The sequence below is a fragment of the Amblyomma mixtum genome, chromosome 10, assembly GCF_055824585.1.
Source record: "Amblyomma mixtum isolate Tamu chromosome 10, ASM5582458v1, whole genome shotgun sequence".
Lineage (NCBI taxonomy): Eukaryota > Metazoa > Arthropoda > Arachnida > Ixodida > Ixodidae > Amblyomma > Amblyomma mixtum.
Window position 1 is genome coordinate 24,449,093 of NC_143021.1, and position 288,358 is coordinate 24,737,450.

Sequence of the window (288,358 nt, forward strand, 5' to 3'; positions counted from 1 at the left end):
TTGGTGCAAGGAGAAATTGGCATTTTACGCACTCGCTTTAAAACATCATGACCCATGAGCCCAACGTAGACGGAACGATACCGTGGGGGCGGGAAGAGCATGGATATCAAATCCCTGTACAGATTTTTGCGTGAAACAAAATATAAGTACTCATTTGAAAACCGAACTGTCAAAAAACGCACGGAGACATAAACTTCCTGCATAAAGCCTAGTAAACGGGGTCGTTCAGTAAAATTGCAAGAAACTACTAAGTTCGGAAGTAGAGTCATGAAGTTAACCTGCAGGAATGCTCTAATAATCGGAAGGGAACAAGCACGAAAAAAGAAGAAACGGGCAACCAACTGTCTCACATACAGGTGCTCTAGGCCCAGGCCACAAACAGGCCTGAAAAGGTTATCGCGCCGCATGGGCTCAAATTTGGAGGACCAAATAAACGTCGCAAATATACGATGGAAACGCTGTATGTAATGTCTGGCGCAGTGAAGGACCTGGAGTACGTAATAAATCCTTGTTGCCTCCTCGCCCAGCAGAGTGGCGCAGCAAGCCTGGCGTCGAGCCCAGGCTTGCAGCGCCACTCTGCTGGGCGAGGAGGCAGTGAAAAGTTCTACGTATTTCACTTTGAATCAGCTTGGTGGCCAGATAAATGAAAAAGACACGTAAAATAGAAAACGAAAAAAAGTAGCAGAGCGTGGTTTCGATCCACGGACCTCTGGGTTATGGGCCCAGCACGCTTCCACTGCGCCACTCTGCTGGGCGAGGAGGCAGTGAAAAGTTCTAGGTATTTTACTTTGAATCAGCTTGGTGGCCAGATAAATGAGTAGGACACGTAAAATAGAAAAAGAAAAAAATTAGCAGAGCGTGGTTTCGATCCACGGACCTCTGGGTTATGGGCCCAGCACGCTTCCACTGCGCCACTCTGCTTTTTTTTTCTTTATTGCCGTCTGTGACATCAAAACAAAAAGGTACAAATGATAAAAACATCAGTCTAACTTGGCTGACGTATCAGGGCTTAAAATCTTCTCAATGCGACCAGTTTATCAAATACAGTAATCCATTCAGGTGGGCCAGCTTGTGCTCGGTACATTTCTCTCAAGCTCGCAACACTTTCAATAAAGTTTTCGCGCACCGAGCGAACGTTAACATCCGCGTGTCGCACGTGCATCCGTGTCCTCCAGAGGCTGTGGAGGCCCAGAAGCATGATTAAATCATACGGTACTCCTGCTTCATTCTGAATTGGCAAGAATCTGATGCCGTAGGGGTCCAGGGAAAACCTTTTTTGACTCTTCGTTGGAGCACATCCCAATAGAAAATAGGGTCCCAACTGTCCAGAAATACATGTTCTCCTGTCTCGGGTTTTTTGCATAATAGACAGTTTGTGGTCCATGGGACAAAAATTCCCTTTTCGTGCAGCCACGTTTTAACAGGAAGTGTATTCGAGTGCAATTTAAAGAAAAAAGATTTCGTAGATGGGTTCACAGGCATATTTTTAACTCTCTTTAATACATCGTGTCCTGGGCCTCCACGATAAGGTAACCGGCAGATTGGGGTCGGTAACATGGTGTCCACAAGATCCTTATACAGCTTTTGCTTTGACACTTTAGATAAGTACTCAAGGGAAAATCGCACATGGAGCAGCCTAAAAGAGAGTACAACCTCTCGCATGTAACCATTGACAGTGCCACACATATTCGCACAAGATGAGACGACAAATTCAGGAAGAAGTCTCTGCAACCGCACTTGGATAACAGTCATAAGAAAATTATCCCTTTGATTTCGGAGAAAGAAAAAAACGCGAAACAACTTGACGCAGAAATAAATGCACAAGGCCGAGGCCTCCTTTTTTCACTGAAAGAAACAGATTGGTACGACTGGTTCTCTCCCAGTTTGACGACCAAATGAAAACAGCAAATACTCGATGCATCTTTTGAATACTGGCCCGAGATGCGCACAGCACATTCATCAAATACCATACTTTGGATACAAGGAAAAGATTGCAGACGGAGGCTCGCGCAAACATTGATAACTGCCTCCCTTTCCAGGCATCTGCTTTCTCCCTCGCCCTTGACATATCCTCATTCCAGTGTTCACTTGCATCGCGATAATGCACTAGGGGGACGCCGAGATATTGCGTCGGCAAAGACGACCATCGCATCCTGGAAAAGTGTTCAGGCATCGCTTCCCAGTCGCCATGCCAAAAGCCAGAGCTTTTGTCCCAGTTTATGAGACACCCCGTTTGTTTGCAAAATTTATCCACCGTGCTGATCACCTCGGTAATGCTGCCTCTGTCAGAACAGAATACCGCAATATCGTCCGCATAAGCAAGGATTTTGACGTGAGTCGACTGCAATCGAAAGCCCGTGATGCTCTCACTTCTGATGATAGCTAAGCACAATGGCTCCAAGTAGGCCGCAAACAGCAGAGGCGATAGCGGGCATCCCTGCCTTACCGACGAATGAACTGCTATCCTGTCTGTGAGGTCACCATAAACAATAATGCGCGTGGTGCAGTTTGCATATGCCATCTTGACACCTTCTGCAATAATACGGCCTACATTAGCGTGCTCCAAAATGCTGAAAACGACATCATGGGAAACGCGATCGAAGGCTTTTGCCAGATCTAGTTGCATCATAGCGATGCGGTCCGCGAGCACAACGCAACATTCCAGCACGGTCCGTGCGACGTGCACATTTGTGACGATACTCCTACCTTTGATTCCGCAAGTCTGGTGCAGCCCAACCAATTTCGTAATTATGCTCTGCAATCTGTTTGCTAAAACCTTCATGTACAGTTTATAGTCCACGTTGGTGAGGCTTATCGGGCGATAGTTCCCCGCCAACAACCTCTTTTCTGGGACATCTGATTTCGGAATCAATACTATGTACGACGTGGTGAATGATAGTGGCACTTGTTTTCTTTCATAAGCTTCATCTAGAACTCTTAGCAGTAACTGAGCGACTGTGGACTTAAACGCTTTGTAAAATTCGGCCCCTATTCCATCAGGTCCTGTAGCTTTTCCCGCTTGCAGGTCTTCGATTGCAATCTCTATTTCTTTTGCAGTTATGGGCTGCTCAAGACGCTCCTTTACTTCGTCCTGAAGTCTCGGCAGGAGAGGCAAAAAGTCAACCAGGAAGGCCTCATTCATGTCACGCGTATGTCCAAGAAGCTCAATGTACTGCTCTTCAAATAGCTGCTTGATTGTAAAAGCGTCACTCGTGACTTCATCTCCGTTCCTTATCTGCCTGATTTCGTTTTGGAGAGCATAACGCTTTTCGTCACACAAAGCTCGCGTCGTCGGCGTTTCACCAGCCCACAGTTTCTGTGTCCTTGCGCGTATAACGGCAGCTTTATACCTTTCAGTGTCTAAGCGTTCGAGCAGGCTTTTCACCTCCCTTAGGTCCTTGGAATACTTCCCAGGCTCGGAGCTTTCCATGCCTATTAAAAATTGCAGTTGTTCGCGAGCTGCTTTTTCATCCTGTTTTTCTTCGTATCGCTTCAATCAACTTTTTTCAATGGCCCTTCTTTTTATCCACTCCTTGAAATCTTCCCATTGAACCGCAACAACGCTGGGTCGCTCCTCAAGCAGCTTCTGCATTCCATCCGCAATATCAGTTACGAATTCCTCGTCCTCTAAGAGCTTTACATTAAATTTCCAGAGATTCCAGTTAAATCTTGTCTTTCTTTGCTTTATGCCGAAACTTGCGATCACTAGGCAATGATCACTAAAAGCTACAGGTATAACTTTGCAACTCGTGCAAAGAGACACGAGATCTATGGATGCATAAATTCTGTCCAACCTGGCATGACTATTACGTTGAAAATGAGTGAACTGAGGTCGATTCCCTTCGGTAAATATACTGCCAATATCCTCTAAGCTATTATCATAAGCCAGAGATTGAAGCAATTGAGCACTCTTATCATGCACAGGTGTACCCTTCACTCGATCATTAGCGGCCCACACACAATTAAAATCTCCCAACAGCAACAACACTCGGTCGCAAACAAGGTAGGGCTCCAAACGGGTAAAGAGATCAAAACGCTCAGATTCAACATTTGGAGCATACACACATATAATGCGCCAACATAAACTGGAAAAAGAAAAATCTACAACAATAAGCCGTCCACTAGGGCAAGAAAAAACAGACTCGACAGTGATGCCTAAATTATTTAGGACAAATAATACGCACCCACCCGAGGTGCCAACGGAATGGCAAACACAAACGTTAAAGGCTGCACGAAAGGTGGACACCATGCGATCAGTGGATTCCTCACTTTCGATCTTAGTCTCTTGGACTGCAACTATGTCAAGCGCGTTTTCAGCAAGCAGGCGGTTAAGCTGGCACTGACGCCGTCGTGCACCAAGGCCTCTCACATTCAAAGTTGCTACATGTAAAGTTGTTTCTAGTTTCATCGCCATGCCCTATGAAAAGGAGACTTGAGTCCCACAGTACCCCTCATAGTCAGCCGAGCAGTGTTCTTAAACTCACTGTGCATGTACGGTGTCGCCTTTCCAGATATCCGCGTGCAGGCATCGGGAACCCATGGGTAATTCCTTCGCCAGCAGTTCCAGATCCGCGCACACAGTCTGATGGGTACCACTCCTCACAAAAAAAAACAAGGAAAAAAAGAAAAACAAGAAAAAACACCACAAATGCACATTGCAGAACTACGGAGGCGGTTTCCCCGCCTGCCTTGTCTCGGCCATGACGTCCGGCCGCGGCTTGAACATCGGACGCCGGATTCCCGGGGTCTTCGACGGCGGTTCGTCGCTGCCACCATCAAGATGCGTCTTTTCGCCGGCGCTTTCCTCGCGGGAGCGTTTTCCAGCCGTTAGGGTGCCAGCCTCCTCACTGAAGTCCATGCCTTCGGTGTTGGCAGGTTCAGCGCTGTCCGGAGCTTCCGCCGCGGCTTCTGTCGCGCCCTTCGGCGCGCCATCGCCATCCTGTTGAAGGGCACTCTGAACTTGTACTACACTCGCCGGTACCTCACTTGACGTCGCCTTCTGCTTCGCGAAAACCGTAAGCGACGGCCCTTCCCTCGCGTCTGGTTGCCCGTCTGCACGGGCTGCATCTTCCGCATCAGCATCGTCCATCAGCAACTCAGACGAGTCTACTACTGCACCGGGGCCGGTAATGCTCGCGTAAGTGCGGGCACACTGTCCGTCTTCGTGGCCGAACCGTCGACAGGCTCCGCAACGCGGGACTCGGCATTCCTTACGGATGTGTCCCGTACTCCGACAGCGTAGGCACAACGGTGGTCTGCCCGGTACAACAACGAGCGCCAGCTCACCGCTAACGTTCAGCTGGTGCAGCAGGTCGTCCAGCTTCACGCCAGCTCTCAACTTCAACGTGACGAGTCTAGTAGTCGAGCCTTTTTCTGACATACCACTCACGCACCAGCGCTCGCGGGCAACTTCCGTCACTTTTCCGTACGGCGCAAAGGCAGCCCGAACATCCTCGTCGGGCACGTTGTGTAGCAGCCAGTGAAGTTTCAGTCGCACGTCTTGGTTGGCCGGGTCAATCACCAAGCAGCGGCCTTTTTTCACTACCAGCTCACTGACACTAATAATCTTGGTCACCGCTTCAGCATCCTTGAAAGTGACGGCCCAGACGTGGCTCATCCGATACGCACCCATTGCGATAACATTGGGGAGCAGCGACTGCTATGCTAAAGCGTCGCGGAAATCTTCCACCCGGCACGGGCGGGCCCTGATATCGGCGTGCAAAAAAAAAACCGTATTCAAAACGAACCGAGCTGTAGGCAGTGCTGGCAAAACAACCTGGTAAGTATTTTCCTGTTGACTGGCCCTGTCACCGCGGCCTGACACGGCCGCTGAAGCCGCTCCATCGGAGCCCTGCATCCTGCGTCCGTTCACTGTCGTGGCCGGAAGCAGAATCGACTGCGCCACTCTGCTGGGCGAGGAGGCAGTGAAAAGTTCTAGGTATTTCACTTTGAATCAGCTTGGTGGCCATATAAATGAGTAGGACACGTAAAATAGAAAAAGGAAAAAATTAGCAGAGCGTGGTTTCGATCCACGGACCTCTGGGTTATGGGCCCAGCACGCTTCCACTGCGCCACTCTGCTGGGCGAGGAGGCAGTGAAAAGTTCTAGGTATTTACTTTGAATCAGCTTGGTGGCCAGATAAATGAAAAGGACACGTAAAATAGAAAAAGAAAAAAGTAGCAGAGCGTGGTTTCGATCCACGGACCTCTGGGTTATGGGCCCAGGACGCTTCCACTGCGCCACTCTGCTTTTTTTTTTCTTTATTGCCTGACTTCGGCAAGAATCACAGTACACAAATACACTTACAGAGCACAATGAGCAATAATTAACAACACTATCCGCCTGGGGGTGCGTGGCTTCGTCACGTTAAAACTCCTTAAGCGTCACCAAAGGCTCGACTCCTTCGAGCCACTCGGGAGCTTCAGGAGCAAGTTTCTGAACTTCAATATACTTATGCATGCACTCCCGAAAATAGATCCGTGCTGGCCGTGCATCAGGATCGCGATGATATCCTGCCATTCTGGAGCGCCAAATACAATGGAGGCCCATTAGCATAATGAGGTCGAATGGTGTCCCATCCTCACTCTCTACAGGCAAGTACCGAATACCATGAGCGTCAATAACGTAAGAGTAGCGCAAAACCAGGACGACGGACACAAGGGGAGAGAACACACACCAACAACACAGGCGCTAACTTCCGACTGACAAAGAAAACCAAACCCAACCAAGTGAACGGAACCTGGGCAAAAGTAGCGCATGCGCTGACCTAAGATAAAAAAATCGAAAAAAAAAGGTGCGAAAAATGCGATAAAAAATGTGAGATCACGGATGTTTTGAACCCAAGAAGGCCAGCTCTCGTTTAGACAAGGAAATGGACGGAGTACTAACGCAGTTATCTTGTAAGGCAGCAATCTGTGCAGCTTCCACAATTTCGCGAGTTAGCTTATCTCTACTCTTAGCAACGACTGAGCATTTGTCCAAAAAAGGCACGCACTTGCAATCTTTGCAGTTCAAAGCTAGATTGCTGCCGGTATAAGTCTTCATGTTATTATTGTGCTCTCGAAGCCTATCGTTCAGGCACCTGCCGGATTGCCCAATATGCTGCTTGCCACAGGAGAGCGGAATGTTGTACACAATGCCCTCAGTACATTTAACAGATCTTTTCCTGTGGCGGATGGTACACTGCTGCTTTTGGGAGCTATGTGCGGAGGGCACGGACCTTTTGCATAAAACACTGAGCTTTTGTGGAGCTGAAAACACCACGCGAACGTTTGCCTTTTCCCCTATTTTCTTGAGATTGTGCGCGAGACAATGGACGTAAGGAATGACAGCCACCTTGCCTCTCGTTTCTTCTTTTTTTTCGATTTTTTATCTTAGGTCAGCGCATGCGCTACTCTTGCCCAGGTTCCGTTCACTTGGTTGGGTTTGGTTTTCTTCGTCAGTCGGAAGTTAGCGCCTGTGTTGTTGGTCTGTGTTCTCTCCCCTTGTGTCCGTCGTCCTGGTTTTGCGCTACTCTTACGTTATCGATCAATACCGACTTGCCCAAATTTCCACCCTGGTGAACCATGAGCGTCGAGCGGAAATTCCTTTTTTAAAGTCCGTTGTAAGATGTCCCAAAAGTATACCCCCTCCCAACAGTGCAAAAAAACGTGGTCTATTGTTTCTGGTTGTTTACAAATTAAACAATGTGATCCCCAAGGTAGAAATAAATGCTTCCTTTCCAAGAATTCCTTTACTGGTAGTGTTCCGGTATGTAATTTAAAGAAAAAAGTTTTTGCAGTTGGCGGCACCTGCATCGCCTTCACACGCTTAAGTACAGTCAGGGACAAAAGTCTCCGGACCATGTGTTCCTCAAACGAAGCTTATAGCCCAACTATCAGACAGCGGCTGGAGACCGTACTTGTGGTGATGAAAGAACAAAAATTTAACTTTTACCTCCACAAGTGTGGCCTCTAGCCGCCGACTAATAACAGAGCTATCGGCTTCGTTAGAGGAACACGTGGTCCGGAGACTTTTGTCCCCGACTGTACGTCGCGTCCCAGGCCTCCATTGTATAAGGCCCTGTACATAGATTGTGGAAGAACTACATCGCACAAATCTTTATACAACTTCTTCCTGCTAACAGAAGATAAATATTCATACGAAAATCGAACAGACAGGAATTGAACACTCGCGACAACCTCTCTAAAGTAACCAAAAATACGTCCCGAGAAACTTTCGGTTGAGACAACAAAGTCCGGCAGTGCATTTCCGAGCCTTAATTGGCACACAGTGCGCAAAAACGGATCGCTTACATCGCGCACAAAACAAAATCTGCTTACAATCTGCCGCAGAAATAAGTGTCCCAGACTCGGGCCGCCATCCTTCACCCGCCTAAACAAATTGGTCCGGCTGCAGCGTTCCCAGTCCGCAGCCCACACAAAAACGGCAAAGATTTTTTTTTCTTTATTTCCGGATACTTACACAGTACAAAATCGTACAGGGAAAAAATAAAGCGAACTCACAGCCAAAAGTTCACGTGGAAATGATAGTAATAAGGAAGCTGTCATCCTTAGGTGGGATGACGTTGTCGTTTTAAAATTCTCTCAAATGGATCAAGGGCTCTAATCTTGGCAGTCATTCTGGAACTGTACACTTCAATTTGTGCATTTCAACAAAGGCATGCATACTTTCACGAAAGTAGAGCCTTGCAGGGCGAGCATCGGGGTCTAAATGATACCCAGCCATCCGGGACCGCCAGAGGCTGTGCAGACCGATTAACATGACGGTATCAAAAGGTATGCCGTGTTCGTCATCTGTTGATAGGAACCTGATGCTATGTGTATCTAACGGTAAGTCTTTTTTAAGGGTTCTTTGCAGCACGTCCCAAAAATAAACCCCCTCTCAACAGTGTAGAAAAACATGATCTATTGTCTCAGGCTGTTTGCATATTAAACAAAGCGACCCCCATGGCAGAAAAAAACCCCTGTCTTCAAGAAATCTTTTTACCGACAACGTTCCAGTATGCAGCTTAAAGAAAAACGTTTTTACTCCTGGGGAAACTGGCATCCTTTTGACCCGCTTCAATACATCTTGACCTGGATAGCCGTTGTACAAGGCTCTGTACACAGGAACGGAGAAAAAGTCATCGCACACATCGTTATACAATTTTTTCCTATTGACTGAACACAAATATTGAACCGAAAAACGAGTTGTGAAAATTCTGACGCTGTTTACGACTTCTCTTAAAAAAACCAAAAAGGCGCCCTGGCATACTTTCTGTGGCAACAACAAAATTTGGCAACGCCCGCACGAGCCTTACTTGGCAAACAGTGCGCAGAAATGGATCATTTACGTCGCGGAAGAAAATGAATCTGTTTACAAGCTGTCGGGCGAATAAGTGTGCTAGCCCAAGACACGCCGAAACACGCCGCTTTGACACGCCGAAACAAGTTATCCCGTCTACACCGTTCCCAATTCGACGCCCAAACAAAAGCGGCAAATACCCGATGCAGCCTCTGAATGTTTAACCTGGAACAGTGAAGCGTTTGCATTACATACCACAACTTGGCAACAAAAAACAGATTACACACCGTTGCGCGTGCAAAGATAGACAGCGGCACACCGCTCCATTTGTCAGCCTGCTCACGGATTTCTTGGGCTTGATCGCGCCAAAATGGCTCACTGTCTTCATAGCATTCTAGAGGCACACCCAAGTACTTAACCCGTGTTGTGGCCCAAGTCACGTTGGCAAACGTGTAAGGCGTCGATGGCCACTCTCCGTGCCAGAACCCTAGACACTTTTCCCAATTCACCGGACTTCCAGTGGTCGTGCTGAAATCTTTCACGGCTTCGACTGCCACGCTAACGCTCTCTCTGTTCGTACAGAAGACGGCTACGTCATCAGCATACGCCAAAAGTTTGACCTCCGTCATGTGGACTTGGAAGCCCTGTACAGATTCATTCTCAAGGATTGGCAAGCACAAAGTTTCAATATATATGCAGAACAGAAGCGGGCTGAGGGGGCAACCCTGACGCACCGAACGTCGCACATTTACGGGTGCACCAAGTTCCTTGTTGACAATTAATCTTGTAGTGCAGTTTCGGTACGCCAAGGCTACGCCCTCGCTGATAACAGAACCCACATTAATGTAATCTAGAACTGGAAACAAGGCATCATGTGAAACACAATCAAACGCTTTTTCAAGGTCGAGTTGCAGAACCGCAACGCTACCGCATGTTGCATCACAACACTCCAGTACGCATCTCGCCTTATGTATGTTCGTAGCAATGGTCCTTCCCTTGATCCCGCAAGTCTGGTGAGGCCCAACAATCTCCTTAATAACGGTCTGTAATCTGGCTGCTAGTACTTTCATTAGTATCTTGTAATCAACATTTGTTAGGGCTATTGGCCTGTATGACGTCACCAATCTCAATTTCTCAGTTTGTTCTGTTTCAGGGATTAGTACAGTACGTGACGACGCAAAAGAAGGCGGCAACAAGTTAAGATCGTAGCCTTCGTTAAATACTGCAGCTAACAATGGGGACAACACTTTTTTAAATGCTTTATAAAAAGCCGCGCTCAAGCCATCAGGCCCTGGCGACTTCCCTGGATTTAGATTATCAATGGCACGCTCAACTTAATGTTCGGAAATCGGCAGCTCCAACCTTTCTGTTGTGTCAGCATCTAGTCGTGGCAAGGAAGAAAGAAACACGCGCTTAAACCTGTCCATGTTCATGTCGCGAAATGCAAACAGTTGCTGATAGCATTCGTAAAACTTACGTGCAATGCCGTCTTTATCTGTCACGAGGTTGCCGTTCCACTCTATCTCTTCTATGTCGTTTCGACGACCATGCGCTTTCTCGAGACCGAGAGCCCGTTTAGTGGGCGTCTCGCCTGCTGCGCATCTTTCGGCCCTGGCGCGAACGAGCGCTCCTCCATAACGATCCTCTTCTAATAACTCAATTTTCTTTTTCAGTTTTCTGATATCGTCATTATAGACCCCTGGCTCTTTGCACTCGTGCGCTATTAACTGATTTAGTGTCGCCCTTAAACAAGCTTCTTCTCGTTTTTCGTCATGTCGAATACAACTGCCTCTTTCTCTAGCTTTCATCTTAATTTCTTGTTTGCACCATTCCCACTGCTCTCCAATGGTGGTGCAAGGCCGTTGTTCTATCTCTTTAAGCTTCCCTGCAATTATTTCGACTAAAGCTTCATCTTCTAAGAGTTTGGAGTTTAGCTTCCACAGTCCCCACAGAAATTTTTTCTTTCGGTTTCTAGGGCCGATTGCACATTTCACAAGACAGTGATCCGAAAAAGACACTGGCATAACGACATAATTTTGGCATTTCGGAATCGCATCCAACGATAAATAAATACGGTCGAGCCGGGCATGACTACAACCTTGAAAATGCGTGTATTTCACGCTGCGCGCTCCCTCCAAACACTCCGCTACATCATCTAGAGCAAATTCGCCAACTAGCTGCGACAAAACATCCGTGCTTGCGTCTCTAAAGGCGCGGCTACTTGTCTTATCTTGAACACTTAAGGCACAATTGAAATCGCCCATAACGACGAGTTGTCGCCCACTATTTACATATCGCTGGATGCTCACGAAAAAATTTAACCTTTCATCAGCCGCATTCGGTGCATAAACACAAAGAACGCGCCATTCGCTGTTATGAAAAACGAAGTCACAAACAATAAAGCGACCTTGCATACATGAAATCACTTCTTGCACTGTCAGTCCTGGCAACTTCTTAACGAACAGAAGGCACCCGGCCGATGTGCCAACCGCGTGACTAACAGCCACATCGTACCTCGACGTGAAACGCTGCACCATGCTCCCCGTGTCCTCTTCCCCTTCTATTTTGGTTTCCTGAACCGCCAACACGTCCACGTTCTGGTCGGTTAAAATACGGTATACTTGACTTTGCTTTCTTTTCGATGCAAACCCACGGACGTTAAGCGTTGCTACGCTCAGTGACTGTTGCATCGCCATTTTCGTACTTTAGAAGGACGCAGGGAGCATAGTGCTTACCTTTCGCGCCTAGCACGTCGCTAGACGCTTCCAGAAGTCCCGCCGCCATCGTAATTATCGGGCTGGACGTGCTGCGAGAGCGGCTTTTCGGCTGCCCTCCGGCCCGTCGCGACGTTAGGTTGCGGTCTGAAGGAAGGTCGTCGTCCCTGCACAGTTTTCGCTGGTGGTTCCTCGGCGTTGCCAGGGAGCTGCTTTTCCGCTCCGTCACCAGCGTCGGCGTGCCGGCGCTTCGGCGCACTGCCAGCGCTCGTTGACCGGCCGCCGTTCTCCGCATTGGTGTTCTCATCCGCCGATGCCGCCGGAGCACTTGTCCCTTGAAGGGGCGCTTCCTCGCTCACAGGCACCTCCGAAACAACGGATGGCAGTACCTGTTTCTTGTCCATGCCCTCGCCCGCCTCTTTTTCAGTGGTCGTCGGAGTTATCACGCTGGGGGCCACCGCAGAGCTTTCCACACCATCGGTCCCCTTGGCTGCTTCCTCAGCCTCGACGACGTCCATAACGTCTTCCGGTGTCTCCTCTCTAAGCGCTGGCACCGTTGCGGCAGCGTATGTGCGGACACACCCATCTTCCGAATGTCCGAAGCGTCGGCAGCGTGGGCAGCGAGGTATCTTGCAGTCACGTCGGACATGACCGCTTCCCTGACAACGCAAACACTGCATGGGCCGCCCAGGCACGACCACAAGGGCAAGCTCGCCGGCGACTCTTATCTGGTGGGGGAGGTCGTCCGCCTTCATTCCAGGCTTCAGCTTGAGCACAACTATCCTTGTTGTGGAGCCCTTTTCTTTCACTCCTTGCACTCGCCAACGCTCACGGGTTACCTCAGTCACGTTCCCGAAGGCCGCAAACGCAGTCCGGATATCTTCGTCGGCGACGCCGTGCAGCATCCAGTGTAGCCGCAGTTTCAGCACGTGGTCCTCGGGTTCGAATATAAGACACCGGCGTCCTTTAACTGGAAGCTCCTTGAAAGCCGCCAATCGCTTCGTTGCTTCAGCGCTGTTGAGTGTCACCGCCAAAACATGGTTGATTTGGTACGCCCCCAACGCCACAATGTCGGGGAGCGCACCCGCTTGGGCGAGGGCGTCACGAAAGTCTTCGACCTTGTAAGGCCGCGCTCGCACGTCGCCGCGCAAAAACACCGTGTTGAGAACAACACGTCCTGTTGGCAGAGTAGGCAAAATAATCTCGTAATCCTTATCTGCTTCAATGTCGGACCTGTTTCCGCGGCCAGCAAGGGCCGCTATCGCCGCTCCACCGGAGCTCATGATTCTGCGACCGTTCACTGGCGTGGCCGGAACTAGAATGCCACTGCGCCACTCTGCTGGGCGAGGAGGCAGTGAAAAGTTCTAGGTATTTCACTTTGAATCAGCTTGGTGGCCAGATAATTGAGTAGGACACGTAAAATAGAAAAAGAAAAAAAAGTAGCAGAGCGTGGTTTCGATCCACGGACCTCTGGGTTATGGGCCCAGCACGCTTCCACTGCGCCACTCTGCTTTTTTTTTTCTTTATTGCCTGACTTCGGCCAGAACCACAGTACACAAATACACTTACAGAGAACAATGAGCAATAATTAACAACACTATCCGCCTGGTGGGGCGTGGCTTCGTCACGTTAAAACTCTTTAAGTGTCACCAAAGGCTCGACTCTTTCGAGCCAATCGGGAGCTTCAGGAGCAAGTTTCTGAACTTCAATATACTTATGCATGCACTCCCGAAAATAGATCCGTGCTGGCCGTGCATCAGGGTCGCGATGATATCCTGCCATTCTTGAGCGCCAAATACAATGGAGGCCCATTAGCATAATAAGGTCAAATGGTGTCCCATCCTCACTCTCTACAGGCAAGTACCGAATACCATGGGAGTCCAGCGGTAATTCCTTTTTTAAAGTCCTTTGTAAGATGTCCCAGAAGTATACCCCCTCCCAACAGTGCAAAAAAACATGGTCTATTGTTTCAGGTTGTTTACAAATTAAACAATGTGATCCCCAAGGTAGAAATAAATGCTTCCTTTCCAAGAATTCCTTTACTGGTAGTGTTCCGGTATGTAATTTAAAGAAAAAAGTTTTTGCAGTTGGCGGCACCTGCATCGCCTTCACACGCTTAAGTACGTCGCGTCCCAGGCCTCCATTGTATAAGGCCCTGTACATAGGTTGTGGAAGAACTACATCGCACAAATCCTGGTACAACTTCTTCCTGCTAACAGAAGATAAATATTCATACGAAAATCGAACAGACAGGAATCGAACACTCGCGACAACCTCTCTAAAGTAACCAAAAATACGTCCCGAGAAACTTTCGGTTGAGACAACAAAGTCCGGCAGTGCATTTCCGAGCCTTAATTGGCACACAGTACGCCAAAATGGATCGCTTACATCGCGCACAAAACAAAATCTGCTTACAATCTGCCGCAGAAATAAGTGTCCCAGACTCAGGCCACCGTCCTTCACCCGCCTAAACAAATTGGTCCGGCTGCAGCGTTCACAGTCAGCAGCCCACACAAAAACGGCAAAGATCCGGTGCAGTCTCTGTACGTTCATCCTTGCACAATGCAACACTTGCATCACGTACCACAGCCTAGACATAAAAAACAGATTACACACTGTGGCCCTTACGAAAATTGAAAGATGTCGCCCTTTCCACCTCTCCACCTTTTCACGCGTGGCTTGCGTCTGCGCTTTCCAGTACGAATCGCTATCGCGATAACCATCCAGTGGGACGCCTAAGTACTTTACTGGGGTCGTCACCCAGGACACGTTTGCAAAGTTGCCGGACTTCGTTGGCCATTCTCCGTGCCAAAGCCCCAGGGACTTTGACCTATTCACTTTACTACCGGTGACCTTGGTGAATTCTTTTACGCATGCCACGGCCTCGGTTACACCTTCCCGGTTTACTGTGAACACCGCGACATCATCCGCATAAGCCAGCAGCTTAACTTCTGCCGCCTGTAGCTGGAAGCCTCGAATTTTTTCACTTTCCATGATTTTTAAACATAACGCTTCAATGTATATGCAGAATAGAAGAGGGCTGAGGGGACAACCCTGGCGCACCGAACGCTGCAGGCTTATGGGGGCCCCCAAACTCTTATTTACAATTAATCTTGTCGTGCAGCTCCGGTACGCCAAGGCCACTCCCTCGCAAATAATGGACCCTACATTCACATGGTCGAGTATGCAGAACAAGATATCATGCGAAACACAATCAAATGCCTTCTCAAGATCTAGCTGAAGGATGGCTACACAGCTATTTGTGTTATCACAACATTCCAGCACACACCTCGCTCTATGAATATTGGAAACAATCGAGCGTCCCTTGATCCCACAAGTCTGGTGGGGACCGACTATATCTTGAATTAGTGACCGTAGTCTACGGGCTAAAATCTTCATGAAAACTTTATAATCTACGTTTGTGAGGGCGATAGGACGATATGCTGTGACCTGTTGTAACTTTTCTGCGTCATCGGATTTAGGGATTAGCACTGTATGGGATCTACCATAAGACGGGGGCAATTCATTTTCTTTGTAGGCTTCGTTGAAAACTGCTGTCAGTACTGGCACTATTTCGTGTTTATATGCTTTGTAAAAAGCGGCGCTTAACCCATCAGGTCCAAGAGATTTTCCCTGGTTCAGATTTCCTATCGCTTCCTCGACCTGCGACGCAGTTATCGACAGCTCCAGCCTTTCTTTCTGTTCGTCATCTAATCGCGGCAAAGCACCAAGAAACTTTTCCTTGAATGCGCTCACATCCACTTCTTGCTTTGCAAACAGCGCCTGATAATATTCAAGAAATGCCTGCTGGATATGCCCGCTTTCTCCAGATAACGCCCCGCCCCATTCAATCTGTTCAATGTGGTTTCGTTGAGCATGCGTTTTTTCCATTCCTAGCGCTCGTTTTGAAGGTGTCTCCCCATCAGCTATACCTTGCGCCCTAGCCCGCACAAGTGCACCGCGATAGCGTTCTTCTTCAAAGAGTTCAATCTTATGCTTTATTTTTCTAATGTCGTCCATCCATTTCCCAGGCTCTTCGCTTTCTTTTTCGAGAAGTCTAGCTAGTAAAGATCTTAAATTGTCCTCCTCACGCTTCTCCTCTTGTCGTTTGCAGCTTGACCTGTCGATTGCGGCTATTTTTATTTGCTGTTTGCAAAGTTCCCACTGCTGCCATACTGTCAGTTCCCCGCTCGGCTTTAATTTACTGATTTCTTCGTTTACTTTCCTGCTAAAGATGTCGTCTGTAATGAGCTTATTATTTAATTTCCACATCTCCCAAGAAAACTGATTTCCTCGTTTCTTTGTCCCTATCCCACACAGCACTAAACAATGATCCGAAAATGATACCGGTACTACATTGTAGCTACTGCATTTTGAAATAACGTTCGGTGACACATAAATGCGATCTAGCCGTGCATGGCTTGACCGTTGAAAATGTGTGAGTCTCACACAACGCTCGCCTTCTAAACATTCGGCCACATCATCGAGGTTGCACGTGTCTATAATTTCTGAGAGTACTTCAGTGCTTCTGTCCCTAAATGCCCTTGCACTGGTTTTGTCGCAGCCTCGCAGGACGCAATTGAAGTCACCCATGACGATCAGGGATCTCTCACAAATAAAGTACTTTTGTACGTTTTCAAAAAAGAATGTCCTCTCATCCACCGCATTTGGGGCGTACACACAGATGATGCGCCAACATGTCTTGTCGTACAGGAAGTCAACCAAAACAAATCGACCCGAAGGACACGCCGTATATGCCTGAACCTCAAGTCCCGGTACATTCTTTACAAAGATGACACAACCCGCAGACGTTCCTACAGCGTGGGCGACAACTGCAAAAAACCTAGACGTGAAACGTCGCACCATGCTCCCGGTCTCTTCTTCCCCGTCAATTTTCGTTTCCTGCACTGCCAGGACGTCAATGTCATGCTCAGTTAAAAGGCGGTACACCTGGCTCTGCTTCTTCTTACTTGCCAGTCCCCTGACATTAAGTGTACCGACTTTCATGGGGAACGCATGAGCCATTTTAAAGCAGAAGAAAGAGGCCGGGAACATGGTGCTTACCCTTCACGTCTAGCGCTTGGCTAGACGACATCATTGACACCGGAGCCATCCGGTGCTGGTAACTGGCCTGGCTGCGGGGGCGGCTTGTCAAGGGCTCTCCACTCCGTCGACACATTTGGTCGTGGCCGGATGGACGACCGCCGTCCTTGGGTCGTTTTTGCCGGCGGCTCCTCGACGCTGGGGGCTTCCGCCTTGTCTCCTTCGGTTCCGGTCTCGGCGTGTGGCCGCTTCGCTGGGGCAGGGACGCCGGTCGTGCGGGCGCCGCTCTGGTCAAGGTTCTCCTCGGTCAGAGTCGCTGGCTCGGTTTCTTGGAGCGCTGGCACGCTTACTTTATCACTCGACGCCTCCGTCTCCTTTCTAGAAGGTTCTGCCCCTTCAGGTTTGCGACCGGCATCGCTGCTGGAGGGTCCCGAAGAGCCCGTCGATCCTGCTTGCTTTTCGGGTTCCTCTATGCCTTTCGCAGATTCTTCGGCCTCGACAACATCCATCAGGAGTTCCGCAGAGTCGTCTTTCGACGCCCCGCCCGTAGCCACCGCGTAAGTGCGGACACACTCATTATCCGCGTGGCCGTACCGCCGGCATTTCGTACAGCGGGGAACCTTGCATTCACGCCGCACGTGGCAGCGCAAGCACTGCATTGGACGCCCAGGCGCCACGACAAGAGCCAACTCTCCGGCGACACGTACCTGGTGTGGCAGGTCATCCACTTTCAAGCCGGGCTTCAACTTCAGTAGGACCGTTCTTGTCGTTGAGCTCTTGTCATTGACGCCTTGTATCCGCCACCGCTCACGCGTAACGTCGGTCACTTTGCCAAACGCCGCGAATGCCGTCCGGATGTCGTCGTCGGCCACACCGTGAAGCATCCAGTGTAGCCGCAGCTTTACCTGCTGGTCTTCCGGGTCGATAATGAGGCAGCGGCGTTTCTTAACTTGCAGCTCGTTGAAGGCGAGCAACTTCTTTGCTGCCTCCGTGTTCCGCAGGGTAACCGCCCACACGTGGTTGATTTGGTACGCCCCCAACGCGACCACGTCGGGGAGCGTACCGGTCTCGGCCAGGGCGTCACGGAAATCCTCGACCAGAGACGGCCTCGCTCGCACGTCGCCGTGAAGAAAAACGGTGTTGAAAACAACACGTCCTGTTGGCAGTGTCGGCAAAATAATCTGGTAATCCTTATCACTGCAGTCATCGATCCTGTTTCCGCGGCCGTCAAAGGCCGCTATCGCCGCTCCGCTGGAGCCCATGACCCTGCGATCCGTTTAGCTCGGCTGCCGGAAGCAGAATGCGCCACTCTGCTGGGCGAGGAGGCAGTGAAAAGTTCTAGGTATTTCACTTTGAATCAGCTTGGTGGCCAGATAAATGACTAGGACACGTAAAATAGAAAAAGAAAAAAAAGTATCAGAGCGTGGTTTCGATCCACGGACCTCTGGGTTATGGGCCCAGCACGCTTCCACTGCGCCACTCTGCTGTTTTTTTTTTCTTTATTGCCGGGCTTCGACATTACGAAACAGAACATAATAATATGTACATACAGTATACACAGTTAGTTAGGATCCCAAAGAGTGGGCCTGACTTAGGTTAAAATTCTCTTAAAGTTACGAGAGGTTCCAGCCTTGGTAACCACTCAGGAACCTCCACTATTAGCTTTTGTTCTTCCAGAAACTTGTGCATACTTTCTCTAAAATACATACCGGCTGGCCGTGCGTCATGGTCACAATGATACCCTGCCATGCGGGAGCGCCATATACTGTGGAGGCCCACCAGCATGACTAAGTCTAACGGTACCCCATCCTCGTTCTTGGTTGGCAAAAACCTTATTCCGTATGAGTGGATTGGCAGCTGTTTCTTTAAAGTCCTCTGCAGCACGTCCCACAAATAGACCCCTTCCCAACAGTGCAAAAAGACGTGATCAATTGGCTCCGGCTGTTCGCATATGAGACAATGCGACCCCCAAGGAAGAAATATCTGTTTTGCCTCAAGAAAAGTTTTCACAGGTAAAGTTCCAGAGTGCAACTTAAAGAAGAAACTCTTGACTCCCGGTGGTACCTTCATTTTCTTTACTCTTTTCGATACGTTGTAGCCCGGCCCTCCACAGTACATGGCCCTGTACAAGGGCACCGGAAAGAGGATGTCACACAAATCCTTGTACATATCTTTCCGGCTCACATCACTCAAATATTGTTTTGAAAATCTAGCATTCAAAAATCGGACGCTGGCAACTATCTCATTGAAAAACCCAAATATGCCACCCGCCGTATACTCAGTTGAAATCACAAAGTCTGGCAAAGTCCTACCGAGCCTTACTTGGCACACTGTGCGCAGAAAAGGATCATTAACATCGCGCAAAAACAAGAATCTATTGACCAATTGCTTCGCAAATAAATGTCCACGCCCGAGTCCTCCATCCCTCACTCTTCTGAACAAATTGGTTCGCGTACACCTCTCCCATTTCGACGCCCACACAAAAACAGCAAAAATACGATGAAACTTTTGTACATTAATTCGCGAACAATGCATCACTTGCATCACATACCACAGTTTGCTGATGAAAAACAGATTGCACACTGTGGCTCTCGCAAATATATATAAATAGGACGCTTTCCACTTTTCAGCCTTATCGCGTGTTTCTTGCACCTGCCGTGTCCAATACGGTTCGCTGTCGCGGTAATTTTCCAGCGGGACACCCAAGTATTTCACAGGAGTCGTGTGCCAGGTCACGTTAGCAAAATTTTTTGGGGTCACTGGCCACTGTCCATGCCAGAACCTCACACACTTCCCCCAGTTAACCCTGCTCCCCGTCACAGTGCTGAAACGCTTGACCCCGTCGACCGCGTTACGAATGCTATCGTGACTCACGCCAAAAACAGCAACATCATCTGCATATGCTAGGATCTTGACTTCAGCCGTCTGTAGCCGAAAACCTTGAACAGCATTATTTCTTATAATGTGCTTACACAAAGTTTCTATATAGATACAAAACAAAAGAGGACTGAGGGGGCAACCCTGGCGAACAGAACGCTGAACGTTAATGGGGGCCCCCAACGATTTATTAACAATTAACCTGGTAGTGCAATTTCTGTACGCCAAGGCCACACCCTCAGTGATAATAATGCCTAAATTAACATGATGAAGGATAGAAAACAATATGTCATGCGCAACACAGTCAAAAGCTTTTTCTAAATCTAGTTGGAGAACTGCCACACGAGCGCCAATGGCGTCACAGCACTCCAACACACTTCTTGCTTTGTGAATATTATAAGCTATAGACCGCCCCTTGATGCCACACGTTTGATGAGGGCCAATGATTTCTTTAATTACCATCTGAAGTCTGGCAGCTAGCACCTTCATAAAAATTTTGTAATCGACGTTCGTCAGCGAGATGGGCCTATATGCTGTAACCAGTTTAAGTTTCTGCGCGTCATCTGTTTTAGGAATGAGTACTGTATGGGACGTACCGTAGGATGGAGGCAGAGCATTACGATTGTAGGCTTCGTTAAATAAAGAAGTCAGCAAAGGGGTTAATTCACTCTTAAACACTTTATAAAACACAGCACATAAACCATCCGGGCCTGGAGACTTCACAGGGTTTAAGCTTTCAATAGCGCGTTCCACTTCTTGCTGCGTAATCTGCTGCTCTAAAATTACTTTTTGCTCGTCATCCAGCCGTGGCATATCTTTCAAAAACTCGTCTCTAAATGCATTCGAGTCGACTTCATGTTGCGCGAAGATTGTCTGAAAGTGCTCAAAGAAGGCCAGCTATTTGCTATCATTATCAGAGACTGAGGTGCCTGCCCATTCTACCTCGTGAATCTGGTTTCGTCGAGCGTGCGCCTTTTCCATTCCAAGCGCCCGCTTAGTGGGCGTTTCTTCCGCGACCAAATCTGCCGCTCGCGCCCGAACCAGCGCTCCCTGATACCGTTTTTCTTCGATAATTTCCAGCTTTTGCTTTGTTTTCTTGATGTCTTCCATAAATATGCCCGGTTGTTTGCATTCTTGAGCTAACAATTATTCTAGCATAACTTTCAGCTGCCTTTCTTGTAATCGTTCTTCGTGCCTTAGAACGGTGGACCGTTCTATAACCTTCATTTTAATGTCTTGTTTCGCTAGTTCCCACTGCAACCCGGCTTCGTTTTTTCCCTCCCTCTCTATTTTATTAATATTTTCCACCACGGCATCAGTGAAAGTTTTGTCACTTAGCAGGTTAGAGTTTAGTTTCCATAGGTCCCACGAAAAGCTGTTATTTCGCTTCTTCGATCCTACAGAGCACTCGACTACACAGTGATCAGAGCAGGACACAGGCAAAACGTTGTACTTATGACATTTCGGCAATAAATCAAGTCACATATATATGCGGTCGAGGCGCGCGTGACTGACACGTTGAAAGTGCGTGTACTGCACATCGCGTGCGCCCTCTAAGCATTCGGCAACATCTTCCAAGGCGTATTCGTCTATCATTTGATTTAAAACCTCAGTACTTCTGTCCCTGAAGGCTCGGGTGCTACTCTTATCGCGAGCGCTCAAAACACAGTTAAAGTCACCCATGAGAACTATTTGTTTGTCGGAAAGAAGATACTGTTGCAGGTTCTCAAAAAACGTTGCCCTGTCTTCCACTACGTTTGGCGCATAAATGCACAGCACACGCCACTCAACGTTGCAGTATAAAAAATCGCATACTACGTAGCGGCCCGATTGAGAAGAAAAATACGCCTGTATTTCGAGTCCAGGCAACTTTTTCACAAACACAGCACACCCAGCAGAGTTGCCAATCGCATGGCTCACAATTGCATAGTACCTCGACGTGAATCGTTGCACCATGCCTCCAGTCTCCACCTCCCCTTCCACTTTGGTTTCTTGAATGGTTAGTACATCTATGTCTCTGTCCGTCAAAAGGCGGAGCACTTGACTCTGTTTTCGCTTCCCGCTCATGCCCCTTACGTTAAGCGTGGCGAAATTAAAGCACGACTCCGGATTAGTGCACTGCACGGGCTCGGGCCAGCCCGAAAGCCCGGGCCCGGCCCGGCCCGGCCCGCGGGCCGGGACATGATTTATTTTGCCGGGCCTGGGCCGGGCCCGGGCCTGAAGTTGCGGGCCCGGGCCGGGCTCGGGCTTAAAGCTGCGGGCCCGAGCCAGGCTTCGGTCCGTACAGAAACGGCTGGTGTCCGACTTTTCATTCAATATTGCAGAGTGAAGTGCAGACCTGCGGCATTGAAGCAGCGACACGGATGAGCTATGAGTTATAGTACGCGCTGAGAAAAAAACTAAGCTTTATTCATTGACTTCTTTATTTCCTTATTTCCACGCCGCGGTGCAGTAAGAGTAAAATTCAACCAGCCTTAATTGGCCATTGATCATTCGCGTTCCCAAAACATACCTATACACTATTAGAAATGCATTAGGAAGAACATATTAGTTTAGGACGCTTATGGTCTTCAAGCACATGCCATGAAATACTCAAGCCTTTTAGCTTTTCGTTTCTGCTGAAAGGTGACCAGTTCGGCTATGAGCTTAACCTGTGAGATCGCGTTCAGTAAAAAAATGTCATCCTACTGCTTGCTAGGCAGCTTTAATATTACTTCGCAGGCGGCAGAATATAACTGATTACAATCATGGGGGAACGCAGAGTAGACTAATACGTGTGTATGCAGCTCTTTTTATTTGGCTCTCGGAACTTCCGAGTTTATCTTTGCCCACCTACACGAGATCAGTCTCCAAAAGACGGGCCTGGCGAGAACTACTCTTCATCACTTCCTTCTGGGTTAAAAATAACCAACTTTCTTTAAGCCAAACTGCGGTTTCAGAACCTTTGTCGGCCAGTTCCTTATCGGTGTAGTAGCAGTCTACTTGCTCAGTTAATGTGAAACGGGACGGGCCGGGCTCGGGCTGGGCTTCACTCCGGGATTCACGGGCCGGGCCGGGCTCACTAGAGCGATAATTTAGCGGGTCCGGGCCGGGCCCGGGCTTGAAGCCACGGGCCTGGGCCGGGCTCGGGCTTCAGGTCGCGGGCCCGGGCCGGGCTCGGGCCTCAAATTCAGGCCCGTGCAGTGCTCTACTCCGAATACATTTTGGTAGCGAAAAAAGAGGCCGGAAGCCTGGTGCTATACCTTTCACGCCTAGCACTAAGCTAGACGCCGTCTTTTGCCCCTGAGTCATCGGGTGGACCAGGGTCACTCTGCTGCGGTGCCGGCATATCCGCCGGCCGTCTTTCCGTCGCGACATTTGGCCGCGGCTTGAAAGGTGGTCGTCGTACTGGAGGTGCTTTTGCAGGCGGCTCCTCTGCGTTAGTCGCGGCCGCCTGGTCTTCTTCACTGTCGGTCTGTGCGTGGGAGCGTTTTGCGGGGCCGGAGACACTGGTCACGATAGTGTTGTCCTTTCGCGTCGCGGCCTCACAGTCCATTTGTTTCAGCGACTCGTCAATCTCAGGGCTCCCACCCTCAGTTGACGCTCTTTCAGCTGTCTCGGGTGATACCGCTGCCGCAGTCTGCGTCTCCGCGCTGTCGGTCACCTCGCTCTCTTCCCCCGTAGACACCGATGAATGCTTCGTCGCTGCCAGCCCTTCGTCACCTCCGGCACCCTTCGCAGCAGCTTCAGCCTCGTCTACGTCCATCAGCAGGTCTACCGACTCGTCCCTTGCCGTCGACCCTGTCGCCGCTGCGTAGGTCCGCACGCAGTCCGCCGCAACATGACCGTACCGTCTACATTGGGTACATCGCGGTACCTTGCAATCCCTGCGGACGTGGCCCTTGCCTCCACACCGCAGACATTACATTGGCCTTCCGGGCACGACAACGAGAGCCAGCTCACCCGCGACTCGGATTTGATGCGGGAGGTCGTTCACTTTCATGCCAGCTTTCAGCTTCATGAGCACGGCTCTTGTAGTCGACCCTTTCTGGTGGAAACCTTGAACCCGCCAGCGCTCCCGAGTGACTTCGGTAACTGTTCCGAATGCCGCGAGGGCCGTCCTTATGTCTTCGTTTGCCACGCCATGCAACATCCAATGCAGTCGCAGTCTCACCTGTTGGTCCTCTGGGTTGATAATGATGCACCGGCGGTCTTTCACCTGAACCTCCTTGAAAGCGAGAAGGCGCTTCGTTGCCTCCGCGCTACTGAGAGTCACCGCCCAGACGTGGTTCACCTGATACGCCCCCAAAGCCACCACGTCGGGGAGCGTACCAGTCTCGACCAAGGCTTCACGAAAATCTTCGACCCGAAAGGGCCTCGCACGCACGTCACCATGCAAGAAAACCGTGTTTAACACGACACGCCCGTTGGGCAGCTGCGGCAAAATAATCTGGTAGTCATTATCATCTTTTACATCTAGCCTGTTTCCGCGGCCGGCAAGGGCCGCTGTCGCCGCTCCGTGGGAGCTCATGATCCTGCGTCCGTCACGCTCGGTGGCCGGAAGTAGAATGATGCGGCACTCTGCTGGGCGAGGAGGCAGTGAAAAGTTCTAGGTATTTCACTTTGAATCAGCTTGGTGGCCAGATAAATGAGTAGGACACGTAAAATAGAAAAAGAAAAAAAGTAGCAGAGCGCGGTTTCGATCCACGGACCTCTGGGTTATGGGCCCAGCACGCTTCCACTGCGCCACTCTGCTGGGCGAGGAGGCAGCGAAAAGTTCTAGGTATTTCACTTTGAATCAGCTTGGTGGCCAGATAAATGAGTAGGAAATGCTTCGGCGCGGCAGACAAGGACAAAACGTAGAATAACACCACAGAGCGCCAACTAACAACTGATTTTATTGGAACCCGCGTCAACGAATATATGCTTTGCGCTCATCAATGACAACAGAAAAAAGATAACATGCAGTGAAGACAGCATTAGGCAAAAAATGATCAGCACCCATGGCACGTGTGGCACACGCGTACATCGTCATGCCCCAAATCTAATCAATCTGATAGGAATTCTAATTCTCTCTTGAGAAGCGTCACTGATGGATTGCTCACGCATGTGTTTGTCCCCGAACGAAGGATGACTGCTGCTTCAAAAATTTCTCTTTGAAGATTGTCTTTTCTGCGGCCTAAAATAACTGTACCGCTGAGGAGCGGGAAACAGCCACATTCTTTGCAGTGCGCCGGCAGGTGCTCCCCAGTGCGGTTCTTGAGAGAGTTTGAGTGTTCTCTTAGTCTGTCATTTATGCACCTGCCGGTTTGTCCAACATAAAACTGACCACAGGTGAACTTGATTTTGTAGATCACGCCTACTGCACATGGGATGAAAGGATTTTGGTGTTTTATGGTGTTTTTTACTGCACCTTGTAAACTGTCAGCACTATGCCCGATGGTTGGCAGGGTGCAATCAAAAAGAATAGTCTGCGGCATAAAACACCAAAATCCTTTCATCCCATGTGCAGTAGGCGTGATCTACAAAATCAAGTTCACCTGTGGTCAGTTTTATGTTGGACCAACTTGCAGGTGCATAAATGACAGACTAAGAGAACACTCAAACTCTCTCAAGAACCGCACTGGGGAGCACCTGCCGGCGCACTGCAAATAATGTGGCTGTTTCCCGCTCCTCAGCGGTACAGTTATTTAAGGCCGCAGAAAAGACAAGCTTCAAAGAGAAATTTTTGAAGCAGCAGTCATCCTTCGTTCGGGGACAAACACATGCGTGAGCAATCCATCAGTGACGCTTCCAAGAGAGAATTAGAATTCCTATCAGAATGATTAGATTCGGGGCATGACGATGTACGCGTGTGCCACACGTGCCATGGGTGCTGATCATTTTTTGCCTAATGCTGTCTTCACTGCATGTTATCTTTTTTCTGTTGTCATTGATGAGCGCAAAGCATATATTCGTTGACGCGGGTTCCAATAAAATCAGTTGTTAGTTGGCGCTCTGTGGTGTTATTCTACGTTTTGTCCTTGTCTGCCGCGCCGAAGCATTTCTTGAAATATGTATGACCAACTGGCCTACAAAACAACCCTTCTCAATGAGTAGGACACGTAAAATAGAAAAAGAAAAAAAGTAGCAGAGCGTGGTTTCGATCCACGGACCTCTGGGTTATGGGCCCAGCACGCTTCCACTGCGCCACTCTGCTTTTTTTTTTTTTCTTCTGCTGGGCGAGGAGGCAGTGAAAAGTTCTAGGTATTTCACTTTGAATCAGCTTGGTGGCCAGATAAATGAGTAGGACACGTAAAATAGAAAAAGAAAAAAAGTAGCAGAGCGTGGTTTCGATCCACAGACCTCTAGGTTATGGGCCCAGCACGCTTCCACTGCGCCACGAACGAAGAAGACGATGATTAGTGGGCCGGCTGTCTGACACCGGTCCGTAATTTTCGGCTTTATTTTCTCACTTCAGAGGTTTTTCACTTTTTTGTGGCGTGTGTTCTCGACGTGCGACGACCTAGGGGTCCCTGGCCGCCGGCAAAAGCACGTCAAGCGGCCTCCTCGGCGCTGTGCGCCGTATCAACGCCGACACGGAACATCACCACCAGCTGAACTCCATGCTGCACTGATGGCAGCAGCGGCAGCGGCGGGTCCAGCGGCCCCTGTAGTTGCGGCTACAGACCAGAACCCGGCAAGCAAGAGGCTGCGTGACGACCAAGCAAGCAACGAGCCTCTGACCGATCATCCAGAGGACATGGACCAAGCATCGTTCACAGTTGTCTCGTACAAGAAAAAGAGAGCTACCGGTGTTCCTGTAGTCTTCAGGCCCACCGAGGAAGGAGGAAGCCTATGGAAAGCCAACCCCAACACTGTGGCTTCGGCGGTTGTAGCATCGGCACAAGAAAAAGTCCTCAGCCATCGCATTCACAAGGATGGAAGCCTGATGGTTACAGTATCGACGCTGCCCGCCGCCAACCGTCTGCTCACGGTAACTAAGCTGGCTGGAGTGGCCGTAGAGGCCCGAGTCCCATACTCTTACATGGCAAGCTATGGCAAAATACAAGATGTACCTGTCACATACACAGACGAAGATCTGAAGGAATATCTACGTGACCAAGGTGTCCTTTCAGCAAGGAGGCTAACCGCCTACACTCCTGAGGATGGTGGAAAGTTCAAAGAGGTACGCCGTCGCGCAGTTATACTGGAATTCGCAAAAGATGCGCCGCTACCAAAAAGAGTAACGCTTGGGTTCTGTAGTTACCCTATAACTGAATACGTCGGAGCAGCAACTCAGTGCTATAAATGTCAGAGGCATGGCCACATATCAAGACATTGTAACGGCCCCGTGCACTGCAAAGTGTGTGCTGGCCCCCACTCGCACAAAGAATGCACTTCGAGAGCACAACCTAAATGCGCTAACTGCGGTGGCCCTCACCCTGCTTCCTACGGAGGGTGTTATAAAAAGAAAGCAGCCACAGTTGCTCGCACGGCAGAGCAAACACAAGGGAAACCCCCTAAGCGCCATGAACCACCACCTAACCCCGACGTGGTTTTCACGACTTCGGCAGCTCTTTCCGAGAATCAGTCAACACAGCGTGGGAAAGCACCTGACAAGACCTACGCTGATGCAGTAAAAAAGAAGCGTGGGAAGTCCGTTGGTTCTTCTCCTTCATCAAAGCTGCTGCAGCGCACTGCACAAGACCCGACAAACATCGTCGCTCGCTCTGAGCCTAAGGCGCCACAACATGACAGGAAGATCAGCGACAAGCAGCAAACCGGAAACTCTGAACAAGATATAACAAGCCTACTCATTCCGATGCTGTTTGCAGCCATCAAGGCTCTTATCCGTGCAAACCCCTCGTCAGGAGGACTCCCAGAAGTAGAAGCTGTCCTTGCAATGGAGCCGTTGGTGTCGCTCTCCTACGCTCCGCAGGGGCGTAATACCACACTTCAGTAATCATGGCTTCAACAGCGAGAACTTCGCCGCAGCTGACAATCCACAACATCTTTCGTACATGCACCATTTTCCAGTGGAACGCTCGCGGGCTACGCTCTAAACTCTCAGATTTCCGACAGCTCGTGCGAGCGTACCGCTTCCCCTTCATAGTCATCTGTGAATCACGCGTCGAGGAAACTTTCCGACTCCACGGATACTATTTCCATCATTCACAACGACCAGATAACGTCAGCAGATTGCTGATAGGCTTTCGCAAGGATATCCCGGCCTCATCGGTTGATGTCCCGCCTCACAGCGACAATGAATACGTGTGCGCTGTCACAGTTATTGCCGGACAACAGTACACTCTGATTGGAGTATATCTTGAGCCAGGCACGCCATTTGATGCTATGAGACTTGATAACTTGATAGCAAGGACGCCCTCACCGCATATTATTTGCGGAGACTTCAATGCTCATAATGAAATTTGGGGCAGCTCACATACATGTGCCCGAGGTGCCAAGCTTGCAAAACTTCTCTCCAAGCATTCGGTTCAGCCATTAAATGATGGCAGCATCACCTACCTCCGAGGCCCGACGACTACCAGCAGCATCGACTTGACATTTGTCACAAGTTCATTCGCCCACAACTTTGGCTGGTGCACTGATTTGGAGACACGCGGAAGCGACCATTACCCAATCCTCATATCGGCTTTCCATGCGCAGAGGAACCCAAAGAAATTCCTTACAAAATCTACAGACTGGGACGCATACAAGGGCGCTGTAAGCAGAGGAATTACTGCGGACACTCGCAATGAGGAATTAGCATCAACAATGGCGTATTGCCTGAGAGCGAGTACACAAATTACAACTAAAAATGATAGCCTACATTCAAATGATGACACATTTCAAAGGCTCTGCGCTATACGCCGGCGAGCTGAAAGGAAAGCTCTGCGCACAAAAAGCCTCGATGACCTACGTGCATGCCGACGGGCACAACGTCACATTCGACGCTATATGGATAAACTCAGTCGGCAAAAGTGGCGTGACTTTTGTTCTACGCTGGATGTGCGCCAACCAGTAACCAATATTTGGCGGATAGTTAGAGGTATGCGCACGCCACCTCAACAACTCCACCCCTTCGCTGCACTCTCCCTTCACGAACAAAAATCTATAAAAGAAGTCTCAGAAGAATACTGCAGGCTACTGTCGGCAGGGTCAGGGCATTCGACACTCTCCGCAAATGGTCAATCAGGCATCCCAAAGGCGGCAGTGCCAGCGTTAGACCTGCCTTTCACAATGGAAGAACTATCCACAGCTATCGCGGAGACAAATAGACACACGTCTCCGGGTCATGATGAGGTGACCTATGAAGCCATTGCAAAGCTACCCCACACCTCCCGTCTTCGACTCCTGGAGTATTACAATTCTTCCTGGATGACTGGTGAGGTCCCCACGGAATGGAAGCTGGCGAAAATTGTGCCTGTTTTGAAACCCTGTAAGCAGCCAACAAGCTACGCATCATTCCGGCCCATTGCCCTACTGAGCTGCGTAGGTAAGCTCATGGAGCGCATGATCTGCAAACGCATAACTTGGTTCCTAGAAAGCCGAAATGAGTTCCCCCAAGAAATGAACGGGTTCCGTCAAAACAGGTCTGCGACTGACAATATCATCTCCCTCGTCTCATCAATTGAGGAGTACCTTCATGCTGGGTACATCCCGACAGCCGTTTTCCTAGACATCAAGGCCGCCTTTGACTCTGTCTTTCACCATGTAATACTCGCCGCCTTTGCCAGTCTTGGCCTTGGAGGAAAGCTATACAAATGGATTGGGCATTATTTGAAAGAACGGCAAATTTTTATGACCACTCCAAACGGTCCAACACGCTTTCACGCAGTAGAGAGGGGCGTACCACAGGGAGCGGTGCTCAGCCCTCTCCTGTTCAATATTGCCCTTATACACATAAGAAGAAACCTTCCGCGAGGGGTCCGTATAACAATTTATGCTGATGATATCTGCATCTGGACCGCGTCACGCTCGCGCTATATCACCCAGCAACGTCTACAGAGAGCGCTATTGCACATTTCGATGTACCTGGCTTCCAGAGGTCTTCGTCTCTCGCCAGAAAAGAGTGTTGCAATGGCGTTTACAAGAAAAACGTTGACCCGATATCCGCTGCTCCTAGGCGTACGATCGCTACCATATGTACGATCTCAGCGATTCCTGGGTGTTGTAATCGGCTATAATCTGTCATGAACACCTCAGATCAAAAAACTCCGCGAGAGGATCACTGCAGCATCGCAAGTGTTTAGGTTCATGGCGGGAACAAGGTGGGGTAGCAACTGCCGATCAATGCTTCTGCTTGAAAAAGCCTACGTTGAAGGAACCTTGCGCTACTGTCTACCAGTGTTTCAAAGATTACATCAAGCAATAAGTCTCTCGTTGCCGCACGGAACAACTGCCTGCGAATATGCCTTGGCCTCCCAAAGGGTTCCTCTGCATCGGGAACAGTAGCGGAGGCAGGATGTCTCCCACTAGAGGTGATTGCCGCCCAGGAAACTATGCGTACCCATCTCCGCCATGTTCTTCAAGGGAAGAAGCACTTCCTGCACCGTGTCCACCTAACTCACAGCAACTCTAGCTTTGGCCAGGCAGTGCAGCTCCTGCCCATCCCTACTATTAATCAGCCACAGAAACTACTACCTCTGGCCTTTCCTCCATGGACACTCTCTCCTCTAAAGGTGAAGAAGTTTGTTCCAGGTGTGAATGCAAGGAGCCGCATGCCACAGGCAGCGCTTCTGCAAACTACTCTCGCCTACTTAACGGAGGAATATAGGCAGCACACCCATATCTTCACCGATGGTTCAGCTACTAAAGAAACCTCTTCATGTGGCCTTTATGTGCCCTCAACAGGCCACGCCCTTTCTTACCGGCTGCAGCGGAGGACATCCTCTACGACAGCTGAGCTTCACGGCATTAAGGAAGCTGTTTCTTATATCCTGCGCCGAACCGCCGACCGTTGGGTTATCTTCACCGATTCGAAAGCATCTCTCCAGATCCTGGCCAACCTGCTGAAGAAAACGAATCACCAGCCAGTTTCCCTGGACATCGGATATCTGCATCATTTAGCTATTGCCGCAGGCCACTGCATAACATTTCAGTGGGTACCTGCTCACTGTGGCATTCAGGCTAATGAAAAAGCAGATGAAGCGGCCCGTAAGGGCCATCAACATCGGAGATACATTAGAACTTTTTTTACGAAATCTGATGTGTCCCAGGTGGCCAAAATTTTTGCTTCCGAAGAAATGTATTGGCTTTGGAGTTTGCCGACATAGTACCAATTTCTTCACTCAATCGACCCACATCTTAGATCAAGACTCTCACCCAGAATTCCTCAACATCTGGAAACACTTTATCATCGACTTCGTCTTAATGCTGCATATACAAACGGCTTACGATACCGTTTTAGACAAATGGACAGTCCGCACTGTGACAACTGTGCCGCGATAGAAACTGTGGAGCATATCTTGCTTGAGTGCCCTGCATATACTACCGAGCGTGCGTACTATGAACATTACATGCAGAAGCTCTGCTCAGTGCCCCTTACAATGGACAAAGTTTTACGTCCATTAGCCTGCCTTAGGCAACAGAGACTTGCAATGACTTTTCTATTCACATATTTAAAAGACATTGGACATCTTGATTAGCTTTAAACTCACTTGCACGTCACCTTCATGCATTCTTCATGCAGTGAACTTCGTCAGCCCATTTGACGGACTATGCACTCCATCACTCCATAGGTTACATCAATTCTCGCCATTGCATCCTTAGTACCCATTTCATGGCCGCATTTTATCTTCGTTTTTTTTTACCTCTTCCACTCTGCTCTCCTTCTGTCTTTATCTCCCAAATTCCCCTCCCTACGCAGAGTAGCATGCCAGCGATTTTTAAACGCCGGCTAAATTCTCTGCTCTTCATTAAAGAGTCTCTCTCTCTCTCACTGCGCCACTCTGTTTTTTTTTCTTTATTGCCGTCTGTGACATCAAAACAAAAAGGTAGAAATTATAAAAACATCAGCCTAATTCGGCTGACGTATCAGGGCTTAAAATCTTCTCAATGCGACTAGTTCATCAAATACAGTAATCCATTCAGGTGGGTCAACTTGCGCTCGGTACATTTCTCAAGCTCGCAATACTTTCAATAAAGTTTTCGCGCACCGAGCGAACGTTAACATCCGCTTGTCGCACTTGCATCCGTGTCCTCCAGATGTTGTGGAGGCCCAGAAGCATGATTAAATCATATGGTACTCCCGCTTCATTCTGAATTGGGAAGAATCTGATGCCGTAGGGGTCCAAGGGAAAACCTTTTTTGACTCTTCGTTGGAGCACATCCCAATAGAAAATGGGGTCCCAACAGTCCAGAAATACATGTTCTACTGTCTCAGGTTTTTTGCATAAGAGACAGTTTGTGGTCCATGGGACAAAAATCCCCTTTTCGTGCAGCCATGTTTTAACAGGAAGTGTGTTCGAGTGCAATTTAAAGAAAAAAGATTTCGCAGATGGGTTCACAGGCATATCTTTAACTCTCTTTAATACATCGTGCCCTGGGCCTCCACGATAAGGTAACCGGTAGATTGGGGTCGGTAACATGGTGTCCACCAGATCCTTATGCAGCTTTTGCTTTGACACTTTAGATAAGTACTCAAGGGAAAATCGCACATGGATCAGCCTAAAAGATAGTACAACCTCTGGCATGTAACCATTGACAGTGCCACACATATTCGCACAAGATGAGACGACAAATTCAGGAAGAAGTCTCTGCAACCGCACTTGGACAACAGTCATAAGAAAATTATCCCTTTGATTTCGAAGAAAGAAAAAACGCGAAACAACTTGACGCAGAAATAAATGCACAAGGCCGAGGCCTCCTTTTTTCACTGAAAGAAACAAATTGGTACGACTGGTTCTCTCCCAGTTTGACGACCAAATGAAAACAGCAAACACTCGATGCATCTTTTGAATACTGGCCCGAGATGCGCTCAGCACATTCATCAAATACCATATTTTGGATACAAGGAAAGATTGCAGACGGAGGCTCGCGCAAACATTGATAACTGCCTCCCTTTCCAGGCATCTGCTTTCTCCCTCGCCCTTGACATATCCTCATTCCAGTGTTCACTTGCATCGCGATAATGCACTAAGGGGACGCCGAGATATTGCATCGGCAAAGACGACCATCGCATCCTGGAAAAGTGTTCAGGCATCGCTTCCCAGTCGCCATGCCAAAAGCCAGAGCTTTTGTCCCAGTTTATGAGACATCCCGTTTGTTTGCAAAATTTATCCACCGTGCTGATCACCTCGGTAATGCTGCCTCTGTCTGAACAGAATACCGCAATATCGTCCGCATAAGCAACGATTTTGACGTGAGTCGACTGCAATCGAAAGCCCGTGATGATAGCTAAGCACAGTGGCTCCAAGTAGGCCGCAAACAGCAGAGGCGATAGCGGGCATCCCTGCCTTACCGACGAATGAACTGCTATCCTGTCTGTGAGGTTACCATTAACAATAATGCGCGTGGTGCAGTTTGCATATGCCATCTTGACACCTTCTGCAATAATAGGGCCTACATTAGCGTGCTCCAAAATGCTGAAAATGACATCATGGGAAACGCGATCGAAGGCTTTTGCCAGATCTAGTTGCATCATAGCGATGCGGTCCCCGAGCACATCGCAACATTCCAGCACGGTCCGTGCGACGTGCACATTTGTGGCGATACTCCTACCTTTGATTCCGCAAGTCTGGTGCGGCCCAACCAATTTAGTAATTATGCTCTGCAATCTCTTTGCTAAAACCTTCATGTACAATTTATAGTCCAAGTTGGTGAGGCTTATCGGGCGATAGCTCCCCACCAACAACCTCTTTTCTGGGTCATCTGATTTCGGAATCAACAGTATGTACGACGTTGTGAATGAGAGTGGCACTTGTTTTTTTTCATAAGCTTCATCTAGAACTCTTAGCAGTAACTGAGCGACTGTGGGCTTAAACGCTTTGTAAAATTCGGCCCCTATTCCACCAGGTCCTTGAGCTTATCCCGCTTGCAGGTCTTCGATTTCAGTCTCTATTTCTTTTTCAGTTATTGGCTGCTCAAGACGCTCCTTTACTTCGTCCTGTAGTCTCGGCAGAAGAGGCAAAAAGTCAACCAGGAAGGCCTCATTCATGTCACGCGTATGTCCAAGAAGCTCAATGTACTGCTCTTCAAATAGCTGCTTGATTGTAAAAGCGTCACTCGTGACTTCATTTCCGATTCTGATCTCTTTAAGGTATTTTCTCTACCTAATTTTGATCGCCTTTTGATGGAAACGATCGTCCTGAAACATTTTTGGCTTAGTGACTATAAGATTCCGTATGTTCCCACACGGTCTCTTCGACCGAAGGAACCTTTTTGTATTCCCCGACGGTCTACAAGATATGGAAGGCGTGTAAGAGATTATTACGTTCCCTTTCACTTTAACAGGTTACCTCCAAGTGTTCACCGGGCAAAAACTAAATACAAAATAAAAAAGATGCTGCGATACATTAATTAGAGGGTTTACGACATCATGCATGTGCTTTACCACCTGTCAAATAAGTCTTGTGATTTCATTGGTTACTGCTGTATTTATTGCATTGATCTGAGGTATTGTCATGCCACTTTGGTTTTTCTTCCTTGCAATTTAATCTGATGAGGATTTTTTTTCTTTCATGTAACATGAGTCTTGTGTCTATTTTGTTCTCACCATCATACTAATTTGATGTCCGTAATTTTGAATGTGTTTTTTTTTTTGCCTATGTGTATATCTGCGCGCTTCCGCTGCCTGTCGGGCTCTGCCACTCAAGCCCTATGAGGCTTTGGCAGGCCGGATTTCTGTACATTTTTTTTAAATATTTGGCTCAATAAAGTATTATTATTATTATTATTATTATTATTCCTTATCTGCCTGATTTCGTTTTGGCAAGCATAACGCTTTTCGTCACACAAAGCTCGCTTCGTCGGCGTTTCACCAGCCCACAGTTTCTGTGTCCTTGCGCGTATAACGGCAGCTTTATACCTTTCAGTGTCTAAGCGTTCGAGCAGGCTTTTCACCTCCGTTAGGTCCTTAGAAAACTTCCCAGGCTCGGAGCTTTCCATGCCTATTAAAAATTGCAGTTGTTCCCGAGCTGCTTTTTCTTCCTGTTTTTCTTCGTATCGCTTCAAGCAACTTTTTTCAATGGCCCTTCTTTTTATCCACTCCTTGAAATCTTCCCACTGAACCGCAACAACGCTGGGTCGCTCCTCAAGCAGCTTCTGCATTCCATCCGCAATATCAGTTACGAATTCTTCGTCCTCTAAAAGCTTTACATTAAATTTCCAGAGATTCCAGTTAAATTTTGTCTTTGTTTGCTTTATGCCGAAACTTGCGATCACTAGGCAATGATCACTAAAAGCTACAGGTATAACTTTGCAACTCGTGCAAAGAGACACGAGATCTATGGACGCATAAATTCTGTCCTACCTGGCATGACTATTACGTTGAAAATGAGTGAACTGAGGTCGATTCCCTTAGGTAAATATACTGCCAATATCCTCTAAACTATTATCATAAGCCAGAGATTGAAGCAATTGAGCACTCTTGTCATGCACAGGCGTACCTTTCACTCGATCATTAGCGGCACACACACAAATAAAATCTCCCAACAGCAACAACACTCGGTCGCAAACAAGGTAGGGCTCCAAACGGGTAAAGAGATCAAAACGCTCAGATTCAACATTTGGAGCATACACACATATAATGCGCCAACATAAATTAGAAAAAGAAAAATCTACAACAATAAGCCGTCCACTAGGGCAAGAAAAAACCGACTCGACAGTGATGCCTAAATTATTTCGGACAAATAATACGCACCCACCCGAGGTGCCAACGGAATGGCAAACACAAACGTTAAAGGCTGCACGAAAGGTGGACACCATGCGATCAGTGGATTCTTCACTTTCGATCTTAGTCTCTTGGACTGCAACTATGTCAAGCGCGTTTTCAACAAGCAGGCGGTTAAGCTGGCACTGACGCCGTCGTGCACCAAGGCCTCTCACATTCAAAGTTGCTACATGTAAAGCTGTGTCTAGTTTCATCGCCATGCCCTATGAAAAGAAGACTTGAGTTCCACAGTACCCCTCATAGTCAGCCGAGCAGTATTCTTAAACTCACTGTGCATGTACGGTGTCGCCTTTCCAGATATCCGCGTGCAGGCGTCGGAAACCCATGGGTAATTCCTTCGCCAGCAGTTCCAGATCAGAGCACACAGTCTGATGGGTACCACTCCCCACCAAAAAAAAAGAAAACAAGGAAAAAAAAGAAAAAGCAAGAAAAAAACCAGCACAAATGCACATTGCAGAACTACGGAGGCGGTTTCCCCGCCTGCCTTGTCTCGGCCATGACGTTCGGCCGCGGCTTCAACATCGGATGCCGGATTCCCGGGGCCTTCGAAGGCGGTTCGTCGCTGCCACCATCAAGATGCGTCTTTTCGCCGGCGCTTTCCTCGTGGGAGCGTTTTCCAGCCGTTAGGGTGCCAGCCTCCTGAGTGAAGTCCATGCCTTCGGTGTTGGCAGGTTCAGCGCTGTTCAGAGCTTCGGCCGCGGCTTCTGTCGCGCCCTTCGGCGCGCCATCGCCATCCTGTTGACAGGCACTCTGAACTTGTACCACACTCGCCGGTACCTCACTTGACGTCGCCTTCTGCTTCGTCAAAATCGTAAGCGACGGCCCTTCCCTCGCGTCTGGTTGCCCGTCTGCACGGGCTGCATCTTCCGCATCAGCCTCGTCCATCAGCAACTCAGACGAGTCTACTCCTGTACCGGGGCCGGTAATGCTCGCGTAAGTGCGGGCACACTGTCCGTCTTCATGGCCGAAAAGTCGACAGGCTCCGTAACGCGGGACTCGGCATTCCTTACGGATGTGCCCCGTACTCCGACAGCGTAGGCACAACGGTGGTCTGCCCGGCACAACAACGAGCGCCAGCTCACCGCTAACGTTCAGCTGGTGCGGCAGGTCGTCCACTTCACACCAGCTCTCAACTTCAACGTGACGAGTCTAGTAGTCGAGCCTTTTTCTGACATACCACTCACGCGCCAGCGCTCGCGGGCAACTTCCGTCACTTTTCCGTACGGCGCAAAGGCAGCCCGAACATCCTCGTCGGGCACGTTGTGTAGCAGCCAGTGAAGTTTCAGTCGCACGTCTTGGTTGGCCGGGTCAATCACCAAGCAGCGGCCTTTTTTCACTACCAGCTCACCGACACTAATAATCTTGGTCACCGCTTCAGCATCCTTGAAAGTGACGGCCCAGACGTGGCTCATCCGATACGCCCCCATTGCGATAACATCGGGGAGCAGCGACTGCTCTGCTAAAGCGTCGCGGAAATCTTCCAACCGGTACAGGCGGGCCCTGATATCGGCGTGCAAAAAAACCGTATTCAAAACGAACCGACCTGTAGGCAGTGCTGGCAAAACAACCTGGTAAGTATTTTCCTGTTGACTAGCCCTGTCACCGCGTCCTAACACGGCCGCTGAAGCCGCTCCATCGGAGCCGTGCATCCTGCGTCCGTTCACTGGCGTGGCCGGAAGCAGAATACTGCGCCACTCTGCTGGACGAAGAGGCAGTGAAAAGTTCTAGGTATTTCACTTTGAATCAGCTTGGTGGCCAGATAAATGAGTAGGACACGTAAAATAGAAAAAGAAAAAAAGTAGCAGAGCGTGGTTTCGATTCACGGACCTCTGGGTTATGGGCCCAGCACGCTTCCACTGCGCCACTCTGCTTTTTTTTTCTTTATTGTCGGGCTTCGACATTACAAAACAGATCATAATAAAATGTACGTACACTATACAGAGTTAGCCAGGATCCCAAAGAGTGGGCCTGACTTAGGTTAAAATTCTCTTAAAGTTACGAGGGGTTCCAGCCTTGGTAACCACTCAGTAACCTCCACTATTAGCTTTTGTTCTTCCAGAAACTTGTGCATACTTTTTCTAAAATACATGAGGGCTGGCCGTGCGTCAGGGTCACAATGATACCCTGCCATGCGGGAGCGCCATATACTGTGGAGGCCCACCAGCATGACTAAGTCTAAGGGAACCCCATCCTCGTTTTTGGTTGGCAAAAACCTTATTCCGTATGAGTGGATTGGAAGCTGTTTCTTTAAAGTCCTCTGCAGCACGTCCCAAAAGTAGACCCCTTCCCAACAGTGCAAAAAGGCGTGATCAATTGTCTCCGGCTGTTTGCATATGAGACAATGCGACCCCCAAGGAAGAAATAACTGTTTTGCCTCAAGAAAAGTTTTCACAGGTAAAGTTCCAGAGTGTAACTTAAAGAAGAAACTCTTGACTCCCGGTGGCACCTTCGTTTTCTTTACCCTTTTCAATACGTTGTGACCCGGCCCTCCACAGTACATGGCCCTGTACAAGGGCACTGGAAAGAGGGTGTCACACAAATCCTTGTACAAGTCTTTCCGGCTCACATCACTCAAATTTTGTTTTGAAAATCTAGCATTCAAAAATCGGACGCTGGCAACTATCTCCTTGAAAAACCCAAAAATGCCACCCGTCACACACTCAGTGTAAATCACAAAGTCTGGCAAAGCCCTACCGAGCCTTACTTGGCACACTGTGCGCAGAAAAGGATCATTAACATCGCGCAAAAACAAGAATCTATTGACCAATTGCTTCGCAAATAAATGTCCAAGCCCGAGTCCTCCATCCCTCACTCTTCTGAACATATTGGTTCGCGTACACCTCTCCCATTTCGAGGCCCACACAAAAACAGCAAAAATACGATGAAACTTTTGTACATTAATTCGCGAACAATGCATCACTTGCAACACATACCACAGTTTGCAGATGAAAAACAGATTGCACACTGTGGCTCTCGCAAATATAGATAGATAGGACGCTTTCCACTTTTCAGCCTTTTCGCGTGTTTCTTGCACCTGCCGTTTCCAATACGGTTCACTGTCACGGTAATTTTCCAGCGGGACACCCAAGTATTTCACAGGGGTCGTGTGCCAGGTCACGTTAGCAAGATTTTCCGGGGTCACTGGCCACTGTCCATGCCAGAACCCCACACACTTCCCCCAGTTAACTCTGCTCCCCGTCACAGTGCTGAAACGCTTGACCCCGTCGACCGCGTTACGAATGCTATCGTGACTCACGCCAAAAACAGCAACATCATCTGCATATGCTAGGATCCTGACTTCAGCTGTCTGTAGCCGAAATCCTTGAACAGCATTATTTCTTATAATGTGCTTACACAAAGTTTCTATATAGACACAAACAAAAGAGGACGGAGGGGGCAAACCTGGCGAACAGAACGCTGAACGTTAATGGGGGCCCCCAACAATTTATTAACAATTAACCTGGTAGTGCAATTTCTGCACGCCAAGGCCACACCCTCAGTGATAATAGTGCCTAAATTAACATGATGAAGGATAGAACACAATATGTCATGCGCAACACAGTCAAAAGCTTTTTCTAAATCTAGTTGGAGAACTGCCACACGAGCGCCAATGGCGTCACAGCACTCCAACACACTTCTTGCTTTGTGAATATTGTAAGCAATAGACCGCCCCTTGATGCCACACGTTTGATGAGGGCCAACAATTTCTTTAATTACCATCTGAAGTCTGGCAGCTAGCACCTTCATAAAAATTTTGTAATCGACGTTCGTCAGCGAGATGGGCCTATATGCTGTAACCAGTTTAAGTTTCTGCGCGTCATCTGTTTTAGGAATAAGTACTGTGTGGGACGTACCCTAGGATGGAGGCAGAGCATTACGATTGTAGGCTTCGTTAAATAGAGAAGTCAGCAAAGGGGTTAATTCACTCTTAAACACTTTATAAAAAACAGCACTTAAAATATCCGGGCCTGGAGACTTTCCAGGGTTTAAGCTTTCTATAGCGCGTTCGACTTCTTGCTGCGTAATCTGCTGCTCTAAAATTTCGTTTTGCTCGTCATCCAGCCGTGGCATATCTTTCAAAAACTCGTCTCTAAATTTATTCGAGTCGACTTCATATTGCGCGAAGATTGTCTGAAAGTGCTCAAAGAAGGCCAGCTGTATGCTATCGTTATCAGTGACTAAAGTGCCTGCCCATTCTACCTCGTGAATCTGGTTTCGTCGAGCGTGCGCCTTTTCCATTCCAAGCGCCCGCTTAGTGGGCGTTTCTCCCGCGACGAAATCTGCCGCTCGCGCCCGAACCAGCGCTCCCTGATACCGTTTTTCTTCGATAATTTCCAGCTTTTGCTTTATTTTCTTGATGTCCTCCATAAATATGCCCGGTTGTTTGCATTCTTGAGCTAACAATTTTTCTAGCATAACTTTCAGCTGCCTTTCTTGTAATCGTTCTTCGTGCCTTAGCACGGTGGACCGTTCTATAGCCTTCATTTTAATGTCTTGTTTCGGTAGTTCCCACTGCAACCCGACTTCGTTTTTTCCCTCCCTCTTTATTTTATTAATCTTTTCTACCACGGCATCAGTGAAAGTATTGTCACTTAGCAGGTTAGAGTTTAGTTTCCATAGGTCCCACGAAAAGCTGTTATTTCGCTTCTTCGATCCTACAGAGCACTCGACTACACAGTGATCAGAGTAGGACACAGGCAAAACATTGTACTTTTGACATTTCGGCAATAAATCATGTGACATATAGATGCGGTCGAGGCGCGCGTGACTGACACGTTGAAAGTGTTGGTCAAATGTTTAGGGGAATCCCCCAAGGTGGAGCAGATTTGGTTTGGTTTGGTTTATGGGGTTTAACGTCCCAAAGCGACTAAGGCTATGAGAGACGCCGTAGTGGAGGGCTCCGGAAATTTCGACCACCTGGGGTTCTTTAACGTGCACTGACATCGCACAGTACACGGGCCTCTAGAATTTCTCCTCCAAAGAAATTCTAGCCGCCGCGGCCGGGATCGAACCCGCTTCTTTTGGGTCAGCAGCCGAGCACCATAACCACTGAGCCATTGTTGCGGCAGAGCTTGACTTAGTAGATTTGTAATAAGGGAGTAATTACTCATTGGCATCCACCCAAGCGCAGCCATACGGCTACAAAGGAAAGCTATACAGCTTTCTCAGCTCAATTGGTAGAGCGACTGCTCCCCGTGTGGCGGTGGTTCCGGGTTCGAACCCAGGACCAGGACGAATTTTTCTTTAACTACGAAGTTTCTGAGAAAGCTGTATAGCTTTCCTTTGTAGCCGTATGGCTGCGCTTGGGTGGATGCCAATGAGTAATTACTCCCTTATTACACACGTTGAAAGTGCGTGTACTGCACATCGCGTGCGCCCTCTAAGCATTCGGCAACATCTTCCAAGGCGTATTCGTCTATCATTTGATTTAAAACCTCAGTACTTCTGTCCCTGAAGGCACAGGTGCTACTCTTATCGCGAGCGCTCAAAACACAGTTAAAGTCACCCATGAAAACTATTTGTTTGTCGGAAAGAAGATACTATTGCAGGTTCTCAAAAAACGTTGCCCTGTCTTCCACTACGTTTGGCGCATAAATGCATAGCACACGCCACTCAACGTTGCAGTACAAGAAATCGCATACTACGTAGCGGCCCGATTGACAAGAAAAATACGCCTGTATTTCGAGGCCCGGCAACTTTTTCACAAACACTGCACACCCAGCAGAGTTGCCAATCGCATGGCTCACAATTGCATAGTACCTCGATGTGAATCGTTGCACCATGCCTCCAGTCTACACCTCCCCTTCCACTTTGGTTTCTTGAACGGTAAGTACATCTATGTCTCTGTCCGTCAAAAGGCGGAGCACTTGACTGCTTTCGCTTCCCGCTCATGCCCCTTACGTTAAGCGTGGCGAAATTAAGGCACGACTCCAGATAAATTTTGGTAGCGAAAGAAGAGGCCGGAAGCATGGTGCTTACCTTTCACGCCTAGCACTAAGCTAGACGCCGTCTTTTGCCCCTGAGTCATCTGGTGGACCAGGGTCACTCTGCTGCGGTGCCGGCTTATCGGCCGGCCGTCTTTCCGTCGCGACATTTGGCCGCGGCTTGAAAGGTGGTTGTCGTACTGGAGGTGCTTTTGCAGGCGGCTCCTCTGCGTTAGTCGCGGCCGCCTTGTGTTCTTCACTGTCGGTCTGTGCAGGACAGCGTTTTGCGGGGCCGGAGACACTGGCCACGATAGTGTTGTCCTTTCGCGTCGCGGCCTCACAGTCCAATGGTTTCAGCGACTCGTCAATCTGAGGGCTCCCACCCTCAGTTGACGCTCTTTCAGCTGTCTCGGGTGATACCGCTGCCGCAGTCTGCGTCTCCGCGCTGTCGGTCACCTCGCTCTCTTCCCCCGTAGACAGCGATGAATGCTTCGTCGCTGACAGCCCTTCGTCACCTCCGGCACCCTTCGCAGCAGCTTCAGCCTCGTCTACGTCCATCAGCAGGTCTACCGACTCGTCCCTTGCCGTCGACCCTATCGCCGCTGCGTAGGTCCGCAGCAAGTCCGCCGCAACATGACCGTACCGTCTACATTGTGTACATCGCGGTACCTTGCAATCCCTGCGGACGTGGCCCTTGCCTCCACAGCGCAGACATTGCATTGGCCTTCCGGGCACGACAACGAGAGCCAGCTCTCCCGCGACTCGGATTTGGTGCGGGAGGTCGTCCACTTTCATGCCAGCTTTCAGCTTCATGGGCACGGCTCTTGTAGTCGACCCTTTCTGGTGGAAACCTTGAACCCGCCAGCGCTCCCGAGTAACTTCGGTAACTGTTCCGAATGCCGCGAGGGCCGTCCTTATGTCTTCGTCTGCCACGCCATGCAACATCCAATGCAGTCGCAGTCTCACCTGTTGGTCTTCTGGGTTGATAATGATGCACCGACGGTCTTTCACCCGAACCTCCTTAAAAGCGAGAAGGGGCTTCGTTGCCTCCGCGCTACTGAGAGTCACCGCCCAGACGTGGTTCACCTGATACGCCCCCAAAGCCACCACGTCGGGGAGCGTACCAGTCTCGACCAAGGCTTCACGAAAATCTTCGACCCGAAAGGGCCTCGCACGCACGTCACCATGCAAGAAAACGGTGTTGAACACAACACGCCCGGTGGGCAGCTGCGGCAAAATAATCTGGTAGTCGTTATCATCTTTTACATCTAGCCTGTTTCCGCGGCCGGCAAGGGCCGCTGTTGCCGCTCCGTGGGAGCTCATGATCCTGCGTCCGTCACGCTCGGTGGCCGGAAGTAGAATGACCACTGGCCGCTCTGCTGGACGAGAGAGCAGAGAAAAATCCCAGGTATTTAAATTTGAATCAGCTTCGTGGCCAGAGAGATGAGTAGATCATGTGAAAAGGAGGAAGAAAAAAAATGTAGCAGAGCTGGGTTTCGATCCACGGACTTCTGGGTGATGGGCCCAGCACGCTTCCACTGCGCCACTCTCCTGTTTTTTTTTCTTTCTTTATTGCATGAATGAATACATCAGTAAAATATCGTAGTTGTCATGCCCCTTGGCAGACAACCGTGTCTCATGGACTTTCATTAACACAAGTTGGTCCATCAGACTCAATACCTCCTCCGCGTAATCTTGCTGCTTCAAGACTTCTCTCAATTTGTACACATGTTCCACAAAATAATCACATACCGATCGTGCATCCAAGTCACAATGTCTAACAGCCATTCTACTCCTCCAAATGCTGTGAAGGCCCAATAACATAATCTGGTCATACTGTAAAACATCACTTTCAGTGGTCAGGTACCGAATTCCGCGCGGTGTCAATGGCAAGTCCTTTTTTAGGGTTCTTTGCAAAACATCCCAGTACAACACCGCATCCCAACAATCCAGGAACACATGTTCTACCGTCTCCAGTTTTCTGCACAGGAGACAGTTCGAGCCGCAAGGAACAAAAAGGCCATTTTCCTCTAGCCATGTTTTTACTGGTAGGGTTCCGGTTTTCAATTTGAAAAAGAATGTTTTGACGCCAGGTGCAACAGTCATCTTTTTAACTCGCCTTTCCCAGGGCCTTCACAGTATAAGGTTCTGTACAGTGGCGCTGGAAACAACTGTTCAATAAGATCCTTGTATAATCGCTTCGGCGTTACATTCGCTAAATACTCAGAGAGAACCGCAGTTGCAAAAACCTGAAAGACCAGACAATCTCTCGCAGGAAGCGAGACACTGTGTACCGCCGAGCATTGCACGAAGAGACAATGAAGTCTCGAAGTGCACTGGATAACATGATTTATATGAATGTTCGCAGGAAGGCGTCATTTTGGTCACGCACGAAACAAAACCTTAAAACAACCTGCCGCACATAGAGATGCATTAGAGACAGTCCTCCGACCTTCACTCTCCGGAAGAGATTATCTCTGCGAATTCGTTCCCAATTAGACGCCCAAATGAAAACCGCAAAAACCCGATGGAACCTTTGGATATTGGTTCGTGCACAATATAATACTTGAAGTAAATACATGATCCTTGCCACAAGAAATGTGTTACATACAGTTGCACGCGCGAAAATAGAAAGATTACGGCCCATCCATCCCTTGGTCCGGTCCCGCATTCCTTCCGCTTTCTCATTCCAGTAATTGGTATTCTCCCCATATTTGTCCAGCTGGACTCCCTAATAAACTCCGGGAGTTGTAGCCCATCGGACACCGCAGAACAATTCTGGTTCTAAGTCCCATTGCCAATGCCAGACTCCGAGACATTTATCTAGATTAACAGCGCTACCACTTTGCCTGTAAAACCTTTCGGTTACTTGTAACGCTTCTACAATACTTTTGCGGTCTTCACAAAAGAGGGCAACATCATCTGCATATGCCAGTATTCTCACCTCACACGCTCCCAACCTAAAACCTCGGATGTGCTCGCTCGCAGTTATCATCCTACAAAAAGGCTCCAAATAAATTGCAAAAACTACAGGGGACAGTGGACATCCTTTTCGAACAGATGCCCTCACATCAATTCTTTCAGACAATATTTTGTTTACCGTAAGCCGTGTCGAGCAACATGCATAAGCCATTTTTACCCCATTGAGAACAACCGAACCAATACCAATATGCTCCAACAAACAATACAGTATTTCATTAGACACCCGATCAAATGCTTTTTCAAAGTCAATTTGAACCATAGCCACTTTCTTATTTAAAGCATCGCAGCACTCGAGCACGCTGCGTGCAACATGAATATTTTTAAATATGCTTCTTGTTTTTATGCCACACGTTTGGTGAGGCCCTACAATATCCTTTATGACGTATTGCAATCGCTTAGCTAACTCTTTAATCAGGATTTTACAATCAACGTTTGCTAACGTGATCGCTCTATAGCTTGTTACTTTTACCAGCCTGGCAGGGTCATCTGTCTTAGGAATTAAGACCGTGTGAGCATTGCTAAATGAAGGTGGCAGCCTACCGACCTCAAAATACTCTTTGACAAGCTTACAGAGCATAGCGGCAAGGTCATATTTAAAGCTCTTATAAAAGGCCGCAGTCAAACCGTCAGGACCCGGCGACTTTCCGGCATTCAATTCATCAATTGCTGTCTCTATTTCCTTAATACTTATTTCGTTCTCTAGTTCTTCAGTAATCTCATTTCCTCATATTGGCATAAGTGGCAAAAAGTTTTCCCGAAACCCTTCTTCACTTGGTGTTTTGCGTGCAAACAGCTCACGGTACTGTTCCACGAATGCACTCGAAATTCCGCTTTGTTCACTGAGGATTTGTCCTTTGTATTCGATAACTGATATCTCGTTTGACCGCGCGTATCGCTTTTCACCTGTGAGCGCGCGTTTTGTAGGCATTTCACCAGTAAGCCATTTTTCCGTGCGTGCTCTTATCGCTGCCCCTCTGTACTTCTGAGCATCTAAAGCTTCTAGCCTAACTTTGACGCCTTTTATATCATGCATGAACATGCCCGGCGTTTTTTCCTCTTCCCGCCCTAAATTCGCCAAAAGCTCTCGCAATTGCTTTTCTTCTTTTTTTTCCTCATATTTTCTTATGGTTGAACGCTCAATGGCATGCATTTCCAACTCATGCTTAAAGCATTCCCAAGATTCAATACATCCTGTTTTACTATTATTAAACATTTCTATGCTTTCCTTAATTTTTCTTAAAAATATGTCGTCTTCTATAAGCCTTGAGTTTAGTTTCCACATATCCCAGTTCATTTTTGCTTTACGCTGTTTCCTTCCTCCCAAAGTTACCGTAACTAGGCAGTGGTCACTAAATGACACTTGCTTCACTTCATACTGCTCACAGTAAGGCGAAATCTCCGGCGACACATATATTCTATCCAGTCGTGCGCGGCTACTACCCTGAAAATGCGTAAAATGCACATGATTCTGACTTTTCACGACGCCTATTACGTCCTCCAAGCTGCACTCGTTGAGGACACTCTTCAACAAATCAACACTCGGGTCTTTTACATCTTTTACATTTGAACGATCTTTAGGGTTCAAAACACAGTTGAAATCTCCCAATAATATGAGCACTCGATTGCATTCAAGGAACGAGGCTAACTGTTCAAAAAATCCGCGCCGTTCCTTTTGTATAGTGGGAGCATACAGGACAACAACCCTTACCGCGAATGTTTCATATGTGAAGTCAGACACGATAAACCGGCCCCTTGCACAAGTTATTTGTTCCTCTACGATGCCTATGTTTTTCCTCACGAAAAGACAGCATCCCGCCTACAACCCAGCAGCATGGCTTACACAAACATTGAATTGTGACCGAGAACCAAGCACCATGTTATCTGTTTGCTGTTCATCCTCAACTTTTGTTTCTTGAATAGCCGCGATATCTAGATCTAACTCCCCGAACAGTCGGTTCAACTGCACTTGCTTACGCTTCGAGGCAAGCCCTCGTACGTTCAGAGTGCCAACTTTTAGCGGTTTCTTCAAATAAGCCATAGCGTGCGCACAGCAAACAAACCACAGTGACTAAAGCTCACTGTTTCGGTCTCTCGTCGCAAGTGAGCGACGAGGACCGCGACAAGGCTAACTTGCCTTTCTTGGCTCCCTCCCCTCTCCAATGCCTTTCTAGCCGACGTAGTTCTCGTTCCGTAGCCGGTGCCTTTTCGTAGTCACGAGGTCGCTTAATGGAAGCGACTGTCGCATCCATCGGCGCCTAGGAGTCGTGGTCGCCTGAAGTGCTCTCCTTCGTTGGCTCTTCTGGCGGCGCTGCAGCATCCGCCTTCTTGCCAGTCGTTTCTGCGAGGGGGTCACCTTATGTCTTCTCGTCGCCAGCGGGCAGCTCCGGCTGCTGGGAAGCAGGGCCGTCGCTAAGTCCTGAAGGGGGCGGTGCTCCGGCGTTCTCCAGTTCCTCCTGGTCCATGAGCATCTCGCTGCCGTCGTCTTGCGGCGGAGCAGTACCCGTGGCCACACGCGCATACGTGCGAACGCATCCTTCCCGTTCGTGTCCGAAGGCGTGACACAAACTGCATCTTGGCGTGCGGCAGTCGCGTCGAATATGTCCCGTCCTTTTGCACCGTAGGCATATTGGTGGACGTCCAGGCACCACCACTAACACTTGTCCTCCGTAGAACTTGAGCATGTGGGGCAAATCATCGATAGAGAGCCCCTCCTTCAGAACCATGCGCACCAGACGGGTTGTCGATTCGACGTCTTCGAACCCGGGACTGTTCCACTGCTCGCGGTTGACGTCTGTCACCTCTCCAAATTCTTCAAAAGCCTTCTGCACAGAATCATTCGACACGTAGAAGGGCACCCAGTGCACCCTGAAGGACAACTCACGTTTGTTGGGGTCTATGACCGCACAATAGCGTTTTTTCACTTCAAGTGCTCCTTCTGTCAGCAGTCGTTCCTTCGCTTCCGCAGTTTTCAGCTTCAACATCCACACATGCGACATTTGAAAGGCCCCAATGCCAGCCACGAAAGGTAGAACACCGGCAGTTTCCAAAGGCTCACGAAAATCCTGTATGCGATAAGGCCGCCCGGCAATATCGCAGTGAAGGAAAACCGCTGTCTTCATTGCGTCTCCCGAAGGCAGCGTAGGCAAAACTAAGCGATAGCCCACTGGTGGGCGTCGCTCACCGAAACCTCGGCCAGACATGACCGATAACGAAGCGCGCTCAGAGCTTCCCATCACACGACCGTCTCCCACGGAAGCCGGAAGTGGAATCCGACTGCGCCACTCTTTTTTTTTTCCTTTATTGCCTGACTTCGGCAAGAACCACAGTACACAAATACACTTACACGGCACAATGAGCAATAATTAACAACACTATCAGCCTGGCGGTGCGTGGCTTCGTCACGTTAAAACTCCTTAAGCGTCACCAAAGGCTCGACTCTTTCGAGCCACTCGGGAGATTCAGGAGCAAGTTTCTGAACTTCAATATACTTATGCATGCACTCCCGAAAATAGATCCGTGCTGGCCGTGCATCAGGGTCGCGATGATATCCTCCCATTCTTGAGCGCCAAATACAATGGAGGCCCATTAGCATAATAAGGTCAGATGGTGTCCCATCCTCACTCTCTACAGGCAAGTACCGAATACCATAAGAGTCCAGCGGTAATTCCTTTTTTAAAGTCCTTTGTAAGATGTCCCAGAAGTATACCCCCTCCCAAATGTGCAAAAAAACATGGTCTATTGTTTCAGGTTGTTTACAAATTAAACAATGTGATCCCCAAGGTAGAAATAAATGCTTCCTTTCCAAGAATTCCTTTACTGGTAGTGTTCCGGTATGTAATTTAAAGAAAAAAGTTTTTGCACTTGGCGGCACCTGCATCGCCTTCACACGCTTAAGTACGTCGCGTCCCAGGCCTCCATTGTATAAGGCCCTGTACATAGGTTGTAGAAGAACTACATCGCACAAATCCTTGTACAACTTCTTCCTGCTAACAGAAGATAAATATTCATACGAAAATCGAACAGACAGGAATCGAACACTCGCGACAACCTCTCTAAAGTAACCAAAAATACGTCCCGAGAAACTTTCGGTTGAGACAACAAAGTCCGGCAGTGCATTTCCGAGCCTTAATTGGCACACAGTACGCCAAAATGGATCGCTTACATCGCGCACAAAACAAAATCTGCTTACAATCTGCCGCAGAAATAAGTGTCCCAGACTCAGGCCACCGTCCTTCACCCGCCTAAACAAATTGGTCCGGCTGCAGCGTTCACAGTCAGCAGCCCACACAAAAACGGCAAAGATCCGGTGCAGTCTCTGTACGTTCATCCTTGCACAATGCAACACTTGCATCACGTACCACAGCCTAGACATAAAAAACAGATTACACACTGTGGCCCTTGCGAAAATTGAAAGATGTCGCCCTTTCCACCTCTCCACCTTTTCACGCGTGGCTTGCGTCTGCGCTTTCCTGTACGAATCGCTATCGCGATAACCATCCAGTGGGACGCCTAAGTACTTTACTGGGGTCGTCACCCAGGACACGTTTGCAAAATTGCCGGGCTTCGTTGGCCATTCTCCGTGCCAAAGCCCCAGGGACTTTGACCAATTCACTTTACTACCGGTGACCTTGGTGAATTCTTTTACGCATGCCACGGCCTCGGTTACACCTTCCCGATTTACTGTGAACACCGCGACATCATCCGCATAAGCCAGCAGCTTAACTTCTGCCGCCTGTAGCTGGAAGCCTCGAATTTTTTCGCTTTCCATGATTTTCAAACATAACGCTTCAAAGTATATGCAGAATAGAAGAGGGCTGAGGGGACAACCCTGGCGCACCGAACGCTGCAGGCTAATGGGGGCCCCCAAACTCTTATTTACAATTAATCTTGTCGTGCAGCTCCGGTACTCCAAGGCCACTCCCTCGCAAATAATGGACCCTACATTCACATGGTCGAGTATGCAGAACAAGATATCGTGCGAAACACAATCGAATGCCTTCTCAAGATCTGGCTGAAGGATGGCTACACAGCTATTTGTGTTATCACAACATTCCAGCACACACCTCGCTCTATGAATATTGGAAACAATCGAGCGTCCCTTGATCCCACACGTCTGGTGGGGACCGACTATATCTTGAATTACTGACTGTAGTCTACGGGCTAAAATCTTCATGAAAACTTTATAATCTACGTTTGCGAGGCCGATAGGACGATATGCTGTGACCTGTTGTAACTTTTCCGCGTCATCGGATTTAGGGATTAGCACTGTATGGGATTTACCATAAGACGGGGGCAATTCATTTTCTTTGTAGGCTTCGTTGAAAACTGCTGTCAGTACTGGCGCTATTTCGTGTTTATATGCTTTGTTAAAAGCGGCGCTTAACCCATCAGGTCCAGGAGATTTACCCTGGTTCAGATTTCCTATCGCTTGCTCGACCTCCGACGCAGTTATCGACAGCTCCAGCCTTTCTTTCTGTTCGTCATCTAATCGCGGCAAAGCACCAAGAAACTTTTCCTTGAATGCGCTCACATCCACTTCTTGCTTTGCAAACAGCGCCTGATAATATTCAAGAAATGCCTGCTGGATATGCCCGCTGTCCCCAGATAACGCCCCGCCCCATTCAATCTTTTCAATGTGGTTTCGCTGAGCATGCGTTTTTTCGATTCCTAGAGCTCGTTTTGAAGGTGTCTCCCCAACAGCTAAATCTTGCACCCTAGCCCGCACAAGTGCACCGCGATAGCGTTCTTCCTCGAAGAGATCAATTTTGTGTTTTTTTTTTATGTCGTCCATCCATTTGCCTGGCTGTTCGCTTTCTTTTTCAAGAAGTTTTGCCAGTAAGGATCTTAAATTATCCTCCTCACGCCTCTCCTCTTGTCGTATACAGCTTGACCTTTCGATTGCTGCTATCTTTATTTGTTGTTTGCACAGTTCCCACTGCTGCCATACTTTCAGTTCCCCGCTCGGCTTTAATTTACTGATTTCGTCGTTTACTTTACTGCTAAAGATGTCGTCTGTGATGAGCTTATTATTCAATTTCCACATCTCCCAAGAAAACTGATTTCCTCGTTTCTTTATCCCTATCCCACACTGCACTAAACAATGATCCGAAAATGATACCGGTACCACATTGTAGCTACTGCATTTTGAAATAACGTTCGGTGACACATAAATGCGATCTAGCCGTGCATGGCTTGACCGTTGAAAATGTGTGAGTCTCACACAACGCTCGCCTTCTAAACATTCGGCCACATCGTCGAGTTGGCACGTGTCTATAATTTCTGAGAGTACTTCAGTGCTTCTGTCCCTAAATGCCCTTGCACTGGTTTTGTCACAGCCTTTCAGGATGCAAGTGAAGTCGCCCATGACGATCAGGGATTTCTCACAAGAAAAGTACTTTTGTACGCTTTGAAAAAAAACTGTCCTCTCATCCACCGCATTTGGGGCGTACACACAAATGATGCGCCAATATGTTTTGTCGTACAGGAAGTCAACCAAAACAAATCGACCCGAAGGACACGCCGTATATGCCTGAACCTCAAGTCCCGGTACATTCTTTACAAAGATGACACAACCCGCAGACGTTCCTACAGCGTGGGTGACAACTGCAAAAAACCTAGACGTGAAACGTCGCACCATGCTCCCGGTCTCTTCTTCCCCGCCAATTTTCGTTTCCTGCACTGCCAGGACGTCAATGTCATGCTCAGTTAAAAGGCGGTACACCTGGCTCTGCTTCTTCTTACTTGCCAGTCCCCTGACATTAAGTGTACCGACATTCATGGGGAACGCATGAGCCATTTTAAAGCAAAAGAAAGAGGCCGGGAACATGGTGCTTACCCTTCACGTCTAGCGCTTGGCTAGACGACATCATTGACACCGGAGCCATCCGGTGCTGGTAACTGGCCTGGCTGCGGGGGCGGCTTGTCAAGGGCTCTCCTCTCCGTCGACACATTTGGTCGTGGCCGGATGGACGACCGCCGTCCTTGGGTTGTTTTTGCCGGCGGCTCCTCGACGCTGGGGGCTTCCGCCTTGTCTCCTTCGGTTCCGGTCTGGGCGTGTGGCCGCTTCGCTGGGGCAGGGACGCCGGTCGTGCGGGCGCCGCTCTGGTCAAGGTTCTCCTCGGTCAGAGTCGCTGGCTCGGTTTCTTGGACCGCTGGCACGCTTACTTTATCACTCGACGCCTCCGTCTCCTTTCTAGAAGGTTCTGCCCCTTCAGGTTTGCGACCGGCATCGCTGCTGGAGGGTCCCGAAGAGCCCGTCGATCCTGCTTGCTTTTCGGGTTCCTCTATGCCTTTCGCAGATTCTTCGGCCTCGACAACATCCATCAGGAGTTCCGCAGAGTCGTCTTTCGACGCCCCGCCCGTAGCCACCGCGTAAGTGCGGACACACTCGTTATCCGCGTGGCCGTACTGCCGGCATTTTGTACAGCGGGGAACCTTGCATTCACGCCGCACGTGGCAGCGCAAGCACTGCATTGGACGCCCAGGCGCCACGAGAGCCAACTCTCCGGCGACACGTACCTGGTGTGGTAGGTCATCCACTTTCAAGCCGGGCTTCAACTTCAGTAGGACCGTTCTTGTCGTTGAGCTCTTGTCATTGACGCCTTGTATCCGCCACCGCTCACGCGTAACGTCGGTCACTTTGCCAAACGCCGCGAATGCCGTCCGGATGTCGTCGTCGGCCACACTGCGAAGCATCCAGTGTAGCCGCAGCTTTACCTGCTGGTCTTCCGGGTCGATAATGAGGCAGCGGCGTTTCTTAACTTGCAGCTCGTTGAAGGCGAGCAACTTCTTTGCTGCCTCCGTGTTCCGCAGGGTAACCGCCCACACGTGGTTGATTTGGTACGCCCCCAACGCGACCACGTCGGGGAGCGTACCGGTCTCGGCCAGGGGGTCACGGAAATCCTCGACCCGGAACGGCCTCGCTCGCACGTCGCCGTGAAGAAAAACGGTGTTGAAAACAACACGTCCTGTTGGCAGTGTCGGCAAAATAATCTGGTAATCCTTATCACCGCAGTCATCGATCCTGTTTCCGCGGCCGTCAAAGGCCGCTATCGCCGCTCCGCTGGAGCCCATGACCCTGCGATCCGTTCAGCTCGGCTGCCGGAAGCAGAATGATGCGCCACTCTGCTGGACGAGGAGAGAGAGAAAAGTCCCACGTATTTCAATTTAAATCAACATGGTGGTCATGGCACAGCGCCTGCCACAGAAGAGAGAGAGAGAGAGAGAGAAAAAAAAAAGAATTAGCAGATCGTGGTTTCGATCCACGGACCTCTGGGTTATGGGCCCAGCACGCTTCCACTGAGCCACTCTTTTTTTTTTATTGCCAGGATTATAGTCAAAATGAAAGGGTACAAGGCGTAAAACATATCAGCCACACTTGGGCTAACATGACACTAAAATTTTTTCAGAGACACCAATGCATCCAGACAAGCAATCCATTCTGGTGGATCAGGGAGCGCTCGATAAACTTCTCTGAGACATACGATACTTTCGGTAAAGTGGTCTCTGACAGAACGCACGACAGGATCGGCATGTTCAAACTGCATTCTCGTTTTCCACAGCGCGTGGAGGCCCAGGACCATGATAAGATCGTACGGTATATCGTCCGAAGCGTCTACCGACAGGAATCGTATTCCATATGGGTCAAGAGGCAACTGTTTCTTTAATGTGCGCTGGAGTACGTCCCAATGGAAAATCGGGTCCCAGCAGTCTAGGAACACGTGCTCTATGGTTTCGGGCTTGTTGCATAAAAAGCAGTTTGTTGACCACGGTATGAAGATGCCTTTTTCTTGAAGCCAGGTCTTAACTGGAAGTGTGTTGGTATGTAGCTTAAAGAAAAAGGTTTTAACTGAAGGTAATATTGGCATTTTCTTTACTCTTTTGAGTACGTTTTGTCCAGGGCGTCCACGGTGTGGCAAACGGTATAACGGTACTGGTAGCATGGTGTGAACAAGGTCCTTATACAGTTTCTTCCTACTAACACTGCACAAGTAGTCTTGTGAAAACCGCACGTTTAACAACCTGAACGCGAGCACTACTTCGCGCAGATAACCAGTCACAGCGCCACATGTGTTCTCACATGACGTCACAATGAATCCTGGGAGAAGTCTACGCAGCCTCACCTGCATCACGGTGCGGAGAAAGGGGTCATTTTGATCCCTTAAGAAAAGAAATCGTGACACGACTTGCCGCAAAAACAAGTGAACCAGACCTAGCCCGCCACACTTGACTGAGATAAACAAATTAGTTCGGCTGGATCTCTCCCAGGTCGAGGACCAAATGAAAGTAGCGAGGACACGATAGATTTTTTGTATGCTCGTTCGCGATGCACACAACACGTTCATCACATACCATATTTTTGAAATTAGGAAGACATTGGAGACAGTCGCACGGAAAAACATTGACAGCTGTCTTCCCTGCCATGCATCAGCCTGTTCTTTTGCCTTCGTTGTTTGATCGGTCCAGTATTGTTCAGGATCACGATAACACTCGAGGGGCGCACCGAGGTATGGTTTAGGAACTGTTGACCAATGAAGGCGACAAAATTGCTCCGGCGTGGCGTCCCAGTCTCCATGCCAAAATCCATAACTTTTGTCCCAATTTATCTGGGCTCCGGTGTATTCGCAAAATTGTTCAACAACAGCTGTGGCTTCTTTAATGCTTTCTTTGGTTGCGCATAATACGGCGATATCATCCGCGTAGGCCAAGATTTTTATTTCTGCCTCACGTACTCTATATCCTGTTATGCGTTCATTGTTTGCAATTGCCAAACATAGCGGCTCAAGGTAAGCCGCGAACAGCAAGGGCGAAAGAGGGCATCCCTGCCTCACCGACGAGCGAACGCTCAGGCTGTCTGTCAGTTCCCCGTTTACGATGATTCGCGTTGAGCAGTCAGTGAACGCCATTCTGACGCCTTCAGTGATAACGCAGCCTACGTTAGAATGCTCTAAAATGCAGAGCAGAGCCTCGTGCGAGACACGGTCGAAGGCTTTGGCCAGATCAAGCTGCATCATCGCAACGCGCTCGCCAAAAGCGTCACAACACTCGAGGACCGTTCGCGCGACATGCACGTTTGTTGCAATGCTTCGGCCTTTGATGCCGCAAGTCTGATGCGGCCCTACCAACTTTGTTATAACGCGCTGAAGTCGTGTCGCTAAAACCTTCATAAATATTTTGTAGTCCACATTGACAAGGGTTATCGGGCGATAAGACCCTGGCAAGAGACGTTTTGCTTCATCGTCACTCTTTGGTATCAGCACGACGTGTGACGTTGTGAATGATAAAGGAACTCGCTTTTTGTCGTATGCCTCAGTGATGACATTGTGCAAAATCTGAGCAACAGAACAGTTGAAAGCTTTATAAAAGGCAGCTCCTAGGCCGTCAGGCCCGGGTGCTTTACCAAGGGACAGGTCATCTATTGCGCGTTCTATTTCACTGACGGTTATCGGTTCTTCCAGTTGCGTCTGTACAGTGGTGAGCAGCCTTGTCTAGAGCGCTTGAGCAGCGCGCACTTGGTAACAAAAACCGAAATTAGAGAGCAGCCCCTCATTACAGGGCAAAGTTTTCGTGCCTGCTTTGTTTACGAGGCTATCTGGCGCTACTTCCGTGCAAGCTTTGCAGCTGGACCCTAGAGGCTGCCACAAAATCTGGATTTGTTTGCAAGGAAGTGCACCGCCCGAGCGCTCTAGACAAGGCTGCTCACCACTGTACTTCTTCGTCCAGCTGTGGCATAAAGGAAAGAAATTCTTTCTGGAAGCTGTCTTTCGTATCACGTGGGTGGCCTATCAAGTTCCGAAAATGCTCGGCCATCACTGTCTTGATAACCTTTTGGTCAGTCGTGATCTCGTTTCCGTTGGCAAGCTGCCGGATTTCTTTCCGACATGCGTATCTTTTTTCGTCGGATAGTGCGCGCTTTGTTGGCGTTTCTCCCGCCCACAGCTTCTCGGATCTTGCTCGTACAATTGCCGCTTTGTATCTTTCTGTGTCTATAGTTTCGAGCTGTGTTTTCACCCGCCTTATTTATTTGTTCAGTACATTTACCGGGCTGAATGTTTTCCATGCTTATCAAGAATTCTAGTTCCTGGCGAAGTTTTGTTTCGTTTTGTTTCTGGTTGAACTTAATAATGCTGCTTCTTTCGATGGCTATTATTTTAACTCTCTGTTTAAACTCTTCCCATTCAACTCCGAACTGGTTTGGCTGCAGTGTGAGCAACTTCTCTAATTCTTCAGTTACTGCGCTAACAAATGCATCATCTTCCAAAAGCTTCACGTTAAACTTCCAGAGGTTCCAGTTGAAGCGACTTTTGTTTTGCCTTCTTCCAAACGTTGCAGTTACCAAGCAGTGGTCACTGAACTGGACTGGTTGCACTTCATATGCTGCACATGAAGAAACCAGTTCGGGTGATGCGTATAATCTGTCTAATCTCGCGTGGCTGTCACGCTGAAAATGGGTGTACTGAGGACGTGTACCATTCGTCAATACGCTACCAATGTCTTCTAAATCATAATCATGCACCAGGGCACTTAATACTTCTGCGCTCTTGTCCCGAACTCGTGTGCGTTTAGCGCGATCATCCATTGTACATACGCAATTAAAGTCGCCCAACAATATCAACACTTTGTGACAGTTAAGGTAGGCTTCAACACGTTCAAAGAAAGATCGACGCTCGGTCTCAACGTTGGGTGCATAGACACAAATGACATGGAAAGATAAATCATAAACAGCAATATCAACAACTAAAAGGCGACCACTTTGGCTTGACAACACTGACTGTACACAGATCCCCAAGTTATTACGGATGAAAAGGGCGCAACCACATGATCCACCATTCGCATGACAAACGCATACGTCGAAATGCGTACGGAAATTGGACACCATTCGGTCGGTCAGTTCTTGGCTTTCGATTTTCGTCTCTTGTACGGCAACTAAGTGTAATTCTTTATCAATAAGAAGGCGGCTTAGCTGACACTGTCGCCTTCTTGCACCTAGCCCCCGGACATTTAACGTTGCTACGCGTAGCATTTCCCCGAGATTAAGAGCCATGGTAACACAATGGAATGGTGCCCATCCCCGGAAAGAATTCTCGCTCTCCAGGTCTGTGTGCCCATGTACACACCGCAAGTCTGCCAACAAAATATACACTGGGGCAAGCAGGAAGAACCTTGGTGCCAACAGCACCTTGCCTCGACACGAAAAGAAAACGGCACATCGACACAGCCATAGAGCTTAGAAATCCCCCCGTTCCCATTATGACGAAGGCAACACAAAGCTACGGAGGCGGTTTACCTGCGTGCCGAGAGTCGACCGGAATGTTCGGTCGCGGCTTGAACGACGCCCGCCTACCTGGCGTTTTCTGCGGCGGCTCGTCCCCGCCGCTTTCGTCCCGCTGCTGCAGCATGCTGGTGGTGTCTTCATGCGTCCGCTTCCCGGCTGCGGGACTCGCTGATTCACGGGACGTGTCCATGTTCTCTGCCGCGGTGTGGTCGTCGCTCACGTGCGGTTCAGGCTGCTTTTTTTCCTCGCCTTTCGGCGTAGCCACGACGTCCTGGGCAGGCGGTTGTTGCTGTTCCGCGTCGTTTGCCACAACGACAGGTTTCTGCGTAGTTTGCAGTTGAGGCTGAGTTGCCGTTGGCAAATGCGCTGCTTGTCTGCCTCCCGCCGACGATAACTCCTCGACGTCCGCCTCATCCATTAGCAAGTCGGACGTATCCTCCTTGCTCCCCAGTCCGGTGACGCTGGCATATGTCCGCTCGCACTGGCTGTCTTCGTGTCCGAAGCGCCGGCAGGCACCACACCGTGGGATGCGGCACTCGCGGCGAATATGACCCGTGCCGCGACAGCGAAGGCAGAGCGGAGCCCTGCCCGGCACAACCACGAGGGCCAGCTCACATGCAACACTTAGCTGATGGGGCACATCGACGATTTGCACTCCAGCATTCAACTTCAGTGTCGCGAGCCTGGTGGTAGAGCCCTTGTCAGTCACTCCTTGGACCCGCCAACGCTCGCGGGCGACTTCAGTAACTTTGCCGAACGGGGCGAAGGCGACGCGTACGTCCTCATCCGGTACACTGTGGAGAAGCCAGTGCACCTTCATGCGGACGTCCCTGTTGGCCGGGTCGATGACGAGGCAGCGCTGCTTCTTCACTTGCAATTCACCAATGCTGGCTAGCTTCTTCGCCGTTTCAGCGTCCTTGAACGTGACAGCCCAAACATGGCTCATGCGGTACGCCCCCAAGGCGATAACCTCGGTGAGCACCGACTGTTGAGCGAGGGCGTCGCGGAAATCTTCTACCCGGTACGGGCGAGCACTTACGTCCGCGTGCAAAAAAACTGTATTTACAACGAACGGACCTGTAGGCAAACTGGGCAGAACAATCTGGTACTCACTATCAGTTGACATAAACCTGTTTCCGCGGCCAGACATGGCCGCTGTAGCCGCTCCAACGGAGCCCGTCATCACACGTCCGTTCGCTTCGGCGCCCGGAAGTGGAATCCCCCACTGCGCCACTCTGCTGGACGAGGAGAGAGAGAAAAGTCCCACGTATTTCAATTTAAATCAACATGGTGGTCATGGCACAGCACCTGCCACAGAAGAGAGAGAGAGAGAAAAAAAAAAGAACTAGCAGAGCGTGGTTTCGATCCACGGACCTCTGGGTTATGGGCCCAGCACGCTTCCACTGCGCCACTCTTTTTTTTTCTTTATTACCGGACACTGACACATTACAAAATTGTACACGGAACAAATCAGCCAGCTCACAGCCAAATGTTCACGTAGAAATGATAGTAATAAGTAAGCTGTCATCCTTACGTGGGATGACGTTGTCGTGTTAAAATTCTCTCAAATGGATCAAGGGTTCTAATCTTGGCAGCCATTCGGGAACTGTAGGCTTCAATTTGTGCATTTCAACAAAGGCATGCATACTTTCACGAAAGTAGAGCCTTGCAGGGCGAGCATCGGGGTCTAAATGAAACCCAGCCATCCGGGAGCGCCAGAGGCTGTGCAGACCAATTAACATGACGGTATCGAAAGGTACGCCATCTTCGTTATCTGTTGACAGCAACCTGATGCTACGTGTATCTAACGGTAAGTCTTTTTTAAGGGTTCTTTGCAGCACGTCCCAAAAATAAACCCCCTCCCAACAGTGTAGAAAAACATGATCTATTGTCTCAGGCTGTTTGCATATTAAACAAAGTGACCCCCATGGCAGAAAAAAGCCCCTGTCCTCAAGAAATGTTTTTACCGATAACGTTCCAGTATGCAGCTTAAAGAAAATCGTTTTTACTCCGGGGGAAACTGGCATCCTTTTTACCCGCTTCAATACATCTTGACCCGGATAGCCGCTGTACAAGGCTCTGTACACAGGAACAGAGAAAAAGTCATCGCATACATCCTTATACAATTTTTTCCTATTGACAGAGCACAAATATTCAACCGAAAAACGAGTTGTCAAAATTCTGACACTGTTTACGACCTCTCTTAAAAACCCAAAGAGGCGCCCTGGCATACTTTCTGTGGCAACAACAAAATTTGGCAACGAACGCACGAGCCTTACTTGGCAAACAGTGCGCAGAAATGGATCAGTGACGTCGCGGAAGAAAAGGAATCTGTTTACGAGCTGTCGTGCGAATAAGTGTGCTAGCCCAAGACCCCTGTCTTCGACACTCCGAAACAAGTTATCCCGTCTACACCTTTCCCAATTCGACGCCCAAACAAAAGCGGCAAATACCCGATGCAGCTTCTGAATGTTTAACCTGGAACAGTGAAGCGTTTGCATTACATACAACAACTTGGCCACAAAAAACAGATTACAGACCGTTGCGAGTGCAAAGATAGACAGCGGCACACCGCTCCATTTGTCAGCTTTCTCACGTATTTCTTGGGCTTGGTCGCGCCAAAATGGCTCACTGTCTTCATAACAGTCTAAAGGCACACCCAAATACTTAACCGGTGTTGTGACCCAAGCCACGTTGTCAAACGTGCAAGGCGTCGATGGCCACTCTCCGTGCCAAAAGCCTAGACACTTTCCCCAATTCACCGGACTTCCAGTGGTCGTGCTGAAATCTTTCACGGCATCGACTGCCACGCTAACGCTCTCTCTGTTCGCACAGAAGACGGCTACGTCATCGGCATACGCCAAAAGTTTGACCTCCGACATGCGTCATGTGGAGTTGGAAGCCCTGTACATCTTCATTCTCAAGGATTGACAAGCACAAAGTTTCAATATAAATGCAGAACAGAAGCGGGCTGAGGGGGCAGCCCTGACGCACCGAACGTCGCACATTTACGGGTGCACCAAGTTCCTTGTTGACAATTAATCTTGTAGTGCAGTTTCGGTACGCCAAGGCCACGCCCCCACTGATAACAGAACCCACATTAATGTAATCTAGAACTGCAAACAAGGCATCATGTGAAACACAATCAAACGCTTTTTCAAGGTCGAGCTGTAGAACCGCGACGCTACCGCATGTTGCGTCACAACACTCCAGTACGCATCTGGCCTTATGTATGTTCGTAGCAATGGCCCTTCCCTTGATGCCGCAAGTCTGGTGCGGCCCAACAATCTCCTTAATAACGGTCTGCAATCTGGCTGCTAGTACTTTCATTAGTATTTTGTAATCAACATTTGTCAGGGCTATTGCCCTGTATGACGTCACCAATCTCAATTTCTCATTTTGTTCTGTTTTGGGGATTAGTACAGTATGTGACGACGCAAAAGAAGGCGGCAACAAGTTAAGATCGTAGCCTTCGTTAAATACTGCAGCTAACAATGGGGACAACACCTTTTTAAATGCTTTATAAAAAGCCGCGCTCAAGCCATCAGGCCCTGGCGACATTCCTGGATTTAGATTATCAATGGCACGCTCAACTTCATGTTCGGAAATCGGCCGCTCCAACCTTTCTGTGGTGTCAGCATCTAGTCTTGGCAAGGAAGAAAGAAACACGCGCTTAAACCTGTCTATGTTCATGTCGCGAAATGCAAACAGTTGCTGATAGTATTCGTAAAACGCACGTGCAATGCCGTCTTTATCTGTCACGAGGTTGCCGTTCCACTATTTCTTCTATGTCGTTTCGACGGGCATGCGCTTTCTCGAGACCGAGAGCCCGTTTAGTGGGCGTCTCGCCTGCTGCGCATCTTTCGGCCCTGGCGCGAACGAGCGCTCCTCGATAACGATCCTCTTCTAATAACTCAATTTTCTTTTTCAGTTTTCTGATATCCTCATTATAGACCCCTGGATCTTTGCACTCGTGCGCTATTAACTGATTTAGTGTCGCCCTTAAACATGCTTCTCGCTTTTCATCATGTCGAATACAACTGGCTCTTTCTATAGCTTTCATCTTCATTCCTTGTTTGCACCTTTCCCACTGCTCTCCAATGGTGGTGCACGGCCGTTGTTCTATCTCTTTAAGCTTCCCTGCAATTATTTCGACTAAAGCTTCATCTTCTAAGAGTTTGGAGTTTAGCTTCCACAGTCCCCACACAAATTTTTTCCTTCGGTTTCTAGGGCCGATTGTACATTTCACAAGACAGTGATCCGAAAAAGACACTGGCATAACGACATAATTTTGGCATTTCGGAATCACATCCAACGATAAATAAATACGGTCGAGCCTGGCATGACTGGAACCTTGGAAGTGTGTATTTCACGCTGCGCGCTCCCTCCAAACACTCCGCTACATCATCTAGAGCGAATTCGCCAACTAGCTGCGACAAAACATCCGTGCTTGCGTCTCTAAAGGCGCGGCTACTTGTCTTATCTCGAGCACTTAAAACACAATTGAAATCGCCCATAACGACGAGTTGTCGCCCAGTATTTAAATATCGCTGGATGCTCACGAAAAAATTTAACCTTTCATCAGCCGCATTCGGTGCATAAACACAAAGAACGCGCCATTCACTGTTATGAAAAACGAAGTCACACAAAATAAAGCGACCTTGCATACATGAAATCACTTCCTGCACTGTCAGTCCTGGCAACTTCTTAACGAACAGAAGGCACCCGGCCGATGTGCCAACCGCGTGACTAACAGCCACATCGTACCTCGACGTGAAACGCTGCACCATGCTCCCCGTGTCCTCTTCCCCTTCTATTTTGGTTTCCTGAACCGCCAACACGTCCACGTCCTGGTCCGTTAAAATACGGTATACTTGACTTTGCTTTCTTTTCGATGCAAACCCACGGACGTTAAGCGTTGCTACGCTCAGTGACTGTTGCATCGCCATTTTCGTACTTTAGAAGGACGCTGGGAGCATGGTGCTTACCTTTCGCGCCTAGCACGTCGCTAGACGCTTCCAGAAGTCCCGCCGCCATCGTAATTATCGGGCTCGACGTGCTGCGAGGGCGGCTTTTCGGCTGCCCTCCGGCCCGTCGCGATGTTAGGTTGCGGTCTGAAGGAAGGTCGTCGTCCCTGCACAGTTTTCGTAGGTGGTTCCTCGGCGTTGCCAGCGACCTGTTTATCCGCCCCGTCACCGGCGTCGGCGTGCGGGCGCTTCGGCGCACTGCCAGCGCTCGTTGACCGGCCGCCGTTTTCCGCATTCGTGTTCTCAGCCGCCCATGTTGCCGGAGCACTTGACCCTTGAAGGGGCGCTTCCTCGCTCACAGGCACCTCCGAAACAACGGATGGCAGTACCTGTTTCTTATCCACGCCCTCGCCCGCCTCTTTTTCAGTGGTCGTCGGAGTTATCACGCTGGGGGCCACCGCAGAGCTTTCCACACCATCGGTCCCCTTAGCTGCTTCCTCAGCCTCGACGACGTCCAGAACGTCTTCCGGTGTCTCCTCTCTAAGCGCTGGCACCGTTGCGGCAGCGTATGTGCGGACACACCCATCTTCCGAATGTCCGAAGCGTTGGCAGCGTGAGCAGCGAGGTATCTTGCAGTCACGTCGGACATGACCGCTTCCCTGACAACGCAAACACTGCATGGGCCGCCCAGGCACGACCACAAGGGCAAGCTCGCCGGCGACTCTTATCTGGTGGGGGAGGTCGTCCGCCTTCATTCCAGGCTTCAGCTTGAGCAGAACTATCCTTGTGGTGGAGCCCTTTTCTTTCACTCCTTGCACTCGCCAACGCTCACGGGTTACCTCCGTCACGTTCCCGAAGGCCGCAAACGCAGTCCGGATATATTCGTCGGCGACGCCGTGCAGCATCCAGTGTAGCCGCAGTTTCAGCACGTGGTCCTCGGGGTCGAATATAAGACACCGGCGTCCTTTAACTGGAAGCTCCTTAAAAGCCGCCAATCGCTTCGTTGCTTCAGCGCTGTTGAGTGTCACCGCCCACACATGGTTGATTTGGTACGCCCCCAACGCCACAACGTCGGGGAGCGCACCCGCTTGGGCGAGGGCGTCACGAAAGTCTTCGACCTTGTAAGGCCGCGCTCGCACGTCGCCGTGCAAAAACACCGTGTTGAGAACAACACGTCCTGTTGGCAGAGTAGGCAAAATAATCTCGTAATCCTTATCTGCTTCAATGTCGGACCTGTTTCCGCGGCCAGCAAGGGCCGCTATCGCCGCTCCACCGGAGCTCATGATTCTGCGACCGTTCACTGGCGTGGCCGGAAGTAGAATCATGGGCCCAGCACGCTTCCACTGCGCCACTCCGCTGGACGAGGAGAGAGAGAAAAGTCCCACGTATTTCAATTTAAATCAACATGGTGGTCATGGCACTGCGCCTGCCACAGAAGAGAGAGAGAGAGAGAGAAAAAGAATTAGCAGAGCGTGGTTTCGATCCACGGACCTCTGGGTTATGGGCCCAGCACGCTTCCACTGCACCACTCTGCTGTTTTTTTTTTCTTTATTGCCGGACTTCGACAGAGATCACACAAAGCACATTCACCAAAGAATCACAAAAACTAGCACAATAGTAGCCAAAACCCACTTTGGTTAGGCGTTGTCAGATTAAAATTCTCTGAGATGAGTCAAAGGTTCTAACTTTTACAACCACTCAGGAACACATGGTCTTGTTTGTACTATCTCACAAAACTTCTATATATTTTCCCTGAAATACATTCGAGCCGGCCTCGCGTCCGGGTCACAGTGGTACCCCGCCGTTCGAGAGCGCCATATACTTTTTTTTTTCTTTATCACCGGACTTCGACAGAGGTCAAACAAAGAACATTCACCAAAAGCAATCACAAAATCTGGCACAATAGTAGCCTAAAACCCACTTCGGTTAGGCGTTGTCAGGTTAAAATTCTCTGAGAGGCGTCAAAGGTTCTAACTTTGACAACCACTCAGGAACACATGATCTTGTTTGCAGTATCTCACAAAACTTGTGGATGTTTTCCCGGAAATACATTCGAGCCGGCCTCGCGTCCGGGTCACAATGGTACCCCGCCGTTCGAGAGCGCCATATACTATGAAGGCCCAAAAGCATGATAAGATCTTCTGGTAAGCCACCTTCGTTCTCTGTAGGCAGAAACCTGATTCCTTGAGGGTGCAACGGTAATTCTTTCTTTAAGGTCCTTTGCAGGACGTCCCAGAAATAAACTCCCTCCCAACAATGAAGAAAAACGTGATCTACGGTTTCTGGTTCCTTGCATATTAGACAAAGTGATCCCCATGGAAGAAAAAGCCCCTTAGCCTGTTGAAATGATTTCACACTCAAAGTGCCTGTGTGCAGCTTGAAAAAAAAGTTTTTATCCCTGACGGCAAATGCATATTTTTAACTCGTTTAAGGACATCGCTGCCTGGGCCTCCAGTGTATAAGGCTCTGTACATAGGTTCTGCGAAAACAGTTTCACGTAGCCTCTTGTACAACGTTTTCCTCTTAACATTGCTTAAAAATTCTAATGAAAAACGGGCGGTGAGAAATCGAACACTGAGGACAATCTCTCTGAAAAACCCTGAAGTTCGTCCAGTCATTTGTTTTGTTGAGACAACGCACTCCGGCAAAGCGCACCCGAGCCTTACTTGGCACATGGTGCGAAGAAAGGGACCTTTAATATCCCAGAAAAAAAAAATAACCTATTTACCACTTGGCGCAAAAACAAATGCCCGAGTCCAAGTCCGCCTACTTTGACGCTCCGGAAGAGATTCGTCCGACTACACCTCTCCCAACTTGAGGCCCAAATAAAAACTGCGAACACACGATGAAGCTTTTGCACATTCAACCGAGAACAGTGCAACACTTGCATTACATACCACAGCTTACTTATCAGAAAAAGATTGCAAACTGTGGCTCTCGAAAATAAAGACAAATGGGCGCTTTTCCATATTGCTGCCTTCTCTCGCGTTTCTTTCACTTGCTCTCGCCAATAAGGCTCAGAATCTTGATAAAATTCCAGCGGAACGGCCAGGTACTTAACGGGTGCTGTCACCCATGAGACATTGGCGAAAGTTTCTGGGGTTGATGGCCAATCTCCGTGCCAGAATCCAAGACACTTCTGCCAGTTCACCAAGCTTCCAGTAACTGCGCTAAAGCGTTTTGCAACGTCGACCGTATGAATTATACTCCTCTGATCGTAACAAAACACAGCGACGTCGTCTGCGTACGCAAGCAACTTCACTTCCGCTGCCTGCACTCGGAAACCATGAATTGAATCGTTTTCAATTATTCTTATACGCAGTGCTTCAATGTATATGCAAAACAACAGGGGGCTGAGGGGGCAGCCTTGGCGCACCGAACGTTGTACGCTTATGAGGGCGCCCAGCTTCTTATTTACAATTAACCTTGTACTGCAGTTACGGTACGCCATGGCAACTCCCTCACTAATTACGGACCCGACATTAATATGGTCTAGAACACAAAACAAAAGTTCATGGGACACACAATCAAACGCTTTCTCGAGGTCGAGCTGGAGGACTGCCACACGGTCATGCGTGGCATCACAGCACTCCAGCACGCACTTTGCTTTGTGGATGTTATTAACAATGGAACGCCCTTTTATCCCGCATGTTTGAGGTGAGCCAACTAATACCCGTATTACGGTTTGTAACCTGGCCGCTAGAACCTTCATGTATATCTTATAATCCACATTTGTCAAAGCGATCGGCCTGTAAGAGGACACCTGTCTTAATTTTTCTACCTTCTCGGTTTTCGGAATAAGTACGGTGTGAGATGACGCGTACGATGCGGGAAGTGAATGTAATTTATACGCTTCGTTGAACACAGCAGTTAGTATTGGTGCTAAATCGTTCTTAAACGTTTTGTAAAACGCCGCGCTTAGCCCGTCAGGCCCCGGCGATTTTCCCGCGTTCAATTTATCTATGGCCAGTTCTACTTCGGCTTCACTAATCGCCCGCTCCAATCTTTGTTTGTCTTCGTCGGCTACACAAGGCATAGCCTCCAAAAATTCTTCTTTGAACCGTGCCACATCTACTCGATGCTGGGCAAAAATCATTTGATAATGATCAAAAAAAGGCTTGCGCGATACCATCGTTGTCATTCACCGTTTGGCCTCCCCTCTCAATTTCTGCTACATGATTTCGCCGTGCGCGCGCTCTTTCAATTCCCAGTGCTCGTTTTGTGGGCGTCTCACAAGTAGCAAATTCTTCGGCTCTCGCGCGTACAAGCGCCCCTCGATAGCGGTCTTCTTCGATCACTTCTATCTTTTGCTTGATTTTTTTTTATATCGTCTAAGAACATACCCGGTGATTTGCACTCCTCGGCAAATAACTTGTCAAGCAGGGACTTTAATTGTGCTTCGTGTAACTTTTCTTGGTATTTTATACAGCTAGCTCTGTCGATGGATTTTATTTTAATTTGTTGTTTGCAAATTTCCCATTGCATCCCCCATACGTGTATGCCGTCGCGCGTTACTTTACTTCTACTTTTACCATCTCAGTGAATGTTTCGTCCCGTAAAAGCTGGTTATTTAATTTCCATAAGTCCCACTGAAATACACTAGATCGTTTTTTAAATCATATATTGCACTGCACCATGCAGTGATCTGAGAAAATCACGGGCACAACATCATAACTATGGCATTTTGGCACCAGATCTAAAGATACATACACTCTATCGAGACGAGCATGCCTACTGCGTTGAAAATGCGTGAACATAACATTGCGCGTACCTTCCACACATTCAGCCACGTCCTCCAAGGCAAAAAGATCTGTTAATCGACACAAAACTTCGGTGCTTCCATCCCGGTGGGAACGTGTGCTGGTTTTATCAGCAGCATTCAAAACGCAGTTAAAATCACCCAGTAGAACTACCTGTTTTTCAGTGCTGAGATATTGCTGGATACTTTCAAAAAACACAACTCGGTCCTCCAGTACATTGGGCGCATAAATGCAAATGAATCGCCATTCAACACTCGCGAAACGAAAGTCCACCACTGCACATCGACCCAATGGACATGAAAAATGCGCCTGCACCTCAAGACTCGGCAGTTTTTTAACAAAAATAATACATCCGGCCGATGTGCCCTTTGCGTGGCTAACGACTGCGTAATATCTGGCCGTGAAACGCTGCACCAAAATCCCGGTCTCTTCGTCTCCTTCCACTTTTGTTTCTTGGATAGCAAGAACATCAATCCCACGATCTGTTAGGAGGCGGTAAACTTGGCTCTGCTTCTTTTTACCGGCTGGACCCCTCACATTGAGCGTACCCACCGTGAGCGTAAGCGCAGTAGCCATTTTTATAGAGAGTGAAGAGACCGAGAGATCGGTGCTTACCGCCCACGTCTAGCACGCAGCTAGACGCCGTCGCCGCCACCAGAACCATCCGGTGCAAGAGCCTGGCTCTGCTGAACAGGCCCCTTGTCGTCGACCCGCTTTTCCGACGAGACATTAGGCCGCGGCTTGAAACTGGGCCGCCGCACTTGGGCCGTTTTCGCTGGCGGCTCCTCGACGCTAGTTGCTGTCACCTTGTCTCCATCGCCGCCAGTCTGGTCGTGGGGTCGCTTAGCTGCTGCGGTGACGCTAGCAGTGTGTGCGCCGCCCTTGTCTGGGTTATCCGCACTCCTTGACGGTTCGGCGCCCTTCGCCTCTCTGCTTGCGTCGTTGCCCTTGGCGTCACCGCTGCCAGGTATTGAAGAGGCCGTCACTGGCTGGCCCTTTTCGGCTGACTCAGTGCCTTTCGCCGCATCCTTTGCCTCAACCACGTCCATGGTCAAATCAGCCGCCTCGTCCGTGAGTACAGGCCCTGTAGCTGTCGCGTACGTGCGAACGCACTCGACGTCAGTGTGGCCGAACCGCCGGCATTTTGAGCACCGGGGCACCTTGCACTCGCGTCGGACGTGTCCTGTGCCGCGACAACGTAGGCATTGCATTGGGCGTCCAGGCGCCACAACGAGGGACAATTCGCCGCCGACTCGTACCTGATGAGGCAGGTCGTCCACTTTCATGCCAGGTTTCAATTTCAGAAGAATGGTCCTCGTTGTCGAGCCCTTCTCCTTGATGCCTTCGACGCGCCAACGCTCCCGCGTCACCTCCGTCACCTTTCCGTACGCCGCGAAAGCCGTTCGGACATCTTCATCGGGTACGCCGTGCAGCAACCAGTGGAGCCGCAACTTGAGCTGCTGGTCCTCGGGGTCGATGATCAGGCAACGGCGTTCTTTCACCTTCAGCTCCTTCAGCGCAGCCAATTTCTTAGCACCATCCGCAGAGTCGAACGTCACCACCCAGACGTGGTTGATATGGTACGACCCCAACGCTACCACGTCGGGGAGCGCGCCAACGTTGGCGAGAGCATCCCTGAAATCTTCGACCTTGTACGGTCGCATTCGCACGTCAGCGTGCAAAAAAACGTGCAAAAAAACGCGTGCAAAAAAACGTTGAAGGCCTTCACTACGGCGTCCCTCATAGCCTGAGTTGCTTTGGGACGTTAAACCTCAATAAACCAAACCAAATTAGATGTGTTAAAAGCGAGGTAGGTTTTGCTTCTCACTAAATGACTGATGCCGATGAAACATTTACGTAGAACTTCATTATCCCATTGCTGGCAGGCGAAGGATATTTGCGAGGTAGGTTTTCACCGTACTAAGTAACTATTCCGGAGAAAATTTTAATGCGGGATTCTATATCGTTACAGTTAATGCACGCGATAGAGAATTAGGGGAGGCACAGATAAGTACACACACGTAGCGTGGCCTTCATACCGTATTTCGAGCACTCCCTCAAGCGTCTTACCTGGTCAGCGATACACAGCAGCAGACCAAGACCAAAAGCCACTAGAAGAGCGGATGAACTACGGGCATTTAGAATGTCTTCATTTGCAGGTGTCTTTTCGAATGTCAAACCTGTGCATCCGTTGTAGCACGTCCAGCGTTCCGGCGGGGACGGTCGTTCTGTTTGCATACTCCTCTTTACCAAAACAGACCACCGCAAATTCATTCTACGGCCTCGTGATTCACGGTCACGTTCAATGCACGCCCCACTCTCGATATCAAACTTGGCACGCCGCATAAAGCCCTGCGCACCCGGACACGGTGCGCGTGCGCTCTACCAAAACAATCCATCTATGCGGGCTCATTTTTGCCTTTAGGCGATTCAGTAAAGCATGCAAATGTTTCTCCTAAGTAACCGATGTATTTATGCAGCGGAACGTACGGTTAATGCGGAGACATAGAGAAGAACTCGGCAAGTACGGGAGTCCAGCGCAACCAATTGAAAAGGGGCGTTAGTTCCTTCGGAGCGGGCTAGAGGTCGCCCCAGCAGTCACATGAAATCACAAAGAAAACAAAAGTCGTTCGCCCGGCGCGCGGGGGAAGAGGAGACGAGAGGGAGGGCGTCTTGTCGCTACTTTAGTTTTTTTTTAGGGGATTTAACTATGCATCGTCGCGCCGGCACTCACGACGGGCGGAAGTGCTCCCAAACGCGCAGTCCGATCGATGCAGTAACATAACTTCAATCACCGCACACTCAGAGAGCCGCAATCGACCACGGGCTGGTAAACGTATAACTGTTCCAATCCATCTTTATTCTAAACCCGCCATGCCCCCAGAATCAACATGGCTCAGTGGCCCACTAACATCGAACTTGCTCTCTGCGCCCTCAGCCTCCCTTTCAGAGTTTTGTGCGTAAGTTTGTCGGCCGCTCGGCCCACTCAACCCCATTCAGTTCCTTGGCGTCAGCAGCGACGACAGCCGGGACTCCGGAGTGGCCGCACGCGCACCACCACTTGGATGCGGAAGCAACACTACGCTAGGTGTGTGTATATAGTGTACTAGAAAAAGTATTCTAGTTCACTATAGGTGTGTGCGATTTCGCGGAGCCCCGGAGAGCCCCAACTGCGCATGCGCGAGGAGCGACTGTGAGACGGTTACTGCGTAATTTCCTTTCCTCAAATACAATTTTCTTTTCCTTCATTATGGCCCCTCTTTCTCTTTCTTTCACTCCCACTTCCTCCCTTCCTGTACGGTGCGGCTCAGGTGTCCACCGAGATGACAGAGTATTACTGCGCCATTTCCTTTCCTCAAAAAGCGTTCCGTTCAAAGGTGGTGGCGGTGAAAAACATTTATGGGAAATTAAGTTCTTTACAGAAAGGTGATTGGGGTAGGACCCTATTGGCCCTTTCCCCTTACAATACTGGGTGGAGCCCCTATTCCGGTGCCCGATTGGCAAGCAGCGCCGCCCGCGTCCGTTGAACCAAAGCCTTTTGGCTCTTTAGGTCTTGACAGCCGAGCAGGGCCGCCTCGCAGTCCTCTCTGGTGGGGTTGGGGTTGGGGGGGATAGATGGGTTTGATTGACACGCCCAAACCATGTGGAAGGTGTCAGCCACCTCCCCACAGAACTGGCACGCGCCATCAAATGATGTATTGAAATGTTTAATTGGATTGGATTGGATTGGAGTAAACTTTATTTGTGCCTGCAGTTGGGCGCTCGCGCGCCCCGACGAGGGCCTACGTCGTCTACGAGGCTGCCGTTATTCGGCGCGGGTCTGCGCTCGCCGTTGCCGGGTCGCTGGGTCCCTGCCTTTCGAGCGCCCCGAGGACCTGCTGGACGGCCCATTGGTCATGGTCGTTGCTCTTCGCTGCTGCCTCCAGCCGCGGCGGGATTGTTCCTGATCTTGCTTCCTTTGGATTTCTGATGCAGTCCCACAAGATGTGCGTGTGATCTGCCGGCTCCCTCCGGCAGACTCTACACGTATCGGTCGGGTAGGTCTCGGGGTACATGCGATGCATCAGTCCCGGGCTCGGTAGCGATCCGGTCTGGAGCTGTCTCAGTAGTACCGCCTCCGCTCGACTCAGCCTCGGGTGCGGGGGTGGGAGAGTCCTGCGAGCCAGGCGGCAGGCCTTCGTGATTTCGTTGTAGTCGGTCATGCGGTCCTTGGCTCCGAACCACGTCGTACGGTGTGTTGCCGGGGCGCGGTTGGTTAGCGCTCGCGCCGCTGCGTGTGCCGTCTCATTGTGGTTCGCGCTGCGTTCCGACGCGTCGCCCGCGTGCTCCGGAAACCACTTGATTCTTACTCTTCTGTCTTGCAGTTTAGTCGCTCGTAGTACGCGCTCGGCCTCCCTGCAGACTTGGCCTTTGGCGAAGTTTCGCACCGCCTGTCTTGAGTCACTCAGCACCGTGTAGCAGTCTGCGTCGGCGATGGCCAGGGCGATGGCCACCTCCTCCGCTTGTTCCGCTCCGGCGCCTCTCACGCTCGCTGCCGTCCTCGTGGCGCCGGTCGACGCCTCTATGACGACCGCTGCGAAGGCGTTCTGTTGGTATTCGGCCGCGTCCACGTACCGCGCGTGCTCGTCGTTGGCGTGCAGGTCGATGAGAGCCTTGGCCCTCGCCGCTCTTCTTTCCTTGTTATACTCGGGGTTCATGTTCTTGGGTATGAGGTCGATTCTGGTCTGGCGTCGGACCTCTTCGGGGACGGGGAGCTTCGTCTCCGCGTCGTTCGAGTGTCCTATTCCCAGGTCGTCCAGTATCTTCCTCCCGGCTTTGGTCGTGGACAGCCGCTCCAGTTGAGAGGTCCGTTGCGCTTCGGCTATTTCTTCGAGCGTGTTGTGGATCCCGAGTTGTAAGAGGCGGGTCGTGCTCGTGGACTCGAACAGGCCCAGCGCCGCCTTGTACGCTCTCCTGATGATTACATTAATTTTGTTGCGTTCGTGTTGCAGCCATCTATAGTAGGCTGCAACGTACGCGACGTGGCTGATGATGAAGGATTGGACGAGCCTGATTAGGCTCTCCTTTCTCATGCCAGCCTTCCGGGAAGTGACTCTTTTGAGGAGTCGCATAGCGTTGGCCGCTTTTGCCGTGAGACGGGTGATGGTTTCGCCGTTTCTTCCATGTTTTTCGATGACCATGCCTAGCATCCTGATTTTGCTGACCTCGGGGATCACGTGGCCGGATTTGGTTACGATTCTGATTTTTTCGCATTCGCGTTGTCTGGTCTTGCATCTGCCATTGTTGGTAGGTGGGAGTATGAGGAGCTCCGATTTGCTCGGCGAACATCTCAAGCCGGTGCCTTCCAGGTGGTCTTCTGTCGCGTCGACGGCGGCTTGCAGAGCGCCCTCGATGTGGGCGTCCCTGCCGCCGGTCACCCACAGTGTGATATCGACCGCGTAGATGGTGTGCCTGACGTCTTCGATGTCCGCGAGCTTCTCGGCCACTCCGATCATTACCAGGTTGAACAGCATCGGCGAAATGACCGATCCCTGCGGTATGCCGGTGCTCCCGAGCTTCTTCTCTTGCGTTTGTAGGTCGCCTGCTCGTAGCTGGGCTGTCCTGTCCGTGAGGAAGTCCTTGATGTAGTTGTAGGATCTTTCGCCCATGTTGAGCTTAGAGACTTGGGACAGAATCGCCGAGTGTTTCACATTATCAAAGGCGCTCTTTAGGTCGAGACCCAGGATTGCCTTGTTGTCGCGGGCGCTGCCGCCATTGTCTATGATTTGGTATTTGAGCTGCAGCATCGCGTCCTGCGTGCTGAGGTGCTGTCTAAAGCCGATCACCGTGGCCGGATACAGCCCTTCTCGTTCGAGGTAGTCTTGCCACCTGTTGAGCAGGACGTGCTCCAGCACCTTGCCCACGCAGGACGTGAGCGAGATGGGCCGAAGGTTGTCCGTGTCCGGTGGCTTCCCCGGCTTGGGTATCAGGATGGTCTTGGCTGTCTTCCACTGCTTTGGTAGCGCGGCCGCTCTCCAGCACTTGTTGAAGTATTTTGCGAGGTTCTCAATCGAGCCGTCGTCGAGGTTCTTGAGCGCCTTGTTCGTGACGAGGTCCGGGCCAGCTGCCGACCGGCTGTTGAGGGCGTGCAGGGCCGCGCGGACCTCCTCGACGTCGATGTCACGATCGAGCTTCGCATTGGGTAGGCCGCCGTACGGCGCGTGTTGTTCGGTGGGCGTAGTGGGAAGCACCGCCGGGCACAGCACAGTGTTAGTAAGAATTTGGATGAGGAGGCGCTCGTCAGCGCGATCCAGACCCTTACAAGGGGCCGGGCAGCGCCGGTGCTCCTCCTTGTAGTAATCGGTGATTTGTTTGAATGTAAGGGCCAGATTGACTGATTGGGAGTGCCCTTCCAAGGACAGGGAGATAGCCCGGGGAGAGAGTGCGCGGGCGGCCTGATCGGCCTGTTCGTTTCCCTGGAGTCCCTGGTGACCGGGGGCCCAAATCAGGTTGCGTGGAGTTGGATCTTCGCATCGACAGCTATATTCCAGTATGCGCCAGGCAAGCGGGGGAGCCCAGCCCAACTCGTAGTTCCGACAGGCCCCTCGCGAGTCGGTGATGATGTGTTTTGACTTGGGATTCGTGAGAGCCAGAGCAATGGCAATCTCCTCCGCGTGTGTTGCGTTGTAGGCTTTGAAAGTGAGCCCGTTAACTGTGTTTGTGTTGTGTACGACTGCGGCCGTGTACCACCCCCCGTGGTGTGGGCCGGCAACGTCTACGTAATACACGTGTTCTTGGTTACCATAGTATCGCGCCAACGCTTCCGCGCGCGCCTGGCGACGACCGTTATGGTCTTCTCTGGACATGTTGCGGGGAAGGGGTCGGACCCGGAGGGCGCGTCTCCAGGGTTCTGGCACTCTCTCCCTTTCCTCAATGTGGTAGTTATGTTTGATGTGTAGCCGGTCCAAGAGGCGGCGACCGGACGTGGTCTGTGCAAGACGCGTGTATTGGTTGACTAAGTGGGCTTCTCGAAGCTCCCGAAATGTGTTCACCACGCCCAAGGCCAGAGGCCTCTGGTTGGACGTGGTGACCGGGAGATCGAGAGCCCGCTTGATGACTTTCCGCAGGATGACCTCCAGTTGGTCATCATCGTGTTTGCGCAGGTGCAAGTAGGGAGTTGAGTAGAGGATTCTACTCGTTACGAAAGCATGGGCAAGCCGCAGTGCATCCTTGCTTCGTAATCCGCCCCGCTTGTTGGAGACCCGGCGGACCATGCGGCCTACCTGGTCTCCCACCGTGCGAAGTTTGGCTAGGGTGGTGTCGACTCTGCGTTGGTGGTGTATGAAGAGGCCAAGGACACGGATCTCCTTGGCCTCCCGGATCGGTCCCGAGGGGAGACTGATGCGAAGCGGTGTTGTGTCCCGAGGGGAGGGACGTAAGTGCACAAATTCTGATTTAGCTGGGGCGCACTGGAGTCCGCAGTAGGCCGCGTAGTCATCGACTAGGGTCGCCGCTGCTTGCAGGCAGGACTCCATGTCGCCCAGGTTACCTTGCGTGGCCCAGATTGTAATGTCATCTGCATAAAGAGCGTGATGTATCCCGGGTAGAGAAGACAATTTGGAGGGAAGACGAAGCATTGCCAAATTGAAGAGCAGGGGAGACAGGACCGCGCCTTGAGGTGTTCCCCTCGAGCCGATGGTGTATGGCCCGTGTTCCGCATCTTGTATGCGTATATAGGCTTGACGGTCTGTAAGAAATTGTCTTATGTAATGGAATGTTTTGTGGCCACGGTTGGTGTTACTGAGGTGGTCCAGGATTACTTCATGTTTGACGTTGTCGAATGCGCCTTTAAGATCCAAGGCCAGGACGACCTTGTCGTTGTGGGGACATTCTACAGGATCTAAAATGTCGTGGTGGAGCTGCAGAAGTATATCTTGGGCTGACTTGTGAGGACGAAAACCGAACATAGTGTCCGCGAAAATGTGCTGTGTTTCGAGATAATCGGAGAGTCTGTCACGCACCATCGTCTCCATCAGCTTGCCGACACAAGACGTGAGGGAGATGGGGCGAAGGTTCTCCACATCAATAGGTTTGCCGGCCTTCGGAATGAAGGTCACGAGAGCCGATTTCCAATCGAGAGGGAGAGGAGTCTCTCCGTCCCAAATGCTATTGATGTATTTGAGGAGCGCGGCGTAGGCTGCGTCGGGAAGGTTGGCCGAGAGCTTGACCGTAACCTTGTCGCGCCCGGGTGCAGTGCCCCGCTTCATCTTGCTTAAGGCCGCCCGGAGGTCGTGGAGCTGGAACGGAGTGTCCAGCTCCGTGTTCTCTTCGCCTGCATAGGAGTACGCCGACGACCGGGGGTCCTTAGTGGTGCACAGGTATCGATCCCTGAGCGTGTGCGCTAGCTGTGTTGTCGATCCTGTAAAGTTGTGCAATGCCCTATGTAAGTGGCGTTGGGTTTCCGTGCGTGTTTGTATTGGATCGATGAGAGCGCGGAATAGGCGCCACGTGTTGCGGCCAGACATCTGGCGCGCGGCCGCGTTGCACCGGTCCACCCAGTTATTGTCGGCTAGCTGAGTAGCATATTCCGCTGCCTGTTGTGTGAGTTCGAGGATGCGTTTCTTTAGGCGCCTGTTATGTTTCTGTTTCTTCCATCGTTTGGTGAGGCTGCGACGGGCCTCCCAAAGGTGGAGCAAGTGGTTGTCCACGTCCGTTTGTGTTTCTGTGAGCTGTATCTGCTTTTCGTGTTGTGTGAGTGTAGACGTGAGCGATTTGGACCATGCGTCGTATCCCGACTGGAGGGGGTCTACGATGGGTAGAGAGGTGCGGAAAGTCGTCCAGTCCGGTACACTAGCTTGTGTTAGTGGGCGTTTCAGGGAACGCATGTATATGGTTGTGTTGATTATACAGTGATCACTACCCAGAGTGTCTTCTGTATTCAGCCAGTCGGCATGGCGTATGTTGCGTGTAAATGTGAGGTCCGGGCAAGTATCTCGTTGAATCGAATTGCCGACACGTGTTGGGTTGGCGGGGTCAGTGTGTAAAGTGAGTCCAAGTGTGGAAAGAAGTTCCGCAAGCTTCCTCCCACGTCTGTCCTCCCGGGGGTACCCCCATAGCCTGCTCGCAGCGTTGAAATCCCCGACGATCAGAAGGGGATCCCTTCCAGCCACCTGCATAGCTTGGGTGAAAATTTCATTGAACGTGACGTTCTTAAGTTTAGGTGGGCAGTAAATGTTTAGAATGTGTACAGATGTGTCAGACCGCTTTAGGGGCAGCACTGACACCATCGTGAATGGGAAAGGCGGTGTTGTGGGGAGCGTGACCTCCTGCGCAGTATACTGCTTGTGAACAAGTATACATGTCTGCGGGTTGTGTTAAAATGTAGTGTAGTTTGTTAGTTTGGCCCCGGCGCCGGGTTCCTGAAGGGCAACCACGGCAACGAGGAACTCAAAGGTCTCAAGATAGAGGCGGAGATGAGTCCGCTTCGTGCGGTTCTTGAGACCACGGCAGTTCCACTGCGTTAGTGTAAGCGGCTGAGTTGTTGCTCGCGATTTAGGGTTGGGGGCCATGGTCGGAGACGGAGGGTGGGGTTACGTTGTTAAGACTCCCCAGTCCACTAGTGCCCGGCGCAGACGTGCAGGAGTCTTCCGAGAAGTCAAACTCGTCGGGAATAACTCTGTTGAATTTGGAGGGGCGGTTAGCGTCCCTGATGGGCCCTACGCGTTTAAGGACGCGCGGATTGTCTTTTATCCATTTTTGGATAATGTGAGTTACGGCTTGTGTCACCTGTGCGATGACACTCTCCACCTGACGCGCAATGGTATCGTGGATAATTTTGGGGAGGTCAGCCAATTGTGCTTCAATCGCGGTCACCCGGGTCTCCAGGGCCGCGGCACGACTCTCCACAGGAGTAGGAATCTCCCTGTCTGTGATGTTTTCTTCCTCGCCGCTCGACGCGGGCGGATTAGGGAATTGGGCTTTGAGCGAGTTAAGCTCGCTGGCTAGTTTTTCGTTTTGAGCTCGCAAGAGGGCGAGCTCGCGCTTGAGTTCCTGCGTCTCGGCAAGCCATCGCGCCGAACGTGTGGTGGCGTTCCGTGGACTCCCCGGCAGCGCTACAACACGCTGTCGCGTTCCACTCCTAGAGGCGAAGCTTAAGCGTCATTAATTAGCAGTCAATTACTATTTACTCATTAATCAGTACTTATCCATTAATTATTAAATTGTAATTACTTAGTAATTAGTACTTAACTATGTGTGACGTCATCCAGTGGTGACGTCACCAGTGCCACAGAGGCAGTCAAAGTGGTGCGGAAAACGCTCTCGCGTCTACGCACTTAAATTTAGACAGTCAAAGTGCCCCCTGAGATGCCGCCGCTGCGATTGCCGCGCCGTTGCTTCCGCAATTCTACTCGGGATGGCCATTGGTGAAACCACAGCCAATTTTGATTCAGCAAGAGAGAATCACGTGATTAGTCATGTGACACAACTGGCGAGAGCGAGCGGCTGGAGCGGTGGAACGAACGGTCACATTATCATGTGACCGCGGTATGACAAGTCACGTGTTATGACGTCACAACCACACATGCGGAGAACCTCCGGTTAGAGGTCAAATCCAAGCATCATTTAATCTTCAGCTTTGCATGCGATAAGTGGAGCTTTTATAGAGAGAGAGAGAATAAACTTTATTTATAGAGTTTTTGAAGAGGAAGGCTCTCTTCTGGCGCAGGCGGGCTACTGTCGCTTAGTGGCCGTGATCTACTGGGTCTCGGCGACCTGGTCAGATCTCTCTGTGAGCAACTTTTGCTACCACAGGTCCGAGCTGCTCAGCGCGGTCTCCCACTGCTCCTCTGCGGTTATTCCGCTTAAAGGGTTCTTACTGTAGGCCCACATGATGTGGTTAAGGTTAGCATACTCTCCGCAGCTTTTGCATTCGGCAGAGTATATATATCTGGATGAATTTTGACTAGTATTGCGGGGCATGGGAATGTGTGCGTTTGGAGCTGCCTGAGAGTGGTTGCTTGCTCTTGCGTGAGCGTGGGGTTTGGAGGGGGATAGTCCAATCTGCTTCTTTGATAGAAAGTCGTGATTTCCCTAAAAGGGAGTAATGGTCCCTCGCTGAGCTGGCCCCGTGGTTTGGGAACGCGTCTGGTCCTGCCCGGATAGTTAGTTCTCGGGATATATGTTGCTGACCTACAGGAAACTAAAACTCAAAATAGCGGAGCTAGACAAAGCAATCGAGGAACACAGCGAGCAACTCACCAGAGAGCAGTGGCAGCAAATATGCAGCCAGATGAGAGGTAAACTAGACCATCGTCAAACCTGGCAGCTGCTGTTGAACCCAAACGCCAGCAAATCTGAAACGCAGAACAGACTGACCATCATCTCACAAGAGTATGAAGGAACCGATGCAGAGTTACTCGCACACGTAAAAAATATGTACGTCCCCCAACACCCGCGCAGCACTCTACCAGAGTACAAAGGCAGCAGACGCGGACCTAACTGTAGCGGAAGTCAGAGCTGCGGCTATGGAACTAAAAACTTTATCAGCAGTAGGACTAGACAGAATCACAAATAAGACCTTGAGAAACCAAGATGAGGGCTCCATAGAAGCGCTCACCGGCTATATCAATGAGTGTTGGAAAGCGGAAAAATACCGGTCGTGGAAAATAGCGAAAATCATCCTCATTCCGAAACCAGGCAAACCGCTCAGCTTAGAACACCTTAGGCCAATCTCACTGACATCCTGTGTACGGAAGCTACTGGAACATGTAGCGTTAAACAGGCTCACAAACCACATAGAGGGAAGCGAGCTTCTACCGGAAACCATGGTAGGCTTCAGACCCAATCTATCTATACGCAGGACGTCATGTTGCAGCTCAAAGAACACATTCTGGAGCTTTTATAGTTTCACCCAGGGCTTGCTCACTAAGGAGTCGTGCCATATTTTTCGAAAGGCGGCACTTTCCAAGATCTCTCTCTCAGGTGTTGTCTTCCCGCTACCGGTGACTACGGATTTACTTAACTGGGGCTAGCATGTGTTCCTTGTTTTTCTTACAATACCGTGCAAGACTTGCTCCCTCATCCGACTGCAGAAGTATACTTTTTAAAAGAGTGAGCTTGTCGGGAAGTCGCGGGGTTGCAGCGGAGAGCCACAGCTATAGAGGTGCAACAATCACTGTAAAAAAATTTGAACCCTCAAGGGTGCATTTCCGTGTCTATAACTCACAGCCTTGCACCCTCCCAAAAGGGTGCAAACTATGCTCGTCGCACCCATAGCAAGGGTGGGATCGTTACAGCTGCACCCTTATTTTTTGGCTGCCTTAAAGGGTGCAAAATATGCTTGTCGCACCCTTTTTCCGACTGCTTTAATGTTTCATAGGTTTTATTGCTTTAAAAGGCACTGATCAATTTCTTTCTGGGGGTACATTCTTGCATGGAAGCTGGACATTTCCTACGGAAAGCTGCCGACGACCTGCCTAACTTTGCACTAACGTTATGGCATCTCCAACTATAATTATAATACCCAGATGTGTGTCTCACGATGTTTCTGAACCTCCTTGCTGTGGAGTCACATTTGTTTTCGTTGCGACTGAAAGAATGATGAAAAGGAAAGTGCACGGGCCTGCCGACTGGCTCGAGCCGAGCCACCACCGCTGCCACGTGCAGATAGAGGAGAGTTAGAAAAAAAGTCAGAAGAGTGAAAGAATAGACGCGCATCACAACAACCGCGTCCGCCGAAGCGAAGACGCCGGCTGAAACAACAGATACCGGTGGCGAGGGAGCAGAAAGAACGAACAATTAAGTCTCCGGGAAGCCCCGGAGGTGCGCCGAAGACGATTTCGGCCGCTGAACAGCCAAGGTCACGACGCGGGACGGCACGTAGGCCAATAAGCACCGTGGGTAGGTCGTCGACCTAGTGCTCTCGGTCCAGGCGCACAGTGAGGGCAGCCTTGAGGTGGCTATGGAGCCGATCGACCATGCCAATGGCACAGGTATGGTATGCTGCGGTGCGGCAGTGTTTGTTGCCGAGCAGACGTGTGAGGGAAGTGAAGAGGGTACATTCTAACTGGAGGCCGCGATCCGTTGTAACAATGCCAAGGCAGCCGAAGCGGTAAACCCATATTAAAACAAAGGCTTTGGCATGGGCGTCTGCAGTGGCGTCCGGAATGCGCACTGTTTCGAGAAAACGGGTGAAGTGGTAAATCATGATCAGAATGTAGCAGCACTCGTGAGGGAGGAAGCGGTCCAGCCAAGTCTAGATAGGCGTGGTCAAAGTGACAGCCAGGTGGCAGGAAAGACTGGATGGGAGTCTGTGTGGCGGATTACTTTGGTGGTCTGGCAAACAAGGCACGAGCGGGCCCACTGGGGAACATCAGTGTTGATACTCGACCAGACGTACCGCTGGGTAACGAGGCGCTGTGTTGCTCGGATGCTGGGGTGGATGGTGTCATTAAGTGAATGGAATACTGCTCGACGAAAGGCAGCCGGAATGAAAGGGCGAGGTAGGAATGATGATGAAAACTTTATTTTGAACAAGGGAGTTTTTGACACGTCGGTCCTTGGGCGCCCAACGACCCCACTGCACTCAAATGTTCATGTCCCGAGTGGTAAGGTGCTCCAGGCCCCGCGGGGGAGGATCCGCCGGGCAGAGGAAAAGAATATGGTCGAGAGTGGCTTTGGGGTGGTGGCAGAGGGTACAGCAGGGGTTTGTGTGGACTTGGTGATATCGCGAGCGTATATAAGGGGAGGGTAAGGTGCGTGTTTGGAGCCGCCTCCAAAGTGTCTGATGGTAATTGTCGAGGGAGGGATGAGGTGGGGGTAGAGCCGACGCTCGGCTTTGTAGGTGAAGCAGGGCCGTTGACGTGTCGCACCAGAGCGATCCGGGCACAAACGAATGAGGCACCCGCTGCAGCCGGAGGGAACGGGGGCGGTCACGCAGGGCTTGCGGTTCAGGGTCCTCTAGCTACGCCTGGAACAGCCGTTCCCAGTCCACAGTATAAGGAGAATGGAGAAAAGGCCACGGAGGTGATTCGTGAAAGAGCGTCAGCTGGCTCGGTGTCGGTGCTTTTGATGTGGCGGAGATACGTTGTAAACTCCGATATATAGGCCAGGTGACGGAGTTCTCGGGCGACGTACTTGGAAGAGTTCGTACGGAACACATATGCCAGAGGCTTATGATCCGTCAGAATGTAAAATTGCTGACCCTCCAAGAAATGTCGGAAGTGCTGTATGGTGGAGTATATGACAAGCAGCTCCCGACCAAAAACACCTTAGCGGGTCTGAGCAGGTTCCAGCTTCCGAGAGAAGAAACCCAGTGGGTGCCACTCGGAGTCGATTTGCTGCTAGTGAACAGCACCGATGGCCACGCTGGAAGCATTCACCATGATGCGAGTGGGCACATCAGTCCTCGGGTGAATTAGAAGGACCGAATCAGCAACGGCTTCCTTAGTAGCTGTGAAAACAGATTGAGCCTCGGGTGACTACATAAGCGTGGATGTGGAGCTCTTGGTTGTGCGAAGAAGGTCGGTGAGGGGGTGCAGACGCTGGGCGCAGTGCGGAATAAAGCGCTTAGAGAAATTCACGAGGCCTAGGAACTCTCGCAGCTTGAGCATGGCAGTGGGTACTGGTAAGTCTTTTACAGTTTTGACGTGGGAAGGCAACCGACGAATTCCCGACGCCGAGATGTGGTGGCCCAGAAACTCGAGCTTGGGAGACCCGAAGACATTTCTGGGCATTGACTACCAGGCGGCCCAATTGTCCAAGGCGAGCAGAGAGTTCCCGGCGGTGTACTCGTAATCTTCCGGTGTGCGACTCGCGACGAGGATTCATCAGTGTACGCAAATACAGCCGGGAGTACGCGCGTCACATCCGCAATAACTCGCTGAAAAGTCTGAGCTGCGTTGCGGAGCCCGAAAGGCGTGCGCACGTCCTCAAACAGGCCGAAAGGTGTAGTGATGGCCATATTCGATATATCGGCAGGCAGGCTCTACAGGGATTTGGTGATAGGCCTTTAACAACGTCCACTTTGCAAAAGATATTGCATCCTTCCAAGTTGGTGGTAAAATCTTCGATGTGGGGAAGGGGATAGCTATCGTGGACCATCTGAGCGTTGAGCGCCCGGTAGTCGCCGCACGGCCGCCAGTCTCTTGGTTCTTTCTTGGGAACCAGATGGAGGGTTACGGCCTAAGTGCTGGACGAAGGTCGTATCAAACCCAGCTGGAGCATGTGCTCGAATTCCCTTTCAGCAATGGCCAGACGCTCCCCGAAAAGACGGCGTAGTCGTACTGCGACAGGCGGACCACGACTAACAATGTTGTGGGCAACGATGTGTTGGGTGGCTGGTTTAGACTGCAGGGCTTCGTGACGTCAGGAAAGTCTTCCACGACTTTACCGTACGGGCATAGCGGAATCAGCGTGCGGATGCCCGTGGGAGCGACAGCCCGCAGGACGCCAGGAAAGGCGCGTCTTGCGGTCGATTAGGCGATGGTCGCATGCTGAAGCCCACGTCGAAATGGGTCAGAAAGTCGGAGCCGAGGATAGGATGATAGACGTCGGAGACCGGACGACTCTACACCATTCCTTAGCGGCTCACTTAACTGGTTAATTAAAAGACTAGCGCATAAAACTAGGACAAAGACGGAGAAGGACACAGGACGAGCGCTCGTCCTGTCTCCTCTTTGTCCTAGTTTTATGCGCTAGTCTTTTAACTATGACACACCAAATAGCCCAGCTTTCCGCCTTGATCACTTAACTGGGTTTTTGTTGCGAAAGCATTACATGCTTCATCTGCAGCAAAACCTGTTTCCACTGAAAAAGTACCATTGCAAAAGCCGGCATTGGTCGCAAAGGCGTGACTTCATCAAAAGGGTGGCGGATCGGGCTAGTTGGTGCATGTTTGACATTCTTCGAAAGCTCTAAAACGACACGGACAAGATAGATCAGGCAGGGTCGGGTGCTCGTCCCTGTTTGTTCCTTCTTTGTCCGTGTTGTTTTAGCGCTTTCGAAAAACGTCAGACGTCATCAAGGGCGGGAAATACGAAATGTCAATCATTAATACTCAGTACTAGAACTTACAGCTGCACCAACCACAAAGGAGTTGAATAGAATTGGAATAAAGTTGAAATGAAAGTTATTAGTTATTAAATTTATTAAATTTGATTAATATTCAAATCGAATAATAATCGCATTGCTATGCTTTCGTATTCCTCGTACAAAAGTACCCGCTGTATTTTTTACGTTAAAGATTTCCATTTTGAGACTATTACATGAAAGGTGGAGTCAACAAGAAAAATGAAGCATTTTATTTGTCATGATGAGAGGTGAAATCTTACGTTACCTAGGAAAGCTGACGGGCAGATGGCTGTGAATTCGAAGGAAAGGTCGTTCCAGTCACTTGCGGCTTGGAGCAAAATATACTTGGACATATAGTCGTACAGGTACGTTGGCGCGAAACTTTCAGCGGACGTCTGATGTGGCGACACGTGCTTGGTGAAGGTGATATGTATGCTTTGTGTCCGAGCTAGAAATGGGGCGACGGGGGGAAAGGCTTGCAAATTTGAACTGTACCATTGAGAGACTAAACGCTTTTACAGCACGATTACAAACGATCGATGATCAGTTTAATTTGGCTTCGCAAAGGCAGTATTACTAAAGAGCAATGTTCTAGGAGATTGGCGGTTAGTTGTAGTCGGTTAGTACTCTTAGCTGTGTGGATGGGGCACAGGAGTTAGTCCTATAAAGAACAAAGTGATGAACCCACATAATGCTTCGATCCTTTCTTTCCTCTTTGCCACTTTGCCATTTCATTATAACGTGTTCACTCTTTTGCAAGATCATCGGGTGTCTTCGCGTTGTGGTTTATGTTATGGCGAACGGAATCTGCATAAAAGTGTGCATATCCATTCTTTAAAGATATGCTTATTGGCCTTTATCACCCAAATTATATTTTTGTTTTTCCATTCCTGATTCTGGCTGCCCATTGTACTGCAGTGCTCATGTTTTCCATTGTCGTATATCAAACCTGTAGCAACATAGCATAGTGGGCGAGTTGGTATTGCATCTTTAAGGAACGAAACGGCGCAACTAAAACGAAGGACCAGAAAAACAGCGCGTGTTCGTGTCTCTCTTTTTCTGGTCCTTCGGTTTAGTTCCGCTGTTTCGTTCCTTAAAGATATTTAACCTGCTGTATTATTCTTTGTAGAGTTGCTCTAGTTAGCTTGCCCCCCAATTTAGGAAGCTGATTATTTCACACAGTATATACTTAAACAAAGTTGCGTAAAAATAAAAATGGAGGCGTGCGCCGTGGCGGAGAGCACGCGCAAGGAAGAAGAGGCAGTGAAAGAGCGCCTTCATCGTCAATCACTTGGAGAGCGAGTACATGATCATGGCGCCGGCCATGAATAACAGTGTCCATCCGCTGGTGGCGGCGACCGCGTGCACCACGTGCGGGTTGTCGAAGGTGTAGTTGCGCAGCATGACCCCGCGCATGGCGTGCGCCGGCAGTCCGTGCGGCACGCTCCAGCTGAGCACGCGCAGCATCTTGGGCACGCCTTCGACGGGCCACAGCACGCCTGCACAGCACAACCGCGCCCAGCACGCAGCCCAGATCAGCTCGTGTATACCACGGCATTGGCGAGCTTACAACTGGCACCTTCGGTCTCATGTGTATACAGGAAGGTACAGCCTTTGTCAAAGGTTTAAGCCCAGGAGGTTTGATTCTAAGCCGTGTTGGACGGCTCCTGTAGCATTGGTGGAAGGCTTTCTGATTTGAGGGGGCAGGACCAGAAAGCTTTTTACTTTCAGGTGATTTTGACCACTACAGATGCATTACAAGCCACGCGGTGTAGCTCAGAAGCACCCCCCCCCCCCCCCAGGGCTCCAAAATTTTGGTAAAGGCTGTACTAAGGACCAAGCCTTTAATGGCTCATACGGTCGCCTGTTAACAAAGCCCGTCACACGCGTTTATCTCGGGAAATAAAAAAGATAGAAGAAAACCAATGGTTGCTCCAGATAGAAGAGGGAACAATGAACCTAGAAGCCAAGTTTGATTACTGCAGGTTAATTTGTTAATTAAACAATAGGCAAAATGTCGATATTGCGTCGATACAGCCACGGTAACGGTGTGACATCACATCAACCGGAAGTCATCCGGCATAGTGAAAATTGTGACAAAATGGTCGTAAAAACGTCGAATTTGTGTCAAATTTGGTGGTAAAATGTGTAATTAAGCGTAATTAACACTTAAGGTCCCCGAAAGATTTATAATTTAGGTACCGATATAGCCATGGGAGTGGTGTGACGTCGCATTATCCGGAAGTCGTCACGGCATAGTGTTTTCGGTTTTCGCCTCTTTTTTTCACCTCTGTTTCTCAGGAGATTTCTATCCGTCCGCGCGACAGTCCACGCCACGAGAAAACACGAGCAGTAAACTCTTACGCGATTCTCGGCAGATCGAGTGAATGCGTTAGAACACAGTGACTGCTCTCATTCTGGTGGTGCTATAATTAGGTTCATTATATCCGTGGTTGACACTCTGACGTTCGTTATATTGTCACGTTGTAGTGACGGCAGTCCAGCGGTCAGGAAGACACCAGCCAGTCTTGGAAACGAAGCTCTTTATTTGGGCTGACTTGCGCCCGCATAATAACTAAATCACTCGGCGGCGGCGTAAGCAACAAACGTGCTCGTCGGTCGTCGAACTACGAATGTCCGCCGCTCGCGGCATCGTTCAATTTAAAGGCGGCAAGGAAACTTCCAGATAACAGGACAAGATCATCTACAGTAATCTAGAAAAACCTAGATGCAGCCTGTCATGGCTGCGATCAATCGAGATTAGTCTGGTCGCTTCTCGCGTCACGAACAAAAGTGATAACAACCCTTTCCTGCAGGCTTGAGCGTGAATGAACAAACAGTACAATGATACGTGGCAATATTCGAGGCCAAAAAACGAAATTTTGTTATATCTGAGGTAATGCACGAGAGTTCGTTATATACGAAGTTATCACATGAAAGTATGTTATATCTGAGGCTAACTAACTAAAGTTCATTGTATCTGAAGTGGCAATCCAAAGTCCGTTGTATCCAAAGTGGTTACGCATGACGAGCTGCAAAGACAATTCTAATGCCAAAGAATTGATAAAACACGTGCAGAAAAGTACAGGTTTGAGTGGGATTGGACCTCTGTAAGGAGATAGCGCCACCCAGCGTCGGTTGTGAGGCAGAAGACGAAAAAGCACGAGGAGCGCGTGCGGAGGGGTACGGCGGAACAGGTGGAAGAGGATTGCGTGGCAGAGAAGAGAAGAGTGGCGCCTGGGCCTGGTGGTTGAGGCTCTCGACGACGGATGTCCGGGTCTGGTGGCCCGGACGTCTGCGGCTGAGGCCCAAGCCCGGAACTCGGGAAGCCAGCAGAACACGTCCACATCCGTCGCCCACCGCGTTGTTCTCTTCTCTGCCACGTAATCTTCTTCCACCTGTTCCGCCGTACCCCGCCGCACGCGCTCCTTGTGCTTTTTCGTCTTCTGCCTCACAACCGACGCTGGGTGGCGCTATCTCCTTACAACCTCATGTCTTTTAGGTGCCAGTATGGATAGTGGACATAGGAAAGATAACAACAGGTCCTTAAGGCTAAATGAGTGGATCCCAAGAAAAAGCAAGAGTAGCAGGGGACGGCAGAACGTTAGGTGGGCGGATGAGATTAAAAAGTTTGCAGGAATGCGGCGTGCGTGCCTCGAATTCTCTCGAGAAACGGGCAACATTATTTTTATTCTTTTTAGATTGCCTGCCTGCCCCTGCCTGCCCCTGCCTGCCCCTGCCTGCCCCTGCCTGCCCCTGCCTCTTCGACTCTTCTACCAGAACACGTTTTCGCCATGGCGCTCTTTGGCAGAGCTGTCCGGGCAGTTAAAATTAAATGGTGACCACCATCACCCATCAAAGGAAAGCACCTCGTATTAGATACACGCAGCCCGATGCCGCCGGCACAGCGCACGGGCATCGCTCACCTCCTACGAGCAGCGTGGGGTATAGCGCCGCCAACGAGAGCAACAGGGCCGTGGCCTCGTCCTTGGACACCGACGACGTCAGGAACCCTGCTCGGAGGAGAGAGACCGTGTTCGCAGTGGCAAGAGACCGTGTTCGCAGTGGCACAGTCCTGGCATCAAAACCCCACAGTTGGAGCAGAACAACTCGTGCCGGCATGCTTCGAGACAACAGCGTCACGAAAAAATGGGAGTGGACACTTACGCTCCGCCTTAAGCGCCATATAGAACGAAATTTTGCTTTTGCTGTAGGATACCTTTTAATATGTTGAGTGCGTATTAATGTTAACGGTGACAAAGTTCTACGCTTCTGTTTCCTTGCACTAATGTTCTGACGTAATGGACTGGTCAAAATGAGTCGAAATCCCACATCATCTGTTGTGATTTGGATCGAAAAAAAAAGGATTTTTGCCTAAATTCTATAAACGTGTGAAAGCAGAATTGAATGAAGGTTGTCTTGTCTTATTACTTACTGTTGGCTTTGTAATGTTGGCTTATCATTGTTTTTCATGTCGTAAATGGCAGGCTTTTAACATAGTTAAACCGAGTAGGACGAGCGAAAGCAATTGAGGCAACACAGCCTCAAAGGCAGCCGCATGAAAAGACATGGCACGAGCAGCGCGCGTCCATCGCCGCTGCGCGGTTGCTCGCGTGATTCCGACGCCGACGGCTCTCCTGCGTTGGGAGCGGGGACGGCGGATCGAGCCGGCGACGCGGTGTGGGCGGCAGTATCGGTCGTGGTGGTGATGGTGGAAAACGCTTATTTGCTCTAAGTTACAGTGGTTTTTGTGGCTTCAGATGGAGTCTTCCATCTCTTCAGTGTCGGTTCCCCTAGTCCAGGCCTGCGCTCAGGGTAGCTGCCCTGTGTGCACGCCTTACTAGTCCTTGTTGGACTTTCAGGATGTCGCTGGATAGCACCCTCTCCCACTGTTCCGCATTCGGGTTTTCTATTATGGCTAGCTGGTCTATTTTCTGACAAGTCCATGCGGTATAGTATAGGGTTGGTTTGTCTCCACACCACGGGCACTCGCTTTCGTACTGCGTGGGGCCGATTTTGCTTAGCATGTTTAGGCACGGGAATGTTCCCGTTTGTAGCTGTCGCCATGCTACGGCGTCTTCTCTGTTTAGTTGTTCGCGTGGGGGCGGGTATTTTCGTCTGATCCCTCAGTTGTAGTTTAGGCTTTGGGCTACCGGCTCGGGTTCCTCAGCGGTGTCGGGATTGTTGGATCCTCGGTTTGTTGCGTACCCTCGAGCTATCCAATCCACCTCCTGATTTCCCGTAATGTCGGTATGTCCCAGCACCCAAACTATCGTGTGTTCGGGCTGGTTGTTTTCTATTTTGCCACTTGAGCGGAGGATGCGGAGCGCGCTGTGGCTGATTCTGCCGTTTAGGTAGTTGCGGCATGCAGCTTGTGAGTCGATGAGTAATGTTAAGGACCTGTTGGATCGGTAGCCCTCCGCTGCCGCTAGAGCCACGGCTGCCTCTTCAGCCTCGACTACCGTACAGTTCGGGTTGATGCGCTGGTGATTTCTTTTAGGTCCGAGTTGATCACCATTGCCACTTTGCTTTTCTTGTGGTTCCTGTCCTGAGTGTATGTAGCGGCGTCTACGCACACCGTGTCGTTTCTAGTTGCCAGTGTTCTTTGTACATACTCTGCTCTCGCTTCTCTTCGCACCATGCGTAGATTCGGGTCCATATTCCTGGGTATCGGTGCTACTTTGATGGTGCTTCTGCATTCATCCGGTATCGACTCCGTGCTTTGTGTCTCCTTTATCGTAGCTTCACCGCCGTATCTGCTCACGAGTCTTCTGCCTGTTGCCGATAGTTTGTCTTTGGATTTGCGCTATTATTTGCGCTTCTTGGAATTCTTCGAGACTGTTGTGCAGCCCCAGAGCCAGTAGTTTGTCGGTTGATGTTGATGGCGGTAGGTGAAGCGCCGTCTTGAAACTTTCCTCAGGATTGCGTCCGCTTGTTGCGTTTCGTATTTTGTGCAGTGGTAGTATGGGGGTTCGCACCATTGCTGCCGACTGTGCCGCCACCCATCGTTTCACTCCTAGCGCCCCCGCCCGCTTGACCGGTACTCCCGGGACCAACTCGAGGGGCAACTAATCCCGGGAGTACCGGTCAAGCGGGGTCGCTAGGAGTGAAACAATGGGTGGCGGCACAGTCGGCAGCGATGGTGCAAACCCACAAACGTCGCAAGATCTCTATATTTATAAGAACGTCAGTTTGGGCTAGATGGTTAATTATTTGAGACAGAAATGGTAATAGCGCTACAGGAAGACGTTAGCGCATGTCCTGCATCAGTCTTTCTTGTGTACGTCTTGCTGTAGGCTATTACCATTTCTGTCTCAAATCGCAAGATCTTGCTCGGCGTTTACCAATCGTCATCGTAATTTCGCAGTAAAAGAAGGTTTTCGTTAAAGCTGTACGACGAACACTGCCTCCTCTGTAACAGGACGAAAGGAGACGCCCTGAAACAAAAGGTGGTCTCTGGCTTGCGTGCGTTCGTTCGTAGTGTTGTAAATTCTTGCGGTCGGCGCTCGCGCCCCCAAAAGAGCACGCTTGGAACGCGTGTCCGCTCGCTGTAGTTTCTACGGGAAGCAGCGAGCCTTCCAAACACCGATACCACGGGGCCAACCCGCCCCTCGTTGTACACCGTGACGTCTGTTGTTGTCTTTGGGCCCCTTTTTCGTCATTTCTCTCACAGCGTGACTGCCCTTTTTCGAGTTTCGGTTTGAAAAATGGCAATTTTCGCTAGAGATTCCAGAAGCATTCACTTCTCTTACGAATGCCATCTCTTCTTTTTACGGCTCTCTGTGGACATAGGGCAGAAAAAAAATTTCTTAATGCGAAAACATTTCCTGGCTCATGAGTGTCGTCATCGCTGTGGATGGGAAGTTATGGACAGAAGCTATGGGCAGAGCGTGTCTGCACGATCTTAATAAAAGTAATGCAAAGAAAACGGTGGTGGTGGTGGAAAACATTTATTTACAGATAAACTTCGGGAGGTGAGGTATGAGCTGACCCAAAGGGGGCCAGCCCTCACAAGTACTAGGTGGAGGTCCCTAGTTCGGTACCCCAGTGGCGTCGGCCGCTGCCCGGGCTCGCGCGACCAAGGCCCGTTGGGCCTGCAGGTCAGAGCAGCCGAGCAGGGTCGCCTCCCAGTCCTCCCGGGTTGGGTTGGGGTGAGGGGGGATAGCAGGGTTGGAGGGGCAGGCCCACACCATGTGGTAGATGTCCGAAGACTTCTCCGGACAGTGCGGACAGCTGCCAGAGAAAGAAGGGTCAAAGTGTTTTAGAGCTGCCGGGCACAGCAAAGTATTTGTATATAGGCGAAGCAGAAGCCGCTCCTCCGCCTTTGAGAGACCTTTACACGGGCGGGGATAAAGACTATGGCCAGATTGATAAAGTAAAGAAATGTCTTTAAACGAGTAAGCTGGAGTGAATTCGAGTTCCTGATCGTCGGGGTCGGAGGGGAATGTCCGGTGAGAGAGAGCGCGGGCGGCGGCGTCAGCTGCCTCATTTCCCTCAAGGCCCATGTGAGCAGGAGCCCAAACGATACGCCGGTGAGCGGGGTCCCCGGTATAGACGCTGTTTTGGAGAATGCGGTAGGCTAGATACGGTACCCAGCCCTGCTCGACGTTCCGACATGCCCCTCGCGAGTCGGAAATAATTGTTTTTGAATTGGAATGAGATGCAGCCAAAGCAATGGCGACCTCCTCCGCGTGTGTTATGTCACGGGCTCGGAAAGTAAGGCCGTTCACTGTTTTGGATTCGTGGACGACTGCAGCCGTGAACCATCCCCCATGGTGGGGGCCGGAGGCATCCACGTAGAATACGCCGGGTTTCGATCCATAGTGGCGGGCCAGGGCTTCCGCCCGCGCCAGGCGCCGGCCATTATGGTCCTCACGGTTCATGTTCGCGGGAAGAGGGCGCACGTGGAGGGCGCATCTCCACTGGGATGGAATACGTACGCGCTCTTCCATGAGAGTGGTGTGTTGGATGTGTAGTCGGGCAAGAAGGCGGCGACCTGACGATGTCTTCGAGAGACGTGTGTATTGGTTGGTCAAGTGAGCTTCCCGGAGCTCCCGAAATGTGTTCACCATGCCCAGCCCCAGGAGGCACTTGATGGAGGTGGTCACGGGGAGGTCCAGAGCCCGCTTAATAATTTTGCGGAGGATGACTTCGAGTGAATCCTCGTCTTGCTTCCGCAGGTGGAGGTATGGAGTCGAATATAGAATTCGACTGGTTACAAATGCATGCGCCAGCCGCGGCGGCGTAAGTGAGAATCGAACCCGGGCTTCAGGCATGCGAGACGAGAACGCTTCCACTCCGCCGCGACAGTTTTTTATTTTTCTTTATTGCCTAACTTTGGCACAAAACATTTAACTAAAAAATCAACAAAAAACACACTGAACGCTACGTACATACGCCACTGAAGTAGTCAGCCAGCCAGCTCGATTCTGGCTTCGTCATAAAAGAATTCACGCAACATGCACAACGGCTCTAGTATTGAGAGCCACTCAGAAGGCTCCACAGCTGCTTTCTGGATGTCCAGAAACCAGGCCATACTTTCCCTAAAATAAATTCGAGCAGGTCGTGCATCTCAGTCACAACGATAGCCTGCGATTCTGGAGAGCCATATACAGTGGAGGCCTATCAGCATAATTAAGTCAAACGGTACCCCATCCTCATTTTCTATGCATAAGTACCGGATGCCATACGGGTCTAGTGGAAAATTTTTGTTTAAGGTTGTCTGCAATACATCCCAAAAATAAACCCCTTCCCAACAGTGTACAGAAAATGATCTATTGTTCCCGGCTTTCAACAAATTAAAACAGTGAGATATCTGGGGTAAAAATAATTTATTTCCCTCTAAAAATGCTTGATACTTACCGAGACAGTGAACAGTTCTGGAAAGGGCATATGAAAGAGATGCGGAAGAGAACGGAAAAGTAAGGGGCCATCCTGCCGATTTTTGCCACAGCCACTGTTTGCAACTTGTTCTTTATCAGCAGGCTCGGGTACGTATTGCAGGTGTTGCACTGATCACGGTTAAGCATTCAAAAGCTACACCTAATTTTCGCCGTCTTCATCTGGTCGTCTGAATGGGAGCGCTGCACCCTGACCAACCTTTTCCGATAGGTACAAGACGGAGGGCTGGGACTGGGCCATCTGTTTTTGCGGAAGCTGGTGAATCGTTTTGTTTTTTTGTTTTTCGGGACACAAGAGACCCGTTTTCGCGCACAGTATGCGAAGTTAGGCTGCGCCTGCTGTCGAAGTACGTAATTGCAACTGCTGAGGTTTAGGGTAGGATATCAGCGGTCTTTAGCCGGAAATCGTAGCGAGTGCAAGATTTCTATCCGCGCGGTATTCAAATGATTTTCTGTCGACTGTGAAACGGAAGAAAGTGTACCGTGTTGTGCGAAATAGTTTTCCCAGTGCCGCTGTGCAGGCCCAGGCTACGATGTTTTAAAAAGGGTTAAAAAAATGCAGGTGCCGCCAGGAACAAAAACCTTTTTTTAAGTTGCACACAGGAACCTTACCGGTTTTTCTCCGCTACGACGGTTCAACGTTTGGAAATGAATAAAGGCGAGTCTACTGAATGCACTGATGTCTCAGAGACGTATCTTCGAGATATGTACTGAGGCGTACATGAGTAATTATGAGCATCTAAATTACAGATGTACGTTTCCGGCAAATTTCCTCCGTGCTTGGAGTTACGGTGCCTCGATGCCAGCGCCGCCGTTCGAACAGCGGCGCTGGCATCGAGGCACCCTACTTGGAGTGCAATCGTAGCCCCATCATGCGGCACCCACTAAAACCTCCCTCGCAATGTGCGGCGCTAGTACAGCAGATGGCGCACGTGTAGCTGGGCAGAGCAAAATGGGCATCTGACGAAGCTCCAAAATGGTTTTCGTCGAGACCGGCGGCTGGAAGATAATATTTTTCTCCTCACCCAGTGTATTGAGGTTGCAAGAAGGGAAGCTCGTGGGCTGCCATGCTGTTTTATGGACGTCGCGAAGGCGTATGACAGCGTACCACATGAGCCTATAATGCAACGCCTAGAGTCATTGGAAATGCCCTCCGCCTGGATCGACGTGCTTCGTCGCCTCTATGCACGCTGCACAGTGGTGGCCACAGTGTGCGGCGTCAGCTCGGAGCCAGTGGTCGTACAGAAAGGGTTGAGGCAAGGCTGCCCGTTGTCCCCTCTTCTGTATATGTTGTACGCTGCAGGGGTGGAGCGCAAGCTGTTGGAAGCGCAGTTGGGGTTCACGCAAAGCTACATCAGCGGTGGTGTAAAGGACCGATGGATATTGCCAGGTCTAGTCTTTGCCGATGATGTAGTATTAATGGCAGAGACAAATGCGGACCTCCAGGCCCTCATCAACATATGCGCTGAGACCATGGCACCACTTGGCCTGAGCTTCAACTCAAAGAAGTCGGCTGTGCTGTGTTTTTCAGCACCGCTGGACGCCGAGCAGCCGGTCCACCTACCTAACGGGGACGTCCTCTAGATGGCAACGGAATACCGATATCTAGGCATTAGGTTCAGCACGCAGCCAGAATATGCTGCAAGACATGAGGAACACTTGAAACAAGCTTCGCAGCGAGCGGGAAACATATTGAGAAGGCGGTGCCTATAGGGCTGCAATCGATTTGTTATGGTCCGCGAGCTGTGGAAGGCAGTTCATGTGCCCGCACTGTCATTTGCGAACTCAGTTATCTGCGTGACATCGCCCACAAGGGAATGGCTCGAGCGTGGTCAACGAGCGGTGGGACGTCTGGCGCCGGGGTGCCATGGGCGGGTGGCTAACGAGGCAGTGCAGGGAGACCTCGGTTGGTCTACCTTCGAGGCTCGCGAGGCAAGAAGCAAAATGCACAACTGCACCGGCTGCGCCTGATGCACAAAAATAGGTGGGCGCGCAGAGTCTGACTATGTAAGTCAAAACTGCCTGCGGACTACATGGGTGAAGCGGCTCCAACACCTTCGTCGCAAGTTCGGCTTCTTCAGAAATGAAGTACGAGCCGACAACGCGAGGAAATGGGCCAAGGCAGTTAATACCGAAGTGCGTGCGCAGGAGCGAGAGGCGTGGAGGGCTGCCATGGAGGGGAAGTCGACGCTGGAAGTGTACCGGGCAGCCAAGCAGGACATCTGCGTTGAGAGCTTCTACGACAACAGTGTAGGCAGCCGCCTGTTGTTTGAGGCACGTGCGGGTGCCATGCCAACGCTTGTGTACCGCAAGCGCTTCGACACTACAGTCGAATGCACCCAGTGCAGAGCCTGCGGAGAGCACGACGAAACAACGGAGCACATCGTCCTACTCTGCGAGAAGCTGCCAACGCCACCGCACGAGGCGCTACGCTTCCGCAGGCGCTATCCAGCCAGGTGTCTATCCATCCAGGGCACCTTTGGTAGGCGCCCGCCCGTTACAAAGGGAAGGCTACATCATCATCATCATCATCGATGGGTTTCCGTTCTTCGAACGAGGGCTGCACAACGGATGCGGCAGACCATGCGGCAGTTGGAGCGACGAAGCGCCGATTGACAGAGTGGTGGACGCTGGTGCTACATTAGACCAGTACTGTTTCGTCGGTAGCTGCGTGTGTGTTTGCCGCTTCGCGTTTGATAGTGGTGTTTTTATGTGTGTGTGTGTATCCAGCCAGGGCACCTTTGGTAGGAGCCCGCCCGTTACAAAGGGAAGGCTAAATCATCATCATCATCATCATCATCGGCGAGATGACGAAGTCGAGATGGCGGACGCACACGAGGAAGAAGGACGCGCAGTAAGAGAAATGATTTCGCATTACTGCGCCTAAGCGGACTTAAATGTACGCATGAAATTTTTTTACGGGACGAACATTTTCGTTTGGCCTTTAAGGGTGACGCGATAGCGTTAATGGGTTAATGTCCATATATGCGGAAATGGTCATAATCTCTATGTTCATTTATCTCTAGGAGTCATCCTTCCACCCCTGGCACAGTGATGCAGCGGTTACGCGATGCGCCACTGCCCTGCGATGACAGGTGCTGCTACCGGTTGGTCTTGTGCGACCTAGGTTGTGCGACCTAGGAGGGACCTCTCAAATTAAATCAAATCAAATCAAATTTATTTCAACATCACAGCGTACATTGCAATGCGGGGGGTGCAGGCAAAAAGCCCTCAGGAGGCTTGACAAGACCTACACTCTGCCAGTAATTATCGAACTGCCACCTGCCACGCCGGGCAGTTTGCTCACATCCGCTGGGCAGGTTGTGGTGGCGCCACATGGTCACGTGACCAAGGTGGCCCACCTAGGTTGCATCTCTGGCAAGTTTTTCACAGATTTTTCGTTCACGGCCAACGACGCCGACGGCGGGTTTTCTGCGACACGGGCTCCTTAACGTTGATTAAAAGCCGTGTGTCCGTATGAGCGAGCAGCAACGAGCTGACACGGCTGGCGAAGAGCCTTTCAGGGGAAGATATATCTCAACACACTCAAAGCATGTCATTGTCACGGGGATCCCACTGCAAGTAGTAGGAACGCTTGATGCGCAGTTCCTGTCAGAATATTGAGGAAAGAATGCCAAGGACAATTTCTTGAGCTACGGGCTCGTGAACCATACTTAAAGGGAGTACTGAGGATGAGTGGATCCAAATTCACTCTGCGTAAAATCTATTCTATTCCTCTTTCTGATTACGCTGATGCTTGTTCAGCTGCCAGAGACCAATGTACTGCTGAAATTACTGAAAGCATGAAATCCTGCCACTATTTTTCGACCGCAACATCAAAATCATGTTGCAGTAGGACGGCAAGTTGGGCTAATTGCGTGACTAATTTTTGAGGAAAAACACAGCATTAAATGGGGACGATGTACGAAGAAAAGTACACAACACAAGCGCTGTGTTGCCGAAAATCCCGCAATTTCTCGGTTGGCTAGTCCAAACAGGAGCCAGTAACGAGTGTGTTAGCACATAGGCTGCGAGTACTGTCAGTCACAAGTACCGGTAAAATGGCACTAGCTCAACTAACCTTTAGAAGAGATTCCCCGTCTGACTGAAAGTCATGAATAGATAATTTTCTACTTGATATCAAGTTGTCTGTAACGAAGTGTGATGCTTTTCTGCACGCGAAATGGGGAAGAGCGTACGCATCATGGGCGAATGAATTGCAGCAATTCAGTGGTTGCTAATTGGAATAGAGTCAGTTCCGTTAATTTTTTAAGTGTGGAATAGGGCTCATAATGGCATTAACTCTGAAGGAAATAAACACTTAAATTTTCCCCGCATCGCACTGGCATCAGAATGCTTCTTCGCAGGCGCGTCCTGTGTGTGCTCGTACCGAAGTTCATGCCGCACAGTGCCATTAGGACGGGTATGGAGAAGGCGGCGGTGAGGCTGCCCCGCACGGGCGTGTCGAAGACGCTGACGAACACGACGAGCATCAGCACCGTCTGCATGTACGCCATGGACATCTGGACCAGCGCGTGGCTTATGATCACCTCCGCGGAGGTCACTCCTGCGGCAACAAGGTAAACAGGCCACCCAAGCGGTGCCCATTGACGTAGAACAGACATGTTCACCACACATCTGCCGCAGTACAAATACCACTACCACTTAGTGACCTGCAAATAACCCTGTCCTGCGCCAGACATGACCTACTTATTCCCGAAAACTTCCCAACACCACCCGCGTACCTGACACTGTGTGGTATTTGCTAATGCCCCCAATATCAGCCCCAGAGAAAGGAAGCGTATGTTGTGAGGGGCAGAGAGTCAGTTGGCAGAAGTGACATGGCATACTGACTGAAAGGGCGACCGCAGTCCCGTGGACACCCTATGACGTTTTGGTGACCGTAGCGGCAGCCATTATGATGTGCCTCTTGGTAGACAACTGCTATCCGATGTGGACGTATTCGTCGCGTCGTGATCAAGCAGCCCATATGTTTTCAGATCATATTTTTCCAAGCGCTGTAATGATGACAACTATTTTTAAGCTATGTGTGCCCAGAGCAGAAGAGTATTCTCATTAACAGACCATAACCACTGTACAAACGGGCAGTTTTTATTACAACTGCATCTCTTTTCGTGCTAGTATTCTGTTGAAAATCAAGACTGTATCGCATCAATCCTTGCGGGTAACTATGGCGGCACCAAGATGGCGCTACGAAGTATTAGCGTAAATTTCCTACCCGCGCTTAACCCCCTGGCCTAAGCGCTGTTGGTCGCCTCACTTAAGCACGTACAGTTTCCAGTTGCCACTTTACTACCACCCAGTAGTGTTGACTCCCTTGAAATTCGCCTACGATAAGCTTGAGTGCTAAAAGAAGCATGGATTCAAACGGTCATGCAGTGATTTCCTGGCGCTCAGGTGCCTCATGCCAACCAAGACGTATGTGCCGACCGACTTATACCCTAGATACGCAAGTAGGCTAGCTACAGTTAGGCGCGGCCAATGTTTGCCGGGTGCTAGTTAAGGCATCCCGTGTAAAAAGGGTATTATCGAGGTCTACCGAGGTTGCGGTAAACACGGTTAATGAAATAACCGCAGTTCAGTTTGCCCTGCAGCTAGGCACAACCACAACTAGCTAGATAGCCGAGGCTGCGTTAACCGTGATTAAAGTTGCTACCAGCATTGAGAATAAGAATGTCCAACTTCATCGGACAAAAATTTTGAAAATTGGAAAATTGTAAGACACTGTCATGGAAATATTGAAGGCAATGGTCCATTCTTCTGATATGGAACAAAATATTTCTTTCAAAGGGTTTGCATCGAGCGTATCGAACAGTTAGGGCTGCCGCAGAAAACCAATGGGGAACGCTTTTTACGATAGCATAAACGTTAAAAAAAAAAATAAGGCTGCCATCGGGTGATCAGCGGGTGTATTGAATTTTATAGTTAAATCTTAGATTATGTGAAAAAATTGTGTTTATAAACGGCTTCCCACTCAAAAATGTTTTTGTCCAGAATTGTTGGGCATGACAACTGTTTTCGCTCCTTGAGCTGAAGAACCATGACCTACACCATCTAACGTGACAGCTGTATAGAAGTTCCCCCACTGGTGATGCATCCGCATTCCCGGCTACACAGGAGGAAATGTCGCTTCGTTTACGTCCATTGTTTCTTCGACGCAGGAGCGCAGGCGTACCTGCCACGACGCAGCGTGCTTGGATCCCTTCCTGGCTTTCGGCCACCAGCAGCAGAGCCGTCAGGGACATGGACAGGGCGAACAGCGTGCTGCGGCGATAGGGAGCGGAGAAAGCACTTTCTGATATCTTTAAATAGAAATACTTTTCAGGGCGCTGTACTTACCTGCCCATCGCATGCAAACAAATGCACAGCACTCTACTGGCCGAGGAATTCGGGTTATCCGGCATTAAGTGGACTATAAAAGGTGCTCTCAAGATACAGTTCCGGTATGCCTGGGATGTTAAAGGGCGCCGTCTTCACGAATGTCCTGAAGCAAGAATTTTTTTTTAATGTGTTTGATAGAAGCTGAGTTATCAGTAGTCAAAACTTGAAGTTCAATGTTTACGCGCCTTTCTCTTTTCTCTCGTCACTTTTGCAAGCTGAAAGGTCGGCGCTCCTCCGCTATCCTCCCGCACTATCCCGCACTCGGCCCCACCGCCATCTGCCGACGCGCGCGGGAATTATTTCCTTGAGGGCGGAGCTTCCTGACCCTCCGGAGCGATATGGCTGAATGGCCGCGGCCGTGTTAGCTGCGCGACGTCTGAAAGAATCTAACCAATTAACATCTCTTAGCCAACATGGGCAGACGTGCGCCCTAGAGGAGAGCGAGAGCTTCACAAAAGTTGCCGTAAAGGAGTTGGTAAATCTGCGAGCGATTGTGGCTTCTCTGCTGCGTGTACAAGTGCATTATTTAGCTCAGCTGCTCATAACAACGCATCCTAGTGGTCGAGCGAGTTTATGTACTCTTCTCAGAAGATGTTCCGGGGCCCCTTTAAAGCTGCCACTACAGCTACGACTCACAAGGGCCGCTTCAAGGGCCATCACGGAGCTCGCAAATCTGCTATGTCTCCCGATGTGAGACAGCTTCGTGATTGGCTGGTGTCTCAAGCTTCATCCCATTATTCGCGAGTGTCATGCGCGCCTACCAGACCCAGCCAGGCCAGGAGAAAGAGAAGCCCGCTCGTCGAAACTTTGCCTAGACGACTTTGTTAGGCTTTCTTGTTCATTTTGAGTTGTCAAGAATTCCAAAAAGTTCGATATTTGGACAAGTTGGTAGGGACAGTTGGTAAGGATGTTGGTAAGCCTGAAGAAAATAGGACAGGGCGAAGTGCTCACTATCAAATGAACAAATATTATTATACATACAACACCACGTGATTTCGATTTTAAAAACTGTGAAACGGTAAGTCGGTGCAGTCAGTGCAGGTGGTTTGCTCGACAAGTCGGATGATTGCACGATTAACTGACTAAAATAAACTGATCAGCTTTTTATTTCTGATTTTAGGCGGCAAGATTATATTACGAAATTGAAGGCCGTCAACATCGAAGGTGAGCTGAGCTCTTAAATTTTATCGCCGAAATATAGAAAATCAGAAATGCGGTATGAAAACTCGTTGAGTTGGCCTCTCCGCATTGCAAATTTATAAAAAGGTGTCGCTCGCGTTGCTAATGCAGAAAATAAAGACTCTGTGCATTTTGTAACGCAGAAGCGGTTAAAGTGTTCTCAGTGACGATACTACCCGCAACGATAAAAAGCCAACTCAAAGAGCTTTTATATGCACAGTTCTGACTTTCGATACTTCCAGCCACATTGGCGATAAAGAAAGTTTTAAAAATGGTCTCACCTTGAAATTGACGACGTTCAATTTCGCAATATAACCTTGCCCCCTAAAATCTAAAAATAAAATGTTGATTAGGTAGTTTTAGTGCATTATTCATCTAAGTATGGAGCTCTGTCACGTACAGTACATAATGACCTTCTTGTTCTACAGTCCACCTGCAGAGATCACATCGAACTATCTTTCACAGGTTTTAAAATTAAAATCTGTAGACGTTAAAAACAGTCATCCTTCTAATGCGGAAAACACATATTGAGAGATGCAAGCATTCCATCTTGCCTCCCTCTTACATGCGGGCACACAAGCAACTTCACGAACCTGAGCCACTTCCAGGCGCACCACCAAACCTGAAGCGCTGAGTGCGAGCTAGATTGCCTCTCAACCATACCAGTCCGAACGTGTGGCCGCACATAAGAAGTTATTCAACGTCTTAAAGACGTTGAATAACGTTAAGACGTTCTAAAATGAAAGAGGTACTACAGGTATAGGGTAGTAGGGTAAGGGTTTCTGCCCACTGTGTAGCGCTGCGTTGCCTCTCAAGCTTTGAACATAGAAAGAAAACAGCTTAGAATGGCAAAGCACCAGAATATGACTAAGTTATAAAAAGTAAGAAAATGCTCAGACTGCTAAGATTGCCACTTCAATTAACCAAAAGAAGGTAGCACTCGCCAGAGCCTCTATTGAAAGGGGAAGCCAATAAAACCCATTCATCTATTAAGAGCGGCTGCAGATAAGCTACCATACTCAATGGTTTAGTGAACATGAAAACTTCTTTGTGGAAGCGTAAACATGTACACCGAACGCAGGCAGTGTCTACACTGCCTGTCGTGCCTCCGAATCCTTTCAACGCCATCGTGTGGGCGTAATAGCCCGGCTGAACATGTCCCGCGCACATACTCTACCGCCACACGTATTCTATGCCTAAGCTTCAGCTGCGCCAGTACTACGAGTGCGCAGCTGATGTGAGCTGGACGTGACTTACGCGACGATGATGCCGGGGCTCATGAATTCCCGGAACTCGAAGTCAAACGCGTTGTAGAACGGATCCGAGAACTGCATGGCCAGACACACGGAAAATGAAGAAGAGGTCAGTTACAAAGCCAGTCCCGATTTTCTGGCAATAAGCACCCATTCTACAAAAGTTTCAGAAGAGACGTTTACACTAGTTGGTTGTGGTTCATTCTCGGTGGAAATTAGCGCAGAATAAGCGTGAACGCAGAACACGGTGAAGACAGGACAAGCGCTGTTTTTTTGTCCAAAATGTAGAAGTATTTTTCCCGGGACGCGTTTATAAACTGTTCCCACTCTCCCCAAGCGCGGCCATAGAAATGCGACGAAGTCGGCAGTTTCTTCTACGTGCTGAACCAGGCGCGATAGATTCTTAGCAATGTAAATTTCTCCGCTGTATCTTGTTCAGTCTTTACGACTCACATGGTGGTGTCCTTGACATATCCAATTAAAACAATGAATACTGTACCGCACCTGTGGCCTAGCGATTTGAGCATCTGCCTCGCGTGCGGGAGGTGCGGGGTTCGATCCCCACTGCCGCCGGGTACCCACCGGTGATACAACAGTTACAAGCTTTCCCCTGGCCTGGTGCTCGGCTTATTTGGGAACGAAATGTCTGGGAAATGTGCCTTTGACCCAACCTTCTGAAAACGTGTGAAAACGAAGATACCTTCCGCCATGGCGTTTTTGATCATATATAGCTGCCCTTGCACAAAAAAAAATGCATAAATATAGTATGCATAAAGATGCATAAAAATGCAGCGCCATCATCAACAATGAATATCGCTAAGCCTAAACCTAAACCGCTAAACCTAAGTACAGTCGCGGATAGAATAATGGGAGCCACGCTTCCCCTTTCAAACTCTTCTGTGGCAGTGCATAACGAAAGTAGAACTGTTCGCTGTGGTCATGTGCAGGGGGAAAAGTAAATATTTATTTATTTATCAATGCTATTCGCCGCAGGCCGTTACAGGGCCGCTACAGGCAGCAGTGCTCTCGCAGTCAACAATAGACCAAACAAGGAAATGATACAAGAAAAGGCAGTATTCAAAGCAAGAAGCAACAGACGAAAAAGATCAGGTGCCATCAATATCGCCACAGCCGCTAGATGAAACGTGTATTACATCCAGGAACATAAGTTTTTATTTGGACAATTTATCAGCTTTAAAGTAGCAGCTACGTATTTCGATCCAAAGCAAAAAGTTTGGTTAGCTTAGTTTCAAATTTATTTACACTGTCCAATGTTAGTATTTCGTGTAGCATCGAGTTCCACTCCTCTATTGTTTTGGGGAAAAACGAGTACTGATATACATCCATCCGTGCTGATATCGGTTGAATATGGTCTTGGTGGCTGCTTCCAAATGTTCAAGACGAACGCTGCTTCATGTACTGTTGTGTGTTGAAATTAAGCCCCTTACGGTGAATCAGAGAAAGAAATTTCAATCTAGCTATCCTTCTGCGTTGTGAAAGTGGAAGCAGGTTGAGTTCCTTAGTATTTTAGCTACAGAGTTGGTTGAATGATATTTGGCAAGATTGACCTTGCTGCTCTTTGGATTTTTTTTTAATTCTATCTACCAGATTTTTTGAACAGATCCCACACGATGCTCACATACTCTAAGGGGGGACGGACAACCGTTAAATAAGCAGCTAATTTAGTTTGCTCAGCAGCATCTCTTAAATTTCGCCTCAAGTACCAGAGCTTTTTTTCAGCTGAGGAGCATATATTGACAATATTTGTTTTCTAGTTGAGGTCATTCGATATGGCAATTCCAAGGTACTTAATGCGATCTATGGTCTTATCATCTCGTAATCGAAGGAGTGTGTGCTTTTGATCTTATTGGTCACCCTTGTTTGCATTCCACTTACCGAGCCAGCCTCTAATAATTTTTATTGCGGAATTTAAGCCGATCTGGTCCTTGTGACTGGCTACTGCGGTATAAATTAAGCAGTCGTCAGCAAAAAGTCGGACCTTGATATTGGACTCATGTCATGTCTGCAATGTCTTTTACCTAACTCAGAAAAAAGACTGGGCCTAGCACAGATCTCTGAGGGACTCCTGACGTGTAAGGTAAAATTCAAGATTTTGCGCCATTGACTTCCATAAACTGTGTTCTTACTAAATCTGATAGTGTTAATGTTAACGCCAAGGCTTAGTAGTTTATCAATAAGTTCTGCGTGTGGAAAGTGGTCGAACGCTTTTGAGGAATCGAGGCAAACAGCACATGACTGACGTTTCTATTAAGTACGCTAGAAAAATAATTTATAGCTTCAGTGAGTTGCATAACTGCGGCCAATTTTTGTTTGAAATCGTGTTGGTTAAGAACAAAGTTTTAGAATTTTTCACAGTAATTAAACAAGGTTTCTGATATTACGTGTTTCATAATATTGCAGCAAGTGCTTGCACATGCATGATACATACCTTATCTCGCTTATCTCTCTGCGCTGTGTTCTGTTCTGTGTGTGGGCGCATTAGTTACTACTGTTCCCATGCTGTATTTCGCTCTGGCGTTAGCTGCGCGCTATTCTGCAGTGGGACCTTTTCTCTTAACCTTCCTGGACACGCCAGTGCACGCAGAGCATGCGTACTCACCCGAATGGTCTCGACGGAGAAATTGGTCTTGGTGAAGTTGTAGGAGAGCAGCTTCAGGTACCGGGCGTGCGCGTCGACGATCTCGAACTGCAGAGTGTTGCGGATGGTGTAGTCTGCGATGTGCAGCGACGCGAGAGTGTTTACGGGAAGCCACGACAATAAGCACGTTTTCACTATTAGAGTGTGTGCAAGAGCATAAAGACAAAGAGAGCAGAAGGAAATCGCGCTTTATGCGTTTAAAGATCGTAACCCGGGAAAGCATGCACATGGCAATGAACGAAAACAGGGTGTGCCGGTACTCCATAGATGAATATCTATGACTTGCTTCATCCATTCCATCCATCCATCTTTGCTTTCGCGTCCTTACTGTGCATTGAAGGGAATGCTCTTCAAAAACTGCGCCCCTTTCCTGGAGAGCACGCGCGTCCTAAAGAAATACAGAACGAAGAAAACAAGAAAATTCTACAAAGCACTAATCATTCAGCGGAGAGGCCATAGTTTCATCAGCAATCCATCTGTTAGACTGCTTGACAAAGAAATAAGTTAGCTATTATTTGAGTTGATAGTAAGCGCGTTGTGCCGTTCTGTTCTTTCTTCGTGCTGTGTTTCTTCGCTGTTTTTCCCTTCAAGATGTCACATAGTATTTCTATCCCACCTTACGTGATCTCTAATTCAACCTCGTGAGGAACCGCGTTGCTGCGTTATCGCATGAATTTTCGCCATTTCTAAGCTCGCTTCTTGTTTGTGCGGATCGCGTCACACCTGCCTCACCTGTCATTCACCTGTAACCTGTCCTCAACCAATGAGCGCGTGCCTCTGGGAAATAAGCGCTCCGAGAGAAAGACCAACAATACAGTTCAGCAAACATATTGAATCCCGGAAACGAGGCCGCCAACCTTTTAGCCCGAGTTCCTTTAAACCGGGCTCAGGTGACCTCTGATCGGGGATTCGCGAAGGAGCGCATGCACTCATTCAGCAAGCTGACGCAGGCCTACAGAGCCTCGCGCCAGCTCTACCCCCCGCCCCACCCCTCCCTAGATAACAAACAAGCAACACTCTGGCGCAGATTACAGACACACTCTCTCCCCTCACCCCTTACCCTAGCCCACTATCATCCATCCTTTCCCACTCCCGCATGTGCCCTATGCCCAGAACCCTTCGCCTCTTCCCTCCACATCCTTTCCCTCTGCCCGGCGGACCCTCCCCCGCGGGACCTAGAGAACCTCAAGACCTGGGAGGACTGGGAGACCCTGCTGCGCTCGGAGGACCCGGCCGTGCAGACCATCGCAACCGGCCGGGCTGCCAGTGTTATGGACCTTAGGAACATAAACACTTGAGTGCAGTGGGGTCGTGCGGGGACCCTGGGGCGTGCCCCGAATCCCTGTGTAAATAAAGTTCTCTCTCTCTCTCTCTCTCTCTCTCTCTCTCTCTCTCTCTCTCCGTTCAGCGCATGCAGTGAATTTTCGCGTCCTCACCGGTGGCATCCAGGAAGAAGTTGATGGTGTTCTCCAAAGTTGCGTTCGGAGTTTTACTATCCACCCTGCAGGCAGCAGAACCGAAGCAATGATCATGTGAAACAAGATTACGATTCATCGCCTTGCGTTGCAACCCTAAATAATGAATAGATTACAATCATTCGCTGGACTAGACGGGTGTGAGCATTCAAATGCACCCTGTTCTAAAAATAAATGGCGAGATCGTCGGCATGCCATCCGTCGGACCTATGGTAGCACGCATGCATCTGTGTAATTTTTATGTATTTATTTATATATATATATATATATATATATATATATATATATATATATTTATTTATTTATTTATTTATTTGAAGATCAACGTTTTAAATGAACAGACATGAATGGAAAAATCCCGCGCTTCTCACGAGGTCAGACTACAAAATAAAACGTCAGCCCAAGGTGCTTTCCGACCACGGCGGCCGCGTTTCTATTCCGGATACCTCCACCACGGCACCTCTTTCTCTCTTTCTTCTTTCACTCCCACCTTCCTCCCTTCCCTTAAGGCGTGGTTCAGGTGTCCGCCGAGATATGTGAGACAGATACTGCGCCATTTCCTTTCCTCAAAAACCAATTTACCAAGGTGTGTTAAGGGAGTCCGCCAAGATGGAGTAAATTTGTGTGAAAGGAGCGATTGCTCATTAGTATTAGTCGTGATGTGCCCGACTGATAGTAAAGAATCAGCAGGGCTTATAAAAGATCCCCCGCTTGCGCTTCTAACGTCATTTTATACGCTGAAATTCGAGTGAGCGCGAGCTCTAAGAAAATTGGGCGTGCCTGCTGACAACTTAGTTTCGAAAACCGGACTGTTCTGCTGGTTCTACTTACGAGCAGAAAAGCATGCGCCACTGAATATTGTTCAACAACATATTCGCATTCAATACTTGGTATAAAAACAGGAATATTTTTTTAATGTATAACTCTTATCCTACCGCGTGTCTTTTAACACCTGCGGCAAAGCTTTTTGTGGCACTCATTATTTCGATTCAAAAGAAATGTTTTCCTACCGAAATATTTTATTCGGGTCACCAGAAATGCAATTATTTGCCCTTCCGAGGGAAAACACCCGCCGTTAATTTTGTCACGGTACGTAAAAATTCAGTAAAAAAACATCGAAATGCTAAAAAATTTTAACATCAAAATATAAGCCTTTCTCGAGTAAACACCGAAAAGATCGTTGGAATAGAATTTCAGAAAAAAAAGCACAATTAACGTAACTGGTGTCGAGATCCTCGTGCGTGGCAATGGCGGAGGATGCTACCGATCTCAGTGCTCAGAAATACGTATGCTCCGTTCGCTAGTTGCCATGGTAAAGTAGCCTGCCTGCAGGGAGGCTGAACTCCCTGAAACGTAGAAATCACTCCTAGGTGCAGCATACATACACGCACTCGTGTATATAGAGCCTTAAAGGGCAACTGCAGCCCTTTTTTGAGAATTTAGCGATATTCAAGGATTCAAATCTATATAGGCTGTAGGTAAAGCAAGCCAAGTGTTTTTGAATTAGCGTTTAAAATAGCGACGCAATCGACGATTGCATTTTGCGCTTCTCCTGAATGCTCTGGAGGAGTGCAGGAAATTCAGCGTGACGTCACGGAAGGTATGATTTCTAGGGGTGTGCGAATATTCGAAATTTTCGAATATATTTCGAATATTATATTTTTAGTATTCGAATTCGATTGGAAATCAAAGTATTCGTGTTGTTTCGAATATTCGACCCGAGCGCGAATATTCGTATCTAGCCGAATATTAATTGTGAGCACCGGCGTTCATTTTGATCCGCAAGCCCTATCGACAGATACATAACAACAAGGCGGCGCCTATACGGAAGGAAAATTCTTTCTTCCTCCAAGGGCCATGCCGTAGCTGACTGCGCTGGTGAGCTTTTTTGTGGCTATACCTGCGAAGCTGGTATAGTCAGAGCTGTGCACGAAGTACCTCGCAATACGTGCCAGATCAGTGCCAAGTGAGAGGGCATTTTCTGTGGCTGCAGGAGTCGTTTCAGTTAGAAGGGAACTACTTCTGCCTGACCATGTGGTGCAGCTGGTTTTCCTTCACGACAACCTTTTACGTCATCCCAGCAACGCGCTTTTGTGCTGATGGCAAGATAGCCTTAATCAATGCTGTGTACTAGCCATCCTCTGCGATATTTCCACTCTTATAAGAATAATGTTCGACACTTTGATACTTTTTGTGCAGCCACACACACCTTTTGTGTTCATTTAATCATTTATAGTTGAACTTTGATGTTCTTGGGTGCCCAAATAAATGTTTTGTAGTGATTAAATGCGTCGTCCTTGATTATTCGATTGGATATTCGGAACTAAGTATTCATATTCGATTCGTATTCGAAAAATTTGATATTCGCACACCCCTAATGATTTCAAATTACCGCTGTCGTCAGCCACACCCTGCTCTGACTCAGACGCTGCCAAACAGCTCTCGGCAGGGTTTGCATGCGGTGGCGTTGGTTTTTGCCTTCAAAGCAGGCGTTTGTACGTTGAAAAATACCTTCGATGACGTCATCATGCGCCCCCCACTTGGCGTTATGCACTGTGGGGAAGCTTGAAGGGCAGCCGGATTTTAATCGGCGATTACTTCACTATTTCAAGTGCTAGCCCAAAAAGACTTCGCATGCTTTACCTGCAAGCTTCACACATTCGACCCTCTTAAGCTCGATGATTTCTAAAACCTATGCAGTTTCCCTTTAAAGAGTTAAACGGAGTCTCGCGAACTCCGAGTCTGGGCGCTTCCTGTGATCGTACCCGCTTTGGAGCATATCACATCGCATGCTATCGCACTGACGTTGTCCATGCACATGAAAAGGAATGAGTTCTAGCATCGAAGCTGCGGTGTGTCTGAGGCACTTGTCGGGAACAAAAGAACGAACCCATAGAAAACACTACAGCGAGAAAAAGGCGACCAATGTAGACACGTCAGGAAATCTGACGTTCGACGAAAACTCGTCTGGTCGGGTGGAAGATTCATGAATTTAATGGAAGGAATGCCGACCAAAAGGTTGTTGTTAATAAGAAGACGAAGACGTTTCGGCTTCCATGGAAGCCGGAACGTCTTCGTCATCTTATTAGCAACAACCTTTTGGTAGGCGTTCCTTCCATTAAATTCAAAATAGTACTAAGTGTTGTCTAATTTCATATTATATGTTCACTTTTATATGTTCAAATATTTATATTTGTATGCTCAAATGTGTTTATGTAATTGAGAGCTGTTCCCTGTTTATCTTTGCTTTTTAATAAGTATGCACTGAAATGCCGAATTGTCCAACCTGGGGTAGGAGCCTCTCTCAGGCTATGAGCCTTTAGCTCATACTCCATTTTTCTGTTGTGAGAAAATGAAATGAAATGAAAGAAAGAAAGAGAGAAAGAGAGAAAGAAAAAAGGAAGGAAAGAAAGAAAGACAGAATGAAAGAGAGGGAGAAAGAGAGAAAGAAAGAAAGAAAGAAGGAAAGAAAGAAGGAAAGAAAGAAAGAAAGAAAGAAAGAAAGAAAGAAAGAAAGAAAGAAAGAAAGAAAGAAAGAAAGAAAGAAAGAAAGAAAGAAGAAAGAAAGAAAGAAAGAAAGAAAGAAAGAAAGACAAGAGAAAGAAAGAAAGAAAGAAAGAAAGAAGAAGGAAGGAAGGAAAGAAAGAAAGAAAGAAAGGAAGGAAGGAAGGAAGGAAGGAAGGAAGGAAGGAAGGAAGGAAGGAAGGAAGGAAGGAAGGAAGGAAGGAAGGAAGGAAGGAAGGAAGGAAGGAAGGAAGGAAGGAGTTCATAGACACGTGAGGGCAACGCCGACGACACGGGTACCTACTTCCGCACGTTCTGCTTTGATGCGCTCCGTGATGTCACGCTTTCCGCGCTAACCGACATCAATCGGCCCTCAATGACAGGGGCCTTGAGAAAAGGGCAGACAAGAAGCACACACCTTTGCTTCAACGTCTTCGTGTAGCTGCTCGGTATGTGGATGGTGCCCCAGGCGGCCTCGTCAAGCACCGCATCGAAGGCCGCTCGCAAGTTGTGGTACGGTTTCTGCAAGAGAAGCAGCAGGGCAGATTCGCCGCGCGCTCCACGTACACTGACACGCGCGCGCCATGTTTGCGCCGTTGATTAGGTGTTTTGCGAGGTGGCAGCCTTCAAGGCCATAATGCCCCAAGCACGAGACGTGAAAGTAATTTTCGCACCGCGTGTAATACTCATAATTACCCGCCGCGGTGGCTCAGTGGTTATGGTACTCGGCTGCTGAACCGAAAGACGCGGGCTCGATCCCGGCCGCGGTGGCTGAATTTCTATGGAGGCGAAATTCTAGAGGCCCGTGTACTGTGCGATGTCAGTGCACGTTAAAGAACCCCAGGTGGTCGAAATTTCCGGAGCCCTCCACTACGGCGTCCCTCAGCCTGAGTTGCTTTGGGACGTTAAACCCCATAAACCATAAACCAAACCAATACTCATAATAAAGCACTAATTTTAAAGGGGTACTAAACAAAGCTTTTTGGTGCCCGTTTTTGCGCCTTGGTAGAGGCCTACGCACCAAGCAATCATGGAAAAGAACTCATAACTCCAGTGCGCAGTGTGAATAAATAATTACAAAAGATTTTTTAAGGGCAGTTGTGGTAGGTGGGCACCAGCGGTGAAGAGCTCCTTGACGTCATGTTCGACTGGCCAACCTGGACTACCACATTCCTGAGGACGTAGGCTTCGCCGGCAAGCACTGGTTGTTGCTGTGAACAGCCACTGGGTTCCGTGACGCCCAAATAACTGGGGCAAGTTAACCGTGACGTCACTATATGCGGGTTGAAATGCCGAGGGCTCCTCTGATAACATTCAGCCCCATATTAAATTGATGCTCCAGTCAACGCCCACGCCTGAAACTTACGACCTATTAAACAAATCATATCGTTTGTTCGCTTTTTAAATTTTGTGTCTGCGCCCTCTGATAAGCCAAAACGACGGGATTAACTGCTGAAGCTCCAAAGACGTCACACACTAGAATGCAATCTTTAGGCTCTTCACTAAGTAAAATATCCGCAGAAGAACCCGTATCTAAGCCTCGTTCGTAGCGCGCAAAATATTCAATTCACTGATGGCACTGCCTTGCTAAGTAACTCAAGGGACGAATCAAAAAGCGTGATCAATGACTGACAAGCAAACAGAACGATGCGTCTAAAAATTAATAAACAGAAACCAGTATCGGAGCGCAACAAGGCGGCGAAGCGTTGGAAGTGGTAGGGGAATACGTCTGTGCTTGCTGAGAGTAGTCGAAACAGCGCAAATCGCGCACTGGCTCTATTTCATTCTAAACGAGCTCGGTGCTCATAGCCACTCATTATACTAGAATGGAGTAAGTGATTTGGTTTGGTTTATTGGGGTTTAACGTCCCAAAACAACTAAGGCTATGAGGGACGCCGTAGTGGAGGGCTCCGGAAATTTCGACCACCTGGGGTTCTTTAACGTGCACTGACATCGCACAGTACACGGGCCTCTAGAATTTCGCCTCCATCGAAAATCCGCCGCCGCGGCCGGAACCGAACCCGCGTCTTTAGGGTCAGCTGCCTAGCGCCGTAACCACTGAGCCACCACGGCGGGCGGAGTAAGTGGGGTGAAGGGATTTGTCCGTTACGCACTAGCTACGATGTCACAGCCAATACCCCAAGAACAACCATTAGTCCCTTAGAGGCAAGTGTGATGGGACAGCAGTCACATTTTGTCTCATCGTCGACTAACTGGACTTGGCTAGTGCTGCAGTTAGTCCCATTTTGCCTATTTTTTGGTTGGAGTATATGTGCAGGCCCTCAACAGATAGCATATCTTCTCTTTCCAGCAGTGCAGATTGCGTTCCCTTTTATATAGTGCAAAGAGCATGAACTGGGACAAGGCCGCGAATGGATGGCCCTGGGCGTGTCCAAGGACATGCAAAGACGTGGCAGAGTGAGCCCCGTGTTTCCCTCACCTGGCTGACGGTCTGGGCGGAGATCTCGCCGAGGAAGGCCCGGCTGAACTCGCCGTCCCCGTCGTCGTTGACCACGCCGACGGGCAGGTCGTACGGCTTGCCGCCCACGAACAGGCAGAAGACGACGCCCACGCAAGACGGCACCACCAGCTGAAACACCACCGTCCTGGCAGAGGTGGACATTGTAGGACTTGACGCGAGAATGGCGCGAGAAACCGGGCAAGTACGCATAGGGCACACATTCGGATAAAAAGTTGGGAAAGTTGGGTGACGTTCATTTTCAAAGAATAATACAGCGCGAACAGAGACGACGGACGAAGAACAGGTGCACAACACCCATTCTTCGCCCGTCCTCTCTGTTCGCGCTGTATTTTTCTTTCAAAATGAAGGATACATATTCACAAGCAATGCACCGGAATACCATCAGTACCGATGTTCGTGAATATTACGTGATTAAATGTACAGTCAACCTCCAACTCGGTGCCGTGCTCACAGTCTAGGTCGATGCTCAGGCACAAAGATGAGCACGTCAAGGCCAGGGACGGCTTTTTAAACGAAGAATGAGATTAGAAATCCGCTCTCCAAGATTTCTTGTCAACAAGTATCGAATAGAAACGTTTTAAAAGATGTGTACACTTTGAAACCTCCTGAGTAGGGAAATAATGCGCCTAGGAAAACTTAACTGGCCCCCCCATGAAATTGAGTAATCAGTATCAAACCATGAAATATGTCAGGAATTGCGCTTGCGTTGTTACACTGACGGGCTCATTACGACGCGGCAGTAATGGCGAAATGATACGACGCACTTCCTGGCCATGGCGCACATGTGTGAAGAAAACGGGAGCCTCAGCTGTGCGGAGGCTTTCTTTTTGGTCACACGCCAACGGTGGTGGTTTCCCACGATGATAAATAAAAATGAAAATCGGTTTTGAGAATATCAAAGCTACAGGAAATGCTTTAGTTCTCACCTCCACCGCGCCGTGAGGGAAGCGAAGAAAAGGGAAGTGAAGGAAGCGAGAGAGAAAGAGGTGCCGTTTTGGAAGGCCCCGGAATAATTGCAGCCACCTACTCACGTTGTACAGCATATGTACGCGAAGCAGGCATAATAAATTATATTTAGCGCAACGGGGACGCAACACAAGAAAGAAGACAAGACGGGCGCTTTTGTTGTGTTCTTGTGTTGAGTCCCCGTTGCGCTAAAAATCACTTATTGTGTCTGAAAACCAACTAGCTCAGCAGTTAACCCTCTTAAAGCGAAACAGGCAGCAGAGCAAGAAAACGCCTTTTGCGCGCAGATGGACGCAATGGAAAATGTGACATTTTTCAATGAGCGCCGCTGCTGTTGTTTCTTTCTTAGGGAGCGTGCATCAGGTGCATTGTCTGTGAGTTTGACTACGATTTCGCCTGAACGATGAGTGACCCAAAGAAACGCAATGGTGACGACGATTCCTGTGCAGTTACAACAATGAAGTCAGAATAACTGTGACTGACCTAACAATAAAAACTACGGTGTGCGTTGGTACGTAGTCCACAAATGCCTTTTGTGCAGCCGATGTGTTCAGTGGAAGCGTAGCGGGCGAATCTGGCTGAACATTTTTATACCGCAGTGAATACAGGTTGACTAGCAAATGGTACACCGGGACGCAGAATTTGATGAATAGCTCTAAGCATGCGCACTGTGAAAGCGACTTAAATTGAATGACGTTTTTTGCACGTAAACGAGAGAATTATATATTAAAAAACTGTTTTCCACCCAGCCTTATCGCTGTGCCGAAGACGGTGCCACTTGTAAATTTTTCTATCCTTCCGAGCTTTTACAACCCTGCTTTGTTTAAATGACTTAGCATCGTTCGTAAAATTCGCGCGGCGTTCGCTCAATGCTAACATAAAATGCCACCGTTGGTCCACATGCATATGCCAATGGGATCGAGGCCAGGTTCACGAACGGACCGTCGAGAAAAATACAGGCACACCACGGAAGTATATAATTGACCAACACTGTTCCCATTTCGAGTTATTGATCAATTCGCTCTCGCCCTACCATAAGCTTGCCGCCCCGGTTAGCTCAATTGGTAGAGCGACTGCTTCGGTGAAGCGGTGGTCCCGGGTTCGAACCCCGGACCAGGACGAATTTTTCTTTAACTACTAAGTTTCTGAGGAAGCTGTTTAGCTTTCCTTTGTAGCCGTATGGCTGCGCTTGGGTGGATGGCAATGAGTAATTGCTCCCTTATTACAAATTTACTCCACCTTGGGGGATTCCCCTAAACATTTGACCATAATTGGCCGAGTTTCTTCAGGAGCGGATTTACGGGTCTGTCTTGCAGGGGGCCGTTGGAAAGGGGAAGCGGTCCTATTTTAACCATGCATTTGCCGGACTTTTTTCGTCGGAAAAGTTGGGTTCAGCATGGTTTTCCTAAGTAAAATTTCTCGCTTAGGGGGGTAAGTGCCTTCCAGCCCTATAAAACCGCCCCTGTCGGCAGCGTGCGTGCACGATTGACGCATGGTAAATACTTTGCTTCAGCATGGTCCTAAATTGGTGCAGTTCGCAAATGTCTCAAGGTTCACTAATAGTGCCTCGTCGCAATAACATGCGCGCTCATTGTACACGCCGGAGCTCTTGAAGCTGTCATCAGACTCATGCTCGCGTCGAGTGCAGCTACCAAAATCTTCAGCTTAGTCTCCTTCCCTGAAAACATACACGTGTAGGGCGGCAGTGTACAGGCGCTGAGTGCGGCCGGCATCCCGTCACCGCCGCTGCGTCACCGTCGCGGCATCGCGGCACCGCCGCTGCGCGGGGGAGACCCGACAGCTCTGCATTCCAGAAAAGTGACGTCATAGACCTGGCAGACGCACCGGCGCCGGCGCGCGTTCCAGAGGGTAGCAGGCGCGCCGCGCCGTGGAACTGCACTCACGCTACGCAAGACCTGGCATAGCCTAGCTAAGCCATTGCCTAATTTTTATTTATCGGCCTTATTGGTCTGTGTCCGGTGTCCTGGGGCTGGATGCATGCTAATCTAAAACAGGGTGACAAGCTTGCCACTCAGTACACAGCGTACTTCAGTGTGCGCAAGGCGCACAGGCTGACTGCGTGGATGTCATTATCTAGTGTACCGCATACGGAGGCTCTGCAGGGTCATAGCAAGGTGGCTTCGGGTCAGTGCCACAGGACGCGCGATTTGCTCTGACCGAAAACAGAGAGTCGTGAATGACTCGAAAATCAGCTCATGCTACATTGATTAAACTGAACGCGAGGTTGAATGAGCAGCCTTGAAGGACGGTTCTGCTACAGACGGAGTTCTCAGAAGGGACATAACTCGGCACTGGCCTCAGTTTTCCGCTAGATAGTACAGACGTCGAGTAAGCACGCTTTCCACCAGCTGCCTTCAACGTAACATACATGTGAATCGAGAGCAGAGGTGTTGCTTCGACGTCTGTAACACATAGTTTCTTCAGCCTGGATGGCCCTACTTGACCACATATTTTCCGGGTAATAGAAAGGGAAAGTGGTCTGCCACGGGCGTGATATAAGCGTGTGCACATATGGAACGTGGAGGCTAACAAAGAGGGTTCAGCTTAAGTTAAGGACAACGCAGCGAGCTATGGAAAGAAGAATGATAGGTGTAACGTTAAGTGATCGGAGGAGGGCGGAGTGGGCGAGGGAACACGCGCGGGTTAATCACATCATATTTGAAATCAAGAGGAAGAAATGGGCCTGAGCAGGGCATGTAATGCGAAGGCAAGATAAGTGCTGGTCCTTAAGGGCAACGGAGTGGGTTCCAAGAGAAGGCAAGCGTAGCAGGGGGCAGCACAAAGTTAGATGGGCGGATGAGATTAAGAAGTTTGCGGGGATACGGTGGCCGCAGCTGGCGAAGGACATGGGGTTAATTGGAGAGACATGGGAGAGGCCTTTGCCCTGCAGTGGGCGTAGTCAGGCTGATGATGATGAGATAGGGTACACAGAGCAGCTGCACTCACACCAGCCTGCGCATGATCTTGAGCAGGTTCTTGATGACCAGGGCGCGCACGCGCGTGCAGCTCCGCACGGGCCCCCAGTTGGACCACGTGAGCAGGGACTCGGGCACGGGGCACGGCTGCACGGCCACCGCGGGCGCCAGCCGGGGTCGGGGGTGCGGCGACCCCCCCTGCTCCTTGGGCTCGCCGGCGGCCGACTTCGGCTTCTCATCGGCCGGCAGCTCCAAGGCCCCGCATATCTGTACCGGCAAAAAAAAATTCGAGGACAAGTGTTGACAGGCGAAAGCCGAGGACACTATGCCGTGACGACTTCGGTGGATGAGACGTCCCACTGTTCCTGTGGCTATATCGATACCCAAATTATACATCTTTCGAGAATTTTTAATGTTAATTACGCTTAATTACACATTTCTCCATCTAATTTGACACATATCCGACGTTTTTCCGACCATTCTGTGACAATTTTCACTATGGGATGACGACTTCCAGTGGATGTGACGTCACATTATTCCCATGGTTTTATCGACGTCCGCGCTATTTCGACGCAGTTTGGACATTTTTGGCTATAACTAATTAACTAATTAATCTACAGTCATGAACTTGGCTTCAAGGTTCATTACTTCCTCCTCTATTTTAAACAACCATTGCTTTTCTTCTATCCTTCTTAGTTCCCGAGTTAAACGCGTGTGACACGCTTTTTAACCGACGACAGTATGAGCCATTAAAGGCTTTCGCCTAAAAAAAAAAGACGATCAATGCTAAACGGTGGTCCCAATGCTAACGCACCAAAACTTGTTCTTGTGCGTGCCAACGTCGGCCATGTTTAAACGGACAAGGAGGACAGCTCTACCCAAGTTTCGCTCCTCAAGAAAAATTATTGTTTTGCTTTTTGTGGCTCTGTTGACGTTTTGTTCGGTTACAAAATACATTTACTGCTAAGGAAATTTAATAGTGGAACGCTTAGTGACGTTGATGATCAAAGGACTCCGTGACCGGAAGTTTGCGATTGGGTGGCGATGTGACCCAGCCGGAGCCGCGGAATATAAAAGTGATTAAAGCATCACAGAAATTTTGATTACAAGATCACAACATGGCTCAAACGTCATTAGGACATGTAAGTATATGTAGTAAAGTAATTGCGCTGAAAGAAAAATTGGGATAATTAGTTGGGAATCGAACCCCAGTGAGTGAGTGAGTGAGTGAGTGAGTGAGTGAGTGAGTGAGTGAGTGAGTGAGTGAGTGAGTGAGTGAGTGAGTGAGTGAGTGAGTGAGTGAGTGAGTGAGTGAGTGAGTGAGTGAATGAGTGAGTGAGTGAGTGAGTGAGTGAGTGAGTGAGTGAGTGAGTGAGTGAGTGAGTGAGTGAGTGAGTGAGTGAGTGAGTGAGTGAGTGAGTGAGTGAGTGAGTGAGTGAGTGAGTGAGTGAGTGAGTGAGTGAGTGAGTGAGTGAGTGAGTGAGTGAGTGAGTGAGTGAGTGAGTGAGTGAGTGAGTGAGTGAGTGAGTGAGTGAGTGAGTGATTCTGTAATAGAAAAAATTGACAAGCAAGGCAAAATCATTGAGAGCGTCGAAACTGCGATGGACCTGTTTTCTTCAAACTACGAGGAAATTAAGACGTCGCTGGCCGCGCAGAACACTCAGGTAGCTGAACTAAAAAAGCATTGCGTTGAACAGGCTGAGAGTTTAGCAGAGAAAGCTATTGTAATAAATGAACTTAGAAACACAGTGAACAATCTCGAAGCTTATTCTCGTAAGCAGAACATTGAGATACATGGAATTAAGAAAGCAGACAAGGAGGATCTGGTATCTGAATTGAAGTCACTTGCAAACAGGTTGGAAATCCCGGAAGAAACTGTTGTATGTGTAGACGCCGTTCACAGATTGCCGGCCAGAGATGGCAAAGTTCCTGTAATTCTTGTCAAGTTCAAGTCAATGAGTGACCGTGAGCTCTGGCTTCGAAAGCGCTACACACTGAGTGATGAGAACATTTACATCAATGAGAACTTAACTGCCTATACAAAAAAGCTACTGTGGCTCGCTAAAAACGCTGCCAAGATAAAATCATACAAATATGCTTGGGCAAAGAATGGACACGTGCTCATGAGGAAAGTGGAGGGTTCTACTGTGATAAAGATACAGAATGAAGACGATATCAACAAACTGCAATGAACATGTGCGAAAGGTTTGATTCGTTTCCTGAATGGAAAGAACACAGAGATCACGTCTTCACGACTTCATGTTCAAAACCTGTACTTGACCTCGTACATGTAAATATCAGGAGCATTAGAAGGCACTGGGACCAGCTAAATGTCTACTTGTGTCAGTTATTAAAGCATTTAGACGTTGTGGTGTTAACTGAAATAAATGTAGATAAGCCAAAGGCTCTCGGGTTTATATTGCAGGGTTTTCAGTCATTCTCGCTCTGTAGTTGCTCAGGTAGAGGTGGCGGCGTCTTAGTGTTTGTTAGAGATGCATGGTTTGTTGAGGAATTAACTTGCACTTTTATGGCTGCAGAGGTTCTTTCGCTTTCTATTAGTAATCATGATGAGTCGTGGTTATTACTGTCTACCGTCCGCCTAACTCTGACCTGCAATTATTTCTTTCTGAACTTTCCTGCTTCTTGTGCAAACATTCTCAGAGTAATGTTATACTAGCGGGAGACCTTAACATTAACATTTTACAGCCAAAGAAAAGTGGCGTTGAGGATTATCTCGATTTATTAGCTGGTTATGGCATACACCATACTATTCGTAGTTATACTCGCGAGGAATTTGCTGGTGCACGGCTTACTCAGTCTTGTATTGATCACATTGCTGTAAGATGCCCAACATTAGACTTAGTGGCTGCAGTGATACGAGAAAAAGTGGCAGATCATTATTTTCAGGCTCTTTGTTTGGTCAACAGCGAACCTGTAACACCAATGTCAACTTCAAGTACAATAACCATTCTAGACGACCGGCGTGTAAGTGGCCTGATCCAAAACTTTGACTGGGAAAGCTTAACAATACATCATCACACCGACGCATATGATTTATTTGTTAAGAAATTCAACGAAATTTACTCATGCTCCATGAGAGAGGTGAAGAAAAACCAAGAAACCATGAAAAGAAGTGGATAACAAATGACATGTTGGCGTTATCGTTTGAAAAAAGCAAGCTTTGGCAACTTTGTAAGAGCAGTCCATCCGACACTGAGTTACAGAAGTTGTATCGTACAGTTCGGAATAAACTTACATCAAAGTTAAGATTAGGAAAGCGGCGGTTTTACTCTGCTGAGTTTGTAAAATGCCGCGGTAATATGAAAAAAACGTGGGGACTTCTTTATGATATAATGGGTAAAACTAAGAACAAAAATCTAGATACTGAATTAACCCGTACCTTTGGCAGTGAAAGTAATCAATCTACGGCGGACTCGTTCAGCGAACAGTTTGCTACATCTGTGAAGGAATTAAAAGCGCAACCTAAAGTTCCTCCGGCTCCATACTATGGTCCAAACGTACCAAACTCTGCGTACTTACCGACGGTTGATGACACTGAGTTATGGAATATTCTTCAGGTCCTCCCACTGAGCAAACCTCCCGGATACGATAAGATCAGACTACGAGATCTAAAAAATAATTACAGAAAACTAAAAATTGTGCTCCTGCATATTCTTAACGGTTGCTTCTGAACAGGGGAAATACCCCAAGGTATGAAAATATCCGTTATACGGCCCATCTATAAGTCGGGCAAAAAAACTCATAAGAGAAACTACCGACCAATCGCTATATTGCCTACCATTACTATTTTAATGGTGAAAATCGTATATCAGAGCATGTTGTCGTTTTGTGACCGATTTGATATCCTAAATGGCACACAGTATGGTTTCCGGCGCGAGACTAGCACTGTAGATCTTCTAGAAGATTGTTGTGACAAAATTAACATGCATATAGATAGAAATGAGATTGTCCTTGGATTGTTTTTAGACTTAACCAAAGCTTTCGACACAGTGGACCACGGCATTCTGTTGCAGAAATTAGAGAACATTGGATTTCGCGGACCTTACCTCATGTTTTTCTCAAACTACCTTTCAAATCGTGTTCAGGTTGTGCGAGTCAAAGATAATTTCAGCGACTTCAAACCTCTTCTATATGGCGTGCTACAAGGCTCCGTTTTAGGACCTTTCCTTTTCAATATTTATGTAAATGACTTGGCATACCTTAGACTGAATTCGGTACTTTACCAGTACGCTGATGACACAGCGCTCCTTGTTCCGAATGAGTCGTACAACAGGGCTGCAGAGCTGCTACAAACGGATGTTAAAAAAGTGTGTGATTGGTTTTCAGGTAACCAGATTTACATTAACAAGCAGAAAACGGCTCTGGTTTGTTTTAGAAATCCGCACAAAAAGGTCATATTAAAGGAATCTGTTATTGTGCACGGTACTTTCTGCCCTAGATGTCAATGTGTTTCACTGCCCTTGTCTGAAAGAGTCAAATATCTAGGCATTCATCTCGACGCCAACATGTCTTGGTCTGCTCATGTTGAGCATCTCATCAAACGACTCCGTGTTACTTCTATGTATCTTTACAGAATGAAATTCAATACTTCTGTTAGGTTTCGTCAGCTTGTGTTTAAGGCTATAGGAGAGTCTATATTAAGGTATGGTGTCACTGTTTATGGCTCATGTGCGTTGTCTAGAAGGAACCGAATCGATAGATTACTGAACAGAATTTCCGCAAATATTTTGTATGGCACGTCTAAGGAGACCTTAGATAGTGTTGAAAGAATGATTGCAGCTGATGTGTACTTCATTCAAGATTTATTTGCACATGTAGTAATAAGTAGAAACTACTTTTCTAATAACTTTAAGCTTCCTGTGAACAAACCTAAAATACTAAGAAAAGTAGAGCCGTTTAAACTTCCCAAGATATATACACACTATGGAAAAAGGTGCCGAATGTTCTACATCCCCTTCCTTTTTAACCAGCTTCCAACAAAAATACTATCATTGCAGACTATCAAAGAGGTCAAATCACAAGTAAAATCCTGGCTAGTTACGTCTAGATTCCTAAAAACGGTACACTGACATCATGGCTCGAAACACTCTGAAGGTCTTGTTGATATGTGTTATGAAGCACGGGTGCTTTTTTGTTGTTGTTGTTGTTGCATCCTCATAATCTATGTATTTAACCTACTTTTTCAGTGTGTACAAGTGTGATTGTTGTTCCTATCAATATATGTTTTTCTTTTTTTCTCTCTTAATTTGCAAACCATGTAATTTTGTCTGTACTGAGTCTGCACTTTGTTTGAGTGCCGTGGCCCGCCCACAAGCGCCCTGTCTTGCGCTTCCGCGGGCACACATACTTCCATGTGTAAATATGACAAAATAAATATGTATGTATGTATGTATGTATGTATGTATGTATGTATGTATGTATGTATGTATGTATGTATGTATGTATGTATGTATGTATGTATGTATGTATGTATGTATGTATGTATGTATGTATGTATGTATGTATGTATGTATGTATGTACAGAGAATTCCGTTTTTATGTGCGGGAATTTAAAAAATTCCTGTGAGCAAACTACTGGCCTAATCGAGAGCAAACTTCGCTCACGGGGCAGCATATTATGGTCTACGTTATTTGAGATGTAATTAAACGTCGGTACTTGCCTGCATTTCCTGAAATTAAGAAGAAACTGCTGTCAACTGCGAGAAAAGCTGTCGCAGACGAGAGCTATACGCGAGCCGAACAGCTGGTTTGACAGGGCACGCCATCTGCCGGAAGGCGAGGCAAGCGCGTCAAACCAGCTGCTCGGCTCGCGTATAGCTCTCGTCTGCGACAGCTTTTCTCGCAGTTGACAGCAGTTTCTTCATAATTTCAGGAAATGCAGGCAAGTACCGACGTTTAATTACATCTCAAATAACGTAGACCATAATATGCTACCCCGTGAGCGAAGTTTGCTCTCGATTAGGCCAGTAGTTTGCTCACAGGAATTTTTTAAATTCCCGCACATAAAAACGGAATTCTCTGTATGTATGTATGTATGCATGTATGTATCTATGTATGTATGTATGTGAGTGAGTGAGTGAGTGAGTGAGTGAGTGAGTGAGTGAGTGAGTGAGTGAGTGAGTGAGTGAGTGAGTGAGTGAGTGAGTGAATGTGAGTGAGCGAGTGAGTGAGTGAATGTGAGTGAGCGAGTGAGTGAGTGAGTGAGTGAGTGAGAGTGAGTGAGTGAGTGAGTGAGTGAGTGAGTGAGTGAGTGAGTGAGTGAGTGAGTGAGTGAGTGAGTGAGTGAGTGAGTGAGTGAGTGAGTGAGTGAGTGAGCGTGCGAGCGAGCGAGCGAGCGAGCGAGCGAGCCAGCCAGCGAGATTCTGATGGGGCCCCGCAAACGTTTAGAGACCGTGAGCCTTGCTTCTTTGCAAGGTACCCTATGCGAGAATGGGTATTCTGTTATGCAAATAACGCATAGCCTCTGTCGGCAGTAGGATTCAGCGTGCATTTTATTTGGAGATGACAATGAATTGGTGCTACCCGAGGCGGTGAAAATGAAATTAGCACTGGAATTAAAGTTCGCTCCATCGCCCACCTTGAGGTAGGAGTCGGCCAAGGTGACTGAGCCGTAGGTCTCCATGAGCTCACTGGGCGGCTGTTCGCACCAGATCTTGCCGTTCTTCATCACGCCCACCTGCAAAGACATCGCCACCCCTTGTGAGCTCCACCGCGAGCAGGCCGGTCTCGCTGAGAGGACGGCGGGCTAAGTGCGCGTAGCCGTGACACATGCATGCGAACAGTCGCCATCGAACCTTCTGCGCGTGCGCAGTAGCACCTAATGGGCGCCCAGCTCCACACTGCCTCATAACTTGTTTGGGAGTCCAGACGGTCATGAGAATTCGTTACTTGCTATGTCGACATTTCCTCCGGGAGATAATTGACCGCAAAATGCGACGAACCCGTAGAACGATGCGCTAGTGCTGAGATGCTTAGGCTTGCGGAGGCCTGACATAAGGAACTGAACACAGGCAGGTATAGACAGCAACGACTAAATAATCCGGCGACTGCCGCAGAGGTTGATCAAGTTATTAAGTTGGTGTAGAACAGCCTCAGGTGTTTGCATTCCCCGAACATATGTTCGTTGTTGCTTCATTTCAAGCAACGTAGCACTACCATAAAGAGTATGTTCCAAATAGCCCATTTAGTGGCTCTCAGTACGAAGGTGCAAACACAATACAAGCATCACAGCAGTTAGCAGTTATGGTATCACAGGTACCCCCTTCAGTGATCATTCCACGCATGACATAATCATTTTGAAGGAAAGGGGCGGGGGGTCGGACGGTACGTAATTTCAAGAGTTCTGCACCGAAGGAAACCGATGGCACCCGAGTTGCAGTTCCACTGCTGGAGGTCTGTGTTTGCGTCTCCTTCCACACTGATTTCATTACGTGTGACCATGTACCGACTGGCCCAGTTCTCCATACTTCGAATTTAGTTTACGTCTCTTTTCAGCCCAGCCGCATGTCCAAAGGTTCATTTGGACTGCGTCATCTGAGGCGTACGTGTGCTACGTAGGTATACATACCAGTGCGGCGTCGGCGATCTCCTCGATGAAGTGTGTGGTGACGAGCAGCGTGGTGTGCATCTCGTGCGAGAGCACCAGGAAGTAGCGCCAGATGGCCTCGCGCAGCAGCGGGTCCAGCCCCACCGTGGGCTCGTCCAGGATCAGGAAGGGCGGCTCGTGGATCAGCGCCACCGCCAGGGACACCCGACGCTGCTGGCCTCCACTGCGTGTGTACGAGGTCTGTTAGAAAAGTATCCGACCTTCGGCCGTTAAAAAAAAAACTTGCATAACTGGAGCGTTGCAAACCTAGTCATCTTTAAACTAGTCTACTTGGGACTCCACACACTTCTCCCAGCGGTGCTGCCATTGTGGGAAGTATTCCGAAAAGGCCCTTTTCGGAATGGAGTTTAGCTCAGCTGTCGTTGCAGCCATAATGTTCTTCCTTGTCTGAAATCGCGCTCCTTTCAATGGCCTTTTGATTTTGGGAACCAGCCAGAAATCGCAGGGGCCATATCAGGACAGTAAGGAGTCTGTTGAACTACAGGAGTCTGGTTTTTCACCAAAAAATCTGATTCGAGTGCGAGGAATGTGCAGGAGCATTGGCGCGATGGGTGCGCCAATTTCCTGTTGACCTCAGCTCCGGGTTCTTGCGCCGCACAGCATCACGTAGGCAACGGAGGACATCCGTGTAGTACTCTTTGGTCATTGTTTGACCCTGTAGAGTGCGTACTCGTGGTCTGCCACACAGAGGGTGTCAAAGAAAGCAGTCAGCATCACTTTCACATTGCTGCGCAATTGGCGGGCCTTCTTAAGTCTTGGTGACGTGGAATGCTTCCACTCTGACGACTGGGATCTGGTTTCCGGGTCGTACCTGTACACCCAAGACTCGTCACCAGTGATTATGATGTTGATGACGTAGGGGTCACTGTTTGCGGAATCCAGCATGTCCTGTGAGACTTCAACATGAAGCTGCTTTCGGTCCACCGTGAGCAGCTTCGGCACGAATTTCGCCGCAACCCTCTCCATGGCCAAATCTTCGGTGATAATGGAATGTGCGGAGAAATTGTTCATGTCCACCTCTTCCTCAATTTTTCGGATAGTGACGCGACAGTCCCGCATCACCATGGCGTTCAGTTCGGCAATGACCTGGTCATTTTGGCATGTTGATGGCCGATTGGAGCGTGGCTCGTTCTCCACCTATGTGCGGCCATCTTTAAAACAATTGTAACACTGCTTAAACTGTGTGCTGCTCATAGCATCTGCACCGAAAGCCGTCTGAATATTCCGAATGGTTTCCACTCGGCTGTCGCCAAGTTTATGGCAAAATTTGTTGCAGTAGCGCTGCTCCTTTCACTCCGCCATTTTCCTTGCAATAAAAAACCGACGAGAGCACTGCACACTGCCTCACTCAAACGCTGCTTCCCAGCGACTGACGCTATCGGCAGGCGGGAAAAAATTCATGCATGCGCATGAAGGTTCAAGGTCGCCTGATGCAAGCGCGTTTGTCTCATATCCATCAGGTGTTCGCAAAAAAAAATAAAGTCGGATACTTTTCTAACAGACTTCGTATGTATACGGGCCGAGGATATATGGGCACCGCGGGAAGAAAGGGCTCGCGACACTCACGGGACAAAGAAGAAAAGGACGTGGCTGTCCTTGTTGTACGCCTTCCTTCCTGGCGCCTTACAGGTATCATGATAGATGACCTACTCATCCAGCAGCAAGCACTTTTAAACGACGGTGTCAAGGCAGTGACACTCTTAAAAGAGGGGTGTCTGACAAGGTCGATGAACGTAAGCTGGGTGCGTTCGGCTCCAGTCGCGAGTGCACTGCTGCGACTCTGGACGTATTGTTCCCTACCGCCCAGTTTTCAAGCACCGCAACCCGAATTCACATAGGCGGTGTGGCATCTGTATGACACTATAGAAAAACAGCTGTAAGGAACCTCCAAAGTAGCTCGCGTCAGAGCCGATGGAATGGTACCGGTGGCTTGCATGGACATTCCACCCAACCATGGTGTCAAATGGGGAAATCAACAAAGACCCACGAGTACTGACCCGAAAGACACGGGTTCAATCCCGGCCGCGGTGACCGAATTTCCATAGAGGCGATATTCTAGAGGCCCGAGTAGTCTGAAATATCGGTGCACGTTAAAGAACCCCAGGTGGTCGAAATTTCCCGAGCGCTTTACTACGGCGCCCCCCATAGCCTGAATCGCTTTGGGACGTTAATCACCCGTAAACATACACCATAGGGGTCGTCCTGCTTGTTCTCTGAGAATTTTCTCGTAAAAATCTCATTTCGGTTCCAAAAAAAAAGACAAAATATGCCGATGAACTCACTGCAGTATTAGACCAATGAACTCAGTCTCAGAATCTTTGAGCGCAACTCCCCTTGCGCCATAGAGCCTAAGGAATCACCTAGTACGTTCGCATGTGAGGTTGGGCGTGTACAATTGAACCGGGTCTTCCCTGTGGTGGCAGTCGGCAGTGTAGTACCCTTGCTAGACTTCGAGCAGCCGGGGTGCGAACCTGTGTGGTGCACATCCGTGTACGCGTACCTGAGGTGCTCGACGAACCGGTCGGCGGGCAGCAGCTGGAAGAAGGTGCAGAGGAAAGAGATGCGCTCGTAGATCTTCTCTATGGGCATTCCGCGCAGCTGGCCGAAGAAGTACATGTTCTCGGCCACCGTGAAGTCCGGGTGCAGCGCCAGTTCCTGCGATGAGACGAGCGTTCGCGTCCCCCACAGTACTGAGGATCGAGCGAGACTTGGAGGTAAGGCGACAGAGGATCGAGCGAGACTTGGAGGTAAGGCGACATTGCCACCACGTCGCATACTATGCGTAAAAGTAACATTGGCAGCACTGTTTAGTGCCACACTATTAGCCGGGACGCAAGCGCGCCATAATGACGCCTTGGTGTACCAGGACCTTGAGACCACAGGAATTCTAAACTCTATCTTGAGTTTGTGCGGTAATTCAGCATTGGGTGTCGTTCTTCGCCTCCTCTGCACTTGTTCCCTTACGCTAGCCGAATGGCCCATAACTATCTTGGGGAAAAACACAGCGCACTCCTAAGACAAGGACGAAGAAAGACAAGACGACACAGCGCTGGTATTGTCTTTCTTCGTCCTTGTCTTAGGAGTGCGCTGTGCTTTTCCCCAAGATGAACTACCAACTAGTCCGCTCTTCCACCCTTGCAAGACCCATAACTAGCTTGTCTTGTTTGTCACTCTTACAGCTTGTGTCCTCTGTCATCAACATTTGTCTCCTCCCGCTAGCGTAGAGGCTGATAATATGCAGAGGTTTGAGTTTGAGTTTCTTCATTCTACCACAGCCCAAATTTTACATTGTAAGGGATCGGTAGTGTACGCGGGGTCATCGGAACGCGGCTGGAGGCGCTCAAAGCGAACCGTCTCCTTTCTTCGAACGCGGCCGCTCGCGAACGCGCCGGTAACTGCGGGTGTCCCCCCCCGCCCCGCGGTACCGATTCGCGCACGTGCTGGCACGAATGTGTATTTGTGTTTTTATTTTATTTTGTGGCGGAGAGAATGTTCGACTCCGCACGTGGTGGCACGACCGTGCGTTTGTGTTTGTGGAAAGGGCGTTTTGCCCTACGGAAGCTGGAGGGCTGGCCATGCTCTCGGTAAACCAATCATGTGAGCAGTGCAACATGATTGGAAGCTACCAAATGTGGGCCGGGCCTTTAAGGCTTTAAAACCGGGCCGCGGAGCCGGAAGCGGGGTTCTGAGCTAAGGTGAGATGCTATGCATCTTCGGCTACGCCGAGTAGGGGCCTCCCTTAGTGTTAGCCAGTTCCACCTTTTTGTTGTTGTGTATCTCTTTGCTGTTTAATTTGTCTCCAGTGCCACCCCTGGTGCGAAGAAATAAGCTTCAGTCTTCCAGTTGGAACAAACCGTCTCTGGCGGGGCACCTCCGGTGCAAGTAAGAGAACCTGAAATTTACTTACATTATAGAAGCATACGAGAAAAAAAAGCTGCACAGCAAACTGTGATAAGGAAGGCGAGAAAAAAGCCACGGTTTTGTGGCTTGACAGGCCCCACCTCCCATTGAACAAACATCTACACCGACAGCGGCAGCAGGGAAAAGAGTATCGTCAACAGTAAAACATCACCAAATGTTACCTTCGGCTCTGCAATGTGCGCCATATGGGGACTGCAGCGTTATTTCCGTGCAAAGCAACTTTTGACATTTACACTACAGTTCTCTGAAGGGGTGTTTCGGTGGCTTCCCTACCAATGCAACAAAATATAAATCATGACCCATGGCTTCGCACGATGTCCCTCAGCCATTTCCTCATTCGTGAGAAAAAAGGCTGAGGTTTTAATTTGATTGGTTGCGATCCTCGACATCCTTGCCCAGCCAAGGATGGCCGCTGAGGCTACCTGACCTTTTTAAAGCTTTTACCATTAGCCATTCCTCAATCTCATTTTCTCCGTTATCACTAGGTAGTCAAACTTTTTGAGCCCTTTACACCCCTGAGCACTTTTCACATTTTTATTAAATCCCACAGAAAACATTTCCTATACCTTGTGCTTGGCGCATGATGGCTTTAGCTGCCTATGTGCCATTAAACCCAACACAACACAAATGGCCACAGTATTCTCTTCGGTCCTGAGGCGGCGTCGCTGTGAGAATCAGAGGCGCCTGAAGTCGCGGCTGCGTTCAGAGGCGTGCCAGTGTATACCTGAGGCATGAATCCGACGCCCGGTCCGGGCACCAGGCCCTGATGCAGCTGCTGGCCGAAGATGAGCACGCTGCCAGAGTCCGGCTTCGACAGCCCCACCAGACACTTGAGCAGCGACGTCTTGCCGCACCCGCTCGCGCCCAGAAGGCCGTAGCTGCAATGCACGCGCGTTACGCAACATGTTCACCGCCTGCTCTTTGACGTGTGCTGGTAAGCAACAACATTTGCAGGAAGACAGCGGCTCCCAGAAGAAAGGAAAATGAGAGGGTATTGCGCATGCACGATATTTTCATGTATACGGCGTGTACGACAGGGATGGGGAACTTTGCACTCTTTGAAGAGAAGGAGTGCAGGGAACGTCTTTTGATGGAGTATGCGCTTTTCTCATATCGCCGCACTCTTGATAAGGCAAAGGACAACGTATACACCCTCTGCAGGAGCGGTTATTCCTTCTAGTGCGAAATCTGCATGTGTGTGTTTGCGGGGGGGGGATATATTGTACGAGGTGACCATACAGCTCCGCTGCGTTGCACAAGCGAAGAAAGTAACCACCACGAGGATGCTGAGATGGGAGAGTTGAAATGTGTGCTTGTTTGGAAAATCAGCCCAAAGAAGACAAGGACGAAAGCAAAAGATTTCGTCCATGTCTTTTTCGCGCTATTTTTCAAACATGCAAATAAACATCCTGCCATTCCTTTTGGCCCTAGGCAGTGTGTGCAGGTAGTTTTACTCTCTGCCGAAGGAGCATTTCACTTCTTAAAGAATCTGGGTGGAGTTAACAATTGCTGTAACAGGGTACAAGGTAAAAAAAAAACAGCAGATGGTAACACTCGGCTACGGTCCGCAGCGGCCTGTAGTACTTTGCTGGCCAGTCACAACAGTCACAAACGAAATCAGCTTGTTATTGTTTAAATATGTTAAACAATCCAGGCATCATAATTCTAGACATTATAATTAATTTTTTTTTTCTTATCAACTTTTTGTTTCGGTAACAAGGAAAGTTTTACCAGTAGACTACTTTTTTGTCGTGAAGGAATTTTAAGCGACGTTCCTTAATATGGGCGGAGCTTCACTGCAGACTTAAGGTGCATACGACTATAGAGAAAACACCGCAACAGGTCTGTACTTTCTGAGAGCAACTTTTATTATAGCGTAAGATGAAGCAAGGCGTAGGTATGTCAAGCCATAATGGATTGCATGCGAAGCTGCGCGAGAAGCTCTTTCCGCAAGTCCTCGCTGACCGAAACAAGATGGCCGAAAATGTTCTTCGGGCGATCCCACTGTGACAGCATGTGTTTTTTTTTGTTTTTTTTTTGGGGGGGGGTAATCTTCTTCCAAATATTTCCTGTCCGCACGTATGGCACTCGTCCTTCAGCCTTAACAACCATTCTAGCGAGAGATACGGCTTCGGAAATCTAAGTAGCTGAACTCGCTTTTCGTTGAACTAGCAGCAAACGCCGCCCTCTTTAAACACCTTCTTGGAACGTTCTCTAGATGTCTGAAAAATACTTGTCCGCAATCGTTTGCTCAATTTTTTTTTTTATTCGCGTATCCAACTACATCTTTTTGAGCCATTTCTTGCGTCGAGACCTTTACAAACCGGCCCTATATGAACTATGAAACGGCGAGTGCACTGGATCAAGTACCAAATTGCATGCCTTCATACTCAAAACAAGGTATTTTCGACAAGATTCATAAGCGAGAGCATTATCGTGACCAACCGTGTTTCCCCAATAAGGCGCGATATCGCTCCGCCTATAGTCATGAATGGACGAATGTTGTGCGCAGCAAAGAATGGTGTGCGAGCACACTCACATGTTGCCCATGGGGACGGTCATGTTGACTCCGTCGATGACAGGCGGTAGTCTGCGGCTGTACCTCAGCCTCAGGTCGCGCACCGTCACGGCGGACAGCGGCTTCGTCGAGGGTGGAGCTTGACTGCGAGGACCATTCCGGTACAGGGGCAGAATAAACGAGCGGAATCGCTACTTCAGAAGTAAGCTTCACTTGCACGCTTTCTAGAGCTACGTGTGTTACCGACATAGAAAATACAGCTGCCGCAGAGCTAGCATGCCTCTTTGAATGTTCAGGCTAGCTGAAATAAAATTGGCTGTAGTTTAGCTCTGGTTAAACCTGTAGGATTGCGAAAGCAACAGCTGCGCGTAGCCATATATCGTTGCGTGAGCTACATTGCCCACAGTCTCGCCGTTTCGCGTTCTCTTGCATGACCATACTGCGGATGCGCAAGGAGCAAGTGACGTCACTACGCACAGTTGGCGTGCCGGCGGCCCCGGCACGCTAGCTGTGCGCCGCTACTGCGCATGCGCAACTGGAGAGCGCGGCGGCGCGCCAGCTGTGCGCCGTGTGACATCACTGCTCCTCGCGCATGCGCAGTATGGCCTTGCCTCGGCTCCGCGAAAATGCTCGGCGACTCGCGTAGTGTTGCTTTCGCCACAAAAGACTTCTCTGCGGCTCTGCCCCCTACACCGCCTGGTCCCAGGGCACTGTAATCCACTTTGCAACCGGTGCAAACGACAAGTACCGCCGCTGTTGCCCGCTTTGCGATAAGGCCATTGACGCTGCTTCACTTGAGCAGAGCGTCAACAAATGTCGTCACTGCACTACACAGCTACAGACCGTCAACACGAACAAAAAATGGCAGCCTAGCCGGTGGCCACGACTGTAGCACGAAGTATGAAAAACGGATAGAAACGCATGATCCCTGCTTCTCGTCTCGCATATTCGCTGCCATACTGGAAGTTTACATGAACGCGACAACGTTGGGTCGAGTCGGCCTATCGGGCTGAAATTCCCCTGTCGGGCTCGTGTAAACGGTGGTGGTTCGAGCTAAGCGACCGTCGAGTAGCGGGATGAGACAGCCCGACAGCACGGGTATAGGTTGATGAAACAGTGACACTCAACGATTGAAACACGCGAAGTCAACAATAAAAATTTAGCAAAGTTGTTCCAAAAAGGCAAGTTCACTCCTGTACAATGATTTTGACGCGTCACTGACACATTCCAAGCCCTTTCTTTTTATAAAGAAAGCCTCCTTCAACTCCCGGGCAACGCTGTCTCTACTCCTATCAAGAACAACAGTTTCGCGTAATCGAGGCATGCATTTACACTCTTTGCAATGAAGCGCTAGATTAGAGCCAGTGCCTGTTTCAAGTGAGCGCTCATGTTCCCTTAAACGTTCGTTTAGGCACCTTCCGGTTTGTCCAATATAAACTTCGTCGCATGTAAGCGGAATCTGGTAAATCACCCCTTCCCTACATCTGACGAACATGTTGGCATGCTTTACGCCACAGGTTTGCTGTCTTGGCTTTTCGTTATTTATCCTGTGACACAACGTAGCTAGCTTGCAAGGGGCAGAACAGACTACGGGAATCTCATATTTATTTGCAACCTTTTTCAAATTATGTGCTACCCGGTGGGAATACGGGATAACGGCTGGCCTCACCCTCCTATTGCTTTCCTGAGTAACGTTTTTCTTCTTGCCTTTAACTTTCTGAAGCAGAGCTTCAGTCACTGCCGAAATCACAGTCTGCGGAAAACCTGCCTGTAGTAACCGTGCGGTCTGCAGTTGGAAGCTCTCTTGCATGCAATGCTCGCATGATTTTGTTAGTGCAGATCCTAATCCTGATGTGGCTATGGCTCGTTTAACTGTTTTTGAGTGAGCTGACTCGTGGGACAATAGCTCTTTTTGACTTCGAGGCTTGTACATCCAACAGAATCTATCTCGTTCCAAGGAGAGTTCCAAGTCCAAAACCTGTAACTTGTTGTTTTGTGGAAATTCACAAGTGAATTCCAAACCATGGCTCAGTTCATTAAACGCATCTAGAATTTCATTTACAGTGGCTCTGTAAGCTGGTTCGTCTTGCTTGGTTAGCACTACCAAAAAATCGTCGACATACCTGAAAACCTTTAAAACTTTGCTCTTGTCGAACCTAACGTCCAGATTTTTGTCAACTGCTGCGAGAAAAATATTATACCTACTAACGGCACTATAACCGAAACACGACTGGAAATAGGGTTATCTGCTAGGGTTATCCACTTAAGTGCGCCCCAAAATAGAGGCGCCGATGTCTCAGTTGCGGCTCGACCTGAGTTGTCCGGTGTCCTTTGAGGCACGAGACAGTTTTTTATGCGAAGCATATTGCTAGAGCTACCACTCACGCCGTCGCCGTGGGACCCCCACGTGACACCGTGACGTCACACCACGTGACATCGGATGAGAGAGCCGGCCTCCACCTCGCGCCGTCGCCGTGGGACCCCTAGCCGTCACGCCACGTGACACCGTGACGTCACACCACGTGACATCGGATGAGAGAGCCGGCCTCCACCTCGCGCCATCGCCGTGGGACCCCTAGCCGTCACACCCGCGCATTCCCGCGCATTTCGAACGCGCGTTCACACTCGGTGTAGGTGAAACGCTCGCTCCACCGGGCAGGCAGACGCGGCTTCCGTGGCAATCCAGGCGCTCACCCAACGCGCGTCTCGGGGTTAGTCGGCGTTCCGCTGTAGCCATGCCGTTGTCTTCCCCCACGACGAAGGCTTCTAGTGGTTGTATTAAAATGACCAAGTATTCCACCAAGGAAAGCCATGTATTATCAAGCCTAGCCACTAATATGCTTCGCATTCCCCAGGCTTAGCCAAGCTGAGCCTCAGCAATTTTTTTTTTGTCATCTTGGAGTCAACTTTGCAACGTGTCACGAAAACTTTCACAAGCTACTCCTCGGACGACGACGGCGTGCCCACGTTAGTCGACCGGACAGCATCCGGCCTTTGCTGCAAGTACAGGCGTGGCTCGAGAACCCGATCCATGCGCTAACCGCGGTCGAATGAAGCGTCGTCGGCGGACGAGTTCCCTTTGCTTTGCTTCCCGCTAGGGCTCGGAGAGGTAGTACGCCGATTAGATCATTAGAGATGAAAGTACAAACTTCCTGGTGGTAAACTATCGCACTCGGCTATCGGGTCTAGATAATGAAGAAATCACGGCGCAGGCAGGCGCGACCGCGAGAAAACCGAGGTAGCACTAAAATGTATACAGTGTTACTTTTTGTTCTGGCCAGATGTTAAGTAGCATTTTTACTCACCTTTTTTCTAACGTTTCTTAAACGTTGCAAATAAACGCCATGATAACCTTTTTTAACCTAAATAAGCATTTAAACAACCTATATGCAATTTGCGATAAAATCGTAACGAAATCCTGCAAAACTAGACCAGCAAATTGTGAACGCACATTGTAAGGAGAGAGGGTAAAAAGGACGATACTTGAACGCTAGAATGCAACACAACTAATACTCGCAACTCAACGTTAAGTGCCTGTGCCCTGGAAATGGTCGTGGTGAACTAATAAGCGCTGTTTCCTAATGAAACTTTGGGGCTCTGTATGTAAAACCTTTTGCAGGCGCCAAGATATTGAACTGCAAAATTCTGCTAGTTGAAAGAAAGTACAAACCGTGGAAAAAGGTGAGGACAGAATGCTTGAAATGTATTTGTAATAATGTTTCATGCCTTTCATATGAACATTATAATAACGTTTAGAACGCAATATGATAAACGAATTAGCATAATGTTTATGGTTCATGTTTATGGGGTTTGAACGTCCCAAAGCAACTCAGACTATGAGGGACGCCGTAGTGAAGGGCTCTGGAAATTTCTGCCAGGATTAGCATAATGTTCGGTTTTAACGTTAATTTTTACGATACAAAGTATAACGTTATTTGTTAATATTTAAACTCAGCATCACGTAGGAAACTTCGCAACAAATTTATAAAATTTCATGTTTGGTGATTTCTGACAGTGCGTTCCCCTTTGTTCAGGCTTTTTCTTTGTGCCACATTTATTTGAGTCGGTCATGCAAAAAGAATGACCCATCGGGTTCCATCACCTCTCCTGCAATGGCGTCCATCTTAGGAGGGCTCACTCTTGAATCGTTGCAAGGCTCTTGTATGCAGCATTAATTAACCTTGCATTGTACGACGCGTATTACACGCGGTCGTACCAAAAAACTTACAGGCAATTACGATAGCCGTAAATGCGAAATATGAGTGCAACTCTTCACACAGAACCTGCCACCCCTGGCAGGTGGCCACCCTGCCACCCTTGGACAGCCGATTACGGTTTGGTTTGGCGTGTGCAGTTTAACCTCCCAAAGCGACTCAGGCTATGAGACGCCGTAGTGAAGGGCTCCGGAAATTTTCGACGACGCCTACAACGCAGACGTTACGCCGACAACGCAGAACTGCGCTCTAAAATAATTTTGTTTAAGCTGCTTTCATCAACTCAAAATAAACCACGAACATAATCACCTTAGCAGACGAACGCCCATAGCTGCCCTGTGTAAGATATTCTACGCTGTTGTGGATGTTCAAACCCGCGCACTTCCGCTCCGATGCTCAGTAGGCACCAGCCAGAGTATCTGGTCACATGCGCGTCGGCGACACCCGATTCAATCGGCGCGTACGGTACGGACTATGGAGATCAGGTTCTCTGAGCACGGCTCACCTGCATGCGATGGCGCCTGTCTGGCACGCACGGCAAGCGTCACGTGAATGCGTGAGGTCACGTGCGTCACTTGCGTGTGTGACGAGTAGCGAGAGCTGAGCATCTGAGTAACGGAGGCTAGTAGGTTGGGCATGATCGAAGGGTACGCGTTGTATTCGGAGGAAATGACGTATTAGAGGGAAATCGCCTTTGTACTTATTCTCGTGTTCCCCAAATACAGCGCTTGCCCTTGAGTTAAGTTTTTGAGCGCACATCGGGTAGAGTGGATACTTGCGCCCAAAATTAACACGCCCGCACTTACTCACAACCGCACAAAAATATGTTTCCACGCGTTTAGTGAGATTTTAAATATGCCAGCGACCTCTCAAATCTTGCATCTATAAACCTGTAGGACAATTATATCCTACGACATCACAATACGACCTTTTAAAGACTTCCACGCAAGGAGTAATACATACGGAGTAAGTATAGAAATATTATTTTTGTGGTTGTGCTGGCAGTCAGGATAAGCGGCGAGGTGTTGAGGAAAGCAGGAATGAGAACATGGTGGGGACTGAGAACCTCCCACCATACCCACCTAATAAAACAAAAAACGCTCCGCAATGAACAGACGTCATGCAGGATGGGCAAAGCACAGACTGACGGGTGAGTTGGTGTTGCATTGCAGACCACGTACGAGCGCAGACGAAGGAAGACAAAGGAGAGAGAAAATTGACGCATTAAATTCTGTGATATGGTGTTTTACAGTTTTTAGATTTAAAGTTAACACACGCAGGGAAAAGTGTGTGCTGTAAGCACCATCCAAGGGCAAACAAACCCCTGCTACCATTTCATTCATCCCATTCCAAACTGCATGGACCCCGCCGCGGTGGCACAGTGGTTACGGCGCTCGGCTGCTGACCCGAAAGACGCGGGTTCGATCTCGGCCGCGGCGGCCGAATTTCGATGGAGGCGAAATTCTAGATGCCCGTGTACTGTGCGATGTCAGCGCACGTTAAAGAACCCCAGGCGGTCGAAATTTCCGGAGCCCTCCACTACGGCGTCTCTCATAGCCTTAGTCGCTTTGGGACGTTAAACCCCAATAAACCAATCCAAACCAACCAAACTGCACGATTAAGAGAGCAATGGCAGGGCAGTGCCTAAATAACGCCCTAAAAAAATCCTGTTGTCATTCAGCGTCTAATAGTTTTCACAGGCAAGTGGCACGCCTCGTCTCGGCTGGCTATCCCAATAGCCTATATCTGAACTAAGAACGAAAACCACGCAAAGGACGATACACAGGGAAGAAGTAGACAGGACGAGCGCGGCCCTGAGGGGACGCTAGAAAAAACAAAGAAAAAAGACAAACGCCTCAAGGAAAGGAATGGAAACAGAATTGTTGTAATTCCTTACCTGCAGAACACCTCGCACCGCATAAAAAAGATCGGAAATCGCAGCAACGTCCGAGTGGCGCTATGCGCGCCCGAAAAGCTAGGGAAACTTTGAAAGATGACAAATCCGTCCCAAAAAACTAAGGAGCCTTGCACAATAAACATCGTGATCCTTTTGTTGCGCGTTCATCTGGGGTGGTGCATGAAATTCTCTTGTCTTGTGGATTCAGTGACATCGATCAAACCGGCCGGTGTCTAAGAGAAAAAATTGATGGAGCACAGGAGGAAAGTCGCCAATTGTAGGAACCGGAACTTTTCTGTGCATTGTCGCAACTGTGAAGTACAGAACGAGAAGCCTTGTAAATCTTTGTTAGAAGCGTGCAAGCTGCTATCTCTGAAAAGAATGCAGGATGTAAGAGAAAAAATTGGCAGTGGTTTAGCTCTGGTTAAACCTGGAGGATTGCGAAAGCAACGAGGAGAGAGAGAGAGTGGCGATGGAGAGCGCGCGGCAGCGGCGGCGGCCCCGGCACGCTAGCTATGCGCCGCTACTGCGCATGCGCAACTGGCGAGCGCGGCGGCGGCACCTCTGAAAGTGAAGCTCTGAACACCCTCTATATTATGCATCTGTGTCTGTAAGCGATTAGTTGAAAGTGAGCGCTTGTGTTGTCTGAGTCTTCCTCTTTCTTCTGGGTGGTGCCAGGTGACACGGAGGGTTGCTCTGTATCCAGATACCGCGAACCAGATAGCTCGCATGATCAGCTGCATTACCAAGCATCGCCAAGGATGCACTCTTCGGCTGGTGCAAGCACTGGTACTTAGCCCAATCACATGCGGACTACGATTTCACACGCTAACAAAGGGAGAGAAACAGCAAGCTGACACCATCATAAGGGAAGTGTACAAGACGGCCCTTAACCTTCCTAAAAACACCTCGGCGGAGCATCTGACCGCCCTGGGAGTCTTTGCGGAACACCTTTGCGGAACTCACAGAAGCCATCCGTGCATCTTCAGACGACCCAAGCTGGACGAGCTATATCCTACGCCGAGCAGGCACGCTTGCCGAAATCCGCGCACTTTGGCTTTTACTTTGGCTGGAAGTGCTGGGCATGTGACGAAACTAATGGCGACAAAGTTGTGCGCGTTCCATCGATCCAGTCAACCAGAGTCGACCCCCACCCTTGTGTTTGGCGCTCTTTCGAGTGGAGGAAATGCCCTTTGGTCATATATAGTTGCCCTTGCGTCAAAAAAATCTGTAATCATCATCCGTCAGAACCACCTTTCCTCTCCTGAAACCGAAAGAGCATGAGAGAAATTATTCATTATTCGGTAGAGGCGAATATTCCAGCGTGGGTATTTATCTTCAGTAATGCCTTGCGCATCATTGCAAAGAAATGACGCACAATTAAAATTTGATCTCTAGATTCCTTTAACTGCACACGGGCACGCGTTTATCAAAGACTGGCGACAACGTGACAGAACGACGAAGGTTGAGCTGCCCGAACCAAAAAGAACACGCCGTGGATGTCTTTGGCGAAAGTTGAGGCAGAAAAAAAGTGACGTGGCTAGCTCTGAATCGGGCGTCCCGAGTATGTCTGCAAAAAGCGGCGCCCGTGCCACCAAATGCTGAAGCTTCGTCATTAAGGCAACGGCTGCCGCACCAACACCTGTCGCCAAGCCCCTGAGGTAATCGGCAGGCAGCAGACAGGACAGCACGTGTACATGCGTGGGTGGCTCCAGTTACAGCATGCATGATCTCAGCACTGTAGTCGAGAAATCATGCATACCGACCACGCATGCTGTTTTCCACGTCATGATTCTGCCATCCTTCTTGGTTTGAACGTGGACTGACCAGCCTGAAAATTATCTTTTGGGTGAAAATCATGCCCCTCTGCCCTGCCAACCATGGAGTGGCCTCTCCCTAAAAAGGGGATTGGGGGGGGGGGGGGGGGGGGGCGGAAGGGCCAAGTCACCCGTTCATATCTCCTGGGTAGCAAGAAACAATATGATGAAAAAATTTGCGTCCCCTTTCCCCATGCCTATTACAAAGGCTTTCCCCTCACTCCCTCTGCGCATGCTCACGTTGCCAGCCTTGCATGTGCCGGGGTAGCTGGGATCCATATCGGAAAGAGTACGACAAAATGTCATAGTTCGCTCCTGTAACCTGTCTTGCTGAATTGATCATCAGAAAACTCCTGCAAGGCTTTGAGACGCTTCGATATTTCACTGTAAACGCATTAAGCGAATGGTTGACCTAGTCGGCACCTAAAATTATGGCCGACAACGGCAGGTTTTACTTACGGTCCCATTACACCGCTCTTGATATTGCAGCTGAGGACCAAGCAAAGCGTTAGCAGGGGCGACCTTCTGATTCGGCTGGCGCTGCTCTTGTAGTCGACGGCTAGCGCTGGCACGGGTACCTGGGCGTGGACGTTGGAGGTCTGGGCAGAATGAGCTTGCGCGTGCACTCACAGCACGATGAAGGAAGAAGAAAAGTGACCTTTCCTCGTCTGTTTTGAAGACGCTTCGATAAATATTACAGCTTAAACTTCGCTGCTGTAATCATTTTGCAAGCAACGAATTGTAAAACTTACGCGCAGATCTAAACTTGGGAATCTCCAGTAACGGCTGGTGTTGTATCGAAACCGAAACAACGAGCTGCTGACTTCGCAGCAGGCTACTTATCAAGCTTGTTTTGGCTTGTTGAGTGGCTGTGGCTAGTCAGGCGCTACGACTGGTGCGGTCCTGTGGTGAAGCACGCAACTATCAACCAACCAGCCAGAAGCGAGGAACTCGGATCGAGTGTTTTGGCGCCGAAGCTTCAGCGGCAGACTCTATGGAGCGCGAGAAGACGACCCAGTGACACGACCGTTGCGTAACTCTTCCAGGCAGGCTTCATGCGCGCAAACATGAAGCTCGTAGACCAAACTGTGAAGAGCTTTCGCGTTGCCAAAGTGTTCAGAGAAAACACGGACCGCATTAACAGCATTGACTTTTCGCCCAATGGAGAGACACTGATCTCCAGTTCGGACGATGATTCCATCGTGATATACGATTGTGAGAAGGGAACGTAAGTTGACCAAAACCGCCGCCAAACGCCTGCCGCGCAACCCCTGCTACCCGTGTGGCTTGAGTCCTCGCGAATCGGCGAGTGAAGTGCGTCGCGGAGCTGTGTAAACAATGCTGGGAAGTGTCGGTAGGCCTAAGCCCCCGCGTAGGCCTAGCGCTATTGCGACTTCAAGTCGGCCCCCGTCGATCGATAATTCGGAGGCCCAGCGCGAGTGGCCCCGCCGTTTCTGCCGTCTGTGTGTCCGCCGTGCGACCGTGCGAAAGCGGTGTCGTGTCCCCCAGTGCTGTGGTCTAGCTCGAAACATGACCGCCGTCCGCCGCGACTTTGGTAATGGGCGGCGCGTACTACGTTCCCCATGCGATAATGCCGGCCTGAGGTGTGCTGCTCGCGACGTGCCGTGACCCGTGCCACTCGTGCGTGAGCTATCGTCAGATGCTGCAGCGCGCAGGACGATAGGCCGTCGTCTTTGCGCGCTCGGCGCTGTCGGGGGCGTTTTTGCCGCGTCCTACCGGGCCTATGATTGCGTAACGGTACTGCCCGAATCGGTTCCGGGCGCTGTCAGGTCCGGTGCTTTGGTGCCGCTCGCTTCACTAATGTGGCAGTGCGCGTTGTTGCTTGGCCATGTCGCATTGTCGTTCGTGTTCGCGTCACCGGTGACACACGTTTCGGCACGTGTGACGCGAACCGCCGCCCGCGCGACCGGTTGCCAATCGTATTTCCTGCCCTTTTTTTTTTGTTTGTTTGACGGCCTTAGCTCGAGACAGCTCTAGACCGTACTGTTTTCAGTAATCTTGGCAACTGAGCCTCTTGAAGAGCAGAGCTTTTCGGCAGGTTCAGTTCAACGTCTATCAAAGCGCCCTTTTTGTAAGTGCCTAATCCATGCGCCCGGTGCTGTACCTTCGAGAGCGTGTACGGGACTAGCGTTATTGGTAAGCTCGAGATTTGGGCTTAACAACCGCTGACAGCGTTACATAGATCTAAATTATAGTGGCCAATTACACTTGTACTCTTGCTACAAGCTTAACTATTATAACATGACGAGCTGTGTTTATTGATTTAACAGGTAATGGGTGAGTCAACTCATGCCATCATGAACCACTGCCGCATGCTTCCACGGTCATTCCTTGCAGTGTCTTGGGTGCATCATGTGCATGCTCGTTCTCGCATTCATATGTGATTTTCTAAGCTCTTGTAGTGAGAGAGAAATGACATAATGCCGACATATAACACTTTGTGTAGTAGATGCAAATGTTTTGACTGTTCAGAGTATCACGGTGCTTTTGTACACTGGGAGTCACCTAGACACAAAACTGGCTGAACTGAATTCTAGTACTGCAATCTAGATCTGACCTGTGTTGATCGAATAGGTTCTTTTTTTTACTGTTGTCAACAATATTGGCTCATAGAAGTTCAAGTGTGGTCCAGTGGGGCAAGAGTTGAGACAAATTCGGGATAAGTGAAGTAAGGAGGGCTACGTAAATGAAGTATCTGTGATGGTAATACTTCGTTGTGGCTGAGTATTTACCGCAATGCTTTACTGGAAGTACATTTATGTGTGACGCTGTGCTTATTTTGCTCGTATGTTTCATGACATACTGTGCGCCCAGTGTGTGCGATTGCATGTTACGAGTATGTATGTTAAGTGAGAGCAGAATAGGCTGCATTGATGTGGCCGCATTTAAAGGTGTTTATGAATCGAGGAGGGGTAACCAATTCATATGAAAAGAAACTTGCAGGAAGTCATTCCATCGTCTCATTTGAATCGGTGCATCTGATGACGGCATGAATCAAGCCTGGCATTTGTTGGGAACTATTTCGGCCCCCATGCATTGTCGGCTGCCTCCATTCCTGATGGCATTGCCAAAGGTTGACTTGCGCTGACATCATGACTGCTATGCCATGATGATGTGGAGACGAATCGTGGGCACCAGTCATTGTCAGGTCTCCACAAATATATTCGGCTGGACGCGCTCGGCCAGGCTGGGATGGAACAGCGCTGCGCCGGCCTTGCAGTTAAACAGCCATGAAAATCCAGTCTGCGCGTGCTTGGCAGGCGTACTGGGACAGTCGTCGTCTTCGGCTGCCGGACCACGATGGCACGCTACAATATCATGCGCTGCCATGAATGTTGGTGTGAACCAGGAGTGTAGAGAAAGCATAGGTGTTTTGATTGCAAGCGTATTGCCACATCCTGGAAGTTGTGCGTGGTTTACCATCATGGCACCCATGACGTTGTGCGTAAAGCTGTCTATAGAAATGCACCCATGCCGATGTGAATGATCCGGAAAGATTGATTGTCCAGAAATGCAGCCTCTGGTTATAGTTTGAAGCTGTGAATGCATTTATTAGCGGCAGCTTCGGAAGTGGAATTGCTAATCTTCGTATCGATTTAACAAAGGCGCACTTCCGCTGGCAGTGATTTGCATTGTCATGCATTGTCATGCATGGTGTACACACTGATGTTGCAATGCACTCCGCGGTACACAGAACCTGCTCCATTAGCTTTCTTTACATTCATAACATTGCATGAATTAGGCAATTCCATGGTAATAGGATAAAAACGTCCTCAATGAAGGCATGTCGTGGCTTGTGAAGCAGGTGACAGCTAGAATGCAGAAAGTTGTTGCTTTTTCACAGTGGCCTTGTGTAGTTCACAGCCTGGGCATGGCATTCCAAGGTTCAGGTTTTCAGGAAAGCATACTGCTAACAGGTTGCAGATTTGTAGCGCAGTTTTTAGCATACAGCCTACATTTATAGTCACCATGTTTGTCAAGGTGCCCATAAGTGTCAGCTGTACACTACAAGTGCAGACTGAAAACAGATTTCCACCAAGTTAGTAGGATGTGCACACCTTGCATATTTTCCTGCTCTGTTTTTACAGCGGCTACTGCCATACTGATAATGTGTGGACTGTTTGTTTTGCTTTAAGCCTTTGAATCCATGATTGGCTCAAAGCAGTACTTGGCTGCTTGCCTGTCTAGCGTTTGGAGCATTAATCGTTCCATGCCTTTGTGTCCGTTTAAGTGTGCGTACAGTCAGGGTTAGATGCCCCCTCCATATTCCGAAGCACGCCACGCTGCATGCGTTACTTGATGATGCATAGTACAGTGCATCGGTCTCTTCACCGCGGGGTATATCCACGAGACAGTTCCAAAGCAAACCATCTCGTGGATATGCCCCCTGTGGTAGAGACCGATGCATTGCACCGGTCTCAACACCAAAAGCACGTCGTCAGGTGACACTGGTATGCAGTCCAACATGATTCAGAATTTGGAGGGGTGGTCAGGTACTTTTGGTCCAGATTGTATATTATTTTAACTTATTGTCTTTCTGGCTCTGGCAGGCTGGTGTAAGGGTCGTAGTAAATTGAGGCGACAAAGCTGTTAAATCGCATTTTTTTTTTTCATACCTCATATGTCCTCCATGGCACAGTTAGTTGTGAAAGGAGGTGCTGTTGTAGATTGATTCCATGTGGCAATTCATATTTACTCATGTCTTGTGCATCGCTCCTAGAAAACAACACTTGACCGAAAATTTTGTGAGTGTATTGCTTTAGTCAGGCATTCTGTACTCTCGATGCTGTTTAATTTTACTGTTGCAACATTGTAACGTTCTTTTTGTTTGCCACTTTTGCGCACAAATGCAGGCATAAGCGGACGCTGAACAGCAAAAAGTATGGCGTGGACCTCATCCACTACACGCATGCAGCCAACACCGCCATTCACAGTTCCACCAAGGTGGACGGTGAGCTTCTTTTTCTGTTTCATTTGCCCGCGTATCTTGTTGCAGCTTCACATTCCAGCTACTTTTTTTTTCTTTTGAGTTTTGCTAGCAGGCCACAGATTGTCTTGCTTTTAATTGGTGCACCTGGGAGGGCCATGTAAAGGGACCTGTGGTGGCTCTGGTTCATGCCCTTTGCTGCTTGTGTAGTTAGTGCGGGATTACTTTGCTATAAATGTTCAAGTTCTATTCAGAGACAACAATGTGCAGTTACAAATTACCCCTAATTTCCGGTTAGTATTTGGTTGAATAACACATCGCAGGCTAGTTGGTTGATCACAAGGCAGAACAGCGCAAGCCATGACAATCTGATCACAAGTGCCATCATCACAAGCTGATTGTGGGTTTGCACAGCAGTTGTGTGTGTGCTTTATTTATTTTTCATTTTTCATGTTGCTATGCTAGGGTTTCCTGCATCTAAATGCTTGTCTTTTTCTTGAACAGTTGTTTATTTTTTATTTTTTTTTCCCCTACTGGATGACTGATGTGGGGTTCAGCTACTGTAGTCATTTCTCCAAGGCAGTGTGGAGAGTGGGTTTCCCTGTCGTCGTGCCTTTTCATTTGATCTGGTTGTACCACTTGGACTCGGGCGTTTAGGCTTGTTTATGTTTGCTTGGTGGTGGGGGCTGCAGTTCGAAAATTGTACTTCGTGCATGTTCTACTTTGCTTTAGACCTTCCATATCCTGAATGAATTCAAAGGCAAACCATGTCCACCTGAACGAGTCTGTTGTTGGTGATCGCTTTGTTGGCCTGATTGGCAGCCCACGTTTTTATTGCCCATGTGAATGCGGTGAAGCTGATCCAGGAAGACTGTCATTGCAGAAACATGCTGTGTTTTTTACAGTAATGTTGCGGATGGTATTTCATTAGGTTGGAGTGCGGGAAATGAAATTGGCTGTAATGAGGTAATTTCATTGTCACACTCGAAGGTTTAATGTCATGCAGTGTTATTAATTGGCTGCTACACAGTATTATTCAGTGTAATCAGATGCGAATGACATATGAATGAGTTCCAATTTTGTGCTCTCCAGGTTAGCACTGAAAATGAACATTGCACTGTGGTAGCATGCTCTCCATCAGAAAGAATGTATTTCTTGCATTCCAGCATGCTTGCATTACTTTCAGGAAAAGCTGTCTGTATAGCAGGCCGTCAGAGAGCTGTTACATTTGGTGTCAATAGCACATGGTGATTTGTGTGTGAGTTGGCCATATTGGATTCTCTTGCACCAGCTGCTTGGATGCAGCTGAGGGTTCGCCGCTGCGGTGGCTCAGTGGCTATGGTGCTCGGCTGCTGTCCCGAAAGATGCGGGTTCGATCCCGGCCGCGGCGGCTAGAATTTCTTTGGAGGAGAAATTCTAGAGGCCCGTGTACTGTGCGATGTCAGTGCACGTTAAAGAACACCAGGTGGTCGAAATTTCCGGAGCCCTCCACTACGGCATCTCTCGTAGCCTCAGTCGCTTTGGGACGTTAAACCCCATGAACCAGAAACCAGCAGCTGAGGGTTCGCTCGATATTCAACATGTGCAAAATGTTAAGCAACATGTGTTAAGCAGAGGCTTCCATATCGTAAATGTCAGTCCCAAACACACTTTGTGTTGCTTTGTTCTGGCGGTCTTTTTCTGGCGTGCTGTTTTGTTTGCATTTATTGGATTCTTACCTGTCCAGTCGTGATGGATAGCTGCTTAGTGAGCATAGTGTCCCAAGGACAAGTCAAGGAGGACGACGCGGAATGTCGTTCTGGAATGTAATGCTTAATGTCCAGCACTTGACCATTTCTCTCTATGTACTGATGAGTTTGTAACGTTGAACTGATTTATTGCTTTTAAGTTAATATAGCAATGCCCTAGCTCAAACCTGTGTGTTCTCGAGCATTGGCAGGAACGCCGAAATGATGGTACAGAAGCAGTAGACACGCCTCTGCTGCTCGGAATTTTCCCCAGATCTTAAGACTGGGACCTTTTCTGTCAAGTGGGAGTGTACCTAATTACTTTTTTATGGACAAGCACCAATCTGGGATGTAAGCAGTGCAAAAGCACTGCCTTAATTTTTTTCTCCTGAAACAGCATTTTCACAAATCGAAATTCACTATTGGCCCATCGAATATTGTGTGCACGATATGTAAAATAATGAAGAATGTTAAAGATCTGAAATACTTGGGCTATTCAGTCTCTCGTGGAATCACGTGAATAGAATCGCAAAAGGAACTACTACAAAGTACAGCTCATGGGCTCCAAGGTAGTGTGGCTGCCATAAGGAGAACTAAAACACCGCGAGAACACTAAATGCATGCCTGTGCGCTTCATAGCCCGGCGTAAAGCTGCCGCGGTGGCTCAGTGGTTATGGCGCTTGGCTGCTGACCCGAAAGACACAGGCTCGATCCCTGCCGCTGCGGTCGAATTTCAATGGAGGCGAAATTCTAGAGGTCCGTGTACTGTGCAATGGCAGTGCACGCTAAAAGGTGCACTGAAGACGAATCTGAACTCGTCTTTTTGCAGCGGGAACTCGATCTACACGTTCCGAGCATTCATAGAAACTTCGACTTATTGCCCTGTGTGGCCGATTTCCCCAATTAAATCGGATTAACGACCGGCTCCCGCCTTTATTTTTTGAATTCTCCCCGTACGGTGGGCGGAGTCGACCAACGCGTGGAGTGCCTTTCAGCCAGCTCTGTGGAGGCTTTGCTTTCGCTTAATTTTGTTTTTTAGGTTTCCATGAATAAATAGTTTCATTCGCAGATAATACAGCCGCAAAATAAGCCCACAGAAATAAAAATACGCACAGACTATTTGCTTCTACGGATTACTACGTATTACTCCACCGATGGCAGAGCGGCAAGCCGCTGCGGGACTGGCTGAAAGGCACTCCACGCGTTGGTCGACTCTGCCCACCGCACGGGGAGAATAAAAAAAAAAAACAAAAGGCAAGAGCCGGACGTTAATTCTATTCAATGAGGGAAATTGGCCACGCAGGGCAATAAATCGCAGTTTCTAAGAATGCGCGGAGCGTGTAGATTGAGTTCCCGCGGCAAAAAGACGAGTTCAGATTACTCTTCACTGCACCTTTAAAGAACCGCAGGCGGTCGAAATTATCGGAGCCCTCCACTACAGCGTCTACCATAGCCTGAGACGTTTGTGGTGTTAAACACCGTAAAACTAAAACCCAATCATAGCCTGGTATGGTGGGGGACATTCCTGTTTTCTTGGACAATGACCTTGGTTCCTTATTGATTGATTTCACTCATGCCAATGCATCTTTCAGCGTTGTGGGGAATGCTCTGGCAATAAAGAGAAAATGTGTGCACTAAAGGCGTTGGAAGAATGCTCACGTTAGTGGGGTGACCAAGCAGTTGCCTGGGTTGAGTGCCTGGGTTACGAAAGTCCTTTATGACTGCAATTCTCCTGTGCGTTTGGCTCTTGATTGGTGACAGGATGTCTAGTGGTGTTATACGCGAGCCAAACTGACACCTGCCCCGATGTGCAGTAACTCAGCTCTTTCGAGTTTTTTCTCAGTTTTGCTGTTAATTTGGTGCTTGCTTGAGCAATTTTCTAGAGAATGTTCCGACTTTCGCACTTTCTGGTTTAAACGTTCAGGTTCAGAAATACTGCGGGTACTTAGAATTGCTGGGTGTTTTATGACTGAGTGGTACCCAATTTCCCCTTAATTAATCAATCAATTAATGTCCCTTTCCTCCTCCCCCCCCCCCCCCCCCGTGCTTTTGTGCAGACACAATCAGGTACCTGTCGCTGCACGACAACAAGTACATACGCTACTTTCCGGGCCACACCAAGAAGTGAGTACGCCTTTCCTTCATTTGCTTTCCTCTTTTAATGCGACACGGTTAGTACCTCCATGTTGAGAAAAATTGTCCAGCGCCAGTATCCTCAGTTTTAATGAAGCCATCTTAATTCCAGCAGCATGGTGACGTGTGAAGGAATACCTATCACTCACTTGCTTTACTTAACCTTGGAAAATATCATTTCCTAATCCCTTTCAATGTTTTGGTAGTTGCTTTTGTTGCTTTATTGGTGATTTGCCGCAGAGTTTTGTACTTTTTTTTTTTGTGCTTTAAGGTACGCCTTTCTGGAGGATAACGAAAAGGGTACAACTTAAGGACAGCGAACAAGCTCAGGAAAGAAAAATTATGGATGTAACGCTAAGAGACGAAAAGGGTAGAGTAGTCAGCAGAAAGGTACACCTTTCTGGAGGATAACGATAAGGGTACAACTTGAAGGGACAATGAGGAGAGCTCTATTAATATTTCTTTTTTTAAAAGCAAAATCCGATAAGCCTTTGGCATGGGGCTTTACCACTTTGTGACAGCAGGTGTGATTAGGCTTATCTCGAAAGACCACAGCCACGCGCAACTGCTTCTGCATTGTTTGAGATTTTCATAGTTGCTTTTGTCGCAGCTTTGAATTAGGCATGGCCGGAAGCAGCGGGGATTCTGTTCGACGACCGCCTCGCACGGTTGTTGCTGTCGCCGTCACCGAGTTGTTCAGTTCTGAGTGGGCGCAAGTCAGCCTCATAAAGGGTTCCCTTTGGAAGCGTTTCACTGGCTTCGTCACTGCCATTTGACAATGTTGTGCTGAAAACTACTTAGTGTGACGTTTCGTGCCCATTTTTGATCCTCTGTATCCTCCCTTTTATCCTTAATGCCCTTTAAGTCATTGAGTTCATAATAAATGACGATGGTGATTGTCATTGTAGGGTGGTGACCCTGTGCACATCACCTGTGGACGACCTCTTTCTCTCGGGGTCCCTGGACAAGTCACTCCGGTTATGGGACCTGCGCTCACCCAACTGCCAGGTGATTGATTGATTCATTGATTGATTGATCGATTGAGTGAGGGATGTGATGTGGTCGTCAGCCCTGAGGCATTTCTGCGGGGTGCCACGGCATGTAGAAATGCTCTGAAAAGAGGGATGTGCATTGACTGACAAAGAGGCTGCATGTTGGAAGGACCTTATCTGTTTTGAAAAACAAAATGCCCTAAACATTGTAGAGTGTCACAGAGCAAGGGGTCAGGGCTTTGATATAAGGCCAGCGTCCAAGAAAACACAGTCTGGAATCAAATACACATGGGCTGCAGGAATGGCTCATTGCAAACGAAATGCAGCTGCATCGGAAAATTCAAGGTGGGGCAATTACTGTAGTATTGCTGCATGGGCCATTTATGAACATAATTGGCCAGTGTGTAGCAGTGATAACTTGGTGAACAGAATCATATTTGCTGGCGCTCAGTGAACACGAGACAAGAACAGAAATACACAGGACAGACGCTAGTCTTCAACTGCTGTTTAGCATCTGTCCTGTGTATTTGTGTTCTTGTCTCGTGTATTCACTGAGCGCCAGCAAATATGATTTCAAAAGCTTTCCAAGTAGCCCAAGTTCCCGCCTTAATTTGTGAACAGAACTGTGAACAAGCTGAACAGAGAGAGCAAAGAAGGCAGAACAGTCTTAGCCCCATTGTGCAAACTCTCCAACCTGTTTCTGTGCTTTCTTTCTTTCTCGGCATTTGAAGCACAATTGTGAACACTATTCTCTAGGTTTAGGGGGATTTTTATCCTCAAGGGCGAACCCTCAGTCGCTCTCGGAAGGTGCTGAGGAACGCCGCGTGTCTTGGCTTCCATCCCTTCCTGCTCGACATGCGTGCAGAGAAGATCATGCAGAGGCACACGGCAGTGCAAGTAATGCTGAAGTTCCACTATGATGACTGGCTGCACGGTTAAACCCTGCTGGGAACTACAGTAAAACCTCGTTAATTCGGATCTCACGGGAGTAAAAAATTTGTCCGAATTAACCGAATGCCGAATTATCGAATGAACAACAAAAACAGCCCATGAACGAAGATTTTATTGCGTACCTTTACTTTGCAAAGAAGTCGGTAATGGTTGTTTGTTTTTTCGTGGAAAGCTGGGCGGCAAGGACGAGTTTTCGCACATGTGCCAACCCCTCCAGTGCACACGTGTTATTCGGGGCATCAAAGCAAAATTCCTCCAAAACGGCGAGGGCATCCGCAGCTTCTCTGGCGTTACACCGTACCGGAAGTTCTTCGCGGGGGCCGTCTTCGTCGGATACTTCGTCAGACAATTCGTCCGTCGCACCGAGGGCATCGGCGATAATTTCCGCATCGCTTAACTGACCGGCTACGGTAACACCGTCATCGATGCCGAAATAGTCGACGAGCTGTACTTCGGCGGGAAGCAGGGCAGTGAGTGCTCCTTCATCTTCTTCATCCTCGTCAGGCGCTGCGACGTCCGGACTTTCAGAAGACTCCGGTCGTCCAAATCCACTATGCCTGAAGCAGTTCGCCACCACTGCTGCCGGCGTGTTGGTCCACACGTGCGCCAAAATGTGGATAGCGCTCAGGAGCGTTACATTGTAAGCTTGCCTTCTGTCCATGCAAAGAAGCATACGCTCCAAAATTTGCTTTCGATATTTTTTCTTGACGTAGTGGATGATGCCTTGGTCCATAGGCTGTAGGGCGGAGGTCGTGTTTGGCGGTAGAAAAACAAGTCGGATCGCCTGAAGATCAGAAACGCTGCAGTGCGCGGTGCAGTTGTCAACAACTAGCAGCACGTTCCGTTTCTTGGCTTTGAACCGCCGGTCCAGCTCCTGCAACCAGGAGCGAAATATTTCGGCAGTCATCCACGCCTTCCGATTTGCGCGGTAGTCAACCGGAAGGTGCTTGATGTTATTAAAACATCTTGGTTTTAGCGCCTTTCTGATGACGAGAAGAGGAAGGCGCTCCGTGCCCGTCATATTGGCCGCTAAAAGCACGGTCACACGCTCCTTGCTTCGCTTCCCGCCGGTGCAAGGGTCCCCCTTAAAAGTAATTGTCTTTTCTGGCAGTGCTTTATAAAATAGTGCGGTCTCGTCCGCGTTGAACACATCGTTTGGGCTGTAGGCTGCGATGTGTTCGTGAAGGTGGACGTTCTGCCAGTCCTTGACGACGCCTTCATCCACCGCACCTCTCTCTCCGCACACGGTCTTGAATACTAGCCCATGTCGTTCCTTAAAACGTGCAAGCCAGCCCTCCGACGCTTTGAAAGAATCAATGTTCATGCGGAGGGCATAGCTTTCTGCTTGCGCGCAGATTAATGGGCCACTTAGTGGGAGTCGCGCGTCCCGTGCGGTGCGAACCCATCGCAACAACGCATCTTCCAGTTGAGGGTGTGCTGCGGTTCGCATGCGCTTGCGAGCTGCATGAAACTTTTCATTTTGGAAAGCTTCAAAGATTTGTGCTTCATTTTTCACGTATGTTCCCAGTGTGCTTCTTTTCACGTCAAACCGACGCATCACTTCTTCGCGGGAAACGCCATCTTTCAGCGCCTTCAGAATATCCACTTTAGTCCCCAAGTCCTTGGCCACGTACTTAGCCCTCTTGGCAGGTGTAGCCATCACAGTGGAGCACAACAGCACAGCAGCACCACAAACGCGAACGGCGCACTGTCACGGCCCAACCACGCCGTGCGCCCAGCACGCCTAGCAAGCCTAATCCGCACTCGGAAAATCACAAAATGGCAGCCCTGACGCGCGCACACACACGAAGGAAAGAATGCCGATGACCGCGCACGCACGCCTCAGGCCTTGTCGTTCTCACTCGAAGTGATGACAGTAGCGATGCGTGCTCTGAAAACTCACCTTGAACCACCGTTTCGGTTTCGGAATGGAGAGTGGTTTCCGGCTGATGGCTATAGCGATGCGTGCTCCTAAAACTCACTTCAGCGCCGGCCTTGGCCCCGTCTCCAGTCCGAATTAAGCGGCGCGCGCGTAATTTTGCGCCGAATTAGCGAGAGTTTGCTGCCATAGACCTATGTACATTTTTGAAGGGAGGGAGTGAGCGGGCCGAATTATCCGAATTTCCGAATTAACGGGGGCCGAATTAACGAGGTTTGACTGTATTACAATGGTATAGCTCTGAAAACAATGTGTCGGAAGGCAGGGAGGTAGAGGAGGCACTCAAAGGAATCCTGAGGTTCTAAGGAACCCAGTTTGAGAAACCTTACTCTATTTATACATACCGGATACATCTAGTTATACAGTTGAATCCCGCCACAACGAAATCGGCGGGGCGTACGAAAAATTTCGCTGTCGCGGAATTTCGTTGTCGAGAAATTACAGACGAGTCGGCTGATCCCGGGCTGGCGTTGCATATGTCTCCTCGCCCAACGCCGCCTCTCCTCCTCCTCTTCTCTTCTCGCCCAACGCCGCCTCTCCTCCTCCTCTTCTCTTCTCGCCCAACACCGCCTCTCCTCCTCCTCTTCTCTTCTCGCCCGGGCTGGCGTTGCATATGTCTCCTCGCCCAACGCCGCCTCTCCTCCTCCTCTTCTTCTCTTCTCGCCCAACGCCACCTCTCCTCCTCCTCTTCTCTTCTCGCTCAACGCCGCCTCTCCTCCTCCTCTTCTCTTCTCGCCCAACGCCGCCTCTCCTCCTCCTCTTCTCCGTTCCTTCTTTCACCACCTCCTCTACTTGCCTCCTCCCCCACATCGTTTCGAGAGCCGTCGGGCCTCATCGCATCTGCACCGCTGCGTGCTACCACGGCGCTCTCGCGGGCTTGCTGCCGCCGGCGGCGACATCCTAGGAATTCAGCAGAGCAGAGACGCGACGAGACCACGCTAAACGGTGCACACACAAAGGAAGAAATGGTGAAGCGGAGTGGGCTTCTTCCTGCACTCTCGCGTTTTCCTTTTTTTTTTTTCTCCGACAGGACACGAAGCTCCGCCCACCGATGGCTCCGCCCACCGGTCCACACAGACTGCCTGAAACGCGCTCGGTGCCTAGCAGGCGGCGTGCGCTGGCGCATTTTACACGCGCTTTCGAGGAGCCCCTCTTCGCTTGGAGGCCGCGAACGCTTACCAGCCAACACCGCTAGCAAGTGATCATGACGCGCTTTCGTGCTTGACAGGAAACCGCGAGCACCATGACAGCGAGCTACATCAATCGAAGAAGCCCAGCAAAGAGCCAATGAGCGGGGCGTGACGTCACTTCAAAAATCACGTGGGCATCTGGAGAAAAAAAAAAAAAAGCACACGAGGGTGTGCGCGAGGAGGATGTGCGATTGAGTGCGCGTACCCCCCCCCCCCCCCCCTTCAACAGTCTGCGATGCAAAAAAAATTAACGGCGGGAACGGGAAAGTCGCTCTTCAGCACTCAACTTCTGAAGAAAGACAAGACGGAGGGGCCACTCACCCGCGAAAATTCGCAAAAAAAATTCGTAGAAGCGAACACGTGCTCGCAAAGTACTTCGTTTTTGAGGAAATTTTAATACATTAAGTCCTATGGGGGTTTCACGGGGAATGCAAATTACTTCGTTGTGGCGAAAATTTCGTTGAAGCGGCGTTCGTTGTACCGGGATTCAACTGTACATACCATATACATACCATATACAGTAAAACCTCGTTAATTCGAACTCGGTTTATTCGAAATCCCGCGTAATTCGAAGGTTTTCAGCGGTCCCAACAGTTTCCATGCAAAATTTGCCAGATAATTTGAACAGCCAGCGCGCCCCTCTCCGGATAATACGTAGGTTTAAACCATGGCCTCCGTGATTCGCGATTAGAAAAATGCATTGCCAGTCTCTGAGGCCAGTATAGTTGAGTTGCCGGAGTGGCAGCCAGGCGGCACTGTAAATCAATTTTCGGTTTCCGGTGGTTTGTTATGCCTCAGCGATCTGCTCAGTCGACTACCAGTCTCGGAGGCTAGCTTTAGTTGACAAAGCAACAACCAGGTGCCGCTAGGTCACAATTTTTCTGACTCCGTTTCCGTTGTTTGTCTAGCTCGTGGCAGGCGCTGCTCGTAGTGTTTTAATTGTTCGGTGCCGTGATCAAACGTGTTCTGTGTTCAGGCGCGTTTATACTCCGACGTAGCACGCGCTCGCGCGGCACGGCTATGACCGCAGACGTGTCCGGCGGCTTCGGCGCACTCTGACCGCACCGTGGAGCATGTCTCTATTTCGCACCAAGCGCGCTGAAGCCGCCCACCCAGAATGCACTGCGCACGCCTCCCGCGCCACTCCTCCCCTCTACTCCCTTCGCCACTTGCCTCCTCTCCCAGGCGGCGTGTCGAACGAAGAACGTTCTGCGCTCGCGTCGGAGCTCCACTCCAAGCAGTGCCCCCAGTCAAAGGGTGGCAGAAGAGCGAGCGTACCCCTCCCCCCCCCCCCCCCCCCGTAGCCACAAGTAGTAGTCGCGTCGGAGCGCCCTGACGTATCCGACCACAACCGGCTCTCGCCCGCGCGCCGAGAACGTCGGAGTATGTACGCACCTCTAACTACCGTGCCAAGCAGTCATGCATCGATGACTACTTCAGGTGACCGTTTTTCAGGCAAAATAAAGGTGCAGTGTTGATGCAGCCATGTTTCGTGCGCTTATTTCTCATTTTTCGTCGATTTTTGATAATTCGAAAACCCGGTTAATTCGATGATTTTTCGCGGTCCGACGGACTTCGAATTAACGAGGTTCTACTGTAGGTCATATGCATATCGTATAGGCTATGTACGTCTAGTTGCAGGTTTTTCTAGTAATTGCACCGCGCTCAGTGGTTGTGGTGCTGGGCTGCTGACCTGAAAGACGCAGGTTCGATCCCTGATGTGGTGGTGGCAATTCAGTGGAGGAGAAATTCTAGAGGCCCGTGTACTGTGCGATGTCCGTGCACGTTAACGAACCCCAGGTGGTCGAAATTATCCGGAACCCTCCACTACGCCGCCGCGGTGGCTCAGCGGTTATGGTGCTCGGCTGCTGACCCGAAAGACGCGGGTTCGATCCCGGCCGCGGCGGCTGGAATTTCTTTGGAGGAGAAATTCTAGAGGCCCGTGTACTGTGCGATGTCAGTGCACGTTAAAGAACCCCAGGTGGTCGAAATTTCCGGAGCCCTCCACTACGGTGTCCCTCATAGCCTTAGTCGCTTTGGGACGTTAAACCCCATAAACCAAACCAAACCAACCCTCCACTACGGCGTCCCACGTAGCCCAAGTCGCTTTGGGGCGTTTAAGTGCATGAACCTTTGCTAGTAATTACAGCAAACCCCCTGTTTCAAGAATCTTTAGAAACTATTGGATCTGGGAAGCAGTGGATAGTGGGAAACAAAAATCGCGTCTAAGGTAAAAATGAACAGTATAGCATCCGTGCTAAGGTAGAAATTTGTGACAGTGATTCTCCGTCCCCAGTATTTTTGGCTGTAGTGATGTGCTGCTGGTAGCCCCAGTGTGAGAGGGAACAGTGCCTTTGCAGCACAAAATGTGTTATGCACACTGTTTGTGCAAGGGAACACTGCAGCAGAATCTCGATGGCATGGTGACGGCTGACACAAATCTGAAAATTTCCTTGCCGGAGTGGACTGTGTATAGTGTACAGAATTTTGGATGTTCCGAACACTCCCTGTGCCACTAAGGATGATGAGAACTTGCGAACCGTGATCACGAGTAATGTGCTACGCGCAGCAAGCATTGATCGATGGTGCACAGCCATAAATACTGTTACCAGTAAATGGATCTATGTGAATGCATATCCAGTGCTTCTGCTTACAGCTTTTGGTGCATTTTGGGTGATACAAATGTTTTTTGTGACCCGATCTACTGTATATAAAGAACGTTGGGGTTTTAACGTAGTTTAGTTATTAAGGAGACGTGCAAAAGCTTATGTGTTTAGCCTGATTGGCTCATGGTTTTGCTTTGCTGGGCTGTCGGCACTCCTGATGACAATATTAGACTCACATTAAGCTGATCTGATCTGTTCGTGCTGCAGATAAAAGTTGATGAAGACGACGATGTGCAGTGCATAGCGTGAGAGTGTGTTGCAGTTGGCTGCGGCGATAGTGTATACAGTGGACTCTCGTTAAACGGAACCTCAAGGGACCGGGAAAATATGTTCCGTTTATCAGGAGTTTCGTTTAGAGAGAGAATAGGTTCAGCATTGCGCAATCCGCTTCCGCGTGATCCCTACGCGGCTGGCGCGCGCGCGCGCAGTTGGCAGTCTCAGCGGATCTCAATTTGCGAAATCTAGGTAATAAGGAGAACGGTACACTATGAGAACAAACTTTATTAGAGAAAAATAAGCAGTGAATTTTTTTTCCAGTAGTACTAGTACTGAAATTTAAAAAAAAAATGTCAAAAGAGTGGGAATTACCACTTATTGGCTAGTGAAAAAGGATTTTATATTTGCTTGTTTGAGCTCTCGCAGCCGTTTTTTGTTAATGGCATCACCCATACTTGACAGGCTGTGCAGAAACACTTCCGAACCTTCTTCTCGTTGGAAGAAACTCTTCAGCATTTGGACTGCCGATTCCGCCTGCGCAGGTGTCACCACAGGATCAGAGTCAGCGGTCTCGTTTTCAAGCTCTTCCTCCTCGTCTTCACTTTCATCAGGGGGGCAGACATCAGCTATAATGCTGTGCACGGTATTTTCTGGGCACGTTGCCACATCGCTGTCGATCTGGACATATTCATCAAGTTGAATGCCCATCGCAGCACAATTCTCTAGTAGCAAATCTTCCTCGGCTGCGTCGTGAACATCATCAGGCTCACTCTGTGTGCTGGGTTTTTCTGTGGTTGCGGCAAACCCCGCATGCCTGAAGCAGCTGGCAATGGTGGTTGCACTAACCTGCCGCCAAGCATCATCCAGGAGGTAAACGGCACGCAGTACATCTACCTTGTACTCTTTCCCCTGGTCTATGCATAAGAGCATCCTCCTAAGAAGATTTTTGCGGAAGCGCGACTTGAGCGCTTGAATCACACCCTGATCCATAGGCTGCAGCAGTGCTGTGGTGTTCGCTGGCAGGAATTCCAGCTGTATGGACTTCAAACCTGGCACAGTTCCGTGTCCAGGGCAGTTATCCACCAGGAACAAAACTTTCCGCTTGTTGCGAGAGAAGCGCGCATCCTCGCGATAAATCCACTCACTAAAAATGGCTTGCGTCATCCACGCCTTGCCATTGGCCTGGTATGAAACGGGCAAGGTTGCGACGTTTTTGAAGCAACGAGGATGCTTCGATTTGCCGATCACTAGCGGCTTCAACTTATCGCTGCCCGTCATGTTGGCACCGATAAGGACGGTCAGCCTGTCCTTGCTCAGTTTCCCTCCGGTGCATTTCTCTCCTCTAAATGATGGCGATTTTGAGGGGAGCAACTTGTAAAAGAGTGCAGTCTCATCTACATTGTAGATGTTCTCTGGATCGTATTCCTCCAGAATCTCGGGCCGCCGTCTTTCTCGCCAGTCTCCGCATGCCGTCGCGTCAGCAGCGGCAGCTTCCCCTGAAACAGCACGAAACACCAGTCCATTGCGCTCTTTAAACCGGGTCAGCCACCCCTCGCTGCACGAGAAACCCTCGATGCCGAGGTGAAGAACAAATTCTTCCGCTTTTGCACGAATTAGTGGCCCGCTGATTGGGATGTTTTCACTGCGGGCTCTGCGCAGCCAAAGCACCAGGCATTTCTCCAAGTCTTCGTGGTCAGCCGCTCGCAGTCGTTTTCTTTGAGGACCAAAGCGTGACGTCTCGAACGCCTCCCGCAGCTTGTCCTTGTCCTGAAGAATTCTTGTTAGGCTGCTTTTGGGGACGGCGTACTTCGTCGCTAGCGCCGTTTTCGTGAAGCGACCACTCTCGAAGTCGTTGATGATCTCCATCTTCCTTTCCAACGCAAGTGCATTGTGCGGTCGTTTTTGCGCTGCCATCGGACCGAACAAAAGCTCTAGGGCTTAGGCCTAACTGAACACAACCGCCGTGAACGCGAGCGAGCGATGCGGAGGGCAGTGTACGAGCAAACCGGAAACCGCCGGAGACGGAAACCAGAGAGGTGACGCGGGGAGGAGGAGGAGGGGAGCATTGATGCGTACCGCGATGGCACTGCGCTTGTCCAACTAGTTGCGGTTTAGAGTTTTTCGGTTCCGTTAACGCGGTGGTCGCAAAATTTGAGTTCCGATTAACGAGATTTTTTTTACATTGGCTTAATACAAAACCAACCAATCGCGAGGCGTTTGTTCCGTTTAAGCGGTAGTTCCGTTTAACCGATTTCCGTTTATCGAGATTCTACTGTAGTAGTGTTCTCGTGCTGTGACCAGGGATGCTGATCTGTTCGCGCTGCTGAGGGTTCAGATCGCAGTCGCAGCTATATTTATTTAATTTATATACCTATTTATTCAAGGTCAAGGCTTGGTGAAAGGCAGAAAGAAGCAGGCAGTAAAGATATTCACACCATTTCGAGCATCCCTTTAGGCAAAGCTAGTGATGAATGGGCTTTTGCAGCTTTGGTCGTGAAGTATAACTGTCACTTACTACTTTAGAGCTATGTTTGCATGAATGCTCACGATGTGTTCCCATTCATGTTGGAGCTAATTGTATGTAACACGGAAGAAGCTTGAGTACAAGGAGCGGAAGGGGTTCTGTTCTAGGTGGAACTGATTTGTGGGTGAAAAGCGCTAATGGGGTTTCTATTTGGAGCTTGATGTGGATGTCGCCATTCCCTTTCTTTCGGCGCGGGTTCGATCCAGGCTGCTGCAGTCGAATATCGATGGAAGGCGAAATTCTAGAGGCCCGCGTGCTGTGCGATGTCAGTGCACGTTAGAGAACCCCAGGTGGTCGAAATTTCTGGAGCCCTTCACCACGGCGTCCCTCATAGCCTGAGTCGGTTTTGAGACGTTAAAACCCAATAAACTAAACTAAAACTGAACCTTTCCTTTCGAACGCAGGGGGTGATGCACCTGACGGGTCGCCCCGTGGGCAACTTTGACCCCGAGGGCCTCATCTTTGCGGTGGGGCTCAACTCGGAGCTGGTGAAGCTGTACGACCTGCGCACCTTCGACAAGGGGCCCTTCAACACGTTCAAGCTGCCGCAGGACCGCGACTGCGACTGGACGGGCCTGAAGTTCTCGCCGGACGGCAAGAGCATCCTCATCTCGACCAACGGGGCGCTCATCCACCTGATCGACGCCTTCCAGGGGACGCCCCAGCAGACCTTCACGGGGCACACCAACAACAAGGGCATCCCCCTGGAGGCCTCCTTCAGCCCGGACTCGCAGTTCGTGTTCAGCGGGTCGACCGACAGCCGCGTGCACGTGTGGAGCACCACGGCCGAAGGCGGGGGGGCGCGCACAGCTGTGCTCAGCTGCGAGCACACGGGGCCTGTCCACTGCGTCCAGTTCAACCCCAAGTACATGATGCTCGTCTCGGCCTGCACCAACATGGTGGGTGGTGGTCTGCTCTTTCGTCCCGCTCCGCATCCTGGGGTTTATCCAGAGATGTTTGTTGGCCAGGCTTGTTGAGAGAGCAGTGACAACTTGAGGTCAACTATAGTGAAAGCTCGTTGATTCGAATTCCATAGTGACGCCGGCACAGTTTGAATGAACTGAAGTTTGAACTAACAAAAGTGAACAGAGTATGTACTGTAGTGCGATCGAGAAGCAGCTAGGTAGAGAGGTTACCCCATATTGTTCTAAAATATTCAATCAATACCTTAACCATCTTCTGTTCTAAAGCCTCATTGTTCTAAAATATTCAATCAATACCTTAAACACCTTCTGTTTTATTGGAAGGGTTTTTTGCCTTCAAAACTGAAGAAGACGTAGCCAGCGCTCCCTCCTCTGTATCAGCAGTTTGAACAGCGGTGGTCGCTTCCGCGATACATCTAGGCGATATGAATACTGTAGCCCGTAGTTTGATTCTTATTAGCTTTCATTCGATTGTACTGCTTTTCTTTTGTATTTTTTTTTCTCTAGTGAAAAGCTTACATTACTCAGAGACATTATATTTTGGATCCATTTCCACAGTATAGAAGAATTAAGTTCCAAGTCGTACGCCCAACCAATCTTAATGAGTGAGACTAATTTGGTTGCCACCTCATGACCACTGCCGAGAATCACTGCTGCGTTTCGACAACGTCGGCACGAATTGAGCATTTCTGGAGCAGATTGAAACGTTAAATTTTACCATTTCGGATATCTCCTTCGGTGTCAAAGCATCGACATGTCCCATGCTATGTATACCAAAAAAAAAACTACATGAACCACATGCTTGATTTGCGTCGCAGGGCTCCTTCAAATACACTATAGAAACAGGAACGGCGTTACCGAAAAATGCGCTTGGTTTTTGCGTTATTTGTGGGCTTGAACTCAGCGTGTGCAGTTCGGGGGCCGGGCCAAGTGAGTCAGTTTTCTTGATACGACAGTGGGAAAGCCCTACCGGCTCCGGCCCCATCCAATGAAATGATTGCGGGCAGTGCAGAGCTCGGCTACACTACCCACACCCAAGCACAGAAAAACCGAAGCGTCCACTGCAGTACTCGAGATCCCACCTTACGCTAATTGGTGCCGACAAGCGGACATTTGTTTCAGCAGCAAGCATTGGAACTCTGTATGTATATGAGCTTGAGCTGTGTACCGTAAAAACCCGCGTATAATACGAGGTGAAGTTTTAGAGACGTGAAATGAGAAAAAAAAGTTTTACCCGCGTATAATACGAGTGACGCAAGCTCATAGAAGACATTTATTCAAATCGCATCCCGCACTCCACTTCAATCACTTTCTTCTTCAGTAGCGCTTTCTTCGGACATTTCTTTGTTCGACAAGTCGTCCCAAATGTACTCATCTTCCGTGCCATCGAGGGCGTTCGAGATGCCGCGCTTAGGCCCGCTTCGGCCGCCCGGTTGGCGTCACTGCAGGCTCACCTGAGCGCATCCACTCTGCGTAGCACCGCTCGACTGCGTCCTTGAATGGTTTGTTTACACAACCATCAAGCGGCCGCGAAAGCTTCGTCGCGTTCCGCTGCACGCGAAAAGGGGCTTCTTTCTGTCGTGGCCATCCACGAATGCTTCCGTCAACGACAGCAAGCTGCCTCCCGGCCGCACAGTTGCCGATGTTCTCCGCCGCTAAAATCACTTTTCGCTTGAAAGCAGCCGGGTACTGTCTTCGAGACCCTGACATCGTGCCTTACATACGAGCACGTGCGTTGTCAACAGGCACACGGCACACCGCGACCCCCCCGGCGCACCCAACGGATCAACAAAGAAACGACGTCGTGACGTCGTTTGTCGAGAGTAACGAAGCCAAGCCGTTGCCATGCGCCAATAGCAAAGCCAAGCCGTAGCCACGCCGCAAAAACGAAACCAAAACTTCGAGCAACTTCGAAAATTTTTGTTCGGATCCGCAAATAGTACGAGGCGGAAATTTAGGACGCTAATTATGGGAAAAAAACCTCGTATTATATGCGTGTTTTTACGGTAGGTGGCGTGATAAGAGATGTGCATCCTTCTAGCAGTGGTAATTTGAAAATCGATCAAAGGGCCCGTCACAAGCCGTAGCGACTCACTGCGCTCATGCTAGTGCTGAAGAGCTAGTAAGGCCAACATTAAAGGAAGCCTGCCATTCCTGGGCCAGTGGTATCCTCTGTCTCGGTCGTCCAAAGGCGCTGGCATTATGCCTCGCGCTCCAGCACTCTTGGCAGTAGATATTCTCCCCCCTCAGTAGTCAGCAACATGAAAAAAAGCTAAGGGGACACTGTCGTCACGAAAGGCACATGGAAAAGTTCCCTACTCGCTACTCACGTCCACTCACAACCAGTCTTATGTCTGGCCACTCACCTTTGTACAGTACTAGGGTCTCGATGATAGGAATCTCATGAGCGTTGTGAAAAATATATAGAACAAAATTTGTATGCACAAGCAGGGCAAATGGATTCAAGCAGATCTTTTCACAGATGGAGGCTACACAATCACCGCTCACTGGAGATCGATTGCCATGTCGACAATGTGCTGGAAGGGCTAAGTGCTCGAGGGTGTGGTCACACGTTCGTATCATCTGCGGTGGCAAGGAAATTCTGCACGTTGTATATGACGCACTCCAGCCAGTAATTTTCACAAATTCGTATCGTCCCGATATTCGTGTGATTGCGTCATTGAGATTCAACTGTACACCATCTAGATCCACTGTCCCAGCGTGCCTCATCGACTGGACAGCACAGCTTCCTAGTTGAGATGTTGGTGTACTCGTGGCCTCAGAGATTGCTAGCTTGTCGTGCAGAGCATGCACAAAAAGGCTGCAACGAATAGATGTTGTGATCTGTTTCCAGGTTCTGGTAAGTCTGCACAACACTAATGCGCTGAGGAGAAAAATGATACAAGGTGCTTCCGAATAGCGCCTGATTCGGAATAGCGCCTGATTTAACCGCTACGGTCGTTTCGATTCAGCCACAGAGCTTTTACAGCGCGCTGGTCTTCATACTCTGACAAGTAGAGCCAAACTGCAGCGATTTAAATTTCTCTTTCTTCTTCACAACTCATTCCAACTAAAGTTTTCAGACTTTCTAGATCTAAGACATACGCGCCAAACCAGACACATACACTCAAATATGATAGAGGAATTTTCTTGCAATGACAACTCGTTCTGGTATTCTTATTTTCCGATGTCCGTACGCGAATGGAGCGCTTTGCAACCATGTATTACCGCGCAGCCAACATTGGAAAAATTTATTGCGCTCGCTGAAAAGGCAGTTCTTTCTTGTACGCATTGTTGACCCTGTTTCATCATGTATATTTGTATTCTATTATTTTTGTCTCCTTTTTTTCTTTTTTTCATCCCACTCCTGTAATGACCCCTCTGGGGTTGGCAGTGTTCCAAATAAATAAATAAATAAATACTGTTCTCACTCTTGTGCTTACCACCTAGAAATAGGCAGCAACTAGCCCAGCACCTAGCTTTAACTCACAAGTCTTTAACTTGTGTCACAAGACACAAGTAAAAGCTAGGTGCTGGGGTAGTAAAGCATACGAGAGATAGGCATTCCATCACTGGTCACTTCAGCGCAAGAATTTTTGAGCTAGCATCAATAACAGCGAAGTTGTAGGCGATTAAAAATCACGCTCCTCTCCCCCCTCAACTCGTACATGCGGGCCACCAGAAAAAAAAGAATTAAGAAAACAGCTCTGGGACTGGGCCCCGCCCATGATTACATCATTCGCTGACGTTCGGAACTTGTGTCTTGTGACACAAGTCTTTGACTTGTGCCTTTTCTGCAATAAGCTGCATTATTTTTGTGTCTTACGTAACACCCTGGAAAAGGGTCTTTAAGGAAAATAAAGTGAAGTGAAGTGAAGTGTCTAGTTGATGCCTTTTAGTGTGAAAAATAAGCTGCGTTATTTTTATTCCATTTCATGATATGACATCATTTATAACGAAGCCTGCTTTCGATTTGAAAAGCGGCAGCCTGTTGCCCTCCACTGAACGCACATGCTTTTTGTAGTGGCTGCTTCTGCGCTGGCACGAAACAAGGATTGTTGACGAGTGTCCCTCTTTTTTTTTTTTTCTTTTCCACAGGCCTTTTGGCTGCCGAGCATAGACGACAACTTGTGAGCCAAGCCATCGGGCTGTTGCGAGGGCAAACCACCATCCTGGAAGCCGAGGGTCCATCAAACCGAGCGCCTGTTCATCGCCGAGGCGTCTCGCCATTGCTGTTTTAACGACCACCGCTCTTTAAGTTATTGGAGATGAGAAGGAGGAGGGTTTAGTGGTCTCCACCCCTACCCGCCACCATGCAAGCATCTGTTGATCGCCACCGCTTTGATTAAGCCGATCTCAAGTGTCACCCCAGAGAGACGTTGCTTTGTACCATGAAAGCGTGGCTGCTTTCAGTTGCCCCCGGTCCATCGCTTCCTGGTCCATCCGTTCCTTCCCTCTTCTTGGTTGTTTTGTTGTTCTTTTATACTCCATTGACGCCTTACCCTGCATCAGTGGCAGTTGTTCCTGTGTTTGCTTCCTTTCCTGCTTTCCTGCCTGTTGGAGCTTCTTTTCCTGTCATCATTTGTTTGTCATGATGTGCACCGTATATAAAGATGCATGTTTTTTTCTCTCTCTCTGTGTGACTGGTGGTCGAGTTTTCACATTACTTCTGCATTAACACAATGCACCTTGAAAACGAATTACAGGTCCTCGTATTGAACCATCACCGTGAAAGACAAGACGTAGGAGAGACAAGCAGACTTGCAAGCGACTTTTTATTAGAACACGCACAGTATACAGCAAAGCATTAAAGGTGCTCTGAAGAGGAATCCGAACTCGTCATTTTGCCGCGGGAACTCGATCTACACATTCAGAGTCTTCTTAGATACTTCGATTTATTGCCCTGTGCGATCGATTTCCCTAATTAAATCGGATTAACGTCCGGCTCCCGCCTTTCCTTTTTTGATTTCCCCGCATACAGTGGGAGGAGTTGACCAACGCATAGAGTGCCTTTCAGGCAGTTGCGTGTCAGCTTTGCTTTCACTTTTATTTTGTTTCTTTTAGGTTTCCGTGAATAAATGGGTCTGGTCTGAGACTACGTAGCTGCAAATTAGGCCCACCGAAATAAAAATACACGTGGACTCTCTGCTCTCGCCGATCACTACGTATCACTCCGCCGATGGCAGAGCAGCAAGCCGCCACGGGACTGGGTAAAAGGTTGTTCGACTCCTCGCATCGTTTGCGGGGAATTCAAAAAAAGAAAGGCGGGAGCCCTGCGTTAATCCGATTTAAATTGGGGAAATCGGCCACACAGGGCAATAATTCTAAGTTTCGAAGAACGCTCGGAACGTGTAGATCGAGTTCCACCGGTAAAAATAAGAGTTGAGATTCCTCTTCTGCACCTTTAAAGGGGATGCGAAACACTGCTAGGGGGGATACCGGCTATACTTCAGGTGGGTTCTTTATGTCACACAGATGCTGACTTAAAAAGAATTACAGGAATCGATGCACAGGAACGGGAGTTATTCAGTGGAGAAATTTCAAAATACAAGCAAACAAAACGCTGCCCTCAACTCAATTTTGGCGGGGCCTCCCACTCCTATTTCGCTCTCCCAATGACGGCACCTGGCGCAACCAATCAAAACAGCCAGCCAGAGCACGTCGTGGAAGTTTGTACTCCATGGTTGCCTGTTCCCTGTAACTCGTTTTTGCTGAGACTGGCAGCGTCGTTTCCATGCCAGAGCGCCCCTGGTGGTGTATTATTTTACTTGCTTTGCAGGGCTTTTATCTAACAAGTTGCTTTTGTTGATCTAATGTAAAACGCAGACAGGTGCAAAATGTGTCTATTTATTCACACAATTTGCAGTATATTTACTCTTTGTCCGATCATCCAGCTCGCGCCAGGTGATGTCATATCCGCTGCTAAAAACCCGCCACTGTGTGGCGACACCATCAGAGCCATGAAGTTGTTTTTGGGAGGACATTAAAATATTAAAAAACGGAATATATGCGGTATTACCGACGCTAACAGCACCATTATAACTCACTGTATACTGTATGCAATCAACAGGCAAAACAGTTAACTAAGATTGTGTTTCTGGGCCCCTTTAAGCTTAAGTACTCACTTAAGCTGTAGTTGTGCTTAGGACATAACATGAAATCCCCAACTGCTTCCATTAAACTTCAGGCATTTGGTACCCGCTTAAGACATAGTGCCTTATTATCGGTACGCATGTACTTAGTAGACTATACTAAGGTGACCCTATCGTTTACGGGCAGAGTGGAATAGCAGAACGCCAGTGGGTAGGTGCAGGACAATAACGCCCCACCGGTTATTGTCCTGCGCATCCTATTATGGCGTGCGAGGCTGAAGGAGTGTGTAAAGCAGCCATGAACCACAATGCGCAGTAACATTACTGGTACTCCTAAAGTATCCATGTCTCGTTAATGTGGACACTTTGCTTCCCGAGTCCGTAAAGCGAGTTGTCCGTAATGAGTTGATACTTTGGTTCCTGAGCAAAGGTGTCCGTAATAACGAATAAAAAAAATATTTAGAAAAAAATCCTATGATTAGGGTCAGCTTCTGTGCACAGTAGTGTTCAGTGAAGTTGAAATGATGCAATTTGGGCCGCTGCAAGCCCCTTATCCTGTTGCTATTGTGCTCGAAATAATGTGCAGCTTCGTGCGCCTAGTGATCTGTGTAATGTGCTTCATGGTGTGTTGTGGCTAGATGACTAAACGACTAGTGCATCTGCTGACATCCCATGACTCTGTTGGCTGACAGCTGCTGAACAGGCTTTCTATGTAGCACAAACTGCCGAGGTAGTTTTCTTCACGCAATATGGCAAATGGTAAGGGGCGTTCACTCTGCAACATTGCACTGCAAAGCATCATGTTCAACATTCTTGGACAGAAATTTGGAAAAATTCGAAAATTGTAAGATACTGTTGTGGAAATATGGAAAGTAATAGTCTATTCTTCTGATACATAGCAAAATCCTTTTAAAATGTTTCCATCGGACATTTAACAGCCATACAAAACCAATGGGTAATGCTTCTGATGAAAGCAAAAACGATAAGAATGCTGTCGGGTGATCTGTGGATATATTGATTGTCATAGTGAAACCTTACATAATATGAAAAAATTGCGTTCATAAACGGCTTCCCGCTCGAAAATTTTTGTCCAGAATTGTTAGGTATGAAAACCTGAAATGGAAAGGACTTCAGTCAGTGAATTTGAAATTTTCCACTGCATTACTAGGTCGAGTCTTCTACACTTAAAATGTAGAAATTGATACATCCGTTTAGGTTAGTAAAAAATTTTCACCGCTGTCCTTACTATAACGCGCCAAAAGTACGTGGGCCCATTGAGATCTGTCCATTGTCCGTACAGCAAGTTTCCGTATTAAAAAGGTGTAAATGCATTGTAAAAGTTTGGTGCCCTGAAAAAACATAATTCGAGTCGTCCATATTAACGGGGGTTCGTAATAACGAGGCACGACTGCACCGTGTGCTGCACTTTTTTTCCGCGGTTTTGATGGGGTGCGGCCGCGGCCGGCAGTTTTCGTTAAAATTTTTCCCACTCCAGTGGAGGTCCGATTATGCGTCCCTTTTTTAAATTTGACACGCATTTTTATAACGAATCTGCGCAGTTCCGGCGCATCCTTCAAGTGCTTAATTGAAGGCGTAGATGATATGAAGCGCGCCCGACGACAGGCGCGAATTAACTGCATGAAGTAAAACACGTTGCTAGATCAGTTTAGGTTAGACCAGGGGTTCTCAAACTTTTTTGCTTGGAGGAACCCCAAAAGCCTTCAATAAGTTCCAGGGAACCCCCCCACCCCGCTTTCACTTACCAGCAATGTTGTCGAGTGCATTTTTGCAAAGAGAGAGTTGCAAAAGTTAAATGTTTATTGCACCGATTAATGCAAATACTAATGTGATGGGTGGTACTGCTTCCCTTTTGAGGGCAAGTCAAAGCGTGGCTCAGCAGCACTCAGAGCCAGTCTCATATCAGCTGCCGGGTCAGGGCCAGTGAGGGTTCTCGCGGAACACAAGAAGACAGCCCGCGGAACCCCTGTGTCCCGCGGAACCCAGTTTGAGAACCCCTGGGTTAGACCTTTTATAGTAAACTGTTACCTTAATTTTGATGCGAAGCACGCTAGGCCTAGCGACACCAGGCGAACGGCGTCCGAGCCTGGCGGGCTGCGCGTTGCCGCAAAGAAACGCGCCGCTTGCTTGGGTGCACCTCAGAGCGGAGCTCTTGCTCTCTGAGCCGCAACTTTGAAGGTCGCGAAAGATGCCGTTTCACCTCTGAACCGGTGGAGCAGCCTGACGTCATATGCCACGTGGCGATCGCCACAGCTGCGCCGCCTCTCGCCTTATCACGTGACCAACCGCGTGACGAGCCGCCGCTTTGTGAAGTCGAAATTATTCCGGAGCCATCCACTATGGCACCTCTGTGTTCTTTCACTTCCACCTTTTTCCCTTCCCTTAAGGCGTGGTTCGGGTGCCCACCGAGATATGCGAGACAGTTATTGCGTTTTTTTCCTTTCCTCAAAAAAACAATTAGCTACGCTGGCGGTATTGCGACGCGCGTCTCTTTTCAATCATTCCTCTTATGATTCAACTCCCCTTTGTCTGCACGTGGCAGTGATTGTGGCTCAGCTGCTCGAGGCAGTGGGCAGACCCGCGCAATTTTGTTTCCATTCTTTCTTCAGTCACAACAAACAACAGCTTCCAGTACTCGCCCCGCACAGCCATGGAGGCCGGGCCTAGTGAGAACGGCTGCGTCCGGTCATCCAGCAGACTCACTGAGCCGAGGCACTACGAAAGCGGCCGGCTAAACGGGAATCAGGCAAAACAACCTGTAACCTAACTTAACTAGAGCTTCCGCTTGTCTCACGTAACAGAGATAAACCACTGCCATTTTTTTTAGAGCGAAAGCTCTACTTCTCCCTTACAAAGCTCAAGGTCATGTGGTTATGAAATTTGACCTTCAAACCAGGAGGAGCGGAGGCTTGGCTCTTACGTCATGCCATACTGCTCGCCACGCCTCCGATGGGCGCTAGCTCTTTTTGCAACTGTGTCTGTGTCGTTCTGTGCCTTCGTTTTTTGCGCAGTTTTCAGTACGAATTCCTACCAACTAGCCCAGTTTACCGTTCTTATTAACTACACAGAAATTCGTAATGGCCCGCTTGGAACGTGCGCCGATGCATCCATGATGGGTTTCGCCGCCGCGGTGGCACTCGGCTGTTGACCCGAAAGACGCGGGTTCGATCCCGGCCGCGGCGGTCGAATTTCGATGGAGGCGAAATTCTAGAAGCCCGTGTACTGTGCAATGTCAGTGCACGTTAAAGAACCCCAGGTGGTCGAAATTTCCGGAGCCCTTCACTACGGCGTCCCTCATAGCCTGAGTCGCTTTGGGACGTAAAACCCCATTAACGTGCACTGACATCCCCAACAGACATTCTCAAAGAACCCCAGGTGGTCGAAATTTCCGGAGCCCTTCACTACGGCGTCCCTTATAGCCTGAGTCGCTTTGGGACGTAAAACCCCATTAAGGTGCACTGACATCCCCAACAGACATTCTCAAAGAACCCCAGGTGGTGGAAATTTCCGGAGCCCTTCACTACGGCGACCCTCATAGTCACTTTGGGACGTAAAACCCCCTTAACGTGCACTGACATCCCCAACAGACATTCTCAAAGAACCCCAGGTGGTGGAAATTTCCGGAGCCCTTCACTACGGCGACCCTCATAGTCGCTTTGGGACGTAAAACCCCATTAACGTGCACCGACATCCCCAACAGACATTCTCAAAGAACCCCAGGTGGTGGAAATTTCCGGAGCCCTTCACTACGGCGACCCTCATAGTCGCTTTGGGACGTAAAACCCCATTAACGTGCACCGACATCCCCAACAGACAATCTCAAAGAACCCCAGGTGGTGGAAATTTCCGGAGCCCTTCACTACGGCGACCCTCATAGTCACTTTGGGACGTAAAACCCCATTAACGTGCACTGACATCCCCAACAGACATTCTCAAAGAACCCCAGGTGGTCGAAATTTCCGGAGCCCTTCACTACGGTGTCCCTTATAGCCTGATCGCTTTGGGACGTAAAACCCCATAAAATCAAACAGTATCCGTGATGGATAACGCCACGTGACTCGCTGCGCCTCGCCACAGCTGCGTATGCGGAGCTGACGGCACTCTCGATCGCAACTGGCGTAAATCACGTGATGCGCCGTTCGCTATATAAAAGTGTGTGGCATATATGCAGCCATGGGTGAGCAACGTGCCGGAACTAGTGGTTCGACGATGTACCGTCTTCGCTAAGCGGAATCTGATGACCTGTAAAGGCGCCATATTGGATAACAGCTTTCGCTCGTCTTCAGCCGGGTTGAACTACAGCTAATTTTTTTTTGCGCAGCATAACATTTTGTTCTTTATGGTGGGAACGCCGAGCGCACAAGACGAGTTTGCAGCGCTGTGAATTTAAAGTGTTCAGATCTTACTTGTTTTGACAATGCATGCGTTGGTTGCACGTACCAAGGTCGCATGCACATCTTGTCTAAATCAGCTCCCTGCGCAACGTACCACATGGGCAAAGTTATGCACACATGCAGTTCTTTTCGCTGACTTTTTTCATGGCTGCCAAGTTGGCGATGCGGCCCTTATTTTGTGGAGACGCGCATATATACTGGCACGATGCAGTATATACTACGAACTGACCGGTGTCAGGGTCCCATCATGTGTGGTTGCGTCATTGGCGTTGTCACGGATCACGTGCTCCCCATATGACCAGTGCTTGCCTGCAGTGGTATTACGCCGCAGTGCGTATGGTATCTCATGGATGTTGGTCACCGCTGGCGACGCTTCGCAGAAGTTTCGAGGCGCAATGGAAAATGCCACCTTTTGCATATTTTGAGACGTGGACGGTGCAATTGAGGCTTCTTCAGCGTGGTTCGATAGTGACGCTTTTGCCTCTATCACTGCCAAAACGGCAAGTGATACTGTAGAGGAAGCTGAAGGCAGCCCGGGTCCTACCACTGAAGAAACTGCGTGTGCGCTAGACGTGCCTAGCCTGTTTGCCACATACGGGGCCTAATAGAGCAGTAGGGACTTGGTTTTAAGGCTGCACCTGTAGTAGGAGCTTGGCGACCTGGGTGGCAGACGTAATGGATTTCTGTGGTCCTGCATGAATGAAAATATAGCTTCCACGTGTGCCTTCCTTTGTAGAATACCTCATGTGTCATTTACCAGGTCAGTGCACATATTTAAGCTGTTGTTGGTTGGGGCGTACTGCCACTTTACGCATAGTTTTCCTGCAGTCCCACGTGGTACGACTTAACGAAGTTTCTCTGAACCAAGCCAAACATACAAAAATACTCCCAAAAACAAACTGACAGATGCTCGAATGGTAAGATGCGAATGGTAAGATGCTTACATTGATGTAAGCAGAATGTGCATTCAGCATGAAGCTTTCCCTTTTTGGCGTATCCCATTGTCTTAACGTTATGCCCATTAATTCTGCTTCTTTGGCTGGCTTTAAAGACTCACTAATGATTTTGCTTTCCTTTGGCTGGCTTAATTTTTTTACATTTACATTTGTTGCATTACACACATTTTGCCGTTGCCCAGCCGGCCGCTTTCCTTCTCCCTGTTCGCTTGGGGGCATCGCTGTGCCTGCTTCCGCAGATTTTCCCTCGCCATTGTTTGAGGGGCGGCTCTCGCGCTTCGGTCGCTGCAGGTGCCGGAGGCTGCGGGTACGCAGAGACACACGCAGTCAATTTGACATGAGAGCGCTTGTACTGCTTACGCAGTGAAAACTAGTAATTGTGTGACAATGACAGCATGTGTTGCCAAGTGTAATCAGGGAATTCTCAATGTACTGACACAGAGGTGTCGCACGCAGTTTTTTTTTTGTCCGAGGTGCTATTCTCAAATCTCTGGTTGACTGATCTGCATGTTTGAACAAGATGTCACCGTTTTTTCACAAAGGGGAGCATGATTTGCATGCTCTGGAATGATCAGCTAAATCCACAAACTGGGTTGAATCCAAGGCATCATCTTGTCTGATGTACAGGGTCCGTCAAAAGTTCCCAGGCCACATGGTCTGCTTTTCATCGGTATATCCTGGCACTTAAGATTCCAATAGAGCTATCGAGGTTCTCAGATGGTAGAACGATCCTTCTTCTATTCTCTACAGATATTTTGAGCTTCGAGGGTATCTCAACAGCCCGACTATGCTGCTCAAAAGCAAACCCTGTGGCCTTGGAACTTTTGACGGACCCTGTACCTTCTCTGCGTGTCTTCCGTGCTGGTGGTTCAATGTGTATTACCAAATCCCTTGTCTTGTTACTGCGCTGAAGTTCTTGCATTCTGTAGCATATAAGGCAGGTTTTCGAGAGAAGGCAGCCCTAAGGCCTGCTTGAGCAGCAATGCAACAAAAGGCTTGATTGCATGCCTCGCATTGCTATGCCAGATTAGAGCCGTTTCCAGCTCTGCAAAATCACTTTGTTGTCTTCGAGCTAAATGGTCAGTGAATCCACCACTCTTTTTGAAGACACTGGATTTTATTTCTCGAACACAGATACCATTCTTTAAGTACACACTCCCAAATACTGGGTGTATATACTGAAAAACAATCATCTTGTAACTATGCATGCAGACAACGAAGACGATGTCCAGAAACACAACAAACAACTCCACACTTTGTCACACCGACTAATGTTTGGCACAAGCCATATAGTATGCACATCTGGTGTGTTGACTACTCTTGGGCCGATACATGGCAAGAACTGTACCTGCTGCGGAGAACGGATGATCATGGCCGACACCTAATCGTGATTTCTTCGCTGTTCAGGTACTCGAGTGATTGGCTCAAAAACACTGCCTGGAAGCTTCTTCGTTACCCACAACCACACCAGACCAGGGAGCAGAGGATGGCCACATGTTGAGCGAGAAACTAAAATGGCATTCGGCCAAACGAGGCCAACCACGAGGGCAGATGCCAGTTTCTTGAGCTTAACAATCTTTCGCTTATCTACTGCGCAGATTCATTTCAGTAATAAGCACAAGATGTCCACATGTTGTACTAGGATTGCCAACTTTGAAACGAAGCGAGTTCATGCAGCGGGGGAGGTGATGAGACGCTGACAGTTAAAAGAGAGAAGTGAAAAATAAAGAAAGCAAAATAAATTGGTTTAATTAGCCCCTCAAACTTTCATTTAAAGCAGTTTTACAGCAGTTAATGTGGATTAAAGCAACATCTTTCGCTTCCTGCTTGAAGCCCCTCATAGGTGGCACACCCGCTACATTTTTAAGGTCGAGGTCATCGCAGCCAGAATTGGTATGGTTTAAGGTTATCACCTTAAAGGCAGCCAGATGTTTGTGCTGCATGCAAATGCTGGGCGGTCTGAGTGTATGCATGTCACCAGACCTTAACAGAGGAAAAGCGCCGGTCCTCAAGTCTACACCTGGAGCTCTTTATTTACAGCTACGACAACGGCACGGAATCCAGGACAGTTGGCAACCCCAGTTGCAACTAGACGAGGCTGCTAGGAAGCCGTCGCCCAAACAGCGACACTGTCATCCGAACAGGGACCAAGAATTTTTACGGTTACTGAAAAACAAAAACTGGCTTTCAAGAGTCATAGCATCTGCCCATACGAAGTCTCGGACTAACGCAATAAGGGTCGTGCAGATCCCCACACACGCAAGCACTGCTGAAGCCTTACAGCGAGTGAACGACTCATTTCATCAGTAGTACGCGCAAACCACACCACTGTGTTGAGTGACTCGGATTCAGCTATCGGCAGCAACTGCCGCAAACCCACGCAAGGACCTGCAAACTCGGCAGCACTGCCATAGCGACAACGTACACATTTCTCTGGCCTGGAATGCAGCGTCTTGCCACCACCGTGCTTGCGGAGAAGATTTCAAGAATGAGCAATATATACGAGATGAATCGCCCTTAGCAGCCAGCTTACTGATTCGGCGGTGAACACAGTCCGGCGAGTAAATATGCGCTTATGTCTCTCTCCGCCGAGCTCGCTTCAACAGCTCCTATAAGCACTACATCGGCAATAAAGACAACTATAGACGCGGAAGACCAATGATTGTTTTGCTGCACCCAATTACATTCCAAAAGCACTCTAAACAGAAAAGAATAAAAAGGGAGTAAAGTTGTCCTCCAGCACACATCCTTTTACAAAAGGGAGTTTGCTAGAGGTCAACTTACTCCCCTTTTTTACTCCCATATGGGCATATTCTTGTTCAGACTGTACGCAGACCAGCACTGACCACAGCAGAGAGGTCCAACAAGGCCTGCCTACGAATGCAGCGCAGTGCACAAAAACAGTTACAAACCCATCATTTCACATAAGATAAAAGAAAGCGAGTCAATACTGTGCTTCACCTCACAACTACGGCAGTGAAGCAGAAGCTACATGCGCAAGGTTTCGGCTTCCAGGTATGTGTGGTTGGCTTGAAAGCGCGCGACAACGGCACGCTTGCGGAAACCATCGCCTAGCACTCTGTGCTTCCACTCCCTTGATGACTGCACAAACTGAGTCCAACCCCACAGGAGAGACATCATCTGAGTGAGCATGCCTTCCTGTTAGTTTTATTTCCCGGCCGTGGAGGAAGGAAAAATTGGAGGAGAGATCGTGATGGCACTGTTCGCGAAGCCATGCCTCTCCCCTGCCTCTCCGTCACCTACGGCAGCAAGGGCCGCCACACTGCTCCTGAAAAACAATGACGCCATTACTGTCTACCCCATAAAGTAGGCTTAGGGATGACGCAAGACTTCTGGAATTGTTTTGCAAAGCATTCGGGATGCTTGGGGCATCTCCCGTCTATTCCTTCCTCCATGTTCCCGGCCCTCCAATGTCCAGGCATTAAAAACGTCAAAGGAAAGGTTTGCACTTCCAGGAATATATCGATAACAGTCACTTCAATGGAAAAACAAAAAACAGATTTTATAAAGATATCGAAGCCTAAGTTGAACTAAATACGATAATTTAAAAATGTCTGAGCACAATAAAACTACGGGAATACAACCAAGTGCACACGGTAAATCGAGCAAACTTCATAACCGCTCCATCGCCTGCCAACGCAGCATTATGGCTACAGAAATATCGGGCTGTTTTGCCATTAGGCCTAGCTCTTGCGTGACATCTTTCGGCAGGCCTCCTGACCTTTCTTTGGTAAATAGGTTGTAAACAACCGTTTCTGCACTTACGTTAACAATTCACGCAGTTCTGGGAGCAGAAATTCGAATTATTCGCAGTTTTACACGCTTTACCACAGGTGACACACGAAGCATTACAGGGGCTAAACTAAGTGATAGCCAAATTTAACTTAAATACTTAGTCCTGCTAGTTTTATCTGCACTACAGTTCACATTCTATCTTGAGATGATGCGTGTAACATCCAGATATTGCACGTGGCCATACTAAGTAAAGCCGCAAGCTCAATCAACGTAAGCAAAGAAATGAAGTACCTTCATGCATGCTTCATGCATTAAAATTGCCATAGCTTAGATTTCAGTGTTACGGTAACTTTGCTGGACAAAGGTACACACCATGTGGTGTAAGTTGGAACGACAGTTCAGTTGACATTCATTGATACAACAATCATTAATAACGAGTAGGTAATACCGGTGGCGTGCAGAAAAGTGTGCTAAGATGCAAAAGCCAGACAGCACCATACCATCAGTTCTGCAATATTAGTAATGTAAGTAATTAATGCAAACATCATCGCCATTATGTCAGAATGAACGCACCACAAAAACAGCAACACCCAAACAGAGGGCAGAAATTTCAAGTTATAGCCTGGAACTAAAAAATGAAGACACTGCATGCAACAGTAGAAACATAGAAAAAATAAAAGTCACATAAATGCATACATACAAAAGAAATCCAAGAAATATACGTATGCGAAAGGCCAGTGAGTTCAGGTCTGCTTGGGTAAAATTTGTAGAAGCAAATTAGTCATGCGGACTGAGATCTTGGCCAACCCTTCGTTATACAGATCACTGTCATGGCGAGAACGCATACTCAACTTCACTTGGGCAAACAGCACGTGAATCCTGAATTTAGGAAACATCATGCAGTGGTTAAAAGAAAAAAAAAGCTCAATTTGGCAGCTCGCAAGTCTGGAGTTGGACATACTCGACGAGTTTGTATGCAACCATTCTGACTGAAGTCACTGTCGGTCACTACAGCAAAACCGGAACAAGTGTCATTACGTTTCACTAGTTTCTCAGTTTTCTTCAAGTTGGCGAACCGTCTGGTTAAAAACACTTTCCAAACCATACCGTACGCGAATTGAGCCCAACGTCTGCAGCGTGTTCCGTATTTAACGGTCCGGGTTATGAAAAATTCTCCTCCTTAAACTACTCGCCCATTTGGGCTGACACACTGACCACAAGGGGAGCGTATGATGGTCTACGTTTTTTTATAAGTAATTTAAAACTGGAAGTTACCGGGATTATCCAGAATCTGAGAAAAACCGCAGTCAGCTGCGGCAGAATTTTCACCGAGGCGAGCGAATCGACTGAATGGACATGCTGCGCCATCTGGCGAACAGCAAGGCTCACCCCTACTCCAAGTCGGCACATTGGTTACCTCGCACTCCGCCAGATGGCGCAGCATGTCCAATCGGTCGATTCGCTCGCCTCGGTGAAAATTCTGCCGCAGCTGACTGCAGTTTTTCTCAGATTCTGGATAACCTACCATACGGCCGCTCTTTTCTTTTCTTAAAGTATAACTTACTTCCAATTACTAAGCTTTATGACTATCGTCTGAGCAAGTGTATGAAAAACGAGGTGTTGAACAATATATCTTTTCTATCCAAATTAGCTGGTTTAGAAAAACGAGATGCAATGTACAGCACAAGAAATATAGCGCAATGGAACGTAAAATGATACAGAACTTTCTATGGTAATCAAACATTTGAAAATGAACTACCACGACTTCGTAACAAACTCGCACAAAACGATATTGATCTCCAAAATACTACACGCTACTATTTCCGAGTATTTTTGCACTAGATCTAACCTTTTTTTTCTGTGATTTGTTTACCTAATTCTTCTTTCTTTCACCATTCATTGTAAGTTTGCTTTCCAGCCAGCACAATGCTGTTGATTTCATGCTGACCACTGTAACCTGATAAGAGCTTTGCTATATGTATTTTTTTTCCTTTGTTATCTGTATTTTCTTTTTTTCTTGCGTGTGTGAAAAAAAAGCCAAAACACTGCATTGCTGTCAAAGTGGGGGCCCGTGGCCTTGTCAAGCTGTCAAACGGCAGCTTTTACTACGGGTCCCCGCCATCATCTGTACCATGGTGGCAAAATAAAATTTGAATTTGAAATTCCAATTTTAAATTACTTATAAAAAAATGTAGACCATCATACGCTCCCCCTTGTGGTCAGTGTTTCAGCCCAAATAGGTGAGTAGTTTCAGCAGAATTTTTCATAAACTGGACTGATAAATATGGAACACGCTGCAGAAAGAAAGTACTATTGCTACACATGTCAGCAGATTTAAATACCAGCATGAGTGCTTTACAGTGCAGCATACTTGCCACTAGCATGCCTAAATGAAACCAATGAATGCGACAGAACAAATTGCAATTAATGACATAGTGTGAGGCCCATTAGTAGAAGCACACAGGTCAAGAAAGAAAGGCTGTCCTTTCTAAGGCTACACCTATACTTCGAAAACAAGCTGAACGGGAACGAGATGGGTCTGTGAGTCAAACCCGCAGAAAGCTCGGCAAGCGTGCGAATTCATGGAGATCTGCACTTGGGGAAGAAGGGTTCCACAGGAACTAAAACTATTTTCGTTATTTATGCATACAAGGAAAACAAATCTGGCACAGATATAAAAATTCCTATACTGATTTCAGAACTGCATTCTATTTTAAGCTAGCTGGTACAGTTGTTGAGTAATTATGATTAGCACCCTTATAACGTCATCCCAGGGGTGGCGGAAAAAGTGTTCCGAGTTTATTATGACAGCATGTTCACAAAGCCCTGTTATGAGGAATAAAGCTATAAGTTTTTATTTATGAGCTGAGCATGAATATCAAACATTTATTACAAAAATAACTTACACAAACTATTGAGTGTGTACACAGAAAAGGCGAGAGCTTTATTGAACTCCTCAATATCTCGGGATTAATGTGTAAAAAAACAAAATTACTCTCATTCGTTAGTAACTGCTGAAGGGATGAGTGATAGCAATCGCAAAAAAAAAAGTGAAAGCTGAGAAAATAAGCTTCAAATTTTATTCACACGTTCGGCTCCTTTATATAGCCTTGTATGCCACTGCTTTTCGTCAGAGAAATGTGCCACTGCAACGACAGAAGCTCTGATCTTCTGATCCCTCCTCTTCAAGGTAATATTATAATAGTGGTGCCTCGTCATTGACAACCCGCATAATTCATCGGGGCTATGAGAGGCGCAATTCGCTCACAATTTTAGATGAACACGCATAAAAAAAATGACTTTCTATACGTGTTCTGTATATTTTCATCATCATCATCATCATCAGCCTGACTACGCCTACTGCAGGGCAAAGGCCTCTCCCATGTCTCTCCAATTAACCCTGTCCTTCGCCAGCTGCGGCCACCATATTCCCGCAAACTGCTTAATCTCATCCGGCCACCTAATTTTCTGCCGGCCCCTGCTACGCTTGCTTTCTCTTGGAATCCACTGCGTTACCCTTAAAGACCAGCGGTTATCGTGCCTTCGCATTACACGCCCTGCCCAAGCCCACTTCTTCCTCTTGATTTCAACTAGGATGTCATTAACGCGCGTTTGTTCCCTCACCCACTCCGCCCGCACACTTTTTCGTTACGAGGCAAATAAAGACCAGAGCACTGCAAAGAATAATAAAATCAGAAATTGAAAATTTCTGAACAGACTGGTGATTTTATTCGCAGCATCGCCCCCTTGATAGAGAGAAACGAGTGCATTTCAAACATTGCTGAAGGGCAAACTGTTCTGACAGAGCATGAATGATGCGAACGGGTCGACGACAAAACTGTCCAGAATGAGTGAAAAGCCAAGCAATGGCTTTGAAAAACCACACCAGGGAGGTGATGGACGATGAAGCATAAACCGCATTGGACTGTTTTTCTTTGCAGGGAAGATGCTGCACAGTGGAATGTTTCTGAAGTTTGAGAGTGCCTGATAATGAGGAGATCTGGACCACTTTATAGTCTATCAGCCTGACCCTGGATAGCATGCTATTAGCACATGTTCCGAGATCGGACCAAACCATCGCGACATTTAGGCAACGAAAGAAATAACTCTTTCTGCAGACTTTATGCGGAAAAGGCTCCGAAAAGGAAAAAAAATCTCCACTTATAAACAGGTACTTTGAGAACAGATTAAGGTTCCGGGCAACGGTAAATTTGTTCGCTACTCAAGCAAGAGGTCATCCGTCCATTTCTGTCAAGATAATGCAGCATGACTGTTGCTTTTGCAGTCTTTTGATGCGCTTACCGACTGTTGCATCTTGAATGGGTAACCAAGAATCCTCAGGATTTTTGTGGGAACCATCTGGCAAAGTTCGATTCCATTGCGGGATTTCTTCCAGTACCATCATGAGACCAGTACCATGAAGATCTACCATGCCGGTCTAGTAAGTATGTGGGTCTAGCACACCACGGAGCTAGGCACCGCAAGACATCACCACCGAGTTACGCGGTCGACTGAGTCCGGTCCTGACTTTTCTTTCCTTCTGTTTTCCTGGCAAGCCGAGGGCTTAACTTTTCAGAACAAAAGAAAAAGAGGCCTGCAAACAACGCCATCCGCCGTCCACGTTGGCAGCCGCTCCGGAAACTGGGTGGAACGGAGTTAATTCAGGCTTCCTGCACGCAAATGCCCTGCAGGTGAATAATACTGCTCCATTTTTCATGTTTCCGCACCAATTGCAGTGTACTATTTGGTAGGTTCGCAAAAAACCATCAAGCATCATTGGCTCTCCTACAAGCTTAAAGGTGCACTGAAGAGGAATCTGAACTTGTCTTTTTACAGCTGGAACTCGATCTACACGTTCCGAGTGCTCTTAGAAACTTCGACTTATTGCCCTTTGAGGCCGATTTCCCTAATTAAATCGAATTAACGTCCGGCTCACGCCTTTATTTTTTTAATTCTCCCCGTACGGTGGGTGGAGTCGACCAACGCGTGGAGTGCCTTTCAGCCAGCTCAGTGGAGGCTTTGCTTTCGCTTTATTTTGTTTTTTAGGTTTCCGTGAATAAATAGTTTCATTCGCAGATAATATAGCCCCAAAATAAGCCCGCAGAAATAAAAATATGCGCGAACTATTTACTTCTACGGATTACTACATATTACTCCGCCGATGGCAGAGCGGCAAGCCGCCGCAGGGCTTAGGTGGAAGGCACTCCACGCGTTGGTCGACTCTGCCCACCATACGGGGAGAATTAACCCATTAGCGCCCAGCGTACTTTTAAAAGTACAGTTAATTTTTTTATAATTTCACCACCAAAGACTGGAATTTTATTTTCAAGTAGGGCATGCTTTGGTCAACAGAGGATTGGCCAACCACCCTTAACTAATTTGGCGCACTTCCTCTGCTCAGTATGTTAGCTTTCCGTGGTGAAACTTCAGGATGTTTGTTTCCCACGAACTGCACCGGTAGTTGCTTGCTTATAATTTTATCACGGCCGCATTTATGTACATATTACGCTAGTTTCAAGTACAGAGCAGCACGAAAGACGAAAGTAAACAACGGATGCTTTGAATGTGCCGCACCTTTGGCGTTTTTTGCTCTGTGATGATTTATAGACTGCTGTACTTTCTATAGTACACTGGGTCTTCCTGTGTGCAGAACGGCGCCTATTTATTCCAGTTCTTAGATCTTATGGTTCCTTCCAATTTTTCGGAAAAAATCACTTTGTCTGCTCAGCAAGGCGACGAGGGCTGCTGTACTTGCCGCTAGCGGTCTTGAGTATGATGGTGGTATGATTTTAATTGGTTGTAATAAATTTTGGTTAGAAGAACTGAAGGTTCTGCAGAGCTGAGAGTTACTGTTATGACATTCACATCCTCTGCGGAAAGTACTTGAGTTCAGAAATGAAACTTTTGGAAGCGACTGTTGTCCTGTCGTCACCTGAGGTGATTTCAATGCTTAGTGACCATTTTATCTTTTTTTTGTAATTTTCTTACCTCTCAAGACATTCTTGTAACGCTCCACTAGGAGGAATTTAGGGCTAGAGGAACCGTTCGCCAAAACGGGTTTAGGAAGTGTCCACTCGGGCCAAAGAAAGCGATGAAATAGAAGCAGCTATGAAACATCGATTCTTGCTTCAGTAGTGTAGGTTACACGCTTTTATTGAAGTCTACGATCAACAGTATAGTAACTAGGGCTGTCAACAATAACAGCAGTGAGCCTACGTGTTTTGTAGAGTGGTGGTTGCCTATAGCACAAGAAAAACAGATTTTTTTAAACCCAAAACTCCTTTCCTTTTACAACAGTGGTATGGCAGGTGTTGACCTTTTGCATCAAGCCATCTACTGCCAGTTTATCAGCATCAGGGACACAAAGTGATAGTGGTTGTTGACACCAAAGCTCAACTTTGCAATTGTGAAAGCCTGAACAATCTGTCAAATTGCTAGAGACGAGCCTGCTGACTATTTTTGCTTTGGTAAGAACGTTACTCATTATTATCTACACCTTGGCATGCAGTAACCAGCGGTTTGCAGACACTGTGGCTCAATCGTATCTGATGCTTCTTTGAAAAGGAGAAAGCTTTCCGTGCAAAGTAGGCTAACTGCGGTGCCAGTATAGCCAGAAATATTCATGAGGGCCTGCAAGAAGTGTTATATCACCCTGCGTAAAAATCGCAGACATAATTACAAAATTCACGCCACCAATAGGAATGCAGTGAAGTAGCCACATGTGCTACGGGGAAGGCCCAGTGTACTATAACAAGTACACCTGTGTAACCTCTGGAAGGAATAAAGCAATCGTGACGAAATTTCAGCGATCTCTTTTTCTTTATATGAGAGTATTATGTGCTAAAAATGAACAAAATTCCTCTGTTAGATTTTTCTTGGTCCCTAATGGGTTAAAAGAAAAAAAAGACGGGAGCCGGACGTTAATTAGATTTAATTAGGGAAATTGGCCACACAGGGCAATAAATCGAGGTTTCTAAGAATGCTCAGAACGTGTAGATCGAGTTCCCGCGGCAAAAAGACGCGTTCAGATTCCTCTTCACTGCACCTTTAACTTCACCACATTGCGTTCACTGCCTCACTGTGCCAATAATGACGTCAGCTCTCGCACCCTGTTCACAATCAGGGCGACCAACACACGTCGACAGAGAAACGCGACGCACGCACTGACTCCACGGGAAGCACAACAGCGAGAAGACGTCACAAGAACACCGAGCCACGAATGTACGACAGAACGGTACACACACACATCCTCACGCCCCGTCACACTCCCGCCAGGGACGAAGCAGCTCTGGTTTCCCCCGAGTTATCAGCAAAACCGAAAGAAACCAGACACTGCGTGCCCGAAATCCTGCACTCTGTTCAGCGTCAAAACTCGCAGTGTGTCAGCGTGACTGCGTGAATCCGTTGTTAAGTGACTGCGCTGACATTCATCAACATGACCGCAGTTAGCGTGTCTCTCAGTGGAGTTGGATCACTGCCGAAACCTTCGATGTCGCTGAGGGGGCTGAGACAATTGGGACTGAAAGACCAGTCATGCAAGATAGTAATGCTGGGGAAAAATTCCTTGGCGTCAGCGCCTAGCCAGCGATGAAGCAGTGTCCAACAGTCAGTGAGCATCCTCTTTTTACTGATCCCATCGCCAACAAGGGAGAATCGCATCAAACTACACTGACAAATTTTATGAAAAAAGTAAAAGAACTCCTTGTTCACAGCTACTTGTTCAATACTTTTCTCAGTTGCAGCTTTAGTTTGCAAGTTGCTGGACAGCTTATCACGGCACCTTAAATGCTTCCTCAGTCATTGAATGTCGTCTTTTCCTTATCTAGAGTTATATTGTGCTTTTCGCGTATTAAATCATCAGCTATTACAGCCAGCATTGTGTCCCGTTTTTGTCAAGCCTGACCTCTGAGCCAAGCGAAAATTTCAACTGGTTTCCAGACCCAACTTCAGCCCTTCAATGACCCTGAACGTTATCTTGTCCTGTTATCTTGTCTGAAAGACTTTGGCTATGTTCAAAGTACAGTTGCGCCCGACGTGCAGATTACAACCACAGTTACAACAAACGCCTCCAAACCAACACGTTATCATCTGCAACTTGCTCCCGAAGCTATCGAGACAGCCTCACTCTGCAAATCATCGTGTCGCTGGTCGTGCCTTGTTTGACTCGGACAAAATATTCATGCGTTATGCGATGACTGCCCGTTGAAAGAGGCAAACAAGCCTGGCTTCTCAACTGCCTCACGTTCCCTACTCGAGCATCTTTCAAGACGATGACGAGAAGATAACCGCCTACTGACAGGTCCGAACACTTCAGAAGATAGGTGCAGTTTGCAGAGCACAGGATCACTATCTGTCTGCCCAGGATGTATTCCTGTTCTATGCACTCTGGCAAAGTCTGCAGTTTTAAGGGGGGAAGAGGGTCTTAGAAATATATTTTTATTAATGAAGTCACAACCATGAAGTCTTTGGGGAACATGAATTTGATGTGCTGATTCCAAATACGCAATTGAATGCTATGTACAAGTCCTTGTGCACTTATGCAATCTGTTAGGTAACTTTTGCTGAGAGCTTGAAAGCAATTCTACTGCAGGAAACTTGTTAGACTGCATGCCATTGGCTTCTCTTGACAGCAAGCTATGCAATAAGGGTGAAATTATCATCCTGCCTGTTGCAGAAGGTGAGTTATAGGATTTTGAAATCATCAGTTTCTTCCCGTTTGTGAAGTGGCAAATTGAAAATCCTGTAACTCGACTTTTGTGATAGGCAGGATAACAATTTTGCCCTTATTGCATAGTTTGGTGTCAAGACAAGCCAATGGCATGCGTCCTAGCAAGTTTCCTGCAGCAAAATTTACTGAAGACTCTCGGCAAAAAGTTGCATAACATATTACATAAGTGCAGGAGGACTTGTCTTACATACAATTAAATTACATATTTGAAATCATCACGCAAAAATACATGTTTCTTGAAGTTTCCATTATTGTGACTTCACTAACAAACATTTTTTTCCTAAGACCAGCTTTCCCCCCTTAAGTCAAAAGGCCACGATATCATTAGTGATGGCTACAGCCTCTGACGGCTGCCAAAAAGATGTGAGGGGGTGTCGTAGCATTGCCAAAGTGGCAATGTTACAGCAGTGCATGTCCACGGTATTTTGTGGATGCTACTACCCCAGCATGCATCGTAATAGACTGTTGACCACATGTGGCATAACTAACCTTGTGGAGCTGGAAACAGCTGTCGACACAGTATGCAATGCCCCTTCAGATGGACACACAGACTTGCCACAGGTCAAAAACAAACAGGCGGCAGAACTACTAAACACGCTCAATGTGAGCCGTTTAGATTGTGAAAGAAAATTCTCGCCCGAAAGCATTCTTCCGGTACTGCCTTAGGACATACAGCATGTCAGAAAGACAGAAACCAGCTAACAGAGCACCCCACAGGGCCAAATTGGCCGTGTCTTAACACCGCTCAGTTCCTTGTCTGTCTCAAGAATAGCATCATCCCAACAGCAATGAAGAACTTTATTCTTCATACCACACTGCCTTCGGTTCTTTCAGGGGAGACGCTGGTGTTGAAATGAACGCTTTATTATTAAAGATATCGCGATGAAATTTCATGAGTACATGCGTTTCTTCTTCCTCTTTGTAAAAATATAATTAGTTTCCGTTTATCTCAATTAGTTCCCATAATATAGGAAAATAACTGTCGCTCCGAAATTGCCATTTCCAGGCTTTGCAGGCGCAAAATACCTATATAGATATTTTAGCTAGAGGTCGAATTTAGACCCTGAGGAACTTTTCAGGCAGGAACTTTTAGAGTGTACTCATGCCGAATATGAAATTTTTCTAAAACCGCAATTTTCGCACTTCTTTATCACTTCAAGACCCGCGTCTCCCCCTAAGTACATCAATAATTTCGCATTTATGCCACGGCACAACAGCTAGGATGGCATCAGCCTAATTCTGCTGCCTCTCTTTGTAACCCTCCAAAATGTGGTCACCAGAAAAGGACTGGGTGTGGTCCTTTAAAAAAACAGCCGCAAAACAAGAAGGCAAAGCAACACCACAATGCAGAATCAGTACTGCATTAGCGGAGGAGCTCAATTTTCGCAACCTGCGACAAAAAAGTGCTCCAAGAAATGAAAAGCGAAGAAAGTACACCAGCCATCCAAAACAGGCTGCAACGGACAGAGAACTTCAGACGTACTAGTCTTTGACGCGCTGTGGTCTTTGAAAAACAGCTCTAAATAAAGAACGACCAGATTAGAGCTCGTCATCACTTTTTTCTTACAAACGGACAGTGATATATGACAAGAGAAAAAAAAAGAAACCCGTGGTCTAGCACGTACACTTTGCATTTCCGACTCCAGCATCACACTGTAGAAATGTGGCTGCGGGATTAGAAATTTTCTTCTCGGAAGTAGTTGAGAAAGAAATGCACGCAAAAGTGAGAAAGGCTACCACTCTATGTCTACTACTGCCTCCACACACTGCTCTGTATCAATTTTGCTTTTGCTCTCAAAACTTTGCTGCCATAGAGCAGGAACAACATTTACACATATATATATATATATAAATCCTGACTTTGTTGTGTGTGCAGCAAAGTGGTGACCAATGCCACTGACAGGCAGTTACACAACCCACGGAGGCCATAGTCAGAAACTCCACACGGCCACAAACGGAAAGCCCGATAAACACTTCACATCATTTTGCTTTCCTCGCAAAACAACAATGTTACAAGACGGCCAACAGACAGTCTCTCGTCGACCTGTACGGTTAAGAGGGGACAATGGTCTTAAAACTGACCTTTTCACTTATGGTTAGAATGTCATGAAATTTTGCACACAGATGCGTTTTTCTCTTCTGATTTTGAGAAATGTAGCCATAATTGAGCCGGTGGTTTTAGATCAAAAGTTATCTTATATTATAGAGTGTAACTAGGTAATTTCTTACGCAGCTTTAATGAACTATCTCATGGCATTTTGTTGCTTTTAATTACATGAATTGATAGCCAGAGAATTCTCATACCCGGTGACATTCTTCTTTTTCTGTTTAGGCCATGTATAAATGGCAATTCACAATTAGCTTAACGAGTTGCAGTGTCAAATACTGCGACCTTTTACTCTCATCACAGCAGGATGACATGCCTTTAGAGAAAAATGAAGAATGTCACTCGGTATGGGAACTCTCTGGCTATCAGTTCATGTAAATAAAAGCAACAAATTGCATTGAGAGAGTTCATTAAAGCTGCATAAGAAATCACATAATTACATTCTAGACTTTGTAAAATATAAGACCACCAGCTCAATTCATCATCATCATCATCAGCCTGACTACGCCCACTGCAGGGCAAAGGCCTCGCCCATGTCTCTCCAATTCACCCTGTCTTTCGCCACCTGCGGCCACCGTATCCCCGCAAACTTCTTAATCTCATCCACCCACCTAATTTTCTGCCGCCCCTTGCTACGTTTGCCTTCTCTTGGAATCACAGGAAAAAAACGCATCTGTGTGCAAAATTTCATGAGATCCTAGCCATAAATCAAAAAAGGTAGTCTTAAGACCCTCGTCCCCCCTTAAGTGGCATCAAGGATAACAACTCACGCTCGGTACTGCTTCCCTCCTTTCCGGTCACGAGACCGGCAGGAAGCACTACTGGCCTCACAACCCCTTTTCCTCATGCTGGCTGGAATGACGAGGCTCAAGATTCTCAGCCTACCACAGCTTCTACAGGCTGGGGGTCCCGGTTGTGAGGCTTGGCGAGGCCGATGAAGTTGGACGCGCGGCAGAGGACGCTCAGCTCGTTGGTGAAGACGATGCTCGGGTTGGCGTTGTCGCCGTTGGTGCCGTCCAGGTGCACGCGCGGCTGCCCCGGGAGCCGCCGCGGAAGAGGGCGCACACCCGGAGCGTGCACGTGCAGTGCCTGCAGCCGCGGAAGACGCGGAAGCACCGTCTCGAGCAGCTGCTGTTGCTCCGCAGGCCGCAGCGGAGCACTCGATGTCAGGCACAGCAGCTCCAGGGAGGGGGCCTGCAATGAGTACGTGGCTTGTACGACTGCACAGGACGCGCAAGAAATGAGACAAAATGAAAAATTTCAGGGGGCACTTTGCTGACCTAAAGTGCGGTGAGCCTTTAGAGCGGTGTTGCTGCTTGTGTCCCTGATGTGTGGTTAAGATGTAAATTAAGTACGCAATTCTTTGTGAATAATAATTGCTGGAGACACTGGAGGGCGCTTGGGAGGCATCCGTCTGATTTGATGCCTTTCTGCAAACACTCTCCAGCGTCCTAGACAAGGAGAACTGCACATGCGTTGGCAGGAAGTACCGTAGGCATTAGCACACTCGGCTGTGGAACGGAAGGATGGTGGTTCGAATCCCGTCGTGCAAAAAAATTTTGTTCTGGTCCGACTAGAAAAGCGCGACACCTCTGCTGACAACCTTCTGTCGGCAACAATGAGGCATTAAAGGCTTTCGCCTTAAAAACAAAATTTGGGCCTTTCTTGGCCACATTCTTAAAGAAACAAATGCAATAGCTTTTGGAAGTTGGCCCATCCCTAGAAAATGGACAAGGTGGATTAGTGGATTGATTAAGGTGGAAGAGTGGGTCAGGTTAGTGTAATCCCATATGATAATCCAATGGAAGGTAATGGAACATTTTAGTCCTCAGAGTTTCAAATTTGGCGGTGCTGATGATGTCACGATCCTCTCGATCAATCAGGGAATTTTGTTACGGAGAAACCCCGGTGGCTTTTGCAAGACACCAACCTAAATGCTATCCAATTAAAAGGAATGAAGCTATGTAGCTGCAAAATGAATTCTATGCAGCTTTGACATATTCTCTTATTCAAAGAAAAACCTGCCCTGGACTGAATTCCAGGACCAGTGCCTCTTTTGGGGCAGTCACTTTGCAAACTAAGCTGGCCATCATGGATAGCAGCTGTCACAGCAAGGCCAATCTGATCAAGCATGAAGCCGTAATGATGTCAGTCCATCAATACAGCAGTCCAGAGGAACATGCCGGTCTAATACCCCTGTCACACGGGCACTTTCGATGCTCATTGAACTCGATCTGCATCGAGATTTTCGAGCACGCTTGAAACATCCGGTGCTACATGGGCATTTTCAATGCTCCTTGGGAAGTTTCCCTCATGTGTGTTAGGTGGCGCCAAATGTTCCTCCAACAGCCATAACAAGGTGATGTCCGGCAACACTGTGCAGTCGGGAGCAGCGACAGCCAAATCCGTAGCCAGACGTGCGACACACCTCTGTATCTGCTGTTGTGCGATGGAACGCGAGGGTTCGAAGCGTCTTCGCGATTTTTGCGTAGACTACGGTGTTTCTCTTCTGGTGCCGCAAATCATCTAGGTGGTCTAGCCAGCAGTCAATATGAGCGGCTGTATCGCGCTCGCTCTACAGTTTGCGCGTCGACGAGCAGGAGGACGCCATCTTTGTTGTTTACACTGACGGCGAAGCTTGGAGCGTGGTGTCGAGATTATTTATAAATATGTTTGCATATAAGCAGATTTATAAATATGTTTGCATATAAGCATATTTATAAATATGTTTGCGTATAAGCAGGCATAGTGCCTGAAACTGTTCTGTCTTGCATTTTAATCAATTACAACAACAACAGTTGTAGTTTTGTTTTGTTAATTAGCGTTTATTTTTGTAGCTTCGTGAGAGCGAGAGTGCTTTCGATTGTGCTTGGAACCTCAAGCACTCTTGAGGGGCTGGCATCGAGTCGAGCAGGATCGAGCTCGATTGCGCTTGAAAGTGGCCGTGTGGCAACCGTTGATCTGCATTGAGTTCGATGAGCATTGACTCAATGAGGATCGAAAGTGCCCGTGTGACAGGGGTATAAGAAACATGACAGGTGTTCAATAGGCACATCGCCGTCATGATGCAGTGACATGGTTAAGCATGCCAATTTGGAAAACACCATCAAAAGGACTAGGAAATGACATTTATCGAGGTAAACTCACCAATGTACATGGGTACAAAACAGCCATTTTAGTCCACCAGATAATTATCACGAACTCTCCACACCCTTCTTCCATATTCATCACTCCCAAACGTGACACTAGGCAGGCACAACATAATAATTTTAATTTACCCATAGCTCACAACATATACGGGCGGCACTCAATATCTTTTATCGGGGGGCTAAAATATGGAATACCGCTCTGTGTTACATGAAATACATGTTGAACTTTGCGTCTAAACTAAAACGGCACTATCTCAACAAGGAATTTGATGCATCAAGCTAAACACATGCTGTTGTTCATAGCAATGCTCCATATAGTGGTTGTTTAACTCTGACAATGTTTGTAATGGATCCATCACTAGCCATAGCGGCTAAGGATCCAGATGACTACGCAGCAATTTCTGTAACAATTTCTGCATGAATAAATGTTCTGCTTCTAAACCGAAGCAGACAGGTGATTGCTATTCCATCACTTGTCGTTTCACTGCAAGAAATTTGAGCTAGCTTCATTAACACAGGACATATCGAAAACAGGAAATGAAGCCCCTCCTCAACTAATAGAGTGTGGCACAGCCTGAAAAAATAAACACATTTGGGACCGCAGCCTGTCAGTCGACATGTTGTGGGTTGAAATCCGGTTTGTTTACTTCCAAGTGGCCACACCTGCCTACCCCACCTATCTGCGCAGTTTCGCACGCTGTCATTGTGAGCGTATCATGGATGCGGAGCTCGAGAAGAGACTTTCTCAAGTGACTGCCACGATGCGCTTTGAATCGTACAAGCATACCCCGTGTAGAATTCCATACACTGCTCAACACTAGCCCACATGGGTACCTTGTTACTGAATACTAGCGAAAGCAACAACAACTTTTGGAGCGATAGCTCCACTACTCAATGTTTCCCCAAGGTCATCGGGTGTTGCAGTTTGACCTTCAGCAGGAGGAATGCCAGAGGTGTGGCTGTGATGTCAGGCCACGTCATTCGCCGCAGCTGTAACCGCTGCTCCGACTGCCACCTTGCCAGGTGTGGCCATGTGATTATGCATGTGATTATGCAGTTTTGCCATAGATGGGAGCATGGCTGACAGTGTGCCTGAAAGGCCTGCGAGGCATTTCAAGCATCTAACCAAGCACAACCAAGTGTAATGGTGCTTTCGCTCCGTTTAACTAGGTTCAGAAAAGTTAAACCACTGCCAATTTTCTAGAGGGCTGATGGCAAGAGTGCAGCTATGACAATGTGCTTGCAGTGGATGGCAGAGCATTTAGATCATACCTGTTGGGAGACTCCCGTTTCAAAAAGTGAATATTCACAGTGGCCACTTTGCGAGGGCTTACGGATGGCTGTGCCATCTGGAAGCGGTAAATAAAAGCTGTCGCCATTATCTTCTGAAGAGCATTTTTTTTCCTGTTGTTTTACTTCTTAATTTATCTATCAGACTGCTACATCTGAGGATTTTTGTTACTGCACCAGTTTCACTAATTTTATTGACAGGTGGTTGTGCACTGATCAACTTGGACACAGTGAACATTATTAATCAGACGCATCATGACAATCCACAAGACCCCAAATTTTGGTCCAATCAGACCACCATTTTTAATACACAGATCTTATGGGAAGTTTTACAACTGATAAGAATTAGAGAGCTCTGATGAATGGGAGGCGTCATATATACAGTTTTACAAAATAACACCGCCTGTCACCGTGTGGTTATCAGTCGGCCTAGGAATTTAAATATCAGGGTTCTTAATAATAAATCAACAGTTTTGTTCCAGGGTCTCATACTTTGCATGAATGCTCTTCGGTCTATGCACTAAACACATTTAGTGGCAATCCGCAAAGCAGTTTCATAGTCCTTTAACACGTCGGGAGCAAAGGAGGAATGAGGAGCATCACTTTTGACAGTTAGCGTTCATGCAGCTTTTGCTTGTCGAATATTTTCCAATAGACAGAGGCTGTCTTTCCACCACTAGCCCAACATTGGCAACTTTGGCAAAGCTTCACGAGTTGTGGTCAGTTATTCTGGAGATAAGACATCTACAACAGATCTCTGTATTCAGCTGCCAGACTTACAAACTTCCTCTGCGTAAACTACTGCCTTGTTTGAGTGCAAAAACCACTCTCAAAGCAGAATAATTATGTTCTATGTTCTTTCAGAGGTAGTTTAACATGGGCAGTTGCATGGATTACCGGAATCAATGAAAAAGTGCTCTTGGCTGAGAGTGCAGTTTTCGCAGAGCTCAGCCATGCACTGGATCTGACAGTGTGCACAACATGCCGAACAGCAACGCAGTAGAAGTCCTGCTTCAGTGGATGGGCGAGTTGTGAGGTTACTTTAAAGACGCGTTCCGCCCACTCTTTGAAATTGATACCATAATCTTGTTAATCTTTCTGTTCTGCTGATTATCTACCTCTTCGTATACCTATGTACGACCGCAAACCCCCCCCTTCCCCCCCCCGTTCTTCTCAAAGGGCCTCAGAAAGGGGCTCTCAATAAAGTTGTTGTATGTCCGGGATGTTAAAGGACGCTGCTCCACAAATATCCTCCAGCAAGAATTATTTTAATGCATTCTGTGGAAATTTTAAAAAATGCATTGTCAATTTCCCGCTTGCTTTTGAGGTCTGGTAGGCGGCATGAACACTCGGTGGCAACCATTTTGAAGCCAAGCTCGAACACCCTTTTCTGTGGCCCTTTAATGCCTCTAACTGAACATTTAGGAAAAAAATAACATGATGACGATGAGTCATTGCTTCTCTCACAAAAAGAAAAAAAAAAAACACCTGTGAAAATTTTACAGCAAGGCACCGCACACAGTGATAAAGAGTAACTCAAAGCTTGTATTTCCACCTTGTTTTTGGTGTCATCTACTTTTCATGATTAGTTTGTTCTTAATGAGACCTCATTCCATGCATCTTGGTTCCAACAACTTCGAGAGCTCTCTGTTCATTCCCTGCAGGAAAGGCCAACTTTTGTATTTAGACTACACCATGCATCGTGTCTAGCGAGACAGTTGTGGTATGCCACTGCACAGCATGTAGGGTTCTAGCTCAGCAGTTTTTCCCTCCAGAAACTCCAAGACAAGAGCTGATGCTAAATTGTTTTTTAAATGATGCGGACCATAGTACGCTACTCAACGAGCGATGTTTGTACTCAAACCGGCCAGTAGTTGACAGTGGAATTTTTCCGAGTCCGGCAACCCAACATTCAAATCTCTGCAGCATACATAGTCCTCTAGCCATGGACCTAGTGTCCAAAGCCAATGAAGCCTGACCAGCCTGAAGATACCGCCCAATACCTTGGAAGGGCTGTCAGCTGTGAGCGTCACTCTTGATGTGTGAATGAGCTACACGAACTGTTTTAGGCAGCACCCGGGGAAAAAAAAAAAAATTGACGCTTCTCGACATCAGTGCACCAATATCAGAGATCTGGCTGCACTTCAGAAGTCTGCACAAATACTTTGAGCCCACAAAATAATCCCCACATTTGATTAGAAAATGAAGGGACGGCCATACACACTAGTGGAACTAACGGGCATGAAAGACAAAATTTATCCTTTTGAGCATGGATAAACCCTTGTGGCTGGTAGCATCAGCTTTCATTTGAAAGAGGAGGGCTGTAAAGCGTTTCTGTGAACATCTATTACGGCACATGAATGTCACAGTGAACGATGGTTGTCAAAGTATTCACTAACAGTTGGACAAAAAGAATGCAGCAGCGAATTTTCCTCAAAGGAGGTCCTCCAGTGAATGGTAAAACCACCATGGCATCCCAGTAAAAAAAGAAACCATTGGAACCAATTGGACATTCCAGTTGGAACTAAATGGACATTCCCATTGCTTCCAATTGGATCTCCCAATTGGTTCCAGTTGTGTTTTTAGCCCCCGACCAATTGGATCCAACTGGACTAGCCAATTGGACCCATTAGGCCAGGCAGTGATTTCACCCAGAAAATATTCACAAAATATGTTACGTTCATTGAGAAATGTAGCTAAATGTTTAAATAATAAGCTCTAGGATCTTGGATAAATATTTCTACAACTTAAAACATTGTAATGTGCAAAAGGAAAACTGATTTATGAGGACTGCAGGGAGACATTCTGCCTAGTGCCAATCAACATTTTTCTACGGAATTGAAATTAACATGCTTTTATGGAAATCAAAGCCAACAGACACACATACATCACACACAAGCAACACTGCACATTCAGGCACTAGTAGCATACATTAGCTCAATATGTACATCCAGAGAACACACTTCTGCTCCAACCCAATTTATTAGGCTCTCATGCTGGGGCCAGTGACGCTTGCCCACTGAGCGCAGTTATTTAATTTAATTTCAGCTGCAGTGGTGGTGCAGATGATGAGTACAATTTATTAGGCTAAGCTGCTGATAGCTTTTATTGTAAGTACCATATTAGTTCTACCTTTTTTGTCAAACATGCAAGCATTCATTGGATAAATTGGGTGCAGTTGGGTGGACCAATTGGATGCAATGGGTAAGACCAATTGGAAACCCAAATGGTCCAATTGGATAGTCCATTTGGACCATCCAACTGAAACACAATTCCAATTGGATAGTCCATTTAAACCATCTAATTGGAACACCATTCCAATTGGAACCAACTGGAAACTGAACTCGTCCAATTGGAACTAATTGGAACCCATTGGAAATCCAATTGGTTCCAATGGTTTTTTTTTTACTGGGATTACAGTTAAAGGTGCACTAAGAGTGTTCTGGAAAACATCGTTTTTGTTTTCATTTGATTTCTTTTTTTTGGTTTCCATGAATAAATAGTTGCAGTCGCAGAAAACAGCTGCAAATTAAGCCCACGGGTATAAAAATACACATGGACTCTTTGCTTTTATGAGACTGCTACTGCAGGGTGATGTGCCCTACCGCCTGCTCCAGCATAAGTGCGCTTCGCTTCTTTCCTTGTGGTGTGTTGGTGATCACGGTTCCACTTTCTCAAAGGTCCCATGTCTCCCCCACTGCCCAGTTTTGCAGTCGCAGCACCCATGGATCTACACATTTCTGTGTGATCTCTAGTATGCCATCCCATTTTGTTGCAAATGCTGTTCGGTTCACAAGCAAACCACACACTTACCGCCGATGGCAGAACGGCAAGCCACCAGGCGACTGGTAGAAAGGCACTCCTCGCATTTGTTGTTTCTGAACTAGGCGCAGAGAGTAGGAGGATCAACGAACGCGAGGAGTGCCTTTCAGCCAATCGCCTGGTGGCTTGCTGTTCTGCCATCGGTGGAGTAACACGCAGTAATACATGGAGTGGTCTTCAAAAACGTGTGGTTTGCTCACGAACTGAACAATACTTACAACAAAACGTGACTGCGTCCCACAGATCACATGAAAAAGTGCAGACCCATGGATGTTACTGGATTGCAAAACTGGCCAGCTGGGCAGACATGGGACTTTTGAGAAAGGGGAACCGTGATCACCAACGCACCACAAGGAAAGATGCGAAGCGTGCACTTCTGCTGGAGTGGGCGATGGGGTGCATGACCCCATGGCAGCAGTCTCATGAAAGCAAAGGGTCCTCCTGTATTTTTATTTCCATGGGCTTAACTTGCGGCTTTGTACTCTGCGACTGGAACTAGTTATTCATGGGAACCCCTGCACAAAATCAAAATAAATGCGAGAACAAAGTTTTGCTGAATGCTCTTTAGTGCACCTTCAACTGTCTTTCGACCTAGAAGTCATGGCATGGAAAGTGGTTGGAAGGCCAGCTTTGAGGGACACTTGCTGATGTGTTCTTGAGTTGTTTCCGACTATATATGGGTTGCAGCACTCTGTCACAGGTGCTATCATTGAGAATGGAATGTAACTTCCTCAGTGGAGGCTTGCGCTGGAAGCAAAAAGTGGACAAGGAACACATGCAGGTCATTTTTTGCCGTGCTTCTGGTCTCAAACACCACGGCCGCCACTACGACTCTGGTGCAACCAGTGCGTGTACTACAGGATGGAACAGACTGACCTTACTGTAAGAAATGCTTCGGTGCGGCAGACAAGGACAAGACGTAAAAAACACACCACAGAGCACCATGTGGTGCGTTTTCTAAGTCTTGTCCTTGTCTGCCGCGCCGAAGCACTTCTTGAAGTATGGATCACCACCTGGCCGACCAAGCAACCCTTCTAAGACCGGTTACCTTGGTGAGCTGGTCGTGCAGCATGTGTGAGCTGAGGGTGAGCGCGGCGTGCTCCAGCTTGAGGACGCGGAGGCCCCCCGCCTGGGCGGCCAGCACCACGCCCAGGCCCTGGGCGTAGCAGCACAGGCCCCTGCGTCCCAGATGGGCCAGCCGCAGCTCGCGCACCCGGCAGCCCTGCAGGAACATCACGCTGTGCACGTTGCTCAGGCCGCATAGCGTCAGCCGCCGCAGGGGCCCCAGACGCGAGAGGGGCACCAGGGAGCCGGCGCCGCACGTGCGCGGGTCGCTGCAGACGGCGCAGACGCTGTGCGCGGTCGTCGCACTGCCCCGGATGTCCAGCTCGTGCAGCGACACCGGACCCCGGGCCAGGTCCTCGAGCGAGTTGGGCTCGGCGAGGGCGCACGCCGGCAGCGACAGCGCCCGCAGGTTGCCCATCCTGGCCACCAGCGCGCAGCAGGACAGGTCCGGCGTGAAGTGGAAGCGGCTCAGGTTGAGCTCGGTCAGCGCCGAGCAGGCGGCGAACAGCGCCTTCAGCGGCGCCTCGAACCTGGCGCCGACGCCCGGCGGGAACGTCGGCCGGTTGAGCGGCAGCGGCGACAGCAGCGTCAGTGCGTTCAGAGACGACCAGCGCTCGGACCGGGCCGCGGCCGCCGACAGCTGATCCGGCTCGTCGACGGTGACGCACATCTGGGCCATGTCGTCGGCGGGCGACTGTTCGCCGGCCGCCGGCAGCAACTCGGAGAGGTGCACGCAACTTCGCGACTTGCGCGGGCGCAGGCGCAGCGCGACGTTGTTGCACAGCGTCGCGTAGCCCCGAAACGCCTGCACGAGCAGCTCGTCGCCGCCGAGCAGCAGGTGCCACAGCTCGCGCGACTCGATGAAGGCCGAGCGCGAGGCGTACGGGCAGCGGCCCCGGGCCGCGTCCGTGGTGTACGTGAAGCGCTCGAGTTCGGCCAGCGGCCGGTCCCCGTACGCCGTGGGGGCGCCGGGCGAGCAGCCCTCGCAGCTGCTCGCGCCCAGCACGTGCACGTGCAGATCCCGCAGGCGCGGACAGCGCGGCAGAAGTCGGCACAGGGTGTGCACATGCACGCTGCTCTCGACCAGTTCGACGTACATGGAACGGAGGCCCGACGTGCGCCGGTTGTTGTTGCCGTCGAGCACCATCAGCGCGGGTCCCATCTCGTCGCGGCCCTCGCGGCATCCCAGCAGGGACCAGTGTAGGAGCTGCAGCTTCGGGAGGCGGGTCAGGACCAGGGAGAACAACGCGCGGCTGCTGAGGCGGCAGTTGACGCAGCGAAGCGCGGTGAGGTTGGCGCACCGCCCCAGGCCCTGCTCGACCGTGGTCGAGAGCGGCAGAACGCAGTTGGTGAGGTCCAGTTCAGAAATGGCCGCAGCGCGCGGTAGCAGCAGGAATCGGCCCAGCGTCTCCTCCGAAAGGGTCTCGGCAGAAAAGCGCACAGTGCCAACGACCGACCGGTCACTGGTGATGCTCGCGAAGCGCATTGAGGCATCTGTCAGGGCCAGGAGGTCTTCCGGGTCCACGTACTTGAGGATCCGTGTCCATATCTCGTCCGGCAGCTGAAGGAAGTCGCAGCTGGGCTCGCAGTCCTCCATCTTCCTGGCGCTGAGCTCTTGGTGGCCCGCCGAGTTTTCACGCCAGCGAAATCGTGTGGCTCATGACGGCTTGCGAGAACTGCGCACAGGAGCACGCCGCTGGCACAAGTGAGGCTGCACAAATGTAAAGGTTTCCGGGTTACCGTACTGACATACGGGCGACAAGTGACCGTTGGAGATCATATGGGGAAGAAAAAAAACAAAACCCACGTGACCTTTAAGGCAGTTTGGATTGACTCCGCTAGTATGCTGCCTGGAACTGGAAACGAAACTGACTTCGTTTCGGTTTCGAATTTTGTGGTGCTTGGGATTTCTGACTATTCTGTACAGTGGCGAGTAAGAATGGTTACCAGAAGTAACCGGCAGTGGAGGTTGGTTATTTCACATCATCAGTTTTTCTATGTATTGGTGCAGGCGCAGTAACGTTCCGCTAGTCACCAAGGATCGGATGCTCAGACCTCTTTCGGACGTACGGAAACGGACATTTCTTGGACCGTCTTGTGGCAGCTGCTAAAAAATTAATAAGGTTGAAAGTATTAATTCCTTGGCATTATCTGAACACTCAAGAAACAATTAACATACATACAGCTTTCTCAAAAAATGATGATGCAATCCCGCAGGCAGGCAATCCCAATAATATTTATAACCGATACTCTTAATTATTAACAACTCTACATAATCTGACAGCTTTGAAAGAGACAAAGAATGCAACGTTAGATCACTACAACATAGCACAACAAGGGCACACCGCACATTCTAACCTTTCAAGTCATGGGCTCATCCTCCTATGCCCAGTATGAAGTGTGTCAATATATGCTTGTGGTGGATGGCCAATAAGTTAAGTTCTTTAAAGAAAATTTGCGCCCTGTATTCAAGCTGAGACAGGTTCAATTTAAGAGGTTCAAATGCAAGATCCCGTTAAGTTGAAGAGCATCATTACTCAATAAACAGTGAAAAAAATTTAAGACATCATGCTAAACACATACTTCTACTGTTGCTGTTGACACCATCAGATTCCACACGTTCCCCCTCTCACTGTGATCCTTACCATCTCGTCACATCAATCGGACAGTATTTACCGACTCACTGCAGCCAGGCAAAGTCATTTTTTAAATCAATTCTGCCTCTTTGACAGCATTTCAAGATGTCTACTGTGGGAAGTCCTCTGTGAGTTCTGCAGACGTCCTGATTCGGCCACCTGTCTCCGGGCGTATTTCGTTCTTTCCGTGGATTTTCGGATTTGGTGGGAAGTACGGATCTTAGCCCGGCGTCCATCGGACATTGCTGGCCGTAGTTAAGTGGGCAATGGCAGTGACAGTAGTTATCGCCCCCTTTAAGCTCTTGTAGTAGAGGACACTGGTTTATCGAGTGGCATGGTTCGTGTGTCGGAGATGCCTGGTCTGTGCCTTTTGGATTGAGGCTTTTTTTTCTGGTGTACTCAGCAGCCGTTTTGCTGTTCCGTGACCCTCTGGAGCGCTCTCGATACCAGAAGCACTTTATGGGAAAAGCGCCGGCGACCCGATATACGTCTGCTGCCTTCGCGCCAGAAAAGCACTTTTCTGCTTTTCTTTCTGCACTGTCTTTTTTTTTGTGTGGGCGACTATAAGAGATGGTGGTGGTGCTTGTGGTTAGACTTGTGGCGATACATCTGTTATACAATCCAATACAATGTAATCTAATCTAATCTACTCTAATCTAATCTATTTTAATCCAATACAATCCAGTCCAGTACAATCCAGTCCAGTCAGGCCGCCGTTCATGTGCACCGCCGTCGTACACGGACGGCGCGAGATCGCGAAGCAATGTTAAGCCGCTGGTGGTTGGCACAGCTAGCTACTGCTTTCTAGCGACGTTAGTCGAGCCTAAACTCTTCAGCGTAATGCCACAATCGCGCTCCTGGCGGAGAGCGCAGGAGTTCGGCGCCGGTGGTGGCACCGCCGCGGCTTGCGACGGCGCGAGTCGGTCGACCTTCTCTTCGGCGTGACGTCACAAAGCATCTGTTGCGCTCCTAGCGGAGAGCGCAGGAGTTAGGCGCCGGTGGTGGCACCGCCGCGGCTTGCGACGGCGCGAGTTGGTCGCCCTTCTCTTCGGCGTGATGTCACACATGACGTCACACAGAGGTCAACTAAAGGTCAATGGTGGCACCGCCGCGCCACGGCAAAGGCTGAAAGTGCAAGTAGTAAAGCTTTCGCTTTAAAAGCGGTAGTGTAGGCATCGGAGACAGTCACTGCCGTGTGGCTCTGACAGGATTGTAAGTTATGGCCGATCGCGATCTGAAGTACTGCGGCGGAAACAATGCGGCGCATTTCAGTTCAGAAAAATAATAGTTTTTACTGAGATAACATTTATTTATCCTCACAAAACATGTCCCTTCGTTTAATAAACTGAAAATTGCACACGTGCGCATAAAAATTGCCAGAGAAAAAAAAAATTCTCTGCCTCTCCCGTAACCGAGAGTAGAGTAAGCATGAAATGTTTACGGGCCTAATGTCATCTCGGTGGACACCCGAACCGCACCGTACAGGAAGGGAGGAACGCCACCACCCGTTCAGCGCGATGCCTTGCCATTTGAACGCAAGGTTTTTTGAGGAAAGGAAATGGCGCAGTAATTCTCTGCCATCTCGGTGGACACCCGAACCGCACCGTAATGGAAGGGAGGAACGCCACCACCCGTTCGGCGCGATGCCTTGCCCTTTCAACGCAGCGCTTCTCCCCCGGATCACGTATGACAACGAAGTGTAACGTGGCATTTATGTGCTTTTTGCACGCGTTATTAGAAATCGGAAATTATAATTCCGTGCATTATCAAACCCACAGCTCCACTGATATCTTGATAAACATTGAGAAGGCACTGGCAGCAGTTATTTTTTGTCTCGTTTGGAGACCAACCGGCGCTTGCATGCCGGTCGCGTAGGAGGGCTTAGAGAGTCTCGTTATCTCGTTAAGTCTCGTACGGTGCCCGGATGTTCTCGTTTCAGAGCCCGGATGACTGGAATTCAGTGCCCGGATAACTGGATTTCAGTGCCCGGATGAGTGGATTTCAGTGCCCGGATAACTGGAATTCAGTGCCCGGATGATGGCTCTCGGTCTCGGCGTGACGTCACCACACTGCCGACAACGGGAGCTAAAAGCATTTCATGCTTAAAAAGTGTTGCAGATGACAGCGTGCGGGACAGATTCATAGTAGGAACAGTCGCCGCAGTGACTCAGTGATTATGGTGCTCGGCTGCTGACCCAAAAGACGCGGATTCGATCCTGGCTGCGGCGATCGAATTTCGGTGGAGCCGAAATTCTAGAGGCCCGTTTACTGTGCGATGCCAGTGCACGTTGAAGAACTCCATGGTCGAAATTTCCGGAGCACTTAACTACGGCGTCTCTCATATCCTGAGTCGCTTTGGGACGTTAAACCCCAAGAAACCAAGAATCAGAGTATGGAACGAGTGAATTCGCTAACGCCCAAAAGTTGGTATCCGCCTGACATCCGTAGGTTCGCATTCAGTGAACATTGATTATTGCTCAGAAAAGGCATTCTGAAGAGAGAGAGAAAAAACTTTCTTTCAACAGGAATTCGAGGCACGCCCCAGGGTCCCCGCACGACCCCACTGCACTCAAGTGTTTATGTTCCTAAGGTCCATAACACTGAGAGCACGGCCGGTGGCGATGGTCTGCACGGCCGGGTCCTCCGAGCGCAGCAGGGCCTCCCAGTCCTCCCAGGTCTTGAGGTTCTTTAGGTCCCGCGGGGGAGGGTCCGCCGGGCAGAGGGAAAGGATATGGAGGGAAGAGGGGAAGGGTTCTGGGCATAGGACGCATGCCGGAGTGGGGAAGGAGGGATGATAGTGTGCTAGGTTAAGGGGTGAGAGGAGAGTGTGTGTCTGTAGTCTGCGCCAGAGTGTTGCGTGCTTGTTACCTAGGGAGAGGTGGGGCCGGGGGTAGAGCTGGCGTGAGGCTCTGTATACCTGGGTCAGCTCACTGAATGAGTGCATGCTGTTATGGCTCGGGGTAGCGTGGCCAGTTGTTGCATCACCAAAGGGGCTTGTCCGGGATGAGGAACAGTATGAAGCTTCGAAGGTTGGGGATACGAAAACAAGCAGGTTTAATGGCACTTTTTTTAAGACACTTATTTACATAATTTAGAAAAAGAGCAAAGAAACCAAAATTAAGAGTTCATAGCGTCGAGCGTCTGGATGAGCCTATTACCCAAGGCCCAGAGCCACTGGATGAACCTATTACCCAAGGTTCAGAGCCACTGGATGAACCTATTACCCAAGGTTCAGAGTGTTCGTGCTCACTTTGGTCGCAGGTTAAATAGCCCAAGGCTCCGCCCTTTCACCAGGCGGCAATTCATCGTGACACAAAGAGCGGCGCTACACAACACAGCAAACGAAGACACATCGAACACAGGTGGGGCATGATGGCGCCGCGGCCGCACCTGCGCTGGCTTCCTCTGATTCGTTCCGGGTCTTCTCAGACGAGGTGAATTCCTTTCTTCCCTTGTGATATCGTCGGTCGCTTCTAGAAGGGAAGGTCGTTGGCACCGAGCCGAGCGTGGGAAGAGCTCCATCGACCATTTCCCAGCTAGTCATTCTTTTTGGTGGGGTCATCTTGGGGGTCAAACGACCTTTCGAAATTTCCGCTATTGAATCCGCCACCGTTATCATCGCGGGTCTCAAGTTAGGTCGTGACAATGCGCTCCTTCGTGAATCCCCGATCCGAGGCCACCTGAGCCCGGTTTAAAGAACCTCGGGCTAAAGGTTGGCGGCCTCGTTTCTGGGATTCACGGAGTGCGCAGGCACCCATATCAGCTCCACTTGGCGGGGCGGGGGTGCATCGGGTGAGTCCAGTATGTCAAAAGCAGGGACATGAACTCGGCCTCGAGCAAAATTTAGAATCGCAGTTTTAGTCACTTAAAATATAGCGGGCTTCCGGGCGAGTGATAGCAAGTGCAATGGCGGCTTCCTCTGCAGCCTCTGGGGACGTGTCTGGAGGGAGAGGTAGTGTGAGGAGGGTGGATGAAGAGGAGTCCACCACAGCTGCTGTCGCTTCATTACCCGTGGAGGCAGCGTCCACCCATACGGCGTCCGGCTCAGAGCCGTACGCTCGATGGAGTGCCTTCGCACGGGCTCTGCGGCGCTGCTGATGGTGGGACGAGTGCATATTCCTCAGGAGCGGCCTGATGAGAAGCTCCCGGTGAAGGGGTCGTGGGATGGCGAGGAGGGTTGGGTCGTTGGCCGGAATTCTGATTCCGAGGGAGTCCAGGATATACCGACCTGTGGAAGTTTGTGTGAGCGTGATGTATTGGACCTTCGGTGGGCCTCCACCAGTTCCCCGATCGTGTTGTGGAGGCCCAGGCCTAGTAATCTGTGGCATTCTGAAGACGTCCCGTCATCATCCAATCTGGACTGCAGGTGGTCGGATCTAAACGGAATATCCGGTGGATATTCGTGGTCCATTGGGCTGAAGCCTCCACCCACCAGAAGCCCACGCAGCATCAGATGATGATGATGATGAAAACATTTTATTGACTGTAAAATGGACAGGGGAATTTTTTTTATTTTGGTGTACTGTTAACAGCAACTGGGGTTTTTACAGGGGTGGGCGCAGTTGAAAAAATAAACAACTTCCAGATAAAACAATTATAGAACAGTAATACAGTGAAAATAATGGGTCTAGTTAAAGCAAAGACAAGAACAAACAAATTCGAGGGCACCAGTTGTACAATGCAAAGCATATATCACCAAAATTTTGACAAAATTTAGTCTGCTTTGTGGCAATAAACTCAGCTCGGCAAGCTCTAAAAATTTGAGGACTGTCGGCTGCAATACAACTGAAGCGTCAAGTACATTCCATTCACGCACTGCTCGCGTAAAAAAAAAATAAATAAAAGGCGTTATTTCAACAAAAAAATTCCTCAAGTTTGAGAGGGTGTTTGCGGCGAGTGATTCTGGAGTGGCTTATATTGACGAAGTCTTCAGAGTTAAGCTTAAATGAATTGTGCAGGAGTAAGTATAGGAATTTCAAGCGGTGCAGTTTGGATCGAATAGATAAAGGCTGAAGCCCTGCGCGATGCAAAAGTTCAGAAGGTGAGTCTGTGCGTCTGTACTGGTTATAAATAAATCGCGCGGCTTTTCGCTGCACAGTTTCGAGTGCGGCTACTCTAGTACCTGTGTAAGGAAACCATGTAATGTTAGCGTATTTTAATATCGGGCGTATAAGTGTAACGTATGCCAGAAGCTTTATTCCGGGAGGCGAGTTATTCAAGGCACGTTTGAGGAAAAACAGCTTGTTCATTGCTTTATTTGCTATATACTGAACGTGCGTTGTCCAGTTCAGGTCGGATGAGATAATGATGCCCAGATATCGGTATTCCGTAACAGTTCGTAGCACAGTGCTATCAGAACCGTAAGTGAACTTAAGCGAAATTTTTTTCTTTGTGACGGACATAGAAACTGTTTTCTCTGTTGATGACCATGCTCCAATCGTGACACCACTGAAAAACTTTATTCAAAGCGTTATTTAGTTTGATCTGATCGGACTGGTGTTTAATTTCATGATAAAGAACGCAATCATCTGCAAAGAGTCTCATTTGTACTTCATTTTGGTTAGTTATATCATTAATAAACAGCAAAAATAAAAGAGGCGCCAGTACGGATCCTTGGGGGACACCAGATACCACGGGAATAATGTCGGAGGTATGTCCGTTAAATTGCACAAATTGGCAACGTTCGGATAAATAACTGCTGATCCATTGTGTGACGCGTCCATCACCAATTAAATGCTTAAGCTTAAACGTCAGTTTTTTGTGTGAGACCCGGTCGAACGCTTTGGAGAAGTCAAGGAAAATAATGTCAAACTGCGACTGATTGTTAATACCTTGCGCAAGATCATGCACGAATTCAACAAGTTGTGTTGCAGTGGATAGACCATTTCTGAACCAGTGCTGACAAGGGTGGATTAGCTTTTTAGCCTCTACGTATTGAGTAAGAAATTTTAGGATAATGTGTTCCAGAATTTTCCCACATGTACATGTCAGAGAGATGGGTCGATAATTATTCGGGGTGGGTTTATCACCTGATTTGTGCACAGGGATTACTTCGGCGATTTTCCATTCAGAGGGAATACCGCATTCACGAATGGATTTCTCGAAAAGGAGACAAAGATATTTACTACAAGGCTCGGCATAACGTTTCAAAAAACCATTGGGAATGTCATCTGGGCCACTACTTTTCTTTTGATCAATATTTAGAAGCAAGGATAGCACACCGGCCTCAGAAATTGTAGGCGTACCAACGAGTTTCTCGAGGCCATATTGCTGTGGAGCAATCTGGCTAACGTGGTTGGTTTGTGGTTGGTTTGTGGGGTTTAACGTCCCAAAGCGACTAAGGCTATGAGAGACGCCGTAGTGGAGGGCTGCGGAAATTTCGACCGCCTGGGGTTCTTTAACGTGCACTGACATCGCACAGTACACGGGCCTCGAATTTCTCCTCCAAAGAAATTCAGCCCCCGCGGCTGGGATCGAACCTACGTCTTTCGGGCCAGCAGCCGAGCACCATAGCCACTGAGCCACCGCGGCGGCCTGGCTAACGTGGTTGTTATCAACAGTGGAGACTGATTGAAAATATTTGTTTAACGCATCTGCTTTAAGTTTACCGCCCAGAGATGACATCGGGAGACTTATCTTTTGCTTTGTGCTCAAGTAACGCCAAAATTTGCTTGGTGCAGTTTCAATAAAGTTTTGTAATGTAGTGTTGCATGTTTAAGTTGACTATTTAATGAATTAAGGCGAGAGCAGTAGTCAGGGATGGTGCGAAAATTGTTCCGCTGTCTGAGTCTTTTTATCCTTCGTTTAATATCAATTATTTCACGCGTGATTCAGGTATTCTTGTTTTTAACAACTTTGCGAACTGTAGGGACGAAGCTTTCCATGCAATGCATAACAAGATTAAAAAAAAAAAACAGCTAGACGCTGTCAACACTGGACCGCTTATCTAGGCATAAATGGGAAAAGTTCTCGTATCCATGGACGAGATAAGTCATAACAGCATCGTCGTTGGCTCTATTGGTGACCTCCACTACGGCATCTCTTTCTTCCTTTATTCTTTCACTCCCTCCTTTATCCCTTCCCTTACGGCGCGATTCGGGTGTCCACCAAGGGAGACAGTTATTGTGCGATTTCTTTTCTTGAAAAACTAATTTTCATTTCATTCACTCACGCTCATGTCCACCCATTCTGACATCCACTCGCGACTTTTTCGCGCCCTAATTGACCCCACGCAAACACGCACGGAAACTCAAAAACACCTCCAAAGAGCCATACACAGCTTTCAGGGCAACACAACTCAGTTGGCGCACAAGCTCCGGGACCAGTACTTGTGCACCACCCAGGACCCCCGCGGGCCGGCGTACTCTTATGCAGGTTCTGAGAACGTTGAGCTGGATCAACCGTTCCAGCTCCATCACCTGAGGGCGGCCCTGGCAAAAATGAAACGTGGCACCGCTCCGGGTCGGGACAAAATTACAGTCAAATTGTTAGCCAACCTCCCCGACCCGACATACTTGTCTTTACTGAATTACATTAACTCAATCTGGCTTGGAGAAGTACCACTCCCCATCGACTGGAAGACCGCCCTGGTCACCTTCATTCCTAAACCTGGAAAGGCCATCAACACGGACAACCTCCGCCCCATCTCTCTGACTTCTTGTGTGGGCAAACTCATGGAGACGATGGTACGCGACAGGCTGTCCGAGTTCATGGAATCCAAACATCTTTTCGCGGACACCATGTTCGGGTTTCGCCCACAGAGATCTGCACAGGATGTCCTGCTACAACTCAATCGGACTGTCCTTGACCCCGTCGAATGCGCTCACAATGACAAGGTCGTACTCGCCTTGGATTTGAAGGGAGCATTCGACAACGTTACCCACGAGATCATTCTCACCCACCTTTCTCAAACTAACTGCGGCAGAAACGCCTTTCAATACATTCGGCAATTTTTGACAGACAGACAATCTTACATTCGAATCCAGGATAAGGAACATGGCCCTTTTCATTTAGGAACCAGGGGTACACCACAGGGCGCGGTGCTCTCTCCCCTTTTATTCAATCTGGCTATGATGCGCCTACCGGCCCAGCTGGGGGCTGTCACCGGTGTACAGCATGCGCTGTACGCCGATGACATCACCCTGTGGGCCACACAGGGTTGCCTTGGAGACATTGAGGCCAACCTGCAGGAGGCGGCGACCGTAGTGGACCGTTATGCTCGCCGCTGCGGCCTCCAATGCTCCACCCAAAAGTCTGAATTTGTGCACATACGCCCCTCACCAAAGTGCACTGCCAAAATTTCATTGTCTCTTGAGACAGGTCCAATCCGTGAAAAAATCGAAGTCCGGGTACTGGGGCTCTTTATACATCAAGACAGACGGTCAGAAACAACATTGGCCAAACTCCGTCAGGTGGGGGACCAGGTGGGCCGCTTAGTCCGCCGGGTTTCTAACAAGCGCGGGGGGTTACGATGTAAGGACGCCTTGCGGCTGGCGCATGCATTTGTAACCAGTCGAATTCTATATTCGACTCCATACCTCCACCTGCGGAAGCAAGACGAGGATTCACTCGAAGTCATCCTCCGCAAAATTATTAAGCGGGCTCTGGACCTCCCCGTGACCACCTCCAACAAACGCCTCCTGGGGCTGGGCATGGTGAACACATTTCGGGAGCTCCGGGAAGCTCACTTGACCAACCAATACACACGTCTCTCGAAGACATCGTCGGGTCGCCGCCTTCTTGCCCGACTACACATCCAACACACCACTCTCATGGAAGAGCGCGTACGTATTCCATCCCAGTGGAGATGCGCCCTCCACGTGCGCCCTCTTCCCGCGAACATGAACCGTGAGGACCATAATGGCCGGCGCCTGGCGCGGGCGGAAGCCCTGGCCCGCCACTATGGATCGAAACCCGGCGTATTCTACGTGGATGCCTCCGGCCCCCACCATGGGGGATGGTTCACGGCCGCAGTCGTCCACGAATCCAAAACAGTGAACGGCCTTACTTTCCGAGCCCGTGACATAACACACGCGGAGGAGGTCGCCATTGCTTTGGCTGCATCTCATTCCAATTCAAAAACAATTATTTCCGACTCGCGAGGGGCATGTCGGAACGTCGAGCAGGGCTGGGTACCGTATCTAGCCTACCGCATTCTCCAAAACAGCGTCTATACCGGGGACCCCGCTCACCGGCGTATCGTTTGGGCTCCTGCTCACATGGGCCTTGAGGGAAATGAGGCAGCTGACGCCGCCGCCCGCGCGCTCTCTCACCGGACATTCCCCTCCGACCCCGACGATCAGGAACTCGAATTCTCTCCAGCTTACTCGTTTAAAGACATTTCTTTACTTTATCAATCTGGCCATAGTCTTTATCCCCGCCCGTGTAAAGGTCTCTCAAAGGCGGAGGAGCGGCTTCTGCTTCGCCTATATACAAATACTTTGCTGTGCCCGGCAGCTCTAAAACACTTTGACCCTTCTTTCTCTGGCAGCTGTCCGCACTGTGCGGAGAAGTCTTCGGACATCTACCACATGGTGTGGGCCTGCCCCTCCAACCCTGCTATCCCCCCTCACCCCAACCCAACCCGGGAGGACTGGGAGGCGACCCTGCTCGGCTGCTCTGACCTGCAGGCCCAACGGGCCCTGGTCGCGCGAGCCCGGGCAGCGGCCGACGCCACTGGGGTCCCGAACTAGGGACCTCCACCTAGTACTTGTGAGGGCTGGCCCCCTTTGGGTCAGCTCATACCTCACCTCCCGAAGTTTATCTGTAAATAAATGTTTTCCACCACCATTTCCCACACTCACATCCAGTTACTCACATTCAAGTTTATTGGCTGCTCCCTTGTTTGCTGACAACGGAAGGGATGAGATATCTACTGTTGCGGCCGACCACGCTCGTGGCTCTCCTAACATAGCGTGAGTCGCACAGATGCGGTGGTGAGCCGCCCGGGGCTCTGTCAGGCTCTTTGGCCAATTTCCACAGCTTCGATAACCGAAAGAATTGGGCACTTATTGCTTTGGGTCAGTTAAGATGATTAGACACGTTTCTTAACGGTGTCTAAGTACCAATAATAAGTTTGCCTCGACAATGACGTGTCCGAGAGTCTGAATGAACACATTGGACGCAAGTGGCGAACATGAGTACCGTTCGCGGCATGGGAAACCGCGAGTTGTTTTGAAAAAATCGAATGAGTTCCTGACGGAAGGGGACATGGCTTGAAGGGGCCGCAAGTACACATTTGCCCCGCGGAAAAAAGAACCAAATGGGAATGGCCACTACCAATCATTTTACAGCATCCTCTTGGACTTACTTTGGGACATAGTTAAGAACAGGGCTGCATTCGTCAAGTCAGATCAGGTATGCGTGACTGATCTGTGGACACACCTGCCGTGCAGTACGTTGTCTGCGCTGCACATAATTCCGTCTGAAGGAGGCTTGAGAAATTAGCGCAGTGTTCCAGCTTGAGGCCGGCGCGTGCGAGACCACGTGTGCATTTGCGTGGAGATATGAGGTGCTAACAATGCGGCTAATTACTCGCCCGCAGACCACCGCGTCGTTCGTCGAGGAAGCGTTGTTCGTGGAAGAATGCGCATGCAGCTAATTTGTCAGCCATTTTTCTGTGCATGCCCTTTTGGAACGGTTAGTCGTTAGTGGAAAAAAAAACTCTATGCAAAAGCTCTTAGAGGAAATCGTAGTAACCGGTTCAAAAGACTCCTCATGCTTTCCCAGTGCTAGTGCGGGTAGAATTGCTGAAATCGAAGCGCGCAAACAAAAGTTATCACAAAGATAAATGGAATCGCATGCAACACGCCCATTTCACTCGCGCAGTCTCTAAAACTGGACACCCCAAATCAGAACCGCGCCTTTAAAAGAACTTTAATACATGTAGAAAGATTACTGGAAAACACTTCACCAAGGCACTGTAATGATTTCGCATTCCCACGCGTAAGCAGTCTTTTGTCTTAAGTGTCCTTGCCTACTTTTAAGGGAAACGAAACTGTCGTCCCTGTTTTGATTCTTATTAGCTTTCTTTGGCCAGTACTGTTTTTCTTTTGTAGCCCTTTTTTGGAGCTAAAAGCTAAATATACTCACATAAATTATATTTCGGATCCTTTTGCCGCGTACAGAAGTATGAAGTTCAAACTGTACCCAAAACCAATAAAAAATGGAGCGGCCAACTTGGTTAGCACCTCAGAAACACTGCCGAAAATTGCCGCAATCTTACGTCACCGTCGGCACGAAACGAGATTTTCTGGAGCAGATTAAAACATTAAATGTTACCTTTTCGGCTATCTCCGTTGTCATCAAAGCATCACCATGTCTTATGCTAAGCATACAAAATGTAAAAACCATATCTTTGATTTGCGTCGCAGGGCTCCTTGAAGTCTATGATAGAAACAACCTTTGGCGTTACCACAAAGCGTGCTTGGTTTTCGCGTCGTTTCCGGGCTTGAGCCGAGCTTGAGCAGCTGGAGAGCCGGGTCAGTAGGTCACGTTCCTCGCGCAGCTAATGGAAGGCCCTGCCGGCTCGGGGTCTGGTCCAGTCAAATGACTACAGCCAGTGCAGAGGTCTACAACGGACACACACAGGCGCAGAAAAACCTAAGCGTCTACAGCAGTACTCGAGGTCCCCCCTCATGCTAATCATCGTCGATAAGCGTACAATAGTTGTTTCAGCAGCAAGCATTGAAACTATAAGCTCGAGCAGTGTAGGAGGCCTGACAAGGGACATCTACCTTTCTAGCAGTGGCAGTGGGGAAATTCGCTCCAAGGACCCAACACAAGCCGTAGCGGCTCACTGCACCCGCCAGGGGCCTGCAACCGTGCCAACGCTGAACTAGTACGGCGAACAGGAACGAAAAATTTCCGTTCCGGCGCTAGCGGAATCCTCTGCATCGGTTGTAAAATGACACCGGCATGCTACCTTATGCTGCTTCACCCTCGAGCACCTCTTTCGAGTGAATATTTGCTCCCCTTAGCTGTAAACAGTATGGACATCTGTAAGCGGATAGCGCCGTCGCGAAACACACACGGCAAGCTTCGCTGTCGCCTCCACTCACCACTAACGTCCACTCACAACCACTCACATCTATTCACAGTCGCTCATCAGTCGCGTCCACTCGCGTCCACTGATCGCTCATCTCTACTCACACTCAGATCCACTCACACAGATATCCGCTTACTCACACTCATTTCCTCTCGCACTCACGACCACTCCAACTCACTACTACTCACTCGCAATCGCACTCACAGATGTCACAGAGAGGCGATATGAGTGCACTCATGATAAAGTGTGCCGACATATGCCCCCATGGCATTAGAGACCTCCCGAATGAAAGCGAGGATGGTGTATCTTATGATCTTGTCACGGCTTTGGGATTGCATAGTATATGGAGGCGAATTGATGGCGCGGCGTAATGCAAACCTCGACGCACGGCCAGTTAGAGAGCGATAGCAAGATATATCGAAGTAATCAAACTTGAGGGTCTGACACCTCACTCTCTCCCGTACATTGAAACCTTATATAAAATTAGAGAATTTCAGCCTTTCTACGTCACTCACAGGTTGACTGGCGGTTCTTATGTACAGAGGGCAAAACGCTTGCCTAGAGCACGTTCTGGGCGTGATTCAGGCTGCACACTCGATACCTAATGACAACATTTGGTTAAAAATGGTCTGGATGTAAGCATGTGCAGTTAAACTCATAGCATTTCATTTTCATTGTTTGCCTCCCTATTCACAGCGGCTTTGGGAGCTGGGGAATACACAATTTGGTCGTTCTAAACATGTGTTTTGTCCTCTGTACAGCCTTTGACAACAGTAACCAGGCTCGACGGTCTGTTTCTCAGATATATATGGAAGCTATTACGCCAACCATCAAGCTATAAATCGCTGTCGAAGAACCTTTGTCCTCACCTTACAAAAACATTTCGATCTTTAGGGAAGCCGTAAGGGCTCTACAATACGAATGAGAAGCAAACCATGCAGCCTGGTTACTTTCGACAAAGACTGTACGCAATGTCAGGTTTTGTTGGCAATTAAAAAAAAAAAAACCGACAATGACGTATTGGTCTAATGCAGTGGCCAGCGTAGCTGATCTGCTCGCACCGCCGTTGGCTTGGAACCCACTCGCGCCCATTAATTGTTTTATTTCCTTCATTCGCTACGTCCTAAATCCACGTTACATTGTACCATCCCCTGGTACACTTACCCTGCAACGCCAGTACTGGCGCAGCCTTCCAGCTCCTCCGGGGGTCATGGATTTTGAAAACAAGGTGCCCTCATGGGATTGGATTCTTGATGTCACGTGATCCCAAAGACGTCACAACTCTCTCGACCATTCACTGAATTTCGTGGCAGATAACGCCAGGGTTTTGCCTCGACATCAGCTTAAATGCTGTCGCATAAATAAAGAAATACAGTTGTGTCGCAGATGAAATTTCTGAGACATCATAACTCTGCCAACTGCGCATTAACAACGTGCTTTGACATGTATGCAAACTTGTATATCAAACACTTGACACTGGTAACTCGTACCTCTCACATCTACATTGCATGCGTAACGTGTAGGAACTTTGTGTTCAGGTAATTATTCTTCGCGTCGACTACATGCTGCCTTTTTTTTCATGCTCGTACAACTAATCACCCTTTCACCTGTTTCAAATATCCAACTATCGATATGTCAAAATGCACAGCGCCTGTGCGATGCCTTGGCAGCCGCTGACATTAGGTCCTTCTGGCGGCTTCGATTTTGTGGTTCTGCGTCCAGCTACACGTTATGACTTATTCGCGAACTTCATCTGTTTCATGGGCCAACTATACGACTGTATGTGTGGTCGAGTATTGACCACAGAGCGTACACCTCATATTTCAGTCTTGCTTCCTGCACTATCTGCCGCACTACTTGGTTTTCACGTCTGCTATTATAGAGGTAGAACCGTGCTGACTGAAGCGCGTTCTCTCTCCCTGTCTCTGCTATTCGAAGCACTATGTAAAATGAATGTGTTCGCATGGATCGCACTTGCAATGCCTTGCCACTAAGTTTGCTCCAGGACAGCAAATAATTCAAACGATAGAGGGAGGGAGTGTGGGATAGTTTCCACAAACACGATAGTACCTGATTGTACTGCTAGAAATAGTACCGCTGAAATGTCGGAAGCTTTTGCGAACCGCCTGGTAGGGCTAGCGCATACAGGAACTGTGGTTGGCTTACGACGGTTTTTGATTTCCAAAAGGAAGACATTCGTGGTTGCTCGGGCGGTTTTACAGGCTCCTTTAGTTGCCCCCAGAGCGGCTTCAACGCGTTTACGATGACAGCTAGTTTGATACAGTAGAAGCAGACGAATCGGTGTGTGTTCGTGATCCAGTTGAGCAGCTTTCAGAATCATGCCGGAAAAGATTTGGTTCTACAGTGCAGTTGAATGCTCAAAAAACTAGCAACGTAATCTGAAGAACTGTATTAAAATTAATCTCTCAAGGACTAAGGCTTTATAGTTTAGAGCAAGAAATAAAATTTCGCGCTTCAGATATCAGAATGTTATATGAATTGATCATATTGCCATATTAGATGAACAGAAGTTTCTTGGTGTTAGGTGTACCTCTATTCAAACTTAGTATAACCACAGCAATTTTCTATTGAAGAAGTTCTGTGCGGAAGTTAGTACTGTACTGCTTTCGAAAAATTTTACCAAACCATAATTAAAATATGATTATATCACGCGTCATTTGCTCCTCGCCTAAATTACTATTGTATTGATGAAGCTCTAGGTCGAAAATAAATGTGGATAAAATCGCTCTACTTCCTTAAAAATGCAAATGCTGTGTGGTGGACATCGATGTGAATGCAACGAGAAGAAACTTTTTCCAAACTACGTGATAATTCCAAGGGCGCAAGTTGTTAGAATATCGGCTGTTAAACTGGTTCTTCTTTTTCTCCCGGAGAATATATAAATTGTAATAAATGTTTGGTTTGGTTGGTTTGGTTTATGGGGTTTAACGTCCCAAAGCGACTAAGGCTATGAGAGACGCCGTAGTGAAGGGCTCCGGAAATTTCGACCACCTGGGGTTCTTTAACGTGCACTGACATCGCACAGTACACGGGCCTCTAGAATTTCTCCTCCAAAGAAATTCCAGCCGCCGCGGCCGGGATCGAACCCGCGTCTTTCGGGCCAGCAGCCGAGCACCATAGCCACTGAGCCACCGCGGCGTAACATCGCTACAACAGCGAAGAGCAAATGTGTGTATTAGATACCCTCGATACTGGTTTAGTTTTGTATTTTACCACAACATAGAAGTTTTAGCCATCCAAACATAACTTGCCCTCACTTAACAAATGTGCTCGAGTTATTTGCCGCTGGCATACAATTGAAAGGTTGTTTTCTTGTTCTCAGCCGAATTGGTACATATATCATGCTAGGAGTGGTGCAGATAGTGCTCTATACCATCTGCGATCTTTTCCCGACGCGCGTAGTTAGTCATAATTGAATGGCAATACTGGCTAATAATGTGCTCAATAGTTGCCATCATGTACTTTTTCCTTGCAACGCAATTGCTTTCTCCTCTGTTTATGTCACTTTGTGCTTTTGATGCTGTTATTTCGTAGCGTGCACTTATACTTTTATTGTTAATCGTTGAGTGCGCAATTGTTGTTCCTTGACGCTAATTGCGTTCACCGCTGTCTGGTAAATTGTGCCCTGGGCCTCTGTCGAGATACGAATTCGTGTCGAAGGTGCGAGTCAGAGTTTTTTGCTGTACGTGCGCCGAAAAATATATGGTGGCACTTTATTTGTCTTGGACGAAACAGCGATAAATAGGGCGATGAGGAAACAAGCTGTTGTACACTCTTGGTTTTCGTCCGTATTGTCACACGACCACTTTCTTGCGTGCACACTGTACAAATTTGCAGCTGCCAGAGAAAAAGAAAGATTGTCTCTGTCGCACGAGCTGTGCTGCGTCTTCTGACTCGCTCATTCATTACGTTAGTAAAATGAATGTTGAACTATTTGAGACCGAATGAATTATGACAGAGTTGAAGTCAGCGAAGCACACTTCATTTGCTTAATGATTCCATTCGTCAATGCTCGGTGCGTTCGCTTCCGACTTTGCAGTGCAATCGATCTAACAAACTGAGTTTGGAGCAACACTGTATGTTGCAAGAGTTTGAATTCCACGTCGCAGCCGTTACCAGATGAAGCAACATTTGCAAGATTTTCGCACTGGTGTCTGGGGCGGAAGTTAACAAACGCTCTGTGCGCAGTGCTGATACTTCCGTACTCGCCATTCGAAGCGAAGGTTTTTCAGGTAATGACTGTTCGTTCATTGAACACTGAACTTCTTAGCCGAAATTCGTGGCATACTCTCAGATATTTCAGATAGGCAGGAAAAAAATTAAATGCAGAGGAGCATAGGAAGAAACTGCACGGTGGTTTTCTTTTGAATTACCGGAAGCGGTGGGTGGTCACCATTTTGAATTTGAAAGGCGTTTTTCGAGCGGAAGCGTTCTGATTGTTATTGCCCAATAAATTTTAATAATGAATGAAAAGATTGAGCTGCGTATCTGGCGACGCGAAACTTCAATAATCGTGCAGTCCACTAAATGACGGACTTAGGTTCTCTTAGGGCCATCATCCATTCGCTAATTTTGAATAAGTTGCGTTCGTTTCCACACTCCCTGCCTAAGTGCAACCGCGACTGTTAGCTTCAATGCCTGCGCCCTGCGATAGCGTTTGTAAAGCTCCTCAGCTCATCTGTACGTTCGCGCCTCGAGTTGACTTGCTCGTGAGCCCATTCAACTCTACCATTGCTGCTTCGTTTTCTCAGAGGCAGGTGAAGTTCTCCGGAACAGGTAAGAGCAACCATGCTCCTGGGCCGAGTGAAGCAGGCGAGGTTGTCCCCGACGACTCCCAGCGCCACGTCCCTCCTCAAGGACGTCTTGTCGTCCCTGCTGCTGTTCGGCATCGGGCCTTTCGAAGCAGTTGAGACGGTTAAGGACATTAACCGCGGCCGAAAGATTACCTCCACCATCAAGGCGACCAAACGGAGCCGGATCTTTTGGATCCTCCTTCACCTCTGGCTGGCCCGCTTGCTCCTCAAGTTGGTCATGGTGTTCTTCGGCAAGGGCAAGATCGGCGAGACCGCGGTGGAGTTCTTGCGCACCATGGCGGCGACATACGCCTTTAACCGAATTGCGGCTTACCGAGCCCGAATATGCCACCTCTTCTGGAGCCTCGACCGTATCGAAGACGAGCTGCCGGCAAGACTTCCTCAGTGCGCCAGGATCTACACCTGCTTCGTCTGGGTTTACATGTTCCTGCGGCTCGCCGTCGATATCTTCCAGGTTAGCGCTTAGTTTGCGTCGCACTGTTTCAGAAGACGCGAAAGCTTTCCTCTTTGTTAAGATCTAGATGCGAGGTGTACTAAGTTACACGTTGATATGAGTGTGATATTAAAAGATAGTAGCAGCAGATATACAGGATAATAATGAGCGTTGATATAGTTTGGGCAGTTACTTAAAGCGTCATATTTCTAGTGCTTTTCACTTAACCTTGACGACAGAACAGAGGTTACGAACGTCGTTTATTGAACTGCTTCTTCCTTTGAAGACCCGACATACTGCGCGGGCCCACTCGGGACGGAAAGACAAGGAGACACCACTAGAATCAGTTTGAACAAAACAGATGTACTCAAGAATTAGATATTATCCAGTACATGATGCAGAGACTGGGGTGTCCAAGCTTACATGCAGTGCGCTGGCGCCGGAGTCTTTGTCAGAACGAACGGAGGGACTGCCGAGTTGACCGTCTTCGTTCGCTCAGGCTAGTCTTTTCCCCGATGGCTTGGGCGCTTGCGGAACAGGAGGAACGACTGCGCACAGATGCCGTCTCGTGCCTGCTCGTCTCTCTACTGACTAGCTTTCCTAGCTTTTTCCCCCGTCCATTCGGGTCATCTTTCTTTCCAGGCTGGATCGTCTGCCTCGCTCTCCCCTCAGCGCCGGGGCGTGCGGTATTCCCCGTGTTCTCCGGGCCTCCCGCCGGCTTAGGTCTTTTCCCCTCCAGCCACGCCCCTTTCCCTCTTGCTGGGTGTGGTTGGCCATTTGAATGCTTGTCGGCGTGCGAATAAAGATGATAGACAGGCTTTCGGCATTCGGACCCCTAAGGAGCATTGGCCCCCGACACCCGACGTTCCCTGGTTGCATAGTATCTTGTTCAAGCGGCTCCGAGGTCCCACAGAGGGAGGATGCTGCCGGAGAAGGTGGCCCTCCGGAGACGCGCAGCACACTGTGAAATTCCCTACGTATTTTGTACATTGTTGTAATTTTTTAGCCTTTTTTACCGTTAGGATGAGAGTTGGCTAATTTATTTTTACATTTGCAACCATCACTGCCTGCTGTAAGGCGCGGCAGGGTGTAGGGCTCCGGCCTAATTTCGAACCTTGTGCTGTTCTTAACGAGTACCGAACTTTCGGTCCATCGATATTACCTGTTTCTCCTCCGTCAAAATCCACACCCGCCTCAAACTAGGATCGAACGAGAAAACTTGAGATGAGCAGCCAAAAATCTTTTCTACTGAGTCAAATTATACATATTCGTAGCGCAACCAGGACAGAAACACTAGGAAAGAAAGACAAACGCGAGCGCTATCTACGTCACTGTGATCTTGAAAGAAACGAACAATATTGCCGCGTCTACAACAATAGCCGCTCGGCGGCTGTTCGGCACGCAGCTCGTGCGCCACGCTGTTCGCTTTGTCCCTATGACTCTTGTCCATGTGGCTCTTTGCCGCGTCTAGACGGCAGAGGAACGCCAACACCGAGAAGATGCGGCAGCACACCGAAATGGCTAGGGTGAAACGTCCAGTTTCGTCTTCTTCAGCAGCGAACAGCGTGTCGCACGAGCTGCGTGCCGAACAGCCGCCGAGCGGCTATTGTTTTAGACGCGGCATTATCAGTAGAATTCTTTATCAGGAAGGGGCCACTTATATCGAGGACATTCAAAAATTTTAGAAGGAATTTACTACCACAGTACTGCCATGTGCTACCGTCATTCACAATGGTACGAAACGGAGCATCCAGTTTATGTGTTTTAGCGCTAAAGAAAACATGCAACGTACCACTTTCACTGGCAGATATATCTCTTGCAAGCCCCTGAAGATATAAGCGCTTGCAAACCTCCGAATTCTGACCGAATTCTCGTGGAACCACAAGCTACGATAGATTCTTGGAGCCTTGGGGAAGCCGAAGAAGCCTGAACACCGAAGAGGAGACCTAATTGTCATGGGTGATGCTTCCATCCCTACCAGCATATCAAGCCTACTTGAGAAGGGTCCCAAGTTTGGGCTGGAGCCTTCCGTTTCTCCGCACGAGCTTACAGTCTTGAATCGGAGGATAGCAAAGAAGGCTCCTCAGGAAGACCAGGAACAGTGTCTCTTGGAACGACTAGACTGCCTTGACAAGAATGTAAAAGTGTCTGGACCTAATGGTGCTGAGGATCGTTTGCAGAAGGTGGTGAAATTCTTTAAGCAAAATGACCTTTGTCTTTTGCAGGCAGATAAAGTCGGCGGCTTTATTGCCTCGCCAAGGTTCATGTACAAGGAAAAAGCCACATTGGCCGTGAACAAGAATTTCACTAGTGTAAAAAAAGGGCAAACTAGAATTAATACTAAAGCAGTCGTGTTTACCCAGCGCTTATATCTTCAGGGGCTTGCAACAGATATATCCGCCAGTGAAAGTGGTGCGTTGCATGTTTTCTTTAGCGTTAAAACACATAAACTGGATGCTCCGTTTTACCATTGTGAATGAAGGTGGCACGTGGCAGCACTGTGTTAGTCAATTCCTTTTAAAAGTTCTGGATGTCCTTGATATCAGTGACTCCTTCCTGGTAAAGAATTCCACTGATATTGTTCGTTTCTTTCAAGATTACAGTGATGTAGATAGCGATCGTGTGTCTTTCTTTCTCTGTGTTTCTGTCCTGGTTGCGCTACAAATATGTCACAAAGCCAACTGGCCTAACTTCTAACTTTTTTAAAGTTTACTGAGTCATAGAGGCTGGTCTCTGGCTTATATCAACTATGCTCCGTCTCCTTGCCATTTATTCTACAGTCTTCATTATAATATACTGAGTATTTCACCGAAAAAGTTTTGCGATATTTAAAGATAGAGCTTTTTTTTTTTTAGTGAGAAGAGCGCTTTTTATGGCATAGCATTGTCAGCGGTGCAGAGAATCAGAATAGAGCTAAGAAGCGCCAACTAGTAAGCTGCTTATTATTTGAGAGATGTGCAGCGTCCTGTAAGTAATGTCTATATCAAATTATAAAATTTATATACTGGAGTTACCCTTGGAACTGTAGCATAATTTTTGTTACATTGCACCAAAATACGTGCACTTACGAGAAGCTTGCACGCAAAGCAACCCCTTCAATGTACGTAACTAATCGAAATAGCCAAAGTATGTTGGGCCACAGCACCGAGGCTAACTGCGTTTTCGAAATTCTAAAAGCTGATATAGATATTACGTACGGCGGCTCCACGCCTCCCTATAACTGAGCAGACTAAGAGAAACTGTAAAAAAATTTACTCAGTATTCGCTAACCAGCCTACTAGTAAGCACGACTTTGCTATATTGTGATGCGCTTCAACGTTGTCAATGCTATGTCTATCTACAAATTCTATTTTTAAACACCTCAGAACATCTTAAGTGTAATACCAGGTATACTTTTGTTATGAGGAAGCGAAGCAAATTTCGGTCATTTTTCCTTTTCATTGCATAAATTCTGAAGCTGTGCATCGGAGGCGGCATACAGACATTCGTGGAAAAAGAGCTGCTTATTCAGTCTGTCGAGAAGTCCTGGGAGCCTGTCTTGTTCGCTGCTGCCATCGTGGATATAATCATAAGGAGGTGAGCTGTTGCAATTCGTCTAGATCGCCTTCGTTGCTGTCCGCGTCGTACTGTCGTGTTGCTTTCTTTCACTAACATTCGGCGATTAAGACATGACAGGCACTTGTGTTTTTCAAGCGCGGCTATCATTGGTTGCTGCCAAAGTGTCTGGAATCCCTTATTATTATAATTTTGCAATGTGGAACAACTCCTCTTTATTCAGAAATGGTCGATTGCAGCTAGTCATGAGCCTTGGCCACATCCATGCAGGCCTGATACGTTACTGGTTGCACCAGAAACAGCCTTATTACCCGACTTCAAATCAATATTTTTGTCCTAAATGTCAGAATTGTTTCACGCTGATGTGCTTTTAAAGGCCAGGTTTCAGGCTAGTCTTGGAATATTTATTTTCTGGCGCGCACATTATCATGCGAACTTTTCATTCAGCTTGATGGCGATAGCAATTTTCCAACTTGGCGGGAGTAAAGTGGGGTGTTGCTTGGCCTTTAGCTTAAGTTTTATAGGCATATTTCTTCTGATGCAAGTACAAATTGCGGTGCTTATCACGGCCAGCTGCCAGCGTCTCAAGAAGGTGGTTAAACAAAACTCCAAACGTTTCGAGCTTATTCGCCACTGAGACAACTATAGTTTTCCCCCTAAAACTTACGCAGAATAAAAAAAAGCGTCTATTGACCTTCATTTAACACAGATTCATCGCCACATTGTTTCACGAAATTCTTTGTTTTCGCATGATTATTTATATATTTAGTAGTTCAATATGCGCAGGGTGCACGCACGAGCCAGAGCGCTCATCTTGCTTCTGCCTGACGAAAGAGGGCCATGACGCACTCAAGGTCCATAAATCTCGCACGCATTTCAATGCCACACACACACACGCGCGCGCACACACACAGACACACACACATGCACACACACACACACACACACGCACGCACACACTCACATGCACACGCACACACACACAAACGCACACACGCACGCACACATACACACGCACACACTAACATGCAGACGCGCACACTCACATGCAGACGCACACAGACACACACACGCACGCACACACACACGCACACACACACGCACACACACGCACATACACACAAATGCACACACACACGCAAATGCACACACACACACACATGAACACACACGCACACACACGCACACGCACGCATGCACACACACTCACGCTCACACACACACGCACGCACACGCACATACACACGCACACATGTACACACACACGCACGCGCACGCACACACATACATGCACACACGCACACACACATACATGCACACACACACGCACAGGCGGCACACACGCACGCGCACACACGCGCACACTCACATGCACACGCACACAGGTACACACACAGGCACACACTCAACACTCACACACACATGTACACGCACACACATACACATGCACACACACATGCACACGCCCACACACATGCACACACGCACACGCCCACACACATGCACATGCTCTCACACACACACTCACACGCACATACACACACACACACACGCACACACACACATACACACATGCATACACACACGCACACACATGCACATACACACACGCACACACACACACACGCACACACACACACGCACACACATACACACATGCATACACACACGCACACACACGCACGCACATGCACATACACACACGCACACACACACGCACACACACGCACACACACACGCACGCACATGCGCACACACACACAAGCACACCCACATGCACACGCACAGACACAAGGTAAAATAAAAAATCTCGCAGGTAATGTTTGAAACGCTTGGAATTTTCCTTTTAGTCTTTCTGTTCCTTTCAGGCTGATGATATCTGGCGTAACGACGCTACTCATCGACCTCTTCGCCGGGATCGGCTGGGTGGTTGCTTTCAAGTTTCGAGCCTTCGACGGCAGGCTGAAGCGTTCCACGACGTTGCCCTCCCAGTCACTGAGCCCCGATCAGCTGCGACGATTGAGGTATCTAGGAGACCTGCACTTGCCTTTTAAATGAACTGTTAAGCAGAAGCAGAAACACTATATATTGCCACGTATCATTGTAGTGTTTGTTCGTTCACGCTCAAGGCTGCAGGAAAAGGCTGTTATAATTTTTGTTCGTGACGCGAGAAGCGACCAGTCTAATCTCGATTGAACGCAGCCATGAAAGGCTGCATCTAGGTTTTTCCAGATTACTGTAGATGATCTTGTCCTGCTATCTGGAAGTTTCCTTGCCGGCTTTAAAGGGCCACGGACCACCCCAGCTCAGCAGACACTCTCTACCTCTCTTTCAGCGAGCCTCCTCTCCTTCCATTCCCTCCTCGAAATTCTTCTCTCCCGCTCCTCGTCGAGTAGGCTCGGCAAGGCAAAATCACCCCTTCCTTCTCCGACGTAAGCCGGAGGCGTGGTGTCTGTGGAGTGCGTCACGGGGCTACGTCATGGCCCCGCCTTCAATAGAATTCTTTTCTTGGTTTTTGCTGCTGGGGCTGAAACAGCGTCGTCGCATTTTCTCCGCACACTGAACGATCGAGAGGCGCGATCGGCTCGACCACCTAGACTTGTTAGCGAGCGCACCCTTTCATACATCTGTTTGTCATTCCCAGTTAGCGAGCCACCTCTTCATTTTTTTTTTAGGCCTCCCCACCGTTTCACGAGCGGATGGGCGGAAGTCGTTTCTGTTCGAAACACACGGCGAAGTGCGGACCCGGCAACCGCCCGTTTGCTTTTCTTCATGTGTGTTTGTGTTCTGTGTGTTTGTGTCTTTTCTCCGCTCCGAAGCCCATGTCGTTCATTGGAGTCAGGGCGTACGCAAGATGCATGGAGGATAAGCGGTGTCTATGCGGAGCGCTCAAGTGGACGAGCGAGGGAAAGGCTCTGCTGCACTACTAATTAAAACCTTGTTTTGGGGGGCTCGCATAGAAGAAAAGAAACTGAGAAGGGAGCGCGCACGCAGAGCTTCTCGTGACGTGATCACGGCGGGGGGGGAGGGGGGGGCGAACCAACTCCCTCAGTTTTACTATTTTTTACTTTTTATGGCAAGGGTTCAAGGCTGTCGCCGCACGCTCCCTCCGCAGTTTTTTTTTTTTTTCCTTCATGCGGGTTTGGAGGCATGAGCTAGAACAGAAGGCGCTGCGGAAAGCCTTGTGCAGACGACGCGACGCCAAGGCTACGCCCAACCTTCTCCCGTCAGTCAGAACGATGCACCAATGGAGTGCCTTTAGCGAAAGTAGCCACCCTTGACGTCAGCGGGGTGCAGAGTAGTGGGCGGGGCCCGTTTTTGAAGGAAGGAAAGAACGAACGGGCTTTGATTTGAATTTTCGCAGCTTTTCGGGGCGCGCATGGCTCTAGTATTTTGCAGAGGTTATCTTCGATGCCTCATCTATGCAGTGGGCTTGTTTTTCAAAAATGTCCGGACCCTGGTCAGTGGCCCTTTAAATTGAGCGATGCCGCGAGCGACGGACATTCGTAGTTCGACGATTGACGAGCACGCTTGTTGCTTACGCCGCCACCGAGTGAGTCAGTTCTTTTGCGGACGCAAGTCAGCCCAAATAAAGAGCTTCGTTTGCAAGTATTTCTGGTGTCTTCCTGACCGCTGGACTTCCGTCACTACAACGTGACAATATCTAATCTTCAGAAGAATTTGATGATAATTAAGGATGACGTGAGATTTTTATGCGAAGCATATTAACGTAGGTTTCGGGCCTTCGCGCGACGCCCGGCGGTGGCCACCATTGACCTTGAAGTGAGATCACATGATGTGACGTCACGTGATGACGTCACACCGGCTGCAGATGGGCCTCATATCGCGCCGTCGGACGTCGCCCGGCGGAGGCCTCCACGTTGCGGTTCGCGCCGTCGCGCGCGACGCGGCGGCGGCGCCACCATCGGTGCATCACGTGATATGTGACGTCACGCCAGGGATGAAGCGGCGAGCGCCCGCTGTCGCGTCAGTCTCTGTGCCCGCAACCGCGCCAGCGTCTTTGCGCCGGGCGTGTATGCGGTCAAGATGCCTCCAAACGCTAAGGACGTTAATAATAAGAATGCAAAACGAAGGCTGCTTCGCATCCACTGGGGCCGCCGCGGTGGCTCAGCGGTTATGGTGCTCGGCTGCTGGCCCGAAAGACGCGGGTTCGATCCCGGCCGCGGCGGCTAGAATTTCTTTGGAGGAGAAATTCTAGAGGCCCATGTACTGTGCGATGTCAGAGCACGTTAAAGAACCCCAGGTGGTCGAAATTTCCGGAGCCCTTCACTACGGCGTCTCTCATAGCCTTAGTCGCTTTGGGACGTTAAACCCCATAAACCAAACCAAACCAAAGCATCCACTGGGCTTAACCTTGATAAGCCTCCAACTTTTTTATTTTACAGATACACGGACGTTATTGAAATAATAGCAGAGTTAATGCATGCTCTGAAATATTTGTTTTTGCCGAGGCGACACGTCACTGCTTGAACTGAGCTTATCAGTGTAATATTTACCGAAATAAAAGGCTCAATTCAATGATTTCAACAAAGCATCGCGTCAGCAGCCAGGCTAGGAGGAAATTGAGAGGAGCTTGCGTACCTGTGGCAGGTTGAGGAGCTAAGTGAATCACAAATGACCTATTTAACGGTAACAATGCTTGTAAACACTGTTGTATTTGTTCAGTTCAGTTTATTTTCCTTAAAGGCCCACTTGTATCGGGGGTATTGCATAAGGGGTGGGATCTTAATGTTTGTTTGCAATGCTCCATGCGACTTTTTGCGCATGCGTGTGCTAATACTTTATGTTGCGGCGTGATTTTTGTTTACATGACACCATGAAAATCCGGTTAAGGAAAATGCCGCAATATCTGAAGAACTGTGCCGATAACCTATGCGCAACAAAGTTGCTTAATGAAATGAAAGGTTATATCTTTTCACTCACTAAAATGCAGCACGGGGGAGAGGAACACTGGGAAAAAAAAACTGCTAAAGGCAGCTTGACATAGCGCCCAGTGCGTCACAAGCTGGCCATCTAACTCACTGCGTTTCAATCAATGCGAATCTCACCCCACCGGCTCAATATAGAGGTATTTTGCATAAAAAGAAGATTGTCCGTCCCCAAATAAAGTATGCTTAATCAACTTGCATCAAACTTGCTGAAAATTAACATTTCTGCATAAGATTACAATACTAAATATTGCGATTTCGGTGATTCAATTCTCCCTTTAGGGTTCACAATGTCTCCCACATTCCATACAAAGGTAAAGTCCTCATGCTTGTTTTACGCCCCAGTACACCTGGTTCTTCAAGAGGAATTTCACGAAACATCGAGCGTCACAGGAAAAAGTAAAGTCGACTATATTGTACTGCCTGAAAAAACGTTGTTGTTTTCTTCGTTGTCGTGCTGCCAAAGGTATTATCACGTGCCGTCATCACTGTGTGCCTCCCGTATCAAGCTTTCTCATCGCATTTTCCTGTGCCTGGATCACCACTGCGAAGTAAAGTCTAGTCCATATTTCCTCGGAGATCGTCATTCACCCTTCTTTTTTTGTTTTTCCCCATTCGCGAAGGCTCATGCCCGTTAACACCGCTTCCGTTCGCAGTCATGACAAAGTTTTTGGAAACATGTCACAAAAATTTATTACAAAGTCAACAGTTGCATTTTTGTACAAATAACAAAATAGAATAAATCTTGTTGCATTTACTTTCTGATTTCTGCCATGTAAAGTTCTGCAAGGGATGTAATCTGAATATTCGAAATCTCTAAATGTGCCGCAATCTGTATCGTCACTTCAGACCTTCTTTTTCGTTTTGTTCATGGGTAGTACTAGTTAACCCCGCCAAATCTTCACTCTGGACTCACAAAATTTCATTAAGAATTCGCTTTGACCTTTCTCAGTATTAACGAATTCTACTGCAGCCGGTACAAATTCAGTGTTCTGAAGTATACGCGGTATGTATGCGAACATGCGCGGCCTTGCGTTTCATTTCCGTCGCTTGGAGCATCACGCCATTTATATTACCTCGCAGACGCCACCTGTCAGTGTTCAAGACTAAAATCCACCATGGACTATATTTTAACAGAATGTGCAGTTGTCTGGCGGAAATACGACCGACCACCAATCTCCGAGCCGACCAGCTGGCCAGATGCTGATATTATTTAACACCTGACGGTTGGCCCAGTGATTTAAGCCTTTCCTGAAAATTTGGAACCAGCCCCTTACGTGTCCGGGGCACACTTCCTACCTGCGAAGTTTTTAAGGGCACTGGCTCTTGCTGCCGTGGATATGTCGTAAGAGTTCCAGCTCCCATTCTGCTGGCACTTGTTTAACCCGACTGTTGATAGAGCAGGGCAAGGTGAACAGAGCAGTTCCCAAAGAACCGTTTTTAAGCAATGTAGCTAGAAGAACGCTCCACCTCACAGCTTTTAAAGTTTCCCGAACTACATTGTCATCGTGCTAACACTCTAGCCAACAAGTTTTGCTTGGAAGATTACAAGCGCTGAGGACTTGTGAATTCGCTCGACGTTTCGACCTTATCGATCACCTCTGGTTGGCCGCTCGAATCCTTAAAACCTCCGTAAAACCTTCATGAACACTCGAATCCATAAAACTAAGATAAGGCTGCCGATAAACGGGCAGAAGGAATAGAGATTCTATTAGTACTTTGGTCCCTGCCTACTTGAACGGTCAAATAATTATTGCAATGAGAAGTGAACAGTCAGGAAATCAAAGGTGTCAGCAACCTCTTTCAGGAAGCCCCACAAAGCCCCTTCTCGGCCATGACCCTTCGAAGCAAACGGATAAGGCAGGCGACGACTCACTCCCCTTCTAAGCACCGCTAGCAGAAATGGGTGTCTCGCAGCTTTGAAGAAGGAAAACCGTAAAACAAGTTGGCGAACAAACAAGTGAACAAGACCAACTTCTACAGGCTCTACACAGAGGAACACAATGTCTCGAAACATAGGCTCCCATTGAGAGCGCCAAACAAAGGTCGTGAATAGTCTGTACAGCACTTGTACCTTCTTCCTCGCACAGTGCATCACTTGTAATGCATAGAAGAGCTTTGGAACGAGGAAGATGCTGCAGACTTGTGCCCGTGCTAAAATCGAGAGCTCCTGAACCTTCCACGCATTCGTTTGGCGCCTCGCAGAGAAAATTTGTGACTCCCAAAAATGCCCATTATTCCGGACCTGATGAAGGGGGACCCCAAGGTAATATAGGGGATTAGTCCCAGCTAATGCCACCAAGATGATTAGGTTTCGCACCCACTAACTCGACCAAAATCCTTTACATTTTTCAAGTTTATAGCCGCGCCAGAGACGTGACAGAACTGCGCTGCTAAATCCAAAGCTTAACTCTTTCGCTACCGCGGAAAAATGCACGATTTGGAGCGTACTGAAAGAAAATTTTTTTTCTCAAGAACTAATACACCCAGCACATATTGCAATGCATGAAATTGTAGCTTATTAGTTACACTTCTGAATGAAATAAACACCAGAGTTGTGTGTGCAAAAGTAAATGAACATTTATTTGTGAAATTTGCTAAAAACACAAAAAAAGTATATAGCGAAAACAAAAATTACCGGCTGCACTAAGCCCGAACTTGATTAGAGGAAAACTGGAATATACAAACTGTTGCACATGTTTATAGCTGTCATTATTCACAGTTTCGGCTATGAGAAAAATTTACTGCACTTTCCATGGCTTGTCAAGTCAGGGGTCATGACTGTGGTGCCACTGTGAAGAGCAATCAGAGGTGAAGATGTGAAGCAGAGGTAGACTGACAGGTGCTTCACATAAGGTTTTATCTTTGTTCCTCCCTTGTTCTCTGATAGCCGAGCTTGTAGTTTATTCTTTTTTCATTCTTTTCGGTTGGTGTTGAATGGATTCTATGAGAGGATTGGGGGCGTGGACTTCTTTTCCCTCATCATACCCGAAGATTTCTTGAATGAGCTGCTCCCTGAAAGCCAGCTGATAAAATTTGGCATTTTAGGCAAGCTCTAAAACATCAGGATTGAATAATTAAGTTTTATCGATGTGGTTCAAAAGCCAGGACACTTTTCAAGTATTGCCAATAGAAGCTGCCGCCACTGAATCATCCGGGTCCGTTACGTGCAAAAAAACAAAAACAAAAAAAGCGAAAAACTAATTTTGAGAAATTATTTTTTATGGCAGAGGGCCAGAATAGATTATTCTGGTATTTCAGTAGAGATACAGTCGTGGCAGGTCAACAATTCCAATGTATATGATGATTCCAATGAACATCAGAATCTCCAACAGATTCACGGCTTCCCATGAGCCGTCACGCCGAATTTGCTGAAAATCTTCATCCATGCATACTTATTAGTGTTTCCGCACACGATCTTCATCATTTCCGCCGTGAAGAGGATAAAAAAAAAGTCGAGAAGTCGAGCGAATCTCCGAGCGCCGCTCCGCAGCGATGTGCCGATATGGACACCTAGCTGTCGTCTTGGTTGAAAAACACGACGCGACCTTGAGCATTTGGCAAACTGTCTTCGCCATACGTTATCAAGACCCTGAAGCACAAAAATAAACCACTGTCATCAATTACAAACCGTATGCACCGCAGAAAACACACACCGAACGAAAACAGAGCTTACATGCAAGTACGCGCTGACGTTCCAGGCTCCCGAGGCGAAGTCTCGCTGCCGAAACCGAAATCCGACGTTTGTACATTGTTGCCCGACTAATAACCGCTGCTTTCGTCGCAAAAAACGAAACCGAAACCGGCCGACGTGCTCGGTGTCAGCTTTCGCTTCCGAGGAGCGCTCGGCGACGCGGACGCCATTTTCTCCGGCTGACGGTGCTGCGGCCGTTCAAAGTTTTATTTTTCACGGCGCCCCCTCATGTCAAAACACTGAAACCAAGGCTGCAATCGAAAGAGCAGTTGTTGAGCTCGCTAACTAGATGGCGGAGCACGTCCACAAGGCTCCAAAATTAGCTTTTTTGCGCGGGCGATTTAAATCGATCATATGCGAACGATTGCCTATGGCGTGGTAGCGAAAGAGTTAAAGCACACTCTTTTTATCTGAACAAAAAAGTCAGTCATTATCATAGATCAAAATTCTAATTTCCAACTGATCAAGTGAAGATCCTCGAATAGCTTGGAATCTCATGATACTAAGGCACAATGGTTCGAGATATAAAGCAAATAACTGAGATGATAATGGGCAACATTGAAAGAGAGACGAGGTTAGTGGAATTGGTTTGGCTAGTTTAAGATTTACGATCAACCTTATATGTGACTGTTTGTAGCATGGTCTAAAGCCCTTAAGAAATACAGCCCCAATATTTGCGTCTTTTAAGACTGCAAACAAGAACTCATGACGCACCCTATCAAAGGCCTTCGCAAAATCAACCTGAATTAGAGCAACCTGACCGGTCTCATCTGTTACCGACTTCAACACCGAACTTGCAACATGTATATGAATTTGGATACTGCGGCCTCGAATGCCACATGATTGATGTGAGCCACTTAAATCTAGCGCCACAAGCTGCAAGCGGTAAGAAAGAATTTTCGCAAATATTTTCTAGTCTACATTGCACAATGAAATTGGACGTTACCCTTCGATAGTCCTCAACCGGCTCTTATCTGTGCTTCTCGGAATGAGTATGGTATGACCAAGTATGGTATGACCAGCATAAAAAGTGGGAGGCAAAAAGCCAACACCGTAACCAACTCTGCAGACTACCAAAAAGACAGGAGCCAAGCAAGGCGAAAACATTTTGTAGAATTCGCTACTTAAGCCATCCGGGCCAGGAGACTTCTGCCCCTGAAGAGCAGAAATAGCCAATTTGACTTCGTCCCAGCAAAGAGGGCCCTGGACTACAATACATCGCAGCTCTTTGCCAAGTAGAAGAAACACATACTAGAAGCGATTGAAGCTTGACACACGAGTCTGGCTTCAACCACCTTCGAAAAGACGCGCATAATAGTTATAAAGAGCCACGAGAATCCCTGGGGTATCACTACAAGTATTTCCATCGTACTGAATCTATAATGCCTCCTTTGCAAGAGCAACCTGCCTTTCATCAGTTAATGCCCGTCGACATGGATCCTCTTCAAGGCACCAAGGTGTCCGAGATCTAATTAAGGCCTCTGCAGTTTTTCTGCGGTGAACTGCTGCAACTGTGCTTTAATATTGTTTATGTCATCTACATAAACCCCGTGATTAATGCTTTCTAGATCATGCACTCCACTAAGATACGTCCATGTTGACGTAGGTGATGACGCTTCAGAAATTAGATTCTTGCTGTCTCTTCGACTGCCAAATCTTTAGCCTCCTGCTTGAATAGGTCCCACTTCTGAAAGAGCGAAAGAACACCACGGGCCCATTGCACCACGACGGTTAGACGTTTGCAGCTGAATAAAGATGCGTATAGTGAATGCAGAGTTGTCTTAGAAACTTATCTTCTAGATATGTACAAAGCGTACATGAGTAATTATGAGGAGAAAAATTACAAATGTCGCAATTAGCCGAGTACAAGAGCACGTTTCCGGTAAATTTACTTCTTGCTTGGCGTGTGGTGGCGCCATCATGCGGCACCCACTGAAAAAACCCTCTCGTAATGTACAACGCTAGCCCAGAAGATGTCGCGATCATAGTAACGCAGTGGACCAGCTCGGCGACTTAGCCATGCACCAAAGCGCGGACCGCACACAGCATTCGCATGTCCGGGCGTAAGGAGAGTGAATTGCACCTCTTAATTTTTTTTTTGCATAGGTTGCGGGACATCTGTCTTTCGGTATCCGTGCTTTAAACACATTGGCATTCCGAAGAATAATTCTCTTTACCGTTAAAAATATTTTGTCTATACAAAAATGCAATCATAACAGATGAACTGACACTGGCACCTTTGAATCTCAATCATTAGCCTTTACGGTGGCTCAGTGGTTATGGCGCTCGGCTGCGGACCCCAAAGACGCGGGTTCGATCCCGGCAGCGGCTGTCAAATTTCGATGGAGGCGAAAGTCTAGAGGCCCGTGTACTGTGCGATATCAATGCAGGTTAAAGAACCCCAGGTGGTCGAAATTTCCGGAGTCTTCCATCTCAACAGGAAAACGGCGCAAAAGACGTGGACAAAAGAGACAACCACGACAGGACCAGGCGCTGGTTGGTCCTGTCGTGTTTGTCTCTTTTTTCCACGTCTTTTGCGCCGTTTTCTGTTGAATCATGAACCAACTTGCCCAAACTAGAGTTCTTCTTGAGCCCTCCATCTCAATCATTGCATCTCAATCATTGCATTGCATACCCGCGTACAATGTACGGCTTGCTTTGGCGTCTGCCTTCTTGCTTGCATCTTATACCGTGGACAGACCGTATCCTATAAAGTCACTCATTACCTCAACGTACTTACAGAGAATAACTTGTTTGGAGAAATATAACAGAACCAGCTAAATTGCACGCTTTGAATACTAGGCCGAAACACTGTAAGTCAGTAATTATGGTATTGTATGTTTTTTTCGGTTACCGCTGCGCATGTACTTGCTTTTGTTTACATAGAATGCTCTCTACGCTGAATGTTCCTCTGGAAATGTTCGGTGTACGAGTAAATCTTGCTTTGTGAACCCATTGCTGCTGACGCGTACGTGGGCATGCGCCTCTTCAGTGATGGTGGAATGCAAAGGGATTTAATAAGTGCATGTCTGAGTAGCCATGAGCGTTAAATATTGACGGTCTCAATAAGTATTATGCTTATATGTACGTGTGATGTTTATATGAGGCACTTTTCGGTTCGTTCTCGTAGCAAATAGGAGACGTTCTTGTTTTAGTGACGTTAATTTTCATATATTCCTAGGCGCAGAGTGCGTGCCAGATGCATACGAGCCCTGGATTCGACCATATGCAATCAGTAATTAACATAGCTGAGATAACAAAATAGGCAGTTGTTTTTGAGATTGTGTTCGATACTGCAGGTTCCTAGAAAGTTCAACGTGTCACTTATGGGTTGGGACAGCAGAAACAAAAAACACATTGTTGTCAGGTATGTGGGTGGGGAGAGAAGTTAGACAGAAAACAACGAAGTCGAGGCTGCACAGTTCGACCAGAAATTGGGCACGCTGTCATTCCTGGCAGGGAGACCAATGAGAGTGGCGAGGAGTTGGAGGTGCGCCAGTTAAAGTGCTGATACATTCTGTATCAAGGCTAACCTCTCGTACTTGCTTTGTCTGCTTTAATGCAGGTTCCAACACGCGGACCTCTGCCTCATAGTTCAAGACATGGACGACATCTTCTCTCCACTGGCTTTCCTTTGGCACTCGATGATAGTCCTCGGATCGTGCAGTGAGGTGAGCGTTTGAATTATGCTGCAATGCGACAGGAGATCAATCTGTAACACTGCGCCAAACAAGCGATTAGGGCACCGATGCAAAAGCGCCACGATGGATAATCCGTAGCTGCTCACAAACCGTAAGGGGCATGCTTTACCTCGACAGGGCTCCAAACAGCGGACGACAACGGATGGCACGGCCTGCTGCGATGCATACTTGCCTGTGTGGAAACGGACTGGCGGAACTAACTTCTGGCATAGCTTCTCGCCTCCTCATGGAAATGAAAAAAACAAAATTTAGGGCCAAACAATTGGATTGATCTGGAGGAAATTCGATAGCATTCTTCTTCTCCTCTCCAATCTATTTCAGTTCTGATTTCATTGCAGTTATAATTCTATTTTAATTCTGAATAAATTGTCTTTCAGTCCCCAATCTACTCCAATTATATATCGATTCTAATTTCTCTTACGCAACTGCGGAACGTGTGTCACATTGTTAATGCCCAGTTTGGCCATGTTGCTAACACACGTGCGCCCTAACACACGTGGGCCCCAACACAGGTTAGGGCTCAGGTTGCTATTCCCGAGGTCCCGTAAGGATCATGCGTTGCAACTGCGTTGAATCTATTTGAATTTCATTGGCGCATGCGACGGGGTTTGGCAGCTCACGAACCATAGAGCAGGGTTGCCACGTGCCATGGTGGCCAGGTTGTGGTGGCATCGCTAGGTCATGTGACCTCTCTCGACCAATCATTTGAAACTGCAAACCTGGCGGTGCTCTCTGACAGGTTCTTTTCTGGCAACATGACCCTGTTCGACAAAAGCATTTGTTGGGCGAGTTGGTGTTTTTGATGATCCATAACTACAGCGCAAACGACAGGACAGAGATGAAGAAGGGACACCACACAGCGCTGACTCACAACTAAAGTTTATTGGATGCCAGAAGGTATAAATACCTCCCTGGCGGCCAGAAAGAATGCAGTCGACACTTACATGCGTGACTGACATAATAGTGTACCAGTCATATGCCGCCAAGCAAATCACATGCGCGAGAATACAATATAAGCAGTGACAGAATACAATATAATCAGTGAGCAAGCACTTGTCAAAATTCGCACTGATTATATTGCTCACTGATATTGCTCACTATATTGCTCACTGATTGCTCACTGATTATATTGTATTCTGTCACTGCTTATATTGTATTCTCGCGCATGTGATTTGCTTGGCGGCATATGACTGGTACACTATTATGTCAGTCACGCATGTAAGTGTCGACTGCATTCTTTCTGGCCGCCAGGGAGGTATTTATACCTTCTGGCATCCAATAAACTTTAGTTGTGAGTCAGCGCTGTGTGGTGTCCCTTCTTCATCTCTGTCCTGTCGTTTGCGCTGTAGTTATGGATGACCCTGTTACCGTCATCTCCGAGTTGACCAATCAGGAAACTTCAAGTTTAGCGGTGCTCTCTGGTTGGTTATTTGGCGTCACGTGACCACAATGACATCATCAGAGTCACGTGATACCTTTTGACCAATTGGACAATTTTGTTACAGACAGAGCACAAACTGCATGACGACTGCCTAAATGCCATCGATTAAAAAAATTAGGGGCAGTTAATAAGTTGATGGGGAGGCAATATTGTCACGAATATTACACAGCATCTCGCCATCTCGCTTGTGACGACGAAGAAGAAGACGAACCACTTCTTCTTCGTCGTCACAAGCGAGATGGCGAAGCACTTCTTCTTCGTCCACTTCTGAGCTGTATCATTATGACAGCATTATTCTTGCACTCACCAATCTATTTCAGTTTTGATTTCATTACAATTATGATTCTGTTTTAGAGTCCATTGTCTTTCACTCCCTAGTCTAATTCCATTCTAATTCTATTCCAATTGCTAGTACGCAGATAGGCAAAACGAGTCACATTGTTAGATCACAGCAAGTCCTCACACCACCTTTGGCGCTGTGGCGCAGCGGTTTAGCGATGCACCATTGCACTCTGACGGTGGCTGTTTCAAACACAGCCCCAGATGGAGCTCGCGGTGCCTGGGTTGCTCTTCCTTAGCCATGAGAGAGGGAATAGTTCCCACAAGCCTCATCTTTGCACACATAGTTCTTCGGGAGGTTGTACGTATATTGTGCACTTAGGCCTACTTTTGAATGGGTCATTTTCTTCTTAGCCATTTTCGTTTTGTGCGAGTCATTCTTCATCCGGTGTCTCACTCTCCTCCCACAATGATGGAGAGGGGCAGGGCGGGGACAGGCGGAGAAAGAAAATCTCCCTAAATGCTACATTCCGGGTGGGATTTGCCACCTAGAATGCCGCAGTTTTCGCCTTCACGGCCTTTCCTTTCTGATGCTATCGCATTGAAAATAGCTAGGCTTAGCGAGGCTTGCGGCGCCAGCCAGTGAGAGAACCCTCTCGCAAAGGGAATGGCTGACAGATACGGGGCGAAGTAGCCAATATCATTACTAATTATGATTTCTTACAGGAAATTTTTGATCGCGGGATCGAATCCGCGTCTTTCGGGTTAGGAGATGAACACCATAACCACTGAGGAATCACGGCGGTGTTGACACATACGGGGATAATTGCACATGCCTCGGGTAGTACAATTTGAAATCCATAGAAAATATGCTATGTTTCTGAACGGTGCTTGCTGTCATTTTTGTTAGCTGGAATTGTAAGTGCATGGCTTATTACTCGCTGACATTAGGTATACAGACGGGCCATTAGGCTTTTAATATTGCTCGAATGTGCAGCCTTATCTGCTGACAGTGAGCCTCAATTGAACAAAATATCCTAGAAGTTTATGTAAAAAGAGAAGTTCAGTTATAAAGAGGTATATGAGCTGAAATTATTTTGCTGCTTCGATGGCGATGTGAACTCTTTAACTCAGCCAAACATCTTATAATTACTGTGGACCTCGAATACAATATATTTTAAGAAGACCTAGTATTGTTATAAAGGGCGCACTAATTAAGTAATCATGACATATCATTAGTGGCACACAGCGTAGATGAAACTAGTCAGAAGTACATGGACAGAAGACAACAGCATGTTTTGTGTCCCTGCTCATTTGTCTAGCTTGTTCAGCGCTGTGCACCCCTCAGTATGTCTCATTAAATTTTCTTAAGCGTTGCTCTCACAAAAGAATGTGCGTTAGGCTTGAGCGCATTTCCTAAAAAAAAAGACCTGACAGCGCAGGCAAATAGGGACCTCGCCACACTTGACTTGGAAGCTCGGACATGCTCATTTCTACTGTTATTGCTCGCTTGTTAGCACAAAATAAAAAAAAAATACCTTGAGATGCGTTGCCCATATTACTGTTACGCTTGCATTTATTTCAGCAGTCATTACTTCGGAATTATGATACGTATTTTCTAAAAAATAGCATTAGGTGTGCATAAAATAATGCAGCATGATATAAATAACACAAGACAGAACGAATTAATATAGGCGCAAAGTAAATTTGGGAGTTAGAGCCAGGAGGGGTAAGTAATATTAGATTGTGGCAGATGGTAGGAGGAGGACAGAGGGTAAGGAGTTGAGCGCAGCTACCAGGCTGAGAGATGAAGATGGCGGCCACTCGAAGACGGAGGGAAGCAACCCGAGCGAAAGCGGCCAATGGGAGACATGGAGACGGCGAGAGTGTAGCAGGGAGACAGAGGGTAAGCGCGGTGGGCGGGCACAGCGCACCGAGTTTCATAAAAGAAGAAAGCAAGTTTGAATAAAGTGTTTTGAAAACATCTTTAAAGGTGCTCTAAAACACCTTCCGAAGAGAGCACATCAACTCTCTCAAACACTGCACTGTGTTGTAATACACTTCTATAATACACTTCTATAAATACACTTCTACACGCGGCAGACAACACACAATCACGCCCGGAAGTTAGCGAGCCCTTCCCGGCGACTTCTGAAGCGAAAAGTTTCACTACGCTAGTCAACACCGAGCTTCGCGTGAGCCGGCGTATGTCGGAGCACGAGTGACGTCACGCACGGCGGAGGCTACTGCGCATGTGCGCCGCCACTTCTCCTCCTCGCTACCGTTTGTCCTTTCGCCGCAGCCGTACGCAGTGCGCATTTGAAAGGAGGGTTATATAAGGGCCGCTTGCCCATAGAACAGGCACACGCTGCCGCGCGCTATGCGTCATCGTTTGACGTTCGCCGCAAGCGCGCGTTTATCGCGGAGACCGGCTGTATAACCGCTTGCCAGAGAATAGGCGTGCGCATTCAACATGGAAGGAGAAGAGAGTGATACTACCGCTACAGAAGTGGTACCACGGGAGTTTGCTGAAAAGGAGCGAAGAAATGTAAGGCTGAAAGCTCGACGAGCGTCCGAGACACCCGAACAACGAGAAGAACGTTTCGCTAAACGACGCAGCAAAGACAATCACAATACTTATGGCTGATCATCTAGCTAGTACTACTCATAAATCATCAAGCATAACCATAAGCATATCCATAGGTTAAATCATAAAGCATAACCATAATTAAACCATAAGCATCACCGCAGCTTTTCGCTTCGAGATATCCAGGCTTAACCTTAGCTAAACCCCGGCCAATTTTTTTCATGCTCGCACTCTCCTCCGTCGCTCGCAACTGCGTATACAAGTTGAGAGGCGGCTGTTGGTTAGATTCTTTCAGACGTAAGGAAGCTGCTATGGCCGCGACCAATAAGCCGGGTGCTCTTGGGGGTCAGGAAGCTTCGCCCCCGGATGTGGGGCCATCGGAGAAGCGCCGGCCTTCCAGTGTGCAAAAAGGGTGCTTCTACAAAGTGAATTAAAAACTTCTTCGTGGAAAATATTCGCGAATCAGTGGCTTTAAAATCCCACGCATACCGCAACTTTATTACAACCCCTTTTAGAGCCCCTTTAATGTGTCTCTCATGTCGTGCATATGCGGCAACTAAAAGGCTAACGATATCGCAATACCCCCCACATCAATCCAATTGATTTCTCCTTAGTTTTCTTGCTTTTGTTAGAGGACTGAAAAACAACAACATATGCCAAGGCCTTTGTCAAGCTTTTATGACAACTTTTAGCACCGGTTTTCTTTTATGCTACAAGAAAAATGAACTGAAACTGAAGTGACGTTGCGTCATGCAATGAGAAAAACAGTGTAGTGCTTATCCAGTGCACTTTTAGGCTTTTAACTGTTGCAGGGACGTCGGTGATTTCAGCGTATTCAAAGGTTATGAGTCAATTCACTCTAATTAAGCTTATGCAAAGGAGTGCAGTTTTTGAAACACCATCAAATAGAAATGTTGATGTTAAGGAGTGTTACAATAGGCGCACGTAGTTCAACGCGAATGGATGTAACAGTTTTACACTGCACTGCTAGGGCTATTCTGCTACAGACGATCTTTATCAGCGCGACTAGTGATTTTTCTTACGTTATGTCTCTTTTAATGTGTAAACTCATCTCTAACAAGCTAAGACAAAGACAGCTTTAATAACATCCTTATTCCCCTTTAGTGTCCAGATTTGGCATGATCAAAACATTAAGCTCTTGTACATTAAAAAAAAATTGCCGATGATTACGTTACTTCCTAATGCGAAATTTGAGCGCAGCACATCAGCTGTTTCAGCTTGTCGATAGACTGAGGCAAAGAATTCCAGCAAGACGTGTGTACAATTCAAAACAACTTGATATTTTTCGCACATATTCCTTCCTCAGAAAACACTCCGCTAACAGTTCTTGATTGTTATGAAGGAAGTTTTGTGGTCGGAGAAATAGATAAATATATGCTCGACTTGCTGCACCAATGCCTGGTTCTCAAAGAAGAGGGGTATGCAAGTATTTCGCGAGGTTGTCACAGCCGTGGGATACGTTACGAGCTTAATGGTTGATCGCGAGAGTTTGCTCACCGTTGTTAGACCTAAAGCATATGGTTAGCCCATATCTTTCTCTCATCACCTCACGTACCTATAAGCGCGATTCAGGCGTTCACTGACCCAGGGAGCCAGTTATGCGCACTTCCTTCCCTTAAAATGATCGGAGTGTAAAACGTTGTCAACGCCAACGCCAATGAACACAACGATCACTGAAGGCCTATGGCTTCAGCGCCTCGTTTCTTGTAGAACGTTGTCAATGCCAACGCATGCAGCGCACATCTGTCACTACCGCCACTTAGCTTAAAGTGTGGTTGAGGTGTCCACTGTTCCAAGAGGGTGCAGTTATGGCCTTCCCTCTATGAGACAGATAGTGCGCCAGTTCCTTTCCTCAAAAACCAATGTACCAATTTTGCCCTCTGCGTGCCAAGCTCCAGCTCTATTGGTTTCGCAGCTTAAAGCGCGACTACTACTGGTCACAACGGACAACGGCGATGGCGACGCTGCGAAACGCAGAAATGGGTGTCAGTGAGCTGCGCTCTAAGACCTCTGGCATGCGATGTAGGGAACACTAGCTTTCTTTGTGCGACATGCGCCCTCCTTGCAGGTGACGCACCTGATGCAGTTCGACCCGTACCAGGACGTGGTGGCCACGGTGCAGTTCTCGCTGGACATGATCTACATGCTGGTTTGCCTCGTCGTGATCTCCGTCTCGGGGGCCGCCGTGTCCGAGGCGCATGACGAGTCCTTGCCCCTGGTGAACCACATGGCGGCTGCGCACTCTGCCGCCCCGGCACCGGATTCCGAGTTCCTCGAGCAGGTCTTCCTGCTCGCATCCCAGATGCAGACAAGGGACGTTTCCTTGACGGCCTGGAAGTTCTACGACCTCAACCGCGCTGCGCTCGTAACCACGGGAGGAGCCATAGCGACATACGTGGTGGTCGTTTTGCAGATGGCTCCAACTTTTCTAGAGGGCTCCCAGCATTGAAATGGGGAGTTCAACTTATATTCCGCTGGCTCTACATGAAAGATTCCAAATAACTTGATTAAGCTGACAGGTAACAATATGATTCAATACATTGGAGTCTCCGAACTGCCATTAGAAAAAAAATGAAGCTCTAAAGATGTTTTAGTCGGTCTTTAGCTCTGTGCGTCCAGCCAGCACCATAGCCTAGTTCGTCGAAGTGACAACGCCTGCATCTGTATAAAGATAACCAGCGCTCAGCCCACTAGTCGAATTTCCTCGCAGTGAAAGCGTGCCCAAACCGGCATTAAATCTGCAGGTTAACAAGAAGGGTACAAATCATGCTAAGAGCTGTGAAGCAAGCGATGGAAAGGAAGATGACAGGTGTTGCAATAAACTACCGGCAGAAAACAGCTCGGATTTCAGAGTAACCGTATTTTGAGGATATCGCAGCTAAAAATGAGAAAGAAAGAAAAGACGCGTTGCGCAGTGGCTAACCGTGGAATTGATGCTCTGTCCGTCTTTATTATTCCCCCACTTTATATTCAAGGCACCCCCCTAATTTTAGCCAAGGTTTATAAATATGCTACGGCACTCTAACACGACGCTATCAAATGCATGCTGCTGGATATTTTATGGAGGAAGTCACACTTTTTTCTGTATTGTGCTTAATTGCATAATTACTTGATATTGATTAATCAACTTTGCAAGAAAAGAAGATAGGCAAAAAATTGGAGTGAGAACGTCGTAAAGCGGCCCATAAAATCTCCCATTGAACAGTTTCTATCTTTCCATCTGTTACTTTTTAGTTTTTTTTTCGCTCGCTGCAGATGGCGTGAAATACCACGTGACATGCCCGCTTGCGCATCGCGATTGAACGGCTGTCAGACGTTCCGTGTAGGGATGAAGAGATCATTTAGCCCGGTGTGCTGCCGCTTAAAAGGCGACAGGCCAGCGGTATGCTTCTCTCGAGGCGGTTCATGACAGCGACAAGCAGAGGCAGCCCTCATAGCTTGGTAAATTGGTTTTTGAGGAAAGGAAACCGCGCAGTATCTGTCTCGCATATCTCGGCGGTCACCTGAACCGCGCCGTAAGGGAAGGGAGGAAGGTAGGAGTGAAAGAAGAAAGAGAGAAAGAGGTGCCGTAGTGAAGGTATCCGGAATAATTTCGACCACGTGGGGATCGTTAACGTGCACTGACATCGCACAGCACACGGGCGCCTCTTGCGTTCCGCCTACATCGAAACGCGGCCGCCGTGGTCAGGTTCGAACCCGGGTACTCCGGCTCGGTAGACGAGCGCCTTACCACTGAGGCACCGCGGCGGGTTGCGTTGGCGGAAATCGCACAGCCAGCGCCTGCGTCGCAGCCCTGTCACCTTACAAGCAGCAGCACACCCGGGTAAATGAGCTGTTTGTCTGTAGGTTGAACGTTTAAGAGCAGTTCAATCGCGACGCGCAAGGAGGCATGTCAGGTGGTATATATTGTGATTCGCGGCCATTTGCAGTGGGCGAAAAAAAAAAGCTAATGCATAATAAATGGAAAACAAACTATTGAATAGTACGTCCAGCGGACCGTTATACAACTTTCTCATTCGAATTTTTTGCCTGTCTCGTTTGCTTGCAAAGTTTATTAGATAATCTCGACTAATTATGCTATTAAGCCCGATACATAAATAACGTGATTTGCTCCGTAAGATAGCCAGCAAAATGCATTTGGTCGCGTCGTCATAGATAACAGTGGTAAATGCTTAAACCCTGGATAAAGTTAGCTGGCTGGTAGCTGGATTTTTAAAGTTAGTGGGCCGGAGAGTGGAAGCTAGCAGAGCGGGTGAGAGAACAAACGTTGGTTAACGACATCCTAGTCGAAATCAAGAGGACTAACTGGGCTTGGGCAGGGCATGTAATGCGAAGAAAAGATAACCCCGGTGGTCCTTCCTTGAGGGTGACGAAGTGGATTCCAAGAGAAGGCAAGCGTAACAGGGGGCGGCAGAAAGTTAGATGGAGAAATTCGGGGGAATATGGTGGCTGCAACTGGCGAATGACAGGGTTAAATGGAGAGACATGGGAAAGGCCTTTCCCTGCAGTGGGCGTAGTTAGGCTGATGATGATGATCATGAAAGTTAGCTGGGACACCTTGTATATCATTGCTAGGTTCTGCACTCGCGAGGAAGGACGACGCCTACGGGCAACGCGAAAAATACTCCAATGAAACCCAGAGCACAGCGGTTGCATACCAGTAGCGACAACAGTCAAAGACCTCGTCCAAGCTGTCACTCAGTGGCACAAATACGAGGTCTGTTAGAAAGGTATCTGACTTTATTTTTTTTTGCGAACACCTGATGGATTTGAAACAAGCACGCTTGCACCAGCCTACCTTGAACCTTTGTGCGCATGCACAAATTTTTTCCCGCCTGCCGATAGCGTCAGTCACTGGCACGCAGCGTTTGAATGAGGCAGTGCGCAGTGCTCTCGTGGGTTTTTTAATGCAAGGAAAATGGCGGAGGGACAGGAGCAGCGCTACTGCATCAAATTTTGCCAGAAACTAGGCGACAGCCAAGCGGAAACCATTCGGAATATTCAGACGGCTTTCAGTGACAATGTTATGAACAGCACACAGATTAAGCTGTGGTACAATTGGTTTAAAGACAGCCCCACATCAATGCAGAAAGTTGGGCGAGTTGGTAATACATGTTGAACTTAGAAAAGCGCAATAAAAAGACAGGGACAAGAAGAAGAAGAAGCACGCAGGACAAACGCTTGCGTTTGTCCTGCGTGCGTCCGAAATCAAGCGTTTGTCCTGCGTGCTTCTTCTTCTTGTCCCTGTCTTTTTATTGCGCTTTTCTAAGTTCAGCCCCACATCGGTGCAGAGAGAGCCATGCTCTGGTCGGCCATCAACATGCCGAAATGACCAGGTCATTGCCGAAGTGAACGCTGCGGTGATGCGGGGCCGTCGTGTTACTATCCGAGAAATTGCGGAAGAGGTGAACATCACCAATTTTTCTGCACATTACATTATCCCCGAAGATTTGGCCATGGAGAGAGTTGCGGCGAAATTCGTGCCGAAGTTGCTCACGGTGGAGCAAAAGCAGCTTCATGTTGAAGTCTCACAGGACATGCTGGATTCCACAAACAGTGACCCCGACTTCATCAACACGATAATCGCTGGTGACGAGTCTTGGGTGTACAGGTACGACCCGGAAACCAAATCCCGGTCGTCACAATGGAAGCATTCCATGTCACCGAGACCAAAGAAGGCCCGCCAAGTGCGTAGCAATGTCAGAATGATGCTGACTGCATTCTTTGACTCCCTCTGTGTGGCACACCCCGCGTACGCACCCCACAGGGTCAAACAATGACCAAAAGAGTATTACAGGAATGTCCTCCGTCGCCTGCGTGGTGCTGTGCGGCGCAATTGAGACCGGAGTTGAGGTCAACAGGAAATTGGCGCATCCATCACGACAATGCTCCTGCACATTCCTCGCACTTGATTCAGACTTTTTTCGCGAAAAACCAGACTGCTGTAGTTCAACAGACTCATTACTCTCCTGATATGCCCTCCTGTGACTTCTGGCTATTTCCCAAAATCAAGAGGTCATTGAAAGGAGCGCGATTTCAGACAAGAGAGGACATTATGGCTGCAACGACAGCTGAGCTAAACTCCATTCCGAAAGGGGCCTTTTCGGAATACTTCCAACAATGGCAGCGCCGCTGGGAGAAGTATGTGGAGTCCAAAGGAGACTACTTTGAAGGTGATTAGGTTTCCAAATTCTTCGGCAAAAGGTAGGATACTTTTCTAACAGACCTCGTATACCATTGACCTTTACAATCGTGGTATGACTAAACATTGTGGTTACCTGACAGATGTTTTAGTTCGAAAAAAAAACGCAACTGTTTCCCATATCACTTTCTCAGACGCAGTGGTCGTCTAGCGAAGAGAAAATAATCACCCTTCAGGCTTTCAATTCGCATACAGCTGGCGACGTACTGACTGCCACAGCAGTTCAGCTTCACTCATTTTTTATAGCTTCCCCGTTAACGAACTGTCGAGAGAAAAAAGCCGAGTTGATATTGCTTTGCCGTTATACTGCTCTGCCGCTCCACCGCCCGCAGCGCATGGGGTCGTGAGAGGAGAGGAGGTGAACGTTCATATTATAACGTGACGATACGCCGGTGAAGGCAGGACCACATGACGGATAGTGAGAGCACGATTTTGATGGGTGCGGGTCTAGCGCAGGGCTCTGGCGTGCGCCACTGACCGCTTCGTCTTTTAGTGAGTGACAGCATCCGAAGAGATGGCGCGCCAACTCAAGTAGCCTCCACCCACCACTCATCCACACATCTTCACGCTCCAAGTGCTCCAACCGTCGCTATCCACCCACTCCTACCCCTCTGGAAGGCCTACACCCACCACCCGCCTACACCCTGTCCGCACTAGAAGCCCACACAAGGGCGGAGGGAAACCCGAGGACGAAATAAAGTGGAAAAGAGCGATTTGTGACATATTTGGCAGAAATTTGTCGCATCACATTATATGATCGCTTGTGCATTTATTTGTTTTGTTTTGAGCTGCGCTCCGCAATTTTTATTTTTGTTTTCGCTAAGTGCGCCAGCGTTCATCGTATTGCCGTGGAACCCCTAATCGTTTTACAATACTTTGTCTGCATATAGGCAGCGCGCTCTTTTATGCCTTAGTCTTTGTGTGTATGTGTGTCTTAGAAAAAAGTTGAGTGTCGTGGAGGACATATGTGTTGGCTCACCCAGCAGGGTGCACACACTGCACGTTTTGGCTTTACCTCCGCGCAAATCTTTCGCACGAAGCAATCAACGATTACAGGCATCTGCAAGAAATAAACGTATGTTGATGTGAGACACCTTGCTGCTGTTTTTTCGTTGTGTCACCGATAAATCGACATTGCGCGAATTGGGAAATATTCACCGATCAGGTGAAATTAGAAATAACGGGGTTTGAATATATTACGCAGAATAAAGGCTATTGAGCCTTCATGCCGCCTAAAAGTCTTGAAAAGAGAAACGGCAGTTTAAAAATAAAAATAAAAATTACCACTCCCGGCTTCTTGACGATTGTCAGTGCCGGACTCATGAACAAAATCCTGCCTTGTGTCGCTATGAGGCTGGCGTGACGTCAGTCGCAAAGGGCTCTCTCTGGTTCATCAAAAAAATTAGGCAGTGGCATAGCTCTGGTTAAGCCTGGATATACAAGCGAAAAGCTGCAGTTATGCTTGGTTTGACGTCATGGCTGTCGCAGTTCGCGCACAATGCACTGGGAGCACAACGATAACGGGGGAGGCGTTCGGCCGTCCGGCGGAGGAGGAGACTGTAATCGGCGCGGTTAAATTAAGGGGGCACTTCGGCTCTCTAAGTGCTGCAAGGAGAAAGCGTTTCCTGGCGCACTGTTTTTTTATTTTTCATATTTCATTATTTTTCCATTTTATGCTTTTGTTTCTTTTCTTATTGTTATTGTTTTTATTAATTTATTTGTCATATTTTCTTTTTTCAGTGAATTTTTATTTTCCTTTCTTTCCTTATTTTTTGTTTCATATTTTATTTTTCATTTTATTTTTTATATTTGTTTCTTTTCTTATTGTTATTGTTTTTAATGCACTTTTACTTTCTTTTATTGTTTTATTTTTTTTAATTTTTACTTTTCCGTTCCTTTTATGTTATTTATGAGACCCATGCATTCACTAGATGCGCCTTTACTTTTTCATTCCTTTTATTTTATTTATCAAACCCACGCATTCACTAGAAACGCCTTTATTGATGCTAAAACCTTCAGCCTTCGTGGCGGAGTGCTAGTGTCTCCGCTTCAATTGCCGAAGGCCCTGGTTCGATTCTCAGCATTGACGCAGTTTCTTTCTTTGAGGTAGTGACGAGTCGGTGGCGACCACCGTGCGTGACGTCACTCGGTTTCGCGCATGCGCAGAAGCGGCAAATCTGGCCTCCGGCTCACGCGAAGCGCGGTGTTGACTACGCTAGTGAAGCTGTTCGCTTCAAAACCGCTGCGACGTTCGTAGACGAAGCAGCTGAAGGAGGACGGGTAGAGTTGTTGCTTGTGGAAAACGATGTAAGCTCACTATATAGCAGTCCTTGCACTAGCACTGATCTGCCAAAGAACCACGACATTCGTATACGAAGTGATCGAAAGAGGCCGGGAGAAGGATTTATTGCTTGTGCAAAATGATATAAGCGCATTATTTGACATACCTTCTGCGCGCTCTGCACTGCTAAACCGCTGCGATGTTCGAAAACGAAGATGTGGAAGGAAGCCGGGAGGAGGAGTTGCTGTGGAAATGATATTACTACCCGAGGAGCCGTGCAGGTAGGCGTCGATGAGAACCCAAAACTGAGAGCCTTCTTTTAACTAGAGAGCCAGGTCCCAGGTCAAAGAACAGAGCCAGTGCGCCTCGAGAGCCAACCGCCGCTTCGTCGTCGTTTTCGACACAGCGCGGAGGCCGCGCGGCGCGTTAGGTGCGTGGATTTATCCCCCCCCCCCCCCCCCCCCACACCCCCCGCGAAAGCAAACATCGTCTCGATGTGGAATGGGATATGTACCCGAGAGAGGAGGAGGAACAAAAAGAAAAATAGGGGTGAGGTGAACTATACAATTCGCGCTAGTTGAGATTGCGGGGAGAGTCAAGTTCGCACGTGGGGTAAGGGAATAAAGGTACGAAGCACAGCGTGAACACAGCGATCAGTCACGCGAAAAGTACGGCTTTAAGCGCACTACATGGACGATTTCAGGCCGTTGCCGCTCAGGGCCGACGATGATAGTTTCATCGGGGCAACTTCTTAATTGACGCTGTTCAGGCGGCGCAGGATTTTGTACGGGCCGAAATACCTATGGATAAGCTTTTCGCACAACCCCTTGTGGCGCACGGGTATCCACACCCACACCGGGCCACCCAGCTCGTAGTGCACGTCCCTGTGCCGAAGGTTATAGTATCGGGCATCGGCGGATTGCAGGTACTTTATGTGCAAGCGGGCCAGCTGACGGGCCTGCTCTGCTTGTTCCACGAAGTGGCCTGCTTCAGGGGTAGCTCTGCGTCGCCGTACGGGAGCATCGCGCCCAACGTCATGCGGACCTCCCTGCCATAGACAAGACAGAACGTATTAAACTGGGTGGTTTCCTGCGTCGTGGTATTATATGCGAAGGTGACGTACGGCAAGATCTCATCCCAGGTTTTGTTGGTTTGGTTTATGGGGTTTAACGTCCCAAAGCGACTAAGGCTATGAGAGACGGTTTTGTGTTCAACGTCGACGTACATAGAGATCATGTCCGCCAATGTTTTGTGGAGCCGTTCCGTTAGACCATTGGTTTGGGGATGAAACGCTGTTGTTGGACGATGAGCTGTATGGCTAAGCATTAAGATGTCACTTAGGAGCCGGGCTGTAAGCGCCTTGCCTCGGTCAGTAATGATGGCCGATGGGGCGCCGTGCCTAAGCACGATGTCGTGCATAAAGAAGTGGGCAACTTCGGCTGCAGTACCTCGCGCAAGGGCCTTCCTCTCAGCGTAGCGGGTCAAGTAGTCTGTGGCGACTACGATTCACTTGTGGCCGGTCGGCGAGAGATGAAATGGCCCCAGAAGGTCTATGCCGACTTTGTCGAATGGTATTTGTGGTGGCTCGATGCAGTGAAACAACCCGTGAGGCTTGAACGAGGGTTTTTTCCGCCGCTGGCATTGCCGGCATGTCTGGACATAATGGTCGACACTTGAAGTGAGGTGGGGCCAGTAATAGTTCTGCCGGATGCGTGTAACAGCAAGGTGGCCGGAAGTCAGTTCGTCATGATAGGCAAGGAGCACTTCATCCCGTAGATCAGACGGTATGACGAGTAGGTAAGTTGTCAGAGTGGAAGTAGACTTCTTTTTATAAGGCACCCCTCTCCACAGGCAGAACAATGATAGCCCACGAGCTGGGTACGGTGGTATTTCCGGGCGACCACGTTCGAGATGTTGGATTAGCAGACGCAGCTCGGCGTCGCCACGCTGCCTGGAAACGAGCTCAGACGTGCTGACCGCTCCAAGGAAGCTATCGTCGTTGGTGGTGCCTTGCGTAGGAGGTTCGACGGGAGCGCGTGACAGGCTATCAGCGTCGGTGTGTTTCCGGCCTGACTTATAGGTTACGGTGAAATCAAATTCGTACAGGTGTAATGCAAAACGTGCTAGGCGGCCGCAACGGTCCTTTACATTTTTCAGCCAGCACAGCGAGTGGTGGTCGGACGACACAAAACGGTCTGCCATACAGGTATGGGCGGAACTTAGCTGCGGCCCAGACTACCGCCAAAAATTATTTTTCGGTGGTAGATTAGTTCAACTCAGCGCGTGAGAGAGCGCGGCTGGCGTAGGGAATTACTTTGTCGACACAGTTTTGCTGCTGAGGTAGAACGGCGCCAAGACCGACGTTACTCGCATCCGTGTGTACCTCCGTGTCGGCATCTTCGTCGAAATGTGCCAAGATGGGCGGCGATTGGAGTCGGCATCGTAACTCGTCGAAGGCAGTCTGTTGTTCATTGCCCCAGGAAAATGACGCGTCATCCCGGGTTCGGAGCATCCGAGGGCTGGCGAGCTGGGCATAGTTTCTAACGAAACAACGATAGTAGAAGCACAGGTCCAAGACACGTCTTACTGCATGTTTGTGGGAGGGGACCGGAAGGGCAGCAACGGCAGCAAGCTTCTCTGGGTCAGTTCTGATTCCGTCAGCACTGATGACGCGCCCGAGAAAATTCAATTCGTTGAGCCCAAAATGACATTTTTGTGGTTTAAGGGAGACGCTGGCGGATCGAACGGCTTCGAGGACAGTTCTGAGGAGGTGCAGATGTTCCGTGAACATTGCGGAAGAAATGATGACATCATCATGATAAAGAAGACAGGTCTGCCACTTCAGACCTGGGAGGACGGCGTCCATCATTCTTTGAAATATACCTGCGCTTAAAAGACACGGACTGAAAGATAGAGACACACACACATATCTTTCAGTCCGTGTCTTTTAAGCGCAGGTATATTTCAATATGGCAAACCAACTCGCCCAACAAACCACTCTGCTAAACATCATTCTTTGGAACGTGGCAGGACCACAGAAGAGCCCGAATAACAGGACTCGATATTCGCACGCCCCGTCCGGTGTGATGGATGCGGTTTTCTCACGGTCCCTCTCATAAACTTCTATCGGCCAATAACCACTTCTGAGGTCGACCGAAGAGAAGTACTTGGCTTGGAGAAGTCGGTCGAGGGAGTCGTCGATACGCGGCAGTGGATACACATCTTTCTTGGTCACACTGTTAAGCTTCCTGTAGGGAGACATTAGGCTCGACAACCCGGAGTCCCCGATGTGGCTCGTCACAGGTAACTCTAGCGAGAATACTGGCACGTGGTGGCAACGTAAAATTATGCGTGATAATGCGGTGTTTAACTATCGACGTTTGTGGCGCTTTAGGCTGTGACGTGAAACACGCACCAAACTTCCGCGCGAGGTCCTGGAGTTTCCTCTTTTCAGTGGTTGGAAGGCCTGGATTTATGTCGACGTCGATGACCGCTTCGGCGTCAGCTCCAGGTGCGCTCTCCTCGCAAGCAAAGCATTCGGCCACTTCCTGAACATGGTCGACGTAAGCGGTGGCTGTGCCACGGAACAGATGTCGATTCTCATTGCAGGAGTTGGTAACAAGGACCTCTGTCCAACCGCCATGAAGACAGCCAAGGCCTCGGGCCACCGCAATCTCCTTAGTGAGTACGAGGGAGACATTAGGCTCGACAACCCGGAGTCCCCTATGTGGCTGGTCACAGGTAACTAGCGAGAATGCTGGCACGTGGTGGCACCGTAACGTTAGCCTAGGCGACTCATAGGGCGGACTGACGACCCTGGTGCACAGGTTCTTCTGAGGCCATTGTGGTAGAAAACGTCACGAAGCGATTCGGGAGGTCTATGATAGCACCGTGCTCGCGAAGGAAGTCGATGCCAAGGATGACATCGCGACAACATTCGCACAGGATGAGAAAAGTGGCGACGAATGTGCAGCCTCGAACCGTAAGCCGGGCTGCACACATACCGGGCGGTGCGACAACATGTCCGCCAACCGTACGTATGTTGGGGCCTTCCCAGGGTGTCTTCACTTTTTCAGGGCCGTCGCAAGCCGTCCGCTAAGGATAGAGTAATCTGCGCCCGTATCGATCAACGCGCTGACCTCCGGCGTGTCGACGAGAACAGGGATATCCTGCCTTCAGCGCGGCCCGTCGATGGCTGTTGGGAGTGGCTCAATCGGTGCGGCGGCGGATGCTGGTCGGCGACTGGGGTTGCGTCGTCGGGGCGATTCAAGCGGCGCCTTGGGGAAAACTGTTCGGCAATCCGGCGTACGACGTCGAGTCGATTGGGTCGGTGCGGCGGCGGAAGGTGGTCGGCGATTGGTTGCGGCGTCAGGGAGATTCGAGTGGAAAACTGTTTGGCGATGCGGCTTTCCGGCGGATCGGCGTTCCGCGACGTCGCCTCTAAAGGCCGCCGGAGCTAGATTTCCCGACGAGGGCTCGAGGAACCACGTTGTGCTGCGGCATAGTGGGGCCCAGCGGCGAAGACCGGCGTGGAGAAGGTGATCGCGACTCGCGGCGCGCAGGAGACGGGGAACTGCTCTGGCAGGTGACACACTCGACGATGTCCTGAGGGCGCTCTCCAGGTCGTGGACGGGGCTGCTGAGAGAAAATCCACGCAGTCCCATTTTGCGATAGGGGCACCGCCGGTAGAGATGGCCGGCCTCACCACAGTGGCCTCACCACGTCATTGATCCGGAGTGCGCCAGAGGTCAGTCTTTCGCGGTGCCTGGCGCCGGTAAGCCCAGTAAGAAGGGGGTTGATCAGCGTGCACTGCGACCACTGGAGAGGTGTAAGGCGTAGACCCAGGAGATGAGGCTGGGCGGCGCACGGCGTCCGCGTACGTGACTGGCTGGACAGGAGCCGGGTAGGGCGCGGGAACGTATGGGGTCGGTTGCGGCGCCGGCACAACTGCAGCGGCTTGTGCCCTAAGTGCCTGCCGGACTTCCTCGCGGATGACACTGGGGACGGAATCGACGCGAGGGGCAAATGTTGCTTGATGGTGCTGCAGCTCCTCGCGGACCACGGAACGGATGAATTCGCGAAGGCAGTCCGGATTCGTCCTGCGATCGTGGTCGGACCGGTCCAACGTGGACAGCGTCGACATTGGACGCAATTGCCGGGCATATTGATTGGATGTCTGCTGCAGCAATTTCTCCATGTGCGCGGCGTCGCCCAGAAACTTCGCGACGGTGTTGGGTGGGTTCCGTAAGAGGCCGGAAATGAGTTGGTCTTTTACGCCGCGCATCAGGTGCCGCAGCTTTTTTTCTTCACTTATGAGCGGATCGGCGCGATGGCAAAGACGCGCCACATTCTCGACGTACATGGCAACACCCTCATTTGGAAGCTGAATTCGAGAGGTCAGGGTACGCTCCGCGCTCTCCCGGCGGTCGCTGTTGGCGTACGTAGTCAGGAGCTGGCATCGGAAGTCCGTCCACGTAGACAAGGTAGCCTCATGGTTCCCGAACCACGTGCGGGCACTCTTCAAGGCTGAAGTAAACGCTACGTAGCTTGGTAGCGTTGTCCCAACAGTTAAAGTCGCAACCTGTTAGTAGTGAGCCAGTAAGTCCACGGCATCCTCGAGCTGGTCACCGTGAAAGGGCTTAGGCGTTCGTGGGGTTTGAAGGGTGAGAAAGGTGGAGCTCGCGGAAGGGACAGTCGTAGGCAGGGCGGGCATTGACGTTGCCATGAGTGGAGTGGAAGTCTTGGGCGCGCCGTCAAGAGGGAAGACCTCAGGGGACAGGCCTTGGAGCCTCCAGCTGGCACGATGGACAGGGGTGGTCACAAGAGGCGGGCGCGTCGAGGTCGTCCTTAGGAGAGGGGAGCATCGGTCGCACCTCCACCATTGTTACGACCTGAGGAGCCGTGCGAGTAGGCGTCGGGTAGAACGCAAAACTGAGAGCCTCCTTTAATTAGACAGTCAGGTCCCAGGTGACAGAACAGAGCCAACGCGCCTTGAGAGCCAACCGCCGCTTCATCGTCGTTGTCGCCTGGCCGCCCGGCGCGTTAGGCCCTTGGCATTACCCCCCCCCCCCCCCCCCCCCCCCGAGAAAGCAAACAACATCGTCTCTGTGTTAAGCACATTATTTGTATAGATAAGCGATATAAGCGCATTATTTGGCAGCCCTAGTCTGTAACAGCACTGCTCTGCTAACCAGCTACGACTTCCGTAGACAAAGATGACGAAGGAGGCCGGGAGAAGGAGTTATTGGTTGTTGTGGTCAGACGTAACACTACCAGGAGCACTGACATGGCTGTACATTCTAGACTGCTGAATATAAGGCCGCGAGATAAAACCCCGGCCGCAGCTCCCAATTTTTCAATATATTTGCACGGTTTTATATATTTGTACGGTACTAGTGACAAGAAATAGACGGGACAGCATGACAGCACAGAAGTAGATTGGACAGTTTGGCGACAGGTCCTGCAGGAGGGGAACCGGCGAACTTCGATGTCTTTTAGTTTGAGTGCCACAAGCATCACCGTCTTTGAGCCTTAACGCCGCGTGACATTCCTCCATTCTTAAAAGTCGCGCGGACACAAACATCCATAAGCACCGAAGAAAAAGTTCGAAAAAGCTGGGGGGGGGGGGGTCATAGAGCAAAACATGGCTTCGAGCGCAAAACATGGATGAATTCTGGGTGGGATAGTCGTCGCTGTCTCTTAGTACCTCATCCAGGAGTAACTGCTGGACGAGGGTCAACACCCAAACCTGTTTGCCGGAATTTTAGAAGGCGTGCTTGTGCCGAAGGGTGTGGTTTGGTTTGGTTTATGGGGTTTAACGTCCCAAAGCGACTAAGGCTATGAGAGACGCCGTAGTGGAGGGCTCCGGAAATTTCGACCACCTGGGGTTCTTTAACGTGCACTGACATCGCACAGTACACGGGCCTCGAATTTCTCCTCCAAAGAAATTCAACCGCCGTGGTGCCGAAGGGTGTACCGGAGCGAATCTTGGTGTTGTTGCTTGGCGATGTGGAGGCGTGCTAGGCAACGAGCCTGCTCGGCGTCTTGGGCAAACAGCTCAGCGCCGGCCGAAAGTTGACCATCAGTGGTGCAAGGGAGCACTGCGTCGAGCATCGTCTGACCCCCTGCAGTAGGGGAGGTGAAACGATATCAGACGTGTCTCACTTGGACTGCCGTATTTTAGACGAATGTCACGTACGGAAGGATCATGTCTGTAGTCTTGTGTTGTACGTCGACATGCATCGCCAGCATGTCCACCGTGGTCTTGTAAAGCCGCGATGTCAGCCCGTTTGCCTACGGGTGGTAAGTAGTAGTTTTGCGATGGGTCGTACCGCTGAGATGAAACATTTCAGACGTCTTCTGCGAAGTAAAGACACTTCCTCTGTCGGCAGTGACGTAGGACGGGGCGCCCTGCCGAAGCACGATTGGGTCACCAAGAAATCTGAAACCTCGTACGCTGTAGTACGAGGTAAGGCCTTGGCCTCGGCGTATCGAGTGAAATAGTCAGTGGCAATGATGATGCAGCGGTTGTCCCCTGAGGACAAAAGGAAAGCGCCGAGAAGATTCATGTCGACCTTACGGCGGCGACATTCCCGACAGCTCTGGACATAGCGTTTAACAACAGGGGCAAGGTTGGTCCAGTAGAACAATTGACGTATTCAAGCAAGCGCGCGAGAGTAACCAAATGGCCAGAGGTTGGTTCATCGTGGCACGCAGAAAAGGTTTTTTCTAGAAGAGTGATGGGGACGACAAGGACTTAAGATTGACAATTTGAACGAGGGTTCTTCTTGTACAGAACGCCTCGTTTCGTGGAAAACGAGGAGAGGTGTCGAAAGCAACATTTAGGTGTGGTGGCTGGTTGACCTTCTAAATAATAGAAGAGGGTCCCAACTCTGGATCGGCGCGCTGCTGGATAGAGAAATCAGACGAATGGATGGCCCCGAGGGAACTGCAGTCGTCCTCCGTGTCGGGGGTAGTGCGTTGGACAGGCGCTCGAGACAGCGCGTCGGCGTCTTCACGCTTATGTCTGGACTTATAGGCAATGGTGAGACAAACACTTGCAGGCGAAGGCTCCATCGCGCCTGGCATCCAGATGGTCACGCAGGTTCGCCACCAACGCAAGCAGTGGTGGTCAGTCATAATCAGCATCATCATCAGTTGGACTAAGCCCACTGCAGGGCAACAGGCCTCTCCCATGTCTCTCCAATTAACCCTGTCCTTTGCCAGCTGCAGCCACCGTATTCCCGCAAGCTTCTACACTTGCCTTCTTCTAGATCCACTCCGTTACCCTGAAGGACCAGCGTCAAATGGCTTAGTAACCACTTTGAAAGAGCAACCGTAAAGGCACGGACGAAATTTCGCAGGGGCTCAAATAATGGCGAGGCAGACTTTTTCTCGGGCCGCATAGCTAATCTCGGCTCGCGACCGAGTACAGCTTGCATAAGCGATGATTCTTTCAACGGTATTATATCGTTGCACGAGAACCGCGCCGAGGACGATGTTGCTGGCGTCGATGTGCATTTCAGTGTAACAATGCTGATCGAAATAGGCAAGAACTGGCGGCGTTTTGAGACACAGGCTTTGGTGGGAAGAAACCGCGTCTTGTTCGTTAGTCCAAACAAAAGGTCGCGGCGGAGGCGGGCTAGCGGTTGGGTGATATCGGCAAAATTATCGGGAAAACGCCTATAGTAAATATGAAGCCTGAGAAAACGGCGGAAATTTTTCAGCTTTCTTGTCTTCTGAGGTTAGAAACCCCGCAATCGCTGCAAGCTTATCGGCACCCGGCTTCACGCAGGCGGCCATGACGACATACCCGAGAAATTTCAGCTCTTGGTAGCAGCAGTGTCATTTTTGTGGCTTCAGTGTCAGGTTAGCTGAACGAAGCACTTGGGAGACTGTCCGCAGGCGCTCAAGATGTTCACTAAAGGTTTCTGCGAAAACCACTACGTTGTCGAGGTAGCCAAGCAACCCTGCCACGTAAGACCGTCGAGGGCAGTGTTCATCATGCAATGAAATTGCAGTGTCAAGCAGGTATGAAGGACATGGTGGATGCAGGACACCGGATTATTTGATTACCCCAGGTTCTTTCACGTCCTCTCACATTTTAGAACACGTGGACATTTTGGCATTTCTTCTTCGTAAGAGTGCGGTCGCCGTTGTCGGGATTTGATATCACGACCGTGGGCTTGGAGCTGCGGCACTCATATGAGACAGCTTACCTGAGTAGGGAAGCTGTCTGCTTTTTGTACGCAAAACAATTCGATAGTGATCATGATCGCGCAGGCACATGGATAAAATTTTATTTTTTTTCAAAGATATATCTCAATGACCTATAAATTTTTTGGATAAAAAAAAAAGCTTCCCACTACTATTCCGGTTCATGTGCAGCCATATGAGTACATGGAAGGCTTTTCCATGTATTTCTGAATTTGAAAATTGGCGCCTGCAACATGAATTTTATATCGTGCATCTCCTGCAGCGTTTGTTGCCTTTTTAAATGCCACTGTGCTGCTGCAGCAACTGTGCGGCTCTAGAAGGGGCTCATGAACTAATATTCATAAACGTTTTCTCATTGTGAACGGGACTCGCCGAACAATAACGAACTCTTGAAAATCCCGCCTTTAACGGCAGACAGATGCTGTCAGACGTCGTCGATCGCTATTCCCGAATAATCCAAGTGAGGTTTTTGCCAAATTAAGAAAGTCCACAGAAAAACACACACACACACACAAAATTCCAAAACAGTACAACTATCGGCTTCTTGGAATTGGCGAGGATCCACTAACGGAGGAAGATTTCAGTGTTTTGCAGTGACAAGCATCTCTTCAGCCTCGATAAAATCTGCATATGCCCTTTATAGTCATATCTACGGCAACCAGTGCGCCCCAGGAAACAAACCAGGCTTGTAGAAATATCGGTAGCAGCCCTAAATTTATTTTACACTTTCTCCACGTGTAGGAATGAGCGCGAGCGTTAGATGGCGCAACCTGTCCTTTTGTTAAGGCAGTTTCACACCAGTAAAGAACTGCATTCTGGAGTTAACACAGGACTCAAAAGCCTGCGAACAGTTTCACGAGATACCTGTACTTCGACTGACGAGTTGGAAGAGCGCAGATAACTGAAACAAGCACCACGGCGTACAGTGAACCTCGACTTTCTCATCTTAGTTCTAGGCTCGTAATTTTAGCCCAGTTTCGGTTCAGAGCAGAGCTATATAATTTTAAAGGCGCGTCAACGGGATACTGAATGTAAGAGTGGGGTGCAATGGATGCGCACAATGCCACGACCACATTCAGTCGTGGTCTTGTCCTCACTGCAGCCGACAGCTTTCTTTTTTTTTTTTTTGCGGCGTTGCGTCGTCGCGCTATCTGTAGGGGGCGAAATAAGCGGCAGTACGGAATTCTACAGTCCGCCAATTTCGAGATCTGGCATTTTCTTGTACTGGTGCATAACTGACAAATTACCTCTCAGTGCTCGATCATAATGTGTTGCTCAGATTAAACTACTGTTGTTAGTTAACCAGTGTTTCACTTTCGAGGCAACACTTTTGAAAGGAATTCAGCGCGAGCAGACAAGCCCATGCAGGAAGCATCGCATCTTGATAAGCGCGGTGTCGTTCCAGTGCGTACTTGTCTCTTTCGCCGCAATGACGTAAATTGGCAAGATAATTTGAACTAGCCACTCTTTTTGTTCTTTCGAAAGAGCTTTATTTACTGAATCTGGGGACTCGCAACAGCTTCATCCAAACAGCTGGCATTGACAGAGGTGAACAATAGAATTTGTAGCGTGAAGAGGCGAATCAGACAACTATTTTCGGCGGCCACATTCTTTACTTAAACTTTGCTACTGCTTGGCCGAGTGAGGATGACGATGATTTCCTCAGGCTTAATGGCACATACCTGCTGTATCGTAAGAACGGTGATTACCTGCCACACTTCGTCTTCATCACATTTCCGCAAGGAGCACGGCGCGCGACAGAGTCAAGGAGGAGCCTTCCATGAGTAGGCGCTCACGCAGATGGCAACTCGTGGTCTTCTCCACCAGCTGGTCCTTGACCATATCGTCCTCCATGTTCCCAAACCCGCAGTCGCCGACGAGGCTGCGAAGGACAGCGACGTACTCATCGGCTGTCTCTCCTTGAGCCTAGACTCGACGGCGAAAGCGATGACGTGCGGCGGTTATATTCAGGGACGATTTGCAATGCTCCGACAGGACGGACATCGCCTCATCAAATTCGTCAAGGCGGGGCGCCTCGTGACCGGCGTGCGACGCAGCAGCTGCAGGCGCTGCAGTGGACGACGGCGGCGCCAATATTGCCACGTGTCATTGTAGTGTCCGTTCGTTCGCGCAATGTCGCAGGAAAGGGGTGTTATCATTTGTGTTTGTGACGCGACAAGCGACCGGACTATACTCCGTTTGATACATCATGTGCAACGCTGTGAAGGCTATGGAAGTAGTCAGCAGAAAAAAATAAATAGAAATGTATCACTGCGCACTGTTTTGTGGCCGTGGGGAGAAAGACGAAGACGGCGTTCCGAACGGTCGCGTTTTTTGATGCTCTCCGCAGAAATGGATAAATCGGCCCTAGGCCGAGGTACTGTTGCGGCTTCTGCTGCCAGTAATACTTACCGTACTGTTCTTCCCCGTCTGCCTGCTGGTAAGCTGTTTTTTAACTCCGTATTTCTGCATGCGGACCTTGCTGGCCGTCCCTATCGTGCCCAGGACTTCAGAGATGCCTTACGGGGTGTCGTTGACCTCTGTGACATCAGCTCTATCGGACAGTTTCAGATGTCTCACGTATGAATGATAACATGTAAGACAGCGTTAGCGAAAGCTAAGCTCGTGAGCACTCAGGAGTTACAAGTGAAAAACCGCCGTTGTCTAGTGATTGACCCGGAATCGAAAACAGTAAAGCTCAAGATACTTTGGCTCCCTGAACATCTTGAAGATTTTTACATTCGGGACGCCCTTCGCGCTTGCGGAACGATTACGTCCATCACAGTGGAGCACTGGAGGGTTCCAGAAATGGAGGGAATGCGCACCTTGAATCGAGACGTTGCCTTGACTCTTGCTGATGGCGTCACTGTCAATGACGTGCCTCACATTTTGACAATTTGCGGTGTACAATGTCTGGTTTTAGTGCCAGGAAGGCCACCACTGTGTCTCCGTTGCCACAAGGTTGGCCATATACGCCGTCATTGCCGCACTCCTCGGTGTGATGATTGTCGGCGTTTCGGCCATACTACAGAGGAGTGCGTAGTGTCGTATGCTGATAAGCTACGCGGTGGCACCCGTGCCATGAACGACGCATTGCAGGAGCACTTGATGGACGCAACAGAAGTTTTGGATGCTGCTGGTGGCACGCCAGCCGTTGCGCCCATTGACTCAGCGACTACTGACCCGCTGTCTGGCCCCGTTCCTGCTGTGCAGCATGAGCCTACCCAGCCTTCACAGATGGAGCAGCTGTCTGCAGATGATGAGCGTCGATGCCTGGCGGAGCAGGCTCCAGCTATATGTAGTGCCAGTGATGGCGCTCTTGGCGCACGTGCCTGTGCTGTGCGTGGGCCAGAGGAAGAAAGGACGACGGTGTGGCTCCGGTGCCGAGTGTCTGCACTCCTACATCTTCTGAGGCTCCTGCCGGATGTGCCACACAGGTAACAGAGTGCCAACCTGGCACTTCACTCCCCGACGGCAACTGTGATGCCGATGAGCAAATTTTAAGTGCGGCCTCGAAGCGCGCTGTGTCTCCGAGTTCTGCCTCCTCTGAGGAGGACAGTGTCCCCGCCAAGCACAAGTCCCGCCGTCGAAAGTCAAAGAATAAGAAACCTCCTCGGCGCTCCAGATCAAAGAGAAAGGGCGTCAACTCTAGGGAGGTCTCACCTTCCGGAGTGATGCCCCCAGACACCGTGGATGCCTGATTGAAGCTCCAGTTAGCCACCATGGCGTCTAACCAGCAGTTGACTGTCGCAACACTCAACATATGTGGACTCCGTTCAAGGCAGAAACAGGTACAGTTACGCCGATTGCTTTGGGGCAATCGGCTAGACATTGTCGCTATTCAAGAAACTACGATAGAAAGTGAAGTGGATACACAGATAGCCCTGCGACCTTTCCTAACAGATTACAACATCTGTCTGTCGCACTCAGTGGGTCTTTCGGCAGGTTGCTTTCTTTTCTTAAAGAAGAGTCTACCTATTTCTGACTTTAAGTACCGTATTTTCCGGTGTATAAGACGCGGCTTTTTTTCAGAAATCTTGCTGGTGCGTCCTATACAAGGGTGCGTCTTATACGCTAATTTTTCGAGTTTTTTTTGCGAGTTCAGAAGTTACTCAGGTTCATGTTCAAGCTTTTTTCATTGAAAAAGTATCACTACCAATGACGCGGTTGTAACGCGGTTAATACTTCAATACGGGGACCGCCGTGCGCAGCTTTTCTTAGGTGAACTTTATCATGAAACAGCTGGGATGACGACTTCCGGGATCACAAACACGCAACCGTTTCGGAGGCCCCAAGCAAAAGTAATGTGAAATGCCAAAAGATGAAGACAATCGCGCTTCTCGCCATTGTCAAGACAAGTCCAGACCAGCCGGTGTTCTTTTTTAGCCACCATTTGCAACTTTGCTCCGTGTACGTAGTACGAAGAGAATGTTTCAGCCTCGTTGCCGCCAGAAATGGGCGAACTTTTTGATAGCGTATACGAAGATGAAGACTTCATAGGTTTTAAGTAGAAATAAAATGTTGTTATGGACATAATGTAGAGCACTTTCGTTTTTTCTGAAACGTGGGCGGGTATAACGTGAGTGTTGCCATTTTCGATCACTTAGCGTTGCTTAAGAATTTGTCACAGGTACAGTGAATTTCGCGATGCTCGCGCAAGCGTGTTTCATTCTCACTAGCCTAACCGGTTAAATTGTTGTGCGTCTTATACATGGGTGCGTCTTATATACCAACTTTTTCAATGACAGCCTGCATATATGGTGGGTGCGTCTTATACAAGGGTGCGTCTTATACTCCGGAAAATACGGTACCAGGTTGACATAGAAGGGCGTCTGATATGTTGTGACTTTCGACTGCATGGCGAGTCGTGGAAGGTTATCAATGTGTATGCTTCAAATAATCCGGTGCAACGAGCAGTTTTTTTTCATGCCATTGCAACTCTCCTAGGATGTGATCGTTATGTCGTTTTCATGGGTGACTTCAACTGTGTGTGCGACCCACGCGATCGCACAGGTCCTAAGCAAAACGCCGATAAGAGCTCTGGTATATTATTGTCTATTACCGAAAACGCAGGTTTAATTGATGCCGGATTGCCATCCGCCTTCACATACATCAGAGGAGTCTCACATTCACGCCTTGATCGCATTTACGTTTCCGTAGATCTCCTTAAACGGCACATTTCATGTGATGTCAAGCCTGTTTCTTTCTCAGATCATGCTATGCTCATTGCGCGGATTGGAGAATGCGCCCGTCCCAAATTTCAGCCGCAGTGGAAACTGTGGAAGCTTAATTCCGAGCTTCTAAATGATGAGCATTTTCAGCAGCGAGTGATGACAGCTTTGGAATCTTCCTTGGTCATGGATGTCCCATTATTTGCAGCTTGGGAGATGTTTAAGCTAGAAGTTCGTAGCATAGCTATTGAGATCGGCTCCGTGAAGTCTTATCTTAAGCATGGTGAGGAGAAACGGTTACTTCAGAGTCTTTATAATCTGCATGCGCTTGAATGTGAGGCTCCTGGCTTGTACACAGAGGAAATTGGTGCTGTTAAGTGCAACCTTCAGAAGTTTGATGCAGAACGCTATCGTGCGGCCCGTGTGCGATCCCGCAGCAACCGTGCTCTGCACTCTGAGGAGCCTACTAGACAGGCCTTGCTAGATGAGCGTCGTCACGTGGCTGCCAAGCGAATTTCTGAGCTCTACTGTGGTGGTGCCCTGTTCACAAGTACAGATGTCATAGTTACCGAGTTTGAAAACCACTATAGCTCTCTGTTTGCTGCCACGTCTAGCACTGCTGATGATGACCATATAGCGCGATTGGTGTCCATGATTAACCCACTCAATGAGGATGAGTGCAAGGCAATAAGTGGCTCTTTAAGCTTGGGTGAATTGCAAGATGCAATTGATCAATTGCCGCTCTCGAAAACTCTGGGGCCTGACGGCCTCTCAGGAGAATTTTACAAGGCATTTAAATCCGTTCTAGCCCCTGTCCTGCTCCAAATTTTTGAGACAAGTATTGATGTTGAATTTCTGCCTCAGTCATTTACGAAAAGTCATATTGTCTTTATACCAAAAACCGAGGATAAGGAAAAACTTCGATTTGTAGATGGCTACAGACCAATCACGCTTTCTAATGTAGATTATAAGATTTTTGCTAAAGTACTGTCAAATCGGCTGCAGCTTGCTATGTCTACTTTGATTGGGCCTCATCAAACATGTGGCTTGCGGGGACTATCAATACAATCTAACCTACATGTAGCGCGTACGGTGTTGCAGTATTGCAGTGACGCTCAAGAACAAGTAGCAATGCTGCAAATTGACCTGGCAAATTGCCTGTGCCTGCAAATTGACCTGTGCCATTCATTTCTTTTTGCACTTTTAAATCACGTCAATCTCGGTTCAATACTTTCTACTGGCATACGCCTTTGTTACAAATCCTGTACCACGCGCTTGATTTTTAATGGCTGTCTCTCGCAACCAGTCCCAATTCAGTCTTCGGTGAAACAAGGGTGCCCACTATCTCCGCTCCTGTTCGCATTATACTTGGAGGCACTTTGCATAAGTGTTATCAACAGTAGAGCTGTCAATGGTTTCCGAATAATGGTCCACGAACTGAAGGTATTCGCTTATGCAGTTGACCTTGCGTTTTTTTGCACTTATAAGCCAAGCATCGATGAGGTTATTCGTTTAACGGAGGACTTTGGTTCGGTGTCAGGAAGTCGGATTAATCGCTCTAAGAGTTGCGGTCTTTGGTTTGGTAGCTGGGGCTGGACACCTGCTGAATATGCTGGTATAACATGGACATGCAGGCCACCAAAGTACCTTGGCGTCCCTCTGAGTGCCTATAAGCATAGCGCACATTATTGGAAAGACCGCGTGTCAACTCTTCAGCGCTATGCTCAAACGTTTGTCCCCCATGGCCTCTCAATTTTTGGCAGGGCGACCGCCTGTAATCTGTTTCTCGCCACTAAAATATATTATGTACTGCAAATTATTCATTGCGCAAGACTTCCTATCCAGCGTTTTCATAGGGTTTTCGCTACTTTTGTGTGGGATTCGTCTTTTGAATCCATGAGGCGTGATAACCTTTTTCGGCGTCTAGTTCACCTGTATGCCCGACAGATAGTGTCACGTTTCATGTTTTTCCGTGACACTACACACGCAATAGTACGTTCATTCCTGCAAACAAATTTAGTTCATGTTTTACCCAACCTCATTGTGTCTTCCAATGTTTGTGACCGTCCGTGTTTGTGGGGCATAATGCAAGAGGTGTACGAGGGGTACCCAAAAGATACCGGACTTATTTTTGTTTGAACTTATTTGTTCACATTTTAAGCACAGACCTTCAATCTCCTTCAAAGTATTCCCCACTTGCAATGATACGCTTGTCGAATCTTTCATTCCATTTTTCAAAACATTGTTTAAATTCATCTTTTGTGATGCTTGACAGTGCCTCCGTCGTTTTTTTCTTCACCTCAGCAACATCAGCGAAACACTTTCCATTCACCTATTTTTTCATTCTAGGAAACGAAGAAAGTAGCGCGGGGCAAGGTCGGGAGAGTATGAGGGTTGAGGAATAGGGGTCATGCCATTTTTGGTCCAAAATTGTCGTAGAGACAGGGCTGTGTGAGCAGGGGCATTGTCATGGTGGACAAACCAGTCACCCGACCGCCACAAATCTGGCCGCTTCCACCGCACGCTGTTGCCCAATCTTTTCAAAACATCCAAGTAGAAAGCCTGGCTAACTGTCTGACCCTGCGGAACAAATTCTCAATGGACGACTCCTCCCACGTCGAAAAAACAAATCAGCATTGTTTTGAAGTTTGGTTTCACCTGACGAGCTTTCTTGAGGCGAGGGGAATTTGAAGTTTTCCATTTGCATGATGGTTTTCTTTGATTCAGGATTCGATTCAGGAACACTTGAGTTGTCCCCATAGCATCGTCCTTGTACGTCTTTCTTAATATTTCAAGAGTTTCCATTCAACTTTTTCCGAGCAAAAATCAGAATTTCACCGGCGCACGCTGTTCACGAAAATCAGCCATTGCAAAAACGACATTCACACAAAACAGTCGTCACTCTAAAACTCTGCCTAAACTAGTCTGACCTCCTTAAACGACGGCACTCGGCTTACTGACTCTGGAATGTTCGTTCTATGCGCTCCTAGTGGCAAAACGCGGTACCACAGAAGCTTTGCCGACCAAAAAATTTAGTCCGGTTTCTTTTGGGTACCCCCTCGTATTTGGCTGTCCGTTTCCTACTTGTTCGTTTTTCTCCTGAGTTCCTTTTTTTAGTGTCGACGAAAAAGTTGTATAAGGATTTGATTAGTATGCTCTTCCCTCCGCCCATGTACCGCTCTCTGTATGTTGGTTTACCGGGGCATGACGTACTCAAAAGAGTACGTAAGATGCCAGTCTCGCCGTGTACAAAGACCTTTTTCTTTAAGTTACACACCGGTACGTTGCCCGTTAGAACATGGTTAGATAAAAAGGGCATTTTTGTGTCTACCGTTAATTGCCGCCTTTGTGATGAACCAGAAAGAATTGAGCATTGTTTCATCAGTTGCAAAGATGCAGTACTCTTCTGGGATATCCTGCAACGCACATTTAAAAAAAGAATTCATCTGACTCCACATTCTGTTCGCTATCTCACTGCGCTGCCATTTGTTGATGAACCCCTGGACATGTTCTTTCTGATTGGACTGCACAACCTCTGGAAAACCTGCATGATGGACAGACACTGTGAACCTGTTGTGTCTACAAAGGATCACTTCAGTCGAATGGTTGTTCATCTAAGAGACGTGTATGCCCAGACTGAGTACGAACCGGAGTGGCACTCACTATTAGTGATGTGCTCTGCATTGCCCCTTTTCTAGTGTATGTCTTTTGAATATGTATTGATTACCACTGTTTTCATAATGGCTTGTATATAGTTCATGTACATAGAACATAACATCACTGTAATAAATACCATGTTGAAGAAAAAAAAACTGTTTTGTGGCCGTGTGGTCTAACGCGTCGCTCCGGGGAGTCGACAGGCAGTGGGGGTGCGTGGGTTCAAATCCCGGGTGGTGAAACTTCTTTTTAGCACATTTTTATTTCATCGCAAGTTGAATTTCGCGTGACTTTAATGAGAAAACTCGTGTTGTTCAGAGTCGCTTGAATATTATGGCGTGTTCTGAAATCAACAGCATGCATCTGTTCCTTTGATGCATACCGCGTTAATGTGCGCTGTCCGAAATTCGTTGTCAATGAGCTCGCACCGGCTTTTGGTCACCAGTAGCGGTCTTCCTCCCGATTCTGCAGCATTGCGACTATACTTTTTAGATGCAAGCCAGAGGTTTGTGCGAAAGATGACGTTCATTCGTCGGGTTTAATTAATTAGCATAGTGCTGAGTGCTCCGCTGTGGCCCGATTAACAAGTGGCCGTCTGTAACTTTCGGGTCAGATTATTTTTACACACACCACCTCGATATGGCCTGTTTTCCCGAGTTAAGTGTTAAATTTAGAACACAGTGCTGATTCACACAGTGAGAGAAAATAGTACTGCCTCAAGAGTTAGATTCGTTGTCGTGCACAAATGTATATGAAGGCAATACAGAGGCAAGTCAGCTTGTCTCGATTTCCCTGCTCGCCTAGAAGAGCAGAAGCTGCTCAGGCAGGATTTTAATGCAGTCAGGTAAAAAGAGTTCCAAGCTGTGGGAGCGTCAAGTAAGAATGCAGAAAAAGTTGTACAACGCTAGCTAAAAATATTTCGAAAGAGCAAACAATAATTGAGACAGGACAATAAAAAATGTTGACCCCGCAGTGTTTGCGAGAAATGGTTTATTCTGGAAACAGCCAGTGGTGCTTTTTCAAGAGCCACGCTATGATATGGAGCATTACCCATGACGACAATGCTATTGGCAGGAATGTTTGGCAAAAACTTGTCGGTGAACCACTTCTCAAAATAGTTGCCATCCATCTCAGAGTGGTAGTCAGCGTGGTTTCCCTTTTTTGCTCTGAAGAAGTCAGCAGTGTCTTCCACGAATCCTGTTGCACTGCTCCCAACATGTACACCCTCCCACTTTTTTAACCTGAACGCGCGAGCGTCGACTGCCCGGCGCTGCGGCGCCGGAAGAAGAACGAGAGGAGAAAGCGAGCGAGGGCAACGGCACGCCCACAATTCGTGCTGCTGGACTAAAGGTCGTCTGCTAGGCTATTCTGATTAGCGCGAAGCAACCCCTGACCATCATCGGCTGTTAAGCATCGGCGCCCCAAGAAGCAGAGAGCAATTGTTCTTAACCGCTGCCTATAACGTGGGTGATTCTGAAATGACAATACGTTTGGAGACAGCCTAGCATGCCCAAGAAACCAGTTGCAATCGTTACATACGAAAAACTGACTGAAGGGTATCCTCGCTACAGCCGCGTTAATTTCGCTAAAGCAAACGCTCTCGAGGCGCTACCGGCAAATGCGACCAGGGCCTGGAGTCGTGCTTGGAACGCTACGCGTTTCCACCAGCCCGGAGCCACAAACCCACAGCAGACAGAACACGAAACAAAATCGCAGAACTCTGCCACAAAACGTGCTTCGCAGGGGTTGCTTCGCACGAAGCAGAACAGCCAAGCAGACGACGCTAGCTACAGCGGCATGATCAGCGCGCATGCTCGTTCCCTTTCCTTATTTCCGCTCTGCTTCGCCTCGGCACCGCTGCACTGGCCAGTCGACGCTCGCTCGTTCAGGTTAAAAAAGTGGGAGGGTGTACAAGAATCAAACGGGCCCATTTGCCCGAAGGCGCAGCCACTCCTGTTGCTAAACCTTTCAGGAAGGCATCCTGAGATGACTTTACAGTCTTGTCCTGCCAGACGTATTCTTTTGTCTGCCCTGCGTTGACCCAGGTTTCATCTAGGTAGACGATGCACCTGCAAATGCAAAACAACCGAGTACACGAGTCAATGCTTGTAAGTAAACAAACACGCTGCAGCATGTAAGTAGGCAGTGCACTGCAACAAACGCACTGCTGACCCCTGTCTGACAAATAGCCGCTCCAAGCCACTCGAGAAAAAGAATTATCTCAGCGTAATTGCTCCCTTGTTCGGGCTTATATTTCACGCCCAGGCGGCATTTGGTAGCCAGTTTATATTCACTGTATGTTTGCATGGGGTACTTGACTAATTCGGCAACGTTTGAAATCTCTTCACTCGCGGCGACAGCGAACAAAAACTGCCAACGTTCGCAGCAGTAGCGTCAGTAACTCGCACCACCTGAGCAACGGGCAGTGTACAGTGGCTGTCCATTCGTTCCTACGGCGACGACGAGATGGCACTACCCATTGCAGTGCTACATTTTTGGCAGTCTTGCTGTTTTTGCTGGCCGCATTAATTGGGATTTAGCGATTTAATCTGACCCATGCAGACACGTGCCCCACCGAAACGTAGCGCAAAACTGGCCGTGAAACATCACCACTACGCAAAAGGTCGGGAACAGCAACGTGGTTAAGACGATTTCTTCTAAACGTGTTATCCTGAAGCAACACTCACTGTTCCGACAACGAGGTTGCAAAGCTAACATCAAGCTCTATGTGAAGCCAGTCTAAACGTGCTGCGTAAGAAAATAAGCAAGGAACGACCCGTACCTGTCCTGTCCTCGGAATTCCTTGATTGCCCGCAGGTATCTGCGACGCCAGCCAATGATGTCACTTCGCTCGATCAGTGCAAGATTGGTTTATGGTTTATGGGGTTTAACGTCCCAAAGCGACTAAGGCTATGAGAGACGCCGTAGTGGAGGGCTCCGGAAATTTCGACCACCTGGGGTTCTTTAACGTGCACTGTCATCGCACAGTACACGGGCCTCTAGAATTTCTCCTCCAAAGAAATTCTAGCCGCCGCGGCCGGGATCGAACCCGCGTATTTCGGGTCAGCAGCCGAGCACCATAACCGCTGAGCCACCGCGGCGGCAGTGCAAGATTCCGTTTTCTTTTATGAAATGTGAATCCGATGTCCTTTTATAAACCTCCACAATGTGGTTTTCTTGAAGTTCGGCAGGTCGTCGTCCTCATTGCCAGCCTTTAGCACACTGCCCAGTGTTGGGACTTCTCTCTTCGCGTACATACTGTGCACTTTCAGACAGATGGCATGGACTGTGAAGCTGTCATTCTTGACTATTCGCGAGCTTGAAATCTTCACGTCGCAAGGTCTTTTCTTCGGAGACGCCATAGGCCCGCACAGACGCTCCGCCTTGATTTTGGCAACGCTACGGGGAGATACTCCGGTGTCCTCGCTCACAGCACTCAGTACTTCCCGAACAGACTTCTCCGGAAAACGGATCCTGGTGCGGCCGAACACATTTGCAATTACTTGCTTGGCGTGCACGAACCTTCGGGAAAATGCGTACAGGAGAGCTGGCCGCGGCCGCTCAGCTGGACGCCATTTTCTCAAAAGTGAAAGGGAGGCGGACGGAAAGAGTAAACACGGCGACCAGCGGGGACAGCGAAAACGTGAAATGGAAAAAGACGACAAACGCAAAATACAAAATCACACATCTCGACCGATTCGAAATAACATCGTTTTTTTGTCACGCTGATGACAAATGTATTATCCACGAAGCCTGTCGGCAAGGCATTTGTTATTTTTCGCTCACCACAAGCAACGCACTATTTTCTGTCACGGATGCAGGCTGCGCAAAAAAGAGCGCTAGCTTTGACAGCGTTGCACCTGATGTATGAAACGGAGTATAATCTCGATTGATCAGAGCCATGCCGAGCTGCATCTACGTGTTTCCAGATCACTCTAGACGATCTCGACCTGTTATCTCGAAGTTTCCTTGCCGGCTTTAAATTGAACGATGCCGCGAGCAGCGGGCATTCGTAGTTCGACGACTGACAAGCACGTTTGTTGCTTACGGCGCCGCCGAGCGATGCAGTTCTTTTGCGGGCGCAAGTCAGCCCAAATAAAGAGCTTCGTTTCCAAGTCTTGTTGGTGTTTTCGTGACCGCTGGACTGCCGTCACTACAACGTGACATGTGGCGGAGATGCTGGGTAGCCTCCCATGTTCCGGACACCCCCTACAAGTCGTGACGCCAGCCCTCTGAGTCATTTACCGTAGGACCTGAGTCTGGTCCACCGCGCAAGCCGGTGTCTGCAAGGCGACGCACCTGAGTTCATGATTCTGCCGGACCCTACCCGGAAGCGAAAGCCAGTAGCAACGTCCGCCATGAGCTTGCCCCAGACGACGACTCCAGTCATTCTTCAGCAGCCCCTGGTGCCACCAACCTTCGATGCTTCGCCTGGCGCCGACCCCGAGGAATGGCTGGAACAGTTCGACCGTGTGGTTCTCTTTAACAACTGGGACGATGCCACGAAACTTAGGTACGTCTTCTTCGCCTTGGAGGGACCAGCAGGAATCTGGTTTGAGTATGAGGAAGCTAGCCTTACGGATTAGGAAACCTTCAAGGAGCAGCTTCTCAAGACTTTCACGAACGTCGTGAGAAAGGAGATAGCCCAGCAGCTGCTACAGTCTCGCATACAACACCCAAACGAGACAGTTGCAGTGTACACTGAGGAGATGAAGCGTCTCTTCCGGCGTGCCGACTCGAGCATGAAGGAAGAAGAAAAGGACAAGCTGTTTATGCGAGGAGTTAAAGAGCAACTTTTTGCGGGCCTCGTAAGGAACCCGCCGAAAACCGTTGCGGAATTCGTCGAAGAGGCATCCACCATGGAAAAAACACTTGATGCCAGAGCCCGTCAGTATGACCGCCAGCAGCGCTTTTTGTCAGCAAGCTGCCTGGAAACCGCTCACAGCGATAACTTGCGGGAGGTTATACGTGAAGTGGTGCGAGAAGAGCTCCGACGATTGCTGCCAACAGGAACGCAGCCGCATCTTTCATCGCTCACTGACGTCGTCCGGGACGAGGTTCAACAGGCCTTGGGTGTGACGCCGACACCCACGCAGCCTATGCAGCCCCCAGCCATGACTTACACCGCAGCTGTGCGCCGTCCTGCTCCTCGACGACGGGACCCAAGCCCCTTTCGCCCTCAGCCATCTGCGTTGGACCGCCACGCTCTCGCCCCAACCCGCCCGTCCTACGAGCGACGCGTACAGCCGAGGAAATGCGACGAGTGGAGAACTCCCAACCAGCGCCGCCCACTATGCTTCCACTGTGGCGAAGCCGGTCACGTCCTCTGACACTGCCCATACAGAAGACTGGGCATCCGAGGGTTCTCTTAAGACGCCGACCCCGACCCGGCCAGCGAACAGCCGAAATCGAGGAGTTTTACGTCGCGAAGGATGCTCATCGCCGAGCCGCCTATCACGTTCCCTGTCGTCATCGTCACCACGCTTTGTATCTCCTAACCGAGGTTACGCCGTGCGTGGACGCTCCCCCAACCCCCGAAGGTTAAACTGAATAAAGCAGCCTCTGGAGGTGAGGTTGTTTCTAAGCGCAAGGACAAAGATCCTCCACCGACGACAACTCCGACGACAACTCCGACGACAACTCCGACGACAACTCCGACGACAACTCCGACGACAACTCCGACGACAACTCCGACGACACCTCCGACGACACCTCCGACGACAACTTCGACGACAACACCGACGGCGACGACGACGCGGCCAGACTTGACGCCTTTACCGCTGCCCATAGCAGTAACGTCGTAGTACGCCCACCGCAGCCTCACTACCCGACGAAGCCGAGATCGGACACCAAAGACAACGTGCAATACAAGAACGCGAACAAGTGACCTTGAAGTTACGGTCGACGGTCACGCGGTTACTGCCTTGGTGGACACCGGAGCTGACTACTCCGTCATGAGTGGGCCACTCGCTGTCCGACTCAGGAAGGTGACAACAACTTGGGATGGCCCGCTGATCCGCACCGCAGCTGGCAACCTTATTACGCCGTCAGGACGCTGCACCGCGAGAGTTACAGTAAATGGGCGAACCTATGCTACAACCTTCCTGGTCCTACAGAAATGCTCGCGAGACGTGATTTTGGGAGTGGACTTCCTGAATGAACATCGGGCGATCATCGACCTTCGATCCAAGTCGATCAAGCTTTCCACGGACAAAGCCATATCTGCAGCGACGACAGCGACTCATCGTGTTGCCTTAAACGTCCTCGACGAAGCACTCAGCGTGCCGCCCCGATCAAGTGTCGTCGCATGCATAGGTACAGGAGACATCGAAACTGCCGAAGGCGTCGTCGAGGGGAACACCCAGTTACTCCTTGATCGAGGACTGGGCGTCGCAAGGGGAGTCGCCCAAATACGAAATGGCCAAGCCCAGGTGCTGCTAACCAACTTCACCGAAGAATACCGGCATCTAAACAAAGGTACGACGATCGCTTTCCTCGACGAGCTGGCAGACATCAGAGACATATTTGCCCTACCCGACCAACCAGTAGAACCATCTGACCAAGGCCATCAACCAACGTTTGATATCAACCCAGCATTACCGCGGAGAAGACAACACCAAATACGCAGTCTTCTTCAAAAGTACAGCGATTGCTTCTCATCAGCATCGAATGTGCGACGAAACCGGCTTGCCAAGCATCGCATTGACACAGACGAACACTCCCGACCCTTGCGACAGAGCCCCTACCGCGTATCGCCGCTTGAACGCCAAGCTATCCGCAAGCAAGTTGAGGAAATGCTTCGTGACAACGTCATCCAGCCATCGAGGAGCCCTTGGGCAGCTCCAGTCGTGCTAGTGAAAAAGAAAGACGGCACCCTTCGCTTTTGCGTCGATTACCGCCGCCTGAACAGCATTACGAAGAAGGATGTTTACCCCATCCCCCGCATCGACGGCACATTGGATCGGCTATGCAACGCTAAGTACTTCTCATCGATGGACCCGAAGAGCGGGTACTGGCAAATTGAAGTCGACGAAAAAGATCGCGAGAAGACTGCGTTCATCACGCCAGATGGACTCTTCGAGTTCAAGGTGATGCCATTCGGCCTCTGCTCTGCCCCAGCGACGTTCCAGCGAGTAATGGATAGGGTGCTCGCAGACTTGAAGTGGCAAATTTGTCTAGTCTACTTAGATGACGTTGTTGTCTTCTCCTCAAGCTTTGAAGACCATCTCAGAAGGCTTCGGGCAGTGCTGGAAACAATCAAGTCTTCAGGACTAACACTGACACCAGAGAAGTGCCACTTCGCCTACGAGGAGCTGCTGTTCCTTGGTCACGTCGTAAGCAAGAATGGAGTTCGCCCAGACCCTCAGAAGACGGCCGCGATCGCAGAGTTTCCACAACCTAATGACAAGAAATCTATACGCAGATTCCTTCGACTGTGCGCTTATTCCCGGCGATTCGTCAAGAACTTTTCGCGCATCGCTGAGCCTTTGACCCAACTTACAAAGGCTGACATGCCTTTTAAATGGGAAACGCCGCAAGTGGAAGCTTTCAAAGAGCTGAAGCGCCGCTTACAGCCCCCTCCTGTGCTCGGACACTTTGATGAAAACGCCGAAACCGAAATTCATACAGATGCAAGCAGTGTAGGCTTAGGAGCGGTCCTCGTTCAGAAAAATGGTAAACAGGAGAAAGTTATCGCGTACGCAAGTCGTTTACTGTCGAAAGCCGAAGCCAACTCTTCGACGACCGAGAAAGAATGTCTCGCCATTATTTGGGCCACGTCCAAATTTCGACCCTACCTGTACGGACGACCATTCAAGGTTGTGAGCGACCACCATGCTCTGTGCTGACTTGCCAATTTGAAGGATCCCCCTGGCCGCCTTGCTCGTTGGAGCTTGCGTCTTCAAGAATTTGACATAACTGCAGTTTACAAATCTGGCCGCAAGCATTCCGACGCAGACTGCTTGACCCGAGCCCCCGTCGACGCAGCACCGGAAGAGGAAGACGACGACGCTTTCTTAGGACCTGTAAGCGCGAGCAGTTTCGCGCAGCAGCAGCGCTCGGATCCTGAGTTGCAAAGCCTAGTTGCTTATCTGAAAGGAAAGACCACATCACCTCCCCGAGGGTTCAAGCGCCAACTGTCGTCCTTCGTCGTTCACAATAATGTCCTCCTGAAGAACTTCGCGCCCAACATCTTCTTGCCGTGCCGTGCATCTTCTTGTCGTGCCCAAAAATCTCAGGCAAGAAATTATGCAGGCATGCCATGATGAGCCGACTGCAGGGCATCTCAGAATTGCTCGCACGGTGCACCGCATCCAGGAGAAGTACTATTGGCCGCGGCTAGCTGCCGACGTTTCCCATTACGTGAAAACGTGCCGTGAGTGTCAGCGACGCAAAACGCCGCCGACTAGACCAGCCGGACTCCTGAACCCCATACCACCTCCAACTAAGCCCTTTCAGCAAATTGGGATGGACCTCCTCGGCCCCTTTCCGACTTCATCATCGGGTAACAAATGGATCATCGTGGCCACCGACTACATGACCCGATACGCCGAAGCAAAAGCGTTGCCTAGTGGTACCGCAACAGAAGTTGCAAATTTTTTTGTCGAACAAATTGTGCTGCGACACGGCGCCCCCGAAGTGTTCATCACAGACAGGGGAACGGTATTTACAGCGGAGCTGACGGAAGCCATTTTAAACTACAGCCAGACAAGCCATCGGAGGACAACTGCCTATCATCCACAAACCAATGGACTCACAGAGCGTCTGAGCAAGACCATCGCAGACATGCTCTACATGTACATCGACGCCGAACACAAGACGTGGGACTCCATTTTTCTCTACGTGATCTTCGCTTATAATACTGCCGTCCAGGAGACAACCAGATTTACCCCATTCCAGCTGGTATACGGCAGGAAGCCCACGACAACACTCGACGCAATGCTCCCGCACGTTTCTGACGAAGACAAACTCCACGTCGCCGCCTACCTTCATCGCGCCGAGGAAGCCCGAAGACTTGCGCGGCTTCGCATTCGAGACCAGCAGCACACCGACGCCCGACGCTACAATCTGCGCCGACGAGACACCCATTACGAGCCAGGTGATCGTGTTTGGATATGGACGCCAGTTCGGCGCCGTGGATTGAGTGAAAAGTTGCTGCGACGCTACTTTGGCCTGTACAGGGTTCCCCGTCGCATCGGTGACCTCGACTATGAAGTCATCCCCGATTGCACGACAACATCTCAGCGACGCCGCACTCGCCCGGAAGTCGTACATCTCGTACGCCTGAAGCCATATTATTAACGCTAAAGGACTCAAAGTTTGCGTTATCCGTGTTTGTTTTCATTTTAAAGCATCGAGACGATGCTTCTTTGGGAGGGGGGTAATGCTATGTGTCATTGTATACTGTCCGTTCGTTCGCACAAGGCCGCAGGAAAGGGGTGTTATCTTTTGTGTTCGTGACGCGAGAAGCGACCGGACTAATCTCGATTGATCACGAGCTGCATCTACGTGTTTCCAGATTAGTCTAGATGATCTCGACCTGTTATCTCGAAGTTTCCTTGCCGGTTTTAAATTGAACGATGCCGCGAGCAGCGGGCATTCGTAGTTCGACGACTGACGAGCACGTTTGTTGCTTACGCCGCCGCCGAATGATTCAGTTCTTTTGCGTGCGCAAGTCAGCCCAAATAAAAAGCTTCGTTTCGAAGTCTTGTTGGTGTTTTCGTGACCGCTGGACTGTCGTCACTACAATGTGACAATATATAACAAATGCGCTGACCTTCCTGCTCGATGCAGTTCAACCGGATGGCCTTCCGTCTTCCGCGCCCAGAGTAGAGGCACCAGAGGCCAGCATGTAATTCCGGAACGCCAGCTCCCATTGCTCCTATGGAAGGGCAGGACGACCAGGAGTCGGCAGGAAGGGCGGTGGCGGCTGAAGCCCAGAGAAGCTCATTCCACGTCAAGGCCCTGAATTAAAACAGCATCCTCGTCGCCAAAATATGTTGTATCGTAAGAAGGGTTAATTAGAAATTAAGAAGCAGTATACGCAGCATACGGTCTAGCCGATCTGTATACTCTCTACTTCCTTCACTTATATTATGTGCGCGAGTGCGTGTAGCGTACCTGCCACACTTCGTCTTCTTCACGATACCTACGGCGGAGTATTAGTCAGAGTGCATAGCGGATGCAAACGCACTCTAGTAAAAGGAGTGGAGTATTTCGATAGTTTTGTGTCTTACACTAGAATTTCGGCAAAAAAAGAGAAATGAGGACATAAAAAGCAGTGAATTCTAATTTTAGCAGAGGAATTTACCTGATGTAACTATATAGTCGTGAATATAACCGCACACTGGTTTCAGGGCATGTCCCTTGGCGATTGCCCCGAAGGAGACGAGAACGAAATAGACAGAGGAAGCCGAAGTCGAGCGAGGGAGATTGCCAAGGCAACCAACCAACCAAGCAAATTCTACGGATAGCAGCGAACTGCCTGCAGAAGAGGAAAAAAGTACTCTATGGACTCAATTTCGCCGGGAGGTTCACAAAGGTTGGTCATAGATAACCTCCTATCGACGTTAATAAAGATTTAGCCGCGCTATTCTGCAGCGTAAGAGGGTCATGGACATCTCATGTTGTCTTCAACTGCACATCCGCACACTCCAAGGAAACGCCACGTGAGGAAAATCCGCTGCAACGAGGAGAGGCTCATGGCTCAAGTAGGGGAGACGCTGGAATAGTTCAAAGCGTGCTATAGTCAAGTAGACAGTATTTGAGACCAACGGGACAATGGGTCCATCAAGGACGGACTTCATGGCACTGATGCTTGCTGTTAGGGTATAGTTAGGAAGAATGAAGCGAGTAGGGTTATTATGAACCATTTTCAATGCCTGTGTTAGGCTTGTTTGACTTGGATCCCAAATTTACGCGGTCTACTCGAGCGTGGGCCGTATTAGAGTTTTGTAAAGGAGTAATTTTAAAGAGGACGGTGCTTTGGAAAAGTTGCGTCGTAAGAATCGGATATTATATGCGCGATGTGAACGTTCGAAGTTAGATCAGAGGTGATGTGAAGGCCAAGATACTTGTGAGTAGTTACCGGATCTAACGGCGCGTTATCAAGAGCATACACAAGAAGTTCGATAGCATTTCTTGACACACGCATAAATTTACACTTGGTAACATTCAATACCATCAACCATAACTACATCACGCAGAAACAGCATTAAGGTCTGATTGGAGCCTGGTTACGTCATTATCAAAAGTTATCTCGGTGAAGACTTAACTGTCATCAGCAAATAAGTGAATTTGGGAGGAGACGCAGGTAGGTAAGTCGCTAATATAAATGAGAAATAAAAGGGGCCCAAGCAGAGAGCCTTGTACTCCACACGAGTGAACTGAACATTGCTTCGAGGTTACGTCATTAACTACGACAAACTGTGAGCGGTTAGTCAGGAAGACCTCAAGCTAGTATAGAATTTTGGTACCAAGGTTCAGTTGATGCAGTTTGCAGATTAATAAATTATGACACACCTTATCGAATGGTTTTGAAAAATCTAAAAATATTAAGTCAGATACTGAAGAGTGATCAAGTATTGGTGCAGTTTATGCGTGAATAATACTAGCATGAGTATGTTTTGCGAAAGCCATGCTGTCTAAAAAGTTGGCAATCTGAGAAAGGAGAAAGGTATTTTGCATGGTATACTGGTTAAGGAAATGGGCCGATAGTTAAGTGGGCAGTGTTTCGTACTTGATTAATGGAGTGGAATCACCTTCCCAACTTTCCATTCAGCAGGCAGTGAACCTTTGTCAAATTATTGCTGAAAAATGTTTGAATGTATAACGAAAAAATATCAGTTAGTGTTTTCAGAAACTTTCGATTAATTAGGTCACAGCCAGGAGCAGAGGAAAGTTTCAGCGATATGATTACTTTTTCTACGCCGACCGGCTGAATGGATAAAGGTTACATTACAGCAAAGTCGTAAGAATGTGAGAGAGAGAGAGAGATAACTTTTATTTTGCAGCTCAAGTCCGAGCCTTCTTAGTTGCCCGTTTGGTGGGCGCTATTTATCGGCGGTGGCAGAGTAGGGCCGCGTGTCCCTTGGATGCGTCGGATGTGGGCGGCGAGGAGCGGCCAGAGGGTGGGCTGCAGAGAGGTTGGTGGAGCGGTTCATTGGGCCCACGTGAGGTGAAAGGGGGGAGGCAAGGTATGCGAGGAAGGTATGGTGGGGGAGTTTGTGGCGCGGGGGCATAACCAATATGTATGAATGTTGGAGGGATGCTCTCCGCACACGAGACAGTCGGGCGGGCCCGGTTTATGAAGGATATAGTGGGAATACATTTCGCAGGGAAAGGAGTTAGTCTGTGCCTGTCGAATTAGAGTGGCGTCAGCACGGCAAAGGAAATGGGAGGGTGACGGAAGGGTTCGTCGCATGTGCCGCAAATTTCGAAGGTGTTCGCGGCGGTCCTGTCGGTGTGTAGCGCGGTCTGCCTTGGGATTATAATGGGCTGGCCAGGCAGTCGGAGGGCCCGGTGGTATTTTTTCACGGGTCAGAGCATGAGCAAGCTCATTCTCCGGTATACCTTGATGACCAGGAATCCATTCAAGGCGGACATGGAGCGTAGGGTGGGCTGTTAGGTATTGCAGCAAAGTGTCTAGGATATGGGGAGGGAGTTTTTGAGACTCGAATGAGCGTATGGCAGCCTGAGAGTCTGCACGTATGGTGATGGAGGAGGAAAGGTGGTCGTGAAGCGTAATCGCCTCTGCTATGGCCAGAGTTTCTGCGCCGGTTGAGGAGGGCACTACTGTGTGGAGATGTGTGGAGGTGCTTCGAGGGCCGACTACTGCAGTAACTACTTGGTGCTCGAGGATATGGGCATCGGTATAGTAAGTGTCGTGGCCCAGTGCGGGTAAATGATTCGCCAGTGCTTCACGCCACCCGGGATTTATCGTTGGAGACATGTGGCGTGGAATGGGTTTTAGAGTAAGACGCGGGAGGCTTTTCCACGGGGGAGCAGATGGTTGAAGCAGGGGTAGTTGGGAAATGATGTGTCCGAGAAGGCTGAGGAGGTCTCTGCCTTGCTCGGAGGTAGAGAGACGGTGTATCTGGGCTCGGTGGTGTGCTGCTGCGCGTTCTTCGAGGGAGTTGAAAATGGCGGCGTCTGCGATCAGAGCATTTGCGGCGTAGATGGGAACTCCCATGGCTAATCGAGTGAAGCGACGCAGAGAGGCTTCCAGTTTGCTTACTTGAGAGGATGTGAGGCGTTGATAGGGGTAGGCGTACATGACCCTCGAATAAACGAGTGCTTCTATAACTCGACGGAGTTCGTGTTCTCTGAGCCCATGCTTTTGACGAGATATACGGGACAGCATGTGGCGAATTTGGTTCAGTTGTTGCAGGAGTTGGCTAAGCCACACGTTGCACTTGCCATCTTGTTGAAAAGTGAAGCCAAGGATCTTGATGTGGCTCCGTCGGGGAATAGGGGTTTGCGCGAGAGAGAGTTGAATGAGTTCGCGGTAGGAAGAAGCGGTTTTTTGAGGAGCGTTAGAAACCACGATGTATTCCGACTTTTCGGCGGAACAACTGATACCTATGCGGCGTGCATGCTCCTGAACGACGTCGAGGCCTTGCTGCAAAGTGGATTCTAGTTCCCCGGCGTTTCCTGTGGTAGACCAGAGAGAGATATCATCCGCATATATAGCGTGGCGTAGGCCAGGAATCTCAGCGAGTTTTCGGGGCAGTTCCTTCATTGCCAAGTTGAAAAGCATGGGTGAAAGAATGGATCCCTGTGGTGTACCTGCGGTGAGAGGAAAGGGGGCGGAAGGTGTGCCGTCGGGGCCAATGATTCGGAGGGTCCTGTCTGTAAGAACGTCTTTGATGTAGTTGAACATGCGGACCCCAGGGCGAGTGTCTGCCAGGTTGGTGAGAATTGCGGAGTGAGCGACATTATCCATAGCCTTTTTGATATCCGCGCCGGTCAAAACTCGAAGCTGTGCGCTGCTTGGGAAGGCGTACAAACCCTCATAGATTTGCCGTCCAATGTCTTGTGTGCATACGTGGGCGCGGAATCCGACCATAGTGGCAGCAAGACAGCGATTGGTATGCAGGTGCCATTCGAGGCGGGTAAGGGCCATCTTCTCCATCAGCTTCCCTAGGCAAGATGTCATGGATATAGGTCGGAGGTTAGTGATGAGCGCAGAGGATTTTCCTGGTTTCGGAATCATAATTACGTGTGCCTCTTTCCATGCAGCGGGAATTTTCCCGGAGCGCCAAACAGTATTAATGATCTGAATAAGTTCGTCTAGTTTTGAATCGGGGAAGTTACGGAGTATACCATAGGTAATTTTATCTGGGCCGGGTGCTGTGTTTCGCTTAAGGGAGCGTAGAGCAGCCTGAAGTTCGCCGAATGTGAAGTTCCTTGCTCATCTGCTTCTTCTTCGGTGTAAGGGTATGACGGGGAGCTGGCAGGAGAAGTAGAGGATGGGTAAAATTGATTTCGGATTTGCTCAACCAGCTCTTCTTGTGAGACGGAGAGGGCCAACTGTAGCTTTTGAAGTGAGTTACGAGGTTTACCCTGTCCAAGTAGGGTGCGCATAATGTGCCAGACTTTTGGGGTGTGGAGTCTCTCGACCATGTCATCGCAGAGCTGAAGCCAGTTGTTCGTGGCTAGTTGGTCAGCGTATTCTTGGACTGCTTGCGTTAGTTCCGCAACTTTTCTTTTCAATGCGTGGCTAGATCTACAGTTGCGCCAAGCTTTTATGGCCCGGCGACGTTGTTTCCATAGCCCAAGTAGGTGTGTGTCAATGTATGGATAGTCGGGAGATCGGTGGATATGTTTGGTGTGTTGGGAGACGGTCTCCATAATGGCGCTACACCATTTTTCGGGGTCCTCGAGTGAGACTGATAAGGAGTCGAGGGCCGGCCGAGCCTTTGACAAGTCTACGAGCATAGTGGGAGGTAGATGTGTTCCGGGTGGTCTGGAGGGTCGCTGGGACGTGAGCGTTATCTGAAGAATACAATGATCACTCCCCATCGTGTCACCCGTATTACTCCAAGAAGCGCGGAGATCGCGGCGAATCCATGCAAGGCCGGGGTTTGTGTCGGATTGTGCTCCACATCCTAGACGTATAGGCATGAACGTGTCATTCAGGAGGGTGAGGTGATGAATATGGCGAAGCGGTCGAGTTTTCGTCCGGAGGCTGAAGTACGGTCGTATCCCCATGCAGGGTGTGGGCAGTTGAAGTCACCAAGCAGGACGAAAGTAGTAGGGACATTAGAGGCAGGGAGGGCCGTATGCAAAGGTGGGATGCTGGTTTTAGAGTCGGAGGGAGTCCAGTAGCAGTTTAAAATCGTGATACGGTGAGCCTGATAGGTGGAGTGTGTCAGGACATGCTCTTTCGTCCCGGAGTTGAGGGGGGATGTGTCTTTCTGAATGGTGGGTATCGTGCGCCGTATGTATGTAACCGTCAAAATCGGCGGAGGAGGGGGCGTTTGATTTCCTTTTCTCTTCATGACTATACTTGGCTGAGTAAAATGGTCGTAACCTGGCAGAGAAAAGGCACCGTGCGTTTCTTGCAGTGCGATGACGTCTGGGTTAACGCCAGTAATCCGCATGTGTTGCAAGAGGGCATTTCTCTTGCGACGAAAACCGCGGCAGTTCCACTGCCAAATAATTAGAGGGTTTTGGGGTGGGGATGTGTGTCGCATGATATGACTCATCATGCGGGTCTTCCTCCATTGTGTCGAGGTTAGGCACTGGAGGGGCGCTTGCGCGCTTTCGAGGGGGAGCATTGGAGTCTGTGTCGGGAGAGCATGGGGCAGAGGACGCGAGGGAGAGGAGATGGTGCTCTAGTTGCTCGACGCGAGCCGTCAGTTGTTGTAAGGCCAGTAGGACGGCAGCAAGGGATTGCTGTATGAGAGCAATAGCGTTGTCGGTAGGGAGGGGTGAAAGTGGAGTAGGTGTGGAGGGACGTGAGTAAAACCGGTGTTGGAAGGACGGGGGAGGGGGTGCGATGGATATGGGAGATGGACCGCTCACCTGGTGACCTGGTGGAGTCTGTGACTGCATCACGGAAGCTTGCGGTTTAGTAGAGGAGGTGGAGGCGCTGGTTGCCGCACCAGAAGTGGTGGATGGTGGCCGCTTGGCAGAGGGCTTGGTTAGAGATTGACTTCTTTGCGCGGTCTCGTGCCCCGGGCTGTTGCTGCTGCTGCTGCTGCTGCAGGAGAGCTGAAGGGCCTCGTAGCGGTTCGAGGTAGGCAGGGGCGGCCAGATGGTCGCGTCGGCTTTAGGGGGTGGAGGGGCGGCGCGGGCGCGATGGCGTCGTTGGGCGCGGTGCCACTTTAAGACTGCAGCGTCGGCGTCTTTCCTTGCGGGGCACTCAGGACGAGACGGTGTGTGGTCGCCTTTGCAGTTCCAGCAGTGTGGTTCACATTCATGTGGGGTAGTCGTTGGGTCTTGGTCAGGAGGAAACGGTTGGCTGCAAATCGAGCACCGAACAAGGCTAGGCTTGTTAGGACAGACGTCGGCACGGTGTCCTATGGCGTGACAATGCGTGCATTGTTTGCTGTGGGGCTTTTGCGGGTAGACGCGGTACACTACGCTGTAGAAGACGGCGTAGCGTGGTAGACGGGGCCCTTCGACGGTGAGCAGACGTGTGTTGGTACGTCCGAGACGGCGGGCGCTTAGGAGTCGGGTGTCGTCAACACGAAGGTTAGCGGCAAAGTCGTCTTCGGTAAAGTCCATGGTGATGCCGTGTATAACACCACGGGCGTTAAGTGGGGGTCGTTAGCTACGTACGAGGTGACTTCGTACTGGGTGTTGTTCAGTGAAACTTGCTTGAGTTGGAGCAGCTTGTCAGCAGCGGCTGGGCGGTGGGTATCGATGGCCAGGATGTTTTGCGAGGTGCGGGGTTTGATGTAGGTATTGTCACGTTCAGTCTTGGTTAGGCGGGCGGAATCCATGACGGACCGCCAGAGCACAGGGAATAAAGTGTTGCCGAGGTTGAGGTGGTTTGCAAATTTCATGACGATCGTGGCTGCGGTGGCTTGCCGGGGCGCCGCGGGAGCACAGTGCTTGTGATTCAGCGCCTGGGCTGTTGACTGGCTAGGCGAGCTCCCCGCCTTTCCGGCTGCGAGCATGCTGGCGAGCGCGGGGGGCGTTGCCCCGGCGGTGCAGATCTAGGCTTGGCTTAGCGCGCCCGCCGTGGGCGGCCAGCCAGATGCTGATGTGCCAAAAAACGGCGCAGAACGCTTGGAATTTTGATTACCAGGCGTACAGACGATGAAGTAGCACTCCTGTAGACCGGTTGGTGGCGATCCGAGGTCAGGAACCTGGACGTAGACGTGATTTTGCTGGAGCTCGGTGTGCGCACAGCCGATCACGGTGGCGCTGGTGGCGCCCACTTACCGTAAGAATGTGAAGTTGGATGAGTTACATGGGTGTGTTTCGAAAAGTTGCGTGTAAAAACCACATTAAAAATAGATGCAGAATCAGTAGGTGGAATGACGTTTTCAGAGTCATCAACATCGGTTATTATGTCGTCATGCTTCGGTTTAATGGTAAGCCAAAACTTTTTCTTGTCAGCAGATGCAATAGATGGCAGTGTGTTATTTAAAACGTTGTCTTTTGCATTCTTAAGGGCTCTGATGTAGCCGTTAGATGAACGTTTGTAAGCTGCCCCTTTTGCACTGTTAGGAGATGTTTTAGCTGATTTATATAAACTTTTTTTTGTTAGATAAGCGCTTGATGTGAGTATTATACCAGGGAGCGTGACCGTTAGAGGAAACATTCTTTGTAGGAATAAAATTTTTGGTTAATTCAGTTGTTTTAGCAATAAACATGTCCTAGTTCGCTTGCACACTGCTGTCGTCGAAATACGCGAGGGAGGTATTAAGAAATACACAGAGCTCTTTGTTAATGGAATCAAAATCTGCTTTCTTGTAGTCACGAAAGAACTTTGTTTTCTGTCTGTTTTTCGTCTGTGAAATGTTGATGTTGAAATTAATAAGAAAATGGTCGCTCAGAGAAGGTAAATAAATAATGTTCGAAATAAATTCGGGCCTAGTTGTTAGCAATAGGTGAAGATTACTAGCAATTTGTGGTGTGGTTCTGGTAGGCTGTGTTATGAGTTTACTGAAAGTGAATAATGCGCAGAATTCCAGAAAATATACTGCTAACATGGAAGGAGGGTGAATGATAATGGGTTCGTTATTCCATGGGATGTTTGGAATATTTAAACCGCTAAGCAAAAACAGGGGCAAGAAAGGGTGGCGTGTTATGAAGATGTTGATCGCATCTTGTAATTCTTCACCAAAGAAGGCAGAGTGTGCAGGAGAACGATAGCATGCGCCAATTACAATTTTTTGAAAATTTATTTCAGGAATTGCCCGTTTTATTTACAAGTTAGTAGTAATAATAAAATGCTAACAGCGTAAGTGTTTGTTAAGAGCCAGAACACCGCCACCTTCTTTTATCGTATGGTCGAAGCGATAAACAGAGAAGTTATGAGCGATTAAGAAAATTTCGTGGTCGCAAACATACGCATGCAACCAAGTTTCTGTAAGTACAATGACGTCAGGGTTACAGGTGTATATTGCAGAAGTAAACGAGTCGTGTTTGTTTTTAATGCTTTCAATGTCAGTGAAACGGACTGATACAGGGTATAAACGACTACCACTGGCCCTCACGCCTCGCTACGCACTGCCAGGGCATGAAATGCCCTGTTGCTTATCACCATGCAATGTTTGCGAGGCACATTCTGTTACGCTGTCGCTTGCATGGTCGTACAGGTACAGTTTCTTGTTCACTGATAATTTGTTGTAGCGGAGATGAAAGAGGGTCGTTTCCGGCAAACTCTTCACAAAGGCTATCAGTTTACCTCGTGCATATCGGGTGGCGGATGAGCAGTCATCAGATATTTCTATGTGTTTTTTTAGTTCATTGCTTGCCGAAAACGCTTTTTCTTTGATTTTGTAGTGGATGAATTTTGAAACGATTGGGCAGCGTTGGTTAGTTGGGTAAGAACCGACATAATGAGCGCGTTCAATTGCCACATCAGGTAAATTGACGCGAAGGCTTGTTAGTATGTTGACGATAAGGGCTTCAGTAGCGTGGCGTTTTGGGCTTGTTGGTATATAGTTCCAATACACTGTAGCGCAGCAAAAGACGAGGACACATAGCGCTCGTGGTGTTCGTCTCTCGTCTCTTGTGTCCTCGTCTTTTGCTGCGCTACAGTGTATTGGAATTATGGGCTTCAGATTCCTCCCATGATTCCCGAGAATCAGGGAAACCGTGAAAAACTACATTATTTCTGCGCGATATGTCCTCTAGGTCGGTAAAGCGAGATTTCAGAGAATCAAGCTCAGCGTTGCGGGCTTCCAGAGATTTTTGGAAACCCGTAACCTTCTCTTCAGAGTCATCGAAACATTTTTTTTCTTCAAGGGCCTCAAGTCTTTCATGGATGCAGCCAATCTTAGTTTCGAAATTTTTTTTGGCTAGCGTTAATTGCTTTAACATCGGCAGCCAATTCTGTCTGACACTTAGAAGACTGAACAGATCGCAGTTGAATATCCTTGAGAAGACTGAAGATAATGGCCCTCTGTTCCGAGGGTTCATCAGGCAATGTCATTGTCTCTAGACGGGATTCAGAGCGGGTGTTAGGGCCAGGATTGGATTCGATGTCGCCACAGCAATGTAAGAGCACAGACGTATGAAAACACTCGCAAACAATTTCAGAAAGCTCTTGTGGGCACGGGAGTAGCGACAAGCTAATACCATCGCTTCTCTTAGAGTACAAGGAAAAAGGTTTACACACCTGCGAAGTACAGAAAGGCTGAATGTAGGCCACGTTGCTGTTGCTACTCCAGAGCAAAGGAACCCGGCAACGAAAACGCACGAGAGAGACGTCCAGCCTGCGCGAGAGCCAGTATTTTCTACTACAAGGATGCAGAAGATGATGATATTCGGGAGATGGAGTAAGAGCCGAGACAGCAAATTGCTGAAATATTGTGTAGGGGCGCAACCTCATCGGAATTCTATATGCACAGCGTGGCAGGACATAAATAATTCGGCCGCAGACAGAGGCCCTTGCAGAGAAATCTACAACCTGATTCAGCAACCGCCCCGAATTTAAGTGGAGCGGGACCGTGTACTTAAAAAGGCGTTAAGGCTCGAGACTTAGTCGGTGAGAATAATGAAGAGCAAATAGCCAGAGAGTCCGCCATAACCATGACGGACAGAAAAGGACAAAACAAATGTAGGTGAAAAAATGACCGCACCTGCCTTTTCACGATCCGGCGAGGCATTGGTATCCATAAGAATATGAGAGGAGAGGGAGAAACCGTGAAAGAGAGGAAGGGACTGCAGCTTTGAAATTGATGGAAATATGTAATCAAATGCATTCTGAACAGAAGGAGAGATGTTATACAGGGTGTCCACGCAAACTTTAGCCAAGGGTTAAAAAATACAATATTTGAGGTAGGCCAGGGAAACCACTTACATATTTACCAACCGGCTTGCACATCAGAGGCATTATTTTGTTTTGCAATTAAGATAATTTTCCGAAACGCGTAAATATTAACTTTAGACAGCAAATGTTAATAGCAAAGTTGGAGAGCACCTTCAGAAACCCCCATTCCATTTTGTGATAAAAAAAAACAACCTCACATGTATCTTTTTCCGAGCTGGAAAGGAAGCCCGCGAAATACAAAAAAAATCACGTGATTAGCGCATTCGCGCTCCACGATTGTGCTGCTCTCAACCGTGGCTTGAGTGAACGATATCAGCTGCTGGCAAAGCGCGACGATCTCAATGCGCCGGCAGGCTGATATATCAACGGTGGTTGCGGCGCCCGCGCGAGGCAGTCTGCAAGCGTGACGGTGCAGTTGCAGCGAACGCGCCGGGCATTGTGAGCTATGAGATGGCCAAAGGTGGCAAACACAAATGCGACGAGTTTTATTTGCCACCGAGAGGCAAAAGATGATAGGCAGGTATTTTACTTGTCTTTTTTTGCCTCTCAGTGGCCAATAAAGCTAGTCGAATTTGTATTTGTTACCTTTGGCCATGTCATAGCTCACAATGCCCGGAGCGTTCACTGCAACTCTTGCCCCGTCACGCTCGCAGACTGGCTCGCGCGGGCGCCGCAACCACCGTTGGCATATCGGCCTGCCGGCGCATTGAGGTCGTCGCGCCTTGCCAGCAGCTGATTTAGTTCACTCAAGCCACGGTTGAGAGCAGCACAATCGTGGCGCGCAAATGCGCTAGTCACGTGATTTTTTTGTTTTTCGCGGGCTTTCTTTGGAGCTCGGGAAAAAGATACACGTTAGGTTTTCTTTATCGCAAATAAATGGAATGGTTGTTTTTGAAGGCGCTCTCCAACTTTGCTATTCCCATTTGCTGTCTAAAGTCAATATTTACGCGTTTAGAAAAATTGTCTGAATTGTTAATTAATTAATTGCAAAACAAAAAAATGTCTATGATGCGCAAGCCTGTTGGTAGATGTATGCAAGTGGCTTCCCTGGTCTACCTCAAATATTTTATGTTTTAACCCCCGGCTAAAGTTAGCCTGCACACCCTGTATCTTGGGCGGACATCTGTGAAATGAATGTATAAGGAATCAAAGAGAGACTGTACAAAACAAATCTGCAGAGTGTGCAAACGAGACCAGGTGACGTTTAAAATGACCATTGGTTGACTAAGAATTATCAGACTGGAGGTGAGCAGAGGTGACTAGCACAATTGTTAAAATGTTTGGACTGTTAAAAGGCGGACCCCAGCTGATAAAGACGTGAATCGCGCCTGAAGGTGCAGAACGTCACTGGCGACATATCTTGGAAGCCCCAGACAGAGGCGCAACGCCTCACGGTCCAAGAGCACAAGAGGACGAAGTTGATAGGCAGAAGCTCCTGAGAATAAAACTGACCCGCTCACCAAAATTATTGTTAGTCAACGTAACTAGCTAGGGAGGGTGTATCGCGGGAAAACAAACCAGAAGTGGAGGCGTAGGGCGCGATCCCACAATTCCAAGCACAAAAAGTATCCTCACTCGCTGGAAAACCCAAAAACAGAATCGGAAACGTCCACGAAACCTGGCGCAACTGCAAAAGCTAATAAAACAGCACAGGGCCGCACTCGGTAAATCTAACTGCCACCGATTATGTGAAGAAAAACAATGTAATCTGTCCTCCTTAGGGCCTGGCATCTTCTACGACATATGATAAACCCCACCAAAACTAAAAAGCGAACCCGGCTAACACTCAAAAGACTTACCCGGAAAAACCGAGGTAATCAGCCACTACTCTTACGCCAACTTCAATCACCTGATGCAACTGTGGGCCAAGCAGTATCATATCCCGACTACGTAGGCCCTGATCAATCCTCCCTCGACGTCCCTATTATGGAGCCTGAAGTCAGAGCAGACCTCATTAAGATCCAGAACTCGACCCCTGATGAGGACCAAATCACAAATTTCACGCTCAGAAATCTAGATGACCGTTCTATTCCCTTCTCACAGAATTTTCAATGAGCACTGGGACACGGGGGAGCTAACTGCTTAACCAAAGCACGGGAAAATAGAATAATTTTCATCCCTAAATCCAATAGCCCCAGTAATGCAAAAAAATATACGTCCCATATCGCGCACTTTTTGCTTTGGCAAACTGTTTGAGCATTTCATCCTCACCCATCCCACGCAACACATGGAATCCCATGGACTATATCCCCAGAGCATAGTAGGATTTGAAGTCCATTTCCCACGTCATCAACGACATGTTGCATCACAACAGAGAAATCCGGGCAGTAGACTTAAAAAAAAAAAAGCGTTTGACAATTTACGCACAGCGCCATTCTGCAGGGCATCGAAGAGCTGCAGTTAGGGCCTAAGGCCTACCGAAAGGGTTCCATCACGAGGTGTGCCTCAAGGCAGCGTTCTTGCCCACACGCTCTTTAACGTTGTAACGGCCGGCCTTCCCGATACATTGAAAAAAAAAAAATAGCAGGCAAGTACGTATGTCAGTATATGCTGACATTTTTATTTGGATTACTGGCTACCAACACAAGCGATTAGCCGTGATAGCTCGACAGGCTCTACTTTCGGTGCAAGCTGACCTTCAAGGTATGGGATTGTTTCTATCAGTGGACAAATCCGGCTTTATTTTGTTTCCAGGAGTAGGAAGACGTCAAGCGCGGTTGCGGATAAACCTTGGTCACTCTTGCATCCGTCAATTAAATGACATGCGTTTTCTGGGCGCCATTATTGAGTCCCGTCTACAGTGCAAAAACCTGTCGATGCAATTGTCTGATCTTTATCTTCGCGTATCAATGTGATCTGTAGAATTGCTAGTGAGCAATGGGGAACCATCCTTCTTCAATGGTAAAACTTCATGAAGCGCTGGCGGTCAGTCGCATAATATATCAGTTACCTTTAATTTCCCTCTCGGCCTCACAGCTTGTACGTCTCGAAGTTTTCCATAGAAACGGCCTAAGAAGACGGCTTCGAGCAAGGCAGTACTTCATGAGTCACTATCGAAACCTCTTAAACTTGTCGTTTCACAGAGACTACTACTGCCTCTGGCCCGCCTAGGAGAGATGGTAGCTGGGCAATCCCTGCTCCAGCGGCTCTGGAAGAGATATGAGTCGAAGGCCTTCTTGGCACTTAATACTCTTAGTTCTTAGGCCTTATACTTCCAAGTTAAAACCACCTTGGCCTTTTCCGACCCTCGACTGTTAGGTCACAATTCCCCATGTGAGCGCAAAGCGCAGCTTTCCTTTGGCAGCAACGCATTCGCTCCTACTTGAACATTTGGAAAAAGACTAGGTCCGCCATCTTCACATTTTCACAGACGATTCTGTGGACAAGGTCAAAGAAGCTAGTGCAGCGTCTTTTACATTCATTCTTTGGCCTGTAAGTGGTCTGTACGCATTTCTCCTGTCGTATCCTCCACAACGGCCGAAACTGTTGCTACTTAGGCGGCTTTACGGAAGTTAGGGTCTTGTCCTGCTCAACCTGTTGTCATAACTTATTCAAAATCTGTCCTTCGGAGGTTAGACTCTGCTTTCCTACTGACACCTTGTGTGTAAGCTCTCTACGCTTGGTAGAGAATCTGCACATCAGAGGCTTTACTCTATATTTCCAATGGGTGCCCTCTCACATAGGAGTCAGAGGCAGTGAGGTGGCAGACAGCCTCGCCCATAAAGCTCTGTCAAGAAATTCATCAAAAAAAGTCCCTCCAGAAGGAAAAAGTTTCTTCAGAACGAAGGTGCTCGATTATTTCAGTACCCTGTGGAGTGCGCTCCACATGCCATGCGTGATCGAGGGTCTGAGAAGATCCCAGGCTCTTCTACTACATCGAATTCGAACGGGCTGAGCTCGTACTCCTGCCTGGATGGATAAGACGGACATGGCATCGTCTCCGCTATGTTCTGCATGTGGTGTGTGCGGGGATATAGAACATTATATTGTGTACTGCCCACAGTACAACGCGGAAAAGTGTGTGATGTTCGCTTCCTTCAAGAGGACAGGAGCCCTTCACAGTACAGTTCAGGACATTCTCTACCCGAGTGAAAGCCAGGCATGCAGAAGATAGGCTTAACGCCTTATTTTAACATTCCTGCAGGACATTGATCTTGACTCTAAGCGGTGACAGCAGGGACGGTCTATGATCTTCTGTGATTTAATGTGTGCGTAGATGGTGCCTTCTGTAGTGGTCTATGTTATTCTGTGAGTGAATACGTGCATGGATGGTGGCTCTGCAGTGTCTATGTTTTACTGTGACTGATTATGTGTATACATGGCGACTTCTGAAATGAATAATGCTGTACTTTGAGTGAGTGTGTGCCTTGATGGTGACTTCGGGAGCGGCCTATGTGCTATTATAAGCGACTTTGTGCATAGCGGAGTTGATCTGACTGGTTTCAGGACATTATTAACATATAAGTGACGCTACGGTGGAGCAATTGCCGCAGAATAAGCAAGGCTAATTCCACCTGTCGCATACAACAACTCTATTCAACTATAACTTTAACAAGGCCTTCGGAAACGGCTCAACTCCTCCGTGCATATAGATGATACAAAGACCCCCTCCTTTACCGTTGGCAACACTGGCACCTCGTAAGGGGTAGTGTTATCACCCTTCCTCTTCAACATCACGCTCACCCCCTAACCAAGGCTCTCATTCGCATCCCGCACATGAGACACTCATTTTACTAAGATGATATGACAGTTTCGACCACATACGGCTCGGATGGCGGCATAGAATAAACCCTTCAGGAAGCAGCCACAGCTGTAGCTACCCACGAGTCAAGAATTGGCCGTGATTGCTCGCCCATAAAATAAGCGCTCCTCATAATCTTTCCGCGGCGTGTCCCTACCACCCCTGTCAGGATTTATTTGCACGACGCTTCCATACCCCAAGCACCTACCCTCCGCATTGTTGGCCTGTACTGCCAGGGCACGGGGAAAATGACCCTTACCTTGAAAGCACAAAAACAGTCCACTTACTCATCTTCGCAGTACTCGAGACCCCAATTTAAGCTAATTATTGCCGATAAGCGTACAGTTCGTTGTTTTTGCTTAAGCATATGAGCTCGAGCAGTGTAGGAGGCCTGACAAGGAACATCTACCTTTCTAGCAGTGGCAATGCGAAATTCGATCCAAGGACACTACAGAACCCATAGCGGCTCATTGCATCCGCGAGCGGCCTTGAACCCTGCTAATGCTGAAATAGTATGGCGGACAGGAACGAAAGATTGCAATTCCCGTGCCAGTGGAATCCTCTTCTTCCGTATTCCTAACACACCGACATGCTAACTTATGCTGCTTCGCTCTCCATCTCCGCCGGCAGTGGATATTTAAGAAGAAAGGGTACCGGCCCGTGCCACTCCACTCACTCACAGGCATCTCCACTCGCACGCACATCCGCTTACTCACTCATTTCCACTCACACACATGACCACTCACACTCACCTCCAATGGCTTGCACTCAAACTCATAACCACCCACACTCACATCCACTCATGAGTAAGTGTGCCAACCTACGTCCCCATGGGATTAGATATCTCCCGAGTGAAAACGAGGATGGTGTATCTCGAGATCTTGTCATGGCTTTGGGACTGCATAGAATAGGGAGGAGAAGGATGGCGGTGCGTCAAGCTGATCTTGAGGCACGGCTGGTTAGAGAGCATTTTAAAGAAGCAATTGCAAGGTATATCGAAATAATAAAACATGAAGTTCCGGCAGCTGATAGGCCACCGTACATTGAAACCTTAGATAAATTAGAGAATTTAAGCCTTTCTACATAATTCACATGTTGACTGGCAGTTTTTATGCACTCAATGTCAGGTTTTGCTTGCAATAAAAAAAAGCGGCAATGACGTATTGATGTAATGCAGTGGCCAGCGTAGCTGATCCGCTCGCGCCGCCGTGGGCTTGAAACCCACTGGAGCCCATCAAGTGTTTTATTTCATTCACTCGCTACGTCCTCCACCCACCTTACATTGTGACCCCCCCCCCCCCCCCCCCCCCCTGGTATACTTACACTGCAACGTCAATACTGGTGCAGCCTCTCAGCGCATCCAGCGGTGACGGATTTTGAAATCTGTAGCCGTAAAGGGATTTGTTTCTTGATGTCACGTGATTCCGAAGACGTCACAGCTCTCTCGACCATTCACTGAATTTCGTGACAGAGAACGTCAGGGTTTTGGCCTCGACAGCAGCTTAAATGCTATAGCATCAATAAAGAAATACATCAGCGTTGCGGCTGAAATTTCTGAGACATCATCAAGTGGCCAACTGCGCATTAACAGAATGCTTTTAAATCAATGTTACCTTGCATATAAAGCACTTGACACTGGTAAATCGTACGTCTCACCTCTACATCGCATGCGTAACGTGTAGGAACTTTGTGTTCAGGTAATTATTCGTCGACTACATGCTGCATTTTTTCTTCATGCTCGTACAACTAAACAAGGTTTGAGGTAATGTTTCAAATATCCGACTATCGATATGTCAAAATGCACAGCACCTGTGAGATGCGGTGGCAACAGTTTACATTGGGATCTCTGGTGGAGGCTTCGATTTTGTTGTTCTGCGTTCAAATAAACATTTCACGACTTATTCGCGGACTTCATCTGTTCTATGCGCCAACTATACGACTGTATGTATGGTCGAATATCGACCGCTGAGTGTACACGTCATATTTCAGTCATGCTTCCTGCACACTCTGCAGCACTGCTTGGTTTTTACGTCTGCTATTATAGAGGTAGAACCGTGCTGACTGAAGCGCGTTCTCTCTCCCTGTCCCTGCTATTCGACGCACTATGTAAAATGAATGTGTTCGCATGAATCGCGCTTGCGATGTCTTGCAAATAAGTTGGCTTCAGGACAGCAAATAATTCAAACAATGGAGGGAGGGGGAGTGGGCATTTTCCACAAACGCAACAGTACCTTATGCTAATGCTAGAAATAGTACCGCTGAAACGTCAAAAGTTTTGCGAACCGCCTGGTAGGGCTAGCATATACGGGAACCATGCTTTGTTTGCAGCGGTTGTTGATTTCCAAAAGGAAGGCATTCGTGGTTGCTCGGGCGGTTTTACAGGCTCGTTTAGTTGCCCCCAGAGCGGCTTCAATACGTTTACGATGTCAGCTAGTTTGAAGCAGCGGAAGCAGACGCTTCGGTGCGTGTTCGCGATTCAGTCGAGCAGCTTCCAGAATTGAGATGGAAAAGATTTTGTTGTACAGTGCAGTTGAACGCTCGCAAAACTGGTAAGCTGGTCTGAATAAACCCGTATTAAAATTTGTCTCCCAAGGATTAGGGCGTTATAATTTAGTGCAAGAACTAATATATTCACATTTCAGAATTCGAAATGTTATATGTATTGATCATATTGCGTTCATAGATGGACAGAAGTTTCGTGCTGTTAGGTGTACCTCTCTTCAAACTTGGTATCACAACAGGTATTTTCTCTTGAAGGTTTGTGCGGCAGTTAGTGCGGCAGTCCTACTCTCGAAAAATTTTAACAAACCACGCTTAAAATCTAATTATTTCATGCGTTAGTCTCTGCTTGCAGAAATTGCTGCAGTATTATTTGGAGCTCTATAACGAAAAGAATTGAGAAAAAAATCGGTATACTTTAAAAATGTAAATGCTGTGGGGCGAACATTCAAGTGAAAGCAAGCACAAGAAGCGTTTTCCAGAATATGCGAGAATTTCGAGGTCCCAGGTTGTTGGCTGTTAAACTGCTTTATCCCACCTGCCCACTAGAATGTATAAACTGCCTTAAGTATGTGGCATCGCTACAATAGCTAAGAGCACGTGTGCGTATTAGAAACCCTCAATACGGGTTTAGTTGCGTACTTTTGCACCGTATAGAAGCTTTAGTGATTAAAACACACTTCCACTTGTTAACAAATATGCTTAAGAGTTTTCTCAGGGATAAAACTTAACGATTATTTTTCAGTTCTCAGCTAAACTGGTGCATGTATAATGCTGAGAGTAGGGCAGGTAGTGGATCAACTCATCTGTGAGCATCCTGTGATGCCTCGTCATTGTCAAATGGCATTACTTGCTAATAATTTGTTAAATAATGATCATCGTTTACTTTTTCTTTGCAATACATTTTCTTTTCCGCTTTTTACTTGTCGTTGTGCCTTTGAATGCAGATATCTTTGTACAGTTCACATATGCTTTTACTGCAATGTTGGGTGCCTAATTATTTTTTCTTGACCCTAAATGCGTTGACCGATATCTGGTACAATGGTCCCTGGACCTCTGTCAAGCTGCGAATTCGTGTCGATGGAACCGGACAGTTCTTATTGCTGTACGTGCACCGAAAGATATAATGTGACTCTTTATTTATCTTGGGCGTAACAGCGAGAAGTACGGCGATGAGGAAAAATGCTGCTGTACGCGCCTGGCTCCCTTCCGTATTGTCACACGAGCGCCTTCTTGCGTGTACACTGCTCGAATTCGTAACTGCCAGTGGAAAAGAAAGATTGCCTCAGCCGCACGAGTTGTGCTGCGTCTTCTGAAGCGCTCATGCATTATGTTCAGAAAATGAACGTTGAGCTATTTGACATTGAATGAATTGCGAAATAGTTGGACTCAGCGAAGCGCACACCATTTGCATAGTAATTCCCTTCGCTAATGTTCGTGCATCCGCTTCCAACTTTGTAGCGCAATCGATCGTGTTTGGAGCAAAACAGTGTGTTGCAAGAGAGCGTCCGGATATTTTTTGAATGGCGTGTGGCAGCCATTATAAAAAGAAGGCCAGAAGAAACATTCGCAATATCGCCGCACAGGCGTCTGGCGCAGAAATCTACAAACGCTCTCTGCGCAGTGCTGATACTTGCCTACACGCCATTCGAAGCCAAAGTTTTTCAGGTAATGGCTCTTCGTTCATTGAACACTGAACTTCTCATCCTAAATTCGCGGAACTCAATCAGGAACTCCAGATAGGCACAAAAGAACCAAAAAATAAATGAACAAGAGCACAGAGAGAAACTACATTGTGGTTTCTTTTTGAATTACTGGAAGGGGTAGATGGGTACCAATTTGAACCTGAAAGATGTTTTTCGAAAGGAAGCTTTCTGATCTTTTTCGCCAAATA

General features: G+C 48.7%; 6 protein-coding genes across 8 annotated transcripts in view; 2 read left to right on the forward strand and 4 right to left on the reverse strand.

The window, feature by feature from the left end:
- Positions 1-12,143, reverse strand: part of LOC149325397 (uncharacterized) — a 19,605-nt gene extending 7,462 nt beyond the window's left edge. Inside the window, exon 1 of the mRNA XM_089565129.1 lies at positions 12,021-12,143. The gene's annotated coding sequence lies outside the window, so the exon portion shown is untranslated. The remainder of the gene's footprint in view (positions 1-12,020) is intronic.
- A 34,889-nt stretch (positions 12,144-47,032) lies between these two features.
- LOC149325398 (uncharacterized) lies at positions 47,033-58,135 on the reverse strand. The gene is made up of 2 exons (XM_089564263.1): positions 57,022-58,135; positions 47,033-47,571 (listed from the first exon to the last, which is right to left on the reverse strand). Exons 1-2 carry the CDS (start codon positions 58,133-58,135, stop codon positions 47,033-47,035), a joined length of 1,653 nt encoding a protein of 550 aa, XP_089420389.1.
- A 24,897-nt stretch (positions 58,136-83,032) lies between these two features.
- Positions 83,033-131,498, reverse strand: LOC149325399 (ABC transporter G family member 23-like). Of its 3 annotated transcripts, XM_089564044.1 has the most exons (16): positions 131,246-131,498; positions 128,573-128,695; positions 126,758-126,911; positions 124,613-124,767; positions 122,074-122,275; positions 121,084-121,182; positions 114,517-114,752; positions 110,542-110,707; positions 108,520-108,623; positions 104,559-104,623; positions 103,084-103,196; positions 100,468-100,538; positions 97,826-97,914; positions 96,020-96,196; positions 86,656-86,742; positions 83,999-84,228 (listed from the first exon to the last, which is right to left on the reverse strand). In XM_089564044.1, exons 1-16 carry the CDS (start codon positions 131,362-131,364, stop codon positions 84,017-84,019), a joined length of 2,172 nt encoding a protein of 723 aa, XP_089420170.1. In that variant the 5' UTR covers positions 131,365-131,498; the 3' UTR covers positions 83,999-84,016. The 3 variants fall into 3 exon arrangements, with proteins under 3 accessions (XP_089420169.1, XP_089420171.1, XP_089420170.1); XM_089564043.1 differs by lacking the exon at positions 100,468-100,538 and having other exon boundaries at positions 83,033-84,228; XM_089564045.1 differs by lacking the exon at positions 100,468-100,538 and having other exon boundaries at positions 83,033-84,228; positions 130,937-131,357.
- A 5,870-nt stretch (positions 131,499-137,368) lies between these two features.
- Positions 137,369-161,320, forward strand: Wdr82 (WD repeat domain 82). The gene is made up of 6 exons (XM_089562970.1): positions 137,369-137,707; positions 141,354-141,451; positions 145,212-145,278; positions 146,196-146,295; positions 156,170-156,664; positions 160,787-161,320. Exons 1-6 carry the CDS (start codon positions 137,535-137,537, stop codon positions 160,820-160,822), a joined length of 969 nt encoding a protein of 322 aa, XP_089419096.1. The 5' UTR covers positions 137,369-137,534; the 3' UTR covers positions 160,823-161,320.
- Positions 161,321-181,411: 20,091 nt separating this feature from the next.
- On the reverse strand, positions 181,412-193,861 carry LOC149325401 (uncharacterized). Its single transcript, XM_089562928.1, has 2 exons — positions 192,049-193,861; positions 181,412-183,933 (listed from the first exon to the last, which is right to left on the reverse strand). The coding sequence occupies exons 1-2, from the start codon at positions 193,660-193,662 to the stop codon at positions 183,616-183,618; spliced, it is 1,932 nt and encodes a 643-aa protein (XP_089419054.1). The 5' UTR covers positions 193,663-193,861; the 3' UTR covers positions 181,412-183,615.
- A 27,165-nt stretch (positions 193,862-221,026) lies between these two features.
- Positions 221,027-234,691, forward strand: LOC149325402 (uncharacterized). The gene is made up of 3 exons (XM_089564264.1): positions 221,027-221,070; positions 227,779-227,884; positions 234,311-234,691. Exons 2-3 carry the CDS (start codon positions 227,816-227,818, stop codon positions 234,689-234,691), a joined length of 450 nt encoding a protein of 149 aa, XP_089420390.1. The 5' UTR covers positions 221,027-221,070; positions 227,779-227,815.
- Positions 234,692-288,358: the final 53,667 nt, after the last annotated feature.

Bases quoted from the DNA above. Each gene is read 5' to 3' on its own strand.
- LOC149325398 (XM_089564263.1), bottom strand. From the start codon at position 58,135: ATGACGGGCTCCGTTGGAGCGGCTACAGCGGCCATGTCTGGCCGCGGA. The intron at 47,572-57,021 runs GTAGGCGGGCGT...GTGCGGTCATAG, and splicing joins GCCGCCGCAGAAAACGCCAG to ACCCCAACAAACGTGAGTTG.
- LOC149325399 (XM_089564043.1), bottom strand. From the start codon at position 131,364: ATGGCTTTCCTTGGTGGAATACTTGGTCATTTTAATACAACCACTAGA. The intron at 128,696-131,245 runs GTGAGCGCCTGG...TGGTCCTCGCAG, and splicing joins AACCCCGAGACGCGCGTTGG to TCAAGCTCCACCCTCGACGA. The intron at 124,768-126,757 runs GTATACACTGGC...GTCTCATCGCAG, and splicing joins GCGTCGGATTCATGCCTCAG to GAACTGGCGCTGCACCCGGA.
- Wdr82 (XM_089562970.1), top strand. From the start codon at position 137,535: ATGCGCGCAAACATGAAGCTCGTAGACCAAACTGTGAAGAGCTTTCGC. The intron at 141,452-145,211 runs GTGAGCTTCTTT...GCTTTTGTGCAG, and splicing joins CAGTTCCACCAAGGTGGACG to ACACAATCAGGTACCTGTCG. The intron at 146,296-156,169 runs GTGATTGATTGA...TTTCGAACGCAG, and splicing joins TGCGCTCACCCAACTGCCAG to GGGGTGATGCACCTGACGGG.
- LOC149325401 (XM_089562928.1), bottom strand. From the start codon at position 193,662: ATGGAGGACTGCGAGCCCAGCTGCGACTTCCTTCAGCTGCCGGACGAG. The intron at 183,934-192,048 runs GTAACCGGTCTT...TACTCATTGCAG, and splicing joins TGCACGACCAGCTCACCAAG to GCCCCCTCCCTGGAGCTGCT.
- LOC149325402 (XM_089564264.1), top strand. From the start codon at position 227,816: ATGGACGACATCTTCTCTCCACTGGCTTTCCTTTGGCACTCGATGATA. The intron at 227,885-234,310 runs GTGAGCGTTTGA...CCCTCCTTGCAG, and splicing joins TCCTCGGATCGTGCAGTGAG to GTGACGCACCTGATGCAGTT.